The 288,358-nt window shown below is 40.9% G+C and overlaps 16 protein-coding genes and 1 long non-coding RNA gene across 23 annotated transcripts in view; 8 read left to right on the plus strand and 9 right to left on the minus strand.

Annotated features, from left to right (window-relative positions):
- The first annotated feature begins 7,893 nt into the window (after positions 1-7,893).
- otol1b (otolin 1b) lies at positions 7,894-10,412 on the plus strand. Its single transcript, XM_034701603.1, has 4 exons — positions 7,894-8,293; positions 8,411-8,500; positions 9,360-9,431; positions 9,514-10,412. Exons 1-4 carry the CDS (start codon positions 7,894-7,896, stop codon positions 10,410-10,412), a joined length of 1,461 nt encoding a protein of 486 aa, XP_034557494.1.
- Positions 10,413-13,114: 2,702 nt separating this feature from the next.
- LOC117825873 (high affinity immunoglobulin gamma Fc receptor I-like) lies at positions 13,115-16,276 on the minus strand. Its single transcript, XM_034701840.1, has 6 exons — positions 16,196-16,276; positions 16,064-16,099; positions 15,636-15,926; positions 15,067-15,339; positions 14,067-14,342; positions 13,115-13,915 (listed from the first exon to the last, which is right to left on the minus strand). The coding sequence occupies exons 1-6, from the start codon at positions 16,218-16,220 to the stop codon at positions 13,452-13,454; spliced, it is 1,365 nt and encodes a 454-aa protein (XP_034557731.1). The 5' UTR covers positions 16,221-16,276; the 3' UTR covers positions 13,115-13,451.
- Positions 16,277-18,428: 2,152 nt separating this feature from the next.
- rabgef1l (RAB guanine nucleotide exchange factor (GEF) 1, like) lies at positions 18,429-25,100 on the minus strand. The gene is made up of 9 exons (XM_034701011.1): positions 24,981-25,100; positions 24,146-24,339; positions 23,788-23,957; positions 23,208-23,383; positions 22,690-22,771; positions 22,045-22,177; positions 21,838-21,929; positions 21,469-21,725; positions 18,429-21,237 (listed from the first exon to the last, which is right to left on the minus strand). Exons 2-9 carry the CDS (start codon positions 24,316-24,318, stop codon positions 20,806-20,808), a joined length of 1,515 nt encoding a protein of 504 aa, XP_034556902.1. The 5' UTR covers positions 24,319-24,339; positions 24,981-25,100; the 3' UTR covers positions 18,429-20,805.
- A 2,407-nt stretch (positions 25,101-27,507) lies between these two features.
- Positions 27,508-35,986, plus strand: LOC117825273 (caspase-1-like). 3 transcript variants are annotated; one of them, XM_034701013.1, is made up of 8 exons: positions 27,508-27,746; positions 32,195-32,479; positions 32,598-32,686; positions 32,817-32,993; positions 33,073-33,307; positions 33,407-33,562; positions 33,662-33,771; positions 33,959-34,249. In XM_034701013.1, exons 1-8 carry the CDS (start codon positions 27,740-27,742, stop codon positions 34,061-34,063), a joined length of 1,164 nt encoding a protein of 387 aa, XP_034556904.1. In that variant the 5' UTR covers positions 27,508-27,739; the 3' UTR covers positions 34,064-34,249. The 3 variants fall into 3 exon arrangements, with proteins under 3 accessions (XP_034556904.1, XP_034556903.1, XP_034556905.1); XM_034701012.1 differs by lacking the exon at positions 27,508-27,746 and adding an exon at positions 30,677-30,918 and having other exon boundaries at positions 33,959-35,986; XM_034701014.1 differs by lacking the exon at positions 27,508-27,746 and adding an exon at positions 31,900-32,079.
- A 578-nt stretch (positions 35,987-36,564) lies between these two features.
- LOC117824856 (syntaxin-1A-like) lies at positions 36,565-108,192 on the minus strand. 2 transcript variants are annotated; one of them, XR_004633734.1, is made up of 11 exons: positions 107,724-108,192; positions 88,317-88,394; positions 77,996-78,095; positions 58,250-58,324; positions 54,356-54,429; positions 53,736-53,844; positions 43,495-43,568; positions 43,277-43,411; positions 41,868-41,910; positions 41,532-41,642; positions 36,565-39,656 (listed from the first exon to the last, which is right to left on the minus strand). XR_004633734.1 is itself a non-coding variant. In XM_034700343.1 (10 exons), the coding sequence occupies exons 1-10, from the start codon at positions 107,751-107,753 to the stop codon at positions 39,579-39,581; spliced, it is 864 nt and encodes a 287-aa protein (XP_034556234.1). In that variant the 5' UTR covers positions 107,754-108,192; the 3' UTR covers positions 36,565-39,578. The 2 variants fall into 2 exon arrangements, 1 of the variants encoding a protein (XP_034556234.1); XM_034700343.1 differs by lacking the exons at positions 41,532-41,642; positions 41,868-41,910 and adding an exon at positions 41,197-41,307.
- Positions 108,193-108,939: 747 nt separating this feature from the next.
- On the minus strand, positions 108,940-114,148 carry bud23 (BUD23 rRNA methyltransferase and ribosome maturation factor). Its single transcript, XM_034700855.1, has 12 exons — positions 113,946-114,148; positions 113,033-113,070; positions 111,756-111,851; positions 111,572-111,654; positions 111,304-111,400; positions 111,103-111,199; positions 110,946-110,996; positions 110,774-110,859; positions 110,493-110,538; positions 110,341-110,402; positions 109,476-109,565; positions 108,940-109,298 (listed from the first exon to the last, which is right to left on the minus strand). Exons 1-12 carry the CDS (start codon positions 113,991-113,993, stop codon positions 109,244-109,246), a joined length of 849 nt encoding a protein of 282 aa, XP_034556746.1. The 5' UTR covers positions 113,994-114,148; the 3' UTR covers positions 108,940-109,243.
- A 2,075-nt stretch (positions 114,149-116,223) lies between these two features.
- On the plus strand, positions 116,224-118,251 carry dnajc30b (DnaJ (Hsp40) homolog, subfamily C, member 30b). The gene has a single exon (XM_034700854.1). It carries the CDS (start codon positions 116,288-116,290, stop codon positions 117,467-117,469), a length of 1,182 nt encoding a protein of 393 aa, XP_034556745.1. The 5' UTR covers positions 116,224-116,287; the 3' UTR covers positions 117,470-118,251.
- Positions 118,252-118,560: 309 nt separating this feature from the next.
- On the minus strand, positions 118,561-143,277 carry LOC117825167 (SH2B adapter protein 2). Of its 2 annotated transcripts, none has more exons than XM_034700853.1 (9): positions 143,054-143,277; positions 131,225-132,175; positions 126,105-126,206; positions 125,839-125,930; positions 125,374-125,474; positions 125,116-125,277; positions 124,807-125,009; positions 123,390-123,564; positions 118,561-121,792 (listed from the first exon to the last, which is right to left on the minus strand). In XM_034700853.1, the coding sequence occupies exons 2-9, from the start codon at positions 132,143-132,145 to the stop codon at positions 121,449-121,451; spliced, it is 2,100 nt and encodes a 699-aa protein (XP_034556744.1). In that variant the 5' UTR covers positions 132,146-132,175; positions 143,054-143,277; the 3' UTR covers positions 118,561-121,448. The 2 variants fall into 2 exon arrangements, with proteins under 2 accessions (XP_034556744.1, XP_034556743.1); XM_034700852.1 differs by having other exon boundaries at positions 124,807-125,033.
- Positions 143,278-162,282: 19,005 nt separating this feature from the next.
- cux1b (cut-like homeobox 1b) lies at positions 162,283-223,132 on the minus strand. Its single transcript, XM_034700753.1, is given in 24 exon segments — positions 162,283-167,542; positions 167,876-168,140; positions 169,917-170,105; positions 170,293-170,580; positions 171,287-171,428; positions 171,540-172,090; positions 172,206-172,307; positions 172,838-172,921; positions 173,648-174,448; positions 175,722-175,818; positions 175,989-176,031; positions 176,361-176,419; positions 176,698-176,886; positions 177,377-177,484; positions 179,850-179,898; positions 184,719-184,785; positions 185,204-185,280; positions 187,584-187,707; positions 189,748-189,885; positions 194,342-194,420; positions 198,398-198,445; positions 202,556-202,666; positions 222,895-223,075; positions 223,077-223,132. Coding segments are annotated over 24 exon segments (4,356 nt in total). The 3' UTR covers positions 162,283-167,034.
- Positions 223,133-228,927: 5,795 nt separating this feature from the next.
- On the plus strand, positions 228,928-230,921 carry LOC117825439 (alpha-(1,3)-fucosyltransferase 4-like). Its single transcript, XM_034701287.1, has 2 exons — positions 228,928-229,047; positions 229,228-230,921. The coding sequence occupies exon 2, from the start codon at positions 229,293-229,295 to the stop codon at positions 230,433-230,435; it is 1,143 nt and encodes a 380-aa protein (XP_034557178.1). The 5' UTR covers positions 228,928-229,047; positions 229,228-229,292; the 3' UTR covers positions 230,436-230,921.
- Positions 230,922-233,916: 2,995 nt separating this feature from the next.
- LOC117825026 lies at positions 233,917-239,913 on the plus strand. The gene is made up of 3 exons (XR_004633767.1): positions 233,917-234,017; positions 236,047-236,181; positions 239,690-239,913. It is a non-coding gene; the product is annotated as an uncharacterized LOC117825026 (long non-coding RNA).
- LOC117825023 (collagen alpha-1(XXVI) chain) lies at positions 237,858-261,183 on the minus strand. Its single transcript, XM_034700604.1, has 14 exons — positions 260,461-261,183; positions 260,084-260,206; positions 259,355-259,458; positions 244,592-244,653; positions 244,364-244,490; positions 243,520-243,618; positions 243,284-243,412; positions 241,209-241,301; positions 240,579-240,622; positions 240,430-240,492; positions 239,970-240,005; positions 239,833-239,877; positions 239,665-239,749; positions 237,858-238,305 (listed from the first exon to the last, which is right to left on the minus strand). Exons 1-14 carry the CDS (start codon positions 260,631-260,633, stop codon positions 238,166-238,168), a joined length of 1,323 nt encoding a protein of 440 aa, XP_034556495.1. The 5' UTR covers positions 260,634-261,183; the 3' UTR covers positions 237,858-238,165.
- Positions 261,184-262,271: 1,088 nt separating this feature from the next.
- srprb (SRP receptor subunit beta) lies at positions 262,272-265,703 on the plus strand. Its single transcript, XM_034700607.1, has 7 exons — positions 262,272-262,575; positions 262,897-262,991; positions 263,133-263,210; positions 264,168-264,250; positions 264,387-264,523; positions 264,648-264,702; positions 264,791-265,703. Exons 1-7 carry the CDS (start codon positions 262,287-262,289, stop codon positions 264,999-265,001), a joined length of 948 nt encoding a protein of 315 aa, XP_034556498.1. The 5' UTR covers positions 262,272-262,286; the 3' UTR covers positions 265,002-265,703.
- A 276-nt stretch (positions 265,704-265,979) lies between these two features.
- wdr53 (WD repeat domain 53) lies at positions 265,980-268,979 on the minus strand. Of its 2 annotated transcripts, none has more exons than XM_034700606.1 (3): positions 268,854-268,979; positions 267,225-267,720; positions 265,980-267,098 (listed from the first exon to the last, which is right to left on the minus strand). In XM_034700606.1, exons 2-3 carry the CDS (start codon positions 267,711-267,713, stop codon positions 266,421-266,423), a joined length of 1,167 nt encoding a protein of 388 aa, XP_034556497.1. In that variant the 5' UTR covers positions 267,714-267,720; positions 268,854-268,979; the 3' UTR covers positions 265,980-266,420. The 2 variants fall into 2 exon arrangements, with proteins under 2 accessions (XP_034556497.1, XP_034556496.1); XM_034700605.1 differs by lacking the exon at positions 268,854-268,979 and adding an exon at positions 268,804-268,829.
- Positions 268,980-272,511: 3,532 nt separating this feature from the next.
- On the plus strand, positions 272,512-275,176 carry neu4 (sialidase 4). Its single transcript, XM_034700943.1, has 3 exons — positions 272,512-272,712; positions 273,307-273,562; positions 273,762-275,176. The coding sequence occupies exons 1-3, from the start codon at positions 272,512-272,514 to the stop codon at positions 274,751-274,753; spliced, it is 1,449 nt and encodes a 482-aa protein (XP_034556834.1). The 3' UTR covers positions 274,754-275,176.
- Positions 275,177-276,320: 1,144 nt separating this feature from the next.
- Positions 276,321-282,840, plus strand: lxn (latexin). 2 transcript variants are annotated; one of them, XM_034700946.1, is made up of 7 exons: positions 276,321-276,802; positions 280,087-280,263; positions 280,362-280,424; positions 280,866-281,040; positions 281,271-281,407; positions 281,585-281,647; positions 282,490-282,840. In XM_034700946.1, exons 1-7 carry the CDS (start codon positions 276,623-276,625, stop codon positions 282,604-282,606), a joined length of 912 nt encoding a protein of 303 aa, XP_034556837.1. In that variant the 5' UTR covers positions 276,321-276,622; the 3' UTR covers positions 282,607-282,840. The 2 variants fall into 2 exon arrangements, with proteins under 2 accessions (XP_034556837.1, XP_034556838.1); XM_034700947.1 differs by lacking the exon at positions 276,321-276,802 and adding an exon at positions 279,712-279,832.
- Positions 276,953-288,358, minus strand: part of gfm1 (G elongation factor, mitochondrial 1) — a 13,936-nt gene continuing 2,530 nt past the window's right edge. The window contains exons 5-18 of the mRNA XM_034700940.1: positions 288,224-288,340; positions 287,758-287,908; positions 284,658-284,812; positions 284,444-284,528; positions 284,200-284,337; positions 283,783-283,884; positions 283,612-283,668; positions 283,379-283,516; positions 282,970-283,052; positions 278,612-278,774; positions 278,345-278,489; positions 278,100-278,260; positions 277,938-277,991; positions 276,953-277,458 (exon numbers count right to left, since the gene is read on the minus strand). Of these exons, the coding sequence (XP_034556831.1) occupies positions 277,327-277,458; positions 277,938-277,991; positions 278,100-278,260; positions 278,345-278,489; positions 278,612-278,774; positions 282,970-283,052; positions 283,379-283,516; positions 283,612-283,668; positions 283,783-283,884; positions 284,200-284,337; positions 284,444-284,528; positions 284,658-284,812; positions 287,758-287,908; positions 288,224-288,340 (1,681 nt within the window). The 3' untranslated portion in view covers positions 276,953-277,326. The remainder of the gene's footprint in view (positions 277,459-277,937; positions 277,992-278,099; positions 278,261-278,344; positions 278,490-278,611; positions 278,775-282,969; positions 283,053-283,378; positions 283,517-283,611; positions 283,669-283,782; positions 283,885-284,199; positions 284,338-284,443; positions 284,529-284,657; positions 284,813-287,757; positions 287,909-288,223; positions 288,341-288,358) is intronic.

Here is a 288,358-nt window from a genome sequence, read left to right on the forward strand (position 1 = left end):
TTCTCCCTCGACAGTGCAGGAATGAATACCCAGAGGCTTTGCTTTCCCTGCTGCAGACACTAGGCAACCTGTCCTACAAAGCTCTGTTTACCTGCAGTCTGGGTGTCCACCATCTTTGTTTGGACAGACGCAGCTGAAATCAGAATAAAGAAGGATATGGAAATGGCCCTGTTGGTAGTGTATGGTGTAACTAATGGTGCTTGAGCTGCACATTCAAGTTCCCTGCAATATTTCAAAGATTAATGACTGATGGGGAAGTAGGAAGATGTTTTAAATGTCGCAGTAGTCCCAGCACAGAGACTTAACAGGTGACTGTTAATGATTTGAAACTGGGCACCTCCATCCTGTTGGCACATAGTAACTGCCTACACTCTCAACATGTACATTCAGCTGGTCTCAAAACACAACTGAAGTAAACTCCTTCTTCTCCTCTCTTCTCTTCTCACCTTTTCTCCTCTTTTTCCTTGTCATCTCCCCTTTATTTCTCTTCTCTCCTTCTCCACTTCAATCTAATTTTCTATTTTTTTCTTTCTTCTGATCTCCCTCTTTCTCCTCTTCTCTCCCTCCTTCTCTACTCATATCCTCCTTCTTGTCTTTCCTTCCCTCTCCTCTCTTTTAGGGCTCGAGCACGGCCTGGTACGGAGGCCCTCTTGTATGCCTGAGGGGTTTTCACTATTCTCGTCCGCACTAAATCCCATATTTGGTTCCCTTAACATATACAAAAAGTTTTAGATTTTTGCATGTGAACTAGGCCAGGTGAAAATTTTTAGATTTTATTTTTGTTAAATATAGGCATGGGCAATTGAACTCATTAGCGCCCCCAGTGGGCTGTAGGTGCTGAGCAGTTTCACAGAAAGAGGATTTTTTGTACACATATTCAGCTCCCAGAGACTGAAAATAAGGTCTATTAACGTAATGGTAAAATGCAACAGGAAGTGAGATATTTTGGAAAATGTGCAGAAAATCTGCCCTTTTTTGCTATTTTCATCGGTCTTTTAAAAAGTGTCTTCTCCAAAAGGGTGTGTCCGGTTCACTTGAAATACTCAGTTAAACTCTGGTGATCTTGTGAAGTTTTCTCATGTATCTTCGGATCCTGCTCCTCCAATTCTCCTCCTCCCTGTTTGCGATCCTCTTTCCTCTGAGCAGCAGTTTGGGATACTCTATGACACAGCATTCACAAAAGTACTTCTGGTTTGACCAAGGTCAATTATTTGAAGAGCTTTGAGATGCAGGTTAGGCAGTGATGATGAAGAGCTGCCCAGCTACAGCTGTCCCTCAGAGTGAGTATACATTTGACCTTCCTTTTCTTCCCTCTCTCCTCTCTTTTCCTGTACTATAAAACACGTCCTTACTCCTTTATTTCCAAATGCTCACTTCTCATCACCTTTGATTACCTTTCTACTCCGTTCATATAAATACCTCCCCTTACTTCCCTTTATCTCTCTGTCATTTCTTATACCCCACAATCCCTCCTTCACACTTCAGTTTTCTTTTCTATTTACTCAAACTTATCATTTACTTTAGCTCTTACCTTCATCCCTCTTTCTTTCATTTCCTCTTCAGATCTTAATCACCTTTAGGGAGTCGGACTTCATTCTCTCCCCTTTTTTACTTTGACTCTTTCTGACCTTTTCTTTCATTCTTCCTCCTATCATTGCTCCCTTTTCTTTTCTTTTGTTTGTTATTCCTATCATTTCTTTGACTTCACTTCCTCTCGTCTCCACTTACGGAGAGCCAAGTACTGTGTTTCATCATGTTTTACATAGTACGGATGTTTTAGGGTCTACATCAGAGTCACCGAAGATCTGTCTTCTGTTTACACATCACATGTTAATTTGTATCCCATGAAGGCAGAGGTCAAAGGTTATCTCCGTAATGACAAGGTGTAAACAAAGCTATCTGTCGACTCTCACAGCCCTCTGCAGAGCAGTCTTTTGTTTCTGTTGTGTTTAAATGCGTCCTGTGACTGTTTCTTTCACATAAAACCAAGGGGCTCCTGGCAACAGTCTGTTCCACACACACAAGTACACAGGCTATGTGTCACAAAGAAAAACAAACACAACACACGTGAATAAAACACTCCAACTTCACGCAGGTTTCAGTTCAGAAAATGTTCAAATATTAATAACTGCCAAACTTCAATAGGCCCCTTCAGTCTGGCTCACGTCTCATACACACATAAACACACTAACACACAAAACACACACACAGACCTGAACTCTGTTACTTAACAGCCTTAAGGCAATGTGTGCCATTATTCAGCTTCCTACAGGTGTGTGCCCATACAATGAATGTCTCCAAGGTAACAACCTTATACTACTGTTAAGCTCCAATTATAGCCATGAACAACAAGGGACACAATTGGCCACACACCCATGCAAACGCACACAAACACTTCATTACAGCTTCTTACACAATCATCTTCAAATCTCTATTAAAACTCTATTGTATTGTATTAAAACAACTTTGTGTTCAGACCTTAAAATTAACAAGTACTGTAAAATATTAAAAAAAACATGAAAATAAAATGCGTCATATTTTTTAACACAATAAATCCACCATGAGAAAGCACTCAGAAGTAATTTTCTCAACAGTGGCGAAAAAAAACTCCATCTTAAGAGGCAGAAACCTTGAAGAGAACCAGACTCGTTAGTGGACAGCAATCTGCCAGCTGTGTGGGCCAAGAAAGTTGAATAGAGGGAGACACATAGGCTTTGCAATTTGCCAGATTTTTGTGTTTTTTCCAGACCAACTAAATTCATGAGATTCGTATTATCTGCATTAAAAACCAGGAGGGTAGGATGGTCCTAAGGCCCCCTGACTGACAGGGGCCCTAAAAAATGGTGCAGCATTTGCAGTAGTGAGGTGTTGGGGTCCGATGTGATATCATGTTATGAGGACCCTGCTGGATCAACATATTTTAAATACATCATGTGAATTTTACATGGATTTCAACACCAAGGCATGTGACTGACAATACTGACTCTTTTTTGGGCAACAGTATGACTCAGTCTTGTGATTCATTACAAAACCAAATCAAATGTGAAACCCTTCATTAAACAAGCTTGTTTTGAAGGAACTTATTTTGTACAGTCAGGAGTGTTAGTCAGTTTCAGGGTGTGTGTGTGTGTGCCTGCTGTTACAGCGTTTTGGGTGAGGGCTGGATTGAACACAATCTGTGTTTTCTCAAATTGATTGATAAGAAAATGTAATTCATGAAAAGGTTTTGTGGCAGCTCTTAAAACATTAGCAAATGATTTGCTGGTAGTACAATAAGCATTCATTACGAAATATCCCAAGTAGTCCAAATTTAAAGTAATCACATCCACAACAAAGATCAGGTCATGGAAAGCATAATAATGGAATGAAGATAAGTTACTTAACGTTGGATGTCAGTTAAAAGTTTTTGTCTGATCTCTGTGCAGTCAAACAAGTGCTGTGCTCTGGCATTTATAATGTTTGTGCAATTATTCTCAGTCTTTGTTGATCAGAACTTCCTGCTGCTCCTCAGTGTATCTGAGTCAAGAATCAGTCAGTATGAGGAGTGGTCTGTCCTGATAAAGACCTGAGTGCAGAGAGGCATAAAACCACAGCTGGAGCCAAACCCTGACATGGTCAATGAGGTTTCACTACAAATGAAAACATGTTATCTGAACCTTTTTTTTTAACGTTAAAAATGTTGAGCTGACAATGAAAGCTGATGAAGCGTTACTTGGCTTCATAAAGAGACAGGATTGTTGTGATACTAATTATACCTAAAAACACTATCATCACCATCTGGAGTGTGTTACATGCACAGGTTCAAATATGACTGAACAAACATGAACATATTTTTACACATATCACAAGCACGTACTGTACATGCATTTTGGTTTGCATCTGATCAGGTGTTTTAGCAACTTCATGAATAACTGAAGGTCTGTGACTGTTGAGATCCTTTCAACTCAAACACAAGTCTGCCCCCTGCTGGCCAAGAAGAGGAATGCTCTTTTGTTTCGTGAGGATGCACTTTTGAAATTACACCTCCTGTGTGTGTATGCTGCTGTGAATAAAAGTTTGACACAAAGGGAGTGAGACAGAGTCCTGAAATCATCTTTTCACTTAATGGATTCATGATTCCAATGGTTAAGGAAGTATATTTGACATCCAAGAAGATGTGAAGGAAGGAAATAGCGTAAGGTAAGGTGTTAAAAAAAAAAACAGTATTAAAAAATAGTATTATAGTAAGAACTGCAGAATCAAGGTTAAACTGTAAACTCTGTATAAAAAAAGGTCTAATCAGTGAAATGACAACTATACCTCAGTAAATATACAATAGAGATAGACTAAGTGAAAAACTGAGTGTAGGGGAAACACTAAGACAAGAGGCCTAAGTTGTTCATATGAAACAGCAGCATGAGGAAAAAGATGGGAATTAAAAAAAAAAGTTGTAAATACAAATAGTGGCATAATTTATATCATGTCTGGTATTACATCTTTTGCTTCGTCACAGCACTGTAGAGTCAGGTTCAAGTCAAGGGGCATCTCAGGTAAGGTGATGTGGGATCTCAGTCAGGTATAAAAAAGGAGTAATACAATGAAGCTGCAGCCGGGCAGGTCCTCTGTGAGACGGGTTGTGTTCTTTGGGGCTTGGAGATGGAGCAGGGGGAGTAGAGAAGGGGAGGGGGAGTAAAAAGGTGCATTCATGACCCACATTCAGCTTTACCAGTGTATCCAATGTTCCAGAGACAAAACTCATGACCTCAAAGCACTCTTAAAGCAAGAAAGATCCTAAGGTGTTTGTTTCTTCTTCTCCTTTTTTTTTTTTTTTGCCAATCTCTACAATAAAGAGATTGGCAACCAATCATCAGTGCATATTACTCTCAATAATCTCATTGTTTGCACTGACTTTAAACACAACATAAAATCAAACTAAAAGCCATCAAAACAAAAGCTTTAAGTTGAAATCCAGTTCAACTCTGTGTGGTAATAGAGTCTGCTTTGATGAACCTGTGAACGCATTTTTATAAAACGGTAACTTTACTTGAAGTAAGCTAGAGCAAGTTGAGAAGAAGATACCATCTACATTCTTGTCTATTTGGTATAACAGTACAGCAAGCAGCTACATGGGTTTCTGTGTTTTTTTGATCCACTTAAAAGTGTTTTATTTGTATATGTCATTAGTTGCCAGACTATTTTTTACAAAGATGACAAGAACAACATTTTACTTATTGTAGTTAATTATCCACTAAGCTAAGAGATGCTTGTGGGGAGATTTAGTTACTTTTGCACAAAGCAATGCCATCAGTTTTCTTATCTCTTGTCTTTGAATTAAGCTAAGCTAAAAAGGTTCTGCTTTGAAACTAATTATTGAACAGACAGATATGACAATGGTATATAAAGTTGGTAAGAAAGCAAAATATCGCCAATTATCTTGAAGCCGCAGCTAGCAGTTCTTTCAAATGTAAATAAATAAAGGTTATGTCGCTATAAATAAAACAAATTTTCTCTTGCACAGTCAAATTTTAGCATGTTAGAAATCCATCTTTAACATTAGAGAGACTGTGCAGAGAAAGTGTGGCAGTGTTGTTGTACTCCGTCTGACTACATGAGAAGTGTACTCACTGCCAGCAGATCTCTTGCCAAAGTCATTAGCTGCTAATTCGACAGGATCTAGATTTTCTTTGATAAGAGCTCACAGTGAAGAACAAAAAAGCAGTCCATAGCCTTACTTATGCTGCTGAGCATATAATACAGGAAAAATCCTCCAAGGGGTGACAGGTTGCTTTGATGGTTACTAAATTAATTTCTACCTAATCTCACTCTTACTCTCTTGCTAACTCACCCTACACACTCTGCTGCTTCAAGATCTCCTTTACATGAATAGGGTTAAAGTAAGGCAATCCACCTCCATCCATCCAAGTCCTCTCTGGTCCTCTCTCTGCTTGAGTGCACCTGTTGAGTAAGGTAACTCTTCCTTATCCTTCCCTCTGTACTCTGTGTGGTGGAGTCTGAGGGCAGAGACGGTGCTGGTGTTAAATGAACAGACAAGAAAGCAGTGCTTGGGTCCTCCGTGGACAGCTGGGCACTATAGACTGACCACTGCTGTTGTATGTGGTCTGAATGGAGCCAAGAGGCGATGGGGGTTGAGGTCAGGCAAGGAGAACCCCAGTACCGGGGAGAACCCCTCTCTCTTTTGTTCAGGACATAGCTGTAGTTCTTATGCCCCACTTGCTTGTATTTTTTCGAAGTGGCAAATCGGGGACACTTCACCTGAGCTACTGGGAGGAGGAGAACAGAATACAGAAAAATGTAGGTAAGAAGATGAAGAAAGTTAAAATAAGCTGAATCTTCTCTCTCTCTCTCTGTCCATCCATCCAACCATCACCCCTCTCTATTTCCCAAATTTCATTTCCCTTCTTCCTGTTCACTCATACCTGGACATAGATCCTTCCAAGGGCACGAGGTCTTTGACAACTGAGGCATGTCCACTGCTCAAGCATTCATTGTCACTGGCAAGTCTGGAGTTTCGAAGAGACGGCCACCAGAAAATCACTTTTCTCCAAAAACCTGATGCTATCTCATTACACCATGAGAATGAATCATTGTCCAGCCACACAGTATGAATCATAGTCAGCAGAAGAAGCTGCCAGCAGTTGTGGGAGCTCATGTGCAGAAAGTCGGTCAGAGTGATCAGGCAAGCGTTACAACTGCAGTGATTTAAGGGAGATAAGTGGGTTTCTTTGACAAACAGCTCAGGTTTAGCAACCGTTGAGTGAGGAGATTATCGGTGCTCTTTGGGCTAAAGCTTTTTGCTGGATGCTAACCAATTACTGAGATTCTTGTGTGGCACCACTATGAAGAAGATGAATTTCTACCAATGGTCATCAAGGCCTACTCTCAGACTGTCCCCCTATTAGAGTCAAGAGTTACATTTCACATATTAAAGAGCTGTGAAAATAGTTTGCACCGTCCTGCTTGCAGCAACATGCAGAGTAGCATCCAACCTACCACTGAAAAAAGTATGTTGTAGCGCCCTGGCCCTTGTCACAGAACCCTCTTTGCTTGGCTTTGTCCCATGTAAGAGCCTTGGTAGCTTGGTTGGATGTTGGAGCTATGCCTCCTGTATCGGGTGACCCATTGCCCCACGGCCTTTGCTCCTCACCTTGCTCGCAGCGAGGGGAGTGCTCCTGGCGGGTGCTGTATCCCGTGTCACAAAAGCACCTTTCTGCACAACAGGGGTACAGAAAACGGGCCACAGCACAGTGGTTCTCCTTGGGTTGGCTCCAGCCCGCCATAGTTAGATTTCAGACCTCCCCTTATGCCTTCAACAAACACCTCTCATTGGTGGGGATGTTCTTTCACCCAAGCCTGGCAGAGATATCAGACAGACCTGGAGCTACTGGTGCTGCCTCCGAGCAAAGGCTAGAGAGGATAAATGACCATACCACTTATGCATAACTGGGTAAGTCATATCTATCTTTTGAACTCTAGTATCATGAATGGCCTATAAATGCTTATATTTTTCTGTGTAAAGAAAAAAATTGTACGTTGATGAGTATGCTCGTATTGAATGCAAACAATACTTTGCATTAAGCATATTTTAATTGCAGATCAACATTGTACTGGTGAAATAGATTTGATAGTAAAACAGTAGCTTGCATGAATTAGAAGAACATGATTCAAACCTAAAACTGGAACTGTAGAATATGTAAAACTAGAAATAAAGAAACAGAAAAATAATAAAAACATTTAGAATGGCAGAGACCAGAAGAAAGACAGCATCAGCATTATCATTTGCACAGTGTGAACTGCTAATCTGCATGTGCAATTTTGTTGATTTTGAATTCTAAGTTGGTGGGTATAATTTCATAGTCATGAATCAACTCATGTATTCTCAGATCACACTCAACCATGACGATAATCTCCTCCCGGTCAACCCTTCTGGCTGTAGTTGTAGTTACACTTGCTGTGGTGTCCTACGTTGAGGCTAAGACTACACCCAAACCAAAGTACCAGTACACCAAGAAGCCTATCCCACACATCACTGTTCAAAGCCCTGTGACCACCAGCATGCCCAAGACTTACAAGACAGTTCCGAGCCCACATCCTGTGGAGCCCCAACTTCCTCCTGCCACAGAGAGAACCAACTATGCAGGGCATGGGTATCCACATTATTATGAGGGAACTGAGACCCCTGGTGTTGGCCCAGAGAACTACACCCTGGATTACAATGAGTGCTACTTTAACTTCTGTGAGTGCTGTCCTCCAGAGAGAGGCCCCAGGGGGCCAAAGGGCGACCGTGGACTGGCAGGTAAAAGACTCAATTATGAGGTTCAATACTTTAAAATGATTTTGTTCTTTTAAATTGATCGTTAAATTAAAATGTGTTTTTTAATTTACTGAATTTTGTCCATGTTTGTTCATGCAGGGCCACCAGGGGAAAGAGGGATCCCCGGTACAGTTGGTTTACCAGGACCACAAGGAGGTATTGGTCCCATTGGGTTTAAAGGAGACAGAGGTGAGAGGAAACTTACACAGTTGAAATTGATAATTGTGAATTATTTTGTCATCATTTAATGCATAAATTATGTATCATAAGCAAGCGGCAACCTCTGGTCTTAAAAGTGCTAAAAACTGCAGTTCATCGAGTGTCCGTTTGAGGCTGGATGCAGAAACACCAGAAACCACATACACACCCATTCAAAAAAGATGATCTTTGCAGCAATAATAAACATGTTTACAGCCTATATATACATACTATACATATCTGGAACACACTCCCTGAAAGCTATAGGTCTGCTCCAACTCTCACCTCTTTTAAATCAAAGACTAAGACTTTCTTATTTGCCACTGCCTTCCTATCTTAGATTATTTTAACCCACTTTAAATTAATATATTTCTAATTTTCCTTTTCTTTTCTGTTTTATCATATTTGTCATTTTAATTGTGTTCTTTTATGCCTGTCTGAATGTTTCCAATGCTTTTAATATTTTAATGTAAAGCACATTGAGTTGCCCTCGTGTATGAAATGTGCTATACAAATAAAGCTGCCTTGCCTTGCCTTGCCTACAGCCTGGTTCAAAAAATGGTTTAGGTCTGAATAGCTAATCTCTGTACTTTTGAAGATATTAAACTTAACAGTTTTGCCACATGCCCAGTGTTTATTAGTGATTGGGGTTAGTTTAACATTCATTTAACTTACGTATAACAGAATTATTTGTAGGGCTAAGAGCTCGGCACTCTATTTTCTGACTGAAATATTAGGTTCTGAACATTTTTTCTTTCAATGATGAAGAAGATACTTTGAATTACAACCGCGCTTGTTGGCTTGTGAGCTTGGTGTCACCAATTACAGCTCTATTCTGTACATTTTTCAGGTGAAAGAGGTGACAGAGGAAGCAGTGGGACAGCCGGGCCACCAGGGGTACCCGGGAAACCAGGACAAAAAGGTGAAAGCTTGTATGGGTGGTTGTTGTCTTTGAATTTGCAGCCAGACTTTACAAGTTCTGATGCAGTTCCTTTACTTTGCAGGGGAAGTTGGCTCGAAAGGTGAGAGAGGAGAAAAAGGCCTGCAAGGACTTAAAGGTAGTAGTGGGGAGAAAGGGGAACCTGGCTTGAATGGGACTGTTGGTGAAAAAGGAGAACCCGGTAAAGAGGGCCCAGCCGGACCTCCAGGATCAGCTGTTGGGTCAGGCCCCAAGGGAGACAAAGGGGATAAAGGGGAGTGTGGCTTGTTTGGCGAGAGAGGAATAAAAGGTGAGCCAGGGGACCCTGGACCTCCGGGAATCCCAGGAGTTATGGGCATCCCCGGAATGAATGGCAAGCATGGTTCCCCAGGTCCTGTAGGAGTTCAGGGGGATCCTGGACTGCCTGGCCCACATGGAGAACAAGGGGTTAGAGGACCTCAGGGACCAATTGGAGTAAGAGGGATGCTTGGCCCAAAAGGGGACAGAGGTTATCCTGGGATGCGAGGCGATCGCGGCATTCGTGGACTCAAGGGAGCAAAGGGATCATGGGTTCCTCTGAAACGCTCTGCCTTCAGTGTAGGTATCTCCCCAAGAAAGTCTTTCCCGCCCTCCGGCTTCCCAATCCGCTTTGACAAAATCTTCTACAATGAAGAGAACCACTTCAACATCACTTCTAATATGTTCACATGCGTCTATTCTGGGGTTTATGTCTTCTCCTTCCATGTCACTGTACGGAATCAGCCACTGCGAGCCTCACTGGTGGTGAACGGTTCACGGCGGGTAAGGACGCGTGACTCTTTGTATGGCCAAGACATTGACCAGGCATCCACTCTGGTGGTGCTGCAGCTGGGGGTGGGCGATCAGGTGTGGATGGAGACACTCAGAGATTGGAATGGGGCGTATGCCAGCAGTGAGGATGACAGCATCTTCTCTGGATTCTTGCTTTACTCAGACAAGGCCTAAAACTCTACTGAGAACTGCTTCTTTTATTGGACCTTCCTTTTTTGACTTTCTCTCTGCAGAAGGCTTACACTTGTGGTGCCACTCTTTACACTCATTACTTATGCACTGCCAGAAAACTGGACTGCCTACTAGTATGATAATTCAAGTACTGGTAACATATGTAATGCTCACTGTATTATCATTCTCTTGTTTTACCATGTAAGGATTACCTTGGGCACAAAAGTGCCTTATTTACTGCTGATGTATTTAAGTTCTCCTGTTATGATCTATCTTTAAGAAGAAAATGAGCACACTTCACACAATATATACACTTACACAGTGTTTATGATTCCGATCGCAAACGATTAATTGATAGCTACGAAGCAAGAAAGACATGTGAAATAAATCCCACAGTGAAAGATTAGAACAAGATTGTTAAGTAAATGAGGTCAAAAGGGCCAGTATTAATCATAAACAGACCTTCAGACAACAGTTAGTTCCGTGTGTCTTCCTACCTAAGGTGCTCTGAAGTGTTAATAAACATAACAGTTGATGGTCTTGATTTATGTTAAGGGCCTGTATCCATTAATGTCGCCTTTGTGATGGAATCACTTATTTGCTGTAAAAATCTAGAAGGCAGTTTTTCATAGCCTGACGTTCAATGTACAAAAACACCCTCAGTGTCAGCTGATTTTAGTGGCTTCACTCACATCTCAAACAAGATCTTCCAACAGTTATTTAAGAAAGTCACATTCTGATATATTCTAGGCTAAGCAAATATAAATTAAAATGTTTCAGGTGCCTTTCAATCTTAAATTTGATAACTATGGCCAACAGCTCAAAAAAAAAAAAAAAAATCAAAATATTAGAATATTTCATTCCAAGTTTGAGTAACATACTATTTAAACAGTATGAAGAAGACTGTTGTCCAGAAGGTTATCATCACCTTCTGGAAGTAGAGACAACTTCAGAGGCATCTTACCTTGGCTAAGAAGAAAAATAACTTGACTGTTGCTCGGTCTGAAGGAAGAGAGGAGAGGCACAGAAACCGTGGTGATTTAAGTCCTGCACTCTGGATGATTTGAAGCACCACATCATCTGCTGGTGTTGTTCCACTGTCTTATCAAGTCCAAAGTCAACACAGTTGTCTACCAGGAGATTTTAGCGCACTTCATACTCCCATCTGCTGACAAGCTTCATAACGATGCAGTTTTCCTTTTCCAGCAGGACCTAACACATGCCCACAGCACCAAAACTACTACCAAATGGTTTGCTGACTATGATACTGCTGTGCTTGATTGATCTGCCAACTCACCTGACCTGATCTCCATGAAGTCTCTGCAAGATATTGTCAAGAGACAGGTGAGATAAATCTGACCCCAAAATTATGACCAGCTGAAGGCCACTATCAAATCCTGGACTTAACTAACACCTCATCAGGGCTCCATTCCACACCCCACTGATGCAGTCATTTGTGACATAAGAGCCCCAATCAAGAGTGTATAAATAAACAAATTTTTACAGAAGTTGGACATTTCTGTTTTTCTAATCCTTTTTTGATTTATCTGAGATACTGGATTTCTGATTTTCATGAACTTTAAGCCCTAATCATCAAAATCAAAACAAAAAAAGGACTGAATTATTTCCTTTCACCTTTAAAGTTTACCTTTGTGAATTAAATTATTATTTTTAAATGACTTTTTCATGATATTTAAATTCAATTGAGATGCACCTTTAGTTCAGCTTTTGGAATATGACATTTTTCACTCCAGAAAAACAAGCAAGACTATCAACAACAAGGTTGAGCATTTTTTTATTAAAAAATTGAATGCAATAAATCCCTGGGTAGGTATCAGACCAAATGATCAACATCATTCTGAAGTAACAGGCATTCTTTAAACATTTTTTACAGCTATATATATACAGGACAAGATTCATGAAGAGATAAGATATACCACTTTGTCTGCGCCACAAACCAAAAGTTTATCACAGGATTGTTCAGCGTATAGAGCAATTTTAAAACAGACTAACTGGTCAGTACCAAGTAAGATGGAAATGCTGCTACAATAATTTGGTAAGTAAGTAAGAGTAAGCCTTAGTCAGAAGAACTCAGTCACTTACACAGGCAAATAATTTCTTTATAGACATACTGTAGGCTATATTGCACTGGTTGCATGGTGAGTTCAGTACTTCATCACTGAGTCTTGTGTGATATTTCTAATACAACAGAAATATAATATAACTTGACTTACCACTGATAAATGGGTGAAAGTTAATCAATAAATACAGCAGTAGTAACTGAAATGTGCAGGAGTAATATTTTTCAGTTTTATTTTTCTCACCAGTGGTTCAGATTATTTTTATTTTTATTAAAGACATGGCCTGGACAATGTTTCTCAACAATAGTCTTCCTTTTCTCTTTCTAAGTCATTTTTTTCTCCTCTTTTTTCTCTCTGTCTCCCTCCTTTTATAAAAATCTCTTTTAAAACTCCCTGTCCTCTATTTTTCCATCCGTAAACACACCATCTCTAGACCTACTTGAAAAAATTTGACATTGAATATTTGATGTATGTGTGTAGTATCCAGAGAATATCACTGTGACCTGTTACTTCATTATTATTCATGTTATGTTGTACCTACAATGTGTAAAAAAAAAAGTGTTGCTCCATATTATGGTTGAAAAAAGAAAAATTTTCATAGAAAATAAATCTCATAGTCACTTATTTCAGTACATGTATAATTTATTGCATGCTTTATTTGTTATAACCAAAGCTTCACAGGTTATTATCACAAACAATACTGATGCAGTTAGTTATGACAGATGAGACCCCATCTCCAACTCCAAAAAAACATTACAGAGGCACTTGTGGTCTGGTTAAATACCTATAATACCCAGTTATACATGTATCAAATTGTGTGTTTTTGGCACATTGGTCCTGTACGAATGATTTATAACAGATAACCCAAGATCTGGCGAGTATTACTATTATTTAGGACAATAAAATCATGCAATGGTCAGATACATGGGACTTGTTAATATAGGACAGTATCTGGAAAGTCTTACAGCATGTCTCCAGAACCCTCAGCCATGTCCCCAGACCCCTGGGGCATGTCCCCAGATCCCTCAGGCATGCCCCAAGATCCCTCAGCCATGTCCCCAGATCCCTCGGCCATGCCCCAAGATCCTTCAGCCATGTCCCCAGATCCCTCGGCCATGTCTCCAGACATTTCACCAGATTCCTCATATACTACATTGACAGGTTTGGTGCTAGCCATTGGTTGGATTGGCTGGACAGATGACAGAGTGCTTGGTGCTGACTGTGAGAGATTCAGCTGAGGATTTGAGGGTTGGGTGCTTACATCAGGAGGTTGTGAGAAGGTAGACGTTGTTGATAGTTGAGGGGTAAGATGGGCTGTGGTTGGCTCAGCTACAGGAGGCAGGGAGGAGTCAGGGGATGTATTCGGGGGAGCTAAAGACCATGGGTCTCTGGGATGGAGAATTGGAGGCTTCATCGTCTTTGGTCCTATCAGGTAAGAAACATTATTCCTCAGGAATTGGGAAACTGTCACGCAATGTTTACAATTTTGAAATTCAGGAGGAAGGAGTTAAACTCTTGAAGAAAGGCAAACAGCGGGTTGAATTAACTTTAACCTTAAATTAAGGTTATGGAGTACCTGTCACTTGTCCAAAGGTTTGGAACTCACTCCACTGGGATAGACCCAACTCAGGCACCTTTGCCCTGCATCTGTAGTGGCCCGGAGTCCGTTTGACTAGTTGGCGGTTATCAGAGGTTGCTGTTCCCAGTTGGTTGTCACCCTCATAGAAGTAATAGTGTATTGGAGGTGCAGGAGCTGGGGCATTGTACTGGTGGTGGCAGACGAGCTTCATCTTACTTTCTGTCATCAGGTTGTTGTCTGCAACGATCTCCAAAAATGGTTGAGACAGAACCTCTGAGAGAGAGCCACAGAAGCGAAAACATCATTAACATATTGGAGTATTTTAAAATGTTCTGTTGAGAAAAAAACAACAACTCTATTTTGTGTTGACAGTAAACTGAAAATAGGTAATATCTTGGGAAATGCAATGACGTCACTATCTTCCCTCTTTGCCAAATATGGGTGATCAATCAAAGAAAAAAAAATTGTAGGAGGAATTTGTATGTGGATTTGTTAGCTTGGTTGGAGCTTGGCAGGCCTTCTCTAAAATTGGTACCAAGCAAATGTAGCTGCTGGTTAGCTGTAGCTGCATGTCAGTTAGATGTAAAAGCTAACATTTTTGGTATTGAAGGGGGTTGGCCTATTTTGTTGCCCGGTGCAAAACCCAACGTCTGTCAAATAAGACTCAACTCGCTAAACCAATTCCCCTCTCTAAGCTTATAGTCAAGCGAATTCTGTTTGCAAGCTCACATTGTTAATTGAACATCTTAATTTCAGAGCTTAAGAGGTGCTGGTTGACAGTATTGTTTTCTTAAGGCAAAGCCCTTCTAGCTATGCTTAGTTAATTGTAAGATAGCTGCAACTGTAAGTACCAAACTGAAGGATAAAGTGGTACTATTCTCCTTGTTCAGCTATTAGCTAGAAGCAATTACACACACTTCCTATTTTTTAATTACCTCAAACCATTTGACATGCAACTACAACCAAAATCAACACATGCATCAGTATTTTTACTCACCTAAGACCTGCACCTGAGCTTCAGCTGAAATCACAGAGAGTGTACGTCTTTCTACATCCCAGGAAGCCCTGCAAGAGTACATTCCTTCGTCCTGAAGGGTCAAGTCAGGCAGCTGGAAAGTTGGGTCAGGGCCTATTTGTCTCATAACTTCAAATCCATTTTTGTACAGAACCACCTCCTGGAGTTTGGGCTTACGTCGAACATGACATGTTACGCTTAAAGTGTGTCCAACAAGGCTGGGGTGAGGTGGGACTTGCAGGATAGCCCACCCTCCTGAAAGAAAATAACGGTGAAGACAGTTAGCTCAAAATTATATCTATTGGTTTGATACTGTGATTAATGAAACAGGTCATTGGCTGCATGCTGAAGATGTTTTATGAGACTGAAACATGCAGATATTCTAAAATGATTCAAAGACCAACAGAGAGAAAACTAGCCACCATAGAAAACCATACAATACTTGAAAGAAACTTGGGGTAGCTTTTTCCAGTAAAAAAAGAAAGAGGACTAATACATTTTGAATAGCTTATTTTATAGATTTGTATCAATACTGATGAGTAAGATCCTACCATAAACAATGATCTCCACTGGCAGACTTTGCAACGTCAGTACGTCTCCGACATCTGTGTCCCTCACTCCCTGGCAGTAAAATTTCCCACTGTCTTTAACCTTGGTATTCCACAGAACAAGGTGCTCTCCAACCTGTGGAAGCTGCTCCGATCCCTTGAACCACCAGAAACGCCAGGATGATCTGTGGTTAGAGGGAATGCTGCATTTCAGACGGGCATTCTCCCCCGAGAAGATCCTTGAATCCTGCGACACCAACTCTGCTACAGCTCTGAATGAGGTCTCAAACGCAACTATGGAGACAAATACATTTGGATGCTGGGTTCAGGTTTCTGTATACTTTGAAATAAATATTGATTCTTATGATACTGTAAACAGCAGGCTCTCAATTATATATTATACATTAACTGGAAGATCATTTGGTACTTACCGAGTGGTACCACAAGATGTGGCAGTGTTGACAGAACTGAAAAAAAGGGGAGATAAATTCAAGTGGAAAAACAGATTTATTAACACAATAGTAAAATTGCATGATGTTGTAAATGAAGTGAAGAGAACTCACCAAGAAGAGAAATGACCGCCTCCATCTTAAGGTCTTTGTTACTGAGTAATAGAAACTGAGGGAGAGACTTTTATTTCTGGTAAGAGGGGAAGTGAAAATGAAGTTTATTCGAAGCTGTAACACATGACACAGGAAATTCCCCTTTCATCAAAATAAATTCCCTTTAAACATTCCCTTGAACTGTTGTTTTCTGGGAACCAAACTAGAACATTTAATGAAATAAACAATAGTGAGGATAGAACAATACAGAGAAACAGCTGTCTTTTTAAATCAGAGTTCATGGAAATTTGTATAAAAACTATTGATATGGCAACCCCAATATTTTGGTCTAACTGTTTCATTATTATTTCTAAATAGTATTGGTATTATTAATTACAATTGTAACCACCTCCTAGTTGTTTTTGTCATTTGACCCCATTTGGCACATCTCAGTCCCAGAGATTCACCAGAAAAAAACATGAAAAAATGGAAGTGAAACATGCTTTACATGCTCCGGCTGAAATGTACCAACGCCCATTGAGAAAAAATGTGAAGTGAAAAATTTAAATTCACATGTGTGTACAAAAAGGACTTCACAAATGTCATGTCTTAATGTTGGGTCTTTGTAAATAATATAACAAACGATCTAGACCAGCTTTTTTCCGTAAAGTGCCTTGAGATGAGATTTGTTGTGAATTGGCGCTATATAAATCAAGATTTATTGTTTGATTGATTGCAAAGTATATTTCAAAATCAGCTTCCCATTGTGTAAGCAACATTTTGGACCCTGAATGAACTCAATCACCTGTAGAGATGACTTTAAGAGACATAATTTATTTTAGCTGTACCTTTTTTTAACCTTAATACTTAAAGGCTACAGTGTATCTCACTGGAATTCTGTGCCAGTTCAGCTAATATTGTTATCAAAATTTTGAAGTCTGAGTCTAACAAATAAATTGACCACTTTCTTAACTTTTTTAGCATTAAATTCTGTTTTTTTCAGCAGTTTTCACATGTAGAGACATGGGAAGAGTTTATACAAAGGAAAGGATTGCTTTGGATTTGGATTTATCTCTCCCATCACTTATTGAATGACATTAATCATTCACTATAGTTTTCTCTCCCTGCTTCAGTACAACTTTTGATGATTTGACTAAATTATTGTAGTATATACAAATCCAATTCCAAACAAAGTTTGGGACTGTGTGTAAAATGTTGCTAAAAACAGATTCTTGTTGGATTTCAAATGATTTTACTGACATTCTTTTTGGAAATCATGGATGCTCTGAAGAGGTGGGACCACTTGGCTTGTTCTCAGTGCACAGTTCAAAAGCCAGCATCTGTGATAGTATGGGGATACATACTGAAAGTGCTCATGGCATGGGTAGCTTACTAACCAGGAAGACACCATTAATGCTTTCTTGAGTGACCCAGCACTTGGTACTTTGGTCATTATTGTGGTGATGTTAATTGTTGATGATGATAATGCAAGGTCTTAAATTGTTTGGTTGCTTCATTGTAGATGTTCCTTATTTTGAGAAAAAAAAAAAAATAATCCTTACTTACTTTTGTGCATTGCCTTTACACTACTTGGCAGTACCTGCACCCAAATTGACTTGAAGCACTTTGTTACTCGTACTGATCTTGTTTCCTCTTGTCTAGATCTTTGCTTGTGTTGTTCTTGTTCTCGTATGTACGTCGCTTTGGATAAAAGCGTCTGCTAAATGACATTGTAACATTGTAACATTGTAATGCTGAACAATGTATACAGGTTTTGGAGCAACAGACAGACAAATCCTTTTTTTTAGGGAATACTTTGCATAATACAGCAAGATCCTAAACTACATTTGGCACTTACGCCAGCCTTGCTCTGTAGTAGAAGGGTCCCAGCTTGATCTTTCATAAAACAATTACAATTTTCAGTTTAAAAATAATGTATATGCGCTATATTGAAATAAGTAAAGGCTTTTAATGGTTTGAAAACTATCAAATCATGTTTCTATAAACATTTTACACAACCTCCCAACATTTGGGAACTTAAGTTTTAATATTTATAATACTGTTATGCATAAAGCTGTTCATTTTTTTTTTTATTCTTGCTTTTCTTCTTCATTTGTCGTGTTTTTTTCTTAGTATTGAGTAATAGTGCAAAAAGTTAAATTCTAATTCTGGAAACTGTTAAGTTAAGCCCATTTGGCAAAAATCATTCCAGTCATGTGAACCATGATAAAGAGGAACTGCACATGCACACACATGCATTTTCAATTTTTATTAATCATCACACACCCATAGATGCAAATAAACCAATACTGCCCCAATAAGTTACATTTAAATAAAAGACAGTATTGAGTTCTTCCAAATGATACATTAACAAACCTATAAGGTTAGAAAGATGATGTTTTCAACTTCTTTAAAATACCAGAGAAATAGTTTCTGCATACAGTGCATTATAGTTATTCAAGCTATTGCATTAAAAGTCTTCTCAAACTAAAATTGGACAGCAAATGCACACTGACTACACTGTTCCAGATTACAATTTGAATAATGAATCAAATCTAGCGACAGAAAGAAATTTTAGCTCATGAGCAAAGAAAAAAAAAGACACAATTCTCCCCAACATTTCTTTCACTGAGCTGCTGCCACAGAAATATGTCAGTGTGGCAACCGCCTGAACCACTGTGTTCACCAATTAACCTTTTACCTCGAAAGAGTCAGTACTTCCTTCATTTAACGTACTTCTGAATTAAGAGCATCAAAATCAAAGAGAAGAAAAGTGCTTCAACATAAATGTAATTAGTCATGTAATGTTTTCTGCACTCGAACATCAACCAGCCGTTGGAGTGATTTTTTAAGCCTCGTGTCTGAGGAGGAAAAAAGCATCATCTGTTTTCTTATACACCTCTTCGATAAAGCAAACAAAACTTGCCTAAAGATTTTTTTTATGGGACATGCTTTTCTTATGATAACCTCTGGAGACAAACAAATAGACAGAATTGACTATATTATTATTAGATTTCATGTAACAATGTCCTCAAGCAATGTTCTTTACTACTGTAAATATTACAGGATTAATGTTTACTATTGCATCCAAAAGATTTGATACCTGCCACTCTATAGAAAAATAAAATCACTTCTGTACACCCAGCTTAAGACTGGATTGAGAGGTCTGGCATGAAAACAAGACTACAATATCCTGACACGGAACTGGAGGACTTCATGACTCATTGACTTTAGCGGAACATGTCCATGCAACTTGCACTCTCAGTCATACTCACTTACTGACATGCACAACCGCCACACGCCCACACACACTCACATCTCTTTCTTCCTGGATATTTCTCTACAGGACGGGGGAACACACAGTAAATACAGCACAAATAGCGAGCATAACGGAAGGGTTATTTAAGTGAGGGTAAGTTCAGTTTTAAAATAGTCAGATTTCTCAGTTTCCTTTGTTAAAACAAAAAACACATATGATATTTCATGTCACTTGTGCAGTAAGATTCTGTGGATCCTTTTGGACCTCCACCTCTCAATTTGCACCCAGAGACAACATAACGGAGTAACACAACCATTGTCTGGCAGTTTGAAAATAAAAACAGACAGATGGAGTTAAAAAAATCTGTCAAACAGTTCATCTCAGCTGCACAAATGTAACAACAACGACAAAAACGAAGTACTGAGGTACTGATGATGATTGGTTAAGAGAGCTTGATGTGGAATCAGTCCCATCCTTTGTATTTAAAGGAGCCAGTTCAGGTGGTCTGGGCATCATGTCAGGATGCCTCCTGGACGCGGAGCACGATAAGGGCATGGGGGTGGGGGGATTATGTTTCCCAAATAGCCTGGGAACACAAATTAACTTGGCTGCATAAAGCAGGCCAACTCCAGTCTTCTTTTCCTAAAACTAAAACTGTAACAGAGGAAGAGAGGCAGGGCTCCATCAAAGATGCTAACTCAGATCCTTGACTTTGCAACTACATCAAAATGTCAGGAGTGCAGTTGACCTCTGGGACATTTTAGGAAATAATTATTCGTTTTTCTTACCGCAAGCTCGATAAGAAGATCAATACCTCTCAATATTTGTGGAAGCTTAAGCCAGGAGACAATTAGCTTAGCACAAGGACTGTAGTAGGAAGAAACAGCCAGCACTTTTGCTAGCACCTTAGAAGATTACAAAGCATGGAGTAACTTGTCTTTTAAACTTAAGTTTCGTAAAAACTACTAAAATATGTTGAAAGTGTTTGTGACTAAGCTTTAGAAGTCCAGGCAGGTGGATTGTTTACATATGGAAAGACTTAGCTAGCTGTTTCCTCCTATTACAAGGGTTTCATATTGGCTAAGCAAAGCTATCCAGCTGTACCTTCATATTTACGGTACAAACATAAGAGGGGTTCTTCATCTTCTTACCCAACTCTCAGTTAAAAAGATAATGATTGTGGTTCCCACAATCTGAAAGCATTCCTTCAATGTTCTATATCTTTTCAGGGCTTCAGGACAAGGTCTAAATGAGATAGAGATTGCTGGAGTGGAAATGGGATCCATATTAGATACCTGCTGTATGTGCATACGGACAGCAAAGGGAAAAGGAGGAGGGTGGAGTAAAGCCTTTAAGAGCAGAGCTCTTCACATCAACCAGCAAACACTTGTGGTTGAAGTGGCGGAGGCAGGAGCTCATTTTCAATGTTATCTGCGTCGATTGCTGATGATGCTGCAGATGGTGTCTCCTCAGCTGTGGTTTCAGTCGGGTTATTTGTCTCTGCAGGAAAACTATCTAGAGCGCTCTGAACCTTCTGCTCCACTTCGTCAGTCCAGTCGATGAGATCGCTCTCCAGCTGGCGAGCCTTCTCCATGACCCGCTCCTGCCGTTCCCCGAGCCCTGTCAGCAGGTCAAGCCGTTGGTGGACCTGACTGAGAGCTGCGCTGCCGGGGGAGCAGGAGGACACTCCAGAGGCCTGTGGCCCGCTCGGGGACGCCTGGCCTGACATGTAGAGATCGAACTCCTCAGAGCTTAAGTTCAAAGACTGGCCGTCCAGTTTCTCAATGAAGGCCACCGCACAGCACTAGAGAGAAAGAACAAGGAGGGTCCAACAAAGAAGTCTGTGTTATTAAATTTACTTGAAATTAAGATAAAACAGTTCATTGGACAGTTAACAGTCAGCTTGTGGATAGGGTAGGGTTAAGATATAGAATGACGTAGTGGTCTTATACTACTAGAACAAATAGGGTTGCCAAAACGCTGCAACACTGGTCACTGTAATACCATTCAAGTGAGCATGTGCCAGCTGACTCACCAGGTTGGTGAAGTAGTAACCATCCTCTCCAGTCATCAGTCTGCTGGGGATGCAGAAACGGGTGATGTACTGGATGTTGGACTGCAGTCGTGGGGGATTTGCTTTCAGCACGATGTAGATGAGCGTGGGGAGGAAGTCATCAGCAGATGCGGCCTCTTTCTTGCTGACTTTGATGGCGTTGAAGATGTGCTTGCTGCAACGAGTGATGCACGCCAGCTTTTCCTTGGGCACACGCTTGGAATCCATTTCGATCACATCTATAGCGATGCAGAGGATTGAGAAGGAATTTAATGGTTGGTTCTCTACCACCGAGATAACAGATGATGTCACACATAATTTCTTCTGAAAAATAAACCTTAGAGCACTTACCTGTGATGGCTTTGACAACACTGTCAGACACCACAGGGATCTCCTCGTCTACAGGAACACACAGCATCTCGATGGTGACCCAATGCAAAGCCCTGCAACAAATTGAGCATTATCAGATGTTGATAGTTTGATGTGAGATGTGTGTTTCTTTGGCTGAGAGGGAACAATCACTACAATCTCAGCCCAAAAGCAACTCTCATTGCTCACCTGATTCTCTTCTGAATGGCCAGGTCTTTCTTCTCATCGTCCGTGGTCTCAGGACAGAAGACTTCCTTGTAGAGGCGAGTCATCATGTACTTCTCTACTTCATCCATAACGCTATCAACGTGGTCTGACGAACCTGAGATAGACGCACAGAAAACAAAGATATTCTGTGACTTTATGCTTACTATATTGTAAGAGATATTCATTGGTTATAACCAAGCAGCAACCTCTGGCCCGAAAACTGCAGTTCCTCAAGCGTCCGCTTGAGGCTGGCTCAGGAAGTACCGGAAACCACATACACACCAATTCACAAAAGCTGGTATTTACAGCAGAAACAAACATGTTTACAGCCTGGTACAAAAGATGAGTGTAGTCGAAGACATTAAGATTACAAGTTTTCCATTACAAGAGGCACAGCTGACTTGATTGACAGACGGGAACGCTGTAGCTGTTGGCTAGGAGGCTGAAAGCCCACCTCTTTACCTCACACTAGCTCAACAGCAGTTAGTTTGACTTCAGCATATCCAATATTGTTCCTGCCGACGACTGGCTTCAAAAAAGCGCTTCAGAAACAGATGGGTGACTTCCATTATCTATACAGTCTATGGTAATAACAGATTCTTCCTGATTGGAGAAGTTAAGCTCTACCTTTGAACTGGGTCTGGAGGCGGTCAGAAAGGTTCTGGTAGAAGTCCTGCACACACTCTGACAGCTCATCAGCACCCATGTCCTAAAAAAGACACAGAAATGAAATTAAGGTCAAATGTATTCAATTGTTGGCTTAAAACACATTTAGTACAAAGACAGATATATCAAGCATAAGATTGATAATGATATGTACTGATCTTTGGTCATTACAAAATTTTACATGAAAAACCCTTCAAATACTCTCTTGAATCTTGTGGAATGAATGAAAGAGAATATTTCCTTTTAAATATTTTTTAAAACAGGTGTTCTCTTGGCTTACGATACACTATATAAAACTATGAAATGTCACTGATTCTATAATTTATTTCTTATATTGAGTGAAAACAAAATCTAATCCAAGAGTGGGAGTCACATTTCTTAAGAGGTTGTCTTGACTTGCCCAACTATGTGTATATAAGAATCAAACGGCTAATGGAAGCTTATTTCACAACGCTAACAATTAATTCCCTTAAGCTCACCCGCTTATAGACCATGCTCTCAGTGAAGGCCCGGCACTGTTTGAAGATTTCCCTGCCAGACTTCAGAGGCTTTAGAAAATCAATGAACTCTCGTGTTGCATGGTCACTGTCCAGAGAGGAATGCCGGCCTGCAGAGGAACTAGGGCTCGGGCTGGACTGTGCGTCGAATGGAGAGTCTGCAGGAGAAAATTGAACGTCACTATAAAGGAAACCTCAAAAACGTGCGATGTGTCAACTTTGTCATTTCTTGCCTCATAGAGTAGCTACGCCATATGTTTGTCTGCTCGTCATATCCTCATACATCTACCACAATGTTGCGGTTGATAAAGTTACAAAACAAGGGAAGTGGTTTCACATGAATACAGATTATTAGGCAAAAGTTTAGTGACCTCAGTCTTGGTTTGATTCATAAGACTTTCTGGTAAAGCATGCCACGCTACCATTTCCTTAAAATGTGTGGGCAGGAAAGTTAAGAAAGGGGGTAAAAAAAGAAGGAATAAAACTATTGCCATGATATCAGCACGGCAATTATCCCTCATGACTGAATTATGGGAAGATCAATGTGTTGAATAATAAGTACCTTTTTTAGGAGGTGTTTTTGTGGAAGGAGTAAAAAACTTTGTGACAGTATGGACTTTGCTTGATTTCTCCTTAGTTTTTCTTTCCTCAAACTTGCTGAAGGGTGTGATGCTGGACTGTGATTGTGGCTTCTGATGTTTAGCATAAGCTTCCTCTTCCTCCCTCTGAAGCCTGGAAGGGAAAATACATTTAGTCATATATTCAAAAGCTTGATCTGTTGGATTACCATGACCTGGATGACTAAGAACATTCACAGACATTTAGTCATACATGTCCGATGGACAGACAGAATAGCAATGACAGCATGAGGTTTGCCTTTAAGGAATAATCATTTACTGGGAACAGAAGGATGGACAAACCTTTCAGCAAGTGCCCAGTCTTCCTGGATCTGTTTCTGCTTTTCTCTCTGATTTTCCTCTCGCCAGCACTTTGAACACAGGCCCTGCCAGCCAGTGTTGCCATAAAAACCACATCCTTTCTTGCAGAGCAGCTCTGATTGGTCAAGATGGATCCCACGCCGCTGGCTCGTCATCCTTCCCCAAAGTTAGCAAGACTGCAGGGGGGGGGGGGGGGGTAACAAGAGACAGAAAAGAGTGAGTAAAACCAGCAACACATCGATCAAAGTGGTGGTTTGTTGTATGTAAACACAGACAGGCTCAGCTCATCTCATTCTCTCATTCAAGACTGAAGTTGACTTGGAGTTGAGCTCACAAATCTCTCCCACTCTGTTGATCAGACACAGCATCCCTGGACATAGTAATGTAATACTACATGGTACAAAATATTTAAGCTAGTCAAGACCCCGACGACTTTAATCTATCTTATAGGGGCAGCTCATCTGGTGAAGGGTCAATTCACCACCGTGGATCTCTGTATTTGTTAGCATTAGCTAATCGCAGGGAGCTGGGTGTCAAAGCACTGGACAGAGCAGTACAACATAATATAATCTCATCACATCATTTCTCCCAGTCATGCTGATAATGTTTGAAATCTACATCTGTTCCGACATCTACACGCTAACCTACAAGTTTGCCCCCCGTGTTTACTTCAGCTAATTACACAGCAAGCTAAGCCTAGCTAGTTAGCCAAGTAGCTGATTTAACGTCATGTAAATGAAGATGTCCTAAGCTAGCTAAGACATTGTTGGTGTTAAAATACAGTCTTAATTGTAGTGTCAAAAAGATGTTCAGTAACCTTGTCGTCGCTCCAACTCCAGCCTACAGATGGTGGATGTTTACACTAGCCAAGCAACAAGCTAGCTTTGTCCCACAGCCATTTTGTCTGTCAGTTGTTTCTTCTTTGCTGAATTTTCAGAATGTGGACAAATAGTTGGAAAACGATTTTACCGCCACCTAGTGTTTTAATATTGCACTAGCCTGCATCACCTTTAACACATTGATGGCGTGTCCATGAGTTCTCATTTACTACCAGTGGTGGAAACTAACAGAGTACATTTACTTGAGTACAGTACTTAAGTACATTTTTTGAGTATTTGCACTTTACTTGAGTATTATTTTTTAGGGGAACTTATTACTTCTACTCCACTACATTTCTACCAGTGCTCTAGTTACTCAATACTTTTGAAGTCAGCTCATGAATTTCCTTCTCTATTCTTTACAATAATAATTGCCATATTACATTATGTTATATTACATTATTATTGCAACTACAACTCATGGTCATACTAAATACCCATACTTATTTTTATTTATTGCTTAATCTGTCATTACCAACCATAATCACACCATGTCAACCTGTCACTACTGAAGCATCTTTTTAATACTGCCTGTAATTACTTCTATTTAATCTAAATTCCATTGTAACATTGTATATATCTAAATTGTATTGTATTCTAGCTTTATATATCTATTTTATTTTATTATTTAATTTTACTTATTGAAACTTCTTCTTGATTGTACTTATGTCTGGGTTGCTGTAACAACTGAATTTCCCCCCCGGGGGATCAATAAAGTAATATCTTATCTTATCTTATCTTATCTTATCTTATCTTAATCTGATCCCTAAAACAGTAAAATGTGTTTGTGTAGTTCTGCTTGTCTCAGTGGTTTACCCATACCTGTATATTGTGCATCTCCACAGTTGAACATGGAGCAAACAGAGTGAATTTCACTCAGATCAGGCAGTTCATTTAGAGGATGTTCTGATGGCTATAATTCTCCACCTGAGCACCAACGGCCATATCTTCAGCCCGTGTTAGAGGTTTTTGAAATGAAGAATGATACGTATCGTTTGAAATGTCCTCCCTGTTTCCCACTCTGCCCAAACATACAAAAATTCCTTGTCCAACCTGAGAAAGTGTGTTGAGCTACGTGTAACATTTGTTGAATTCCAGATGAACATTTCAATCAAGTTGTCTGTGCTTGGAGTAACTTTGTTTCTGTTTTTATTCCATGGTATAGATTTAGAGATTTCAAGTAATGTTTTCTGGATAAACATAATGTAGCAGAATGTACTTGTACATGTATTCTTGACTGCATATATGTAATGTGAAAATATATATATTTTTCAAATTTTTAAAGCAGTACTTTGAAAACTTAAGCATTTTTAAAAGCAAGTACTTCAGTACTTTAACTCAAGTAATAATTAGACCAAGCAACTTTCACTTTTATTGGAGTAATATATGACCAGGAGGATCAATACTTTGACTCAAGTAATTTAGCTGTGTACTTTGTCCACCACTGTTTACTACAAATAATGATGATGAGACTTACCCTTTGCAGTAGGAAAAATATGCACTCTTTTTACAAAATAACCCTTCAAACCCTCTTTAAAGGACTGTTATGTTGCCAGTTTCCATTGACTCCTAAAAGTCTCTTGCTTGCCTGTTAACCTAAACAGAAAGTTAATGTCACCCTACAGGAACACTGTTGAGTGTGTAAGGCTAATGCTTGAGAAAAAACCCTGACACAAGATAAGAGCTTCAGTCCAAAGTTTTTAAATTAGTCATGGTGACGTAAGTGTAACATTTTTACCATAAGTTGATGGCAGAGTAAAAGTCCTGGTAAGGTTTATTATGATGTGATAAGTGTTAAGAGACATTGCTTTTATGTAAGCAAGTAGTTTTATTTGATTAAATATATACGTTTTAAAAAAATGTCAGCAATCTTTTTCTGGTTTGTTAGTGATGTAATTATTCAACTTGCTGTAAACACCTCTGAACAATATCCCTCGTATGTCCAGCAAATTTGGTCATACGTGAATTGATGTATTAAGTCACTGTTCATTTACATACCTTAACTAATTAACTAAGGATGTATTAAACACATTGTCATTACATGAAGTCTTGGTGACATGATCAATAGTTCATGGTGAACAACAGGAATTAATAGTGCACCCTTTATTAAATCATACAGGAATGCATCATGAGTCATGCATTACTTCAACATGAATAAAGCATTCATTCTCTAAAAAAATGTGTGCCATTATTATAAAGTGTTACCATCTTTTCAATACCAGTACCACAAAAAAACACTATAAATTACAAGCCAAAAATCCGTATCAGAAATCTTAGATTGAATTACTTAAATGCACTTATTGTACCCAATCAGAAATACTCACTGATATAAGTGCTTGAACGTAAAAGCCGCATTAGAGACAGGCACACTTTGATACAGGAGACTCTGAAACCCAAAACCTGAACAAACAAGTTTGTGATCACTTTGAGCAGCCTGTAACGTCACGCCATTGCCATCATGCTTCATGTAAATGAAGTGCCTGAGGTGAACAACTGAAGCTCTAATACGCACCCGTCTCTTCACACAGAAAGGAGTTTTAAACTAATTCTATACTAGTTGGAATTGTGAACTTTTGTCATCCCAACCAGTGCGCATTACGCACACACACCTCAGGCTGCTGGGAGCAGGACTCTTCATCTTATGTGTACATATAACTTGAAGGCTGCAGTTTGAACAACTAGATACAAGCTTTGACAAATGGCGGGTAAGTAGGCCTACTTCATGATTTCTATACTTATTTGCAAAGTAAGACAAAATAGTTCACTATGTGGTTGCAGCAGTAGGCGTTCAGCTTGCTATCCAAAAATGTGCAGTAAATGGGCATTTTTTGTGACCGCCACGCTTTAGTTTCACTTTGTTGGCGCGTCAGTCCGCCCTTCTCTGCTCTTCTGTTCATCCAATATAAAGTTAAAGGAAAAAAAACAGTAGGTACAAGACTATGAAGCAGATTTCTTTTTTGTAATTCCCAGTAAAAGTGTATTGAAAGGGGAAGTGTGATGTAATATCTACACATAATGTGAGACATCCGCTTATGTCGTATAGGCTATACCACTTGAATGTTTGTTCAAAGTTGGTGAGTTATGAAGGCTGGTTTATGGAGCTGAAATGGACAACGGGCGTTCAGCTAATGAAGACTGAGCATATTTCTCTTGACTGAAATCTTCTTTCAAGGTCATTACAAACAGCAAGTATTGATATTGAATTGAACACAACGAGGCTACGTTTTAAAAGGGTGCAGGGAGTATTTGTGAATAGATCACCTCTGAGGAGGAAGGGCATAAGCATGGAAAGGTCCATGCAAGAATTGGAACCTACCGCTAAACCAAAAATTTCATTGAAAATAATTAGTTTTTCTTCATTTTAGATTTCTATCTACAACAATAATACTAAATAACTTTTGTTTTGCACCACAATATATATATACAAACATTAAAGATGGATTATATTGCTTTTGGAAAGGTGTTGAATTTGTACCTGTACTGTGATTATTATGGGTATGATTATTATCTTTACAGGGAGAGGGGTTGGGGAGAAAATGTGGTGGGAACTAGATGCTCACCAGACAGCTCCAACCAAGTTCTAGCTCCAGGAGGGAAAGCCTCTGTGACAGTTTTATTTTAGTCAATCACAGTGGCCAATTTAATTATCTGGACCCTCACCTGGGCCGAATTTGCCCTGGAACAACCTACCTGTCCCCCTACATAACACAGCTTCCAGGTTCACAGGGACATATACTGTATACTCCTCCACCTCATCAAGGTGGCAATTCTTGCAGGTGATGTTAGTGAAAAATAAATCTAATATATATTATAAACTTCAACTAGTTGACACGTAAGGCTGGCTGTTGTTTTTCAATCTTAACCTGTTTTGCCTTATGTTCTCTCATCCAGCTAACGAGCTGTCCTGTGTAAGGCGCAATTTTGTGGACAAGGTTACCAAAACAGTTATCAAGCAGCTCCTGGATGACCTTTTGGAGGATAAAGTCCTAAATGATGGGCAGAAAAACTCCATACTTGAGGAGAACAGCACTACAGCAGACATGGCACGAGATCTGATTGACACAGTGAGGAAAAAAGGAGACCAAGCCAGCCAGCGAATGATCACTCACCTTCAAAGCAGAGATGAAAACCTTCACTCTGATTTGGGTCTGTCTGGTGGTCAGCCAAGTTGAAATTGTGAGTTAAGCATGTGTTGGAGTAATCCAAGGATGAGACTGCAGGCTGCTCTGAATGGCTTGGTCAGAATGTACCTGAGAATTACACAAGATGGAAACAAGATATCCTCAAATTGTGACATTCTCAATTGGAGAAGCTCCTTAAATTAGCAAAATATATACAACACTTTTCAAATTGAAACGACATGCTCTGTTTTTTTATTGTTGGGGATTTTTTAGACACACATGTAACATTGTACTGTATCTCAACACTGTGTGCTATTGCTACTTTTAAATTTAATGTATTTGGATCCATATTAACACCCATCATTGAGTATGTTCTTAAAAATATGAAGCTTAGAAATATAATCTGAGACGCTATTTACATGTATAGTCCTCAAAACACCCCTTGTATGTCCAGCAAATTTGGTCATACATGAATTGATGTCTGAAGTCACTTTTCATTTACATACCTTTAACTAATGATGTATTAAACACATTGTCATTACATGAAGCCATGGAGACATGATCAATAGTTCATGGTGAACAACAGGAATTAATAGTGCACCCCTTATTAAATCATACAGGAATGCATAATGAGTCATGCATTACTTCAACATGAATAAAGCATTAATTCTCAAAAAAATGTGTGCCATTATATAAAGTGTTACCATCTTTTCTATACCAGTACCACAAAAAACACTATTTAATTACAAGCCAAAAATCTGTATCAGAAATCTTAGATGCAATGAGTTGAATGCACTTGTTGGAGCTATTTGCTTATTTTTTGTATTTAGTTGTTTATTTAGTTTGTAATTAATAAGAAGTATTAGTTGTTAGATTTATCTAAACTTTTCTTTTTATAACTAATTTAAGTTAGATTGTGGGGTTATATTTTTGCTAGTCATTTGTTTAGTATATTAAGATTTTTTGGGATATTTAGTATTTATTTTGTTTGTTTTTGTTTCTTTGGTAATTAGGAACTGTGGGCACCTAGGTTTATTTAGGTAGGTAGGTGGCAGAAGGCCGGCATGCACCTGGGTGTGCCTATGTTTTTTTTTTACCAGCGCAAGAGAGGCAGCAGGAGCGGTGCTTTTCTTTGTTCCTTTCGTTTGCTTGCTTGCCATAAACATAACCAATGGAAACCACTGAACTTTTGCATGGACATTAGACTTCTTTTGCCTGCGTACATCACATCCCCACGGTGCATCAGTGACCCTTTGATTAAGTTTAGTTAAAGTTTGAGTTTAATACTTTAATTATTCTTTGAGGTTTTTTTTATGACAAATGGCCACTACAGCACTTATGTAACCTATCAGAAATACTCACTAATATGTGTGCTTCAATGTAAAAGCATCATTATGAGACAGGCACACTTTGATACAGAAGGCTCTGGAAGCCAAAACTTGGACAAACAAGTTTGTGATCACTTTGAGCAGCATGTAACGTAGAACACAACGATTGCGTCACGCCCACGGTGCTTCATGTAAGGGAAGTGCCTACTTTGAGGTTAACAACTGAAGCTCTTCGCACCCATCTCTTCGCACAGGAAGGAGTTTAAAAGATAATCTTAATTCGTTGGTATTTTGAACTCTGTAAACCAGTGCGCATTACGCACACACACCTCAGGCTGCTGGAAGCAGGACTCTTCATCTTATGTGCACATATAACTTGAGGGCTTCATTTTGAACAACTTTTAGATACAATTTTTGACAAATGGCGGGTAAGTAGGCCTATTTCATGATTTCTATACTATTTGCAAGGTAAGACAAAATAGGTCACTGTGTTTGCAGCAGTAGGCGTTCAGCTTGCAGATGTACAATACGTCTTCATAAGCTAAATTTACAGCCAGTATTGTGCATTAGATTATAGAGTATCTGAGTGGGATGGAGGCTAAGAGTTTTTTTAAATTTTGGCTTTACCCGTATGACATATCATATCCAAAAATGTGCAATAAATGGGCATTTTTTTTTGTGACCGCCACGCTTTAGTTTCACTTTTGGCGCTTCAGTCCGCCCTTCTCTGCTCTTCTGTTCATCCAATATAAAGTTAAAGGAAAAAACAGTAGGTACAAGACTATGAAGCAGATTTGTTTTCTTTGTTATTCCCAGTAAAAGTGTATTGAAAGGGGGATTTTGATGTAATATCTGCTTATGTCGTATAGGCTATAGCTACCACTTGAATGTTTGTTCAAAGTTGGTGAGATATGAAGGCTGGTTTATGGAGCTGGAATGGAAAACGGGCGTTCATCTCATGCAGACTTAGCGTTTTTCTCTTGACTGAAATCTGTTTTTAAGTTCATTACAAACAGCAATTATTGGTATACAATCGATTAAACATAATGAGGCTACGTGTTAATCCGTAAGAGGGTGCAGGGAGTCATTGTGAATAGATTACTTCCCATACTCTGAGGAGGAAGGGCATAAACCAAAGCCAACCCTCCGCCCCCACATCAGAAAGAAAGACTCTTCTATCTAGCAGGGGCGATTTTAGGAACAGACTTTTAGTGGTGCTGAGCCCCTAGAGAGATTGTGATATAGAGAGGTCCTTGCAAGAATAGAATTATGGAAAGGTATTGAATTTGTACCTGTACTGTGATTATTATGGGTATGATTATTATCTTTACAAACAAGAGAGGTTGGGTAGAAAATGTGGTGGGAACGCTCACCAGACAGCTCCAACCAAGTTCTAGCTCCAGGAGGGGAAGCCTCTGTGACAGTTTTATTTTAGTCAATCACAGTGGCCAATTGAATTATCTGGACCCTCACCTGGGCCGAATTTGCCCTGGAACAACCTACCTGTCCCCCTACATAACACAGCTTCCAGGTTCACAGGGACATATACTGTATACTCCTCCACCTCATCAAGGTGGCAATTCTTGCAGGTGATATTAGTGAAAAATAAATCTAATATTTATTATGAACTTCAACTAGTTGACACGTAAGGCTGGCTGTTGTTTTTCAATCTTAACCTGTTTTGTCGTATGTTCTCTCATCCAGCTAACGAGCTGTCCCGTGTAAGGCGCAATTTTGTGGACAAGGTTACCAAAACAGTTATCAAGCAGCTCCTGGATGACCTTTTGGAGGATAAAGTCCTAAACGATGGGCAGAAAAACTCCATACTTGAGGAGAACAGCGCTACAGCAGACATGGCACGAGATCTGATTGACACAGTGAGGAAAAAAGGAGACCAAGCCAGCCAGCGAATGATCACTCACCTTCAAAGCAGAGATGAAAACCTTCACTCTGATTTGGGTCTGTCTGTTGCTCAACCTGCTCAGCCAGGTGAGTTTATCTTTGTCCAGTTTAGATCCAAAGTGACTGACTGACCTTGTCTTAAAAATAGACTGGTTTATTTTCAAGAAGAAGTATATCATTTTGAACAAAGTGTTTGTTGTTTTAGCTTCGAAGCCCCAGCAGGAGCCGGAGTGGTCGACCAAGATGCTCCCTTCTACTGACACCTTTTGGAGGGAGAAACAGGATGATACAAGTGTAAGATATTCATGAAATATATAAAATCATCACAGAGTATAAACTGAAAGATTTACTCAGAGTTATTTGCCAGAAGTGAGACTTCTTGTTCATTTTTGTTAAACCATCTTCCTTTAAATCTGTTTTTCAGATTTACCCTGTGACCAAAGATGCCATCAGGAGTCGTGTGGCTCTGCTGATCACTAATATTAAGTTTACTAATTCGAGGTACAACAGAAAAGGAGCTGAGAAAGACGAGGAGAACATGGAGAAACTGCTCAAGTCTCTGGGATACGAGGTGGTGAAACATACAAATCTGACAGGGAAGGTATGAAAGACAGAATGAAACATATTGACATATGTCTTGTTGATTTATACAGGCACTGACTTTTTTTGTGTCCTCACAGGCAATTGATGATGCCGTCATTGAGTTCTCTAAACATCCAAAACTCAAAGGAACAGACAGTGTGTTTGTGGTCATCATGTCTCATGGGAAACTGGGAGCTATCCTCGGAGTTGACTTAGGTGGTGAGAAACCAGACGAGTTTCCCATCAACAACATTTACAACCACCTGGGCTCGAAGAGATGCCCGGCGCTGCTGAACAAACCAAAGATCATCATCATCCAGGCCTGCAGGGGAGGTGATACATATCTCCTCTGAACATCAACAATAACATCACATGAGTCCTTGTCTTTTTTTGTTGTTGTTTTGTATTAAAAGTGTGCAACTTGTGTTTCAGAGGAGCAAGGCTCAGTGCTGGTTAGTGATGACGGACACTCAGCTGTGGTCTGTGATGATGTCAACAGCCAGTCTGTCGAAGTAGATATAGAGGAGGATACTTTGCGATATGTGCACAAGGAAAAAGACTTCATTTCTCTTCTCTCCTGCACTCCTGGTCAGTTAACGTAATGATCAATGATTTGCATTGATTAGAATAGTTATGTCATGTGATAAAACCTTGAAACGTTTCTTGTTTATGTATGATTTCCTGCAGATACTGTCTCATACAGACAAACAGATCAAGGATCTTTTCTGATCCAGTATTTGGATAAGGTATTCAACACTTTCACATATACGGACCACATTGATGATCTTTTCAGAAGAGTAAGTTTTGCAAGCACACACTGTCAATCATTATGTGAAATATACATGCGTAACAGTGCACAGATTACTAACAGCCATTACAATGATCTAATGCAAAGAGAGTCAATTGTGAGGCACAGCTAGCAGTAATGATAATGCTCCTGTTTTTTGGTCTCTTGATTAAACTCTGTTTGTTTCCACCCCACAGGTCATGCAGCTCTTTGAAGACTTTTCAGTTCAGTCCAAAAGACAGATGCCAACCAAAGACAGATGCACTCTAACAAAGCACTTTTACTTTTTTCCAGGCCACTGAGATGCTTTGTTTGCTTAACCCTCCTGTTATGTTGCGGGTTAAATTGACCCTTTTTAGGCAGAATATATTCCTTCCCAACCAGCTAAGTACAGCATAAAAATCTGGGCAGCATGTCACAGAAGAGGTGTCTCATAATAATTTTACTTCATTAAAAAAAAAAAATCTCAATGTTAAATAAAATAAACAAAAATCTATGTCATGCAAAACTATTGTATTTATGTTTAGGGCTTTCCAATGTACATTATACACAAAGTTTTAAGATTAATTTTAATGAAAAACAAGGGAGTTATCCTCTTTGAACCATGATCTGTGAGAATTAAAGAACACCAATCGACCAAATCTTGATTTAAATGGTTAGTAATGGAGTAAAAATTAGATTCTAAAAAATGTGTATTGGGATTTTTGGGGTTCTGAACCTTGGATAATTGAATATGCCCTGGGTCAAATTGACCCTGGAACAGAATTGCTGTTCCAGAGAAATGAACATAACAGGAGGGTTAAAGCATGTTCTTGTGACACACTTTTTACACTTTTTAACATGCATGCCAGCCAAATCTAGGACAATCACTTTAGTTTTTTATGATATTAAAGGGAAAAAGACCCTTTCTTTTAAACTTTTCCTCACGTATTGTATGAATTTTAAGCGGTGCTTGAGCCACTGCTATAGAAATACCACTCTCTGCCCTATGTGAAATATTGGGCCTCTTTTTGCAGGGACACTTAACATTCAGCACTTCAGATATTTTGAAATAGTTGTTTTATTTACTTTTTAATGACATTTATTGATGCCTGTATGAGCAGGACTGATGATTCTTTAATGTTGAGGTGTCTGATGATATGATCCACACTTTTAAAATATGCTTTCAACGTACATCTTTAATGTTTGACAGTGTGGTCTTCTTTGTTTCGCTATTGAAAGTTGCAGTGATTTCTTGCTCTAATTTCCACGTCACTTCAACTTTGCGAAGTACAGCAACTCACAATCATAGACTATATATATATTTAGAGATCATATATACAGTCTATGCTCACAATGCTTCTGTTAAGATTTTCTACCAGTTTCTACTTACACAGCAGTATGGACCTACTTTGTTCCTATTGGTAATCTGTACAGCCGGTTTCCAATATCTATCATGACATATATATATGCTGCCCATACTCAAATCTATTTAAAACCAATAACCTGAATCAACTGTCCTCTATCGGTAATTTCCTTGCCTCTGTCCACGAAAAGGTGTCTCTAAATTTCCTCCCTCTTAACTCTTCACAAAACTGAAATACTGTTGATGGGACCAGGAACCTTCACCACCGCTGTTGGACAATTTACTGGCCAGTTTCAAGCACATTTTTAACATTCTGCTAAAAATTCTGTTATCATCTTCAACCAACAAATTATCTTTAAACATCATATTACTAAGCTTGTCAAATCCTGTTTCCTGTAGCTAAGACATATTGCAAACGTTGCTCTCCTTACAGGTCTTAAGACTTTAATACACACATATTTACCCTTTGTTTCCTTCTTATACTTTTATTTTATTTTAAGATTAATTAAAAATAAGTCTACATAGTCTTGCTCCAAATTACATTTCTGACCTCCTTGTTCCATATTCCACTCCTCGTCAGCTGCAATCATGTAACCAAGACCCTTTTCCATCCTCTGCTTAAACACCATAACAAAAGGTGATCGTGCAACTTCCTCAATCCATCAGGTCAGCTAAATCTTAAGAGTTTATCAAGCTGCTCAGAATCCCCCTCAGTTCCAGTTTTCTGGCTTTGTATTGCTTTGTTTGTTTGACTTACCATTTTTTGATACTTACATTTGATTTTGAGTTGACTGCTTTTATTGCTATGCATGTGACGCACTCTGTAATCCAAACGTTTTAAAAGGGCTGCATAAATAAAGTTTTACTCACTTTCTTACTATTCACTTGGTTTGTATATATTTTATATAAAAATATATATTTGGTCCTAAAACTCAACAGTCTGTTGAATTGTTAAAAAAAAGACAACCACAAACAAGTGGCAAAATTGTAAATAAATGAATCTGATACACTGTTATAGAAACATTTCTGAAAGGGCTCATTCTGTAAATAACTTACTTTTATTTTTTGTGCACTTAAAACATATTTTCTGGGAACACTTATTGTACTTCAGTAACATTCTCCATGCAGGACCTGTAGTCATAATGGAGTATTTTCATAATATGTTAACATATTTTATAGCTCTATGTATGAATGGTGCTTTATAAATAAACGTACCTCGCTTATAGCGGCAAAGTACAAATAGAAGTTTGTCTCTGCATTACAAGTACACTGAACTGCTTTAAGTAGGATTCATAATACAGGACTTTTGTGGCTAAACAACAAGTGACAAGTGCAAAAGTTATCATGGCCCACAGTTCTTATTATGGGAATTAGACCCTGGTAGAAAAGTACCAGAATATTCCTTTAAAAGGGCATACCTCGTGCTTATGCAAAACACCACATCAACTCTGAACGGGACTTTTTCAGACAAACTTTACTTGAAAAAGCAAAACAGAAACAAAGTGAAATCAGACTTATAAAACAGTGTCATCACATTACAACACAAAGGCAACAATTTGAGTAGGCGACATGGTAACATGGTTGCAGTTTGTGCATGTCTGACGTGTTGTCAGATAATGAATATGAGAGTCTGTTAGAGGGCTACATGAGTTCATGCTTTCACTGACTCTTCAAGTTCACTCTTAATTAAAAAAATAAAACATAAAAGTAGCATGACACAAAAGTACACTCTGTTTAAAGCTTAGAAAAAGACAGAAAACAAGAGTTTGTCACTTACAGACCTATATAATCAATCCAACCAGACTAGACTCCATTAGAACATCTGATTTGAACATACTGGCAGTGTTAGAGAGCTTTATATCAGTTTACACTTTATACAAAACAAAGACACAGGTGGCTATAAAGCACTCATGTTCTCATCTCACGACTCATTCACATTCAAACATGTGGCTACGAGTAAACACACTACTGCATGCACACATTCACCCAACACTGGAGCAAAGATCAGAAATGCTGCACAACTGGTAAGGCCAGATAAAGTGAAGTACTGTGGCATTGCGGATGTAGTTTACGGGAGATGATTGGCAGTTGTGATTACTCTATAAACCAACTGGAAATAATGTCTTTCCCCCCCTTGCAACAGAAATTAACACTACCTTTTTACAGCAAACAAAATCATGCAGAACTTTTGAAAGGAGGTAGAGGACATCAGAGAGAGAAAGTAAAAAGATAAAGTGAAGAATAAACAATTCTCTAGATAACGTGGCTTTTTATATCACAGCAGATTAGCAGCCCGTCACTTTGCCTGTACTACACAAAATAGACATTACAGCAGAATAAGCGTCATATTTGGAAGTTGGAATGTATTAGTATAGTGTTACATATCGTTTAGCATCTTTGTCTTTCAAGAATCCACTTTTAGGAATATCATACCGTTGACAATACTCAACACTCAGATAAACAGTTTGCAGCACCACACATTTACAAAATAGCAACTCATGCGGAAACACCTCTGGCCCGGTACACTGAGTGTAAATTGTGTCGTACAGTATGCGGCACACCTTGTGCTAACATTTAATAGATTGCATCCATGAAAACAGGACACTGAAAATGTAAATCTGTTGTGTGTGTGGCTGTGTTTGTTATTGTGACTGTGGTTGAGGTTTAGGCCAGTGTTCCCCCAACGATGGAAGCAACAACAACGCCCAGAATCACACAGCATATAATGATCATAATTTTCTTCTACAGATATCCAAGGCAGCATAGAAAGCAGAGGAAAACATGTTAGACATATTAGTTTTACTGTGTGACACAATACACACACACACACACACACACACACAAGTAGCAAAACACAAAACAGTGTGGAGAGTGTCACTTTTATGTCAGCGAGGATTTTAATGGAGTAAGATTTTTGTTTCCCGCACTTTGTTCAAAACAAATTCAACAATAAATGCCACAAATCTGAATTGTATATTGACGTCACTGTGGAAATTATATGAAGCTTCAATTTTGGTGCTATTTCATGGCAACATCAAAAAGGTTTTCTTCTAAAATCTGTCCACGTGTAGCCTCCTCTTGAAATAAGTTTAACTTAATTGAACATACCTATACCAATTAGCCGTAACATTATGCCCACTGGAAGGTGAAGTGAATATCATTGATTTTCTTATAACACTGGCACATGATAGCAGGGTGAATATGTGAACATTTTTTACTTGCAGTTGAAGCAGGAAACTGTGACATATAACAACCTCCCAAAAGTTCTCCAATGAAGGAAAACTGCCAACAGGGTCATAAAGGTAAAGATAACTTTATTGTCAACTTTTTGAAAGCAAAAGTCAGACAATTCTCTTTGACTTGTGTGTGCAAATATATGCCATAGAAAACACAAGGTGACACATTACACAAAGTGACGCATTTTCTGTTAAGTCTTATCTTGTGCTTTTATGGCATGGGAAGCCAAGGCTCAGTGTGGGGAGCAAAGGTTGGTCCAACAGAGCTATTGGAGCTTGAATAGCTGAAAAGGTTAATGCTAACTCCAATATAAAGGTGCTAGAACACACAGTGCATTAGAGGTAGCTTCAGACCAGTCAGGGTGCCCATGCTGACCCCTTTCCAACGCCTACAATGAGCATATGAATATCAAATGCAATGGGAGAAGGCAGCCTGGAGGAAAACAATAGGGAGTTCAGAACCAGAATCAGAATCAGAATCAGAATCAGAAATACTTTATTTATCTCGGGGAGGGAAATTCGGTAAGATGTTGAGTAAGTCTATATAATCTCCAGATCTCAATCGAGTTGTTCATGCTTGAAGTCTAACCCATAAAGGCTCAACCTCACAACTTAAAGGACTTAAAGGATCTGATGCTACGGTCTTGGTGCCAGATACCACACCACACCTCAGAGGTTTAGTGGAGTTCTTATCAGGTCAGGATTGTTTTGGCCTTGACCTTGAGAGGGGGGGCTACACAATATTAAGCATGCGTGATAATGTTATGGCTGATCAGTATACATATTAGTAAAAGTGCAATATATTTATTCCTTAGATGTTCCTTTTCAGTTAAAAATTTGGCAAAGTTTAGGTGAAACTAATTTTATATTACTGGGTATCTCAGTTTTAAATACATCGTATATGTTAGAGACTGACTGTGAAGGAATTAACTCTTTGCAGAGGAATGTGTTCTTCAAAACATGTTTTCTATCTAATTCAACACACATTTCTTTTTATCATCAATGTATGCATAAACACATGCAGAGCACTACAACAGGCTGCAGAACAAGCACATCAATATTAAGGTACATCACAACATAATCAGACACATATACAAGTTAGTTCCTGAAATAAATTCAACTGTTTTGTTTAGAAAAATATATTCTCAAAATTTTAATTTTAAGGGTATAGTACAATTTCAGTGCTGAAATGGACCCGAGGACGCTCCTTGTGCTGTAGAGGAATTTATTGAAACCCTAACTGAGTCCAACAGAGAGAGCTATAACGAGGATAGTTAGACACACTGCTACACAACCTCCTATCAGGATCACCTTCTGGATGGGGGGAAACAGAAAGTGAAACAACAAGGACAAAGCGTCAGACAATGATTATATCTGAATGAGAGTGTACAAATAGGAAACAGTCGAGGAAAAAGGGAATGGAACAAAGAGAGAGAGAGAGTGAGAGAAACAAAATTGCTGATGTTTTCTGTAAAGGGGGATATCCATGAAGATGACCCTTGTAGTGAATCTGAGTTGGGTGATGTACAAATATCCTCTTTTGAATGCTATTACAGTTATCAACCAAGAGGTGGCAGAGTTGTTCCATGGTAATGCAGGTCTTCATTGAGGGAGGGAAATCACTCTCACCTAACCAAAGGTTTAAACCTCTCAATGAACAGTAGCCCAGTTTTATTTTTTCAGATGGCTTCATTGATACCATGATCCAACTACTGTCTTTGGATGACTTCGAAGTGGATTTTATTCAACTTTTCACTTTTTTCACACAAGACATTGTTAACATGAAAACAAAATTTTGCCTCTTTTTTCAGTAGATTTCATCAATTTTGTAATTAGTGTGCATTCAACAATATCCATTAATTCTTCAACTGGTCGATCAAATTTTGAGCAACACACATAATTGCTGGCATTCGTTTAGCTTAGCTTAGCATGAAGACCAGACACAGGGGAATCAGTTACCCTGGCGTAGACTGTATATAATATGGATATAGTCTCCGTGACATCACCCATTTGTTTTTGAAGAGGTGCTGCAACAATGGTGGTCGCTGTTTTGGAAAAGTGGACTCATCCTAACTTTCAGTTGACCAAGACACAAGCAAAGAGGTGGAGTTGAGTCCAGCTTTTAACCTCTTGGCAAACAGCTACAGTGTGCCCACCTGTCAGCCAACTCAGCCATGCCCCTAATGATTTAGATTGATGTATAACTCTGATGTGTGTGTTATAGAAATATCACCACTCATATAATGTGTATGAACAAATGAATGAGCTCCGAGGACTAAAGCTGTATTTTGAACCAGACTATAAACATGATGATAACTGCTGTTAAGTTTGGCATTTTAACATGGTAGCTTTAAGGGGATTCCTTGGCTTTTGCAGCCGGCCCCAAGTGGCAACTGGACGAACTGCAGTTTTTGGCACTTCCACATTGATTCTATTTTCAACGCCTAGGTCTATGGCTTGATGAATCTACACAACACCTCTACTGGTTGAACAAACTGCTACTCTTTGATTTGTGTCCTCGCCAGTCAGGTTGTAGTTTATTGATTAAATAAACCTTGAATCAGCCTCCCTAATGTAATGTTAGATGTTTTATATGTTTGTTTTTATGTATATACTGTATAAACCCTTGCTGAAGAAGTTCTCCTGAGGTACATGTACCCATGGCTTAAAATCAATGCTTTATAATACATCAAATACGGTCAGGACACACATGCTTCAATGCAAAATTCATGACAGATAAGCATGCGCACACACACTGATTGCACACTACAGCAGCAGTACATACATACAATGCTCATCACTTCATGTTTTTGCACATGCACTGTTTTTTTTGTTGTTGGCATATGTAACTCACCCTTCTGGCTTTACTCTGGTATTTAACCGCCTTCTTAGTGTCTGAAACTGCCCTCTCCACATAGTCTACCGAGTGCTCCACATTGTACTCTATGCGGTCTATCATTTCCCCCTGGGAGAGGTCAGTTACAGAGGAGGTGGGGGTGACATGCAGACAAGAAGAAGAGAGATGGAGCCAGGTGTGAAGGTAGGAGGAGGAGTGGATGCATATGGAGAAGAGGAAAGAGAAAGGGGAAGAATGATGGAAGGGTGAGAAGGACAGAAGAGGGGAAGTAGAAAGGGAGGAAAAAAAGAAAAGATGAGTCATTTTATTAAAGAGTACATCCTGTGTCTCACCCGTCTGCCGGTCTTTTTAAACTTTTTGCATTTTGGGATGGTCTCCTTCGCTTCATCGACGTGTTCCTGAGCTTCCTGCACACTGTGCTCTATGTTGTTCACCAGGGCACCCTGCACAAAGGACAGATTCTTCAGCTTCTTTGTTTTTATTATGCATGCTTTACAGTGTTTTCTAGTTTTGCACTGATTGAAACTGATCTGAACCCAGATCGCTTTAAAAAAAAAAATCAATCCTTCTACATTAGAGTCAATAATAAGGTAAACCAGAGAATATAGACTTTTCACATGCACTTGAACTATGATTGAAGTATAAAAGAGGAATCACAGGTGAATTACCTTCCTTCATTGAATGAAGAGTGCTCTTCTCTGTGCTCTAGAGCTTAGAAATATTGTGATGATGACAGTGTTGTGTCGAGGAAGAGAAAAGAGAAAAGAAAGTGCAATTCTGAGAAAGGCAAAATTAACAAACAGACTCCAGTATCATGGTAAATGATTTAGCACTCAATTAATAAAGAAAGGGTTAGCACTTTGGATTATTGCATTCAGAGTTCCTGATTAATGCCTGACAAGACAACAAAAGAGTGCACTCGCAAAACCACTGTTTAAGTTCACATGTCAAAAAATATCACACCCACACTAAATTATGGGAAGAATTAACTTATTGCATTGTGCTGTCATTGTAATTCTTATCACTGAGATGCCAGAGTTTACTTTCAAATTCAACAGTCATTATGTTTACCTATTGCTGTGCTCAGATTCCCTTTGCATAATTCAGAATAAGTATCTGTGATGAGGCAAACAGTTAATCTCTGAGGGGTTCAGCCCACACACACATGTAGTCACACACACAGGCAGGGTCTACAGATTAACCTAAAGCTTCATATTTATATAAAAGAGTAAAGGAAACTTGCCCGTTTGAGCTTAATGTAAAAACATGGCTTTGAGTAAGGTGAAGGAACTTCATGTATCATCACAGATCACATGATGATTCAAGTTCCTCAGGATGCATAAAGCCTCCCTGTTCTGTAGCAGAATTATATTTCTAACTCAAGTTAATTACAAACCTTCACTAACTTTGAACAATCTCCAATTGAGGAAGCCAATCCCTGTGTAATTTTTTGCTATTTTAAACTTAAATGCTCTAGTAAAACTGCAAATTAGTGGAATGATGTTCAGTTGCCAACTTGAAAGTCCCAGGGGTCAGATGTTCCTTTCAGCTCATGAAAACAGCTCATGATAATTATGAAAAAAAAAAAGGTTCAATGGCAGAAATCCCAGCTTCAGATTATCACCAAATTCCAATCAACTGATCCCTGAGCCAATAAATATCTGTGTCCTAAATTCTGTCTGATTTTTCTGAGTTATTTTGCAAACAGACAAACAGATGGAGCTGAAAAAACAAACTCCTTCCAACTCTGTTGGCATGGATAGGCTGATATCTAAACTAATACACTCTGCAACTTGTATGTTATTACAAAACAGGATAAAGAGACTAACATCCTCTAGTGGAGCCACAGCTTCTCAGCATACTTAAGTGGTTAATGATTTTACTACTGAGCTTTGGAATGAGTCAGAACTACCAACATGAGGAAACTTTGAAAACCTGATCTTCTTATTTCATCCGTGTTGGTGTTGGATTGAAAAATTATGAGTTAATTTAGCGTCTGCAGGTGTCATTCCTCATGTTTTTGGCTGAGCCCCAATCCACACAGCTGTTGATACAGGAAGAAGAGCAGTGTGTTCACCTGGCTTTCCACCAGCATGGCCATGTCCATGAACATGTCATGAAGCTCTCTGATGCTGTTTTCCAGCTTGATGATCTCGTTGTGCCGCGTCTCGATCTCATTCATAGCTTGCTCTGTGATGTTGTCCATAATGATCTAGGGAGGTAAGACAAATGGAAAAAGCTAAGTCAGAGGTGTAATTAGTTTAAAAACGGTTGAATTAGTTGTCACTTGCTTACCCCCGAAGTAAAGATAGCTGGGTTGTCACTCTCCAACATGCTCTCCAGCTCGTCATTTGTTGTGTTTCTACCAGCTGAAAGGGTGAACACACATGTTAACATCTGTAATAGTTAGGTTTTTAGATGTGTATGTTATTCTCACTGATTGTGAGAGTATAACAGATAAACCAGGCCCAGAGGTTGAGAAGTGTGGGTGCAATGCGATTGGACTAAAAGGATCTTAAAACCTACAAAAAAAAAATAAAAAAAAAATCTCCTTCTCTTTAATGTCTCTCAAGGATTCATTTAAACAGGAACTGTGAGCCACTCTTTCCACATGCTCATTTTCTCTCCATCCATCTGTCTACTGTCTATGCATATCTAATGCCTGCAATGAATGTGACCAGCCTTTTTTATCACAAGGTGCTCTGAATCTTACAGAACTGTGTGCTTGTGGGTTTGTCTGTATTCAACCAGATATCTTTCATGCTCAGTTTAGCCTCCCTAAAATACTAGACTAGCCTCCACACACAAATATTTGTTGCCAGACGAATCTTCAGCCATTTGAACTCTGACCTGTCCTAACACTAAAAGCTCACAGAGCAAACACTACAGGGTAAACTTCAAACTAAAATGGTCTGCTCTTAAGTTCAAACACTTGACTATAACCGAATGAAACCCATCCTTTCCATAGGTAACTCGGGAGATGATCTCCTTTCATGATCCAGCAGTGTTATGGATCAACATTAGGATATACAAGGGTGTAAAGTTAGACATTTAAGCTTCGCCTCAGGCTTACATTCAACATATTTTTGGCTTAATATTTTCTATTCGGTGCCCCTACTGTTTACAATGGACTTTGATCGGCTTTGAAGCTGTCACAGAAAACAGCCGAGCTGCTCATGATGACCTCTTGCATTCTAGCATTTATGCAACATTCATGCTGTGTGTGACACAAGTGTCATTCACCTCTATCCCCCTCTACATCTAGTAGGATTAAAACTCAGGCTGACACTTAAGAGAGTTCATATGGTATCGGCAGGCAGCTATAGAAATGATTCCGGTCAGAAAATCTGGACAGGAGAGAAGATTCACAGCTCAGGGGTTCATTTGTGAAAGCAGGACTACAAACAAAGGCAACTTTCGAAAAGGAGAGTGTGTTATCTGTGAGTTTGTTAGTAGCATAAAAAGGGTAAAAAAAACAAAAGAACCCCCAGGTTAAAATAGTATACCACAGTCCTAATCTCAAATCTACCAGACTAAAAGCTAAACAGACACATAGCCTAAACAGCAATGAATTCATGTACTGCAGTGCTTTCAAAAGAAGACAGGTCATACACAAATACTGAGTATGTTCAGTATTTATATTTATATTCAGTAAAATTCCATGTTTGACAGGGTCAGATTAGTGTGGAACAGCATTTGGTTGAAGGGAAGTGAGATCTTTTGAAATTTCCTTTCTAGCTGCCAGGAGAGGTTATTTGTGAGTTAACAGTCTTTGTGATCCTTTGGCATGTGGTTGTCTAAAGTATAAAGTATGATAGAAAGTTAGTGGTTTACTCACTCAGCACTGTATTTTCTCTTATCTACTGACCCAGAATGTACAACAGCACATCCTTCTACCTTGTTCCTGCTGATGTGTTTTGTCTTTATGCATCTTTATTTCCCCCGACATAGTTGTCCTATTTCATAATGCTAATCATTCCCCTACTATGCTCTTTCGCTACATCTTTGATAATAATCTCACGTATGAACGCTGACTTTGCCCACAGAGCTGCTCCTCTTGGGCTCTATTTCTGCTCCACTGACGCTGTGAGTCACAGTCAGCGTTATCTACAAAAACTCTCCTTTGCACATTTTGAATCCTCTGTTGGGCTAGATACAGTATAAACAAACTTTATCTTCAACATGAGGTCAGTTTATGTCAACACAAACCACAACCTGATTTATAGCAAAAGCTCAGCTGATAGTCTCTCTGTCCCAGCATTGATTATGCTAATTTAATCCAGGCATACTGTAAAAATAGCCACAACAACAAAACAGAAACTTTATAGATCAGTAATATTCCAGTTAAGCATTTTTGTGCGGCCAAGGCATACATAGTAGTGACCAGACTGGTTAGCATCAAACAAAACACACATTTAACTTAAAAAACACTGAAGATCCCCCAAGTCAGCACAGCCAACAGAAGAACAGATTCTTGTGTTGATTTGAAGCAGACGCATATGGCTATGGATAGTCCAATGACTCTTGTCTTATTGTTCATTAAGTTATCTGTCACGGATCCTCCACTGCTTTGCTTATCTGGTACAGAATGCTGCAGGAGACTGCATTTATCAACAGAGTTGTCAATCATGATGCTCTCCCCCTCTTAAAAAATACAAATATATCAACAACTTATCAAAACTAAACCTCTTTGAAAATTGAGCACTTGGACTTAAATCTGCATCATAAGAACTAACTCTAACAATGTAAACCATGTTTAAGAAGAACATTTGACATGTATTTTAATTTTATACTTTGGCTTCTGTTTCATCTGTTACCATTAAGGAGGTGGGGTTTATGACCTACACTGCAGTCAGTCAGCAGAGGGAGCTCTAAAACTTTTGGCTTCATGGCCAGTGGACACTTATGGTGTCCATTTTGATATACAGTCTATGATTTACAACCAATGAAAATGATCTTTCCTGTTACTGTTTCTGAACTCGACCTTGTTGTTTTAAACCAGGACATACTGTAAAAACTTGCATGTGAACATTTGAAACCAGAGGCTACAAACCCTATTTGGCTTGTGAATTCTTATCCTGAAGCTTAGTCAACTTTTGTGGTCCAACATCAGAATGTTTGATCTTCATGTGGTTTACAAAAGTTATGAATGACCCGAGTGAAATTTAGCTCTATTAAGTTTTTTGTCATTTGGACTACATTATAAAGGGATTTTATCAAAAGATTTTCAAGCAAAAAAAAGCAAAACAACTAACAAAGTAGCTCAATGATAAAAGCTGTGCTAAGTTAGCTTGCTACTGAGTTAGAGCTGGTGATATCTATATGCTGAGTTAAAACAAGTTAAGCCCACCAAAGGTTCTTCTATTTAGGGGAGATTTTTGATTACGTTGCATTAGTCATATGGTCGAGGCAGATGGCTGTCTAACATGAGTCTGGTTCTGCTCGAGGTTTCTGCCTGTTAAAAGGAAGTTTTACATCGCCGCTGTAACTAGCTAAATATTGTGAGGTGCAATGCTCATGGTGGAATAAGGTGGGTTAAGACTGAGTCTTACCCTGTTACCCTGGTGTTGGGTCTCTGTTCATAATTTGACATAGAGTGGTCTAGACCTCCCATGTTTGTAAAAGCATCTTGAGATAATGTTTGATTTGGCGCTATACAAATAAAGATTGATTGATCATATCATGACATGTTTAAAAGTATTTACTGAGTGTGAGGAAATAGAGGGAAACAGCTTGCTGGTTATAATGCAAACTGACTTTTGCTTGTTGTAAATTTATATTTTGCATGCTCACAGAATAGTGCTGTAAATGTACATGTACGTTTTGCTTCATACCAAACCATCCCATATTTAAGTAAACACACTTTAACAGATATTGAATTTTTTTTGTTTACTGGACCACCAGCAGCTGTGGCTCGTTGGACACTTTAATGGCAGCAACACAACCTCTACACATGAACTAATCAGTGTGTTTGTGTGTGTTTGTGTGTGTGTGTTTGTGTGTGTGTGTGTGTGTGTGTGTGTGTGTGTGTGTGTGTGTGTGTGTCTGTCTGTCTGTCTGTGTGTGTGTGTGTGTGTGTGTGCATTGTGTTTGTACATATGAAGAAGACTGTTTGCCTGGGGGCCTCAGTGGCAGAGCGGGTTGGTTGATGGTGAGTGATGATGGTTTGAAGTCAGAGCCAATGATTGCCTTCATGGACAGAATACTGATGAAGCAGCTTTCTACATATTTACCAGAACATGAATGTGTGCAGATGTGCACTTGTACGTCTGTTCATTTCTGTTCTTATAAACTGGGCATATCAGGTCTAATCCAAACATCACATCAAACCAATGAATTTCATTAAGCTGTGGTCAAGTGGTTCTGCTGTTTCATTACCGTGCCTGAGAACCCATTCATGCCCTGCAATGACATTTCATCATTTGATAAATGAGAAGATGAAGACAGCACACAGAGAGGAGTGAGAAACCACATTCTCTACATTTCTGTGATCAGTTCCCTTTTCTTCAGGCCTCTCTGATAATTAATAATCCCTTTATCATCAAGGCTAAAACTTCAATGTTGAAGGGGTCAGAGGAAGTAATGACAGACAGAGAGGAGGGACAATGAGTCATGAGTAATTGTGGGGAAAAAAATGAAGGTGCTACCCTACCCTATTTATCTCACTTCCTACACACACACACACTCCTCATCGGCTTCTTTTAAAAAAAAATCTCTGACAGGCTCTGAGGGAGGCTCTTATTTGTTACCATGGAGACCCAAACCCTGAGAAGCCTCATATGAAGCCAAGGAGTTGCACTCCACACTCGTATCAGTTATAGCCTATTAAATCATTCATACTATGCTCCTACCAGTATCAGTGTTATTTCATTTCTATTGTTATGTAACACAAAAGAAGTGAGACCCCCAAGGAGCAAGATCACAAAAGGCAAACCATATGCACACAGGAAGAAGAGGAAGAGCGATTTTTGTATGGAGGAATAAGAAATGCATGTTATCAGCACACATTCAGGTCAAACTGGTTGTTATACAGGAGGAATGTATTAGAGCACCTCTCTGTATTTTCTCTTTTATTGTGTTGAGTGAGTGTCCGCGGGGGAAATAAAACAAAATCAAATGTCAAAGAGGCCCCGCCATGACTGTGACCAACACCCCCTCCATCCTGCTGCGATCCTGCCTGTCTGCTCTCAGTGGCAAATGAATGTGTGAGGTTCTGCGTGATCCTTTGATAATAAACCACAGAACTGACACTGCACTGACTTTAGATATTATCCTTCCATTTCAATCTTGATTGGCAATCTAAAAATAATGTACTGGTATATTGTTGATAATTAAATGTAATTTCATTCATTGACATATTGTTAACCTCAACACCCCATGTGGTGTTCCTGATTTATTTAGCCTGTAAGAAAACTGGAGTGTGAAAATGTCTTGTAGTTTTAGCCTTGACTATTTCCTGGCTGGAGTACAGACTGTATAAACCTTATATGTCGTCATATCGGAAATGCTGACTTCAACTAACTTCTGGCTCATCATGAAACAGCAAAAGAAGCAACGACCTACACCCCTTATTAAGAAAAGAACCGGGAAATGAGCTTCAGTGACCAAAATATATTTGTATCCAGCTGTAAACAGGTTTACATCTGTAATGCCATGTGGAGTTTGAGATCCTGCATGTTACTTGCACAGTAATTGTGTTTAGCCTACTGTAAAGCTGATAGGTCTAAGGCACCGACTGCCTGCAACTAATGTGCTTGTAGTCGCACCACTGTCACTTGTCTTGTATAGAGAAGTCTTTTCAATCAAACCACAATTTCACAAGTTTTATTAACTGAAAGGTGTGCCACAACTTTCTTCAAATGCTTGATTGCGACATAATAAGGGAGAAAGCTGTTAAAAGTGACGTAGTATGGGGGATGCAAGACAGATGTGTTGGAGACAATGTGGCTCAACAGAGGCAAATCATTTTCATTTATTCTGGGGCTGTCCTAAACTCAGTTTATTTTGGAATGATATCCACAAGACACTAGGCAAGGTGTTTGAGACTCAAATACCCATGACCTTTGAGGCTCTGTACTTGGGTCATGTTCTGTGTCTGAAAGAGAGGCGTGATATAAAGCTGCAGCAAGTGCTTTTAGCAGCCAGTAAAAAAAATCAATCACCAGAAGGTGGCTTAAACCAGCAGCACCAACAGTGGATCACTGGTTTGGAATAATTTTGGAAATATTTAAAATGGAGCAGTTGACTTTCTCTCTGAGAATCCAAAAGGACACATTTTATCAAATTTGGAATAAGTGGATTCAATTTATAAGCGAGCGCATTTTGTATAACTCCACCAACAAGGCATTAACCCTCCCCCTCCTTAGAGAATGAAACATAAATGTAAGCTCCCCTAGTTCTTATGTAAATAGTGATATATCTGATGGTTTGGTAATGGATGTATGCAGGAAAATGAGTGTTGATTACTGACTGAAGAGGTGAGGATTAATGTATATGTATGTGTTAAAATGTTAAGAGTATACATGAATGCATTCACTTGGAAAGATGGAGGACAGAAACATTTCAGGACTGAGTGGCTATGTGGACATACTTTTTCTCCCTCTACATACACATATAAAAGACTGGAAAAGGATGAATGCAATTACCGAAGTGTTGTAAAATTTGTATTGTTACCTTTTCCAAATAAAAATACAATAAAAAAAAATAAAAATAAAAGTGACTTTGTAGCAGTTCAGCTGCTGCTTCAAAAACACAATGGATAGGGGGATTAGGGGATAGGGAACTTTCAATTGCATCAGGTTGCATGCAGTAGGTGATGATAGCCACTGCACTTACAGTCATGACAGCAAATGTCCATGACAGCTTTAACTAGATTAAAGGTAAAATACTGCCACAAAATAAAACATGTTTTACACTAGTTCATTGGTCACATGGGTAAATAGGTTGCAGCCCAGTTTTTAGATGAAAAAAGGGTATTTAAATGGTTTCTTATACACCTAATATTTGTGAAACTAAAAATTCAACCATTTTTAAATTCTTAAAGCTAAAGCCTGTTCTGTTCACATTGCTATCTGTCCAAATAATCCACATCAATAATGATTGGATGCACGAAGGGTCAAAGATGAATAACTTCCTTCTTGTCTGTTTTCCCTCTGCTTGAAAAGCATTCAAACAGCTGTTTAAAACACTTTTCTTTTCTAACTTCCTCTTGGTTTAACTTCTCACCTTGCTGCAGTCATGTAGAAATGCATTGAAGCTTTGTCAGAACACTGACAACACTGTGACATCTCTGTCTGCTGTGGTTACAGGTGCAACAGACCAGAGAGGACAGTGAAACCACAATGTACTGTACAGCCTTGTTTTAAATTAGACTTAGGTTGTAAAGATCCAACTATTGAACTATTGAAACTATCCAACTACTATCATATTCTCAAAAGCTGCCAAAAGTTTGTTATTTCTTATAAAGTTTTCTAAGCTGTTAAATAATGGAGTACATTCTGCAGGACTGTCACATAAATGTGACGGCTGTAGCTTGAAGATAACTCAGTATGTCTATATGTAAGAATGAAGTGCAATCATTTTTTTTATGCAGAAGATGTAAAATAACACAGTTTATGTATGATTTGATTATGGATGTTTCAATTGTAGTTGTAATTTTAACTGTGGCACTGTATTTTTTAAATGCAAAAAAGGAGAAATACGCCGTTGTCTTGACAGTTACATGTTTACAGTTTGTTACAGAGCTGCTGCCTGTTGCTTTTATCAGGAACAAGAAAGCCGAGTATCAGCAGAGGAAATATCGATACTCAGTTTGACAGACCAGACAAGGTTTCCCTCTGTGTGTGACACACATCTTATCGATCTGCCCACAAACAAGTCAAAGTGGTTGGCACAACAGAAACACAGCTCTTTGGATGTGTAAAGGAATTAGATTGTGTTATATCAAAGCACAGCACCAAATCTAATTTGAGGTTTATAATAAAATAAAGAAAAGGAGGATTTTTTTTCTCTGTCTCGTTCTCATAATTTTCTCCCTCTGTGCTGTCATTGCTCCATCTCTGCGCTCTCCCTGTATGTCTAATCCCTTCCTTGGTGACGGGTGATATCAGGTGAGGCCTCCTGTGACTTCTCCTGCTGACAAAATCAAATCCAAATGGATCTGGAGGAGCTCATGGAAAAAGTGAGTCAGGTGTGTTTGTTACTCCATTAAGAGAGTTTGTCCTATGATGAACCTCAAGAAGCACCTTGTGTTGACACTGCTGTTCCTTTGACTGGTCCACATGTAGTGTGGACTGGGGGTGCTCACACATCCAGACCTGCTGCATGGGTGTACTCTACTCTGACAGATGGCCAGAGGAAATAATGTCTATGCTGAGTGCCCTGCAAAATGACTGCCCCTGCTCTCCTCTGCTATTAAATGAGTCATAGTGAACATCTCTGCATGCATGTATATGTGTGTGTGTCTTTGTGTCACAGTGAGTGTGAGGGGCAGCTGGCCCAGTGCAGCGTGCCTGGATGCCACTGCAGATGCTGTGTCAGTGTCAGGTCCAGGAGCCCCGGGCCTGCAGATAAAACCTGTCAAATCACATTATGCATAGTGTGATACAAGAGAGGAGCTCAGATCTGAGCTGCAGCAGGCTGGCATGTACATGAATATGGGTGTGGGTGTTGGTGATGTATGTGTTTTGGAAAGTGTGAGGGTGGTTGTTTTGGTACTCTACACCAGATAAATGCAAAATAAAAATATGGATGAGATTAACTGGCTTTTCTCTGCAAACAAAACAAATGAAGGACTGTGTTTTCGATACTCATTCTGTTCTCAGTGCCATGGATGATTGGCTCCAATGATGATGACTGGATGTGCTCCAGGTTTAGTGTTTTGCTGTCACTAATTTATCAGAGTTTGTTTGGAGGATTTTATGGTTTATGCATTTATTATGTTTTAACCAGAGTCAGTGTTGCCAGTTACAACATCTTGAAGCTGAAATCAATTACCACATTGTTCCTAATATAAGACAACACCCACTTTTCTTTTTGAGGACCAAATCTTGTTTCCACAGAGAGATCAGTTTCATTTGAAAATAATGGCACTGGAATGTCCGTAGTAGTTCACATATTGAATAAAGCACGGTATGATGTTTTAAACACTTTTGAATGCAGCTTTTTTTCAGTATCTTTTAAAGTTTAACATTTAAATCAAATTACAATTTAATGTTTCAGTAGTAACTAGTAATGAAGATTGTTATCAGGCCACCATATTAAGTTAAACACAACCACATGTAGCATGTAGGTGAATGATGGCTCTCATAATGAGCATACTTTTGATCTGTCTTTAAGTAGCATACTCACTCACTCTGCCGTCAGTCTCTTTGGAGCAGGCGCTTGAGCACCTAAGACTCACCATCTTCAGACTTTACTCAGTACATTTACATGCACAATTGATCCTCACTACAGTGATAACCCAATTAGGACTATCGTTCTTGTCCCAGTACACACAAGCACCTAGCAAGAATTGATTTATTGGAGAAAGTATGTCCGCCTCTGCTAACGTAGGAGGTGATATGTCCTTTCAGCAAGTTACTATTGGACCTTCTTCGGGTTGACCTATTACATCAATACCAAAACAATCGACCAACAAGCTAACAAGAGGTAAACTGGTTGTATGTTGAACAGTGAAAATGTGGACAACTTTACAACTCTGTACATGTAATATGTACTCCATGCTTTACTTTTAGTACAAATGAGATGCTATCTCTCTTATGGTGATATCTGGAAGCAGAAAATATGCTGATGTTATGCTGTTCGACTTCTGGGTTAAAGCCTTGCATGTGAACTGTGGATTATGCGCAGAACGCCTCAGCCAGTTTGGGACCCACTGAGGGGTAAGCATGCAAGAAAAAATGGATTCAAGTCCCACTTAAAGAAATTGGACTTAGTTTACACCAGTTTTAGTCATACTAACACAATAAATTGATCTCTTCAGCATCATTTAAGTGCACAGACTCTGTGACACTATATCTCTTGGCTACTTGACAGTTTTACAGTATGTCTCTGCTGCATTGATAACCCATGTCTGACAATCGGCATCATAAATCTGCCTCAGTTGAAGAAAAGCTTGGCATACTTTTGTGCCACTTGGTTCTGGACAATCACTGTGTCTCTCCATATTTCATCCCCCTGGTGCTATAGTTGTTAGTGATGAGCATAAAAAACAACAGTCAGGCCTTTTCTGCCCTGTAGTGTGACAAAGTAATGACGTGGCGCACCAGAGTACACACCAACACAAAGTAAAGCATACTGTAGTTCTTTCCTGCCACTGTTGTAGATGTTTGACAATGAGACTTCTTTCTCAGCACTTTCAGTACTCATTTTCTTCATCCATATAAACAGGAATAAAGTTAACCCAAATTAATGGTTTGTTTCACAATGTGTGATTCAAGCTTACTATATCCGCACATCCCCAGTGTGTATAAACAAAGAGAGTGATGAGTCAGAATGATGAGTAGTGTAGGGTTTGTTCTCCTCTGTGTACTCACTGATCTCCAGCTGTCTCTGAATGCGTCCCTTGCAGCGCTCCCTGTAGTCAGACTGGGTGGTGTTGTATTCTGACATCACCTCGACAAACTTACGGGACAGTGTGGAGTGCTGGAGAAACACCAAGGAACCAACTAAATATAAATGCAGCAGACATCAACATAATAATTCAAATGATGGTGACCGGGAGCAGACATACTTTGACAGTCAACCTAGCTGTGTCCTTATTTCACACTTCACACTAGTTCTAAAGCCTGTTATGAGTGTGCAGTGTGTTGAAGTTATTGTGCATTGTGGCTCTGTTTTACGGTGGAGGATCGCTCCTCATGCTCTGCACGGAGGACATGAAAGAGTTCATCTCTGCTGCAAAACTTCAACCACATTATTGTGAATATCTTGACATCTTCAGAGTGATTTTTTCAAACATTTAAAAAAAACATTTGGCTTACTCAACGCTAAGTTCGATCATCACTGGCATTCAGTCTTATCTCTTAAGACTGGTGTCCTATTGGTAAACACATTATATAGTGTCACGTAAGTACGTAATAGGGATTTATGTCTCTTTTCGGTATGCCTGCCACTGGGACAGAGCTCTACTCTGCTTCTTTCCCTTGAGCTGCACCTGTGTCTTGCGTATCCTCAGGTCAGCTGACGACTTGTTCTGGCCTTCTTCGTGCTCTATGGTTTGCTGGATACCTGAAAGAAACACACAAATGTACAAGCAGTTACAGAGTGACAGCACCTCTTCAGTCAACATCAAGAATAACAAAAAAAGACTTGTGCTATTTCCATCGTTTGTTAAACCACACAAAATAAACAGTGTTACATAAAACTACGGTTGTTTCTAGTCTAGTCTTAGCTGTGATGGCACTTAAAGTGTGAACCTGAGAGTGACACTCTTGCACTAGACACAAGGTGATGAGGATCATATAAACAAATGTGGAATATTTATAGGAGCAGGAATGTGCTCATAAAAGTTCACAGAAATCTGACACATGCGGTTTATTTAACAGCATCTTGACAAGGAGCTGCACTGAAAGAAAAGAACATCTGAGGGTCTTTGGAAACACAAGGATTCAGCTGAATAACCAGGCAATTTGTATTTAAAATATTTGTCCATGTTGAAAGAAAGAACTGATGGTTGGTGGAGGGGAATCTTCTAGGGATCAAAATCATCTGAAACAATCACCTTGAGACCTCGAGTGTTTCCATTAAATTGCAGCCATTATGGATTTAATGATTTTATTAAATGTTTCCATGGTTTTACATTTCTTTACAGACGTTCCCCCCCTTTTACAAAGACTGATCCTTTTATTCGTCCATACTTTTTGTTTGTTTATATATTAGTCTACTTATTATCTGTATGTATTTGTACATTTAACTTCATATTTCAGCTCTTATGTGGTTATTTTTGTCTGTATGATGCTGTGTTCATTCATGCTTTCTGTCTCCAAGCTGCTCCAAATCATTTGGCCTTGGAAGGATTGATAAAGTTGTTTGATTTGAATTGACTTGATTTATTTTATATTGTAGACATAGTTTTGTTAATATTACACCGTGATTGAAAGAAATGTCAGTAACAATGCGTCTCTGCAGAGCACAAACATTGATTAATCACATCAAACCATTCACTCAGACATGAAATGAGTCACACAGAGAGTGGTTGGGCCTAAGTAATAGAAATATATCATGGTTTAAAAAACTATGTGGATGACTGCGCTCCTTTCTTTCTACTTCAGAGGAGTTATGTTGTCCTTTTTTCCTCCTTTTTGAAATGAAAAAACAACTTTTGCTCATAATAAGGACTCTCCTTCCTGCTCACTCAGTCATTCCTCAGGATGTCTTTGTAGAAAAGCTGCTGCTGCTGAGCATAATAACACAAATTAAAGGGGCTGTCATTGTAAGGCTATGTGAGGTACTTAATCAATTACTGAATGTAACAGAGATGGAAGAGCCTGCTCATTTACATCCTTATCATTCTGTCACTTATCCTGTGATAAGGAGGCTGCACTAGCTCCTGGAGATTTAGGGACATAATATCCACACACTTTATAGAGCAAGAATATGGTCATTTGCAACACTTGAACTGAATTTTTTCATTTCTAAAGCATAGCAACTTATTGATCCATCACGACTGAACCAGCCCCTGGGCTGCTTCCTAGTTCACAATCTTACAGTCCCTTGCTAATGACTTGCAAATTGTATCGGTCACGACCAAACGTGTCCCTGCAAAGTAACAGCCCAAACTCTTTTAATGGCACTTTTAAGTGTGTCAGGGAAATTACAATTGTTTTAATTTACTTTAATGTGTTTGTAATAGCCGTAATTTAGAGATAATGTGAAGTGGGATTCATGCTATCAGTATGCTGCTAAAACCTTTGTTGGAATCATTAAATCTACTCACTGAGCTGCTACATCAAAGTCTTGCAGTCTCAGTCTGCTTTCACCTCTCAGCATGTGTGTTTAAAGCCCACCGAACATAATGTACAGTCAGTTAAGAACCTTACTGTGGGGTCTTTTTTTACTCTCTAGGTGACATTTAGCATCACTGCAATTCCTGTTCACTGGTTGTCATGGTGGCAACTTTTGATTCACAGGTTAACACACCCTACAGCATACATGCTGTATCACTATTTAACTTGAAAGGGAGCCGCGATATGTACAATAAACATCATGTTGCAATGATGAAGATCTAAAGTCTGATCTATTGAGATCATTAACTCAATACATACATTTTTTTTAAGGTTATAAATCAGCTGAGAAGTAAGGTCATTTTCAAATACAGTATTTTTCCATACCAACAAACTTATGGGACCAGCTTAGTCGCCCCCTAATGGTCAACAGAAAAAAAAAATTGGAAAACTGAAACCAAGACGCTACCATCACTTTTGACGCACTTAGGCTTACTCATAAACAGATAGCTATCATCAAGGTCAAATAAAAAGCTTAAAGAAAATAATTGAGTTAAGAGCTAATCCTTGTTAGCCAAAATGCTAGCCTACTATGAAGAGTCGCTAGGGAGCAGCTGGTTCTTGCTGAGCCAAATTATGTGGATCAGTAAAAAGATCCATCACTAGGAGCATTTACGCTGAGGCTGTTTACCTGAGAAAGAAGAATGGTCCAAACTCTGCATGATAAGAAATAACTTGGTTTTAACTTTGATCATTTTGAACAAAATTAACAAAGTACCTGTTCAGAGTTAACATCCTTGTTAATGGATTAACTGTTAACAGAGTTAGATTTTTATTAACTGTGCCCACCTCTAGAGATTAGGAAGCTGCCAGTAGGAGAAATTATAATCAGTGAATTAATAAAGTGGAAAGTAGGAGGAGAAGGTAGCAATGTGATGTCGAAAACTTGTAGTGAACATGGGAAAGATAGGTTCAGGGGTAGGTCCAGAGAAGTGTCCTGGGATGGCATAGCCCTTCCTCCCTGGAAATTTGATTGGACACCCAAGAATCCTTATCTATGAGTTTCTATTTGCCATGTCCCAGTGGCAGGACTTGTGGTAAAATGAACAATTAGGGTTGTATATTTATTTATCTTCTCAAAGATTATTCATTCAGTGTGTGTGTGTGTGTGTGTGTGTGTGTGTGTGTGTGTGTGTGTGTGTGTGTGCATACGTCATTCTACCCTGCATAAGTAGGAGCTCCAGTTGGGCAACCCAAGTCAAAGATGGCTGTATATGATCCTTAGGAGGCCAGGCAACAAATCAGAATCAGATAATACACTAACCTGCACAGGAAAACACACACATATACATACACCCCCACTCACAGGGACGCGCACAGATTTGAAAAAGCATAAAATACTTAATAACCCTGAATGCACATATCATCACTGTAATTCAGCACTAGCTGCAAATCCATCAATCCTGCATGCAGTGTATCATTGTGACAGCTGCCAATAATGTTATAGTTCACTGTCTCTACACCACGTCTCACTCTTTTTACTCTCTCCTCTCCTAAAAGAGAGTACCAGCATGTCACATTGTTTAAGAAATACACAATGGTACATTATGGATAAGGATGTGTTCATAATATTGTAATTGGTTAACAGAGCTGTAGCTTATAATTGTTTTCAATATCGATAAACCTGACATCTACTTTTGCATTAATCAATGAATCCTTTTGCATGCTGAATGCCACATTATAGAGAGAAATGTGTCCCTCAGTTTCTTCAATCCTAAATAGCGCTGTTAGAAGTAGTCTTTTTTGTCCCAGAATGATGACTTTATGATGTAGAATAAGAGAAACAGGTAAAACCAAAAGGTAAGGCTAAAAGTTTTAACATTCAGCATTTCTTTTTATTTTGTAAAAAGAAGTAAAATTATTTTTTGATGTTGTAAAAAGTGTCAAATTGACAAATTGTTAAGATTGACTCCTCTTTTAATGATGTTTAAAATATTACCATAAAAGTTTTTGAACACTGAACACTAAAAGAGAACAGGTTTGGTTGATGAGTATATGTAAATGATCATTAGTTAGCAAAAGAAAGCAAGAAGAATTGTACTCACTCTTTAATTTGGAGCGTACTTTGTTGGCCAACTTCTTGATGTCTGCCATCAGATCCTCCAGGTCAGCCTTTGTTTCTAAGAGGAGAGAGAGACAAGAAAACTTGAACAGACTTCTAATAAACTGAAAAGTGAATGTTCTAACTCATCCACTTACACAGACCTTTGTGCCAGCTAGTCTCAGAGGGAAAGAAAATCACTCAAGAAATATCTCTACTAGTGTCAGAACCACAAACTTTGCATGCAGCATCCTCTCCCATCAGCGCAACTCATCCTTCTTCATATATCATCTTTCTTTGTCTTTTTAGAGTACCATGATCGTTCACTTTCTGCTTTCCATGTGGGACCACACAATCAAACATCTACAATATATAGTATATTGAGATGTACAGTTGAAACTCAAAGTAGAACAATATCCAAATACACACAAATAAGATTTGCTATTTGGTGAGAACAGAGGTAAATGAAGTCTGAATGGAGTTCAGTAAAATTTAAGATAAAAAGATATTCTATCTGGACAGAGTTGATCTGGTTTCAGTGATGATTCATCATCATACTCTCCTAAAGATAATGATCAGGAAATCTCCCAGTCCTTTCAAAAGAAATTAGAATTTTGACTTCTTTTAAAAAAAACGGGCAGAATTTCATTGCCACAGCTGAACCTAGGATTTGTCTGTGAGTGAATGTAAGCAAAGCTAGCACCATCAGTGTGTGGTCCCACTCACAGGTTAATATCCACATCCTGTATTGTGTGCTGTGTTGAACAGACACAGCCTACATGCAAATGTATCTACATTTAGATCAAAATACCATCAAACTGTGCTGCGCTACAAGATGCCATCTATCATCTGTGCCTGTTTACATTTGGAAAATAGAGCATTAGAGCAAATGGCATTCCGACAGTAATCGAAGCTACAGCCTTGGCTAGTGGTGGGTGGCTGTGCTACAGCTCAGACACAACACATGACCAACACTTCAAGCCTATTAACTAAAATAACTTGTTTAACCAACTTGTAATTCCGATGCCGAATGATTAAAGTAAGAAAATGTAATTGTTTAGTCATCTAGTCACACACATCCTACTTCTGATGCCACATTCACTGTGTCATTATGGTACATACTGCTTGTGTTTGGCAACCTGGTGCAATTTTCCCTGTTCAATAACTTAACTATGCATAAGTAGGAAGTGTCCATAGTGTATAGTGTGATATATATTTTATTTTATTCTTATTTTTTACCTTGAATTAATCTATTTTAATGTTGTACGTACATTGTCAAATTCCCCTGTCTCTTGCTGTAAACTGCTGTAACAAAAGAATTTCCTCATCAATAAAGTATATCTTATCTTTATGTTATCTTTTTTCATAAAATGACAACAGTGTCTGTATCCATTCCTTACTCAAACATATTAAATACTTGATTCTGGTAAGTCAAAATCCCATCCCAACAGCTAAAGCAACAAGACCTCTCCGGCCTAAGCTTTGCATCAGGGACCTGCTCAACCTGTCTGGTTTCCTTTTTCTATGACCACCCGCTCACTTTAGAATATCCCTTATACTTACTACATCCACTATGTGTTTATACTACAAACTCTGCTTATTTTCTGCACACAAAAAGAGTCATAGTTTTTTAATAATACACTACTGAGCACATCAACGTGGGATTAAAGTGAAGTGTTTCTCCATCAGAGTACACTGATGGAAGAGAAAGAGGGAAAAGGCAAAAAATCTGAACAGCCTTCACACATTTTCTCACACACCTTTTACCCTGGAGTATTAATTGCCATTTTTAGCCCATTGCAAAGATGTGTTAAAGTAATTTATCATCTTAATGCCATAAGAGACCCTAATCTTCATAAGTCAACAAGCCCAGGGAAGCTGGCACACATTAAAAAAGTTGTCATAAAGGGTTGCTCAAGTCAAACTATTCAATCAAAGCACAGCGCCTGCAGTACTGCTCTAATGATGAGTTTGTTTCTGCATGTGACCTGCTTCTACAAAGCTGCATAAATCACACAGATGAATAAGAGATGAGGGGGCAGCATGACTAAACTGAAACCATCGCAAACATCTGCATCCAATAACACACAGAGGCTCGATGGATAATCTGATTACACAGTATGAGGAAGGCTTCATTCGCAGGAAGATATTTAATTAAGAAAACATAATATTTGCTCATATCATCTTTTTGGAGAGAAGCTCAAGAATTATGAGGTAATCACATTTTCTCTCTCTCTAAAAAACATTCTAAATCTACTTTATTTCAACGCTCTTTGTGGCAGTTTGAGATACTAAACTATGTCAAAAATGGAGACTCAATTTTATAGTAAGCCATCAAATTCCCATTAAATAATATATTCTGCATGAATCCTAATGAGCAGCTTACATCAGACTCTAACTGGGATTAATGCTTTTTGCTTTTTAACTATAACAGCCAACTGGAGATACAGAACAAATACAAATAGATCAGTAAAATCCTGCAAGCATCTAATCTGCTTAACAGATGTATTTCCATATCATCAAACATCAGCCTGTGATGCATACAGCTCAGTGGCACAGAGTAGGAAACATGCACACAGAGTACTGAATACAAACTCTGCTCAGCAGAAATGATACTTACTCAAATTTGACTATTCTATTTAAATGAATGATCGCACAAGAATAGTCATTCTCTGTAATTCTTTGATAGCAGGAGAGGGAAATGAGGTGAGAGAAAGGAGAGATGATTCACACAAAAAAGCCTGACCCAGACTGAACCAAGCAAATTGCAGTAACATGTTCAGCATCTTGAATCAAAGGTTCACAGGTTTGAAACAGTTTGAAACATATGCAATGGAGTTGTTGAACACTACAATGTTTTTTATGACTCAGACTCTTTTTTGCAAGAAATGAATGTGGTTATGAATTTTTTTTGCAAGAAAACTTCTCAGCCTGCCTGTAAGTATCAAAGCAATCTCTGAACCCAAAGGCAATAGTATGAAGATGACACCGCCTCTGCAGCTACAGATGTCTTATTGAGCACTGCGTTGTAGCTGCCGGTTAGGTTATGGCAGCATTCCGTGTGCTGCACTGTTCAAAGTCCAATAAGAAACTTGAGAAGCAACCATATGTGGAGCATCCTACAAATATGTCTGCAAAATAAACACCATCATTTATCCATCAGAGTGATGCTCATTCAGCTGTTGGTGGTGAGCCTCCACTCTGGCTTACTTCAGTGGTATGAACCCCAAAACAAATACATTTCCTCTGGATTTGCTTGCCATTAAAGGGTCTAAAGTGTGCAGACATAATGCTGATTTCTTAAAAGTATAAAAGCAATGTCAGGTTGGACCTCATGGAGAGTAGGAAACAAGTCTTAAAGCTCCTGTTTGTTGAGTGAAGGTTGGATGGATCAGCTCAGAAGACTTAAAATCTAAATGCTGATTGGCTTTACCATCACATCGTAGAGCAGATTCATTGCTTGAAATGTAATCTTTGATCTAGTATGTCTTGTTTGCTGCACCTGCATGCAGATATCTTTGTACAGAGATAAAGAAATCATCGTCAGATGCGTCATTATGGCGTATGTTGTTCCACTTGCTTTGAGACTGTTTTTTCTGCATACACCAAAGCCTGCTGATGAATGATATCTCAATGCAACTCAAACTACAAAAACCTACATCAAATGAAAACAAGAGCACATTCAATACCATCATCCAGACCCCTGAGCACAGACTCTACCTGTTTATGTAATGCATTTGAAACGTATGTTGTCTCACCTGGAAAACAAAACCAACCAATGGCAAGCACAAGTATGAGAGAGCAGTACAGTGATAAGAGGGCCATGTCATTCTAAAACAAACACTTGCATCTTTACTGTATTTTTCATACACATTTGAATAACACTGTGTCACTGATCTCAACGCTGGTGGCGTAATGTGTGCAGCGCACAGTGAGTCTGTCAGGGTCACAGAGGAGGTGGGCTGAGGCCTTCAGGGCACTTAAATGAAAAAAATGTGTTTGCAAGTTTGTGCATATGCAGAGCTAGTTGCTTCAAATGTGTTGGTTGCAGAGATCACAGACTGTATGCTTAAAATGTTGTAATCAGTACGGCTAAGTGAGAGTCACATCACTGTAATTAAAGGACGGTACTTTCAATCAGTGGATTACTTTTCTACAACTTTGTTTCATATGTTGATCCCCACGTTGACTTGTGAACATGTTTGCACAACATCAGAATCACCCAGAGGTGTAACGTTTGGAAAAAGTGTCTCTCATTTCTGTGTAACCATAGCAACCTCTGGTAACCTGCTCTATGAGGTCAGCTGCAGCAGCATCTCTGAGATAATGACATAAAAACTGAGCTTTGTTTTCAGCCGCACATGGTGTGTGTATGTGTGTGTGTGAATGTGTGTTAAAGAATTAGATTAGATTTCCCCCCGCGTGAGTACCAAACAGAGGGAGACAACCTGCTCGATCAAGTGTCCATTCAGCCTCATTATTGGCTGCCTGGAAAGAGGAAGAGTGCACACGCTGATGAATAAGTGGAGGGAGAAGTGAGAGGGAAGCAAATTAGAGGGCAAAACTGAGGAGTCAATTGAGCCGTGGCTTCACACCCCATCCCTCTCTCCCAAATGCTCTTGCATGGAATCTTCAGGTCATGCTTGTTGCCATCATTAAGACTGTGTTGCTATGGCGATGTGTGGAGTTGGTCCTCTAGGCGGCTTCACATTGTTTTAAAGTGGCAGAGGGAAAGAGAGAGCAATAGAGGCACTCTGAAGCGAGGAAAAGACGAAGGAAGCATTGAAGCTGAAGGAAAGAGGATGCTAGATATTGGTATTTAGAATATCAAATAAAATGAAATTAACATGTTTTGATGGATAATATGTTTTATGTTTGGATGATCTGATAAGGTCGCCTTTATTGGCAGAAAAGCTACAACAGTTTTTAAATGTTCTATATTTTAATAATTTTAATTTAGTTTTGACTTTCTTTTCAATTACAGTTTACTTTTAATTCATTTTTGATCCTGGTGTGTTAGCTTAGTTCAGTGTTCTTTTTAAAAAATGCTTAGGCTTAGTTTAGTTTTCATTAGTCTTAGTTTTTTGTACGATGGTTGTCACGGGCAAAACCGAAAAAGGCCTGAAAGCTACTGTGTGGTAAAAATTTAAAAAATCATACCACATGAAAAAATTTATTCAAATAGAAAAGATGAACAACCACAACCTATAAAAGACTTATCATTGGTGAACATGGGCCCACCACTGGCAAAACTGCCTACCCTCAATGATAGGAGGGGAATAAATGACTGAAACAATGCAAAGAAACAAAGCAGACCAACTGAGCACAAACTAAACCCTTCAGTATGTTTATGTTCCAGTCAAAGACACTTCAGGTATAGAAAGCCGATTTGAGGTAGGTGGTAACACAGACTTGGTGGTAAAAGCTGAAAGAACAATCCAATTAAGGTTTCAACTGAACCATCTTAAAGCACAGCATGAAGTTTAAGCTCAATTTCACATCTGGTATGGCGAACACCAGTAAGACCTAAGTATAGGAAATACGTAGTGAGTAAAGCATTACTGTGTCACGTCATTTGACAGCCTTCGCAAACGCACCAGATCTAATTTCACTTGCACTTTACAAGCAGCCTTCATGTCTACTGATCATGATGGTACCTACATCAATCACAAGCAATTTGATCATATTACAGAGCATATTACAGAGATCTAATAAGAGATGAACATCCTGGAAGTCCTGGCCAATCCTTCACCAACATGAAGCTTTAATCTTGCTCCATATTTGGATAAACAGCAGCAACATTATTTTCAATCATAGAAGAACACCATCCAGGTTTCTTCCTTTTTTATGATCATAGCAGTCTGGTTGTTCCACTGTTACGAAACATGCTATTCTTATATCGACACAGTGTGCGTGTCAGTGTGATGTTTGGGCACCATGTCACCAAGAAATCTGTTTCCTTCTTTTTTAACTCGAGGTCAATTGCTGCCACTCCGATCTCTAACTTGCAGCCATTTATCCTTTTCCAATCTCACGGTCTGACTATGCCTCCCTGTGCTCTCTCTGTAAATATATCACCAGACCTCTGTGTGAGATCCCTCCACTTATTGATCGTCTGGAGTCCAGCGGACGGATGTTTCAGATAGACAGAGTGTGAGCTCATCCCTCAAACATCGCTGATATTTACCTTACTGCGGGACTACAGAATAATCTCAGGTAATAACAAACTGACAGCACAGATAAAGATTAACTACTGAAGTGTTTGGATCCAGACAGGTGTTTCACAGATATATTACTACATAGGGTATGTAAAATCCTTGTTATGGACTTTTTTAATCCTTGATGACCCCCAAAATATTTCCACAAACAAATGTACACTTTGAAAAAAACTGATGCCCAATAACAGATATCATTTTTAAAGATATAAGCAAACAAATACAATAAAATAGTGTACACTGTAGTAGCTTAAAAGTAGCCATAAAACAGCAGAATTACCTCCCACATCTTCATGAACAAGAATATGAGCATTCAACTCAACCTCACCTTCATCTGCATTCAAAGATAAGATAAACATATTAGGGATGCACAATATGGATTTTTTTCAATCTGATACTGAAAACTGATTATAACCTTCTCCTGATGGCCAATACCAATACTAGTATTTATTTATTTACATATTGAAAAACCTGTAGTGTATGTACACCCAAGGACAGCAAGAATGCAAATACATATATTAATATTCTATACACTCCCATCATCATTATTAGGGATATTCCAGAGCGACTAATATATGCTATACATTGAGATTGTTATTTGCATTCCAACTAACCAACTGGTCTAAAGGTAAGAAAAAACTCAAAGTCAATCAAGTTCTTTAAAATAACTTAATAAAAGGTCACGGAGTCTGTGTGCAAACGATGCCAAATTGCTTTGCTGAGTGGGGTTACCTTAGCAGAGCTAGCACCACCAGTGCAGCCTTAGCTGATTAAGCATTGCAGGCTGTGTTGGGTAAACCAGATAGAGCCTACTTGCTACTTCATCTACATTTTCTAGATAAAACCACTGCTAAATTATGCCGCACTACGAGACGCCATCTGTCATCTGTGCTTGTTTACATTTGGAAAATAGGGCATTATAGCAAATGGGATTCACCGATAACTGGAGCTTCAGCCTTAGCTAGTGGCAAGTGGCTCTGCTACAGCTAAGACAAAACACATGACCAGCACTTAAGACCTACAGTTATGAAGAAATTACAAACTGGTTTAACCAACCAGTAGTTATGGTATCAACTGGCAAGAGTGGTGAGGTTTAAGCATTTAGTTGACTAAACACACACATCCCTAATTACTAAAGGTAACACACAAAAAACAAAAGCCAGTTCCAACTCTTCAACTGTCATTTTTTTTGTTCAAATCTTCATCCTGCTACTGGGCTGTCAAACTAAGCATACTCACTGGACTAACATCAGAGGTCCATACAACGTTAAACTTGTAGCACTGATGTTGTGGATCAGACACTGAATGTTTGTCGAGATCACATCATAAAGGGCAGGTAGAGATACCAGCATGTTGTGGCTGCACTTGATCTTGTTCTCTACATGTAACAGTGGATCCTGTACCACCACCTGCTGTGTAAGGATATGTAGACATGGTAATAATTTGCCCTAGTTGTCTTCAAAGAGGAACACATGAAAATATAGCATAACTTATGTTCCATGCTGACATAAATTTTCCACAGCAAGTAAAAGCAGCACTAACTGTCCAATGCAAGACCAGATGTGGGTTTTGTATTTGATTAAATCTTGTCTAACAACTCCCTCCCTCTCTCTGACAGCCTCTCTCTTTCTGCAGCATCTTCACAGACACTATAACAGTGATCCCTTGAGTTAACACAGTAGTGTTACTGTCACTCTGAAACCTCTGCCTTCCTGCCAACACTTGACATTTTAATCTAGATCAGAGCACCAACGCCGCACGCTCCTCACTGACCGCTGGTCCAGGAGTCAAGAGCACAGAGGGCAGTTACATTGATTTATCCTTGCATGAAGCAGTTATCTCGCTAGCTTTGACCTGCTGTGTGTATAAATGTGTGCATGTCTCTCTCTCTCTCTCTCTGTGTGTGTGTGTGTGTGTGTGTGTGTGTGTGTCCTTAGCCTTGGCCCTGGCTGTCCACACTGTGATAACATCACTTTAAGGGCAATATTAGTTTTCAACAACAAAAAGGAATATCTTTAATGGCTATGATAGTGCTTGAGCTTTGTCTCACTAGGAAGCCGTAAGAGATAAGGAAATACAGTAATACAGTGAGATAATAGAAAGTAAAAGAAAATATGAATTGGTTGAGGCAGAACAATGGAAATACAAAAAGCTGGGGGAACTTACACAACACTTTCAAATTTTGGTTGAAAGTGGAGGAGCAGTGGCAAAGCAGCCCTCCGAGGGAGGCGGAACACTCAGCCAAAAACTAGACACTAGAAATAGTAACACTCACAGGCTGCAATTAAAACGAGCATCTCCAGAGCTGCGACTTTTGCGAGTCAGCAGAAAAGAAGCTCTTTAAAAAGTGGAGGCTGAGATGTCACAGAGAGGAAACAGTAAGTGGTTAGAAAAACAGGCTAAGAAATGTTGTAAAATAAACTCTGGGGTATCTGTGTAAAGGAGCAGATTCTCTTCCTCTAATTAAGCAAGAATGTTTCAGGACATTTTGCAGTCAGCAAATCTCAAACTGCGGATTTTGTACTTCATTTTGTAGTTCTTCTGGAAGTGTAGAATTGAGACAGCACTCATCTTTTGTCCCCATTAAATTCTAACGTTTTCTCACAACTTTTTACTTGAGCTGAGTGAAAACCAAGTGAAATATGCTTCTGTTAAAATGGAGAAAGAAAGTTAACTTTCATTTCTCTTTCTTATGAATAATACAGTAAGAAATTTGGCTCTGTAGTGAGGAGTGTTAAGATAAAACACACTTCTTAAGTCACGCTTCCTGTTTTCCGTTAGCTTAGCATTGATTTTACATCCTCTCAGTAGTACAGAGAGCTTTACAAGGTCTTGCCTCGGGCTGTTTGTCTCAAATGGTTTTAATGCACCAACCAGGAAGCACATTTAGTTCACTGGAATCAATTTCCCATGATCCCAGTGCACAGTGGTTTCCTCCCACAGACACATAAATAAGGCTAACTGGAGACTCTGATATTGTCTGGAGGTGTTATTATAAGCTGCATGTTGTGACTCACATGAGTGACATGTAATGCATGGATTGATTGTCTTGTTTAATGCTGTGGTTTTATTGTTATTTGTGACTCTGAGGATATGGATATACAGTAATCCCTAAGAAGCAGCTTGAACCACTTCTCTGATTAAATCGATTGAATGAGATGGTATCTGTGTGTTAAGCTTCAACATCCGGTGGTTTGTAATGTACACTACACACCACACTGTAAAAATGTAAACCCCATAGAATAGTTTAGAGGTCTGATAACATGTTTCAATGAAACCCATTATCCAGTCCTCAAATCAACTTACTATTCATACAAAGGTATGATTAACTGGAGAAAAGGCAAACAAACACATGGCAAACACTGTATTCAAAGTGAAACAATTATTTTCCTGGCTGTGTCAAATACTTGATTCTGGTTGGTCAGCACACAAGAACAATGGGGATTAATATTCATGAACAAAAGTGTTGCCAGGGAGAACCTGATCATACACGTCATATCAAATCAATCTGCGAAAAAGTGCCTGGCACATTTCACCTCTGCCTGTTGACACTGTGGCAAAATTGTGGGTTCTGAAGCAATAAACATTGTCGAGGTCCTGCCCACCCTGCCGAGATTCTAAAGTGTATAACCAACCGTTCACTATACATTATCCCTTAACCCTGATAGGGTGAGCAAAGGTTCCATTCTACAAAAAACAAGCCACTCAATTTATATTATCCCACTTCACAGCTACTTACTAAAGAAGAACAGTTGTTAAGATATTCTAACTTTAAAACAGGTTTTTGTTGATATTTAAAGATGATAAATGATCAATTTAAGATTTAGTTCCTTAGGCTGTACTCTGCAGCTCCCTTGCAGTCCCTTAACTCATTAATCTGAACATTCTGTCTCAGTATGTTTAAATGTATTTTCCATTCATCAGTATCTAAATGCCACCATGTCCCATTCTGTGTTTTGTTTCCTCTGTATGTCATGTTCCATCTTCAACTCTTTAGTTCTCTTTGCCACCATCTGCAGCTTTTTGTTTTGTCTAAGCTCTACATATTTAAAAATATATATAATTTTATCTCTTTTACTTGCTTTACGTGGTAAACAGACCAACATCGAATTTACTGGACTTCTTTCCAAAGGTAGAGTAGACCTGATTACAATTAGTCCTCCTGAAACTGTAATTACAGCTGTGTCCCTAATGGTCGTTTTTTTTAGATGGTACACTAGAGAGAAACAACCGAACACTGAATGCTTCAACTGGCCAATCAGAGTGCGGCATTCAACAAAGCTGTGTAGAAATGTTGAACGACAGAGTATTCTGTCATCAGGTTTTAATACCTCCTGCACCCAACCAAATACTGCATTGCAATTAATATAAGCCTCACGCTCTCATTAGTAAAAGCTGAGAGCAAAGGCCACGGATGCTCCATCAAAAGAGGCATTGACTCTTGACCTTATCTAACATCTACCGTCTCATCCATCAACATAAGTAGAAGCAGTGCTGCACAAGACCAAAAACCAATACTGAATCACAAAACAAAATCTGCAATTGTTTTATGGACAGTGTGAATTTAATGATGCATCAAAGTATGAAATGCATTTGTGTCTGCTCCTGCATCAGTAGAGCATGCTCGTGAGAAAACACAGGTTCAATACCCATTATGACTATGTTGCTGCTACCTAATGTATCACCATTATTGAACCTATAGAGCACACAGCCCACACAGATATACAAATCCTCAACACCAACCAAGCAAACAAACATTCACACTGTGTATTGCAATTCCCTGGTGGAAATGATGTGTTCTTCTACATTAAGGGGGGTGGGTAAGCTGTGATATGGAATAATGTGTAATGCAGGGGTGAAGGATATATTACACATAGGCTACGTGTGTGTCAGAATGTGTGTGTAGTAATGTGGGCTTGAGTTAACCCAGTGGAGAAAAGGCTCAGTCAGTGAACACGAGGAAGAAGAGGGGGAGGAGGATAAGGGTTCAGGGTTGTGAAGGTGGACAGGTGGGTGTCGGCTGGGGAGATGTGATGCGATTATGAAACTGATAAAGCATGACAGAAACAGAGGGTTCAACAGTCTCACAATGTTACGCTGGGTTAGGAAAGACCTTGGCTGAATAATACACACTGTGTGATTCCCTTTTACTCCTCCAGCTTCCTGTTTATCAGAGGAGAAAAATACCACCACTTACAGCCTCAGCACTCTATTTTAGTGATATTCATAATAACTTTTCATGTTGGAGAGGGAGAGAGTGATAAGAGGAGAATTTAGATGAGAGACTGCTGTGAGGAAAATACCTGCGCTTTAAAGGGGAAAAGGAGTCATTTTTCTAATTTGGTAAGATTAAAAAAAAATTGAATTTGTCACTAAAAGATCAGACTCTTTTCACCACACCACCAAATATATGGGATGCAAAAACAGTCAGAACGAGAAAAGTAAAACAGAATATCAAGAAGAAGAGATGAGTTTTTCATAGAAATGATGAAAGACCACGTTGGCCTTTTGTGAGCAGCATTTTCACTACAACAATGAATCACATTAAAATGTCATCGTGCAATTACTTTTGATGACGCACTCAGGTGTTAGCTGAGGCACAGAAATGTCAAATTGTGACCACAGCACTAAAAGAAACAGAAGCACACAGTATAAAATAATACACATGCGTAGTTCTTTTGATCCGAACACGCACACACAAACCCTTTTCATCTACATGCTTCAAAGGAGAGATAATATTTGACCTGCCCCTGTGGACGTTCACTTATCTTCAAAAATATCTCATCATCTATGATATTATTGCGCAGACATCATGAGATCAAGACAATTTATCCAAATGACCTTTGTGATCTTCTGACTTCTCTTATCTTCTATCATCACCATGAGGTGTACATTTCTAGTTTTCATTTAATATTTCTACAACTATTGATTGATTTGCTGTGAAATTTGGTAGAAATATTACTGTATAGGCCTACTGGTACTTGTATGCACTTACTGTAAGTATTATAGCCTTCTACAGTATGGAAGCTACCAGACTTATCCAGTTTGCATGAGCTTCGTTGTCTGAACTTAATGCAGTCTACTGTGGTCTGGAGCCTATGACAAAACAACAAAACCTATGGTTATCTGACTCTGTGTCACTTTCACTTAGCATCCCAATTTTCAGGCTCACACCTCACCCTCAGACTCAGACATCCACCTGCCTCTCTACCCACACACCCAATCACAGGCGTTCTATCTTGAACAGATCACTGTCATAGGTATCAGGGATGACTGACAGGCTTACAGCCTCTCACATAACAACGCTGTCAATCTAACACATTCACTGACACAAAGGAAAAATCAGTAACTGCTATAACTGTGGTCTTCTTTAACTTTAAATTAAACAAAAGAGTAGCAAACACCATATTACACAATGTGTTACAGTGTGTTGCAAGCGTTGATGTTTTTATTTGTTCAAACGTAAACTAGCCAGATTAAAGGATGGATTGGGGATGTTCTCAAATGTCAGGTTGCCTAGTCACTTATAGTTGTGCTCACAAGTTTACATACCCTGGCAGAATTTGTGATTTTTTGGCCACTTTTCAGAGAATATGAATGATAAGAGAAAAACTTTTTTTCCCACTCATGGTTAGTGGTTGGGTGAAGCAAATTATTACCAAACAACTGTGTTTACTCTTTTTATATCATAAGGACAACAGAAACTACCCAAGAAATCATAAATTCTGCCAGGGTATGTAAACTTATGAGCATAACTGTAAACATAAATTTAAATCCTGACTGGCTGACTAGTCTAAAGGCCAGGAAACACTGGGAAAAAAATAGAGCTAAAAAAAGAGCTAGCACCACCAGCCTCCAATCCTCCTGCATCCACATTATATGCAAGTTTAACCACACACAGCCTACATGCAACTCTCCATTTTAGATAAAATCATCTGTGCTTGTTTACATTTGGGTTGTAGCAGTAGCCATTAACTGTAGCTACAGCCCCAACTAGATGCTGGTGGCTGCGCTACAGCTTAGACTCAACATAGGTCCTACAATAATGAAAAACAATAATGGATTTAACCAACAAATAATGTGGTGTTGGGTAGCAAGAGAAACATGTTATAATCTTAGAGTCCACTTAACTTAACACCTTAGCTCACATTGGATGGGGTCAAAAGATGGCGGTTCAAAAGAAAAAGTATTATTTGTATTAAATGATAATACAAGACCACACAATACAAGTTTGTGTTGTTAAAGTTTTGACAAGAATTGGGCTAACTTTTATTAAACAGTTGGGATTATCCTGATCCTAGCAGAAGGGTGGAGCTTGTGTCCTTAAGACATATAGTAACATATAAAATATCCAATTAACATAACTGTTAGCTGTTAACTGTTAGAATTCATGATTCTGTGTGGATATGGCGCCCCCTGTGGACAAAGTATGAAGTAAAAGTCCCATTTAGAGCACCCAGGTTTGATTATCTTTAAAAGTCTTTATCTGGATAAGGTTGATCCATTTCAGTTTCTGTGAAAAGTAAATTGAATTAACTGATCCTAGAAAGCAAAAACAGTGCATTTCTGAATCCAGATCATCCTAATCCAGGTTAAATCTTTTGAAAAACGGGGCCCTTGTTACAGTGAATGGCTGTGCGGAATTTAGCAACAGCAAGTCATCCAGTAGTGAGGATAGTACATTTTGGATGGAAATAGTGCTCCGACATACACACACAGAGAGAGAGATACACATTTCAATCTCTAAAGCAATATCAAAAAAGAAAAAAAGAGACTAAAAATATTTGTTAGGAAACTTTTGCAATTTCAAGTTTGTCTTTCTCACATTCAAGAAAGCCAGATACCCTGTGTACAACAGTCCTTGATTACATATGTTTTGTGGTTATGTTGAGAATATGTAATCTGTGTAGTAGTATGCTCCAAAAAAATCTTTTAGTTGGGTATTGGTTGTACATAAGTTTCATACAGGGAAAAATGTGCACATGCCGATGTAAATTATATAACGCTAGGTAACAGAGGAGCTGCTTGGATGAACATATTCAGATCGCCCCCTTCAAAGGCCACAATGCAACAGACAGAGACAGTAAAGAACATGCTGACTTCTATGTACTGGATGACCCTGACATTTACATCAGCTTCTGACTGCTGTGCATTTATCAAGCAGACACATACGCATAAACACTGCAAATCATTGATTTTGTCCTGAAAGTCAACGATATGCGCAAGAATTCATGTCTTAAATGCATCACTGCTCCGCTCCATGGGTCATCTAAAAACCTCGGCTTGTTAAAGGACTCATTTGATGCCTGCTGTTGCAAGCAGATCGATGCTTTTTGTCAGGTAGGTGGAGGGTTGAGTATCGGGGAGGTGTTCCTACTATGAGTAATATCCCCCCTGTGAGAGCCAGGAGCTGATCAATACTCTGGCAAAAATGGCACAGGTGTGAGGGAGCAGAGAGGGGGAATGTAAAGACAGGGGAAGAGATGGATTGTAATTTCCAGCACAGACTGAACCAAGAAAAAAGATTAAGAAGGGGGAAGAAGAAAAGCTGAGAATTATGAGGATGTTGTTAACAGCAGAATAAAATGTCATACATATGACTTATGAGTGAAGGAGAGGGAGCAGAAAATGGACAACATGAGTGGTGAAAGAGGATAACTCATCTCCAGGGACTTCCATCAACAGGCTGAATTTTCTTTTCAGAAACACTGATTTTGATTTTTGTCAATTTCTTTGAAGGAATCCAGACATTTGTCTCCCTTTTGTTCAGTGAAATCTGCCACTGTTAACAGGCTTTTTTCTGGTGTGCATTAAACAGCACATACTGTAAAGTCTGACTTTTGGCTTTATTCTCTTTCTTCTTTCAATTATAAGCTACCCTGACTCACTTCTGAATCATTGCAGTATCAAACATTAAAGCTATCATTTAGCAGTGTGTGTGCTAAAGGGTCAGTTCTTGACTTGGACAATGTCACCTCTCTTGTTTGAGCCCATGAAGCACAAAGAAAAACATCTTAATTAGAAGACACGACAACATCTTGAGTCACAATCCTTCTTCATTTCATGCAGGCATCACCCTAAAAACATCTTGATTATACAAACATAAGATATTGAGTATTAGAATAGAATAGAATGCCTTTATTGTCATTGCGTGACTTGCATACAATGAAATTAGGATGCATACAATGAAATTAGAAGACACATTTATCGATTACAGTGGACAATAAAGGGACTTGCAGCTTCTCTGTCAGTAATCAAACATGAGCAGCTGTGCAACTTGAGATCTCAATGAGGCTGTTGTTAAACTAATACTAATGTGGTATGTGGGTTAAAATTCCATTATCCATTATCTTGACCGCTTATCCCGTTAGGGGTCACGAGGGGCTGGAGCCTATCCCAGCTGGCTTTGGGCGGAATGCAGGGTACACACTGGACAGGTCGCCAACCTATCACAGGGCTAACACAGAGAGACAGACAACCATTTACACACACACTCACACCTACAGGCAATTTAGAGTGATCAATTAACCTGGTGAGCATGTTTTTGGACTGTGGGAGGAAGCCGGAGTACCCGGAGAGAACCCACGCATGCACGGGGAGAACACGCAAACTCCACACAGAAAGGCACCTGTCCGACTGAGGATTCGAACCAGGATCCTTCTAGCTGTGAGGCAACAGCGCTAACCACTGCACCACCGTGCAGCCCGTGGGTTAAAATATTGACCTATAAAATCTCTTATTTAACTGAGGTTTTACCCACAGGAAGTCCCGATCAGCTCTGCCCGTTGTCAAGAACCTGACAAGCAAACACACACAGATGCTCAGATACTGAACACTGCAGATGGGACTAATTTTTCCATGTGATTTGGCTGATTTTCAGACAGTTCAACCCAAACATTAATGTCAGTACAAGTGCACACTATGTCTTAAAAATTCTGCACTCTGCCATTAGAAAGACACTTTGATTTTGCACTAATCTTCAACGCAACTCTTACGTGTTCCTCTGCCTGTAGCGCACTGATAACCTGTTTGGGTCTATGTATGAGTCAACTTGAATCTTGCCGTTCACACTGATGTAGCATATTGTGAATTTTAGAATTAGTGCATCTAAGTTTGACACAATTTTGTGTTATTTTGAAATAACAGTGAGGACTTACTTTGAAGACAAAGCTCTACTTAATCCTTGTGTTTTTTTTAAATATAGCTTCTAAAGATTGAAGAAAGCTTGTCCAATAGTGATGTTCAGTACAGCAGAGAACTCTGGATGGCGACTGGCATAGACTGCAGCTGTATTTGAGTCCCTGGTGTCCTCTGATTCAGTAAGGTCCTGGAAACCAAGTCCCACTCATGACAGCAGTAGCTCTCTGGGTTCATGGGTATGGATTTACAGCCTACACACCCACACCACCAGGTAGCTTGGGATCTCTCCTACTCGCCAGTTAGCAGAGAAGTTTCTCTCCTCTCTTCTTTGGTCTGTTGAGTATTGTTTTTTCTCTCTGTTCTCTGATTCATAAAGGTTTTTTCTTGTGTCCACAGAAAATGCTATATCATCTCTATAGAAATCACTCATTTTCTTATTTTGGTTGTGTTTTTTGTGTCTTTCAAAGCTGTTAGAACAGCTGATCTGTGCAGTGCAGTTTGAGGAACACATATGTATTGCGTCTACAAATGTTGCCCAAATAAATGGGCCAGAGTTTCTTAAAATTAGCTTTTTTTTTTTTTATTTGATAGGATAGTGAAGAGAGACAGGAAATGTGGGGAGCAGAGAGCGGGGGAAGACATGCAGGAAATGGTCGACCAGCCGGGAATCGAACCGGCAACCCCTGCGACGAGGACTATAGCCTCTATATGTGGGGCGCTTAGACCGTTAGGCCACCAGCACCCCTTAAAATTAGCTTTATTATGTAATATAACTAACTGTCTGTTCTAGCCTAGTCCCTGTGTCTGTCCTCATGCCAATTTAGGCTGACTTGGATCCTCTGGGGGTTTGAAATCATAATCTACCAATATGAGCATTTAGATAATATTTCATGTTACACTTTTTTTATGTTTTCAGGGCTGTCATACATTTCCTGAGTGCATACAATGCTTCTAAAGCTAACAGGGAAGTGATCAGCTCAACAGGTGTTTTTACCAAGGTTTAAACTATGAATTCTGTCTACACCCTCGGATTATCAATGAAAAAAAAGAGCAACACACATGCATAAGAATAACTGGTACAACATAAATATTAATACTCTAGCTCTAAAAGATTCCAGCATACAGGCCACATGCATGAAAATCAGCAATTTCACACTAACAAAAGTCGTCATGAAAGTGGATAGAATTTCTTTGTTCGTCACAGAATCTCTGTATCCTGTAGTACTCACTGTGACTCTGTTCATACATGTGTGAAAAAACCCTTCTGAACTAAGAATAGACTTGTTGCATGATTAATAACAACTTCCTCCAACCTGTGGTTTCAGAGATCTTTCTTTTACAGTGCCAATATGGTTCCTCTTGTAATGCATGGAACAGGCTGTGGCAGATTGTGTTTTTATTTAACAATGGCAGGTGGACTCCAACACTGACAAAGCAAACAATTAGAGATGCACCAATAATCAAGGCTGATACTGATACTAATACCAATACTGATACCAATCTTTAAAATAAAAATTCAGCCTATAACTGATTGTGGTACTGATGTTTTTTGTATCACTTCTTTGTCATTCTTCATGTCTCCCAGCTTGTCCCGTATTCTTAAAATGTCACGGGAACATGTCTTACTGCATGCTGATGATATTTCTTTCTCAGAAACCGTGTAATACTTCCACACTGCTCACATGTACGTTCTTCTTTGACTGTAAAGATGATCAGAGTTTGTTCAACAGGTGACTTCTTCTGCCGAATAAAAAAACCTCTTTGAGTCAGCAAGTAGATTTACTCACTTAACAGCATTAAGTTGTTACCATCAGCTACTTATATTGGTGCATAGCACAATATTTGACAATGGACTGATGTCTGTCAACTGCTGATACCGATGTTCAACTGATACATTGATACCGGCCCTACACACAATTATATAGACTTTTTAAAGAGATAACTAATTACTGTTTTCTCATTTCTACATTCAAGGGCTATTGCAGAGCAGATTCAACAAACTACTGATTTGTTACAACCTATACTGTATGTCAAGGATAAAACTCAAAGTGACTTTATAAGGTTTCTGGGCCTCCTGGATCTTCCAGAACAGCTTTAGCGCTCCGTTACACAGATCACTGAAGTCTTTGAACTCTTATGGAGAACTAGAGGACTATATTTCCTGCAGGATATTTTCTCATTTCATGCGTTGATGATTGTGGTGACAGAAAGCGCCATCTACAAGTTATTCTAGAATTCCTCTCAGGTATTGAATTATGTTGAGATCTGAGGCTGCTTGCACAAAGACATATGTGGTAAAATTACAGATTTCTCTGATCTGAGGTGTTTCAAAGCACGTTTTGCACAATGCTGTCTAGGGGTGGCTACTTTGCCAGGGATTCTGGTTAATTTCAGACTTTTTGAAACGTGTGATAGCTTAACCTTTGTTCATGACTGCAGAAAGTTTACACTTTCTGAAAGAATGCAACAGTTAAAGGGGAATGTTGATTGAAAAATGATCAAAGGGGGTAACAAATCAAAAAACTTTTGATAGCATCAAAATAAAGAACTGTACAGATATGAGCTGAGATAGGGCTTTACTCCTCGAGCAGAGGCAGAAAGGGGGGACTGAAAACCAGTGATTTTCTCCAAAATACAAAATCTAGTTACAGAATTTTGTATCTTTTCTTTTGCAGATAATGATAAATAAACCATCCATGCTCTCATCTCCATCTCTAGCAGTCTCATCTTGTTCCGAAATGATGTTTCAATGTGATAAAACTTTACACATCCTGAGCACAAAAGAGTACACACACAGCCACAGCGCCTACAACATCATCAACTAGATCAACTCATCAATTCTTTCACTGTGAACCATGATCGCAATCAACCTTTATTTATACTCGAGAGATTATTGAGGGGCAACCCTCATTTACAATGATATCGAGTCATTTACAGTGACATTTAAAAACAAACAACAACAAACAGCAATGCAACAAGAGTATCAAATGTCATCAAATAGGATCATTTTTTGATCTTGCTCTGGACCTGCTGTGTTTACTCTCTAGCTTTATTGAACCCTACACAGAGTTTGTGTTAGGGGAGCTGGCAGGGCAACGTCTGTTTATAATCAGTTCAAATGATCTGGACATTTGCCTTCTCACAGTTAGCTTACCAGGCTCATCTCTCAACAAGTTTGAAAAAGGCTTTGGTTTCTCAAAAGGCAAACCCCACTCAGGGATCTTTTTACAATAAAAATGAATCAGATGATTCAAACAGTTAGATAAAAAACAGCGATAAAAGTCTGCCTGGAGAGTCATTATTATGAACACATTATCTGTGGTTTGTGGAGCTTTGAACACTCAGAGGATCATATTTGGAAGAACTGAGGGAGAAGAAAAACAAAACAGCCTTACTCTCATCAGGGTTAGGTGAGGCGAGGATGGCGCTGTGCTTCCTCTTCACCTCCTCAACTTTCTCTGCCAGAGACTCAATAAAACCTCGGATCTCCTCCACCTGTTGACAGAGAGAGAGAGAGAGAGGAGAGAGAGAGAGAGAGAGAGAGAGAGAGAGAGAGAGAGAGAGAGAGAGAGAGAGAGGAGAGAGAGAGAGGGAGAGAGAGAGAGAGAGAGAGAGAGAGAGAGAGAGAGAGAGAGAGAGAGAGAGAGAGAGAGAGAGAGAGGCACTTTAGATCTCTTTGGTGCTGAGGCAGGAAGCAACAGTGATTAGCCTGAGCAGAAACTGAACTGAAGTTGTCATTATCACATTAGAGGCAATGAAAGCAAAGTGAGTTGTGTAAAAACAAAAAACAGAACATTTTGAATCTTGACTTGGCTTTATGTCATTATCTTGACAGCTTTGGAAAGACACTTCAGTCTAGAGGTGTGTGATATTACGATATCAGATCATGAAGGATTAGTGTGTGTCAACGATCTGCAAATGCAAAGAGACAGCAGCATCAGCTTATTTTATCCGTTACAGTTCTGTGCTCATACATGGACTCTTTCGATGTTTTTCTTTCAGATTAATTCATTATTTTCCGGTGTGTTCCTTACCCACAGATGAACAGAAAAAACAATCACAACAAACTGTGGGTAGCGCATTGGTTTGCTTACTCCCCTTTCCTTCAGATTCACAATGAAGCTGGGAGCCATGGCTGGAAATGAAAATGAAGAGTTAGTCCATCAAGAGGACTCTACCTCAGGAATATGGAACTCGTTTGAATTTTCTGAAACCAATTTAAATCTAAAATGTCATACATTTTAATCAAAGGGTTGCTGAGTTTAAACTGAGGAGCCATTCCAAAAAGTATACAAAATATGGACTACTTAGAAACAAGTCTTGGTATCTGCTGATTCTAATGGTGGCATGTTCTACATCTTGTGTAAGATGCAAATATGTATATAATGATACATCTTCACAAATGAAACTACATTTATAAAAGATACTGGGTCCAGCTGTTTCTTAGCTTTGTGCCTATTATATAATGGCAACAGGTGAACCAACAAACTGAGATGAGGTGTAAAGAAATGATCCAATTATCTAAGACATGGACAAAAGGTTATTGATTGTGCTCGATATTCATTATCTTTCTTTCTGACACAAAAATGGAAGATTATTGTATTTTGTTTTGTGCAGATTAAATAAACGAGTGATCTTAGGAGGGGATGGTAGAGATAATTTCTTGCCTTGTGCCCCTTCCTGTCTCAAGTCTTAATGCTTAAGTTACTATCCACTCTCCAGCTCATTAGAGTAAAGGGAAGCAACTTAAAAAAACAGATGCAGGTGGCTAATTAAAGTTATTTATTATAAAAAGAAGTAAAATTGACCGTGATGATAAATAAAAGTGAGGCAAAATGTAACTAAAAGGACCCATGGGTGCTGAACACATTAATAATGAATTATAAGAGAAGGGATGACTAACTTGAATCAAACTGTTTTTAAGAAACCCTAACTGACTACACTAACTAACCAAACAACAGGACAACAGCAGCCCTGAACCAGTACTTAAAAGAAATATACTAAGGTGATTGAGGGTGAAAAAAGTAATCTAAACCTGGTCCAACAAAACAGAAAAATAGATCAAACAGCGCCAATAACTAATCAACAGGAACAGCATCGAGCATGTTCTGTCAAGGCTGTGCCCAGAGCAGAGCACTAAACTGGCCAGGATCTTAAAGGCAAAGCGGACAGGTACTCTTCTGATTGGCTTCTTCCTCCAGCAGCACCCCAATCAGGCTCCACCAGCCAGCAGCAAATCTGTAAGCACATCTAGCCTAGATGGCCACTCACTCAGCCACACATACACAGAACACTTCACAGCAGGATTAACAAACCACACAGGAGAGAGGGCGTGGCAGTGGCCGTAACACTTAGCTGCGCTCCCCTGCTGGGCATTCAGCATACAGGTATAAGAGTGCGGTATCTTTAACCTTGCTCTTAGAGTGAATAATGTAAGTCAAAGCCTCTTTAAGCTCATAACACTTTGACTGCACTGAATCGTGGATGCATGGTGGTGAACGTTATTCTTCTCTTTCTAGAGATGTACATTTTGTTTTTGACAAAAAAAGGGATTGTATTATTTTTCTATTCTGCCCTATTCTATAATGAAATGCACTTGTGAAAACTCACCCTTGTCGTGCATCACATCTGTATCCTTCTCAAAGCATCCTTTGCCACCAAGATCCAGGTCTGACATTCTAACCAATCACCTGCTGGCTCTTTACCAGCTGTGCCACCTCCTGCTCAGGCAACAGCTGGATGTTCAGCCGATCACATCTGTCTGGGACTTCATCAATCTCTTCTTTCATCTCAGTCTGTCATCGACCCCTGTTCATTTTCTCCTCCTCTACACCTGCTCCGCTACAGGCCAGCAGGCTCTCCCTTAATTTCTGTCTACAATGTGTCCACAGTTATTTTCATGTGCATGTCCACCTGTCACTTTTCAAAAGCGCTCTGTTCTTCCTCTCTATCCATCAATAACCTCTTAAGTTTTCCTTCGCTCAGCTGGGGTTATTATTTTCCTGTTATCTCCTTAATTAGCTACTGATTGGATCTGTTTTCCTAATAACAACATAATTGGCTGTGGGAGACCACCAGGGAGAGACCAGACACTACAGACGGCACACTGATGTGACTGCAGAGTTAAATTAAGTAAGGCAGACAGGTGGGGAGAGAACACAAAGTTAAAAAGTGAGACTGAAACAGGAACACAGGAGGAAGAGGAGGAAGTGAAACAGACGGGAAGTGAGCAGAAGATGAAACCACTTAGAGCCGACTCAGTTTGGAGACCATGTGTAAGTGAGTCATGAAGCGTCTCTCAGGTCTCAGAAGACATCAGGCAAATTTTATTGGTGTGGGAGAGAGAAAACAATTCCAGACATGGCTGAAGATCTCACATACATGCAGGAACAAATAAATAGACACACAAACCCAAAGAGGAAAACTTGGCTGGTTCTTATCTTTACTTCATGAGTGTAATAGCTTTAACTTTACAGGCTTTTGTACGAAGAACGTCTGTGTGTAACTTACAGGTATTCTACTAAACCAGCCAAATTCCAAAGATAAAAAGATAATTTTTCCTGCTTTGTTGTCTAATTTACTTTTACCTGAGTAAATATCTCGTCATTATCTGGTAACAATGACAATCAGAAGGCTTGAGGCAACAGTGATCACATCTTGCTGTTGCTTCCTTCATTCTTGCATCATCCAGTGAGGGATATTTGAGGGAATGAAAGGAGCCTCACATCAGGATGTAAGAAGAGTACTGACAAATGTAATGGAGCTTGTATCCATCTCAACACAGGAAAAATACACAAAGCTGAGACTCAAACTCTCTGCCATTCTCTGTCAAAAAAGGACGCACATCTTAAAAAACCTGACAAAAATAAACGTTTTAATGATAATCATCAGTAGTGGGGCGCCATTTTTGCCTCGTGGTTAAGTCTCATGACTCATCTGCAGAAGCTACGGTCCTTGCCCAGGTTAGATTCCAACATGCAGCCTCTTTCCCACATATCACTCCTCATTCTTTCCCCCGGTTTTCTGCTCTATCCACTGTCCTATCTTAACAACAAATCTTAAGGTTTATGTATTGATGCCGGGCTTAATTCTCAGTGATTCTGTTTTCTGCAGCAATGAACCTTCTGGTTAAATCAGCAGAGACACTACGTCAGGGTGCAGTACTGGCAAGCAGCATCCAACAGTTGCCAATCAGGGCATTCATGGACAAAATGTCATGGGCTTAATTTGACGAAAAATTGAGGAAGGGGGGATGCCCATTTGATAACCTGCAGAAACCACTCAACTCAATGCTAGGCCTCAATCAAGATAGGTGCCTTGTGGGAGGGAAGAATGAGAGCGATGCCACTGGCTCAAAGATGGTGCAGGGGAGAGTACCTGTAAAGTTGAGCCAGATGTGATAACCATTTGTTTTGTTGCATAGCTTCAAATTAAGTTCAACATCTCTCCATTGTGATATTGATGTCAAGCCAACTTTGTGTTTTGATGTTGCTGCCATTACACTGTCATTCTTCAGTTACATTGACATGCAGCTTTGGAATTTGTGTATACCAGGATATAAAAAATCATAGTATTCGTCCTCATCCATAGACACAATTCTTTGGCACCTCAGTACAAGCTGCGCTAGGTAGAAACAACCTGATTAAAGCCACACGTTCTCTGAAAGATACATTACTGAAGGTTTGAGTTTCTTCATGGACACTGCATATCTCTAGAACTGCAATTGAAATAAAGTCAATAACATTAACACACACACACACACAAACACACACACACACTTGCATAAACAGACAAGTATATGGATCAGTGTAGTAAATAACACTGAAAACCAGAGAGAGATACTTCCCTTTGCCCACTTGCTCATACAGATGCCACAGACACATAATGGAATCAATAACCACACTCTCTGGATCATGTTTACAGTTTGAAGGAGGTGCAGCAGTCTCTCCACCGTCTGTTATGCCACCGGATCACCACTGAAGAATTAATTCACACCCAGTCAGGGTGAGAGCATGATTACTCCTCCTTTTATCTTCATCTCACTCTGTGATGTGTAACCCCCCGCCACCTTTCTCTGGTCTAACTGTCTATCTTCTCTGGATCACTGTCTTTACAGAATATCCTCTTCTCCCCATCCCTCCGGCATGTCGCTCAGTTCAAACTGTTCTCTGATCATTCCCCCAATCTCCAAATTTCAGTCTGCTCGCTCCCGCTTCCCTTTCTCTCTTGAGACACATGTAATAGACTGAAATTTCAGAATTACAGATGTACGCTTCAGTACGTAGGATAGAAAACGACTGGCTGTTAGAAGACTGGAGCAATGATAGAACGGTAGTGAAAGGAGACAAATGTGAAGGTAATTTCTGCAGACTGTGGTGTTCTTTCAGAGCTACAACATCACCTAATCACAGTTTTATGTATAATTTTGAAGTTATACCATGCATTTCAAGTAAGGAATGTCAGCTACAAACTCAGTCCAGTTAGTTCTAGGTGAATGTGTAAAAACATTTTTCCTTCACTCTCACCAAATTGTAGGGGAAGCTGAGTGTTGAGATACAAAACGTCAGCACTCACAAACAACACAGTCCTTGTATATATTGTATAACACATATAGTAACACGTAGAGTTCCTACGCCAATCAGATATGACTTTTTACACCAACAGCTTCCATGGCTTCTTGCAATACATGCAAAGCTAATGTTTCAAGGGGTAGTGGTACCATAGTAATATGTAACACCACTGACTTAATCAAGCATCATGCCAAAAGAAAAAGCAAGTTCAACCAAATCCTTTTGAGAGACAGTTCTAACAATATGGAAAATGTCATGGTCAACTTGCTAGTGCAAATCTTATTTAATCTGCTATACACACAATCAGCTTGTTTACAAGGAAGGTTTAATGTCAGTGTGAATTGGAGACTGAATGTGGGGCAGATCAGTTGATTAATATGTAATTATATATTTACTCATTTCATTTTGTTTAACAAAGTTAGAAAAGTCTGACATTGCCTAAACATAAATGACTACAGAATTGTACTCTATTGACGAAACCAAAAGTATCGACATCAGCATTTGTAATGATATAGATATTAGTATGTAGTATCTGTATCTATAGTTGTATCTCCATCTGTAACTATGTCTGTATCTAAAGCAGTATGTGTACCTATATCTGTATCTATATCTGTAATTAAATCTGTATCTGTATCTGTATCTATAGCTGTACCTATATCTGTATCTGTATCTATATCTGTATCTAAATCTATATCTGTGCCTATATTTGTATTAGTATCTATATCAGTATCTGTATCTATATCTAAATCTATATTCATAACGGTATCGGTATATGTATCTATATATGTACCTGTATCTGTATCTATATCTGTGTCTGTATCTGTATCTATATCTATATCTGTATCTATGTCTATGTCTGTATCTGTATCTGTATCTATATCTGTATCTATATCTATATCTGTATCTATGTCTATGTCTATATCTGTATCTATATCTATATCTGTATCTATGTCTATGTCTGTATCTATATCTGTATCTGTATCTATATCTGTATCTATATCTATATCTGTATCTGTATCTGTATCTATATCTGTATCTGTATCTATATCTATATCTATATCTGTATCTGTATCTATATCTATATCTATATCTGTGTCTGTATCTATATCTGTATCTGTATCTATATCTGTATCTATATCTATATCTGTATCTATATCTATATCTGTATCTATATCTGTATCTATATCTGTATCTGTATCTGTATCTATATCTGTATTGGTTGGATCAGTGCGACATCCTATGAATAATACCTCACAGAGAAGAATCTTTGAGCAGGATATGTCTGTGGCAGCTGAGACTTGACTCACTGAAGACAGAAGGACTCATGGTTTTTCATGCTGTTTATATGATTCAGATATATGGCTTAACATTAGTGCTGGTTCGCCAAAACTCTGAGAAATGGAGGCGAGAATTCATCAGCTGCCCCTGCTGAAGTTCAGGTTTCTTGGGATTTCATAGACTTGTCTCTAGGCTCACGAACAACTGTCAAAATGTGAAATACACAATACTTTACATTTATACAAACTCCCACTGAATGGAGAAATCTAAATGCTAATGCAGTAGGGAGCAGCAGGAGGGGAGGTGTGGGGAGTTAAATTGCTGGGAAGCAGGCAGTGGTTATAGCTGCATGGAAGCAACGCAGAGCACAAAATCTATTCATGTGGAGCCCAGCTGCTTGGATTAATTGTGGTCATGTTTGATTATAGGAGTATGGAACATGTGAAAATAAATTACTTCTATACATGTCTGACATAGCTCGTAGTTCCATTTAGCAGTAATCGTGAAGATCTTGAGTTATATAAAGTACGTCTATCACGTCCCTGCAGGTTAGTTACAAAATGTGACAAATGCTTCCTGCTGTTGATGGATCTTTCTCTGATTTTTCATATGTTGTAAGGACTCTTAAACCCTTGATGCATTAGATATCAACTTAGAGGTTTTGATTGGTGCACCTGCATCTCGGTCACAGACAGTCTCGTCTCTTTGGTCATGTGCTTGTGCAGTCTCATGTTGCTTTGAAAACTCGTATCAAAGTGCTGATCGACAGAGCTCTTTCATACCCCCTCAAAGGCTGGTAAATGGCATTCAACCCCACACAACCTGTGTTTGTAGTAGCATTTGCAATGGTGATAGAAACACTTCAAAGTTAAAGCCATTGTGTATGTACATATATAGGCGTTTGAATCTGGAGGAACTGTCTCTTAAAATATGTCTTCTTCATATCTGATTCAAGTTATCCTGCTAAACCATTCACTGGGGGAGATTTACAGAGAGGGCCATAAATGATATTTCCCAGCCTTCTCTGAGTGCCTATTGATGTGAAGTTTGTTTATTCATGTTTAGTGTGCATTGAGTATGTGGCAAGCACTAGAGAATCTAAAGAAATAATTCAAACCACACTGTTGTGATCCAGAGCTGGACAAGACGAGCTCTGTTGTGTTTTAGAATCAATAAAAGCCATAAAAAGGAAATAAAATAAAATACACACCCATCCATGCCACCCCAGCAACAACATCAATAGCTATAAATCACATCACTGCTCCCCAGAAAACAGAAATGGCATGAGATTGATTACAGCGCTGTGGAAAAAGCAACACTATTGGATTCAGTATTAGGAGACAAATGACACCCAGGCTCACTGTAGTCCAGCAAACGATCAGGACTTTAATCAAAGATGGCAAGTTATTATCCTGTGCTAGGCCAATTGGAAGTGTTGTAGTTCTGGTGTTGGTTCTGACAGATCCAATTTTATACTTGTGAGAAAATATACAGTTGTGGGAGAAACATCACATCACAGCAACACATAACACCAAGCAGTGTTCCTTCAAGTATCCAGATATCTGAGCAGGTACCCCAGTCGAAAAATTTGAGAGCCAACATTTTTGTTCCCCTTACATCAAGCAATATCTGAGCAACTCTCCTGATTTTGTCAGAATTTCTATTAAAACATGCTTATTAGGGCTTTTTGTTTCAAATTCTGGAGACATGATTACACTCTGTAGGGCTTTTAATGAGATATCATTGTCACACATTGTCTGGTAAGCAGGAAACGTTTGAGGACAACAATGAATTCATTTTCCTCACTCAAACTAATCTTCATCTTTATTGTTCATCTCATCTTTGCCTAGATAATCTAAACATGAGCATAGGGAGGCAGAGAGATAGTCTGCAACCATACAAGAACAAGTACACTAATTAATAGTGAAAAAGCAACAAGATGGACTGATAAACAAGACATCTACCAGGCCAAAGATCTGCCATCAATATGCCAACTAGATAAAAATCAGGAGCTGATGCAGGGAGAGCTTCTGTGACACTGCAGTGACCACAAACACATAGTCTTGCTTTATGAAATCCAAAAAACTCCTAAACTTGCAAGGAAACTTTTAGCTGCTCCTTGATCTTCCCTCTGTTTTACTGGGTGGCAATCAGCATTAACAGGGTTCCCACTCTTTTCCAGAGATCATTTTCCAGGACATTTTAAGGACATTTTCAGTGATGATCAAGCTGGTATGACAGTCTAAATTTAATTCCTAATTTAGTTCCTAAATAGTCTAATATGTTCCTCTCAGTGGAAGTCTACATTGAAAGACGTTCAGTCTATGGCTATCCATGAAATCATCTCTTACATGCTTAAAAATGATGGCACATTGATTATAGAATAATGCAACCACAGATGTAAAGCACTTTATTGCCTAGTAACAATGATGGCCAACTCTCATCTCAGCTTTCTCTTTTCTCAAAAAACATTAAATTAGCTAAGCAAAAAACACAAGAGCCAGCAAAGGAATCTGGAAGCTGCCTTCTGAAATAAATAAATAATAATAATTAGAGGATCAGTGCATAAATTGACCTAAATAGAACTGAATGACAAAAATGGCCACAAATGTTGAACGGGGATGTGTTTTTTTAACCTTGCCAGGTCGCACACAGTCATGTTGAAATAATTTTCCAGGACAATCCGTTATTTTCCAGGACATTTTACTTTTTCTCCCATTTTCCAGGTGTTTTCTGGAAAACTGGTCAACTGTTTTCCAGGTTTTCCAGGACGCATGGGAACCCTGATTAAGAACCATTACCACCCTCTTTCATGAACCAATAAGTTACACATAATTACCATGTGCTCATTTTTAGCACAATAGCTACATTTCATTTGTGTGGCAGTAATCGTCAATGTCAGCATATTGTAACAGCTCTTATTCAATTCAAGGTGCACAGAGTAAAGAGTCACAATTTAATCAATATCCCCTCACAGTGTTTCAGCTGGCATGTTTTTGCACCATTTTTCTTACTGAAAAGTGGCTTGTTGTTCCATATCACAGAGACGTTTTTAGCTTTGTTAGATGTTGTTAGCTTAACATGACCAAATGTCTTAGAAATTTCTGGTAAGAAGGAGCCATGTGAGACGGAACACAAGACACACTGGGCTAGTTTTAAATCAGGCCAATTACTCCAAATCATAAGAACAATTGTTTGGTTGTGAATTAACTAAGCTTTGTTTGACCAGACCATGTAACATCAATACTTAGCTTGTGACTGCACCTCCTTCAAATGCTTTACTTAATGTGGCTCTTCTATTGATTTAATAGGAATGTGCGTGATCACCATAGACTGTATAAAATATGGACGTAGTATCCGTGACGTCACCCATCTGTTCCTGAGAGCTGTTTTTAAGCAAAAAGACGGCAGCAGCCATATTGGAAATGCGGAACTCAACCAGGCAGAGTGTGACGTAGTGTGAGCCTCCTAGCCAATAGATATGTGTTCCCAACCGGGAGTCACGTCAGTCATGTCCTTATTTGGGCAAAACTCGTAATCCAAGCCGTTTTTTGAACCAGGCTGTAAACATGTTTATTAATGCTGCAAAGATCGTGTTTTTCCCATTCATGTCTATGTGGTTTCCGGTGTTTCTGCAGCCAGCCTCAAGCGGATTTTCGATGTATTGCAGTTTATAGCACTTCCGCATTGGCTTCATCGTTTGAAACCGGAGGTTGCCGCTTGGTGATCACACAAGTCCACATTCAAACTCTTAGAAATCAGGGAAGTGAAGTATGCCTTATTTTTTGTTAAAATGTATAAGGCAATAGTTCTGATTGACCGAAAAAAGAGAAGACACAAAGATCACAATCATGTGAGAGAAACAAACCTGTTCAAAGAATTCATCCATGAAGCCTTTATCCATCCCCACGGCGACTTCATCCTCCTCCTCTGTCGTCTCCTTCCCCTGCGCAAACAAACAAGCCATTATGAATGATTTGAAACATCTAGAAGACGATTCATGAACACAATCACAGTAGTTATATATTATTAAAAAGACATGAATGAAAGACGTGCTCAGCAATAAAACAGGTCATGACTTGCAATGTATAATTCAAGGTTAAACAGAACAATATTAACACTCTTCTCACCACTCCACCCATCAACTGATTAGAAACAAGAGCGCTTAGCTACACTTGTAATTAGAACCACAGGTTGAGTGATTAGCAAGTCATTACTGAGTTAGGACCTACGGGCAGAACAAAATTTAACTTGTACACACATTTGACAGCCTGCAAACACATGCACCATTACGCACTGAGAGAGAAACACCAAGCTTGAAGACAAAATTATTCAGGGGGAGGAAAGACATATTAACATATTTGTCAATAGTTATGTGACATGTTGATACATGGCTGAGGTTTTTCAGCAAGAAACTACTGCTACTAGAGGGTCAGGTTAGCTTAGCTTCACACAAAGACTGAAAACAAGTGAAAACAGTTACCATGCCTCTTTCAAAAGGTAGCAAAGTCAAACCACAAGGTTCTTTAAAGCTAACCAACCAACATGTTGTTATCTAAATGTCCAATTACTGCTTTACTTGCACAATGAATGAAACATTTTCCATTCTGGTGTGAACTCTCTATCAAAAGAAAACTCAAGAGAGCAGAGAGAGTTTTTCTGCTAAAATGAGCACAGGCCTTTGTTTTCTACTGTTGCAACTTAGTATATATTCACACCAGCAAGGTCTGATACTGTTCAGAGTATCAGTCATATATTGCGTTTCTAAAAGACTGCAAACAAAAGCTTTTCAAACAGAAACTATAACAAGAACACATTGACATGGCAGCAATAATGAATAATGAGGCCTTCAAAGCCTGTTTGTATCCCTGAGGAAAGATTCCAACGCCTGAACCTCAAACTTTTGCAAACACTCCTCTTCAGAAGTTATAACTTCTCAAACTATTAAGTATTTAGACACTTATTCATTCTGAAATCACTCATTTTAATCACATATCAGCCATTAAACTACATTAGCAGCAAACTCATGTGCCTACATCTCATTCATCTTGCCTCTGTCAAACTAATTCAATTCCCTTTTAGATGATTATGAGATACTTTGCTTATCAACACTGAGGAGAGGCAGAGCAGTTGTCATCATCCTCATTTTCATCCTGCCTTTAACTTACCAATACATTTGAAAATCACAGACAAGTGTATGTAAATTAATTTGCATATGATGTGTAATTTTTGGGATGTGTGATGAACTGCGTACAAAAAATACTGTCTGGTTTATCAATTAGTTGATTGATTGATAAATAGAGCAGAAAATTTGGTTAAATGATTTAGACTTTTCCCACTTTCCCAAATGGGCAAATTTTATCCTTGTTATTGTACTCAAATTCTGTATAAACCTTAGCTCTGGGTATGTATAATAAACGTGTACATCTGTGGGTGCTGAGTTAGCAGAGCCTTACTGGAGAGTTTGAATATTGTTAATATAGTGGAGGGTCTTTTGAGTCTATGGTCAAATCAACAAACTTCATAGAAGTGAAAAATTGTACCTTATAAGTCAGAGCTTTACAAAATAAGTCAAACTGACAATAAAAGAGAGCTCTTCAAACAAAAAGTTTCCAAACATACATTTCCATCACGGCACACCGTAATGGAATCAGAGTTTGCTGTTGTTTTCCATCATGTGCATGAATTTGCACGACCAAGTGAGGGAGAAACTGTCTGCAACATGAATATTGTGCAACCTTTATTTGCATACGTCTGGTGGTCACAGGAATGTGTTTATGCAAACTTTCTTGTTATATCATCCACAGGTCAAATCTGTTGGGAGTTTAGGTGATATCATAGCATAAATAGGTGAGGCAGGCGAGAGAGGTTGGAAAAAGGAGAGCAGATCAAGAAGAGAGTATGCAATACTTGAGAAAAACGTCTGAGATGGCAGACTTCAAGGAAAGATGGTGCAACAAATGGTGAGAAACTGAGTGAGATGGTTGTGGAGCCACTCTGTTGGTGCTTACATTGTTTAAACAGTTGAACTATATATAATCCAACAAATGTAATCCAAAAAATAAAGTATCTCACTCAAAAGCACACTGAGTGACTGTCTAAAGATTACAAATTTGAGAGTGTAACATCAAGGTGCTCAGCTTCTAATGTTGTGGGAATGATTTTCTTGGTAAGTGTCTCGTTTTGGAACAAAAATGCTCACATGGTAGTTATAAATAAAGTTATGTGTTGGTATGGCAATAAGCTTTATTTGAGGAACTATTAGGAGCAGAGAAAAAGGCAGAAGCAGCAGGAAGCAGAGGAGGAGGAGGAGGACTAGCAGGGAATCAGAATAAGCACCAGTATTGCATTCTGCCTCCACAGAGAGATTCTGCATGTCCTGTGGAGAAGAGGAGGTTTTACTTTGAGTGGTCAGAAGGGGAGAGGACCGAGTGGTGCATCCCTAATCTCCACCTCCCACATAGATCTGAAGCTCCTGCTGAGGCTGGGAGAGGACTAACACGCTGCACGCTTTCCTCGCAGACTCGGACTTGAGTGTCCACACACAGCAGATGCTCTGAGACGGACACACAAACACACATGCACACTACAGCTGACACAGTGATAATATACAGCAGGCGCAGAGGGAACAGGCCTTTACAAGCTGGTCGACCCATTAAGCCCTAACCCCACGGTTTATACTTCCTATGGGGCTTACACTCAGGTGAAAGTGCCCGACAGGAGCGGTGACCTGATTATGCTGTTTATTAGATTAGAGAATTGTGCTAGGGTCCAGGCCAGCAGGGAGTCACTCCATAAAGACAAAAAACAGCTGCTGAATGTCCAGTGCAAACAAGTCGGGGAGGAAATATAGTCCACAAGGGAAAGAGGACTGATCAAACTGACATAGTGTGAAGTAGTCCATAGTAATAAAGGGACAGTTCAATTTTTGGGGGAAGTGGGGTTATATGAAGTACTTGTCAGTAGTAAGTGTATATTACATACAGGAGATCCCGATTAGAAACCAACCACAGAAATGAAGATGGATTGAGGTGATGCAGACAACTTTCCTGTGGTCTAACAAATTCAAATCTGACATAATTTTTGGAAATCATGGACACCACATCTTCTGGCAGGAAGACAGAGTGTGCAGGACAAAAGAGGCAAAAAACAAACAGCTGGCGGTGTTGCCTTGCCAAATATTTCACACAGACATCTACATACAAGAGGATCTAACAATCTGATTCTCTCAACACCATCTCCATTCTTTCTCACTTTTGATGCTAGTCAGACTGAAAAAAGGGCAACATAGGAAAAGATGCCATGTCTGGAAGTTCTTTAAAGCTCACCACTGGCTACAGCCGGGTTGTGAAACATTAGCAGTCACTGCCAGAAGCTACATCGCCCTCAGATGAAAGCCAATGGATTTACAGATTGAGTATGCAGGCTGCCAAAATCACAGCTGACAATGGCATAGACAAAAAGAGGAGGACAAACATGGCAACACAACAATTATCAAAAGCTCTGTAGGAGTCATTGTATGGAAGACACAGAGACACTGGGTATGTTGATGTGTAAGACAACACAGAGTGTGTGTATTCAGTCCTGTTTCCTGGTTCTGTCAGAGAATGAGACAGAGAAATGCCGAGAGGGACACGTCCAGTAGTGACGGGAACCCGTGTGGGCAGCACTTTATTGTCTTTCTGTGTTTCCATATTAAAACAGACTTGTTTCACGCGTCTTTGTATTACAGCCAACTCAAGCAGCCTCCTGCAGTCCCATTAGAAATGACTGATAAAAATCTGTCAAAAATCAGAGGAATACCGAGAGCACAACCAAATGTATTATCATAATACAGCAAAGTAACAGTCATTATGGGCGGGCGCTCATTCATACACACACTCTTTTTGGACACTTGATTTTATGTATTTTCTTTGCCAACACCAGAAAAGTAAAACAGTTTAAAAAAAACACCTGAATGTAGGACTGTTTTGTGAAGGACAGTTGTGCACTGACACTCATAAACATAGTCCTCATCCCATCCCGCATCCCTCCTCAACTCCCCTCTTCATATTCTGTACCTGTCCTATACTGCTATTTGCCTCAATACCTTTGAAAGCATATTAAGATGCCATGATGGGGGTCTTTTTTCAAAATGCTTTTTATAGCTCTTCATCCTGATGCACTTTTAAAGTTAAATTTCTGAAAACTCAAATTGAAGTGTTTCCTGATTAAACAGAGACACACTGTGAACTCAGTACGTTTGCCTATATATGTAATAATTCTACCAGATCAGTTCCTATCTTCTGGTCAGTTCATCAAAACTATAAAACACGCTTCTTCAAAATTAAACATATAACTTTTCCTTGTAAAATGTTCCTAGCACCCTTTTTTTTTATGAATTTCAGGTTGCCTTCAAGGTACTTTTGAAGCCCCGCTGCGCTTGTCAATATCTCCTCCCCCTCACTGACCAATCAAAACCAAAGAGGGCCAGGACTTGCGATATCATCTTTCAACAACAATGGTGGAGGAGAAAATCGCCAGGCTCAATTTTTGAGGAGCAATTTCCAGGTATAGAGCTGCTGCTAATACAAGAACACAATAGCTTTCTATTGTTTTTACGTTTTCTTTGCAAAATGTCTTTAAATAAAGGAAAATCTTAAGCATAAAGAGCAATTTAAAACAGACTGAATGGTCACTACTACTGGGGGAAGTGGATGTGCTGTGAGACGACTTGAGTAACCTGGCTCTGAGTAAGCAACACCCTCTGAGAGGCACTCTACAAAATAGAGAATGTGGACGCTGTAAGTGCAAGAAATGCTATCAGTGGACACAGACCCTTGAATTACCTTTCAGAAAAAATATGGACATTTGATAGATCTTGCAATGTAAAAAAAAGCTAAGTCTTTGATTTCTAACTGAAGGGCTACTTCTGGAGAGCCTCATCAATGTTTATTTTTTTAAACGTATTTCTTTAAAACTTTTAGTGAGTCAATCAATTTTCATTTAGCTGAAATGTGTCCTATTGGTGATAGAACTCCATATCTGGGCCAATCTGACGAAAGGCAAATGTGTATGACAAAAAATGCATCCCGACTCCAAAACAATTGGTTGGATGGTTTCAAATCATTTAATGGTTGTTTCTTAAAAATAGTGCAAAGACAATATAACCTTTTTCAAATTTCAACATTTTATATATTCTTGTTGCATAATTTTTTATCAAATTTAGGCTCTAAACGATTTACAAACCTTCAATTTCTGTTTTTACAATTTTACACAGCAGCCCAACTTTTCTGAAATAATGGATGTAATTAGGAATTTTGGTTAACCAATCTTTAGTTAGAGTGAGCAGCTGGGGGCTGTACTACTTCAATCAATCTTTTCAAGTTTTCATTAGATATGTCTGAAAAACTGGGAGAAAAAAATGCAAATCAGCTGTTTGGACAAGATGCTGCAAAACCAAATTTTCACTTCAGCCCTTTCTCTCTTTCTCTCTCCTCTCTCAAAGGAGGTGCAAAGCCCTCAGGACAGTCTCTGTCTACAGCCTGAGAGATTAACAAGCCGTATTGTGCAGCAACAGCTGGCGGTAAAACCACACAAGAAAATTAATTCTCACTTTCATTTTAGGCGTGAAAACAGGTGTTTGGATGTTGAATGACTTTATATGAATGAGATTTTTACTGAATTTAAAGGTCATCATTCCATCCGCCCTATGATCAGCACCAAAACACATACTGGAAATGAATTTAAAGAAATAAATTTAATGGATTGATTTGATTAACAGCAGCAGAGCAGTCGTCTTACAGAGCAGACGAACCAATACCACAAACCACCGAACCGATCTCACAGACTGATGGTCCGACTGCTTGGCTGACCGAATGAGTGTCAGAGTTAATGAGCGGCTGATAAAAGAGAAGGAGGATAGAGTGTGTAAGGCTATCAAGACAGGATAATTACACAACCAGGGAGCAGGGCGGGTGACGGGAGGACACAGGATGTGAGAGATTGAACCGGCCAAATGTAAACCTCAGTCTGTTCCTTTCACATTACTGTGCTGTCTCCTCACTGACAGCAACACCAGCAACAATCTCGGAAGAGAATCAACAAGTCTCCATCTTTGGTTCATTGCTTCCAATAACTGTGAGCTGTTTTCACTTGTGGACATCTGGATAAAAATAATGCGCTACAATTCTCCATGTGGACTGGCAGATCAATGCACTCCTACTGATAACTCACCAAGGAAATCCTGTTTGCTTTAAATCTTAGACATGGACTCTGTTTCGGCCCAGAAGTGCAGCACAACAAATTGTTGGAGCAATCACAGAGGAAAAATCTTTTGTTTTGTTTTGCCAAGTTTAAACTTGTACAAATCTCTGCTTCCTGTCTCTAATGATTATCTCAACAGTCTTGGCACTCACAAAAACAACAGAACCAGCCAGCAGAAATCCATTCCATCAAGCCCTAATTGATTTCTTGGTGACCTATAAACACAAACCCTAAAGTTGTTGTGACAAAATTGCACATGCAGTAGAAACTGTGAGTAAATTACTGACATCCTTCTCTAGGAGTTGCATTTCTGACCTCCTTTTATCATTTTAAGTCTGTTTTTTTTTTTCAAAATCAACTGCTGAGGGAAATATCTGCCTCCTCATTTGCTGAGTGATCCACTTTGTCCATGAACAAGTAGCTAACTGTAGTCCTTTTCACACGTGAACAGCACTCCAGAAAATTTCAGGGGGGAATTAATTTGTGAACATAACTTGCCAAACATGTTCATGTCCTTTCAACATATATTCCCTTGATAGTCTTTGTGTTGAAATATCTGCCTGAAATTGCGGTGAGCCAATGAGCCATCCATGATAGGGCTCAAACTGAGCAGAGCTTTGCTGCTTTAAACTCTTTACTGCTCTCTTCAGCTGCAAGGATTATGTTAGGTGTTTCACTTTTGCGTAATTGAGATTATGATAAACTTATCACAGGACATTGATGTGTTAAAAAAAATAAACGCAGATTATTTACACTCTGTTATGCTCCCTGGCTATTCCTATACGCAACTAATTAACTTCATCAATTAATCACAGAGCCTGTTATTGATCAGATCATGTCTTGTACTCACCTGACAGCAAGAGTTCTGTAACATTCTGTGTGATATCAACACAGAACACCCCTTCAGAAGACTCCTCCTCCTCCATGCCCTACTAATCCTCCCTACCCCCACTTTACCCCCATACAACAAACCATTGTATTTAAGTATGAGAGTGTATCACACGGACAATCCCTTCTGTAAGCACAAGGGTAAAAGGCAGTCCTGGTGAATTCCAGGTCCTGAATGTCCTGACATCATCTAGAAAAGGCCAGTGTGAAACAGCCTTGTGTCTGTCAGCCATTTGGTGCAGAGAATGAAGTGTGCTTCAGAAGATATTTTCTGAAAACAAGTCTTGTGTTCGTAACAAGGATAATGAGAGTGGCGAGACCAAACAAAAACACTGAAGAGAGGCTTAAAAACCTTCATCTGCCAACATAATTAAATCTAAGCCGGCTAAATTCCCTCAAAACTGGAACCAGCAAATTTAAATTTTCTGGCTAGACAAATAAATGTCATTCTGAGTGACAACTATTTATTATGAAAAATATCGTGCCTCAATTTCTTTTGCAGGAAGGCAGTCATCTTCCTGCAGCAAAACCTAAAAATTGTGACAGAAAAACGGTGAAGGTGCAGATGAGATCAAGGCAGCATACAACTTGCTGTAATTCAACTTTGCTAAATAACTTCCCCTAAATCAGCATGTTAGGAATGGAAGTGAATGGAGAGTAGTGTGGCCCCAGATATTAAACATGGACAATATTAATGATCAGATATCCTGTTGTGTGGGTGGAACCCTGAGGACAAACGAGAACACACTGTGGATTGTCTCGTGGAAGGAAACTGACCGACACAACAAACGCAGCCACGGCAACAACACTTGGTGATCTTTGGCGACAACAAAACGTGCCACAATAGAAATGACACGATGTACCAGGTAGCTAAGCAGCTAGCAAGGTTTAGCTTGGCAACTATCCCATCAACCGCCATGTTTCTTCACTCTGAAGTCACATTTGACCATGAGAGATTTTCTGACATGTCCAGTTTTGAGAGTCAGGACTCTGGTTGTTGGTGAATGGAATCTGCTAGTGTGTGTCGTGCTTTATATCGCAGTGCACTCCACACAGTATAAGAACTACAATGTTCACGCCGTCATTATTTGTGTGGGGTCTCTCACATTTTCAAAATCTTCTATGACTTTAAAAATCTTCAGATCATTTTATAAATCTCCAAGACTCAAATTTGTCAACAACCTTGAAAACAACATGTTTTAAACCTCAAAAGGAGCCATCAGTTACCTGTTATAAATCTGATGTGATCTTTTCAGTATTTCTTTATCTAGCATGGATATTTTGCAATCCAGGGAAACAAAGATCTGGCAGAGGTTAACAGGAGCATTTTACCAGACCTGCCCTCAGCAAGCAGAGTCCATCTGATACAGAAGAGGAAGGATAATGTGGGCGGGAGAAAAGTCGAAGCACTAACACAGCAGCAGCAGCATAGAGTCAAAGTGTTTGCATGTTCAACAGTTTTCCTTTTTTTCCTTCCAATCCTCCTCACTGTCCTCCCCCTTTCATCATCTTCCTTTTTCTTTCTCTCTCTCCCTGTCTGTCATCCTCATAACTCCTTTTAAAGAATCTCTGCAGCGGCTGGCCCACACAGCATGGACTTGGTTACCTTTGTCGCACGCCTTCACTTTATGTCTTTTTTCTTTGCCATCCCACTACTCTTCATCTAGACCACGTGAGCACTCATTTATCCAACAAACTTGTACTTCAGATGCTTCAATATTGTGTCTGTTAGCCTGGTCCTGAGAGAAGCAACCTTTCCGGCTGTATTTTTCCGGGTATGGTCAGAATGACAACTAGCTGAATTTATTTGATCATCCTCATGCACTCATCTGCTCATCCTCTCTTTTCCCCCTCTGCCCTGTCTTTCATCCTTATCCATCCTCTGCCTCCCTCACATCTCTCTGACCTTTAATAGTGTAATCATCAAAGTGGTGCCATTTAAACACGCATAAATACTAATTTACAAACTGCTACACAATCAAAGGTTAAATAATTGCGATACAATTATAGCAAGTCTTTCCAAGGATCAATAATAATCCATTTCACGGCAGAATTCAAATGTTTGCAGCTGCCAGTCCTCACAAAGATAGCTCTTTAAATGACCTGTAAGACTAAATCCTTACCTAAATGGTGTAGGTAAGGATTTGAATATAAAAGTAGAGATGATGCTGATATCTGTAACATTAACCGCCTCTGATATTGCCAAATTGTACGATCAGCATCTGCATCCATTCATCAATCTGATACACAAATAAAAGCTCAGAGTAAAAGCAGCTTTCATCAGAAATCATTTACCACTTTTTATTCCAGAGAAAGCTAGCATGGAGCTAATATGGCTGCCAAGGATAACAAGAATAGAATAGAATAGAATGTACTTTATTCATCCCCAAAGGGGGAAATTCAGGTGTCTGGCAGATAAAATTATAAAAATCATATAAAACAAGTAATTCCGGTGTCTGTCAGCTCATCTCCCATTGGATAGAGAGTTATGAAGCCTAATGGCTGCTGGGATGAATGATTTTCTGTATCTCTCAGTCCTGCAGCGCAGAGAGATGAGCCGTCCACTGCTGCTGTTTCTCTGGTCCACAAAGAAGTTGTGAAGTGGATGATCTGTGTAATTTAGAATGGTCTCCAGCTTCTTCTGCGTGCATCTCTACACCACAGTCTCCAGTGAGTCCAACCTGGTTCCAATCACAGTGCCAGCTCTTTTCACTAGTTTGTCCAGTTGTCTTGAACTACTGTTCAAGAGCAGTAAAGAACTGATGTATCCAGTGTCAAAAGCAAATTACAACAACGCAGAGCAAGTGGAGAACACAATGTCCACTAAGTTGAAGCTATTTTTTTTACTTTGTATTTCTCTAACACTTCGGAAGACACACCGGAAAGGCTGCTAACCTTGTTGCCGTTGGCTCAGCTTGTTGATTGGCACTCTGCTTGTTTCCAGGTTATAGTTTCTTAAATGTTCCTTGTTTGTGAGGTATGTGAAGAGAGACAAATTACAGCCGAGGTCTCTTACTCTCCAAAGTAAAGTTACAGGATAATTAAAACTGTTCAAACACAGGGCACTAGTTTGGCCTATGGGTGGTTAAGTTACAAGCCCCATAGACAGAGGCTAGAGTCTTCAATTCTGGGTTAGAGTCTAAGCCTTTTATCTCATGAAATTCCACACTCTCTCTCCCAGATTCTTGCTCTATCTGCTGTCCTATTCTCTAAATAAATACATGAATCCCCCAAAAATAAAGCAAACAAATGAAAACTGTTAAAACACCATTGTAAGAATGTAAAAACACAAGCTGCAGATGGTCAGCCAGTGGGCACAGGGATGTTTGAGAAAAAGCTTCAATTGAACTTCTATGACAAATCACAGGCAAAGAAAAGCAATGTGCTGTCAACACTTGCGTTATGGCTTTCTTTTTCTCTACTCCAAGTCCCATTTGTCCCCCTGTTGGGTGCATTCAGAGCGCCTCAGTCCATAACCCACTGACCATGAAGGATTGTGGCAGCACCAATGTGCCACTAACACAATTATACTGAAGATATGGGCAAACAGTAACGGAGAGAGAGAAGGATGTTGATGGCTGGCAGGGAGTGTAGAGAAAGGATCATGGCAGCAGGAGGGAAAGATGAAAGAGCTGCAGGGCAAGAAAGAGCTGCAAAAAAGACAGCAAGCAGAATGTTTCTAAACTTGAAAATATAAGTACTTCATGGGGTAGTTTATTTTCATTACCACATGAATCACATTATCTCAAATCATTCCATCAGTTGTTGGTCTTCAAAATTTGGTTTGGCTTGGGAAAGTTCAGTTGCAGGAAAAAAAACAGATCAGGGTAGAAATAAGTGCATCGGTTATATAATATAAGCACTAGGGGTGTAAAGATTCACCAATCCAAATCAAGTGCATCAGCCTGCGGCACCCTCAATCAGTAAAAATGTCATACAAACTGGTCCATGGCCCGGTTTTGATGCACTCGATCTGGTTGACTGAGGTTTTGAAGTGTTACAGTGTCTTCAATCTTACAGGACTAGCACCTTGACTTTCTTTCATAAGAGCAACATTCGCTTAGGATGCTGATCGGTGAGCTCACAGGAAAAAAACAACCACGTCTGAGATTGGCAAAGTGAAGAGATCAGGACATTGACTTAATATGAAGGAAGGAAAACTTTTGAAAGTTGTTGTTCATCAGCTGAAAGACAAATTTAACCAGATAAGACCCTATGACATTCTGTGTAACCTGAGCTACAATGATAACATTTGCTCGCAGCCACCAAAAATAAACACTTTTTCCAAGTCTGTGGTTTTCTAGCCGTCTATGGACAGTTTTGTTGCCAAGGTAAGCTGTGTCGTTTGGAGTGATAGCTTGTGACATGGTTTATACAAGACACCAAGCAAAAAATGTCACTGAGCCACAGTGAATGCTACTATATTTTAGTAAATTGTTCCTGCATCGGATTGTAGCCACCAAGGCTCAAACAGATCCGATTGTCTGGTGAAGGAGAGATGCACAGCCCCAGTATGTAAGTACATCTGATAAGTACATACAAAACCTTAAATATATGATGTGATTTAGTAAGTGACGCATGTAAGCTAAAAGAAAAAGTCAATTAATTTTTTGGACTTACACAAGACAAGAAAAACCAAATCCTTAGCAAAGGTCCAGTGTTGTTTGACACATCCAGCAACCAAAACCACCTCCCTAATTGGTTTTCTGAATTTCTTTCTACATCTCGAAACTGCTTCTGTCCTCTTTTACCCCAATTACTACGGCTACAGGTGATGTCGCCTTACTTAACATATATTTGGGTTGTAAAAATACCTGCAGGGATATTTTTAGTGTTCAAAAAGTTGCCTTTAAGTCCCTCGTTTTTATGGTAAACTGTCTAACATCCACACAAGTAAGGACATCCTCAAATGGTTCACAACAATGGCTGGTAATGGTTTTAGTTTGTATCAGCGATACCCTTCAAAACAAAATGCCAGAAAAGAACAAGGCCTATGAAATTCACAGGAACAGGCAACTGATGGCAAATGATGTATTTAGTTGTTGATTGTGGTTGTTGGTTAAAAGTTACTGTTCAGCCTCACTCTGACAAGAATAAGCATATTATTATTGTAATTATTATAAACTATTATTCCCCAACAAAGACACACAGGGCTACTTCTGGCCCTAATGAGGTCAATGACTGTTCACATCTGCATTAATTTCCAACTAGTGTCCAAGATCAGGGATGTTATCTGCACTGTGCTGCCATTGATCATAAGATGATATGGTTGGCAAATTACAAATTCAATTTCAGCGGTAGCAACAAAGATGACCTGAGGCTAATTCTCCCACAGCAGATGAAGAGGGTTTGATTATAGATTCATCATCATTTATTATTACGATCTTCATCAGCATACACCTTGGGAGGTGCTGCTCAGAGAAGCATGAGAATGAACAAATGTAACCACACAAACCCATCAGTAGGCACTGACATCACAACACAGTGGTTTCAAGGAAATCTCACAGGCAGAAGACAGCTTCAAAAGAGAGAAAGACTCATTTTATACTTTTTTGGTGTACATAAGGACAGTGTAGTGCACAGCAATTCAATGACTATCCATTCACACATTTCAAAAATACCTATTAGCAGCCCACAGATATTAATGCAACTGTCACCTCATTTGCAGAGACAAACAAGTCCCTGGTGAAATGCCAGATCGGTCACACTCATTTCAAGGCTCATTAATGCAATTATACAACCTGTATGTGTTGATGAGTGATGTGTGTGTGACTGTTCGTGCGTGCCTCTCTAGTGACAATACTGGCGAGTGGCAACACATTTTACTGCTCCCTTAACGCTCTCCAACACTTTAAGCATTAAGGGAGCTTAAAGTTCAGAATGGGGACAAATAAAACCTCTGACCCTAGTGTTATGTCTCACATATTCATTTCAGAGGTAATTTCTTAAGGTTGTGTGAATATTGTCTTGTGTCATTATGAAGACAGAAATGTTTATTTTGAAATGGCTGTAAAAGGGCATGCATCTTGAAAAACAATAATGGTACTTAGTTTGTTCAGCATCGGGCTGATAGGAGCACAGGGTAAGTTTAGAAATGTTGTTGCTAAAATAGAGAACTTTTTGGTGACTTCATAACCTTTCTTTGTGGATTCTTTTTTAACTTTGAGGATGTGTGTAAACTAGCAAGAATGCTGCATTAGCTTGACTTTAGCTTGATTGTGCTTGGTCATGCTCGATCAGCATCCACTGGCTTATTAACACAGTTCTAAACTAATTAATTGTTTTCACTAGACTCTACTTTGTTAAAACAGGCAGGGTGACATTAGCATGAGTAAGATAATTAAAAATGCATCATTTATTGGTTTGGTTTAAAAGAAATGACTCATTATTCAACTTTAGGTTAACAATGCAAAGCTAAAGCACTCTGTTCAAGCTAGTCATTTTTACAAAACAGTGAAACTCATGATTAATGAAACAGTAATTTTGATACATTTTTGTCCTTACGTTTACTGCACACAAGCTTTGAGTTATTATTACATAAATTAAGACTTTCAAAATGCTAAAGTGAAACATTTTCTAAGTGCTAAAGTGATGGTTGTATTTAGCTTTCTTTTCTTTTTATCTACCTCTTACTGTGTGTTCATCTATTTTGCGCTTCAGGCGGGGAAACATGTATGAGTTGTGTCTGAAAATAGTGCTCAAACAAAGTGGCTTTAAGACAACAAAGTAAAGTCCTGAAAGTTTTCAAAATAGAGTGTACAACCTTTGTGTTTGGGACGTTTTTATTTTTAAATTTGCTTAATTATGTGAGAAAGTTTACTCAGTCTGTTGGTGGCCAGGCCTCCGTGCTAGTTCTCCGGCTGGTTTCTCAACAAAGAGGTCAAACTGACCTGTCTCATGTGGGTAGTATACTTTATAATAACAAGTACCAACTATCTCACTTGATCTAATAATAATACCTTTTATTAAAAAAACTGTAAGAAGCCAGTGTCATGTACTGTAATCTTTTGTGAACCATAAGAGGAGAGTCAGACCATCATTCATCAAGGGATTCTGTGGTGTCCTTTTCTCTCCCTGTTGTCTACGTCACAGAGGAAGTGTCAACAGTCAATATCAGGTCAAGGATGGAAGAAAAAGAGGTTAAGATATTGAATGAAAAGGGATGAAGGGGAGATGGATGCAAGGAAAGAAAAAAAGGATGGCATAATGAAAAGAATAAGAAAGGCAAATACACACACGGCCTGGGTCAGTGCTCCACATCCATCCTGTTAGTTAATGTGTCACTCCAATATCAAACAGTCAGTGACAGAGAGTACCCCTACAATGCACACACAAAAAGCTGCCGTAACAGATGCCAACACTGACTAACAAGGCGGCATAGAGGGGACAGGAAAGAGAAAGGTTAAAAAAAACAGAAAGGAGGACAGAAAGCCATCTGATAAATCACTGATAAGAAAAGAGCAGAGAGCAATATAAGGAGGAGCAGCAATGGCGAGAAGAGGAAAGGAAAGAGGAGCTTATTGTTAAAATACAGTTTGAGAGGGGGAAAAAAAATAAGAGACAGAGGAAAAAGACGGAGCTGATAAAATGTCAGAAAAAAACGAGGAGATAAACATTTGATTGATAACAGCCCCCGCAGTGTGTGAATACTGCAATAACCTTATCATTATGTTTCCTCTCAGGATTCAGAGCTGAAGGAAAGCAAAAAAAAAGCTTCATATCTGCGTCATCTGTCACCAAAATCACTGCTTGGCTGACTGGAAGTGATGGGACAAGCTGAGGTGAGGGTACAGGAGAGGCTGTATGACCATTTTAGATATTGGGACTGACAGTTTTTAGGCAGCGGACTAATGAGCAGAAGTCCGAGCAGGTGTTGAGCTCATAACGTAGCTTCATGTGCATATGGGCAATGCAAGAGCAAAACCTGCACCCTCACACAAATATGAGCTAAACTCAGTTTGCTGCCAAAATGACGCTCAAGCACATGGATGAGCAAGCTTGCAGCATAAATCTAAAAGAAAAACACACACATAAAGACACAGAAGCAACCACAGAGGCACAGTTCTCATCTTAAAATACTCCTATGTTTTAGTTCTAAATTATTATTATTTACGCCTCTGTGAAAATTTTGCAATATGAAATTTGAAGTCAATAATTTCACCTACATTAAAAATTGCAAAAACAAAGCATCAGTGGACTGAAATTACAGTATACAAAATTAAGATGTTTCACAAACTCAGATATGGAAAAACAGGGATCCACACAAAAATACTCGGCCAATCGTAAATCAGTGTTTCCACAATTAATTACATTAATTCTGTCACAGCAGGCTGCAGAAAACATTCCCTGTTAGCCTGCATTTAATGAGTGCATGCCCTCAATGATTCTTTGACATTTAAATTAATGCACAAAATAAATGAATAGACAGAATCAATCAGTGGTGTACTAAGAGAGGGGGCCAGGAGGAGATTGCTCCCCCCCTGGCCCCCTCTGGATGCCCTTCTAGTGGTGGTAAGAGAAAAAAAGCATCCTCAAAATTAACAGATTAAATCTTGCATGAATGTGAGCTTCATGGAGGAAGTGTGATTCATTTTTTGTTAATTATGTATTAATAATATGCTTTCCTTTGAAATAATTACACTTCCAGAACAAATTGTTGCATATGCATTCATCAGAACGCAGCTAATTTAGTGTTAGCCGGTGCTCAAAATTTCCTGAGGGAGGACTCACAGACTCAAATCTCATCACTTATGCCTTGATGTGTTCAAATAAACTTAACAATGTGGGTATCAGGTTGAAAACCGAATCCAATCTTGTAACGTCCAGACTACCTACTGCCCAGGTTGCCCAAATAAAATTTACCAGCACACCCTTATTTCTGACAGGCTGTTCAACAACAACAACCTCATGTTTACAGAATACCAGGGAGAGACAGAAAACTGAGGAGCTTACAACATGGTTTTAAAGTGCAGGTGGCAGATCTTCACTATTCAAAACTTTCTCTGCATGTGTGCCCTTTTCATTATTTTTGCCCCTGCCCCTCAAACAGCCTGAGTGCACCAGTGGAATCCAGTGAGTAAAGATACAGTACTATACTGGGCTGGTATTTCATAACTGCAGATCACTAACTCGAGGCATCACATCATTTTTAATGGAGAAACACTTGAAGGCACTGGATTTCTATTCTTTGAGTGTCAGGTACATTTTGGTTTGCATGTACAGTCATATAAAGTGAAAAAAAAACAACCTCAGTCTATTTTCTTCACTTATGTTGTTGTGCTTTTATCTCCAGTCTAGATGACACTTGTTGAGAGTCAAACATATGTTAAACAGATAAGCACTTGATATGGAGACATCTTTGAACAGCATCATGTAGCCTAGCTCAACCTGAATACATCTGCCAGGGATCAGTTTTCCAAATACCATCACAGTGTTTGGCCCAGTCAGACAGACTCAGTAGTCATTTCGCTGTAACATAACTCAACTCCATAAACTCCATCCATCCTCTTAGAGAGCACAAACCATTCATCAGGGTGAGCACAACGGCCTCAGCCTCCTCATGTGCTCCACTCCACCAGGAGACTCATCATGTTCCTTTTCTGCTGAGTTTTCTCTATCCCACTGCCAACCCTCAAAGGTCTTTGAACCGCTTTTACTTTGGCAAACCACAAGAGACCACTTTGGCTTGAATGCCCCTTGCTGGGAGCTGTTTCCCTGGCAACAAAGTTCCTATATGGTCAAGGGGCACTGAAATCTCCCAACATGATAAGTGAATGGATCTTTGGGAAGAAATTTCATTCCAAACTATTTCAACCTTGAGAGATAAAGAAGAAACAAACTGCAACTTAAAGGCCTCATAATATTACCAGAACAGCCACCAAATGTGTTTCAGCTCAAAATTCAGAGGCAAATATGCTGTAAATGGCAAGACCAGCAAGAATACGGAGGCAGAAAGTGGAGAGCTTGTCCAATACACTGTCAGGCTCAAGATGACTCCACAGTGAGGCTCTCATTGCCAATCCTGACTGTCAATCAAAAGAACTGAAATGCCCTGTGAGAGAAAAGTGAAGAGCATGGTATGAATACTTATTTCAGGCTACAGTTGGATGCTTTAACGAAATTACTCAGTACACCTTAAATGTTCAATTCAGTGTCACAAACTGAGCAAACCATCGCAGCAGTGACATTTAAATTAGGTACAATAAACTAGAGCTGGAGCTGAAAAGGCAGAACAGAAACAAAATAGGTAAGCTCTTATTAAGCAAACTTGGTAACATCAGAAAGTTGTGGTTCCTGAAATGTGCTACTATTTTGTTGATACAACTGAACATGAAATATCTTTGGTTTTGTACTAATTGCAGACAAATAATATGCCTGAAGATTTGCTCCCTGGTCCGTAAGTTAAAGGAGGTTATTATGAGCAGATCACAAAACATCTTTCTTATTCTGTGCTGTTGTAATGTGCACTCTACACCCAATGAGACATCTACATGTCATTCGACAAGCTGCTTTAACACCAGGTTGTAAATGGAAAACAATATTAATCGGGTGCAGATGGGAAATAACAGTCTGTGACTTGCAATTTACTTCAATTTTATTTGGTGGGGATTGCTTGAAATTGGTCTGTCTGGAGCCGCTCCAGGAGCCATTCCTCAGACATGAAAGATACGATCAGAAATAATAAAAGGAAATAGAGTCAGCAGCTGACGGACAATTTTTGTTGACTCTGAACGGTTTGACTGAATATTGGTCCAGGTTTTTCATTGGTGCTGGGGCTGAAGATTTCAGCTATCTTTCTTTCTCTGTGTCCTCTCTCTGTGTAACTGCATCCTTTTAGCACTGGAGGAGGCAGCATGGCAGGCTGGAGACACGCCTCTCTTAAAACACACACACATACACACAGAGTTGGCAGAGCTGTTGTCTCCCTAGAGGCCAATTCATAGCTAGATCCTCACTGAAAACTGAGGACTCAAATTGTTTCTCCTCTCTTTCTTCAGCTTAACTACCAATTACTTGGATCTGACAAAGACCACACACGCTTGCGCGCACACACACACACACACACACACACACACACACACACACACACACGTTTACTATCAGACTCAAAAGAGGCATTTGGAGGATAACATCATGGCAACCCATCAGTTCAGATATCCCCATATTCTTATGTAACATTTAAATGTATCATCAAAAGGAATCAATCAACAATTAAAAACAGTGGTATTTAATATGTACAATTTATGTATGGATGCAGAAATTTCCAATCTTATACATTTCAAGGTTTCATTTTGATGACTAAAGGATGCAGATTCAAGAGAGGAGATGTGGAGATTGACATCCTTGTATATTCATGACATAATCAACTCCCATCTGGCTCCACATGCTCAGATCCCTCTAAAACGAAACGCAAATATTAGAATATACATTATAAAGAAAAACCGCTCGGTGTGGGTGATTAAAGGCTTTTGAGATAAGACTGCCTGTGCCACGCAGAGGGGCGGACATATAACAGGTGTAATGGGGAAACTGGGAACAATTTCCTTTTTCAATCACACACCCATAGTTGGCCAGATGGATCAGGCCACGCGCACGTGCACACTCACAAACACTCATACCGGGAACATATTTTTTTTTACAGCTTTCACACTTCTTGCAATCTGGCTCTTTTTGGATCACTCATTATTTGTTAAAGTATACAGAAATTGTCTTCATTAAATAACTACATGTTCACATTGATGACCCTTTTTAAATGAAATAGCCTGCCTTTATTACGAAGTGTTTCATTTATGAAATATAAATATTTTGCTCATGTAGGTGCGTTGATGTGATTTTTCGTTTTAAAGAATAAGGAGAAAAAGACTTTTACTTTGGTTAAACATCTAACATCGTTATCCCAGGTAGCGTTTTCCTGCTTTACACACACATGGTGGAGATAAGTATTAGTGTGCGCCGGTTTCTTTCAATGAATCTCCACATTTCAGCCTCCATCAGACCCGGAGAGTCACAACTGTTGCTCCATCAGCGCACCCAGCTCTGTGGCTCAGCGCTCTTTGGAAGCGTATTTATTCAAAGTAAAAGACGTGGAAAAGCATCCAACAGGTGGATGGTGACCATTCAAAAGAATCAAACAGTAACTTACATGTCTAAGTTCTTGCATCCGGTCCTTCATGGTGCCTGTAAATTACTCTTATTCCTTCTGTTCCCGTTGTTTCGTGGATGTGAGATGGAGCTTGTGGGGCGGACACCGGCACAGGGAGAGAGAGACGCACCCAGCTGATACGCGCGTCTGGCGGCTGCAAGAGGTGGTGATGTCCCCTCCTGTAGATTTAGATGCTGGGATGGTGGGACCACTTTACAGAGCCGTATGACGCGCACTAAAGGTGAGGCGAGGCCTTCCGCCGTTAACCCATTACACACCCTCAACTTCCTCCTTAAGTCGCACTCATCGACCCCTTTATTAATCCAAACTAACCTCCTGTCTAAGTTTTCTTTTTTCTTCTTTAAAGTCAGACTCACGGGCAGACGAGAAAGTACCTCCTCGGAAACAGTGTCTGACCGACTAGAGAGATAGTGTCTGATTTGGTTATCGATTGAGTGAGTAGGTTCAGAGATAACGCCCAGGTGGTTTCCAAAGTGCCGAAGCTTACAGCGACCTCTGTCGGCATCAGGTGTTACAGTCTGGTAAAGATACAGCAGAATACTTATATAAAGTTAGTGTCTTAAATTAAAAAATGAATATACATAAGTCTTAGAAATGGGAATTTATTTCCTTCATTCTGGATGGAATACGAATTAATTTGAATATTTCATGATTTATTTTTAGGTTTATACCTCACTGTTAATCATGCCAGTTCACCCAAGTTGTCTTTTTTTTTTTTACATGTGCAAATAATTAATTACTTAATCATTTTTTATTTGTCTTGATTATGTTTTCCAGCTGGTCGTTAGATAATATTCAAATGTGTCATGATAGCTTCATCACAAATCTGCTATCATATTTTAATTGAAAATTAACTTAATTCAATTTTCGCAATAATCAGTCACTTTCTCTCCAGATTACCTCTGTAGTCTTCATTAGCTTATGAATTGCCAGCTTGTTCAGGACAATGACACACATCTGAATATGTACTGTGTTTTCATATCCCATCTCCTTAGAGGGTGTATTTTGTAAAATGGAGTAGTGAATCAAAGCAGTTTTCACAGATAATTAGTTATTTTGCACAGTTTCCAATATATTCATATTCATATATATATAGTAAAAAAACATATATATATATATAATATCATAAATATCTCTATTCTGCAGATTTTTAATTGAGAATAAACAGCTGATGGGGGATAAAAGACACGAAATGTGATAATTCATAAAACTTGTTTAATTCTATTGTGTTCCTGCTGTGTTGAGTCAGTGATCTGTCCATGTATCTTCAGGCCAGCATCAACATGGAGAGGGAAATCTCACCACCATTTGTGAGAAACAAATCATCAAAGACTCGACTGAAATATAAAATAATTGGCCATAATGATTTTCCTCTTTGTGCATCTCATTGACTTGAATTAAAGAGTTGAGAAATGAACCAGGTCCAAACACTGTGCTCTTTCAGGGCTGATTGTGTGCAGAAGAGAGAGCTAATGAAAGCAGTTCTGCATGAGTCACAGCTAGAAATGAGGTCTTCTCTGACGTCCGGTGTATTTTGTGTCGGCTCGAACCTCCCTGTAGACCCACACAAAATGCACAAACACACAGCAGAGAGAGGAGAAGCGTCAGCACGTGTGACTGCAAACGGCTAATTAAGAGGTGATTCAGTTAGAGTAACACTTGCATTATTTAAAACATAAATATTTCAACACAAGGTAATAATCCCCATTATTTGTCCTGCAGCAAACATACCGTCCTTGTCTTCTTCTCCGCTCTTTCTTCTCCATGATCCAATCTCGCCCCTTCTTTCCTGATTTCCCCTTCATGTTCTTGAACCGGCATCTTTATGCAAACAGAATGAAGTTTCTTAAAATGTATCGTTTTTTGTGAGACAACCAACATGACGATCACAGTAATGTGTTAAAGGGAGGAAAGGCTGCCTGACAGGGTTTCAAGTCGGGCAGAACGACAACCCTTTTTAGATTCCTTTGGGTCTTTTGCCTTCATCAAAGCAGGTATGACTGAACCTGCACTTCTCAAGGCAGGGACCTGTTTCCAATCCTCATTAAAACTACAGAGATTTATTTTTAAGAGGCTGTGGAAAAATCCTCATTAAAGGGTTGCAACAAACAATTATATTTTTGTTTACTTTGCTCTGACTATAAAATGTTGAAATAAATAGTAAAAAAACAGTAACCACTGTGGACCAATTTATTTTGTATGCAAAATAATTAACAGCTAAAACACAAAAGATATTTAGTTTATTTTAAGATTTTAAAAAAGCTAAAAAAAATTGTATGAATTCACCATGCATGTATTTAAATATTTGAGTGTGTGTTAAAATCTCATACATTTGGCAAAGCTATAAAATGCTGCACAGGGAAATGTTAATTCCACAAGTTAAAAGTCAACAGTGGTCTGTTATCACATTAGGGAAACAAAGAAACAGCAACGGTGTTTTAATAATTCACATCTGGTGCCGAGTTGGCCCTAGGCTGCTCCCCATCATAATCTTTCTGTATGAAATCCTACCCGCAAACAAATAAACACTGAAGCAAACCGCAGCTCCAAGCCAACACATCCATCAAACTATTTCATATGTTGTGAATGTCTTTACCTTTGTCCTGAAAACTGGACCTGGTTTGAAACAGCTCTGTCTGACGTTTCTGATCCCAACCCCTGAAATAAACAAATGAATCAGAGTGATTATAATGAAGCTAAAGTGAAACACAGACATTCAAATTATCAAGTGACTACATTGTTTCTTACTTTAGGTAAGGCTCCTGTGAAACCAGCAAACAGACACAAGAAGAACCTGAAACACAAAAGAAGAGTGTGTAGAAGGACTAATCAGGCAAGCTATTTTAATCTCTAAAAATTCACCTCCAGGCTAATGTGACAAACAGATGCATCAATGTCATCCTGGTCTAATTAGTCTAGTGTTGCAAGTAAGCTGCTGCTAATTTCACAGCCTATTACAAAGACATCAGTTGAAGACAGTTGCAGCGACACAATTCAGAGTAAAAGCACAGCTCCTGAAAGGTACTGACTTCTTAGCCTTGCTGCTGTTGGGGTAATCCACCACCATGCCTCCACCGAAGCCCGCCTTCATGGCCTGTGTCGTGATCAGCTCCAGCTTTGGAAGGAGAAAGAAGAAGCCTGAAGGTGAGCAAAATGGAGAAACTTCACTTTACTTCAATCATCAGCAGAATGTTCTATCACCTGTTCTGAGTTCTCTGGGTAAAGCTGGAAAACTGCACGTGAACCTCGTGACTGAAAGACACAAAGGAGGGAGAATTTAGTGCAGGCCTTTGTTGTGAAGTTTAGCCTTTTGATGTTTGAATTCTCAGGGGAGTAAAAGGAAGTGAGAAAACTTTACCAGGGAAGAGTAGAGAGTACTAAAGAAGGCATAGAGTCTCTTTGGAGGACTGTGCGTTTTCTTGTCAGCATTACAGAGCCACTGCAGGGCAGAGATACTGACAGAAAATACAGAACAAATGTGAATAAATTATCAAATCACAAATAATGTAAAATGAATCAAGGCATGAATCCTCGTTTAAACGCAAGTTTTGTTTTTCACCTGATACAACCATCAAAGGTGCCGGGTCGGAAAGGCATCCCCTGTCCCATGTCCCCTAATAAAAGATCTCCTTCTACTTCTCTGTCCAGTGCAACATCTGTCAGAGGGAGATGTACGTCTGTTACTTAAATCAATGACTCAAAGTCTTTTTTTTTTAAATCAAATGAAAACTACAATTGGAATGAAAACTTAAAATCTCACTCCTGACTCATTCAGTATCAGTGATATTACATTTGAACAACATTCAGCTCTAACTGCTTAAACGAACCAAGCATTGCGGTGCTGATGTCGACTCCAATCCAGTGGTGTCCGTCCTCTGTCAGGTAGTCTCCACTGAGACCAGAGCCACATCTGAGAGACAAATAATCACCTGAGTTCTTTACATTACAAACACATTGTATCAATCTGGTTACTGCAATTGCATAAAAACGCATTTAACGTTGCTTACTCACCCCACATCCAGTAGGAAGCATGGCTGTCCTTCTGGCAGGTTTAAAAGCTCCACAGCTCTCTCTGACATCTGAGTCTGGATCTCAATCATTCGAGAGCTGTGAAGAAAAACAACACAAATCTCATATATGCTCCACCGACAATAAAAAAATCTTCTAAAACCAATATAACCTTAACATGTGATAACAGCCACCACACAATTGATGCAGCCACTCTGTAACTACTGCACTACACAAAGTGTGTAGAAAGGGATGTGAACTCAGTGTACTTTTTCATCTTCAGGGGTTAAAACATCAAAGTATCAATGACTGTGAAGAATAAGACAATTACTACACTGGAAACATACGAAATTAGCTACCCAAGCTGATAGTTGAGTTGCTGATGTGATTTCATGTTCCACCAGAATGATTTTGTCAGTGTGGAGCTTTCAGCTGTGATGACATTACAGTTGCAAAAATAAAACTTGTTTAATCCTGTGGTTTATTTTTTCTTACAAAAGCAATCATCCTGTTGTCTTAACTGTTAAACATATTCCTAAATGTAAAACGTTACAGGTGAAATGTTCAAAAAGAGCGTTAATGCAGTTTGATGTTAATTGTTTTGCACAATATGGATACAGTGGCAGCATTTCCATGCACTAAAAAATGATATGTATAATAAATTCTCACCAACAGTCTCTTTTTGTTTTTATAGGTTTTATAGAGGCATTAGTATTAATTTTAGTCTCTTCCAAAATCAACTATAAATCGCTTACAGGAGCTACAATTGATGGATTGAATATGAATTTCCAGCTAATTTGACAACAAACCAACGACTGTAAGTTTTCAATAAAATTTGGAGTTTCTCTGATTCCAGCTTCTCAAATATGAACAATGCCTTGCTTATTAACTCTGCTCTATGACAGTAATCTGATATTTTGAGTGTGAAGAAAACATTTTTTTTCCTTTTTTTGTATACATATTTTTTGGTTACAGTAAACGGACAGTTAAACAAGCAATCAATAAAATTATAAAAGATACTCTGACATTGAAAATAATCCATAGTTGCAGCCCTATAGAAAATACTTCCTCATAACAGAACAATGTTCTTCTGGCCAAAAGAGAGACTGTAGCTATAATAGACCATTGTATTTGTTTATCACTTCTATTTAGTTTATTCAGACACTGAAAACGGAATATCAATGCACAAATCACACCTGGGCTGCAGGTTATGAGACAAAACATAAGCTATCATACATTTCAATGAAAAGAAAGAAAGCAAAATAAAAAATATAACTTACTTTTGGGAGTATTTCTTTGCCTCGTCTTCATTGTAGAACTGCGGGGATGAGAGACATTTACACACTAATGAAAGTAGTCTACACCATCAGCTGATTCCAGTGTAGTCGCAGAACCTCTCATGTAATCTCAACTTCTCTTCTGTTGTCCCTAAATGGTGGAATGAATTGGCCAACTCCATTCGATCTGCAGAGTCCCTCTCTACTTTCAAAAGACAGCTAAAGACCCAGCTCTTTAGGAAGCACTATGCACTTAGCTAGACTGTTCTCCACTGTTGTCCCCAGTGGCAGATCATGTCTTCCAGCTACAGTTGACTCACACTGTCCTGCTCTACTCTGGGAATCTGTGTTCAGCTCTTGAGTGGCCCAGCACTTGGTACTTTGGTCATTATTGTGGTGATGTTAATTGTTGATGATGATAATGGAACGTCTTAAATGGTTTGGTTGCTTCATTGTAGATGTTCCTTATTTTATACAAAAAATAAATAAATCTTACTTACTTGTGCATTGCCTTTACACTGATTGGCAGTACCTGCACCCAAATTGACTTGAAGCACTTTGATACTCTTACTGATCTTGTTTCCTCTTGTCTAGATCTTTGCTTTTGTTGTTCTTGTTCTCGTATGAACGTCACTTTGGATAAAAGCGTCTGCTAAATGACATTGTAACATTGTAACAGACTCAATATGCAATCGACAAGTGACACAAATCGAGTCACCAAGAGCTCATTTCACTGCTGCAGAGGGAAATATTGAGTAATTTGCTGAAATACATCCACATGTTCTCTAATGTATTGGTTAAAGCACACATGTGTGCATTAAAGGGACCTTTAAATATCCTAACTACTCTTGTTGAAACAGGCTGGACTACAGTTAGCCTCGCAGCTGAAAGCAGAACAGTAAACAACGTCACTCACCACTTCTGGAGGAGCTGTGTGTTCAGGTCTTCGACAGCTGGAGGACATGGTGTTCCCTGTGTGTGTCGGACTCTGAAAGGAAAGAGTTTATTCCTGGCTTTGGGTAAAAAACAAGCGAAATGTTGTGATGGTTCACACACTACACGTGAAGATGGATGACGTCATAAGAACGCGACGGTAAAAATACTTCTTCGTTTAATAAAAGAAACTCTGATGAAACGCTCTGTCGCCATCTCATGGGCAGCTTGTTACACTCCGAGAGAGAGAGAGAGAGAGAGAGAGAGAGAGAGAGAGAGAGAGAGAGAGAGAGAGAGAGAGAGAGAGAGAGACTGTTTATAAATTTTAAAAAAATGTTTTTTACTAAAGAAAACTGATTTAATTTATGAATGTGATTTACCCATTCATATAACACACAATTAATAGTGTTTATTCATTAGTATTCTCCAAAGACTCTTCATAGAGTGTCCCATATATGTATCACAAAGATTAGTCTTGAGTGGACACTTCATACAATGTAAAGCACCACCTTTTTGCACATTTGTCTGACATTTAAAATAATATGTACTTGATCCATTCATGATTCAATTTGTAATCTGCAAGGTAGTACATCTACTGACTGGGCCAATGGTGACACCTAAAGAGGATCCAGGTTCTGCCAAATTTCTAAATATGGGACCTTAACTTGTACTTCTCCTTGTAAGATATACTTTATTTGTCCCTCATTGGAGGAAATTCTTTTGTTACAGCAGCTTACAACACCGGACAGGGGAGTACAACAATGAACTAACATAGTTAAAAAATATATATAATAACAAAAATAATAGCAATGACAAAGGTAAAATATAATATAATATAATAAAATAAAATAAAAAATAGAATAGAATACAATAGAATAATAGAATAATAGAATAATAGAATAGAATAAAATAAAATAAAATAAAATAAAATAAAATATGGCAACTATCAAATATGTACACACTATGTACACTTCTATCTGATAAATAGATAAGGCAAGTTATTGCACGATAAAAATTGCACCAGGTTATTTAAAAACAAAATATACACAGTATGAAGAACAGTGCGATTCAGATGGATTCCAGTAGTTATTTGTGAATGTACCAAGTCACATAGTAACTTCCATGTAGTGGAATGAAAGATGAGAACAGATGATTAACGGGACACAGCAGTGCTGGTGTTAAACAGTCCGATTGCAGATGGGATGAAGGACCTGCGGTAGTGCTCCGTCCTGCAGGGTGGGAGTCTCTGTCTACTGCTGAAGGAGCTGCTCAGGGACCCCACAGTCTCATGCAGGGGGTGAGAGGGATTGTCCATGATGGATGTCAGCTTGGCTAACATCCTCCTCTCACCCACCTCCTCTGTGGAGTCCAGAGGACAGCCCAGGACAGAACTGGCCCTCCTGATCAGTCTGTTCAGTCTTAAGCCTTCCTCTCCCTGTCTGTGCTCCCTGCTCCCCAGCAGACCACTGCATCGAAGAATGCAGACGCTACCACAGTGTCATAAAATGTCCTTAAATGTATTTAACCTAATCTGATCACACCCGCAGAACAGATCCTTTTTTAATGGTTTTACAGTGGATCTCTGTCCAGAGGAGCCTGGTGAATCTGAGACTGGATGGTGTTTGTTGATTTTTGATGAGTGAAACCTTCAGTCTGTCAGTATGGTGACAATGAGCAGAAGACTGAGTGACTTTTACCCACCTGCATTTATGAACCTTTGCACATAAAAAAACCCTAAGAGGAATAACTTAAAAATATCAAAGAACTGTGCAATGGTATATAGGTCAAGAACAAGATGTGCATAATTGTGTTGCACTCATTTCTTCAGTAGAGGTCTTATGTGAACCACACTGGAGAAATAAAACATTTAAGTGTTCATTCATTGTTGTTGTTTTATATTTATAGCTGATGTTATTGTTATTATTTGTATGTCTTATTCTTATGCCTTGTACAAAGAGAGCACAGTTTACCAAAGTCGTATTCCTTTGTGTTCAAGCATACCTTGCCAATAAAGCTGATTCTGATTCTAAAAAAAAAAGATTTAAAAAAAAAAAGAATATATTAATTTATTTACATGAATTAACTCGATCATCTTTATTTTGTACTCTTTACGTTTTGCAGAATAGGCAATACTTCAAGTTTTTGAATTTATCCTGTTATGTCACCTATAAATAAAACCAGTTCTAGGTCCTCTTCTCGGTGACATGATTGGTAGGGGGAGTGAGCACTTCCTGTAAACATTGACTCTTATTGGTTCCCTCTCTTCTGACGTCACCGGATACTGCCGCTGCTTTCCGGCATGTCCACCGCTGCTCTCTCGGTAAAATGGCAGAGGTCGGTCAGAGGCTGGGGAGTGGAGTATACCGGCTGACCGCCCTCAGAAACAGCCAAAGTCGACCTGTGGTCACTGGAGAGAGTCCGGGATGCCTGCTGGTGAACTACACATTCAGTGACAGCTGGACTAAAGAGAGATCAACCGAAGAAGGGTCAAAAAGAAGAGCAACCCAGAGCGAATTGGATAAAGTTTCCAGGGTGAGAACAAGTGAATGTCAACAAGAAAATGGGACTTTTCGCTTTGCCTCGTCTTTGGTGCAGGACTCTTCCTGTGTTCTCGGTTTCATTCAAACCAGGAAGAGCCTGCAACCTCATAAAACAGCTCTGCACCTCCCAACAAGACTCCAGCCTCTCCTCCAGGAGAAGTTGTTGTTTGGGAGGATGGCATCTTGGACCAGAGTAGCTGTTTCAATCCACCCTGACATTATTAGATCCCCTCAGCAGCTCCGAGCTTTCTGCAGTCTCATATTCATTTTGGCTGAGAAGGGTTCAGTGAAGCCAGGTACTGGACTGAGGCTGAAGTGTCTGAAGCTACATCCTGATACCCTGCAAGCATCTGCTGCAACCTGTAGGAGCTACAGCTGGGGAAGTGACAGCCGTTCCAAAGATGCTCCTCCGCTGTACAGAAGCAAGACGGCCTATTATGACATCCTCAAAGTTTCCCCGGGTGCCACACAGTCCCAGATCAAGACGGCCTACTACAAGCAGTCCTTTATCTACCACCCTGACAAGAACCCGGGGAGTGATGAGGCAGAACAGCAGTTCACAGAGATCAGCGAGGCATACACAGTGCTGGGGAACATCAGCCTGAGGAGAAAGTACGACCGAGGTATCCTTAGCCAATCAGATGTTCTGAGTGCTGGGAGACCATCCTCCAAAGAGACTTCAGGCAGATCAACGGGGTCTCCACACCAACAGCAGCAGCATCAACAGAGAGCCAGGCGGTACTCTCAAACTGGAGGGAAAACCATGTTTGATTTTGATGCCTTTTACCAGGCTCACTATGGGGAGCAGCTGCAGAGGGAGAGAGACATGAGAGCCAGGAAGCAGCGCATGGAGGAGCTGCAGAAGGAGGGTCGCATCAAGTGGAGAAAAGCGAAAATGACGGAGATGACTGTGGCCATGCTGCTGACCATGGCAGGCCTTCTTTTTGTTAATCTCACCAAGCCCTGAAATAGACGCAGCAGTGACTGGACATGTCCCTCAGGGGTTGCATGTTACAACTCTCAGGGGGTGGAGGGGGGGTGCTACCTCAGATATTTTTGCAAGTGTTGCACAGTTTCTGAAAGTTGAAGAAGGATTATTTTTAGCCTGCTGCAGGACGAAACAAAACCTACACCGTTGATTACTTTGTTAAAAGCAACAAAAACACTTGCTATTCATTAAACACCCCCTCACAGGCACAACAAAAATCTATCAAGTACTGTTAATGAGACACCACGTTTCACATTTGAAGGTTTATTTACTTTTTTGAATTGACTCAGAGTCCAATAATCACTGTGCAGTAAAAGTTTATGCTGACCTGCAGGGATGTTGTAAGCTCTGTGGGAACAAAGCCATCAGCAGGTTGAGCTTTTGGACCTTTGTTCAGTAAGCTGTAAAGTCAATCATAATTTATTTTACTTTCTGTTTGCAGTGACGCTGGACGCCAAACATCATATTCGGCAGCTTGTATTCATGCATTATGTTGAAGAATGCACAACTTCTCTTCACTTCCCAAAGTGCTATAACTTGTGTAGAAAACTACTTCAGTGTAAAATTTCAGAATGATTTGTGATGAGGACATTATCATGTTTTCTCCAGGGGGTTCATATGTATACATATATGTACTGTACATACAAGGAGCCTAGCTATGTGAAAATGCTTATATGCAATGCAATGAGCACTGTAACATAACAAATGAATAAAACCATTGCTGCTACAATGTTCGCCGTGGCCTCTAGAGGGCATCTGAATACAACAAACTGATCTCTCTGTTACAGCAGAAGGGTCAAGGTGTGTTAAGTGTGGGATAAAACGGTTTATGCTTACTCAGGGCTGCTGCTTTTGAAAACATCTCCTTTAATGTTGCATTAACCTGAAGATGGTGCACAGTATCAACGTAGCAGTTTCCTGCATTAAGTCAACATAAGTCAAACACCTTATTTGTCACTACTCAAATACTGTCTGCAAACCAGTACCTTGTCATTTTTTATACTATTGGGCTACAATTATAACACTAAAGCCAATACTCATAAGTGAATAACTGCAGACAACTTGAAGAAGTTTGTTCACATTTTATTCACAGAAATATAAAGTAGTATGTCAATTACATCACTTTGTACAAAATTGCACAGACTCTTCAAAACCCAGTCAGACAACAGAAAATTCAGCTTAAAGAAGTGTTGTGAAAACAAAAAGGGAGACATGATTAATCTGTGATATGTGTGAGATGGGCTCTTGAAACACACAGGTTCCACTAAGGATGTTTCATCGAGAAGAATCAATCAATTGTACATAAATAAGTAATTTACAACGGCTGAGGAATAAATATGTCTCAAAAATAGGATTCAAATTGGCACATGAACTGCTTCGCCCCCGCTCCTTAACCAGAAGTGACATTTTACCTTTGAAGCTACATCACCATGCTTGAAAAGAGAGATGTGGACTCTTGATATGTTTATTCCAACTGAGTACAAGTTTTGCAAATGCCTGAAATACAGTAGCAGCAGATAAACAAGAAGTTTGATACCACTGTAGGGTTGTTATGGTTAGTTTGTAACAGCCAGCCTTAGCATATAAACAGAAAACATCTAGCAAGGCTCTGTCAAAGCGGCCTGATAGCATCTTTGAGGGTCAGAGTATGGCGCGGCTAATTCAACAAGTGTGTAGGCGTAAAACAACATATGAAAGTTTTATGAGAACTCATGTGTCATACTATTTTTTGACACATGGGGTTTTCTGAGCACAAGTCTGCTTAAAGTAGTCTGGTGCATAAAGCTCCACAAAGCAATGACTTGTATCCCTTCTTGAGTTTCAGATTTAAAATAGCAGGTGTGTGCGTGTGTGTGTGTGTGTGCGTGCGTGCGTGCGTGCGTGCGTGCGTGCGTGTGTGTGTGTGTGTGTGTGTGTGTGTTCAGCTGTGTTACTGCTAGGGATGAGTCACATTGGGGCACTGGTGGCCTAGCGGTCTTAGCGCCTCACATACAGAGGCTATAGTCCTCGTCGCAGAGGTTGCCAGTTCGACTCCCGACCGGTCGACCATTTCCTGCATGTCTTCCCCCACTCTCTATTCCCCACATTTCCTGTCTCTCTTCAGCTGTCCTATCAAATAAAGGCAAAAAGCCCAAAAATATAACTTAAAAAAAAAAGGGATGCATCAAGTCGTGACTCTCTCTAGGTAAACCAATGATTACTAGCCGGTTAAACAAAAGATATGTAATTTCTCTAACGCTCAAAATGCAGATAATATATTGCCGGCGCTGTCGCTCAGGCTAATCAGTCTTACAGGAAGCTATAGTGCCCTACTACATGGGTGTAAACAAGCGCAGTTTGGCAGTATTTGGTCAGGAAAATGGAGATGAAGTTGTATGTAACCAGCACAGGCACATGGGTGCTAACCTGTAAGGAAACTGGGAGGCTGGTGGTGCTAGCTTGAAGTCTGTACACTGAGATAAGCTTACAGTACGCTAGCAGTTTATTAACTCTTTCCCAAAATGTAGAATTTTTGCAACAACAATATTTTAAAAGGTAGACGCTTTTGTGACATGAATGGTACTGTAACATCAATTCTTACAGCAGCATGAATATTTTGCATCATTAAGTTTTTCATTATTGAATATTTACTCAAAGACCTATTCTAAATACTGAGTCAGCATAAAGAAAAGCAGCAATGTCACATCTCTCTATTCAAGCAAGGCTATCTAGTACCCTTTAACCTACTGCACTTCCTGTTCCAGTCTAATGCAGTACACAACACTGCCTCCTCTCTGAAAAACTAGTCCCCAGTCCCCGGTAAATGCTGGATTTGGTATAATAATATCTTAAAGGCATTACTTGAAAGTGAACTCCTTTATTAACAGCATATCTAATCTACAGGTTTATTGATATGATGAGCTTGAGTACAGTCCTGAAAACCATATTGTAGTAACACCACTGTAGCACACCAATCATTGAAAAATATTTTCACTCTAAAACACCACCACACACTCATAGAAACAACCCACTGTGACGGCAAAATGAGATCCATCCTGCCATATTCACAAAGACTGAATTTGTGCTGTTTGTCTTCCATTTTCAACTAACAATTACTTGTGTGACTGTTGAAAACATCAGCAAAACTGTGAGAACAAAACAGAGATATGCATGTTTAGAAACTGACAATAATCACCTGCTTTTAATTTTGGGCTTTGATGCACATGTGAGATGCCAATACCTTCCTCTTTATCTCTGTGAGCAATGGTCTGTCCAAGTCCAAAGCAGCTGTCAGGCACGAAGACCCTTTAGGCTGTACACTTTCAAGGAAAACATCTCCCAGCTATCACAAACACACCCATGATTACTGTACTGATGTTAGTGCAGACTCGAAGCAGGACTTTGTAGGGAAACCCTGCAGGGACAGCGAGGATATCCGGGACAGACTCAAAGCAGCTTTACAAACATTAATGGGATGCTCTTGGGAGCTTGAAGGGGAGGGGCTGTTTCTTCAGGGTCATATCAAACTCTCAACCCTTCAGCGGGGTGGTGACAGGCTGTGCTCCCAGGGAACTTTGGGTAGCAAGGAGCAGGAAGTGGTCGGAAGAAGTGAATCAAAGCCATATGACTCCACTGGATGACTTCCTCCAGCTCTCTCCTCCTACGCTCATCTTCAGCGCTGCATTTTCTACATCTAGGTCTCAACTCAACATTTCTTTTGTCCGTTCACTTACATTCTTATCAACTGAGTTTAAAGCCGCTGAGCCTGATGGATTTATCAGAATGATCAGCATGATCTCACCACCTTCCTTAAATCTGAGAAACAGGAAATAGCCTCCAAACAAACACAACAAAACAATGTGTGATCCAGTGATTTGGACCGTTTTCATCTTCAGCAAAATGTCTGCTGTCACCTCCAACCTTTTCTGCATCATTCAAATTCATTTAAGTTCATGACTGAACCCTGCCCTGTGCCATTTTAGTAGAAAGAGTACTGGTTCTCCACCGCTCGAGCCCTGCGAGTCCCATCAGCATCATGGTAGTCCTCAGACGAGCCAGTAGAGGCCTCCAGCAAGCGTTCAGAGCTGTTACTCCTGCTCTGTAACCCTCCTCCTACTACTCCTCCTCCTCCAGGACCTGGGTCGCTGCGGGAGAGGGAGGGAAGGGCAGTGGGTGAGGAGGAGGTGCTGGAGGAGAGCGGGGGATCAGGGGGGGGCCCTGCAGGCGCTGGGATCCCAGCAGGGTGGAGAGCTGGCTGGGCTGGATCTGTGCGGCAGACTGCTGCATCCCTGGGTGGGGTGAGGACTGGAGGCGCGGTCACGTCTGTAGCAGATTGACAGAGGAAGAAAGAAGTCTTTATAATAGATGATGGATTAGTGATGCAGATCAATCTGTGCTGCTGATTATTGCTTGCTGTTAGCACGGCTGGCAAAAGGCTCCTTCATAGAGCAGCATGTAAACACAGGCAGTGTGGGCCTCCTTTATTATGCCTTCTCTTGGTGGGCAATAACACTGACAACACTGGTACCAAAGACACGCCTGACCAGAGTATCAGTGATGTCTTTGACACCCTGAATCAAACCCTCACTCTATGTTAGTGTGTATGCAAGCGAGTGTTTGAGTGCATGTAGCATTTGGGGAAACAGAGGGCCTCTTTGTGACCACCATGGTGGGTTGGGGCCTGAGTCTCGGCCTGCATGCAAAACTCCTGCGGTACAATCGCCCCCTCACTCTCCTGTACAGGAGGGCATTCATCCCATGCCAGGAGAGAGGAGGGCAGGAGAAGTGTTAGCATAAAGCAAAAGGAGGGGACACAGGTTCACTGAGTTTTCACTCTGCTTCCTCAACTTTAGACAAACTTTGGCTTCCAGTGAAGACATCCATCTTTCTGGAAGTAAGCAATCATCCTCCATTATTACCCTGTAGATGACCTGAGGAGTAATTGTCAAGTAGTAGACATTTTCACATGGCGGCTATTTTCCTCTGACGTCACAGTCAGGGTGGGAAGCTCAAATGCTGTCATACTGCCTTACTTCTGTGTTTGCCAATTGTATAGAACATACATGTTTTTTATAATATTACCACTTCTTGATAGAGCAAATGAAAAGACGATAAAAAGTGACATTCCAGCCCTATTTCAAGCTAAAAATGTGCAACTAGCTGAAAAAACAGCTAACGTTAGCACTTAATAGCTGATAGTGCTGTTAGCTAGGAAAAGGCTGACAGTCAATATTACTATTTGTTGTTTATTAGCAATGAAGTTGTTAAATGCTAACACAGCTTGTTTTCCACTGGTTGAAAAGGGTTAATACAAACATATGTTTAAGTTTTAAAGGCCTTGTCATTAGCTCAGTATTTTGGAGGGAGCTAAATGAACAGGATGGTCAGATATGGGCTGTGTGTAATGCAAAGGAACATAGTCACTGTGTAAATATGATACGTTAAGACACTTCTTTAAATTAATTTGTAAACTACGCAAGTAAAATGCCTGAAAATCTTTGTTGTTAGCCCTAAACAATTGTTAACCACTGAATATGGATGACTCAGACTGTTACATGATAGCACTGAATGCTAAAATCTGGAGTAGCAATATCATAGGTGTGGAAAAACAACAACAGGAGTGATATGAGTCTGATTACATTTGTGCTCATTAGTTAACTTTACCAGCCAGAAGTTACCAAATATACTATATACCAAACCAAGTAAACCTTTGGCTATTTAACCTTCAAGAATAGTTTAAAAAATGACATATCAAGTTATTATTTATAAGAGGACATATTTATTAATTCTTATTTTATACGTACTTTCAATGGCCAAAATAGGAAGTGTTGGACTATTAAGTTACTAAGCTACTATTGGGTTATGGCTGGTTTTGAGCCTGTGTGTGATTGTGACCAGGTGACATTTGTGAGCTGTGTACCTGTAGTGGAGCTTCGCTGCACTTGTACATAGGAGCGTAGTGTGATGTCAGCGGAGCCTCCGGATTCAAGGGGGATGGGGTGGGCGTGGAAGTGTCTCAGCATGTCCGATACAGTGTGGAACCACAGGTGGTGGACGTGGCACTGACCATTCTCATTTACTGACAAACGCAAATGCTGGGAGAAGAAAAGGAAGGAGGGAGAGGGAGGTTTGTTATTGAAATGATAGAAGAGGAGTGATGGTACAAAAAAAAGTGTCAAGAAAGAAAAAGAAACACATTAGAAAAATTGAGGATTGCAGTGCATAACTGAGTGAACGTCTGAAACAGACTAACAGAGAAAGAGGTCAGGACATGGTCTGAAAGGCGTCTGGATGTGGGAGCAGAATAACAAATGCCAAGAGTGATACCAGAGGAAGAGGTAGCAGCTGACACTTCCTCAACACTGCCGGCTGGCAGGATGTGATGTGCATGGATCATGTTCCATGTGAGCAACAAAAACGTTTGACATTACTGCATCTTTCCCAAGCTCCAGAACTCAGTCTGCCGTGAGCTGCAGTGGCTCATTGCCAAAATGTCACGAGTACAAGCCTGAGTGGATTTAATGCTGCTGCAGAGCAGAACTGTAGCTGGCAGCAGAGATTAATGTATTTCCATTAATTATTTAAAAGTACATAAAAACTATCAAAAACGATTTTTGTAAGTGATTGAAAGTCTTATCTAGTAAAGCTAAATATATGTATTTTGTTTTTTCTCTTTCATTTTGTATCACTTAACACTTTTGAGAACTTTCTACTCTTGGTCTGACAAAATAAAGAGATGTCGATACATTATTTGACTCTGGTATCTTATAGGTCTGTTTGACATTTTGCAAACAAACTTTGATAAGGTGTAGCAAATTATAACTGCTTCCTGATCTATGCAGTGTACGAAAAATTCCCAGTGGAGATTATAAAGTACATTGTATCGTACTGTATTACATTATTTCATATTAGGTTATATTGTGTCATGTTCTATTATTCAGTAAAGTTTTGTCAAATGTGTCACATCATATCATATCATATCGTATTACAACATATTATATCATATTGTATCATATTGTATCCTATCATATCATAACGTATTTCTTATTTTGTATCCTATTGTATTGTAATGTATCGTATTGCATCGTATCATATCGTATTGTATCTGTCATAACATATCGTATTGTGTTGTATTGTATTGTATCTTAATGCATCATATCGTATCGTACTGCATCGCATCATAATCATATTGTATCGTATTGCATCCCGCTGTGTTGTATGCGGAATAATATATCTCATTGTAACATATTGAATAAAAAGTACACTGACGCTTTTGTTATTCTGGTGTTTCTAAATTACAAGAACATTTTCATTTCTTGTCCCTCTGATTGTCTCACCTTGGCTTTGCCCTGAAAGTTGAAGGTGAGAACGTACTCGCCCGGACGAGTCTCACTCTGCCGTATCACAAAAAGTCCATGACTCCTGGTGCCTCCTGCTAGCACCAACTGAGCTGCACGTACACGGGACAGTGTGCCATGGAACCATGGGTAACCTGCCAGGCTGGCATCCCCTTCAGACTCTTTTGCTCCTTCACTGCCAACTGACCAAAGACAAAACAAATCGCCTACTTTATTTTACATCTGTGATCTTTTGCATGTTTAATGTAAAATGTCTCAAGGGAAAAAGAAATGTGTTTTTCTTTTTACCTGCAGAAGAGTTGGAGGTCTGGGCCTCAGGGGATTGGAGGAAGCGCTCTAAAGGCATGTGGGATGGGTGCTGGGTGAAGGGGGGTTCTCTGCAACGGACTGAGGGTGCACTGTAATGTTCAGCTGCTGTAGGACAGGACCTCTCCGGGGCACGATACACACCTAAACATATTTTTTATATACATTAAAACACATGCATTTTGATTAAAAAAAAAACTGTAATGTTATGTAACAGTGGTTGCTTTCAAAGACTCTTACCCTCAGACAGCAGCTCACAGCTGCAGGAGGCCACCATGGAGCAGTCTTTGGAGGCCTGACCATGAGGACACGACGCCAGCTCAATGTCATCGCCGCTGTCACTGTACACAAGCAGGCAGGTCAGCGAAACCACAAGATCGTATACATACGCACACACATGTGCAAACAAACGTCACCAAGTCTTCACTCAGCTACAAACAAGGACACAAATAATCTCTGTGTTTACGTCCTGAGCTGCTCCGACACCAGCCCAGGAAACTGAGGAGGAATGTCAGTGGTACAAGCTTGCCCATGTTTGTGCAAAAGCAACCTGTCAGAAACTCCACTAATTTGATGATTAATGGCTGTTGACTGTTACCCCTCCTTCCCCCCTTCCGATCCACCTCTTTTCCCCTCTCTCTGTCCCTCCATCTTTCTTTCCTTCTCAATCCTCAGCCAACAGCAAATATTTATCTGGAGGTTTACCCAGGGTCTATGCAGTCCTGGATGTCCGCAACCCAGGAGTTTTTCTGCAGCGAGTCAATAGTTTCCAGGATGTACTCCCCCCCGTTTTCCACCTGCAGAAGAAGCCAAACACAGTGATTACTGAGCTTTACATCACCATACCAATCAGGGAAAATTTGATGTCATGTTTTCCAACATCCTGTTTAAATGATGCAATTATGTATATTTGAAATTAAGGCAGGTGTAGTTGTGTTTAAGTGTGTAATACTTACACACGCTTTTCTCACCTTAAGAACAAAAGTGTTGTCCTTGTCAGGCATCTCCAGTGGCATGGTGGTCCTCACCTCCACGATGGCTGACAGGGGGATGCTCACTTTGGGCTTCGAAGACTGATGTGAAAAATGCAAACAGACAGGAATAAGGTTAAATGTAACTACACTATAAAGAGAACCTTTATGCTAGTGGTAAATATATGCAATATTGTCTCTATTACATTTGTGCCAATCAAGCAGATTGAAGTGAAATGTGATTATCACGCAGAATAGTGAAACGTACACATAAAGTCAGCATTTGGCTACAATATGTTGTGTGTCAAACCTGAGGGTAGAAAAACACTCCTGTGTAGCAGTCTGGTTATATTTAAGCTGTTTCTTTAGTCTTGTTTAACATGCTGCTAAAAAAAAAAAAAAAAATCACAGAGTCCTGTATTTGTGGATAACGTATAGAAAAGGTTCTTCTTCACCCTATGTAAATTGCATCATCTGACTCCTACCCCTTTCAGCAGCTACAGGCATTAAAAACTACAAAATAGAAATTGTCAGTCTTAATGCAGATAGTCTAGTTTTCTGTAGTAGGTCATAAAGAGGCTTCACTGTTGATCTCAGCCTGTTTCATAACCTGTTGAAAACCCCTCCAGGAGCTTTAAAGTAAATCATGCACCCTGTTTAGAAGCCACAGCAACACCTGCAAAAGTATACATTTGACAGTTTACTACACAAACTGTCCAAAACGAGCTCTTAATTAGTAGTGCAGGATTATATAGCACCACTTCACTCTCTGTGTTTAATGTTAATTGCACCACAAGTCTCCCAAACCCAAAACCTCTCTTTCAAACACAAGAATTAAAGGGCAACTTGCAGTATGAACTGTTGGTAGAACCTTTGCAGCAATGTGCTTCAAAGGCTCTGTCCAACTCCCTTTCCTCTCAAGATTCATTAATTCAGCTGAAAAGAGTCAACATTAAAAGAGTCAGGAAGAGTTTTCCACACAGCTCCAAACTTCTCCCTGCAGTTCCCAGCGATTATTTCTTCTGACTGCCTCGCTAAACAGGAAGAGTTTACAAGACGGTGAACACAGAAAACATCCTGGCCTCAGTTTGCCCTCTGCAGAGAGCTGGATCCAGACGATAATCTTAACAGATCCACTGAGTGTGTGTGAGGCACTGAGCTGAGTGTGTGTGAGTGTTTATTCCTGTGAGTGGGGAGAAGCAGAGCAAGAGGGAGAAGGAGGCTGACTGATGGCCTGGCAGCAGCTTATCAGCTGATCTGTCTGGAGTAACACTGTTCTCATCTTGATCTGCCAGTGCAGCTGGCTGCCATCCATACCCACAATTCCTTTCTGTGGATCAGATGTCAGAAACCACTTCCTGTATTAAACCATTTGACCATTTCCTGTACCTCTCTCCTGTGGCGTCACAATCCCAGTGTTCATGGGTGTTGAAATATGTAGTTAATGTAAACCAGAATGAGCACTTGCACATGGCTGTATGTGCTGCTCCACCACACAGCTCTGACAGGAAGTCAGTGTGGATTTGGAGCCATCGGCCTCTTTAATTTGTGATGTAGTCGTTTTGATAAGACCTTAAAGGGCCAGTCTGCCTCAATGACAAAAAACCCCCCAAAACATTCTGTTATCTATCTCTACAGATTGGTATATGGAGGTACAGGCAACATTATTACTATCTGTAGATAAAGGTGGCATCTCTGCAGATTTGATCTATGTTTAATTTGTCAATGTTTTGAGATAATGGAGAGTTTTTAACTAGTAGTTCAATATTCAAACAGTGAGCACGCATACACCAGCATTTGCACTATTTCCAAGTCCTGTCTCTGGTCACTTCTTGGTTACCATAAATCAAATGTTCACTCTCATACTAGCTATTAAAGACTAAAACAAACACAAAAAGTGTTAGCAACAACATGCTAACTCATTCTGCCATTTAGTGGAGCAGTTAGCATACAGGTTTTTGAGCTCTTGTCCTCTGTAAACAGCAGTCTGCTGTGTCTACAACCAACACTGATTTGAGTGAGGAACATGGACAAAAAAAGAGCAGAGTGAAAAAAATAATGAGTTCACAGATACATAGTTTAGGATTGAGCAAAGACTGCATTAAAGATGGACTCAGTGACGTCACTCATTGGTTCCCAAAGATGCTTTTTGAAGCCCATTGATAGTGGTCACCACATTGGAAATGTTGATTGAATGCTGAGAAACAAGCAAAGAGGTAGAACTAGGTGGCTGTTTGGCCTTCTGGTAACGTGCCTGTCTGTCATACAAATATGTTCCATATTTTAAAGTTGAATCTAAAAAAGAGAGTAAGAGGAAGTATGTCTTATTTTTGCAACTGTCTCTACTGACTTCACAAAATAAAGTTGAGAGTATGAGTCTTGGTCAGTTTCGTTTTGGTTGAAACTGATATTTTTTTTCCTATTCTGGTAGTTTTTGCACTTCAAAACCATTCCCAAGAAACTGTCTTTAAAAAGCGAACTGTGGAAACGAAACAACAAATGCTCAAATGTCCCAATTGCTCAAAAGATAACCAGTGTTGTGTTGTTGAAAGGTTGTGTTACTACATTTGTGTATGAATGAATACAAGTAATCTTTAGGTTTGTAAAAAATATTGGGGTGTCGGTTTAGCTTAGTGGTTAAATCATTCATCCCCGTTGCAGAGGCCAAAGCCCTCAAACCGGGTGGCCTGGGTTTGAATCTGACCTACAGTCCCTTCCTGCACATCATCCCCCGCTCTCACTTCCCAGTTTCTTACTGTATCCACTGTCCTAACCTCTAAATAAACGCGTACAGATACCAATAAAAGATGGATTGTTAAAATACCCTAAGTAAACCAGATTATTAGTACAGTTATCAAATTAAGAAACAGCCAAACAAGGCACGAGCATTGCTTTAACTTCATCATTTTAAGGAAAGATTGGATATTTCTGAAGCTTCCTCTTTCTTGTTATGATAAATATTTCCTGCTCTGTGTGTCCCTGCTCTTTCAGTTATCACATCTTAATTTTGTGAACCGGAAAGTGTGTCTCGTCTCTGGGCCTGCTGCTGTGTCATAATGCAGTCAGTTAGCTCTCTGCAGTGCGCGCTCTCTGCCACACAGAGCAGCCTGCAGATTGATGGCCCTCTCTGACAAGGAGGGAGCCAGAGCCAGTGAGCCAGGAGCAGGCCAGAGTGAGATTTTATGAGTCAGTTTATCTTTCCGACACTGTTGACTCTGCAGTGTTGTGATTTGTAAGACTTGAATAGGACGGCTGTGAAATAAAAAAGAAAACAGCTTGGGGCGTCTGCTGGGCAGGCATGTGGAGCATGTGTGTGTTTAATTAATGTGTCACATCAGAGCAGCTCTGAAGTTTCTCTTAATCTCAGCCCTGTCAAAGGCTGGTTGTAAGTTCTCCATGTGTTGACGTTATTAGAACAACAAGTGAAACTACTGAAGCACAATTATTAAGTTTCGTTTTTGATGTGGTCGAGCTCTTGTGGCTCTGTGTGTTTCTGAGTGACGTACAGAACTATTTTAGTTCCTTTTCTTAGTTTGTCACAGCAGACTGTTTGCCCGAGACGAAGCAACGATCAATATTTATTTTTTGCACATGAAAGAGAATCTTTGTGATCCGCTCCTGCTTACAGAAATCAATGTAACAGCTTCCTCTCTCTCACACTCACACAGTCTCCGGTTCTCTCCACCTCCCTCCCACGCCTACCTCCCACCTGCCCCCCCCCCCAAGCAGCCTTATCCCCACATTCCCACCAGCCATGATCAAAGGACAGTGGCAGATTTACACACACTCAGCTGCACAGCCTCATGGCCCCCTTAAGGTCAGGGGCAATGATCTGGAAATCCCATATAGACGAGTGTGCAGTGTGCATGCATGTGTGTGTGATCGGACTTCACACTGTGTCACTCAGGGTCACAGGGGTTGGATTATCGGGCAGGGTTTTTATGGATTTTTGAAGGGCTGAATAAATGATTATTTCCATGAATTACTGTACAGAGAGAACAGTTATATGATCCAGTGAAAACCCTGACAACATAAAATATATCTTTTTAAGTTGTTTGGATAAAATCATGGATCATAAAGCCTGATAAGATATGTAAAAAAAAAAATCAGATGTTTTCTCCATCTAAGCGTTGTTCTATTTTAGGTTTGAGTATGTCTGTGTCTGGATGTTGTAGTTACATGAGTCAATCATTTATCTTTTGTATACATGTTTCAGTTTTTTTCCAGCAGAATTGGATGTTCCACTGCAGTATTCAGTTAATAAACAGATTTGACATTGAAAACAAAACATCTCAACATAAATCTTTTTTTTTTTCAGCAAAAAATGTCAAACATTTGCTGATTCAGCTGCTTAATAGAGAGAAATTCCTGCCTTACTGTAATTTTTTTTTACCATAAATAAGAAATCTTTGAATGTGGGACTGTTGGTTTAATATAACTAGTAGTTTATAGACATCAGTTATGATGACGTTATGATCATTTCTCACATTTATTTGTCAAGAGTCTACAGTTATTAAATACTGCTGTTTTAAATACTTGATTTTCATCGGTCGAGACCCCATAACAAAAGTTATTAACTTCCTGGCAACTAAGTGCTTCTACTGAAAGTCCGATCCAATACATCAAATCAAATGGTTCCCTGTAAAGGGATTCCTGTACATTTCCCTTCTGCCTGTTGACACTGTGGCAAAAACATTAGTGTTAACATATTAAATCTGTAAACGACGTGGAGGATATTGTCTAATATTAATCTAGATTTGTATGGAGAGCATACAACTTAAGCTGTGTTGTTAAGAGCTGACCAGTCACAAGCAAAGAGAAGTAAAAGAGAGGAGGGAAGTATATCAGAAACAGCCAGCGAGGTTAAAAGGCACATAGAGCTAAGTGAAAGAGATATCGACCCAATCGGAGAAGACAAGCTGTGACTGTATGAAAGTCTACTTTCACTTTTGCAGAGAGATACATAAGTCTTCAAGTTGATTGTTTTGGCTTTCTAAATTAGTCAAAGTCCAACATTTATGAATAAACAAAGAAAAGTATTAAATAACTTGATGATCTAATCATTTCAGCACCAGATCTCTGTTTTCTATCTAACTTGTGTCTCGTGTGAGTTTCTGTACCTTGGGTGGTACGTAGAACTCCAGCAGGAACTTCTCCCCTCCTTCATCCCTCTTGGTCTTTCTCAGCAGCAGGCGGCACTTCTGCCACTGTGAGGCTCCCATACAGTTTGTGTCGTCAGCCACCATGTACCTGAGTGCTCCCTCACGCTGGATCTCTAACATCTCAGCCTTGTGTCCCTGAGAGCCTCTGGGGAGCCGCAGCTTTTGGGACCATTTCTCACCCCCTGCGGCCTCCCCGGTTCCTCCTCCTCCTCCTCCTGCTATTCCCCCGTTAGCCTTCCTGGTTCCAGAGGGACCGTCTGGTTCAGGGGAGGCCCGTCTGTGCCACATCTCCTTCACCCCGTCCACCACACACAGACTCATGTTCCTCAGGGAGAAACCCTTCTTGAAGCGGGCCTTTGGGTGGCTGACTGAAACGTCCTCTGAGCTGCGGGACTGTCCCAGAGCGGACACCTTGTGGGTTGGCTGGGGGCCTCTGGTGGGGCCACTTCCCCCCCCATCTATCCCTCCTCCTCCGCTGTCCATACTGTCCAGGGACTCACTGGAAGCCCCGGCGTCCTTGCGTCTCTGGTAAAATTCGTGACCGTACGAAAGCGGGCAGCCCTGGATCCCAAGGAAAGGAACTATGCTGTACTTGGGTGCTAAGTTGGATCCTTCCTCCCCTGGCGAGGAGGCCTGGTTCTCCCGAGCCTGGGTCAGCGCTGAGGTGAAGCACTCCAGGAAGTGTTGGGCAAAGTGCTGGGAGAAGCTTGCATCAGCACCAGGCGAGTCGTAGCACGGGTTCTCCGACAAGAAGCGCTGGAACTTGTCGGCAAAGTCTGCGGCGGAGGCTCTGGCGTGGACCTCACAGAACTCTCGCCAGTCAGGCAGCGGGCATGAGGAGGAGAGCTCCGGGCTACCAGGCACCACCGCTCCGTTCATCACTGGGCCATGCCAACCCACGAGGAGAGGCTGAGGAGGAGGAGGAAGAGGAGCAGAGTGTTAGCATTGAGACGAAAGCAAGAGAGCAGAGTGTGATTGTTCAACTCCTGGCTCTAGATCAGATGTACAACAGATGTGACAGACGCTGCAAAGAATAAAAGAAGAGTGAAGAAAGCAACTTGTGTCTTTCATTACAATAATAACATCTAAATCATATGAAAAATGAAGTCCTTGTGTGCAGATTGGCTTTGGCACCTTCAAATCAATGGATTTCTTGCATTCAGTACTATTCTGCACAATAACAGGAAATAATGACTCATAAAGGCTACTTCTTGCATAGAAGCAGTTAAAACCAGGGGCACCGAGTGGAGGAGAAAAGTAAAGACAATTGTAAGGACCTATTAAGAGAGTGACCCTTAAAAAAAGTCAAATATTTACAGTGGTGAAGTGGTGGGCCTGAAATCCCTTGCAGCGCCCCTTGGTTAAAATGAAATATTTGAAGCCCAAACCCCAAATAAGTCCCAAATTCTTCTACAAGGTTGGATGTGATGTCCTACAAACACAAACCAGATCCTGCTTCATTGCAATGTGAATCCGGCTCGAAGGAGGAACATTTTGGGGGCGTCAGTAGCTCAGTTCATAGGGACTTGGCTTCGGAACCGAATGGTCGCCGGTTCAAGTCCCAGTATGGACGAAGCTTGGCAAGTGGACTGGTGGCTGGAGAGGTGCTGGTTCACTTGCCTGGGCACTGCCGAGGTGCCCTTGAGCAAGGCACCGAACCCCTAACTGCTTGGGGTGCGCTGGTTGATGGCAGCATCCTCCCTCTGACATCTCTCCCAAAGTGCATGTCCACTGCATGTGTGTGCATAATTGAATGTATATACCAAAAACTGTGCGTGTAGCATGACAGAAAAATAGCACGTGTGTAAAAATTGAATTTCCCCCCTGGGGATTAATAAAGTATGTTTCTTGTTCTTTGTTCAGCTTTAAGCTTCAGGTCATGCTCTGACATGACATTCAAATTGAACTGATTTAATGGGACAACAAGAAATCATCCAGAGAGGCAGGTTCTCCTTAAGGTGCTCAGAGATGCTTTCTGACAAAGATCTGATTATTTCAATGAGCTAAAGTTTGTTCAGTCAAAGCAGTTTAAAGAGACAGTTCACATACTGATCACACACACATGCTCTTCTCTATGCGTAAGTGTGATTCAGTCCTGAGTGCTGCCTCCCCCACCAGCCTGATCAGAGCAAAACCACATCACAACGTTAATAAAGCTAACATCTAACGTATAGTCTGACCACCACTCTGTCAGCAACAGCATCCAAACCCAGTCCTCCCTCTTCCTCCTCTTCCTACTCTTCCTCTCTCCTTCTTTCTTCTTTTACCTCCGACCGTCAGTGACTCATACATCATCAGAGCATACAATCAAACACATGTTGGTTTGATGATTGTTGTGGGTAAATCACACAGATTAAAGAGAATCATCTGAGTGGGCAGACTGGGTGACATACGCACAGGGACGGCCAACACTCCCCAAGCTGTGAAAGCTTCTTGTCAGAGCTGCTGGGCTTCTCTTGGCAGTTCATTCACTGAATGCGCTTGAATGTTTGCTTTCTGATATTGCACTCTTAAACCCGAATCATGCATACATTGGCTCTGCACAGTTTTCCTGTTTTTCTTTTAGCCCTCGAGCAGCTTTATTTTCATTTTCAAAACAAATCAGGATGGGTTGTGTTTTCATAAAGGATTAATGCAAAGAAAAAAAACTTGACTGGAACTAAGTCTGACACACACGTCCAACTATAAGACAATCTCCCGCGGATCTGAAACCAACAATGTGCCAGATCAGAGACAGGATATGATGATGAGGGAAAGTACAGAAGAGTCTCTGAGCTCTTAATGTAGAGAGGAGAAACTGCTGGATGTTGTGACCTGGTGTCAGAATATGAGAAGGATGCTGTGATGGGAAGAGACACTCTAAAATAAAGGAAAAGGGTGGGATTAGAGGAAAATAACAAGAGAATAGCAAGGGAAATGTGTCTGTCATCTGCGAGGAAGTCCCAGAGGAGTCTGAAGATCCAACACTGTGTGGCCATGAAGCTTCATTTTATATCTTTGCTCAAATTGAGCTGTTTGATTCTGATCTATCGTACTACAGGAGCTTGAAACTAGCATCTTTGTGTAATTGTCCCCATGAGAATGAAGCACGACCAAAGGTCTCAGGTTGAGAGCTCTTTCATTATCATCATTAGGTATCTCAAATAAGTTTTGACAGGTTTTGAAGACTAGTAGTGGAAAAAGGAGAGTAGACAAGTGTTTGGAATTTCTAACCGTGGACCTAAAAAACCCTTGAGAGATCTTCAAATCAATACTTCATGTCAATTTCTTTAATTTTTTGGTAGCTGGGTAATAAGCCTTTGTGTCTGGATCCTGCTCACCCTGTAAGGATTCCAGACACCATACGCACCTGTTCACTATACATCTTCCCTTCCTTATTTGGATCCTTAGAGCATTAGTTAATTTGTTAAAGACCAATAATAAAGCTGATGCTTACAACTTAGAAACCTTTGCTATGAGTGCCATATTGACATCACGTTCATTCATAAATCCATCGCTTGATTCATTCAAACATCTGTCCATTCATTCAATCCAAACAACATTTTACACCAACACTCTAAGTGCTAATCACTTGTAATAATTACTGTGTCTTGCTCCTCTTTGTGAGTGTGTGCCAGTATGTGTGTGTGTATTACTAGCTGCAAGGAAGTCAATATCCATTCAGCTATTTAAAAACCTGCACGGAGCCAACTTTCCACTCATTCAGCAGAAAAACAACAACACAGTGAGGTGCATTTCTCAAAACTCCTGCCCTTCCGCACAAGTGAGGATGTGCCTCTCTCAAGGATACTGAATTGCCATATACACACACACACACACACACACACACACACACATATACACACACACACACACACACACCAAGTCAGCATGAAACTGAAGCCATGAGTTGCTGGAGGAAGTGGACAGTGTTTGGATTTTCGAAGGCTCAGCAGAGTGAGGAAGACTACGAAGCACAAATGATTGACTGAGAGTAGAGAGGGGGGAGGGGGTGGGAAGTAATCACATATATTCAAGGACAATTACAAAGTACTCTTAAAGTTAAGTATTACAATTTAAAGGAAGATTATCACTCTGAACACTACATTTGAGGGAGGATTATTGGACTTCTATACCAAAACATATACTTGACTTTTTTAAATGACTGAAATTATGTATCCCAATCTTTTTGGATTGTGACCCCATATGATGATGCAGCTTTTGATTGTGGTCCTTTTTTCCTTTAGTGGCAGTTCCACCAAAAGAGACTAGCTCATCTAATATTCTTAAAATAGTTCAAAAAACTAAAAATAACTAGCTGATGAAGTGAAATTATTCATTATTTCCAAAGAGTGAGAGGAGATTTGTGAACAAGAACTACTTTGTGACTCAGATCATACACCATAAAAAGTTCAACATCCCTCCAGCTATCTATACATTAACATATTTAGTATCCCATGTCAGCATCAACACCTGTGAGCCAGCAACATCCAAACCAAAAAATGAGTTTAGAGGAAATTTAGGATCATCTAAAAACCTGACATCATATCTTCTAGCTGTTCATATTATGAAGTCTTCTGATATTTTTGTGTCAGTGGTCATTTTAAAAAGTGGATGTAACATCACTGACATGTGATTTTAAAGAGTATCTTAGTGTCGCCTACTCAGTCTGGTATCTGACCTCTGACCTCAAGTTGTTTTACATTGACTGAAGAGAGGTACGGGTGTACCAGGAGCCTGTGATTGCCCTGTTGGGTGTAATTAAAGGTTCACTGGAGTGCACTTCTGAAGACCACACCTATCTTTCAAAGCGGCTGGGTGTGGTTGGAGGCAAAACAGGCTTGAAACAACCGACCAGAGAACTTATCTTGGTTTTAGGAAACTCTTTCAGTTGATATGGTTTACTTGTTAGCATCATTAGCTAACTAACCCATTGAGAGGTGATAGATCATCAGTATCTTAATGTAAGATCAGTTTTTATAGTCTTTCAGTTTCCAGTCTCTCCTACTTTTTATGGAGCGCCAGTTGCTAATGATACCAGACTGTTGTTTGCTGCTGGGGAGGTAACGTTTTTAAAGCTTTTCTTTTTTTTTAAGTTATATTTTTGGGGGAAGACATGCAGGAAATGGTCGTGGCCTGGGAATCGAACCAGCGACCCCTGCGACAAGGACTGTAACCTCTGTATGTGGGGTGCTTAGACCGCTAGGCCACCAGCGCCCCCTAAAGCTTTTCAATGAAAACAGCTGCATGGTCAAAGCTACTACAAGGAAGTTTCTGACTGTGTTGATTTTGGCGCCCCCTGTGGAAAAAGTGGGTTGTGCTGATTTTGTCCTGTACATGTATAATCAGTGTTTCTTAACAATAATCACTGATAACGCTGGACCATGCATGCCAGGCTAATTTGCCAGTATAACATTCTATAACAGAGCAGACTGGATATTTGACTGGGAACATAATATGTATGTGCGGATGGGGGCTGCCATCTCCACGTAAATAGCCTTTAAGTTTGACACCTACCCCCACAAGTGTTTTCAGAAATTAAAAAAGACTGTATAGAAGTAGTCACTCTTTTTGTTGATGGTCTTTTTAAGGCATCAATATCATTTTCATTCTGTTTCATTAACGACTAAAAGCTCCTCACAGGAGCTTTAAATACATTTTAATCTTCAACTGTGATACGTTCATTCTTATCCAGGGCTTCTTATTTTTTGAAGTCTTTACACACTGTTATATCACTTATTTTACTTAAGGATCTGAGTAGTCTTTCCCCCACTCAAGGGGGGATGTTTTTGCTCCTTAGGCCAGCTGCTAAAACAATCATTGAGTGTGTGGAGGTGGAGGAGACAAGGGGAGCATAAAAAAAGGAGACACACTGCAGGACGAGGGGGAGCAGAGGCACCATGTCGAGTCTCACATCCCAACGACTCCCTTCAGTCATTTTTTTCTTTCTTCTTTTTGTCCATCAGTGCTCTTGAAGACTTAAAAGAGTCAAGGGGGATTTATAAATGTTCACCTCCATCCTTTAGGGCCAGCAGCTTTTCCTGTATCTCCACCCTCTATCTGTTGTAAAAATCTACCACTACTGTGCCCCCTCTTCCTCCTCCTCCTCCGGCTGCTGCTTCTTTCCCCCGGGGAGCAGGGCTGATATCTCTGTCAGATGGTTGGGAGTTCTGTCTGTAACACTAAACTGACCGGGGAAGAGAGGAAAGAAACATTACTGTGCAGGGAGAAGCTATCAACTGCAGCCTGCAAAACACATCGTACAAGACACGTTAGCTTTAGTAGAGCCCTCACAGGACTGAACTGCGCCGAGCCAACAACTATATCTGCCTGATTAATACTGCGGTGTTGTGGGGAGTAATAGAGCTACTGAGGAAGTGATACTGTAGCCAAGCCGAACGGATGTTCAAGGGTTTGTGTTTTTAAAGCTGTGTGTACACATACCTCTGTGTATTCCCAGACATAAACACTGTATATGCACTTTAGCAGACTCCTACATCCAAACATGCACACACATACACACACGCTGCAGTGAGCATAACACACTCAGTGATTGGCTGATGAAGATGATTGGTGATGTTGTGCTCCCACCCCAGGGAATTCGGGCTCATCCATGTTTTCTAAGATTAGCCTGCTCCACAGCACAGCTCAGAGCTAGCAGCACAGTCCCCACAGTGCAGCGCTTTACATACACAACATCTTAAATGCTGTGTGAATCTGTTGATTGTGGGTTCTCACGCAAGGTGCAAATGTTGCAGATGATGCAGACATTTTGGGGCTGGAAATACATCTACTTGTTACACCTGGGGTTATGGGCTACAAAAAGTAAATACCTAGGTATTCATGTCAGATTTGTATATAGTCACAAATAATTTCCCACATATGTCCAAATATTCGGGTAAAGCATGTACATAAGTAGAGCTCAAACAAATAGCCAATCTGCTAAATACTCAGTTGTCAGAGCAAGAATTTGATCCATAAGGTCATTTTTCAAATAGATGCACCAGATAATCCCCCTTATATGCTCCTGTGAAGGACTTTCTGTTTGTGTCAATTTTTGCGCCCCCTGTGAACAAAGTGGTACAACTTATCTGTGAGCTGATCTTGTCCTGTACATATGTTAGTCATTTTTCTAATCTCATCTGCTTTAACGGACAGATTTATCACTCACTGTTAATTACAAACTTTGAAGAAGTAACAACAGGTTGTTTCTTCAGCATACTAGCATTTGTCTGGTCTGGAATCCTACCCCGCCAGAGAGGTTGTAGGCATTAGAAATCACAGTATAGGATTGTCAGTGTTGTTATGGATGGTCTTGTTTGCTTTCTTGGGTCATGAAGAGGCATCACTGATGATATCAGTCTGTTTTGTAACTGGATAAAACTCTTCCTCCAGGAGCTTGAAGGGTCTCATTGTAAAAGTTTGTAGCTGTTATTTGACTGATATAGTAGAAAACTGAAAATCTTAAGATAGGGATGAAATTTGTGACGGTTTGAACGTGCAACCTAATTCTGAGTCAAAATCACATGCTTTGGATAAATGTGAAAACAGTGGTATGTAGTATATATTGAAGGTGAACTACACTGTTAAAATGAAAAAGCTGTGAAAACTCAAAATTTCAAGGCAACTGTCTGCACTAGATTTTTGAGTTTTGAGGCTAACTAGAAATCTTACATTTGAGACAACTTATTAGTTTTTGTTGAGATAACTTATCATTAATATGTAGAGTAACTTAAAGTTAGAGTTCTACATACTAAGAAGTGAAAGTTGTGCCAACTTAATATTTTGTGTTCAGAAAATGTACCTTTGTTACAGCACGTTACTGCCCCGTTTTCCCACTTGCAAGGTAGCTAGCTAATGTTCCAACTAACTAATGACCATGCCTTATTAAACTAACTAAACAAATTAAAGTCACATTAACCGGGAATCAACTCACCATCAATTGACCAAATGTAAAGCTAGAGTTTCAATACAATACTCAAACAAAATACTCACCTTTAGGGCGATAAAAGCCACACAGGACGGGAGAGATGGCGCCACATGTGGGAAATTGAAAGTGTGGAAGACCCCTGTAGATTTGAGTTGGAGACCCCTTTCTTTACCTGAAGCATACTCAAATTATTCAGCCTAACCCATAATTTCAAGTTTTGCCAACCTAACTTGTGAAACGAGTCCAACTTTACACAACAAACTTAATACAGGTAATTGAGTTAACTACTTTGATGTAGTTTGCAACAAAATGAAACATTTTTCCTTTACTTAACCAAAAAATCATTTTCAGGCCAACAATTTTAAGTTTAAATTTTTACAGTGTGGAGAGTGCAGACTTCTTCCAAGGCCTTGCTTGTGAGTCTAATCAGGATGTGTTTGAAGACCTAACGGGTTCTTTGTCAGCCTCTGCTCCTAACTTCCACCAAATTGTATGTGAATGGGGCCGGTGGTTTGCCCATTATCTTGTTGAAAACCTTAGCAAAGGTAAAAAAAAGTGTGTGACAGAGATGCAGGTATCAGCAGAAACATGTTTTGATGCCAGTCTGTTTTGATTTGCTGTCTGGACTTGCTGAAGGAGGACAGACAGAAAAACGCAGACAGGAAGGAGATCATATTGACAAAAAGTGACTCACATGCAGAAGTCAAAAGACAGACAAGATATTGCAGTAGACATTCGAGTGATTATGTGTGTGTGTGTTTTCATTGAGGGAAGACAGAGGGAAACTATGCAACCAGGATGATGGAAGTGAAGGTAAAGCAGAAGAGATGTAGACACGAGATAAAAATCCCAGGACGGAGGGATGGCAGATAACAAGGTGAGACAAGGAAGGGGGTATCAGACATAAAGGAGAGAAGCCGGGTCAGCAGTCAAAGACTCCTTTCTTTACCTACTGTCAGATCTGTGAACTTTAGAGCTGCCTGTCAGTGACCTTTGACCTGAACCCTGATAACCTCAACTCTCCATGATGCCACTGAATGTTGTCTGGAGCGTTTTAATCTGCCATGACGCAACACAGGGGCACTAGAAAGGACCTGTTTGTTTACTTACAGACATAATGGACAAAATACATGCCATTTTCTTATTAACATACTTAGCATGGCCTCATCACAAAGACATTACACACTTTAATTAGGGTTTCCTCTCCCACCAGGCTGTCCTCCCTCTCTCTCTCTCTTTCTCTCTTGTGGTTTCTCTGGCAAAGCAGCAACAATGTAAATATTGAGTGAGCTCTGGCATCCATATGGCAGCCAGCGATAAAGGGATGGAGCGCGTGGGAGAGAGAGAGGGGGAGAAAGAGAGACGCATTCTGCCACTGACTTCCATTTCCTGTCTCTCACCCACAAGATCTAACTAATTTCACAGATGACCACGGGCCTCTCTCAGAGGAGAAACAATGTACGACCTGTATGAGCATCAAGTGTGTCACTTACTGGGACAAATACGTTTTCCATTTCTGTGTTTCAGGGTCAAGCTTATGTGAAAAAAAATCAAACACAATATCTGCATAGAACAAACATGGTGACGTGTGGCTCTCTTTAACATGACTTTCTACACTTTCTGACATCGTGTGCCCTCAAAGCTCAATGTTTTATGCTTTCAAGATGTTTCTGTGAGTAAATGAACCATTTGTGTTGAAGTACTTTCTACTAAAATAAGTAGGGACGCGTCATTTCATTTTAACACGTTTGATTTGTGCAAAAAAACTATTTTTATGAAGATCCAGCTCAGTATTTGTTTTGACATGGTCATACAGTTGCTTATTCAACTGTAGAGAAAGCATTTTTGAGATGTTTCACTGAATTTAGAATATAATGAATGTTGAGAGTCTGCACAACTACACAACATAAAGTGTGGCTTTGGTAGCGTAGCATTACAAGTATTTGGTTTATTTAATGTTTTTGATACGGTTTTATACTGGTTTTGCTGAAATATAAAATATTCTTTTTAAAGTATTGCACAATATATTTAATACATAGGGAGATAAAACAATAACAAACTATGCCTCTTCTTTGAAATGAGTCAGAATATAACAGGCCTGTGTAACATATTGGACCTTTGAGCTAGGCTACCTCGTCTGAAAATGTGTAGGTGAAAATTATTTTACTCAAAATGAAATCTTCCATTTCAGCAACTTGGTTCCAATTCAACAAGTAAGAACAAATCATGCAGCCACTTAAAGCAGCTGACGCTTATTGCGCTAGTTATTATGTGTGCTGTGGCAGTTCAGTTAGCTTACAACTATAGACTGTATAAATAATGGACATAGTATCTGTGACGTCACCCATCTGTTCCTGAGCGCTGTTTTGAAGCCAATCTTCGGCGGCAGCCATATTGGAAATGCAGAACTCAACCAGGCAGTGTGATGTAAAGAGGCGGGGTTTGAGCCTCCTAGCCAACAGCTATGTGTTCCCGACCGGGAGTCAAGTCAGTCATGTCCTTATTTGGGCAAAAACTCGTAATCTTAATATCTTCTGAACCGTCACGTTAGAAAATAATTCACCCTCTGTGGGGTTTCCGGTGTTTCTGCAGCCAGTCTCAAGCGGATTCTCGATGAATTGCAGTTTATAACACTTCCACATGGGCTTCATACTTTGAGACCGGAGGTTGCCGCTTGCTTACAACGTCCATGCAATTAGCCGTGAAAACCATCCAACATAAAAACTGTATTGGTCTTGTGGAATCTCGTAACGTTCTCATCGTGTTCTCGCGTGACATCCCTGAGCCAGTAAAATGCTGTGATTAGAAACACACCTGGTAAGGAAAGAAGGGGGGACTAATTTATTTGAACTATGAAAGGAGGTAGACCTTGAAACAATTTTGTACAAATATTTTTAGACTTATGTTGCTTGAATATTTACAGCAACTTCATTCGGATAGGTGAATGGAATTTGGTTTTGAAGAAGGGACAATAATAAACCTTTTTCTTCAATAAGGCAGCCAGAAAATCAAAACAAAGTGCCTGAGACACACTGTAGACTCTTTGTACATGTGTGAGGGCCTGTTTACCAGCAGAACTGTATCCTGTTAAAATCAGGCTTATTAGGCTCCATATTAACAGACTGAAGCCTATAAAAAGACACATGAGAGAAAGTCAATAGCAGGCCTAAAACAGGCCTCCTGCAGGCCCACAGAGCCAATTTAAAAGCCAACAGTGGACCGTTGTGCAGCCTGCGTATACTGGACTTCATGAATGGAGGATCGGCAGCAGCCTCCTGCTGAATGGGTGACAGCTCCAGGTCCGGGAAAAAGGAGATGAATGGGAGGAATCACGAGCTGGTACAGTGATTCTGTATCATCTCGAGCGGGCCTGTATCGTATCATCACATCACATCACATCACATCACATCACATCACATCAGATCTCACGAGGCCCCCCCTGAGCCGCCCACTGACTGACCAGAGTTTACTCCCTTAGGGCTACTAAATGGATTATCGGAAAAGCCCCTTTTTACACCGCGACCCTCCTCAAGTCCAGGACTCATCATCATCATCCTCACGGCTCAACATTTACAGAACGAGACCTTTTCATCTGCACAGCGCGCTTGTCTCAGTCTTCAAAGGACGCTTTTAACGCAGGATCCATCACGGAGCCTGGCTGGATGAATCAGGGTCTAACATCAAAACACAGCAGCCTCCTCCTCCTCCTCCTCCTCTTCCTCAGCACCTGGAGATGTGTTGTTAATCTCTTGATCTTGACAGCGGCAGGTTTAAAAAATATTGCGCAAGATGTCTAACCTGACGCGTTAGAATGATCCATACAAGCGAAATAAGAAATAAAACACAAAGGAAGAAGAAGCAGCAGCTGCGGTGCTCACCTCAATGCAGGACAGGTTTCATCATGACTCTGGTGTTTCGGAGGCGATCCTGGATCCAAATCGAAGGATGAAGACTATTGAGGATCAAACATGGTTACTCCCTCTTCTTCAGATGTCCTCCTCCCCGGGTTATATGCTCTCACAGGCGGTCAGCTCTGCCCCCATCTCTCCGATCGACGCACTGAGCTGCCGCCGTATCTCTGGCTCTCTCTGCTGTCCACACAGACCAGCGACAAGCATGAGGGAGACAAGAAATTAGCCTACTTCCGGAAAATACTTTCAAAATAAGGTTACAAATTTGCAGGCTAATTAGAGCTTTGAGGGGAGAGACTAATCCCAAACATCAAGGAAGCCCAAAAATCATATATAAGTAGTATTTCTAAGCATTCTAATGGGTTCATTTCACTCCTGTTTTTTTAATTGCTTAATCTTTTACAGCTAATTTCCTGATCATTTCTGGTGATAAGGTTGCAGTCTAGGTGAATAGGCCTATAGGATGATAGAAAAACAGGGGCATAAACTTATGGATGCACAACACAAAGTATTGCCTTTCAGTTCTATTTCAACTTCAATGATTGTGTTTATAAAATGATGTCGTTCTGGATTTTACACTATGTGGTCCTGTTTGGATGAGGCACAAACATCAAAATCAAGTTTTAAAAGCTTCATTATTAATCCATGATTTCCAGTGTTAGAATAAAGTTGTGTTTAATCAAGTTACCACAAAATGATGCACAGACACTGTGGTGGTGTTTACTTGATTCTAAATTATCTTGAGTTTCTGTTTTATTCTGCTTGAAGATGTGAAGAAATATGACATGTAGGTGATGATTTAGTATATTTCATATGCTGCACTTGAAAACGTCATGACTGGAGGTTTTCATGGCTTAAGGTTTTGGAAAAGAAGACCAATAAAAGTATTATTTGGAAATGATGTATATTCTGGACAGTATGTTCCCTTGAAGAAAAAGAGAAGTGAGAAAACATTGTGGTCCAGAGAGAAGTGTTTTCTCTTTTTGTTCCTGAAAAGCTGACATTTTAAACAAATATATACATACATACAGTACATACTTATACTGTCTGTATTACCATAAGTAAAGCAGGGTTATTTTGCATTTCAGTGGTCCACATGTCCCCAGCTGCTTTTATTGTGAAGGTATATTTATACTTGGGTATATCCTTTGTGTCTTTGGCTGAATTGACCGCAGTTTGTTCACTGGGGGGCGTGTGTGTGTGTGTGTGTGTGTGTGTGTGTGTGTGTGTGTGTGCGTGTGTGTGTGTGTGTGTGTGTGTGTGTGTGTGTGTGTGTGTGTGTGTGCGTGTGTGTGTGTGTGTGTGTGTGTGTGTGTGTGTGTGTGTGTGTGTGTGTGCCTCTGTTTCACTGATCTATTGAACAGCCACCGATGACTGCCCTTAAAGGAGCCACGCCCTTTTATTGTTGCCATAACTGATACAAAACAAGAGCTTGTGTGTGTAGGTGCGTGTCTGCGTGCGTGCGTGCGTGCGTGTGTGTGTGTGTGTGTGTGTGTGAGAGAGAGAGAGAGAGAGAGAGAGAGAGAGAGAGAGAGAGAGAGAGAGATTGTTGTGTTTGTAGATGATGAGAAATCATCCTCCTATCAAACAATCTGGACTCAAGGAAATAAACAGTTGTACTGAGTGGCCCTGGCCAACAGGCCCATATACATTGGAGAGTGGATGGCAGCTGGTTCAAACACACAGAAACAGTCCTACTAAATATGAATGAAACATATTTATATGAAACAGTCGTCCTCTTTGTGGATTTTCTGAATAATATTTTTCTTCAGGCTAATGATGAATAATAAAACAATTAAATAATGAACTGAAAGCTGCTCTCACACAGATATAAACAAATATATAACTTTTTATTTATCTGTATTCTTAATTAATTAATAATTAATAAAGTATTTTTTTATTGTTAGGATTATGTTTTTATGTTTCTTTGTATTATTATTCCTACATGCAATGCAAGAAGTCTAATAGTGTTCTCTGATAGAGAAATCAACATTGGGATTTAATGAACAAAAAGCATTAAACGAACACTGTGATCTACACAGTCCTCAGTTTGCAAAAACACAAGTTCAAAAACGAAAACAGCAGGTCCGGCTGCAGCTATGACAGAATTCAGCTGCCACTGTCATGAAAGAAAGTAACAACAAATTGAATGTATTGTCCAGCGTTTCTCTAGGATATTATGTTGTTTCCTCAAGTTTGACACCATGTGTAAAAACAGTCTTCTGTCCAAAAATAATCTGTAGAATATCTGACTCCAACATCAGGGATTTCGCTCATAACTGACATTTTCTATTGTTCACGTATATCAGACTCACGCAGACGCAGGTGCTGGATGACTCATTTCCTTCTTTCAGCTGCACAAAGTGAGATAATACTGAGATAAGGTCAGCAACATTTAACATGTAAATCACGTTATATCATGATGGAGTCAGGTTCTTAGGCTGTTTGTGATTATTATAATCAGCTTTATAGTGTTGGAGATTCTGGATCAAGAGTTTGTTATAACCTGTCACACTAAAAGTCATTCATTCAATTACTTTTTATTATGATTTGGAGCGTTCAAGGCTCCTTTATATGAGTAGATTTAAGGCTCTGTACATGATGGTCACTGTAATTCTTACTATAATGTACTCCCATCACATGATTACAAGACGTATTTCTTAAAATTCTGTTGTGTTTCCTAAGACTGACTCTATTACACACATGCTGTTTGGCAGAATGAACCTCCTCACGTGACTCTGTGATGTTTACAACTCAGTGAGTGGCTGAAGGAAAGCACACCTCCACTACTAATCCTCTCTGAGTGGATTGACTCTGCGGCTTCATGGTGGGGGTCAGGACTAAAATAATAACCTGGTCAGGCCACAGACAGGTGGTAGTGGGAGAAGACAAGCTGCTTTAGGAGGTCAGTTCCTCTAATCTTAGTGTTTCCTCCTAAACCAGCCACTCTAGGGCTGCTTTTAGTCATAGTCGGCACACTGTGATCCTGTTTTGAAAACTCTTCTCAGCTCTTAAGCAGCTCCAAACGATCCGCGTAATGATTAGCAGTGGATGAATGATTATGAGAAGCATGTGATTGAACTGTTGCCAGTGTTTTGCATGGTTATACTGCGGTGTCTAATTGGCAGTTTTTTGAATTTCTTTCAAAGATAAAGATGTGAAAATGGTGAGGGCAAAAACCCTAATGCAATTCTCATGATTCAAACCCAGGATTGAGAGGACCCACTTAATGAAACAAACAGAGACCTGGGCTTGGCAAGTCTCTCTCTGTGTCTCTCTCCAGAGACCCTTGCTCCTTATTGATCCTTGTACACTTCCTGCCGGATGGATGAATCGACAGAAACCTCAAGAGGGCAGGAGATGCTTCAACCTCTTGGTCATTCAACAACTCGTCCCTGTCTCTCTCTCTCACGTCACCTCTGTTTTACCTCTACTTTAACCCCTTTTGTTCATCCATCAGTTTGTCACACTCTTAAGTCCTAACATTTCACTCCTAAAGGTCGATGATTTCAGTCCTTCAGAGACACTTTTCTATTTTGTCCTCTGTGCGGACACACAGTACACTTTGATGGCAAGGCAGGAACCAATGACATAACACTAAACACAAACAGCACAGCCTCCACTGTTGGCACATTGATCAGGTGTTCAAATATATGCCTCATTTAGACTTCAGAAAAGGTGACACAACCAGGGGAGGGGAGACAAAAGGGAAGGGTGAAAGAAAGATGCTTTTGAGCTGATTTCCTGTGAAAGCGTCTAAAGTGGTCAGGCTGGAGATTGGCCTCCTGGGGCTGTTTGAGGATCAATGTGTCAGCAGGCTTTAATGAGAAGCTTCAGTCCCTCACTGTTTCTTAACCAGGAAAACACACTCCAGAGGTGCGCAGACAACTCTGCTGGCCTTTAAAGAAGACACTGTGTTCAAACTGACACTGCACACTGTATTTGTAGGAAACAATTATTGATAGGAGTTCTGAACCTGGATACTGTAACCTGAACCCTACATTAAAAAAACATTGAGAGTTATCCGGATGGAAATGAAAGAATCTAAAGGCCACATCATGTGAAACGAAGGGTACCAAAAAAAAAATGGACTTGGCAGCAGGTACCGTCTGGATGCTCAGGGCTAAATCATTCCTGTGTTATCACAAAGCAAGGAGCAGGTGTGCGTTGGTGGATGTGTGTTGTTTCAGCTGTGAGTTAATGAAATACGATCCAGGAAGAGCAGGTGGAGTAACAGATTAACAGGTTTAGAGGCTTATCGAAGGTGAAAATCCTGCAATTTTTTTTTTGTAATACCCACAAGGATTTTTCAAGTGTGGAGAGTAACAATGGCAGGATTGAGTTTTGTATTTCTGGACTATCACTGATGGTCATTGGTAACCACTGACAACATCCATTGACAAATGAATGAAGCCAAAATAATACGTGACTGCGCTGACATATTTTGACCCTACTGCTTACTGAAACACACATTTAACCTACCAACAAACACATAAGGGTACAACAGATTCCTGTGTTTAAGTGAAGCATACCATTGTTACATTCCGCCATTCCACCTCTGTTAATCCTGTAAAGAAAGCTGCAGGAGCCCACATTTGTCAATAGAGTGGTCAATCATGACATTGCATTTGCTCTTTTTGACATCAAATCTGACAAATGAATACTTGCACATAAATCATCATGGTAAGAACTAATTTTCATGACGAAGTGCATGTCTGAGAAAATAATATTTGACGTGTATTTTAATTTCTAGTTTGACCCATATCCCATCTGTTTCAATGGAGGAGGGGGACTTTATCGCCTTTATTCAGCAAATCACCAGGGGGAGCTCTCAAAGTTTTGGCTTCGCAATCAGGGAGGTTGCGCCTTTATCTTCTTGTTACAATATAATACCAGAACATAATCCCAAATTATTTGGCTCTCAAATCTTTGGACTGAAGTTATTCAGAAGAAAGTATTTTATGAGTAACAAAGGGTTAAAATCTATGCTTATGATTGTCTATGATCAAAACATGTGTGGTTTGCATTTTAATTTTTAGCCCATACGTATTCAGGGGGTACCCTGCCTCTCATCCAATCACTGGTATAGGGTCCAGCCCGCCCTGAACATGAATGGGATTAATAGTAGATAATGGATGAAAGGATGGATGTATCAAAACTGTTTATCTATTAGATCAAAACATATATTGTCTGTATAAGAGAAAAACTCAAGTCTGTTTTGATGTCTCTAAAATGTTAAAAAGAAAGAATCAGACCCCACATCACATTTCAATGAGTGCAAATTACACAATACAGTGATATGAGACTTCATACATGTAGTGAACCTGAGGCTTTTTGGGCCCTTCAGTAGTGTCACCATGCAGGCACTTGGACAGTTAACCTCTTTCCATAACTGGTATGTATCAAAGCATTTCAAGCTTAAGTATCTTTTTAACACAGCCCATATTTTCCAGCAAAGTGTTAGGGTATCAACTGTTTCCATACAAGTCAAATCTCACCTCACAGTGCCAGAAGTGTCGGTCTACCTGCTGAGTGTTACCAGATTTCTCAAAAAACTCTGTCGCTGGGCCGATATGAGATCAGCAGCTCTGGTCCTCTGTCAACCTGCTGATGAGTTGATGTGTGTTTCCTGTGTCACCTTGTACCCGAGGATGTGTCTGTCTGTCATGCTGAGCTGGCAGGAGATGATGCATGATGTGTGCAATGATGTCATCTGAGCCCAAGATAGCGCAGAGCAAACCACACAATTAGAGACGCTGTAAACAACAAAAGGAAACAACAACAGGAACAAAAACATGTCAGTTATACATCTGCAGGGGTGGGGGAAACATCTTTAAGGTACATCAGAAAACATTACAGCCAGTGATTGAACCTGTTGATTAGTGGTTAAGTACATTTATTTCAATTACTATTTTTGTTTTATAGCTTTTTAATTAATTTATCTTTTAACTCAATAAATATCTTATAACTGCAATAAATGGTTAATTAGCCACTCTCAAATAAAACAGGAAAGGACTTTATAAAAATGGAAGCATGATTATTGACTAATAATCCAAGAGTTAAAAAATCCAACACTCTATTACATAAAAAATACCACTTTATATAATATATCCATACAATCAATTTACACTCTAGGGATCAATAAAATCTTGAAGTGAATTGATGTTAAGAACAATCAAATTATTGATATTACCTCAGGATTAATGAAGAGAATAGGGTGGTAACCCTTGTCTGTGCCATAGTTGTCAAAATGTAAATAAAGAATTGCTGTAGCTCCAGAAAAAACAAGGATATTGTATGTTTCTGGATACATGAACAAAAAAATGACAGAGAGAAATGAACAGTAGACCGTGTCATTTTAGTGAGATTACAGTTATATTTTGGGTCAGTTAATCAGAATTATTAACCTGGCAACTGCTGCATTAAAAAGTTAACATCATGTAACTTATCACTGATGTTGTGTCATAATCTATTGTAATAAACAGTGTTTACTTTTCTTTCAGAACCCCCACAGAGAAATAAAGCATCATTTTATGGCATTTTATTAAATTAGGAAAAGAGTAAGTGTAAATCTGGAATATGAAAAACAACAACTATGAAGTGTATGTTAGAGCTATCAAAGAGGATGTGTGAGGGTCATCTTTAATCCAACTTGAACATGTTTATATTTCTTATCAACGTTTCCAAAGCTGTACAGCATCTTTTGTCTGTGAATTACCATGACGTTATCTAGCCGTCACTTCCTATCACCTTTCTCAGATGAGGTGACAGGAAGTCAGGGTTGGGAGGAGACTGTTGGAGGTGGGGACGGGGGTCCAGAGAGAGAGAGAGAGAGAGAGAGAGAGAGAGAGAGAGAGAGAGAGAGAGAGAAAGAGAGAGAGAGAGAGAGAGAGAGAGAGAGAGAGAGAGAGAGAGAGAGAGAGAGAGAGAGAGAGAGAGACGCTCCATACTCAGCATTCAGACTTGCTGATCCAGGATCACGTGTCCGAGTGATTCAGCCAGACTATGTCAGAGCAAATCAGAGTGCTGGGGAGCATTCAGCGTGGAGCCACCTGACAGAAGAGGCCTGTTTCCATAGCAACACCCATAGGGGGTTGGGTGTGTGTGGGGGGGTTGTAAACCAACTGCTCTCAGACAGAGTAATAGGGAGACAGAAATAAGAACAGAGACAATTTAAAGGGGAAACGGGATTATAAGAGGGTGAAATATTATCTAATGATTAATCCAAAAAAGAATAAATAAGACATCCCAAACACACACACATACACACACACGCACGCACACACAGAATTACAATACAGTACTTAACTCCGCATCAGTCATACACACAGACACCCACACACTCTTTGTATCCATGCAACAGTCCTCCGCAGTTTTTGAGCTTCTTGGGGACACAAAGGAGGAAAATCCTGAATGGTGTGTTTGTTCAATGAATGCTCTGAATGAGATTTCCACAGCCACAGACAAATGAATGAAGAGGATGATTGTGAATGAATGGCAGGGATTTCTGGGAGGAAAACAATCTTAGCTGACGAGCAAAAACAAGAATTCTTCAGGAGTGGTTACATAATCCTAAAACAAAACAGTCTTCAGTTTTTTAATTATTTTAAATAAATGTAAGGCTTTAAATCCTTAGAATTACAGCACTGACAACTAATGACAACCTTAACAATCCATGGACTAACTTCAGTGTAATATACCTGGTACACTTCAAACTGGGAAAACTGTGACTCACTGCTTGTCAAGAATACATAGGAGTACATTCTGTTACATTCTGTTTATTTAGAAACCATTACTTGAAATCTCTAAAAAATATACCATGGAATAAAAACAGCAACTAAGTTACTCCAAGCACAGACAACTTAGTTTGAAATGTTCATCTGGAATAAAACAAATGTTACGTAGCTCAACACGCTTCCTCAGGTTGGACTGTGAATTTTTATATGTTTGAGCAGAGTGGGAAACAGGGAGAACATTTCAAACGATACTTATCATTCTTCATTTCAAAAACCTCTAACATGAGCTGAAGATATGGCCGTGGGTGCTCAGGTGGAGAATTATAGCCATCATTACCACCTCTAAATGAACTGCTTGATCTGAGTGAAATTCACTCTGTGTTTGCTCCACGTTCAACCATGGAGACACACGATGTACAGGTACGTCTAAACCACTGAGACAAACCGAACTACACAAACACATTTTACTGTCTTAGGGATCAGATTTCAGAAAAGAGAAGGACATTCATGAGCTGACTTCAAAGCAAAAGTGGTGAGTAACTAGAGCACTGATAGAAATGTAGAGGAGTCAAAAGTACAATAATTGTCTTTAAATGTAGTGGAGTAGAAGTAATAAGTTTCCCCCAAAAATAATACTTAATAAGTAAAGTACAGATACTCAAAAAATGTACTTAAGTACAGTTCTCAAGTAAATTGACTTTGTTACTGTCCACCACTGGTAACGACCATTAACTACAACTCTATATACATAGAAAAATAACATAAACCCCTAAATGTTTTATCTACTGAAGCCTGTTCAGTCAATATGAGTGGAGAAACTTTGGAGGATATTTCTTTCACAGAGAGGGTTTGTTAGCTAAATTAACTAACCCCAGCTAGCTTAAAGGTGACATATCATGCAAAATTGACTTTTTAATGGTTCTCAACCTGAAATATGTGTCCCTGGCATGTCTACAAACCCCCCGAGAATGAAAAAAATCCATTCTGCCTCTGTTCTGATTTCTCCACCTTTCTGTAAATGTGTGTGAAACAAGCCGTTTCAGACTTCCGTGTTTTTGTTACGTAACAACAATATCCGGTCTGTCACGGAGTCAGAGCTCGGAGCTTGTTCAGCCCATAGACTGTATAAAATAATACTGAATCCCTCCCCCGTTTTTCATTACCTGCACAAATGTGTGCTAACAAGGAGCTTAGGAGGGAGGCATGCTGTTGTAGGCTGTCTTAATAAACACAAAGGTCGGTTTTACTCCCCACGTCTGCAGATTTGAAGATCTAGTGGATGATTTTTATTTATCATTGATAAGTGCTAGCGCTAGTTAGCATAGCCACATAGCTACATGTTCATAGCTGTGTACCAAGACACACGTCTACATAATGATAAATAAAACAACAAGAAACACTAAATCTGTGACCAATCCTTCAGAAAAGGTCCTGCTACAGGTGCCTCTCCGTCAGGATCAGATTCTGGATCAGATTCAGAGGGTTGAAGTAACGTGATCTCTGAGCAGCCGTGTATATTCAGCCAACATGTAAACATTAGATCAACGTGCTGGACAGCCGAGGCACATCCACTTCCTGAGGGGGCGTGGTCAGAGGGAAAACAGAGTGTTCTGAGGAGGACTGAAGAAGAGTGTTTTTCAGGCAGGCAAAAATCTGATTTCAAAGTGTTTTTTTGAGCATAAACTTTAAAGACATGTTTTGGGGACCTTAGACCAATATATATTGATGAAAAAAGCGTGATATGTCACCTTTAAGTGCAATGTCTGGAGTAGAAATTGGCTAACTCCTAAACGACTAAAAATGACTATGTACTGATAAAATTTAAGAAGCAACAACACAAGACCCATACAGTGAAACTAAATAGCTGGCTAGTCTGACTTTATTATTATTGTGTGCATTATTGCTAGCTTAGGAACTAGATGATGTTAGTTAGCTTGTCAAATAGATTTATTAGCTAACATGTTTGTGATGCCTTCGATCAAAAGAGATACTTTAGAAAAAATAAATGATGCAGTGGTATGAAGCAAAGTCACTGGATGCCTACAATGCTAGTTTTTGCTTGTTTTTGGAGTGCAGGGAAAATCAACAAGCTGTCATTCACAAAGCACCCACCAGGGTAAATATGAATGAACACTCAATACAGCACTGGTTTAAATATTTCCCTGTTAGGGAAATTTTAGGGATGATAACAAGACAGAATAACTTGTAGTTGCTTTACACAAAGACAACAGACATTCATTTTAAAATTGTTGTTCTGTTAATACCATTAAGAGCGTAGTAGGAAATGGTTTATGCTGTTTAGAGTTAAGACAAAACAGCATGGGAAATGGATGCAGTCAAAAGCTGCAAGCAGACAGACTGGAGAGACTACATTCAGAGGAGTCAGCTAAATAATTCATAACAGGCATAAAAAATAACTTTACTGCCCTCTGTTGAACCCATGATGGAAATAAGTAATCTAAACCATAAAAGAAAGATGAAATAATCTGATATCGTCCTCCTTATGATCCTACAGTGCAGTTTGTTTCACTGACTGCATGGTGACATTTGCTCCTTTGAACAGCCTCAGAATAAACATGACAGTGCATAATTTAAAATGCTGACCCATCACTGTGCTGTCATTAAAGGATCAGTCAGTGCACATGAAATGACCCGTCCACTGCAGTTATGAAATAACATCAACCCATTAGGCTTACTTAAGACTTTTGGTTATTCCATAGATGGAGCCTGTTAATATTTATAGAGCTGTCGATGAGCGGCTGGAGAAGCAGAGAGGAAGGTTATAAAGGAGAAAGAGGAGGAGATGGGGGCAGTAACAGGCGAGTTTATCAAAGTATGAGGTCAAGGGTGAACAGCGCTGTGGAGGTCAGAAAGAGACTGTAATTGTGCTGAGATTGCTCTGAGTCTGCTCTGATTGATAAGCAAGGAAAAAAAGGATTAACATAGAGGAAAGAGGAGGAAGTGTGTGTGAGTTTGTGTGTATGTGTGTGTGTATTTGTGTGTGCGTGTGTGGTCTGGCAGTCTGGTTAGTCTTTAATGGCTGTGAGCCGAGGAGCTCTTTAAGAGGAGGCCTCTCATGAATAATGCAGTCTAATTCAGTCACACTCAAATACAGGCAGCCGTCAGTGGGACTGCTGAGGCCCGAATCACTGATCAGCACATTCATCCCCTGTGTGAGTGTGTGTGTGTGTGTGTGTGTGTGTGTGTGTGTGTGTGTGTAGTGCAGACATTAGTCAGTTACCCTCATCCCCCTTTTTTTCTTGGATCAGCTGTTACACAGACCTTGCCTCACTGAGTGCTCACTATCAGCCTGCTTTTAACTCTTTTAAAATGTGACTTATATAACAAAGACTCACATTATCAGGTTAAAATAACAAGCCTGGTTTAATTCTGAACAAATCTCATGGAAAGACCAAAAGTAAAAGGTACCTTGACAATAAGTCAGGACATCATGAAATCCTGTCTCTCTGTCTCTCTTTCAGTTACAGGTCCATATCCTACTAAAGCACAAGCATTTTAATAGGTTAATAATTTACACTGATCTGTCATAACATTATGACTACTTTGTTCAGGCCCCCAGTCACAACATTACGACCACTTGTTCAGGCCCCCCTTTCATTAGATCAGGGCTGTTTTGGCCCTGGACCCTGCTGGACCTCTGAAGGTGTGCTGTGGTGTCTGGCACCAAGATGTTAGCAGCAGTCCTGGAAGGGGCCTCCATGGAACGGACTTGGTTGTCCAGCACATTTCACAGATGCTTGATTGTACTGAGATCTGAGGGAGTAGGAGGCCAAGTCAACACTGTTGTAATGTATTCATTTAGGCCACTTTCTTCCATTGCTATGTGGTCCAATTCTGAGGCTCACATGCTCATTGTAGGTTTTATTAGCGGTGGACAGAGATCAACCTGACTAGTCTGCCGCTACGCAGCCCAATAAATAACAAACTGTGATGCACTGTTCTGACTCCTTATATCAGGACCAGCATTACAGTGTTTGACACTTAGGGCTCCAGTGGCTCTTCTGTTGGATCAGACCACACAGGCATCAGTGAGCCTTTGCTGCCCATTACCTTGTTGCCAATTCACCAAATTTCCCTTCTTGGACCCCTTTGTGTATTAACTGACCAGTAGCAGAATGGAAAACCCCCACAAGCGCTGCAGTTCTGGAGATACTTTGACCCAGTTGTTTAGTCATCACAGTTTGGTCACTCACACTGCCTATTTTCCTGCTTCCAACTCCTCAACTTCAAGAACAAAAGGTTCCCCTTATATAACATATCCCAACCATTGAAACAAGATCAGTTATGTTAGTCACTTCAACCATCAGTGATCACAATGTTATGGCAAAAAAAGAGCACTATAGTATTTATCAAACTTCATCATGCATAAATAGAGCTTTAATTGGGGGAAATTTTCAGGTACTTTGAACATCTCTTGCAGCAGAAAATACTTAATTTGGTATCGATCAAAACAAATCTGAAGTGTGCATGTTCATTGAAAGAAAAGAAAACACCATCCAGTGAAACAAGAAAGTTTTTGTAATTTCAACAACCTGTGCAGTATTCAGAGACAGATTTAATCAGACCATTAGCAGATATCATCTGCAGACGTCTCTCCACTGTATGCTCATCATCCTACATGCGGCACAATTAACTATACTACATGGGGAGATAATCAGGGCTGATAGTGCCTATAATGCTGACATCAGAGTGGAGTATCTTACCTCTTATCATGAGAGCCGTATCTTTGAACCACATACAGCCTCAACGTTTTCATCAGCTACATAAAATGAAAGGAATTAGGCCTGATGTGAAATGTAATAGAGAGACACTTACCCCATCTTTGGCTGTTGCACCTGTAAACAGTGCTGCATGTTCAGAATAAAGACAGATACAAAGGTTGCCCCTTCTGCCCAACACAATTTGTGCTATTTTAACAAATTCATGCATAAAATTGACAATTAAATGAAGCAACTAAGAAGATATAAGCTTGTATCAAACAAAAGGAAAGTCTTATTCATGTGAGGATCATGCAGAAAGCATGAATCTAAAGCTGACTTGTCTGTGCATCGCAAGCTTTACTGCAAAATGTCTTGGAAGTCAAATAATACAAACAAAAGTGCTGCATAGCCTTTATTTGGGATATATCAGTCAGAAAAGGAAAAGTAATCAGGTAAACATGCACAGGAATATGTCCCAAGGAAAACATTTTCAATCATATACTTAGTAACTGTTAGTGTATTACTGCTGCAAGCCCTCGTCTATCATAACCAAGGCAGCGCTCTGCACCAGAGACACGTCAATAAACTTCACTCACCTAATAATCAATAACATGAATCAAACTTAAAGGAAATGACAAATAAACTTTAAACTATTTCATTTTTCTTCCACCACCTCCATCTCTTTAAATAACCACCTTCACAGCGACACTGCGCCCCCCCTTGTTCAAACATTAAATATAATAAAAGCTATATAACTTTAATCGCACATTTTCTTTATTGATTAAATTCTCTGATTATTTTAGCCTCCAGCTTAACCCAGTAAAACAATAGTACATATAATGGTCCCTTTAAACAGGTCATTTAACAAACCGTTCACTCCATTTACTATTAATGATTGGCTTACATTGTTTTATCAATGCTACAGTTAAAGAAGAACCCTTAAGTAGCCTTTTATCGGTTATTATGCATTAATCCTAATTCATAATAGATCAATAATCTGCAAGTCAAAGAAGCAAAGGCTGTATAAGCATCTAGCGGCCTTCTGATGATCATTGTATAGCCCTACACTGCACTCTAGTGGAGGAAAGAGATACTGCAAGAAGAAGAAAAGTAAAGCTCAGTCTTCACACAGAGCGTTGAGTATTTAGTTTAACTGTTATGTAGGACATGTTTGCAGCTGAATGTCAAGCCAGCCTCATCTCTTTTGTCATTCACATCTTAAAGGTTTTGCTCATTCTCATGGAATTGGTGCAGGTGGTCCGCGTACCTGTAAAAAACAAAGGAACGTCAAAGATGAAAGACTTCATCACATCAGGTACTCGCTCATATGATCGAAATAGCATCTCCAGTTGATTTAGCCACAGGATGCAAACACTCACTTCTGAGCACAGAAAGTAGCACAGTCCCTGCCGATACTCTCGCTCCAAGCAGTCTTGTACAGCACCTGAAATAAATCACAATGAACAGTTTACATTGATATCTAATAATATAGAACCGTAAACAGTGCATCAGAAGCTCCTTGCGGGTTTGAAAGAGTTTTTTACCAAGAAGACCAAGCAATGCAGGAACAGGGTGTAGAAGAAAGCGATAGTCCTCGCCATCTTGTTGGAGAGAATCCCACGACCCTGAGAGACACAAGGACAGGATGAGTCAAATATATGAGGGCAGAGTTGCATCACACAGTCCTGTGAAACCTGGAGAGGGATTGTGTATAGGATGGTTCTTTGGATAGCTACATACCTTCAAGGGCTTTTTATAGTTCTTTAGGAGCTCTAAAATCAGCTGCTACAGGCTCATGTGTGTTAATGGTTTCCTCCTATAATAACAGATATTAAAAGGAGCTGGACAGTGTGAATTTAAACTTCACTTTTGGTCCAGTCGTTAGAGCTTTGGTCCATATTTGATTGTATTTTCAAAAGATGGCTGTTGCTGCTTCTGCATTGGCTCACGCGTTCAGCCAATTATCATTGACTTGAGTCACTCAAAGCTGCTTGCAACCTGAGAGAGTATCTAATATGAAGCAGGGGCACATGAAAGGTCCCTCCAAAAGTTATTCTAAGAGCTGTGATAGTTTCCAGTTCTTGCTGCGAGAGCCCATGAAAACGGGGTGGGCTCTTCCATTACTTTTAAGAACGAAAAAAGAAGTTCCCTTTGCTTCAAAAAGCCTCTAATGTGTGTTTGAGAATTACCAGGCTCAGTGTGGCTTTATCCCAGGGGCTGAGGCTCAAGTAACGGCGCTGACGCTCCTGCAGAAAAAAAGAAGAAATGTCAAAGCTGATTTTGAAAAGTTTACAATATTTGATATTGAATGATTAAATTACAGTCTATTGTAGTCAGTGAATGAGCTTCATTAAGTATCTTTGACTAATAAGGTGTGTATGTCTCTGTAGAAATGTGGTTGTCCTTTATCTGTCTTGTACATCTCAAACTCAAGTCCTACATTACCCAGGATGACTTTCAGCAAAACCCTAAATATTAACAAGACCTGTGATTTGTATGTATGGAAGCCCATTTCCACCGGGTTCATAATAAAAAATTGAAAGTTTGGCCAGTAGAGATTTTTGCAGAGATCCCTAATGAAAAAAAACCCCCAAATGTGAAGTTTGAATAAGACAGTTCGACATAAAGGTGAGATAAAAAGTCAAAATGATGAGATAAAAAAATCTTATGACAAAGTATCATTAACGATGAGATGAAAAGTTGAAATTATAAAATAGTAAGTCATAATAATAAGATAGGTAGTCAAAATGGTAAGTAATTCATGACTTCTTATCCAAAAATAAAAGACATCGTCTCTCATCATTTTAATTTTTATCTCATAATCATGACTCAACATTTGTGTTTTTCTTTTTCATTGAGGTCAAGTGTTTTTAATTAAACTGGTGGAGGCAGGCTTCTAAATGTGTGGCATGGTTATCCATCCTTCAATTGAGGGCAGGAAACATCTAAATGAAAGAAGTGAAACTAGACTTCTTTGAGAACTTGGTTTTAGATTTATGTTGTGTTTCCCTCTGGTGTAAACTAGTCTTGTTTTCCCAACAACGACAAATCCTGTCCAGAAGACTGCTGGATGTCCATGCCACATTTTAAATCTATGAATGACAGCGTGGCTTGTGATTATGCAGAACTGACGCCAGATCAGACTGTGTTGTAGCTGTGCTGGAAGTGAGTTGTCAAAGTGAGAAACTATGGGGAGTGTTCAAGAACATGTTTGTATCAGTGAGTTTCTACCCTCTTGCTAAAGGAAGCAAACGGATCCAGTCTCTCCTCATACTGGGAGGAGTAGCGCATCACAGTGTCATCACTTCCTCCAGCCTGCAGGGCAGAGAAAACAAACACATTTTCAGGGTTTCAGACTGCAGAAAATCAACAAGAAGGTCACCCACGCTGCGCTGTCATTCACACACACATGCACACACACGCACTCTGCCAGGATAGCTCTGCAGGAATTTGATTTTCTCATAGAGCTTGATGTTGTCTGCTCTCAGACTGTCCAACTCTGCCTGCAGGGCCTGCATGGTCTGTTGCATGGAGCGGTTTTCCTGCAGGGAATACGAAAGGAATGAGAAATCAGTTCTCGCAAAAACAAATAAACAAACAAAACAAACACTGTAATGTAGGCAGTGTGGTGAGGGAGATTGCGACTCACAGCTTCCAGCTCCTGGTTGCGGGAGCGGAACCTCTCCCTTTGGCTGGAGATGATGGAGAGCAGAGAGTCCATCTGGCCCTGGGGCAGCTCAGGATGGGGAGTCACACCTGAACCTGGACATAACACAGAGAGAACAGATTACACACTTCAAATGTAGAGCTTGCTTTATCATTTTTCATGCATACAGGGTCGTATATGTTGTATGAAAACTGTATTGTGTTGTTCAATCAGATGCAGTTTGCCGTCTCCTGACAGGATGCGTCAGTCTGAATCTAGTTAACACCTCAAAACTCCAATCGGTCCTGATTGTCACTTGTAATAAATAAAGCACTTTAATCCCTCTAATCAGGCTCATTTGCAGTATTTAAACAGACACACCTCCTGCAGAGGCTCAGCTCAGCAGGTTCACCTCAGTTCAATCACAGGAGTTGTGCTGTCAGCAATCACACTTCAGATATTTCATTGTTTTGTCTGCGACACTTAGACTTGTGTGCTCATGCTGCTTTAGAACAAAGACTTCTCAATGTTGGAACTTGAAGGCTTTAAGACAGAGAGATTAATTACAGAGTTCAGTCAAGGCATGTCCAAAATGACAGTATCGTACGAGCTTATCCAACATTTAGCATGAATATTTATGTTTCCAAGGGAAGCTTTGTTCCTTTTCTGACTGGAACTTTTCTCTTGAGTGTTGGCATGTTATTGGTTCTTTTTGTAAGAAACATGATGCTCCTGAGGGTATAGATTTATTGCCCTTGTTACATTTAACCAGCATGTATGATTACATTTACACCGAAAGGACTTATTTCTTTGAAAATACACACTAATGGCAGTTTTAACAATATTTCACTTAACATATGGCGGCAGTCTATGTTCACACTGCAGGCAAAAGTGGCCCAAATCCAATTTTTTTGGGGTTAAGTGACCAGGTCAGATTTTTTTAGAGGCAGTGTGAACACTCAAATCTGGCCCACTGTCCACTTCCATATGTGGTCCTGAATCAGATACAGATCAGATTTTTTTTCAATGCGACCTCAGTGTGAACGGCCAAGGCGGATCTGATGCGCATTTGATACTTTCATGTCACTTTACAGCGACACACGTCACAATTCTGCGCGGCGGTAGCCTTGCAAAAATGGAGGATAGCAACAATGGAGCAAGTCAATGGAGGGACAGCGAGGTCTTGGACCTTATAAATATAAATAATAAATATACCTTTCAATCATATTTGCGGCCACAGCTCCGCAAAAAGCAGAAACAAGCAATTTGGCCTCTTTTCCTTTATACTTGACCTCCTTTGCATTCATTCTCCGGCTCCCACTGCACAAAAATTTTGTAACAAAGTCGAAAATGCTGACTTCCTCCATGTTTACGTTTGTGAAACAGCTGCATGTGACGTCATTGTTACTGTTCTTTTGCGCATGCGGGGCAGTTTGGAGCTGCAAACAGTTCACACTGGAATCAGATACAGGTCACATTATACTGTAGATGGTAATGTGAACAGGCAAACAAAAAATCGGATCTGAGCAAAAAATCGTAATTGAGCATCAAGCCTTGCAGTGTGAACGTAGCCTAAGTCATTGCAGGGCCACTGTCAATCAACTCTGGCGAACTCAACTCAGTCCTCGTGGAGAATAGTTGTTCTATTTATGCAGATATTTTGGCACCTGCTTGTTCTAATTCTTTGTGCTGTGATTTTTGCTCCATGACCTTTATCATTCAATAAATACAATGCTCCGTGTTAAGACAGAAGACTATTGAAACGCAGTCAAAGTCATTATAATGATGACCAGTAGATGTGACAAAGTCTAACGTGCGTTGTTTAAGTGTGATCACATGGCAAGGCACAATGTCACTCTTCAGATGGAGCCTTTAATTCAAAGCGTAACACTACTATGAAATATCGAGGTGAGGTTGGAGACAGCTCATTGAATCTAGGATCATACCAGCAAACATGGCAGTGGCCTCCTTGATCGGCTCTGGGATGTTCTCCATGTTAGTGACCTCTGACCCTTCAGCATCTGGGCGGGGCAGGGTGGACATAGCCTGGATGGTGCTCAGGTCGTGCTCCAGCTTCAGGATGAGCTCCTTCTGCTCGGCACTGGTCCTCACTGCGGCTGAGAACTCCACCTGCAGGTCAGCATAGCGGCCTGTCGACGGCAGAGAAGAAAATAGGAGATGTTCATTATTTAAGTTTCTCGACAGTCGTTGGATTTTATTTATGGTTCCCAAAATAACTCACCTGTGGAGGCAATGAACAGCAGAGGCAGTCCACAAAAAGTTTCCCTTCACTGTCTGAATCTTTCCTGGCTTTCTCTACCTCGTCTCTTTCTCTGAGAATACTTATTTTACCACCCATGTGTTCAACACTTTCAACAAGAGGAAAAAAAAACTACCAATGCACACTTTTAGTATTTGTATAAAAGAGATTTACTTCAATTATCACACCTAGGGTGCATGTGAATAATAATGATGATGAATCAAATGTCAATCATAACAAATACATTGTGAACGTTTCATACAGTGATATTGCTTTTCAATGTTGTAGAAGGGACTGTTTTACAGTGCTGAGAACAAACAACATGATACGTTTAGTAAATAGAAAGATAAAGAAACGATGATACATGAGGAAAAACGAAAGGGGAGGGGGGACACCCCGAAAGGAGAGAAAGTATCTCAGGAGTGACAGAAGTGCTCGGGAAACATTTTTCAACAAAAGAAAATAAAAATCTTAACCATCCCTTTACAGTCATGCAGCCTTTTGTACTACAACACACATGTACGCGCACACACACTCACATTTAAAAAAAAAAAAAAAAAAAAAAAAGCAGTGGGAGAAGTTATGAGAATTATTACTTCCACATTGTTGATGACAGGTTGGAAAAAATTCTTCTAAAACACTCTGTATTTGCTAAAGCCTCAACAAGCATCTTAAAGCTTTCCATAAGGGGGAGGTGTGGGGGGGGGGTGAAGCTCTCCCCCTGGGTCATTTGGTTGTCAGACTACACTGTGGTATAAGCTATGGGTGAACTGAAGCGAACAACACAAAGGTAGCAACATTCAGAAAATCTGTCAGCAACCTTCAGACAGAGGTGGAGAACTATTTCACTATTTGGCTTTTTGCTTCCTCTTTTTTTTTTTTTCCTTTTTAAGTCTTGCGAGCATTTGCTGAAATGTTTTATTGATCCAGAGTCCATCTCTGGGTGTTACAAGTGTATGGATAAGCATGAAGAGGAAATGGTTTAAGACTTAAAAATTAGCAGGAGCCAATGTGAGAGGTGAGCGGAAAGAACACACAAAAAAAGCACGCGAGTAAAAGTGAGAGGAGGGGATGGGGGGAGTTTAAAGGATGAGTGTATTGTGCTGTATTATGTGTGTATGTATTACTGAGTGTGCTATGCATACAGCACCACTGATTCGGAAAGTGTTTCCGTACAAAAACCCACTTCATAAGATATATTCTAAAAGTATTACAAAAAACATCTGAGGTTTTTCTTTCTTTCTTTTTTTTGTTTTTTTCTTCCTGAATATGGTGACCAGTGCTGCTGTTCGGGCTTCCATTACAACCAATATGTCAAATGAATAACCACTACTTCAACAGATCATACAGTAAAGCTTTACAACTTCAGAAAACATGATATGATATACAGCATCTGTTACACCTTTACAATGTTATTCAACAGTGTATAGAATCATCTGATTTAAATTTGTAGAAAAATATCTGTGGATCATGGAAAAGTCCTGAATCGTCCCTTCTCTCCTCCTGCCTTCAAAATAAAAGCATACTGTGACAATAGTGAGTCAATAGCTACTTGATCGACTGTATTTACACATCTCTTTTCCCAAATAACCATTAGAATTGGCACACGTCATTATCAATACCTGTAGTGCCGTTATTAATGTCACAGCAAACCTGACACAAACAGAAAAATACAAAATGCCCTATGAATAAATTCAGTGTTATTACAGTGTACGCTGTTTCTGCATGCTTCCTCCTTCATTCAATGCTCTGGCCTTTCGCTGCTAGTTAGGTTTATGTACAACGGAAGAAATGCATTGTGGGAAAACAACTGTCTAAAAAAGACCCCGACAGAAAAATGTGTCTGCAGGTCGGTCATGAAAATACACAAGTTCCATTTTTCTTCTTTCTAGGTTCCTCTTTTTTTTTTCTTTTTTTACGCTTTCACTGCACTCCAGCAATTATACACAACCCTCTCCAGAGAGCTGAGAATTTAAAGTACCAACATGAAGTGTGTGAGAAATTAATTTGGATCAAGGTGTGGAGACATTATGAACAAATCAGGTGAAATCGTCTACATCTAATGACATCACTAGTTTGGTGCCCTGCTTGGCAGTTAAAGGCACAAATCTGATGATCTCACATGGTTTGGGTGGGTTGATGGATCTGGCTATAAAACGGGTAATGGGTTAAGTGCTTATACTTTACAGTAGCTATTCATCACCATGAAACATACTGTGGTTGTCCAGTCTGAGCAGTCCGACAGAAGGCTATAAGCCTTCGGTATTTGCAGAAGACGGATGTCTCACATCAGTCGTCTGCAGGAAGAGCCAATGTTTGTGGAATTTTACAATTATTAGATCCATTAGAAAATCCAATTTTGGCTAATGCATCTTAATGCAGTGCAATGGGGTTATCAGTTTCTGTGACAGGCTGCCAATATATCAACATGTACAATCAAGGAGAGGGGAGGCTTTAGGATTTGACTCTAGAGATTTTGGATAGAAACCAAAGCAGGTGTTTACTCATAGTATCTACAACTGTACAAGCCGATGGGCCGTTCTGTCACACAGTTAGGTGCAGTTTGAGTAAAGGGGCTGCTGTATTAGAATACAGTTCTAATGTAGAAAATGAGGGCAGAGCATTATTTTGTTTGAATTTTAGTGTTAGGGTGCAGATGAGAGTCTGTGCTTGGTTCACAACCACTTTTAAAAAAGGCATAATGTACATTTCCCAGGATCCCGGGATGGTACTCTGTTGTAGTGTTTACAGACCCTGTCCGAGGTACGTCTTTAAAAACGATCCTAATAATAAGTGCTTTGTCACGGACTGCTATAGAAATTCTGCATAATCATAGGCTGGCTTTCTGTTCAATGTGGCGTAGCACACACCTGCTCGCGGGTACACTTCTCTAATCTCAATTTGGCAGATATGACCTCTTTCAAGTTTAACATGTGATCTCATGTTTAGGTAATTTCATTTGACCTATTTGACAAAGTGTATACACTTGGACTTGTTAATGACCTGATAAACGAGTGGGGCGAACTCTATCCAAAGAAAGCTGCGTGCCCTGTCGAGCGGTAGTGTTGGGCTTGCCCGAGAATAAAACATTATTGGAGAAGAGAAAACAGGAAAAGAGATATGCTATAATATATTCACTGATCATGATATGTCCTTTGATTCACTAGCTAGCAATTTAAGAGCATAACTGTTGTGGTAAAAGCTTAATGCTTACGGGAGCATGAACTGTAGCAAACACATTTTTCAAAGCTATTGAAATGACACTAAACTTTAGGATTCATGAATATACAAACAAATGAGAACTAGTACATCTTTGTAAATATTAACCAATACTGCCGGCAGTCTATACGTCTAATAAAAATGTTACTTGCCCTCAGGAACAGTATAATCCCTTAAAAAATAGACAACTCAAATGATAAGACATTAAATGAAAAATACAGCACCTATAAATAAGCAGAATAAAAACCAAACTATAAATGCAAAATAGCAATAAAACCAAGCTACAGTAAATCATAGTATTACACTACTTTGTGAGAAGATTAATGTAATGGTAACGCATCAAACAGCTTAAAGAAGGGTGTCAGTTGTGCACTAGTAGTGTGTGCAAGTAGATACGAAATATGACCCCACTCATTGGAAACACTGAACACTCCTCAATCGCACACACACACACATTTGTGCACACGCATGTATTGACAGGCGTGTGTGTACATGCACCCATGCAGACACACACACACACACACACACACACACACAAACAAACAAATACACACGCACGCACACACACACACACACAAAGGGGAGGCAGTAGGCTGACAGGCACTGAGGGCTTGTGTGGGACAGGGAGGAGGTGATATGCCTTAGAATTTGTAGTGTTTACAGTAGAATTCAATGCAAAAAGACTTACATCCCTGGATACAGGAGAGACTGGAGGAGAGTGGTAACTACTCACACCAGGGTTGGGGTGAATTCACTTTGACGGCAACCACCAGGAAGTACAGATTACCAAGAGCTATACATTGCAAGTATTCACTAGAACCTACTTCTTCAGTCATTATTAATAATCTGCTTCTTACAAATGAGTGAATTGACCTCGACCCTGACTTGCATGCAGGCAAATACAAACACACACTAAACGCGCACACACACACACACACATGTACACACACACTTCCTGATTTGGCCTATAAAAAGACGTGTGTTTGTGAACAGAGAAAATTTGTCAGTGGTGCAGACACACACACACACTCCCGCACGCACACACACACACCCAGCAGGTCCAGTGCTGGGTGAAAGCTGTGACGTTCACAACCTGAAAACAACGAGAGACACGTAAAGTATCACCATGTCAGACAACTACAGTACTACGTGAATTCATCGTATCGTATTTCAACAATGCAACAGTTCTCTGTTCTAATTTGTTTCTCTTTTTTAAAAACAGTAACATGTTATTTTATTTTCTGCTCTTAGTTTTGACTAATTAAAAATTTCCTAAAATTCCCTATTTGTACTCTTTAGAGTCAATAGACTGTGCAATCTCTTATTGGCAACCAAATTGCAATATGAAAAAAGAGATCATCCTTCATCCTTAAAAGAAGGGTTTAAGGAGGCAAAAAGAGGGTTCCTTCCTTCCTTCCTTCCTCTTCAGATGAGTGCGTGTGTTTGTAAGGAATTAAGAGATCCTTCTGGCCATCACATGGCTGTCAGCAGGATAGGATATGGGACACAACAGGTCAAAGTTCATCTTTCTTACATCAGTAACCATGGCAGCTCAGCCGGCAGGCTTTCCACTACCCTCTTAAGTGTGTAGGAGTGAGATAAAAAAGAAAACATGCTGCCATTGAGAAGAGAACACACATACATACACACACCAATTTTGGGTGTGTGTACACACGCAGACAGGTGCACACTGACACAACCCCTAACATACAAAAACACACGCACACACACGCAGTGAGTGAAAAAGGCAAAGGGTTTGTAACAGTCACTCTACAGTGTGAAAAATGAGGCGTCTCACTGAGTGAGGGGAGGTCTGTGGACACTTGGGAGGTGAGAAGAAGAGCGGAAAAAATCTCCTTTAAGAAAGTGAGAGTTCTTGTAAGAGAGTTCCTGTCTCTATCTATCATCTATCAGTGTCTATCACTGTGACAGCTGCTGTGTCAGGCCTTGCCTGTGTTTCTGAGTCCAGGTTTCAAGCCCAGCTGTGGGTCAGACCCCAGCTCAGGACTAACCAGTCTGGTGCACCAGTGGCTGGTGATAGGGGGGAGGTACAGCAGGGCCGGAGGCCAGCAGGACGGCTAAGTGCTTTTCTCAGTACAAAAACAAAACTCAGTTTAAAAAAAAAAGGAGAGACACATAGGTTCTCTTATTTTGTTCTTCTAGGTATTCAGTAAATCTTCTTTTTAAGGGTTTTGCCAACCACTCTTTGTTTCTTTCCACTTTTGGGAAAGCTTCTATGTAATAAAAATGGCTGCTGAGCTTGACTTTGGCTGTGTCCACTCTCCAACTGGAACAGAGCAGGAGGGGTCCAAGGTTAGAGGTCGTGAGGTTATGAGACAAGAGGGATGAGGGATGGTCAGGGGGAGCTAGAACTCCCACTCTGAGGGATCCTCTTTGCTGGCAGCCTTCTCCAGCCTGTGGATGATGTTATTCAGATTGGCTGCTTTCTTCTTGCGCAGATTGTTGTCCCTGGGGTTTCTGGCAGGGCCAGAGGCTGGGATGTTTGTACTTGAGGCAGAGCTACTGGAGGAAGCCTCAGTGAGGCTGAAGAGCCCCAGTCCACCCTGTCCACAGCTGGAGCCTGGCCCGGCTAAGCTTGAGGTGGTGCAGTCTAGCTGGGCAGGGGAGTTATTAGAGCCCCCTGCCTCAGACTCAGCCTCCATGTCGTGGTCTTTGCATGCTCCTCTATGATCCTCCAGGCCCATGCCCAGTCCTTGGCGTGTCTCCACTGTGCCCTCAGATTCTGTCCCATCACAGCTGTCCCCCTCTCCTGATTTGGACCCTCGGAGGGAAGGGGAGCCCCCATCGCTGCCGGGCCCCATTCCTCCAGCTGCCTGGATCTCCTCTATGAAGAGCTCTCGCCGAATACGTGACCTGGTGGAGATACTCAAGTTTAGTCACACCACTCAAACCGTGAAATTGAACATGCTTCCCCTGGGCTTAATGCATTTCAAACATAACTGAACTCAAAATATTGATGTCCCTTTATGATGACAGGGCAAGAACCCAAGCCCTCTAACCCAATGTCCCTTTAACCACCGTTACAGAGTCACGAACAGTTAAATCCAAAAGTTTATGGAGAAAAAGCAACAGCACCATTTTCTTCAACACATCATAATTATAAGCAAAAGAACCACTGTTTTCTTCAAATACTGTATTTAACATACTTAGGCAGTATTACAGTGATTCTCTTTTCCAAATACTGACCTGTAATTATGGAACCAGTTGATGACAGTACTGGTCTTCAGGTTGAGCTGGGAGGCCAGCTCCTCGATGGTTTTGGGGGAGGGATAGGGCTTCTGCTGGTAGGCCCTCTTCAGGGCCTCCTTCTCCTCAGGGCCTAGCACCACCCTGGGCTTCTTCAGGTGCTGCTGTCCTGGACTTTGGGAGCCCTGGAGGTAATCTTGCCCCACTAATCCCGTGTCAACAGGATGGCCATCACTCAGGGAGCTGAGCCGCCTCTTCATGTAAGCTGAACAGGGACAGAAAGATAACAAGAGAAAAGTCAGCATTACAAAAAGTCATCATTCTATCTCAGTCTCTTCTTATAGTGGCTCCTCTGTACTTTTTGCTGTAGTTAATGGAGAGTTAGAGATTTGTGTGGGTCCAATTAGTCTAATCCAAACTGCTATTGCTGATCAGCTTTAACAGTCAGCCCAAAATTGGATGATGAATTATTGTGGAAGTCAAACAAAGAAGAATGTTGACTTGTTAATGATTCCCAGATATGAATAACTGCTTCTTGTCTTTCTCTCCCTCTTTTTTTTTTTTGTAACACATCATCTTTGAGTTCTGACTGCTGACCCAACAAAACCAGATAGCAACGTTACTATATTGACATTTTAATCTTTTAAGTCATTTAAAAAAACAAAATTTGACATTTTTTATATCAGACTTACATTTTTACAATCAGCATCAAGCACATTTAACTTGATAGTACCTTATGTGATCATATTTATCTGTCCTGTGATTAACTTCAGTATCAAACATGCTTTAAGATTTTAAAGATGAGTCATAAAGCGTTGTTCCACAGCAGTTGGTCCCAGTGTTTGTCCTGTGTTTGACAGAAAGTGTCCCTAGATAATGTTACCTATTGTACATCAGATTTATTAAAAATCATGATCCAGCCATTCCTCTTCACATCCACTAGGTGGTGCTGCCGTCTTTCTCACAGATTCTCACAATAAAAGCATCTCTTCCATTTTACAGCAAACAAGAAGCACCGTTCTCTGCGGGCACCAGCGGCTGAAAATGAACAGCTCATGGCAGCTTTGCATGAGGTTGACATTTTCTCAACCCCAATACACGCTGCCAGATATATTAGTGTTGCAGGGAAAAACGCCTCAGAGCAAGGTTAGAACCACTCTGAAAGTTGTGTGCTGCCTCGCAGGCTTGTACCACCAGGGTGAGGGGGTCAAATACGGTTACCCTGGACTAGGTCTGTGTCTTTCCTCTGGGCTCCGCTGTCGGCCAGGACTATTCCCCGTTGCTATTTGGATGCATTACTTTGGGGTCAATAATCAAAAACCAAGTTGAACTCCAACCGCCCGGGCCCCAAACGCACTGATGTAAGGTCAGTTTTGTTTTTTGCCCTTGTGCGTAGTTTGCGATATCAGGAGGGTAAACTGATCCTGGATGCTTGTGCCTACTGGCAGATTCAAACATGCGTATCCCATCTCCACAGAGAGAGCTTCAAGTGGGCAGTCAGGGGTCACTGTGAGGCAGCGAAGAGGGTGAGGCCTCTCGGCTTCGCTGATTCTTAAACGCATCATGCAAACAGAAGGGAATAAAGCATGATGGGAGTGATAGAGCGGGCTCAGGGCTAACAAATGATAAAAATACAAGCTTATAGACACTGGTGATTATTATGATGATGACGATGATGAAGAGGAGTGCTGATGACTGTGAGTAAGCAGGCCCCCGGCAGTCCCCTTGCTGTCACATCTAATACAGTACGTGATGTCTGTGGCCCTGATTGGTACTGACATCACACCAAGATGACTGTGATCTGCACAACATGCTCTGCTGTCCTGCACAAAGGATATTGTGTGTGCAGATGTGCATGTGCAATTCAAAGGCTGCTGCTCGCATCTTTTTTTGTGACTGTGTTTATGAAATAAATGCATGCTTAAGCAGATAGCATGAAGGTTTAGCCTTTTGTCTCAGTGCCACGTTGATTCTATCTGAAGTCATGCTGTTTCCGCATGGATCTGTGCGTTTGTCATCGCCGCGCTTTCATCACACACACCTTTCTTCTCCAGGCGTTTCATGTCCATGAGTTTCTCCACACTGTGTGGGTCCTGGAGCCAGAGCTGCATGCGGACAAAGGGCTCTCTGCCCTTCAGGCTGAGCTTGTGCCAGGGTTTGGGCCTGGCCAGCAGGTCTGAGACAGAACCCTGAGTCAGACCCAGGATAGTCTCCCCAAACAGACGTTGGCCTGGTTAGACGAGAGGGAGAGGGAGAGGGAGAGGGAGAGAGAGAGAGAGAGAGAGAGAGGGGAAATGAAAAAGTCATTTCAGGAAACTGATTCAAAGACTGAATAATTCATCAAAAATAAAAGAGGCTGGGGGAGAGAAAAAAAAGAGTGACTAAACTGCACAAAAAGCACCTACTGTGTTTCTTACCAAGGTTGTTATCAGTCAGAACCTCCTTAACCTTCTTGGTGATGGCGTAAGTATCAAGCTCAGGAGACATTGCAACCATTTCCTGGATGCTGAGCCCTGAATGACCAGGCAGAGGCAGCGGGGTGCCAGGCTGAGACTCCCCACCGGAGGGATCCTCAGACAGCGGTTTGAGACTTGAGGACTGTGAGGCGAGCGGATCCCCTGCAAGACCGTTGATGGACTCCTCAGCTGAACTGAGGGGAGACTCTGGTGCGGGGCTGCAGCTCGCCGATGTCTTCGGTGTACCTTCTGCGTGAGAAGAGACAGGGCGAGACAGATCACACAGGTTAGGAGACATGTTACTGCGTGAGAAAAGAGTTTCATCTCCTCTCCCTGCTGTGCTTGGGAGGGACTTCAGTCACACAGCATCAATTAGTTTAATTCCTGTTAAACAAACAGCAAAGGTGCTTAAGTTTTCAGTTTGAAGCTTTTTTGGCTTCCTCCTCCTTTTCCTTCATCTCCCTGTCTCTGTCTGTGTAGTACTGCTGTGCAGCTCAGCAGGCTGGAAGAGAGCAGTCATGAGGAGCTGTCAGTGTACATTAGCTGCTGTTTACACCCCCAGAGAGAAAGAGAGACACACACACGCACGCACGCTTACACACACACATACGCGGAGCTGCCATCTGGCGCTGCAACACTAACTTGTCTATGACATGACAAACCAGCAGCTTGCTGGCTGACACTGCCACAGCACTGAGGATGGGGGGATGGTGGGAGAAGGAGGGAGGGAGGGCAGGGAGGAGGGAGGAGGAGACGGAGGAGGAGGAGGGTGGGGTGAGTGACAGACTGACAGTAACAACTAGCCACTAGCTCTAATCAGGCTTTCGGAATAATGCTGTAGCCTAAGGAGTCTGGTTGTGTGAATCCAGTGTGTGTGTGGTTGTGTTTGTTTGTGTGTGTGTGTGTGTGTGTGTGTGTGTGTGTGTGTGTGTGTGTGTGTGTGTGATTTGTTTACCTTGGTTGGGAGCTTGCTGGATGTGTGCGATTTGCCCCTGGTCTCCATTGAGCCACGGCTGCATGCGGAGGTACGGCTCTCGGCTCCTCTGGTTCAACTTGTTCCACGGTTTGTGTCGAGACAGACTGTCACTCAATATTCCCTGAAACACACGGGCAGAAAAAGGCTCAGACATGCAACCGCTGTGGAGTGATAAAACAGAGCAAGGGTAGGAAAAGCACACACACAAGCTTTTTCTCTCTGCCTCCCTCACCTCTTTGGAGTCCTCCTGGTTGTGGTTCTCTTCTCCCGTTTGGCTGCTTACACCCCTGCGGGGGTCCGTATGCATGTTGCTCCACCACTGCTCCCTCCAGTAACCTACCCCTCCAGAGCTTCCGGAGCGGTTCGAACTCTCTGAGCTACGACCCAGCCGGATTCCTCCGTCAGTAGACAAGTCCATTCCTGAAGAACCTCGGCCCTCTCGCTTAATGCTGGAGCTGAAGTCCAGGATAGGAGATGGGGACGAGGGTGAGGACAGGAAGGAGCTATGGGGCTTCTTGAGGGAGAGGGCCAAGGGGTTGTAAGGGGGGAGAGGAGCGGTGAGTGAGGAGCTTAAGAAGTCCCTCTGAGATAGCGATGAACTAGAGGAAGAAGACGAGGCTTTAAGTATGGGCTCCAGTGCGGCCTGTTGGGCCTCCATCTCTCTGCGGGCTTGCTCTAGGATGGAGCGGATGGCTTCATCTGATCCGCTGCCCCCTCCGCCTCCTAACCCACCTCCACCCCCTCCTTTCAGTCCTGTGTACGAGGGTTGGGCATGAGACAAGTCTGTTGAGAGAGGGACAAAAGAATTCAAGAGGGCGACCAAGTAACTCTCGTATAAAAAATGTATCATCTTCAATGCCTGGAGTCCTCTGAGGATGAGAGGAAAACAAAGACTCACCAGCTTTCTGCACCTGCAGCTCTCTCTTGGCCTGTTCCAGGATGGACTTGATAGCCTCATCTGAACCTGCCTCTGGGGTGCGGACACGGGCGGTAATGTTACCTGGAAGAAGAGGAAGAGGGAACGGGGGGAGATGAAAAATTGTGTCAGATTAATGCAGCGATAACCAACTATGGAGCAAGGAGAGAAGACAATAACAGAGTCTATAAGGACATCGAATAATTACACCGTAGCACAGCACAAAGCACAGCATTCCCACCTCTGAGCTACAAGGCAGCTAACTTAACTGGAGGGACTGTCATCATTTTTTCCTGGTCCCTTTGGAGCTCACGCATGCACATGTGCTACAGGGTTCATACAGTAAATGCTCCCCACAGAATAACAACTAGCAATAAAATCCCTAAATACACATGCTGGCTTTTCCTTTGACGCAAGTCACTGAAACTGTGCGGTTACCTTCAAGGCACATGTATATCTGTGTCCCTACTTGCACATTAATAAACCCCAACTCACACGCAAGCACACACAAACACACACACACACACACACACATCATAGATACAGTACACCCCAATACAAACATGCCACACAGACAGAACGTGCTAGAATCTCTGTGTGTGAAGGGGACAGACCTGTGTGTGAAGCTTTATTGGAGAGGGCTCTCCGCTTCGGGACATCCTGAAACACTCGGCTAAGCTGGGGCTGGCCTGAGCCCTCTGTTAAAAACAATATACCACACACTATGTTACAGCATTTGTGTGTTTTGTTTCTTTCTTTCTTCTACAACTAGACTGTATGGTGCCCTGTAATGATCTGCAAATATATGGAATGTGTGGACATTTCCATCCAATGCACATTATATGACTATAAATGCATTGATCTTTACCATCTGTGGCCCTACTAGGAATCAAACCGCTGCCTCTTATAGGAATATTAAACCAGTACAAAGACAGAGTAGTGAGGGAAAAACCATTCAATAGTTAATATTACACAGGGTGTACTAGCTGCAGCCTGCTGTTTAAAACAGACTGCATGTCTTAGACTTGATTGGTGAACTTTGCTGTATTTTTTTGTACCAGCCTCAATCAGAAATGTCTTGATGCGTTAACAAAAGCAGGCCTGGGCTAATCGAATCCACCCGTAGTTAACAGTACCCCTGCCTACCTCCTAGTTCCCTCACGATCAATACTATTGATGTGTGAAAGGTTTCTGTATTGACCACGATAGCTGAGAGAGGCTCTTGGGATCAGTGCGTGACTGGGAACTCACTCAAAACACACAGGTGTGGCACAGAATGGGAGTTAGGAAGAGAAATAAAAATAAAAAGCTAGTCCATATTGACAGGCTAATCAATGGCTCTGTGCAAGGCTATATACACACACACATGCAAGACACGCACACTCTCACACACACAGAAAGGCATTAAAGACACGCATGCTCACCTCTCTGGCGTCCCTGGATGCTGCGCAGAGCAAGGATGTTCTGCTCGTCAGCGAGGAACTGCCTCATCTTGTGGAAGGGCTCCTTCCCCCGGATGGTTAGCTTGTTCCACGGCTTCGGTCGGGCCAGGATCTCACTGACAGAACCCTGGGAGAGACCCAGCACGTAGTGGCCAAACACACGCTGACCAATGTTGTGCTTGATCAGCTGCTCTTTAACCTGCCGGGCGATCTCTGCTGTGTCCATATCCTCCCCGTCCAAAATACTTCCTGTGGTGGCATCAGAGTGGCTGGGCGATGGGGAAGGGGCACTGCCGGCCGTGCTGCTCCCGTTGACAGGAACCATGTCTGGGCTGGCTGGGGGCGGCTGGGGGCTGCTAGCAGCCAGAGGGATTGCAGCAGACCCAGAGCCAGGGGTGGAGGTAGGGATGGAGCTGAGGGTGGGGGTGAAGGGAGTGAACAGTAGAGCTCCACTGGGGATTCCAGATGACTCCTGCAAGGCTTTGGAGTAGAAGGTCTGGAGCAGCTGCCGCTGTATCAGAGAGTTCAAAGCCATCTTACCCCCCACCAGTGGGAACACAGGGGAGTAGAAGTCCTGGCCAATGCCCGTAGGAGTGAAAGGGTGCGCTTCCCCGCTGCTGGTGTTGGTGGCAGTGTTGTGGGGATCTGTGTGAGTGCGAGGCAGGGGGAGCTGGGAGGAGGAAGGGAGAGAGGGGGGAGGAGGAGGGGGCGAGGAAGAGGGGTCGCTGGGTATGGTCTCCTCCTTCATTTCGGACTCTTCTGTCCCTTTTCGCCTGGCTGACCCTACAAGAAAGGTCAAACACACCATGCATTATGGGGGAGTCAACAAAAAAGGGGTTCCAAAAAGAGAGAGAAAAAAAAAACAAAAGTTATCTTAATCAAGTCTCTTCCAAATTAGTGAACTTTGTTTTCCTTTTTTGCCAACCCCCCCAGACAAAGTGCCCATGCATTTGTGATTTCAACCTTTCTTGTAAGCTACAGCCTGGAAGAAAAAAAGGACACACAAAACAATTGACACTGTGCCACTTAGGCAGATTAGCTTGGCCCTGGGCTCGGTCGCCCTCTCTCTCTCACTTGCAGGCGGAGTGGAAGTAACAGGACAGGGTAAAACGATGTCCTCAGATAGCCAAAAGACCATGAGAGTCCTCTTCTGTGCGGCGACTGCTGCTGCTGCAGTAAGTTCCTAAACACTGATTTATTCCATTGCTCATGCAGTATCATAGTCTTTAGTTCATAAAAATACATCCAGGAAAAAAATGGAGCAATAGCATTCACTTAAAAAAAACAAAACATTTTTATAGTTGAACAGAAAATAGATGCATGTCACCCCGGAACAGAGTCTATGCAGCTCTGCTGACTGAGTAAAGACCGTAATTCACTTCTTTCCTGAATAGTTCGAATGATTAAATTTCCACATTGACCAAAACAAACACAGAAATAAACTATTTTCTCTTGGTCTCGTAACTACTGGAATCCATCTTGATGATAAGCTCTGGAGAAGAAATATTATTCTAATGCATAACCATTGAGACTTAACATGATTGAGTAAGACAGTAAGCTCCCCTTACTGTGAATGTTAATCAATTCAAAGCTATTCAACTATTCAAGCCTAAAGCAATGACATTTCAAACCCATAAACACTGTTGCAGAGGGCAAGAGACCTGATGTAGGGGCGATAGTATGGTGTCCTCGTTTTTGTGTATTGCAACTTTGTTGCTGTTCAGGTTGACCTCCTGCTGCGGTATGCAAAGACACCACATATGCATTTAATTCCTCTGCAAGAAGTGTGGTGGGGCTCAAACGACAACATTTCAGTACCATGGTAGAGTTTTGCATTTCTTTTGTGCATTACTCAATATTGCAAACACATGAATGCATAATGAAGTATTCTCAGAGAAAGAGAATCTAGATGCATACACACTGCAGCTGATCCTTCACCTACGCTCTCATGAATTCTGGACTCTCACATTTGCAGGTATGAGGGAAGGTTTCCCAAAAGAGTGTTGGTGAACCCACCCGTGAACACTGACCTTACATTTGGGGAAATAAAACTTACCGCTAAGCTCGGTGTTGGCGATGCGCAGAGCAGCGCTCTCAGATTGAAGACTACGGTTTCTCTCCAGCAACAGCACCTCCAGAGGTTTGGAAGAGTCCTGATGGAAGTGGCAAGTGGAAAGGAAATTCAACTCAGATTCGAAGAAGATAACTTTTACTCTGACCCTTTGTTATGTCTTTCGTTTTTGGCACAGCTTTATGTGTAAGGTCCGGTGCTTAAAAGTCACTAGTAACTTTCACTTATACACTCTGAATATGTCACTGTTACCTGCACAGAGTCAGATGTTCCGAACTCCATAGACTTGAGGATACTGAAGAAACGGAGAGAAAGAAAATCCATATAAACCTCTAACAAAAGAGGATAGACACAACTACCATGTAGCATGCAAGCTATTTTATCTTCTGTTTCTGAAGGACAAAGAAAGGATTTAGTTCCAGGGAGCAAAACACTGAATGAAAAGCTACAGACGGACAAGTTCCACCTTCATAAGGGCACTCAATTGAATTACTCATCTCAAATAAAGACTTGCATCTTGTTTAACATCATTACAAACATCAAACGCATGCAATAAATAGATCTATGCTGGGAATTCAAACGCACACACACAAACACACACACTCCTCCTTGCACGCTCCTCACCTCAGCTCCTTCTTCACCTCCTCGTAGTCTGCTTGATTCTGCAGTTTCTCCTCCAGTTCCTGTAGATAACAAAGAGATGCAATGACATGAAATGAATGAGAAAATGAAAGGAGTCCTTGGATCGTTGTCTTTGTCGTGTACTTATTCAGTGCTTTATCTCCAGATGACAGAACAGAGAGGGTGAATGTGTCACTATAGTTACAGGTGGGATCAATTTACACAACAAAGGAAATGCAGAAATGGTCTTATAAGAAATGAATGTGAAAAATACCTGAAAATAAAATGAATCCTTGCAAAAGCAAAACAGATCTGAAGCTACGGGTTGTTTTTTTGGTACCTTGAGAGTGGCGGTCTTAGTGCTGAGCTGCTGCTCCAGCTGGGCGATCTGGGAGCTGGTGGTCTCTCGGAGTTTGGTCAGGCTGGCCTGCAGTCTCTGGACGTCCTCCACCAGCTGGGCGGTCTCCCTTTCTTTGGCCCTGAGCTCCGCCTCCAGATTTGAGAGGGATGCCCCCTCTGAAGCCTGTTCCTAAAAGACCAAACAAGCATATTTTAATCTGATGAGCAAATAATCCCAAAACTCCTGATACAAAGTCCTGCTGTCAGATACATCAAATAATCTATACACTGATCAATACATCAGAGCTTGACAGAGGCTGATCTATATAATGATTTTTAAGATCAATTATTAAGATCAATAATGAGCAGCGAGGCACTGACCAAACAAAGAAGCAGATACTCTACAACTCACTCAGATCTGCAGTCCAATATATCAATAAATCAATAATCCAATCAGCTGTTGCAAACCTGGCAACCTTTCCTTCATAATCAATAACATTAGATGACAGATCAATGCCTTATTGATAACTGCGATGCCTGACCTTTAAATCAGAGACCACAGTGATCCATAAATTGAAGCTTTAATCAGCCGATGACTTCGAGCATCAAAAAGCAGAGCCGATCTTTAGCTGATCAATACCTCTCTGCCAGTAAATTAGCAAAGCAGTGAGTTTTGTTACCGTGTCGGGGTCGGCGGCCTTGGCGGGGCTGCTGAGCGGCTGCGATTGGCTGCTCGAGGACAGCTGCTCTCTGAGTGACTCTGTCTCTCTCTGAGACGCTTCTGCTCGCTGGAAGGAGAAGGAGGAAATGTTGAAGGAAAATCAACCAGTGGAGAGTCGGAAATTGTCAAACAAGATAAGTGTTCCTCTCAATTCAGTGCTACTTTTTATAATGTGCTTTTAGTGCACACAAGTTCCCTCCACTTGTCTTATTTTCCCGCAAGAGAACAATTGAAAACACACTTAATTTGACAAGATGTAGAAAGGACGGAGAAAAAAAACCCTCCTGCAGCAGCAAGTCAAACGCCTTTAGGGGATGATATTGTTTGGTTTCATCACCAATTTTCAAGGGATGAAATGACTAAAATTAACTATTTAAACACTTTGTCTCTAGGTCCGTCATTTTCAGTAAGTATAAAGCTTAATATTCTCTTCTGTACAAGTGCTCGGCAAGTGGCATTCCAAAATGGCAATCAAATTAAAGGAGAGAAGTTTTCCAATGCGCCATCTTCCTCTTCCAGCCAACTGTGTGTCAGTGTCCCTTCCAGCATAAACAAATATATAATAATACATAACAGGGGAGGGCAGAGAGAATGCAAAGTAAGTGTGGAACAATGGCCGAGGGTGAATTTTTGCTTAATTGAAAATAACACATTAGTCCTGAGAATTGAGATGATACCCGCTGCCTCGTATTTATAACAAGACTGCCGAGCTCCAGCAGGGACTCATCTGCAACACTGGCCAGCTTGCCGTCATTAGGAGTTACAGGGAGCCGATTCCACAGTGTTTCTAATTGCAACCACATTGAGAGCTGTTATTGACTGGGTGGGAGTTGGACCGCTAGTTGCAAAAGAAAAATCCTGTTTTCCATTTTCTCCTTATAAAAGCGTATAAAAAGTCTGTGACTGAGCTGGAGGCTATGCTGTCATCCACTGTAAACCTCAAATCAGAAGTGTGAATAGGGTGTGTGTGTGTGTTGTGTGTGTGGTGTGTGTTGTGTGTGTGTGTGTGTGTGTGTGTGTGTGTGTGTGTGTGTGTGTGTGTGTGTGGCATTATAGTCAGAGTGCTAACCTTTAGGCTCATATTAACATTACATGCCTATGCTACCCCTTTAGCCACAAATCATACTCTTAGGCTAATAATGAAAGTTAACAACAATGACATTAACAGATACCACAGGAATATTTACAACACAGGGGCAGAGGGCGCGCTGGGGGGCGTATTTCATTTAGCTGGATGGGTTTAGTAGGTGTGTTCTAAACATTTAAAACCAACAGCAGCCCTCACACTCATGACCGTATCATTTGTTAACACTGACTGCTTTTCATAGATGCATACATATCAGATATTTGTATTTTAAAAGGAAAATGCCTGTAATTTTCTGGCATTTTTAGAAGCTTATCTCTTAATTCTTTCACCTCAGTTATAGCTAGGCTCACACTACAGGAATTTTTGAACATTGATTTTAACAATTTGGAAACGTAGTTGCATCACACACGAGGAAAAACTTCAGACCGTTTTCTCTGTAATCATCACAGCCTATGTGTTAAAATGTAGATAACAATTTATGCCACAAGAAGCAATGCAGCATCTCACCTGACCCCATGCAAAAGAAGATGCAAACAAGACCATGAGTTACATGGTTCTAAATTGTCAGTTTTAATATCACTGCCAGCAAATGCTTGGAAACATCATCAGTTGCGATGTCTCCTCTAACACTTATGCTTGGCAAACAGCGTCATGACCATCCAGATTTCATATCCTAAATACCCAAACAGGTGAGAAATAAGTAGTGCGGCCCCAATTCTCAGAGCAGTTCTTCCTGGAGGTTGACTGGATATAAAATCTCTTAAACATGGGGACCGTTCAGGGTCCCAGATCAGATTTCTTCTCCAATTGTCCAGAGGTGTGAATCAGGGACAAACCAGTCTAAAACTCCTGCAGTCTGAGCCCAGCTAAGCCCTTAGTCTGCTTTTCCCCCTCTGGAGAAGTAAATATAGTACATGTTTAATATATGAATATTATATATATATAAATAAAGGGAGAGCGTTACTTTATTAGAAAAAGATGAATCAATATGTAAAAATAAGGTGCTGTAATTCTCAACAATTGTTACTCTACCAGGAGTAAAGGCAGCATTTCTTTGGGACTATTTCAGTGGCGGATTAACTCACATTTGGTGCTCTAGTAATTATTTCAGGCTGCAGGACAGTGTGTGTGGGATCAGATCAAAATAAACTTCAGAGCCTACTACTTTCAACATACTGTCTTTCAATGCTTTTTTATAACTAGAAAAGAAACATTGCACATTTTAGATTAGTTCCTGCATTGCATCAGTTCTTTGTATTTTTTAATCAATACAACGTGTGAAGTCTGGTGTCTTACGCACAAAGTGGTACCTTAAAAATAAACAGTCACAATGTTGTGGCGTTACCTGATTTGCCCTTTCGAGGTCAGTCATCACCATCTCAATCTCGTCGGCCCTGAGAAAGACATTTACTGTTAGAGGAGAGTACGGGACAGAGCTTTTAAAAAAGACTCACTGAAATCCAGCACACGAACAAAAAACAAGTAATGGATGAATAAACATAGATAAACAAACACTCTACACACTTAATGTGCGTGTGTGCAATTGTTCAGAGAGAACACATTTAGAGGATGCCGGTGTCGTGTCCATTAAGCTACTGTCTAAATTTCACCTTAATCCATTGATTGTGAACTCCATAACCCAAACAGCTTGTATGCGTGCGTGCATACATGTATTTAAGCGTGTCTGTGTATGTGTGCGTGTCTATGTGTGTGGGTGTGCACATGTAAGCCCCTAAAACCCGGGCCACACTAAAACAGAGGGATTACATTAATAGAGCTCTAAGTCCTAATACAGCAGACTAATCTGCTATGAAGCTGTATGATTGTGTCTGACTAATGGTCTGGATGGAGGCCATGGTTCACCTCTCACTTGCTAGAGGTCAGACAGCAGGAATACATCCCCGTAATACTGCATATTATTGGACTTTGTAAAAAGAGTTTAATAACCCGCTTTCATAAGTGACATGAACACCTTACACTTTTCTGCAAACATGGACTGAAATGTGATGGAAACTTTTGGGACAATGAACAAACAAAGTAAAGCGCAGAAACACACTGAATGTCATTTTGTTGAGACATGCATTAATACTTAGTTAAACACCATGCCTCCATATTTAAATATCATATGATTACCCTTTCTGTTAATAAGATGTCAGCATGTGCACGTTTGTTTGCGCCCTGAGATATAGTTTGAGAACATTTCCCCACATGAGGAAGTTACAAGAACCAAATGTATGAAAATTGTAGCAAAACTCATCCAATGCCGCACAGTGTTCACATGTGTGTTTATTTAAGACTTGCTGATAAGGACACAAGGGCTGCATTGAATCCAATGATGCAAGCGCATGTGCACTGCTGCGTCCATTAGGACCTTTTGATTTCACTGCAATCCTTTGATGGTGAACCGAATAACCCACGCAGCTTTTGTATTTGTGTGTCACAGTATGAGAAACAGTGTTATGTCCCATAGGCTTGAGTACTACTGATTTGAATGTGTTTAACAAAACAGACACAGTTGATATTAGGTCAACATTGTGCCACGGGCAATGCAGCAAAAAAGAATCAGATGTGGGTGGGAGAGCTTTTCACTCGCCGCTTTTTATTCTTTCCCGAACAGTTAAAAGGATCTAGTATGCATTTAAGCGACATAATAGTACACTACCTCACCAGCTTTTATCCTGTCTTAAGCTATAGTGTGCGGGACCCACGTGTGCACTCAATCGCACTCCCGCACACACACACAAATGTTAAGGTCAGAGAGCCAACAAGCCAGAAAAGCTTGTAATGGAGAGCGTTTATGGGTAGTAATGCAACCCAAATACACCACGGCTCCCGCTCCAAATGTGATCATTTAATCAAAGTACAGATGCACAAAGTCTTCTTAAATAACCTTTGGATTTGGCTGTATTTGGGAATTATAAAGGCAAAGCTAGAGGCTGAGGGCCAAATCAGATCACAGGGAAGGGATTTTCTGCATATCCTGATACAGTCAGTCAGTCACTGGGCAGGGCAGGAGCTGTCCATGGCGAGTGAATGCACCCAGAGGAATTAATTCATCAAACACTGAATCGTTAAAGGGGGGTTTCAAGTAACCGTAATCCTGATTCTATGCCCCCAAAATTTTATTGAAAAAGCTCCAAACAGCAGCCACAGGGAGGAGCTATAGAGTAGATGCACTTGAAGTTTTGACACACACAAAAACAAGACGCACTCACACACACTCTTTTGTACCATGAAAGCCAACGGGTGCAGCCAGTGACATCAGTGAGTACTGTAGGACTTCTGAAACAAGCCCAGAGCCTCTAAGCCCCTACTGTACTTCCTCCATCTCAGACAGGCCTTTTCATCTCTTATCATCTTCCTTCTCTCTCTCTCTCTCTTGCTCCTCACTCAACCGCTCCTTTTCTTTTCCATCCTCTATCCTTTTCCCTCCACCCTGTTCCCTTTTCCCTTTGCCCTCCACTTTTTCTCCTTTCATCTTTTTCTTCCCCCTTCCACCTCCCCTCTCTCATCTTTCGCCCTCTCTTCCTTGGCCCTGTGTCCTCGGTGCCAGCAGGATATTCCCCTGATTTAGATTTTCATTTCCCTCCTCTATCGCGCTCTTATCCCCTTCTTCCTCGCCGTAGCCTGCAGCCCGGCTCGCTTTTTGCCCTCTAGCTTTCATCACTCCATTCCTTTTCTTTCCTTGGCTTTCTCCACATTGCGTTTTTCACAGCGTGTTACCTTGGGGATTTCAAGGAGGCTTAAAAAGAAGCTAGCTGTTAAAGTGTGTCTGTGTGTATACAGTGTGCAACATTTTGTGTATATGTGAGCTGGAGATGGACACAGGAAGAGCCAATTGACTGTTTCCTCATTATTAGTAATTAAATGCTTTCCCCAAAATGCTACCAAGCCTTTAAACAGAGATAAAGCTAGACAGAAACATTCAGAGGAGCGCACACACACACACACACACCACACACACACACACACACACACACACACACACACACACACACACACACACACACACACACACACACACACACACACACACACCCACACACACACACACACACACACACACACACACCACACACACACACAGCATCCTGTGGGGCTTGGGATCATATATCATTAATCTTTAACAGGGACTAAACGGGTAAAAACGCACCCAGCCATACCCTCACAGCGTTGGCACAGAGAGGGGGCTATGCTACATCTGCAGGCCCGCCTCCCCGCCGAAGCTCACACACACTCTGGGGCACTGCAACATCGACCAAAAAATTCTCAGGGAGCGTGTGTACGCCCCGCTTGTGGTGTGCACAGTGTGTATTTTAAAAGGCAGATTACCCGAATGCAGCAAGAGGATGGGGGATTTGTCACGCAATGTCCTCCTTAGTGGAAACTTTAGAGCGAGTGTGTGTGCATCGGTTTGTGTGTTTTGTGGCAGAGAGAGTGCATGATATGTATGGCGTTTGTGTTTTTGCAGTGCCAAAATATACCAGTCAAAGGGTTAAAAGTTGTGTTCAGCCAAACACTGGCGATTTGCTCAGCCAAGCAGTAAACGGGGGAAGGACTCCAAGGACTGGGAGGGTGCAGGGTTAGAGAGGGTTTGTGTGTGCTTTAAAGCGTTGCATTAAAATTTCAGATCACAGCACGCCACATAGTCAAGGACCCTGACTGCCTCAGGCTCATGAGTGAGTGTGCGTATCTGTATGTGCGTGTGCGACTGTGTGTGTGTGAAATGTGGATGTGGGCCGGCATGTGTTTTATTAGCTTTTGTAAGCAAATGGGGCCTACTATATGTGTCTTTTCAAAATGTGTTCTCGTCTGACATAAAAGGAACAGACAAGGACGGAAACAAGGAAGAAGAAGTGTAAAAAAATTAGATAAGAAAAAGAGCTGTGCAACACAGTCATGAGGACAGAAAACACAAGCGGGAATGCATCGGATAGACTATAAACCTATTGATCAGTGCCATTACACTGCATGTTATATCTTCCTGTGGCCTTTCCCTTTAAGCACACAAATATACAATGAGGAGACAGAGACTAAGTGTGGGAGTGAGGGAGGCAGAAAAGGGAAAAAAGTATTGTGAGGGAGAGAGAGGAAGAGATAGGAAGAGAGAGAGAGAGAGAGAGAGAGGCAAGAGAGAGAGAGAGAGAGAGAGAGAGAGAGAGAGAGACTGAGAGAGAGAGACTGAGAGAGAGAGAGAGAGAGAGAGAGAGAGAGAGAGAGAGAGAGAGAGAGAGAGAGAGAGAGAGAGAGAGAGGAGAGAGGAGAGAGAGGGAGAGAGAGAGAGAGAGAGAGAGAGAGAGAGAGAGAGAGAGAGAGAGAGAGAGAGATCGATCTGTTTTTAACAGCCAATCAATTTAACAACTCTGTTAATGGAGAGACACGGTGAGTTTGGGGCCTGGTAAATGGGACAAGGGAAAACCTTAAAAGCCAAGTTGATACTCTGTCACACTTTGTGTAGAGGGCACATGCAGGTTGCTTCTGCTTTTTTAAAAACAGTCTCAGATTTCAAGGAAGAGTTAATGTTTCAGAGGTGTGAGAGGGGAGTTTCTGCAGAGCACCTGGTTCAGACAAAACACCCTGAAGGACTTTGTTGTTCACAGAATTTTTTGAAAAGTTTCAGTTCGGGTGCTCATTGAGCGGCTCCGGGTCCCGATACTAAACCCTGAGGGACACCGAGTGAGAGTGTCATATGGTAAAGTGCCACTTCACAGTGTGGAGTGCTGACATGGAAAAGCTTCTGTTCTCCTCCTCACCACTGCTATGAGATCAATAATGATAGATGCTCAGTGCTCAAGTAACTGAAGCTACATTATCTTACAGGTCCTGTTAGAAGCCAGTGTGGCTTCAAGTCAGTGACCCTCATCAGCCCTTCAGTCTCAAACCTGAAGAATCAGAGCACTTTAGACTGAAACACTCCAAAAAAAAAAAACTATTTTTGGTGCTTGCTGTGGCAGCAGAACGCATTTCAACCCCTGTCAGTATTTACAGTGCGTGGGTAATGCTGGGATTTGGAGGCTGCTGAGCGTTGTGGGAGACAATCCAGCTGTTAGGGAGAGGAGAGGAGGGGAAAAAGAAAGGAGGTGGGGACGAGGGAGGGGGGTGGTTTCCAGGCAAGGAGCTTCACTAAACAGGATGATGTCAAGGACAGACTATTGAGGAGGCAGAGGGGAGAAGTCTCCCCACGAGCACACGCATAGATCAGTGCGAGACGTACTTTGCTGTAGATTCCTCGTCGTACTTTGTCTTCAAATCAAAGAGCTCGGCCTGAGTTGTTTCAAGTGCTGTGGGAGAAAAGGGAAGAGCCAGTTGTTAGTTTCTCTATGTCTCAAATAATATCAAAGCATAAACAACCCTGTTAGAAAAGGCTTTGAATTTTCTTTAATGGCTTTTTATCATGACCAAAAGGTTGCTGCATGACTACACAGTTTTATGAAGAGGATAAATTTAGGTCATTTAAAATCCAGAGGTTGCTGCATTTGTACTTTTCACACTGGTTTAACTGCAGAGAAGTTCAAGAACTATGTATCCAGGCCACTGTCAACCTGATCAAATCACACTCACCTCGTCCAGATTAAGTAGATTAAGATTTTGAGCGTACAGAAGAAATATTTGAAATACCCAGGAGGCTAACTACACTTCATACTCAGTATTAAGGCTGGTTAAAAGAGTTATGGCTGTACAGTCTGTGTAGGCTGGTACCTGTCTGTAGGGACTGGGCCTTGTGTTCGGCCTCTTCCAACCTTGAGGACATGGAGTCCTGACTCTCCTGGAGTTTCCTGCAGTGGCAGACAGAAGGCGAGAAGAGTGAGCGGGGAAGCAGAAAGTCACAGACAGAGATACTGAGTCAGTAAATCTTTGGGTTCACACTTTGTGGCAACTGCAACTTTTTCTCTATTTTCCCACCATTTCTGAAGTGTTTTCCCCACTAAAATCCTCCCCAACACAACCCACTCCTCATTAAGCAGCCCTATTAGGCAGGAATGTCTGGCCACTGGGGCACGCTGCACCCGGGGGGAGAGAGAGTGAGAGAGCAAGGCTTGAGTAAGAGAGCAGGGAGAGGAGGAGGAGAAGGAGGGGGGCGACAGAAACCACAAGGATAAAATAGATTCATTCTTAGCATATAAAAAGTTGGGCTCTGCTGAGAAATTGCCACTGCGTGTAAAAACATCAATAATCTAGCACAAAGATGGTCTTTATGGCACTCTTTGATGCCCCCCTTCTCCGCCAATCTGTCTCTCCTGTCATCTCTATTTTTCTGCCCGCTACTTCATCCTTTCATCTTGCTCTCTCCCTCCTTCCCTCGCTCCTTGCAGGATAAAATGCATCAGAGGTGCCATCCATTTACTGCCCCTCTCAGACACAGGAAGTCAGCTCTCTGCAGACAGGAAGGGGCCTATAAAACACTGACGTAAAGGAAATACAGTTGGACAATTGATCTCCTGGTGTACGTCTGAAAGGGGCAATGAGCTTCAGCACGGCTTCACAACAAACAGAGATGAGTGACAGGCAGGGAAAATATGAAGTCTGTATGAGTGTGAGTGTATGTTTAGGAATTTTATAAATCAACTTCAAGTGAGCTAGACGTTTTAATTAAAATGATCAGAAAGGAAGAGTTAAACAGGTTTAAATGACAGGAATAAGTGTAAAAACTTAAGGAGCCTTTTATAGGAGTGCTTTTAGAATTAAAACCGGATATGACACAACTGTCAAGATGTCTTCTAAACTAGTCAATTCATCCTAAGAGAAGCTGTGACAATGACAATACTTTTTATTAACCTTATAAAAGGTAAGAAGTTGAATATTACATTCACATTGCTTTTGAAAGGCCATGGGTAGCCCTTGATATAATCTCTGTATAATGGAGTGGAGTTAATCTGCAGTGAGTTATCTGATGTTATGTAATATGTCAAATATTTTGCCTCTGAGTCTCTAGAATGTTTTCACTTGTTGAGGGAAGCATTTAAGTTACAAACCTTTTTCACCTTGTGCTCCTGCTCTTCCTGAGTAAATATGCACTGTCTCTTTAAGCCCAGAGGCAACACAGGGTAATGATACTGGTACTCACATGTTTATTTAATTCAAAATAGGAGAACATAGTGATCAAGATAACTACATTAAGGGCTGAAAGGTCTCATCTCCACTTGCATTTTAAATTTTGACTTTAAAGTGGATTCACATGATGATTGAGACCCACCACCGCCACGTTAGTTTGGATTTACTGGAGTGATGATTGAGGAAAAGGTTCCCAAGTTGGTTTTAGAATGAACAACTAATATGACCGCCCACACCTTCGGCAACTGGTGTAATTATCTATATATTGAATGGGCTCCTTCCTGTATGAATACTTTACGAGACTTCTCTTAGGTAATTCCAGCCTTAGGAAGTGTTTATACCCAATTTCAATTGTCAGAATCGTTTTGCATGTTCGTAAATGTCTGGCAGTAATTTTGAGCTTATTTATTGCTGGCACAGGCTCTCTGTGGAAAATCAAATCCTTCATAATGATTTAACAATTGGTTTGAAAATATATAACGTACTGAGTCAAAATAAAGGCACACGTGAGGAAATGTTTTGTCTTACACTCATTTGGTAGGTCTTATTTAGTCAGGACTTATTATTACAAGGCTGTGCCAGCAATTATTCCCGAAAAAGGGTGAAAAACATATCATGGTTTGGAGTCTAATGTGTTGATTCCCATTGAGACAAGAGTGGCAAGCACCCACATGTCCAAAATGCGGGCATTGTCTTTCACGTGGGTTATTTTCCATTTAACTGCAAAAGGGGAGGCAATATCAGAGTAAGCCCTAATTTGTTGATTATTCTGATAACTATGAAGAAAATTCCAAGAACTATTAGCTAAGGAGAAATTATATTATAATTTAAGTCATGAATAGCTCTGCTAAATAAAGTCAAAAATCATAGGCCTATCATTCAAAGATTAGAATCTCAGCAGTTCTGCTTGAGGGCACAATGACCCAGAGGTTGGAAATGGCAAAATAATACAGAGGTTATTACTTGAAACATAGAACACACACATACACACATACACACATACACACCCACACACACACAGTTATACCTCTCCTTCTCTGCATAGTCGTTGTGTAGCTGGAGCTGCTTTTCCTGGGCCAGGTTCTCCGCCTGATTCTTCAGAGACTGCTCGTACTCTCGGATTTTCTCCTTCAAGGCCTTTATGGTCACCTCTGGAGAAGGTAAAACAGCAGAGAGTCCGGTGTCAAGAGAAAAGGAAGGAAGAGTTCAAATACGAGCAACATGCAAAATATATGGAAAACAGACCGAAGAGGTTTCCTCGGTGTGATAAATGGCAGTGTTGACGATACAGCTCTTGAAGGAGGGGGCTTGACCTTTGCTTAAGGAACAGCGTTTCATATCCAGCATTCTTCCTGTCAGCAGAGACGAAGGCCTCGGCCCCTATGGCTCCAGCCTAATCTTTACATCCTCGACTGGTATAGAATATTCACTGTTCACTAACAGTAGATATGCTGTATTCATTAGGACTGCATTAGTGCTGAAACCCCATAACCTGCTGACGGCAGAGCTCTGTATGGGGCAGCCTGAAATAAATCTAACACATAACTGGGGTAATAAATAGGCCTCCGTGTGTGTGTGGGTGTGTGTGTGAGAGTGTGTTTCTCAGAGAAAGATATAAGTGAGTGAGACAATGATAAAGAGCATTGCTGCTTGCTGCCTTTGACTGAGGGCTCTTAGCACTTTATGTGTGTGTGTATGTGTGTGTGTGTGTGATTTAAACTCCAGTCTCACTGCTCTGACACATAATCAATAGAGGAGAGTCCCCTCAGAGCCCTCTTACCCCTTAACTGCTTAACTGAACTTTAAACATTTAGGTTGCGGGGATCAATGGCCCCTGCACTCCCTCTATGTGTGTGTGTGCGCGTGTACAAGTGTGCAGGCGGGTCCGTGTGTGCGTGTTTAACAGAAGTGGGAGTTCCACAGTGTGTTTTGGGGTTTAAATATCCCCCATCTATTGAGGCGGGAAGGAGGGATAAAGGATGAGGGAACAGGAAAATCAATGGCAGAATGGAACCCTGCCGCTATCGAGCTGTTCCAATTAACTCTCGCTGAGGAAAGGGGGGATTCCAAAACATTCTCCGCTCACCCGCTCGCTCCTCCTTTTTCTTTTTTTTTCAGCTGAAATTACACCACTTTTATTACTGCTTCTCACTCATCCCGCTGCCTTTGTCAGTTTTTCCATCTCTCTTTACCCCGAGGTAGCCTGTCGTTTTTTATTCATGAAAGTCTGCCTCATGTTTTTTCCACCCCTGAAAATCCTATTTGAAAATGTAAAACCTTGTACATTTTTTGTGTTTTTTAAAAATGTATGAGGCATTGAAATATGTTCAAATAAGGGCGTCTTCCTTTGAAAATGGGACTTCTAAATATGTGTCTTTGACCTTATATTTGCACTTTAAAGTTGTTACAAATGATTAACATGCAGACCTAATGGTGAGGTTATCCTCGAGCATAATAATGCCGATATTCCTCTTTTGATCAGTAAATAATGGCGTGTTGTCATTGGTCCAGACAAAAATAAGTTTTCTGCTTTTGCACTTGAGCTTTTCATTTACATATTTTTACTCATGCTTACTTTTCACAGCAGGGAACTTTGCAAATAAGCTACTGATAGAAGGTCCCAATATAAATATTAACAACACAACATTCCCTCTAGACACATGTTCAAACCTTTTGTTGACTTGTTTTTATTATATTTACAAAGAAACAGGAATATAAAGATGTAGTTTAATGCAGTTGATATATAAGTCTGTAAATTGTTCCAAAGCAAGGCTGCACAGATTATTTTTTTCCATTTTCACAACACTCTGAAAATCTAATATTCGTATTTTTACAGCGACAATAACATCCCTGTACCTGTGCCAATGTTAGCCATAATGCTAAAGTTGAACCCATTCACATTTGTTTTACACTGCAGGTGTAAAATAGGCCATGTAAAATCAAAATTAATATGACGTCCCCTCCTTGTTATCCCAGCTGCCTGCATGTTCATATCTGTACAGTGCATAGTTGTACTTGTTCATAACAGTTATTGGGATGCACTAGATGAAACTGTTGAATGACCCCAATACTAATTGTACTGACAAATTTCTGATATGGGATTATGTGTGATTAAAACAGTGGCCTACATCCGTGCTCCTCTCAAAGTGACTCCCTAAATGTGTCGCCCTCCATGTATCTGTGTCTCTCACCTTGGTTTTTGACCTCTGCAAACTCTTTGTTGTAGTCCTCCAGTGTCTCTCGAAGTTTGCTGTTCTCTGTCTCAATGTCGTGCATCCTCTGGAGCTTCAGCTGCAGCTGCTGAGCCAGCTCCAGCACAGGTACAGGATCTGGCAGAGACAAAACACACCACATTAACACGCTGCACAGCAAATTACACAAACAAGGGCGATGAGGTGCGCGTTGCGAGCTAGGAATAACTACACTCAAGGCCCCTGTGAGAGCCGGCGCGCGTGCCCCGGTGAAGTGTCCTCGAGCAAGGCAATGAATCTCTAACAGCTCCAGGAAGACTGTTCGGAGGCTGACCCTGACCTTTGGTCTCCCCCTGTGGGGAGTAACGGGCCAGCTGGAACAAGATACCACAATTAATAGGAATATCATGACATGTTCACTTCTATTGACAGCTATAGGTTTGAGCTTGATTGTTTTTGCATCTGCTTCCTTTATTTTTTCCTTATTAGAATCAAACTGTTATACTTTCATACAGTTTACTCTTCAATCATGCCTCCTCTTTTGTTATCATCTTGAATTATAACATGTACTTCTAAAAATGTCTTGTTATAAACCCTTAAACAGCCAAATAGGAAAATGCTGTGCATTGTTATAGAATTTAATCCCTCTTAATTGTGAATAGCAAGCAGAAACACACAGCATTGTTCATGATGTTCAGTAAATACTTACAAAATGTGAAATGGTTAGAAAAAATAACAAAACAGAGATATTGCAACAACAGTTTATCTCATTAAGAGGTCAAGGCTAGTTTTCCTGTTGAGTATCAACAAAACTTTGTCCATAAAAGGTCTTAAAATGATACAATATCAACCAATGGATTAGCACAGCCACAGACGACCGTCCTGTCTGGAGATAAATGTCGTTTTTGTTTGTTTTGTTTGTGCTGACACAGCAAGAGAGCTGGATAAGTGATACACAGACAGACATTAACAACAGAGATTAACTGGGCTGTGATCAGTTAAAGTGTTCACTATGATGCAGCTTGAAAGCAAGAAGAAGAAAAAAAAAAAAGGAGGAAAATGGGCGCCGACAGATGGACAAAGTGGAGCGGTGAAAAAACAGGCAAAGCAAAAGGTAAATAAGAGATTAAAGAAACAGAGACAGACGGAAGAAAGAAAACTTTCTGCAGGCATTTTACCAACATCTCTGTGAACACACGGCAGGGTTAACTGTCAGTGTGATGAAGAGAGCCCTGTCAGTCAGGCCAATCACATCTGATTGGTGCTCATGGGTGGCAGACTGGTGACAGGCAGCCAAGAGACGCGGGCGACGCTCATCAGCATGCCAGCTAAAAGAGCAGTTTGTGTGTGTGTGTGTGTTTATGCGTGTGTGTGTTGTACAGATAAGAGGAACTGACAGCTTACAGCTGGGGGTAAGGGCTGTGTGTGTATGTGTATTTGTGTGCGTGTACGAGTGTATGTGCCTCATGTCTGACGCAGTTAGATATCTTAACTATGCTAATGAGAGATCAGCAGAGAACGATTGGGGAATTTCATGCTGATTTTGTGCTGTCAAGGTGACACACCATGCAGGGCTTAACTCTGACACACACACACACACACACACACACACACACACACACACACACACACACACAAACACACACTCATACCTTCTCACAAACACACAGTCTCATACAAATACACACAAGTACAAAAAAGACTAAGGAACATTGCTAAATGCCTTGCGTTTGACTCCTATGTGCCTCAACAACCTTGAGAATCTACTCTCTCTCACTCTTATCAAACCTTTGTCCTTCACACCCCCCCTCAATATAAATTGTACAGCCTGTTAAAAGCAGTTTGACTCGTGGGCCACTGGTGCTGAGCACTCTCGCCAGACACCTTTAATCTAAAGCAGAGCACACTGGGCTGACTAACCAGGCTTTCAGCTGATAGAAGACAGAACAAAACACACTGTTTCCTCTTTCAAGACTGCTGCATTAGTCAGGCTGGTCTGTGTCTGTGTGCGTGTGTGCATCAGGCATTACATCATTGTCTCGCTGCAAGTTAAGAATAGCCCCGTCAGAGCTGGCGCTGACTTATTGGGAGCAGTACAATCCAAAGATATTACTGTAGGTCTATCCATGTGGGAATATGATGACCTCCTTACGCTATAGATGAACTCAACTCCTCTCTTGTTCCTGCATACGCGGCTCCTCCAGGGCTCCCGTACAGCTGCAAACCTCCAACCAGCGGCTTGGTGACGGTGTGTGTTCTGTTAACACTCCTCTGTGCTGCCTGTCCCTCCTCGGCCTCAGTGTGCCGAACGTGACTGCTCATGTGTGCGCTTCGCCGCGACCGATTGTGGGCACACTTGTCATCCGTATCAGGACGCACCTTCTGTGAAGACCCTCTAAAGGCTGCACCAGTGGGGACGAGATCTCGTGGGGACACATTAAGGCGTCGCACACGCCTGGATGCACAGTGAAGGAGCACCAGAGGGATGGTGTCATGCTTTTTCTTTTCGCCTGTTGGTGCTGTCTGCATGAATAAGGGGGGGGGGGGGGGTGTCTCTAGATCATGTTTTATAGACTAGGGAGGTGTCTTGATGAACACACCAATGCAGACCTACACAGCACACATCCTGGCTCTACATACCTCGCTCTGATCCCAACACCAGTGTACAGTTGGGACCAACTGCATTCTCACCTGCACCTATTGTACCACCCCAAGGTGTCTAGCCGACCACAAGTGTTCAGACAGCTGCCTACATTGCCGCGGCTATCAGGTCAGAGTGCACCACACACAGTTATTACATCTGTCAATTGCACCAGAATAGTTCACATTATAGACTAATAAAAAGATGGATGACCTGACAGTTCCCCAAAAGTGAAGCCAAAAGGTTTTAGAGCTCCTGTATGGGGCAATGTAGTATTTCAGGTTATAAATGACTATTTATAGATTTATTTAGCGTTAGTATAGTTGGAAATTGTTGTGGTAAAGCATGTAAGAATTATAGTTTGTTGTTTAACTACTCTAGTTTATTTTTTGATGAGAAGAGTCTGTTAGAATTTTGTTTGTTATTATGGAATCCTGCATCATCTGCTACATTTTTGGATTTGTGACACTGATGGAACATCAAAATAAAGTTGTTTTAGTTTTTACAACATACAACGGCTCACGATGGATGATTGCTCTGGATGCAGCAGGGACACATGTGTAAGCCAGGACTCCAGCTCGCAATGCTCCCCTGAATGTACGCAGCATAAATCCAGAATTGGAAGTCCACCTCTGTCATGTTAATAGATGAAACATTAATCAATCTTTTAAAATAAAGATACTCGTCAATGACAATTTTCTGAAACATGTTTTCTGACATTTGTGATTGTGCTCATTTATTTTCAAATGTTTTCTGACATGTTTAGCTTTGATTATTTGGTGCTAAGTAAAGGGAATGTAACGCCATGATTGACAGCTCTGTTCACAAATGTGTGTCCTGCAGGCCTAATCCAAGATGGCGCCGCAGATGGCGAACTCGATGTGTAGCTCCATGGTACTTTTGTTTGTTTTTTCCGGCCCTAAGCCACTCTAATCGTCTTACCTTTTTCTTCAAGAGGTGGACTTTTATTATTATTATATTCATCTACTACATGTGCACTCTGGATCTTATAGTAGTAGTATAGTATAGATAGTATTTTTATTTTTATTTAGAATTTTTGGATTTGTGTTAAGGTTTCTAAATGTATTGCCCTTACTGTCTTGTTGTGTCCTTACTGTCTAGCTGTTTAGTACCAGTGTTCCATTTACCACATCAAATTCCTTGTGTGTGAGCTCACTTGGCAATAAAGCTTCCTTGAGTCTTGAATCTTGAATTGCTATGTGCACCAGATTAGCAGAGTGAAGGAGGAACGTCAAGAGAAAACATAACAAACACCTATCACTTGAGTTATTGAACTCTCCATAACTGTAGGTATAAACTTCAAACTAGCTCCAGCATCTGTTAAATGTACACGGTTCAGACCTGAGGGATCTTTACAGTTTTATTGGTGAGTTAAATGGGAGTTTTGTTTAGTGGCAGAGGTGGGGTCACTGCTGCGGCGCCACCAGCCAATCCCTAAATTGCAGACTCTGACTCCAAGTGCAAAAGATGTCTGCACTGTCTCAGGAGGTATTTTGGCTTCAATTTTTGTACTGTAGGAGGATGCAAAGAATCAACGTCCATCTTTCTTGGCTTGAACTGGCCCATCAGTCCAACAGTTTCAGGAACCAACATACAAGGTCAGCTTCTCCAACTGTTACCAGAATTTAGCAAGATGTAGCTGTTTGCAACTTGCAAGAGAGTGTAAGACAAAAGAAGGATGATGGTAAGAAAAGTGGAGCTTTTTTTGCATTGTGCATCTTTAACAGTGTTGTGTCCTTGTTGGGGACCCATCAGGACTTGTACTCTAGAAATAATTTGTCCAAACCACTTGTGGAAGTATTTAGAGTGATTTGATCACAGTGTATCTTGTCAGATCCTTCACACTTGTAATAAGCAGTTTCCACTTGAGGTCCCAAAGTGGATTTACAGATGTAGTGTGAACAGGGTGAGAGATGTTAAAGGTGATCTTACCTGGCACATCTATTATTTTCTTGTACACGTTCAAGAAGGCTGCCTCAGCTTCTTTACTTCTCTTGCTTAATGCATCGATCTGAAAAGAGAGGAACAAAAAGGTTAATAATCAGTTACGCCACCTCACGTCTGAGTGTCACATCCGCTCAGGCAGGCCCATTAACTTCACAGTAAGACTAGTCTACATATCTGTCTATCCTCACTATGTGTCGGTATGTTGCATGCGATTGAGGTTGTCTTGACAGCGGCTGGGTTGGTGTTTCCTTCCCGTGAAGTCAGTTCAGCTGTTCAGCCGATGACGGATGCGTTTCGTTTGCCATGTGCCCGTGCGTGTCCGTGTCTGTCTGTCCTCAAGTGTGTGCGCCTGAATCTGTCCGTCAGTCTGTCGGTGTGTATGCGTGTGTGTGTGTGTGTGTGTGTGTGTGTGTGTGTGTGTGTGTGTGTGTGTGTGTGTGTGTGTGTGTGTGTTCGTTTCCCCTCCAGCACGCTGACATCATTAAACAGCTGGCTCAGTCTTTCCAGCCACAGCAGGGGCAGATTATTCAGTCAGCTCTTAGCAGCAATACAGTGTGGATCCATTACTGATGCAGCCATTAACACAAAAGGGCACGGCATGCATTCCATCACTGATATTATTGAAATGGACAGCATTAGAATGGATCCATAAGAGATTAATTCTAAATATCAAACAGCAGGGGAAATCTTAAACTGTTTTCAATGCTGAAACATGAGGCGGAAAAGCTCCACAATAGCCTCTGTGTCACACTTCAATATGAGAAGCAGACAGAGTAGGCGAAAACGCATCTGAAATCAAGACTAAATCGAAGGAAACAGATGCCAAATAAAGACATTCAGAGGGTGCTACTGTACTGGGCAGAGCTACAGCTGACTACTCTGGCTCGCGCGCTCAGACTAAACAGCCCTGTGTTTCTCTTCCAACTCCTCCAGCGCACTCGCTGAGAGAAAGGGAATAAAGACAAAAGCCTGTATAAGTCCAAATATAAAGTCTTCACATTCCCAGCCAAGCCAGTAGTGTAGTTGATGGGTGGTTTAGGGGTTCTTGCCACTGTAAACAGAGCGAGCTACATGTAATACTGCCTGGGCTCCTATGGGAACCTAATAAATCTCTTCACATGGCTTTGATTCATCTCTAGTTTTTTAGCCGCAAAACATCTGGCCCCGCGTAGGCTGGTGCCAGCACCCCTCCCTCTTTTCCCCCCCTCTTTTATTTCCCCATGTCTCTCTCTCTCTCTCTCTCCCTCTCTGTCGAATTCTCCCTCTTGTCACTTCCATGTTTTCTGACTCATTTTTTTCCTTTCCCCTCAATCTTTTTCAGTGTCAGTCTTTCTCACATGTTTCTCTGTCACACACTCATGTCCAACTGGCATGCACTGGCCTCCTGTCTGTCTCTTCCTCTCTCACACACCCACACGCACACACACACACGTACACACATAATGTCCTCACAACTATATCTCATTCTCACATCATGCTGCATCATGCACTTTACCCTCTTCATGTGCTGTGTGACATTGAGCGATCAGGATCCTCAAATGCAAGGCCACTAATGGGAGATTACTGATGCTGCTGAGTACTAATACCTCTCACACACCAACACCAAACCTGTTCATCAGTGTCCAAATGTGTGTGTTTGTAGAAGACCATGTGACCAGAGTAGGATAGCACAATCTCATGATGAAGAGGAGGAGGAGGAGGAGGAGGAGGAGGACATAAAGCAATGAAAAGAAAAAAATGAAGATCTGCCTATGGTGGTGAAGGAAGCTGGCTGCATGACTGTACAATGACTGGGCCAAGGTCAGTGGTACAGCAGCTTTATATAGCCCGACATGGGAGGCAGGAAATAGACATTTAATGTAGGACACACCCTACAGTTAGAGGCAGGTTAACTGCAGGACCAGAGCCATTAGAAGACCACCCAGGATTTGCAAATACAACCCTGCTGTTCCAAACTGCAGCTCTCTCAACCAATCCCAATGACATCTGCTATTACATGCTCCCCTGCCCCCATCCCACACACACACACACACACTCACACACATACACATACACACACACAAGACCAAAGCAAAACAAATGAAGTGACACAAATGATACCTCACCAGTATCAGTGGGTTACCGATGAGAAGTGCTTGCAATTGCAAAAGGTATCCCTGACACATCCACGCACACAAATACATACACACATACGTCAGCACCTCATGCCACCATCACTCAGCACCGCCTCGCTCCCCCTATCTAACCCGTAGTGTGTGAAGGGCATCGGGCTGACCTGTGTATATGCGTGCGTGCATGTGTGTGCGTGCGTGTGGCCCCAGTGGAGTCTGATAAGGGGCGGCTATGGGAAGCAGAGACTGAAGCCTTGGATAATGGAAAAGCTTATCTGATCGATGGACCAACAAGAACACTGAGCATGCAACGTACACACACTCACACACACACATAACCCGTTTACCAAACGGAGGCCTTGTGGAAACAGTGGTGTTATTGGTAATAATTATGACCTGAGGGCATCCACCTTTCAATGACAAAGATTAAAGAGAATCAAGACCTCCAAGTTCCCAGGCTAGAACTTTTTATTGTCCTGTCTGGGTTCCACACTCACTTAGTAAAGATTCAGACTCCTGGGTTAAATGTTTGAGGATGAGTTACTGTGAGACTTCCAACAGGAAGACCCTTTGGTTTCTGCTGCTGTCTCGTCCTTGATCAAAGCACCGAGGGGGTAAGCAAACAAAGCGAGGCTAAAATTACACATTCTCAGAGCTGCTCATGTTGTGGCACGCAAGTGCGCAGAATAGTCGACTGATTGATGGGCTGCTCTAAGACTGGCGCGGGTGTACAGTATTATCTCAATAATCATAAGATAATGTCTTTCTCAGTTCCGCGACCACCCACTACGAGCCTCGGCGTGTTCTGGTGTGCACGCCGAGCGAGGTGTGTCAACACGAGGATGGTGGAAACAGCTGACAAAGCTCCAATTATATTGCTGCCGTTTCTATTCTCTAAATAGACTGTGGATCATCAGCAGAACACAGTGGAACCACGAGAAATTACAGCATTTTTTACATAACCACTGGCTGTGGTTGCTGCTCTAACACAAGAATATGGAAAGTAACCCAGTGTTAAACTGTAATATTCTATGGCCAGTAGCAAAGCAGCCCTGTCACTACCCATTGAGATGATTTTGTTTGTGTGCGTGTCTGTGTGTGTGTTTGTAAGTGTGCTAGGGAAGAGATACTGTCGGGCTTAATGTCCACCCACTCCAACCCCAAATAACGCCCAAGTCTAAACCAGCCACTTCCACTCCCACCCTCTGACTTTCACATATGGGAGTGAACTGGAAATGCACTGCTGCCAGAAAGGAGGAGTCATGATGGAAATAGGCCAAAATGATGGAAGAGCAGATAGAGGGAGCATTATGAGATGTCGCGCGCACTAAAGTCACTTCTTATAGGTAAAGGTGCTTAAAAAACATGAGCACTTTAAAAGTGAAAGACGCGGCTTTAATGAAAATGACTTATGATTCACCCCATCAACAAAAAACAACAAATAACCCCACCAAATCATGCAGACAAACAAAGTCTGAGGAAATAGCATTCGGTGAGTTGTGACTGGCTAGAGCCGGGGTTTTGTGGTGCCTTTTTTTTGCAGGATGCAATTTAAACACACCCTCGGGCTACAGGACTTCATGAATAGGACAGAAAATCAAGAGCAGAGCAGAGCGAAGAAAAGAGGGAGAGGAAAGAGGGGAAATGAGATAGTGGCAAGAGAGAGAACAGGAGATGGCGGGAAGAGAAAAGAGGAGAGAGAGTGAAAGAAAGAGAGAAAGAAAGAGAGAGAGGGAGGGAGAGGAGAGAGAGAGAGGGAAGGAAGAGGAGATGATTTAAGAGGAAAGACGAAAGGAGAAAAAGTAGAGCTGGGCACTCAGAGAGGGAGCGAGACAGAGTCAACGAATGTCAAACAGACATTGTTGGAATGCTGTGCTTGAGTGTGTGTGTCTATCACTGTGTCAATAAATGTTTCCAAAAACACACTCACCTCTCCTTGGAAGCTCTTGAGCAATGGGGCAACCTGTTTCCGAAAATCCTACAAAAATAAAGAGAAGAGGAGGTTAGCAAGCCTGAAAAATGAGATAATCCACAGATCAATTTTAATCCTCTAATAACCGTTAATACACAGGAACATGTGGCAGAGAAAAACCTACTGCGTTTCATACCAGCAGACCATGTTTTGATCAAATAATCAGTGAAACGACGTAACAACCGCTCCCCCCAGAGCCAATGAACGATGCGTGAGCGAGTGATGAATACGAGGGTAGGGAGGAGGCCGGGTTTGTGCCCTGAGGTGCTCCGGCGGACTGCGTTTCTCATCCGAACAGGTGCAGCACCACCTGGGCCACCCAGAGGCAGCGCTAGTGCGTGTGAGACAGAGAGCGAGTGAGCCGCAGAATAGGCCTACCGTTAATGCAAATTCTCCCAGCGCACCAAGTTTTTACTATAAAGCAAATGCTTTTCATCCCTCTAGTCCCATTGCATGACTTTCCAGTACGAGTCAGCGGTTTCAGATTAGATAGCCAGTCGAGTATGTATCAGGGGAACATGCAAATCACCATGCTGTTAGCTGAGCCTACATCCTGACTAACTGAAATGGAGCGTAGGGTAAAAAGCAGAATAGGACATTCTGTACAGGAACATTTGATTTGCACAGTTTGTGGACGCACACATACTCACAAAAAAACTGCCTAATGAAGATGTGAAGTAGGGCAGCGGCAGATGTGTGCTCGGGAGACTCTGCGCCTTTTAGAAAAACCTCCACTTAAAAGCCTAACCGATGCTGCGGGGAGGCGTGCATCCCAAACTGACCTGGGACCAGTGTCTGGGGTCTGCCTAATCCCAGGTTGGTCCAGACAGGGAGCTTGTCTGGGGCTGAGGACAGGTCATGACCTCGCTGACCCTGGCCCATTGTTGCCTCATCAGGGGTCACCGTGGCTGTTTGTCTGGGCCAATTCAATATTCTCCTGCTGGGGATAATGACCTCCTCTGCGCCCTGCAAACCCCTCCTCCTACCTCACTCCCTCCTACTCTGGCTCTTCCTTTCCCTCATTCTCCCTCTCTCCCTCTAACACACTTAACACATGCATGCACACATACAAAATAGACACCCACACAACACCACCCCAGAAGTGGCAGTTCTGTCATTTGCATTAGATTTTGATAACATCCTATTTTCTTCTGCATTACTACCTCTTTTAAAATAAAAAAGTACCACACTATTTATTTGATTTTGATCAAGTTTTCACTCTTTTTCTAATAAAAGCTAAATTAGCTTAAACATCTATCTGCAAAAAAGTGCAGAAAACCTTTTACATGTTACCATTATGCTATAAAGTTGGCTTGTGTCACTGTGGCTCCAAATACATTTGAATATTTATTTGTGGTGAGCGACCAAAAGCAGAAGTTTTTATATGATGTGAAGCAGTCAAGTCTGGAAGTCCTGAAATAATCACTACCTCTGTTAAAATTATAATCTTCACCTTTTTGTGAGACTGTTCCCGCACTGAGGAGCCACCTCAACATCACTATCAATTTATAAACGTTGATATTCTCATCTCACATTTTTAGGGAAGAGTTCATTTTATTTCTTCATTTTATTTGTAGAAGTGTTTCACCCCTTTCCAACTTTAAGGGGTGTTACTTACGACTGTAGCAAGATAAGCTTGCACAAACACACACTGAACACACGCTGCACCCACAAACACATTCAGAGGCAAAACCTGAGCTCAAAACCCCTTTGGTCCACTCTTCTGCACCCCCCCTCCACTTCTAAAGATTTATGACCATATAACATAACAATGCACACAGACACCATGGTCAATCTGTGTGTGTGTATATATATGTGTGTGTGTAGTGAGGGGAGCAGAGGGGGGCCAGGCAGCGGGAGATGGATGGCTGGTGTGTGAGCTGCCGGCAGACAGCAGACAGGCCAGCCCGAGGAATCCTCCAGGGAGTATGGAACTCCCATTCGCTGTCTGTCTGCCCTGCAGCTAAACACAAACGTGTGTGTGTGTGCATGCATGTGCGCACACACACGAGCACACACAAAGTTGTTTTACTACCAGTGCCTCTGGCTAGCAATCTTTGGGACATTTTACAACCATTCCCACCCTTGACTTTATAACAGTGCGGTGGAGGAGTCTTGACTAACTAAAAGGAAATTAAGAAGTAGATGAATAATTCAGGCAACTTAGGAGGCACAGTGAGATGTAGTCTGAAAAAAAAACTCAACACTGTGTCAGTCCTAATGAATTATGAAAACTTTGTTTTCACGCTGCATTTCTTTGCACTACTTTCAAAATGCTACAAAAGCCTGTGTGTGTGTGTGTGTGTGTGTGTGTGTGTGTGTGTGTGTGTGTGTGTGTGTGTGTGTGTGTGTGTGTGTGTGTGTGTGTGTGTGTGTGTGTGTGTGTGTGTGTGTGTGTGTGTGTGTACGTGTGTGTTATTATGCAGACCATGAGTGCAGTTCATGCCGAGTACAGCTCAGCAGACTAGACACAGTCAACGTGGGCCGGTCTCCTGGTTGTTGAATAATGGATCAGAGACGGACTCCCGCTCAGCCTAATGCAGCCTGATCTGATGTGACTGTGATCTCCGCTGACTGCTGCAGACCACAGACAGCTGACAGCTCGCTCTATAGGCTGGTCAACCACACACACTAACACACTAACACACACACACATAAGACAGAAAAAAGGCTGCTCTGTTAACGCACACAAGACGATCGGGGCATTTTTAATCAAGCACAGGCCGTCACACGTTCTCGAGCGGCCTGCTTGGTAGGCTGTCGTGATGCTCCAACACCTCCAAACGCTGGGAGTTTTTAGTGCTGATTCCTATTGAGCCCGTTACAGCCCTGTAATGAATCCTGTCGCTCGTCTGGCCTGGCTCAGATTCCTCCTCCACATACCAGGGAGATGCCAGGGGCCACACAGACGCCAGAGGAGCCTTCCTAAATCACAGCCTTGTTACACTGATGAATGTGTGTGTCCTGTTCTGTGATCTAGGCTATCTGCCTCTGAGTGTTTGTGTGTGCGGGTCTGCTTTCCTGCATGTTTTTCTTTGTGTGCTCTTGCCTCTTTCTCTCTGTGTCTCTCCACCTCTCTGTGTGTGTGTGTGCTGCTGGATTTGTGGTGATTTCAGATTAGATATGAGTGTGTAGGGTAAAGAGAAATTAGCGTCTTTGTATGTAGGTAGAGTTTCCTCTGGTGAATATTCCTCTACAGTGGGTGGGCTGCAAGCTGAAGTCAATAGTCACAATCCTTCTCCTGTGGTAACTATAATAGGCCTACTGTCAACTCCACCGAGAGTTGACAATTTTCTATCCACCGTCTACCCCGATCATACATAATTCATACTACCATCAATAATTCACCATGGTGACATTACCAATAATAACACAACAATACTTTGTTTTCACTGTGTGGTTTAAAAACGCGTTGCCTTGGTAACGGAGATGAAACAAAATATTCCCAGGAGGAGCGATGGGAACACAGGAACAGGACAGAATTCCCTCATGATCCCACTTAGTAGTGTTGTCACACTCTCTTTCTTTTTCTCCCTCCTGCACCGACTCTCTCTCTCTCTCTCTCTCTCTCTCTCTCTCTCTCTCTCTCTCTCTCTCTCTCTCTCTCTCTCTCTCTCTCTCTCTCTCTCTCTCTCTCTCTCTCTCTCTCCTCTCTCTCTCTCTCTCTCTCTCTCTCTCTCTCTCTCTCTCTCTCCCCCTCTCTCTCTCTTTCTCTCTCTCTCTCTCCCTTTCTCGCCGTCTCTCCTGTACACACACACACACACACACACACACACACACACACACACACACACACACACTCACGGACCTCACTTTCTGCACGCATAAAAAACTAGGTCAGATAATACAAACTCCTGAGGGGTTTTCTGTTTTGTCTCTTTAGGATTTCAGGGAAACTAATGGAGAGACTATTTTTGGGAGCAGAGCCCCGCATCTCCTGCGCCGTCGTCTCCTCCTCCTCCTGCTTTCTCAGTAAATAATCATGGCTACGTTTACCAAGAGAAGACATGCAGCGAGAAAAAAAGAGAGGCTGAAAGGTATGATTGTCAAAAGAATCGCAGGGATGTATGCGTGGCTGTGTGTCGGTGCGTGTCTGTGAATATCTGATTCACTCACCTCCGGTGTGCTCTTCTTGAACTCGCGGCTCAGGTCGATTAGTTTCTTCCGGGACTGTTCGCTCTCGTCCTGTCTGTTGGCAAGCTGTGTGGCGGTGGCGTCTAGCTCTTTCTGCAACACAAACACACACAATCCTCAGTTTGTTTGGAAGAGAAGTGTACACTTGATCACATTTATTATTACTGTTACTGTCACAATAACCAGCGTGATTATCGTTCAGGATAACAAGACAGGAGCGGGTTTTTCTGACGAGGCAACAGACTCCTTGACCCATGTGGCGTGCGGCAGATTTCCCATCATGCCTCAGCTGAACTCTGCTAGTATGTTGCGGCAGCAGAGTCGGAGTGAAAATAACCACAACACCGAGGTCCCGCCAAGGAAAACTTGTCTACATCAGTAGTTTGTCTGCTACGAGCGCACGCAACACATATCCAAGCCATTCAGCCTGTCAGTCAATCAGCCGCCGCTGTGTCGGGCTTTGACAGCCTCTGTAGCAATAGACTACTACAACTACTACTACACACACAGTCAACAACAATTATTGACTGTCTACACCAGACGACCCCTCCCCTGCCCACATAACAACAGCACAATTATCAACAACAGCGATGTTGTCATGACTGAGGCAGGGCCTGCCTTTATCCACATTCATTTTGCATTGTTATTAATAGCTATTTATGGGACTTGTTCCAGATGATGGGCCAAGTGCTGACATTAACAAGGCGTTCAGGCCTTGTAAAGATTGTATCTCTCTCTGCTGAGTGTGTGAGTGTTGCTGGATTATGTTTCTCTTGGATTCTTGCCTTCTGTCACGCTCACTCCTCTCTTTTTTTCCCCTCATTTTTCCATACACTCTCTCTCTCTCTCTACAGATCATCCACTCACTCATTCAACCAGCAGTACCTCTTCTCCTCCCTTTAAAAAGAAAAAAATGGCTCTCCTCTCCCTTCACTCCGCCTTTCCCCTTGTCTACTCCCCCCCCCCCCCCACCCCTCCCATCCACCTCCTGTGAGGCCGCCCACCCCTGAGAGTGATTAAACGCTGCTGAAGGGCCGTTATGCTAACTAACACACTAATCATTTAATACACACATTACCACAGGGGCCCTTGTGGCTCAGTCTGCTGACAAGGTCCCAAAACACACTCACGCACGCATGCCCACCTCCCCATTTCCCCACCACACACACACACACACACACACACACACACACACACACACACACACACACACACACACACACACACACACACACACACACACATATAAGAAAATACAACCCTCTAAAGAAATAGTGTGATCAAGTACTAATTAGGAAGTTTTTCCCCCGTCAGCGTTGAGTTTAATTCCCTGACCAGCCGTGATCTTGTTTTATCCACAAAGCGTGAAAAAAATATAACAAATGTTGGTCCACTGTCCTCTGTGATGGATTTTACACAGCAGTACAGGACGTTTGAAAAAAACAAAAAAAAAACTGCTCACTTGCTTACATGCCATCTTGCTCTCGCTGCCCATGGAGCAGTTGATGTAGCAGCCTGTCTGCCCATGGCCATGGAGCAGCTGCACTATCTGTTAGTGAACTCGAGCGTGTGCAGAAGCTTGTGCAACGCTTGATGAAAGGAGGAACCTAATAAATTTTAATCATGTTAAATTAATTGTCAAAAAAAAAAGAAAAAAGGATGCTCTAGTTCATGAACAGAGGTGTAATTATTATATTGGTAAAGATTAGCTACAGGAACAAGAATCTAAAGCCCAGTTGGCTAAAGATACTGACAGATATTAGTCACTGGCAGACATTAATCACAATATGATGTATTAAGCCTTAAGGCTTGCTTCTCCAAATCCTTGTAATATAAAAAAGAATCAGATGGTAGCTTCTGTTTGAAGGCTGATCTGAAATCAGACAGCATGGGCAGCACCATAACTAGTAAAGGGATATCCCAAGAGGAAAGAAATAATTCCTTTAATGATCTAAACTTTGGAATTAATTAAGAAATGTAGCACCTCACACATAGTGATTGGGAAATGTACTCTCAAAGTTAAGTACTTTAGATAGCCAATACATTTAAGTTTGTTTTGCGCAACTCAGGACACAATTAGGACATTAAGCTGAAGAAACAGGTTTGAGAAAGTTCATTAAAGCTCCTGTGAGGAGTTATTAGCTTGTTATGTAAGAAGATAAATGTAATGTTGATGCCTTTTTATGACCTAGAAAAGCTCACAAGATCATAAGCATTAAGATGAAACATTTCTGTGAAGCTATTTTTTATGCCTGGAACCAGTAGCAGGGGGTAGGTGTCAGATGAAGTGATTAACTTCATGCTGCAGACACAGCCCTGTTTTAGATTTTCAGCAGCACAGATTCATAGCGAGTGATATGTTGGACTGTTTGAAGAAAACATTGAGAGATTTCCTTGTTAAAAAATACTACTTACACATGTGCAGGACAAGGTTAGCAAAGGCAAACAAGATATTGATTTGTTCACAGGGGGCACCAAAAATCAACACAAAATTCCTCACAGGAGCTTTAAAAAAAATGAAACAGGGGCACTGGTGGCCTAGTGGTCTAAACGCCCCACATACATAGCTTACAGTCCCCCCGCTCTCTGCTTCCCACATTTCCAGTCTCTCTTCAGCTATCCTATCAAATAAAGGCAAAAAAGCCCCAAAATATAACTTAAAAAAAGAAAGGAAACACATGGAAGTTTATTGCGCAAGGCAGTGAAAAATGTTATCCAAAACGCTGCATATAGTGCTGGGCGATATTGAAAATTATGTTATCACAATAAAATATTTCATATCAGTCGATATCGACAATTATCACGATAAATATCAAATCATTAATTCATTTAAATTTAAAAGCAGATTTTTGGTCCTGAGTGAAGGTTGAAGAAACCAGACAGTTTGTTGGCGTCTATCTGGGATTTAGTTTTCTGATGAATTTCTTAAATCTACAGGCAGAGTGATGTTGTTTCCCACAGTGCAGTAAATGTATCACAGTCGTTCAGTGTTTGTCCTATGGTTGCGGTGGTCATTAAACGTGTCTGAAATTCACAGCAGAAGTTGTCTCTGTGCTCTTCCTTTACCCACATCCTGAAAGTATATTTAATGAAGTGTATTAAGTTAATAGTTAACGCCGAGTCAGCACAGTATCAGACTAACGACTCTGCTTTGAGCTGGTAGGTTTTAAGTTTTCTTCCGTGCCGCTGTCCCTCGTCTCAGCTGTGTTTACTCATCCAGAGACATGATTGGCTGTTCAATGTCGTCTTCTTCTGTCGAATGTTGGGAGGCAACTAGCGTTTAAGGCTCTTTAGCGCCCCCTCTATTTTAAGTGGCTGGGGGGTGTAATTACATGTTTATTTATATCCAATTTTTATCGAAAATGTTTTATATTTATATCGAGAAAAATTATATCGCGATAATTATCATTATCACCCAGCACTACAAAACGCTGAATAGCTCTTGTATTTTTAGCAACAGGTTTATAGCTTTACGTTTCATGACGACATGACTTAATTCTAATTGAAGTTATAGAATTAGAAATGGATGCACACCTTGCGGTGTTTCTTGTTAAGTAAAAATAAAAATAGTAAACGAACCCATACTCATTAATCCTACAAGGATGCTCTTTGATATGTAAACGAGCCTCTTCTAGCATCAGGTAAATCTTTTTCCAACAACACACTTTCCAGAAAATCAAAGGAATTCACCACAATGAGTCTGTCTATTCCTGTAAATTGATTAGTGAGCTCTGTGTCTGTGCAACAAACTTAAAAAACCCACACTCCTCTGCTGGGGTTCTGCTTTAAGAGGTCGTGTGCCAATCCCTGACGCCCTTGATTCTGCCCAATCCCTTTCCAAAACCCTCCATATATCCCAATGTGCTACCAAATCCCCATACCCAAAAAAAATTCTCACTGCTAAGCTAAATAAACACATCACACATGGAAGAGGATTGATTCAGTGCCAAGTGGGCAAGTAATTATGGGCATGGTCTCACACTACAGAAAAAAAACAGACCCTCAGACCCAGTGAGGTTTTGACTATGCAGCAAACTGTGTGCCCACATCAGCAGACACTGGCAGACTTTACACTCATCTTGCTGATAGAGCGTAACATCCGAAAGTGCACAATCCCTGCTGCCCGCCCCTTGTTCACACACATCACATCTCACTGACCATTGGGAGGCCAACACTAACTCCATTTTAAGCAACGTATAAGCACGAGAGTCTGCCATATTCAAGGGCCCTGCTGAAAGCTGTTTTTCTTCCCAGAAACTGCACTGATCTGTGGTCAGTTTGCATGTTAAAAACGAGCAGAGTAAGGCTGAAGACACACAAGAGAAGCTCTTTTTTCTCCTTACACTTGTGTTTTTTTTAAAACAACACACAGATGGAGAGATCTATGTGTGTGGAGGCAATTTTTTAATCTTCAAAAACAGACTGGTTTGACACGGGTCTTTTTGGAAACATTTTAGGAGGCAGAATTGTGTTCTCCTGGTGTCAAATAGACTCTTTATTCTCTTACTCACATTAGAGATGTAAACTCTGTTGAGGCTTTTAAGAAACACCTTCACACCTACTTTTATTCCCTTGCTTTTAATTGTGTTTAACCTATTTAATGTGTTTTTATTTTAATCTTTTATTATTTTTCCACGTTTCCTCTGAACTTCATATTACCTGTTTTTAAGCTGTCTGTTTTGCTTTTAAGGTTTAAAATAGGTTAGCTCTAATATGAGATTTGGGGCCTTTATTAGAGCTAACCTGTTTGAATTTGTTGCAGCAAAGAACGTCAGTACCCAGTTGGTCACGCTATTTGATCCTTGCTTTCACAGTATTTATTAGGCTGCTGGCTAAAGATAGCAGATTAATAGATCGCTAAATAGAAAGATGTTATTTTCTTTATTGACAGGACTGGCAGCATCTGTCACTGTCAATCTAACAATTACAGTGCACTCAAACGGCAGCACTGTTTCTACACTGGGTGGCCAAAAGGATTGAGGGTAATCAGTGTAAACATGTCCTTTTTTCAGAGCACAACTCAACAGTATCCCACATCAATACAGCCTTAATGAGCTGGATAGACAAGTCCAAGTAACTCGGACCGTGTGAAATCCGTTTTTTTATTTTTCCAAAATCCATTTTTTTCCATTTTAATTTTTTAGAATTCCGTTTTTTACCCTTTACACTTATTTTACCACCATACAGTGTGTGCTTTTTGTGTCAGTGTATAAAATGTCCGCTAATGAAATGTAAAAATCCTTAAATTTATTGATGCAACACATCATTGCACAATTTTGCCCAGTATTTCAAGTCAAACATATTGTTGTAACGTAACAATGTACCAATAAGTGCTATAAGTACCAAGTGCTTATAATTTTACATGGTTTCAAGTAAAATAAATAACTGAATGTAAACACAAGTCCATTTCAGTTGTTTTGTCCATTTTCAGCTCATCAGTGATTGCCTTAGGAGAAGTATTCTTAAAGTAGGACTAGCTAGTCCTTGTGAGGTACTGTCTCTCTCCATTTAGGTTTCCCATCGCCCAGTGACATCACGAGGAGAAGGAACGTTTGTCTGGGGAAATGTTCCCGGGGACCGCTCATTCGTGGCACCATCAGTGCATCTCATCACAAACACTCACCTGCCCCCGCCCAAAATAAACAAAGGTGCATTTCGACCAAGAGTTCCGGGGTCTTTTAGACCCCAGAACTACTTTCCCCTGAACTTAAAGGTTCCTGTGCCCCCACTGTTGTCTGCGTTTCGACCGCAGACTGAAGTCCCGGGTAGATTGTACAAATCAGGCCAGTGACGTATGGAGAAAAAAAATTATATTAAATTCTATTTTGAAATCTTAATAAATAACTAAACGAGTATGCATTCCCAGGGACTCCGCTGTGTTTCAACTACTGTGCAAACTCCACAAACAACGTTCAACCAAAAGTCCCAGGACCTTTGAAAAGTACTACCCCCCAAGCAGGGGCTTTCAGGGGGAGATTATCTACCCCTGTACTAAATTTAGACCCTGGTTCCTCCGGTCGAAACGCATGTAGTTCAGGGGTAAAGTCCCTAGTTCCGGGTAAAGTTCCTGCGGTCGAAAAAAGCCTCAACATGTCGAAGCGGCCACCAGAAACACCGGCTAATTCTGCAAAAAAACTACAAAACTCATGATGACAGCATTTCAGTCACATTATGTCAATTTCCGCGACATTCCGCGATTAACAGTAGATTCCGTTTTTATTGGTCAATTCTGCGATTCCGTACGCAATTCTGTGAACGTGGAAATCATAGGGCCCCAAGTATCCCACATCAATACAGCCTTAATTAGCTGGATAGACAAGTCCAAGTAACGCTGCAACAAAGTTTCCAACTAGTAGTTTTTTTATTACAGGGTTTATTTGGAATTATTAAACTGCATCCAATAACAGTGAGGCACTGCAGCTTTTTTGTTGGCTTTTACAAGGTTCAAACTTTCTGGAGAGGAATACTGTTAACTTCAGGCAAGGCTGCTCTACAGGGGCTCTGCCATCTGGCATACCACTGGGATTTCCCTCCTATCAGCTCTGACATCAATGATTGACATCATGCTAGTTTGATAAACCTTCCAAATTACCACGTTTGACAGGGGGCCAAAGCATGAATGAAGGAACTAATTAACAAAATCCAAAACATGCTAATTAGGGAGTCTATAGATCACAATACATGACTAATGCACTGACAAGAAAAGTCATTCATTCCCACTGACAGAGCTCAAATACCAGCACTTGTGTTGATGCTTTAATGCAGCGCCTGCAGTGCAGAGCAGAGCACCGAGCGACATGCATGAAAAACTTGTGTACTAAGTGTTGGGCCTTCGGGCTCTGTCTCCGAGGTCAGCAGTCTGTGGCTCTCCTTGGCCTGACTTTGAAATGTTTTACTCTTCAAATTTCCAAAACTGTTTAATTTACTGGTGAATTAACTCGTATAACCGCTCACATTAACTCCATAGCTGTTTCTAAATCTGGCTGTGGCTGGTCAGGACTGCAGTGTCTCGTTCAGCAGACGATGGAATATGGTTGTGTGCAGGGGAGCATTAAGCGGGGCTGTAATGTCTGTGTGATTGCTGTAACAGCCCTGCTTGGCTTGGCTGTACTGGCCCACAGCAGCAGTCCCTGTCCTGGTTCATTTGGTCGTCTGGTCAGCTGTAAAGACGATTGGAACAGATTGCCAACACTCCCTAGAGAGACTTCAACACCGACTTGGCCAAGAAGCCTCCCGCACGCTGCTCCACACGCGTGAGCTCTCACATGAGTGCACAGACAGGCCGCGGCAGTAACTTGGGGAGCCCAGTCTTTCCACATTCTTTTTGAACTCGGTTTCAAAAAGAGGAAGTCCGCTAACATGTTCCCCCAGCGCAATTTGGCATGGTGAGCCATGTTCACAGCGAGGAGGGGATGCTGGGCCAAAGGAAAATGAGTATCTCTCAGTCCTACCACTGTGGTAATAATACTAATCACAGATAACAGTCACGGGTAAACAAATCCTATTACGACTGGCCATCGGACCCAAGGTGTGTGTGTGTGCTCATCTCTCCTAATGAAATTCCTTCCACTCGTCTGCAAGCAGAGAGAGGCCTTCTATCTGACTAATTCGCTCTAATTACTCTAATGAGCCACAGGTGACGATACAGTGAGACTGATTAATTAAATGGGAGGCGCCAATCAGGCATGTCTGATTATGCCAATCATATCGACTGCAGACTAAATGAGATAACAGGAGACAGACGCACTTTAATTGAGGTATCAAAACTTGTGGAATTCCTTATGCCCTCACGCTTCGACGATGCCGAGACAGATAGGCTGCTGGAATGACAACAAAGTTATTGTTGTGTACACAGAATCAAGTCGATCCGCGGCAGCCGCGGTGACCGGGAGTGCACACCAAGGGGGGAGCACCACACGGGGATTCGCTTCAGATCTCATTCTCTGGAGAATAATTGGGACTGTAACTGCATGAAACACTTTGTTTACACCTAGTGTGCAGTCACACATGCCAAGTAGTCTGCCATTACCCTCCTTTAGTCCAAACACAATGTAGGTTAACTGCTCCACATTCGTGCATGTTTTACACATTAGTCTAATGGAGTACCGCTCTTGAATCTAAGCCAAGCAAAGAGAGACACGGACAGAAATACATTCACTTCATCTCAGTAATAAAAAGAGCGTATTAGTCACACTGCAGAAGAGGCTAATATTTTAAAAATGAAACTTTTCTCTGCGAGGAGCCTTTCAACAGCCTCTGTACTTGGCACATGACACAGATGTTTAGGAGATGAAGTTTTCTGTCCTACCACTGCAGTCACTAATCTTCCCTTTTATCTCTGACATGTCTGAGGCTGTTATGTGGTTATGATAGTAAACAGTGAAGGCGTCTGGAAAGATGTCTTATCTGAAATCTACGAGGCCTACCTCTGAAACTCCCCCCCTCCCTGCATCTCCCCTCAGAGCGCTCCACATACTATGCGGCTGACTGTTCAGTATGCCATACCTAGTGTGTGTGTGTGTGTGTGTGTGTGTGTGTGTGTGTTGTGTGTGTGTGTGTGTGTGTGGAGAGGAAAGGGGGTGGGGGGGGGTTGGAGTCGTGGGGTGGCGGCTCAGTCAGGAGCGACAGCCACGCTCGCTACAACGACACGGTACATGATCACAGATCACAAGGCACGCCCCCTCAAAAACACAGCACAACAGCAGCAGAGATAGAGACTGCGATCCTGCCTGCCTGTCTGCCTGCCTACCTTCCACATAGCAGGGGTGCACGACTTGAACTGTGCCAGCAGACGCCCGTTTCTCACAAACCACACAGGGTGAGAAGACGCAAGTCATATCCTCCTGAATCTCTGTTTTTTGCTTTTTCCTCTCTCCCCCCTCCGATTGGAGTGGAGGCCGCAAAGTTTTCTTCACCACACAGCTAACACAATAGTTTCTCTGTGACAACTTAGGCCTAAAAAACACTCTTGTGTGTGTGTGTGTGTGTGTGTGTGTGTGTGTGTGTGTGTGTGGTGTGGTGTGTGTGTGTGTGTGTGTGTTGTTTTTGCAACTGTGTTTGTGTGTGGAGCGGTTGGGGGCGGCGGGTCAGCCTACCACTCTCCACAGTCTAACAAGATGCTTGTGGTCCCTGAGCGTTTTGCTCCTTTTTTGAACACAGATCCATATCTACCAACAGCACAGGAGCTGTCAAGACTCACCCTCGCTGACGCTGACGGCAAGCCTGGATCAAAAACAGCCTTTTTACACCGCAGCCTCGTTTGTATTGATCCATGTTCCTCTGCTGAGAGACTGGTTGTTGTTTTATCTCCCCAACATCCATGCCTTAACTCTCCTGAAGCTCACTGAGAGCAAGTCATTATTTTGCCCGACCTATTGTCTGACAAGGGGGTTTCAGAGGCCAGGCCTGAGCCTAAATACAAATATAATGAGCCTACGATGGTTTCTGGCACTGAGGAAGTGCGGCTCGCTTGGTCTCATTTTTGCAGCGTTCGAATTTAGCTGGAGGCCTGTGTCACGAAGGGCGAGTGGTGTGGAGGGTGCGATTGGGAGGAGAGGAGTATGGCGGCGTGGTAGGAGGGTGTAATGCATTGGTGAAAGGGCAAGATTTTTCATCCCTGCGTTTACAGGGTGGAACGGCGAGGATATTGAGATCTGAGATAGGATCAGAGGGTAGTGAGCTGTTTCGGCAACGATAAAGGCCACGCATTACAAACAGAGCACAGATATAGAGAGAGAGAGAAAGAAGGGGAGAGAAAGAGAGAGAGAAAAGAAGGAGAGAGGGAGAGAGTATCACACCTCTCATCCCTGAATTAATGCCTCCATTCTGCCAGGAAGCCATTCGGTGCCAGTGAGAGGAGATTGGGGAGGGGATGAGTGCACAGATACGGACTAAAAAATGGAAACTGCAATCGTGGAGAGGGGCGATAGGGATTAATCAAGTCTGGAAGAAGAGTGGAGCTCTCCAGGCCTTGTAGCACACGTACAGTGGAGGCCTGGCTCCCAAGGACTCGGACAAAAATTGACATCGCTGCTATTAGTTTATATGACATCAAATGGAAGTAACCATCGGTGAATAATGACAGGGTCACAGGTGCAGGCTGGCAATGCTGCAGACATCCAATCATCATCTATGACCGTGTGCCAGCGAGTCATTCTGGCCTAGAAAGTCTCTGAACCCTGACAATAGAGCAGTGTTCAAAGTTGCACTAATTCAGTTACGATCTGATCTGTTCTCAATTCGTTAGCCTATTGATTTGTTGTAATTCACTTAGTCTTCCATTTAAGGACTACAAGCAGCTTCATGCTATTGGCACTCTTACAGGACAGTAAAAAAAAAGGCTGCATTGCTCTCAGGTGCCTCTGGTACATTAAATCCCCTGCGCTGCATGATGCCCTTTTCCAGGTTTTAATTTAGCCGTGTCTATCTGCTGTATCCACTAATTTTCTAGACGCCTGATGATGACACATCAGCAGGAGTGTGTGCCACAGCCTGTAAAAGCAGCATGTTGACTCCATGCATGCAAATCAAAAGCATATATCAAAAATGCCTCATTAGGTTAGATACATCCAGACTCTTATAATGTGTCCAGTCCATGCTGTCACACTTTTCTAGCATGTTCTATCCTCCTGACTGAGTTTGACACCCGTGGTCTATACGATCAGCGTCAACAGAACATGTCCCGAGGCTGAGTCTTAGTCAGCCTTTATGAGTAAGAGTTTCTGCTCTGCTTGCACGAGTTTTGAGAGGCAGAGAAACACAGTGAGGACGAGAGAATGAGCATAGCTAATCCTTACAGTAATGACAGAATAATTAGCCTGCATTAGACGACGTAATGGGTTGTAATTATATCATTTATTCTGTGTTGCGAGAATTTGATATAGAGCCATGCACAATGAAGGAAGAGGAGTGGAGCTCGGTGGGAAGTAGGATGGAGCATGTGTAAGAGCTCAGGCTCTTTCTATTGATTGATCCAAACATCAAACGAAACCACTAGAGTAATGGGGGGGAGTGAAGGACAGCTAAAAGCTATTTGGAGCCTTCACTGCATAAAAGACTTGACCTGTTCCACACAGCCTACATATCAAAACCATCAAACAGCAATCAATAGACCAAAGCGGTCAACTCAACAAACCGTCACCCTACTAAAACATCAAACCCTCGCCCAAGCGTCAGATGATAGGCTACACTCAGCTTATCCATTACCATCAGATAAAGAGGAGATAAAACACAGAGCCTAATCTTTCATGTGTCGTGACAGCCACAGCAGCCTCCAAGGCATTCCTTCAGTCTGGCTCTCAAATAGTTTTATGGCGGAAGGCAGCCATTCAGTCAGCCAGCCAGCCAGTCAGGGCTGTTCTGGTCTGTTTGTCTTATTTCACAGTTTACACACGCTGTTTTATAGCTAGTTATTATGGTCACCATGGTGATGCCATAACGTTTTTTATGGTCTTTTGGCTGAGGGCAGAAAGTGTAATAAACGAAGAAAAACACACACACACTTACACACATGAAAACAAAGCCTCGCAAAACACACTCCTGCTGTGGAAAGGTCTCCTGTCCCTCCCTTCCTCCCTCCTTCGCTCTCTCTTTATCAGTCTCAACCAAATGCCAATCTGCCTTTTTTCTGCTTCATGTGAAACATGGATCGGCGAAATGCAGAATTGTCCTCTCTCATTCCACATCTGGAGCTGATCAGAGGGCCTCCTGGAAGTTGAGGCCTCTGGGCCTATTAATAACCATACCACTGAACTCAGGGTCAGACAGCAGTCAGCGGATGAGCTTGTGTCTACTAAACACACAGTCCCTTCCCCCCCCCTTTCTCCCTTCCTCCTTTCCTCAAGAGGACAACTCTTACTCTTAAAAGTTGGATGGCAGGCTGAGGACTAGAGTAACATACATCCAGTTTAAATTTTTAACTCCTCAACAGAAGCTCACAGATAATTCATAAATAAGTTAACATCACAGTTGGGTGTCTTTTTGACATTAAAAAGTGTGTTCACAGAAGACAACAGCGTGTAGAAATCAAGAATTGATTTTTTCCCTTCACAATAAAATCTAGTTGGAATTTTCAAACTTCACATTTGGTCATCCTTTCACAATAAAACAAATGCATAAACTCAGGGCGCTGGTGGCCTAGCAGTCTAAGCGCCCCACATACAGAGGCCACAGTCTTCATCGCAGGGGTCGCCGGTTCAATTCCCGGCCGTAACCATTCTCCTACATGTCTTCCCCCTCTCTCTACTCTCCACATTTCCTGTCTCTCTTCAGCTGTCCTATCGAATAAAAGTGAAAAAAGCCCCAAAAAATATAACTTAAAAAAATAAAACAAATGCATAAACTTTAGGGAAACAGCTTGGGCTAATTATGAGACGATTTCATCCCTCGAGTTGTTGTTTCTTTCTCTTCCCACCTCCAAACAAGTTCAAGTTCAAGGAGGCTAGACCTGTTAAAAGGCTAGACAGATGGTAAAGTCATCATCCGTTAGCTCGAAAGGTTAGACCAGTCAGACAGCCCAGGTCACATCGAGGGCTGCGGGGTCAGACCACCTCTGAACCCTGGCTCCAGTCTGACAGCTGTTCGGGTCAAAGGTCAGGGAGGGGTTACGGTACCGTCTGAGGACGTCCAATGAATTTCACAGATACAGGACTGTGTCATTTACATGGAATTTACCAGGGACCAGCCAATTGGTTATTAATGGTGCATTATGCAGACCCTGAGTGTTATTTACGGCAAGGTGCGAGTGGTGAAAACTATTTAATCTGATTCCTTCTACAGATTCACTTATCAAATCAAGCATGTCAATGACTATGATTCACTACACTGAATTAATCCACATCAGCAGCAGTTAGTGCTCACATTTCCTGATCGGTTCCTCCATCTGGTCAAAGTTCCCCAGCACTGCAACTTCAAACCATAGCAGGGAATATCTCGCCAAATGCAGAGTACAATTTGTTAAGCATAAACCGCCCCCATACAGCACACACACACACACACACACACACACACACACATACACACACGCACCTGTGAATACAGGGTAGTTGAATCATCATAATCGGCGGTAGTTTTCTGCTGAGCCCAGCCAGCAGTCTGTGTTATTTTTAGAGGGCTGACACAGAAGCAGGCCGTCCATTTACTCTGTGAGCTGGCAGCAGGACCATCACAGCCCTGGACGCTTTTTAAAACTACCAAAAACAGGGAATGAGCTCACATAAACACGACGAAAAAGGTGCGGACACTTAGAGAAATGAAGTTAGCAGTGAATTAGAGCCATTATGGCTCCATTACTTTTGAAAAATGCCAAATCCTCGCTCACATTAAACCATCATGGACTCTGAGCTGTGAGGACGACGGGAAAGTTTGTTCCATCAGCGATTTGAAATTAGTATTGAGGGGATTTACAAGGTGACAGAAGACATAAACAGTAATAAAAGGCTTATGTTAAGAATAATAAATTAACCAACGCCTGGATGAACTTCAGTAAAGAGTAAGGTAAACTGAAGCGAAAGGTTGAATTCTGTTCCCATCTGACGTGACTGATGAGTTGAGCCTGAAGGCCCGCTATGGATCGAGCAACCCAGGCTGTGATTGACATTGAAAATTACACACAGTGTGCTATTAGCAGATAGCAAGTCATATCATATTCAATCCTTGTACCATCAAAGTGCACCAATATCATAATTCAATACTAAGAACCATTAGCCTGCAGCACACCAATATCATAATTCAATCCTGAGGCCATCCGCCCATGCCAATATCATAATTCAATACTTGGACCATTAAGACACACCAATAGGCCTATTAGAATTCAATACCTGTGGTCAATGATCTAACAGGACACTGATACCAGAGTCATGGGTTGACATGGGAAGAGGCCTGCACATGGGATCCTTCCTCAGGCCTTATTTAGCCCAGCAGACTCCTTGATAACAGTGAGATAAACAACACTAAAATTAGGTAGCGCAAGTGGTTCACCAAAAAGGCTCGGCTGAACCAGACGCTGAAGGCCACAGGGCGTTTGCCGCAGGAACTAATTTCATTCAGAGGAGAGCAAAAAAAAAAAAAGAAAGAAAATGAGACACAGCATTAGCTTCAAACTCAGCAGTAGTGCTCAGCCAAACCTGTCAAAAAAATGTTTCAAACACCGGCCCCCACCGAGTGACCGAGCGTCTGCAGTTGGTCTAAATGATCACATTGCGGTACCTTGTGGAAATGGGACTCCCGTTTCGTTTCTGGTCCATTGCCTCTGTTTGTATTTCCACGTTAACATCTTGTTTGACTCCTCAAAAAAAAACAAAAAAAAAAAACTGCATATCTCATCCAGGCTCTCGGCTTGCTGGGTCATCAGAAATCTGCAATCAAATGGCTTTTTGAAACAGCTCAGATTTCTCCTGTTGCTTTAAGTCCGATTTTCACCCCGAGTTGTCATTATTCAGGAGTTACTCTCACCGCACATTTCTTAGGTTTCATCACTTGACTCTAATCCTCATGTACTGCATGTATAATGTGTAAAACGACACTGGAGAATGGAAAATACAGGAGACTGATGTATTGCTGAAAAATAAAATTCATTTCTCCAATGACAGAAGACTAAACATCCACTTTTTTTGAGGATTGATTAGCTGTTTTTGTAGTAAAAGTGCCTAACAGTCTGGGCTTGCACTTCCTCAGCTGTGAGGGATTGCTGATTTTCTGCATTTTGAAACATTATGAACAGAATCTTTTGGATTTTTACTGTCGGTCAGACTGAAAAAAAGCAATCAAAAGACGTCATCTTGGGCTCCAGGACGATGTGACTGGCATATTAAATACTTTGACACTTTATAGGCTAAACAAATCGATAATTTATCGAGGAAATAATCTGTAGATTAATCAATTGTGACTTTGACTTTATTACACTGTGCCAAACATGTTGCATGTGACATTTGTCGATAAAAGAAGCAATGAAGTTTATTATTTGTAGGCCTGTACCACTCAGGACTAACACGTATTGACTACTGAATAAAAGGATGACATTTTGCATCAGATCACTTTGATGGCAGTGAAAAAACATGTGGTAGACAAGCTAAAAGGCAAGAACAAAAGCAGAAAGAAGAGACAAACAGGGTCATTTTTTTTAACATAACAAAACTAAGATTTAGCCCAATGCTGGTCTGCCGTGTGCGTGTGTGTATTTCTGCTTTACCAGTCAACTATGGACGAGAACAGACGTCTTTTCCCTTAGGAATGCAAGATTTGTGTTTACTGAAAACCGTTGGCTTAATATTACAAGAAGAACAATAGACTATACAAGATTACATCGGCCTTGGAGGCACTGCTTGGTTTTTAAATAAAGTAGTGGGCACCGTCCTGAAGTGGAAAAACAGCCAGTATATTCTTAAAAAGTGAGCCTGAAGAGAGGTGTCCAGTCACTGAAGCTCTCTCTCTGCAGGAATACAGAGCAGCAGAATAATGGATGCTTCTGTCATGAGATACGCTGAAACTCTATGATGCTGTAGGTGAGAGAGAGAGAGAGGGAGGGAGAAAGAGAGAGGGAGAGACTCCAAGTGGGGCTGTAAATAATGCCTGCCACTTGAAAATAGGTCTCTGGAAACTGCCCCCATGTTGCGCTCGAGCTTTCGGTTGTTGGGTGGAAGTGTAGTTGGATTTGAGTGTTTTAGTATTAGGTGGTGGAAAATATGAAAGCAATAGAACAAGATTTCTTGTGGAAATTTATAGCCGTACCAGTTACGTAATTCTGACACATTTTTAAAGCATAATAAAGTTTTTTTGAACCGCACCGTAACATTGTGCTGTTATTGTGGCTGAAAGGAAACAGTCAGTGATCGATTTATGCCAATAAAGAGGCAAAATTTAGGTGTGAGATGAGCATGCAGAAACATAAAAAGAGTATTTATAAAATTGACTGTAAAACCTTTAAAACACACATTTAATGACTTCTTTTGTGGGTTTATTGTGTGCTCAAACTGGAAGTCTCAAACGCAGTATATTTCAGGTGAGCAAGACAAAGTACAAAGTAATAAAAGTTAGATGAAGAAAGTTTATATTCTTTCAAAGGAAGCCAGGCGGCCTCTCTAACACATTGTGATGTCTACATTCGGCCTGTGAAGGAAGCTTAATTAATTTTGAACAGCTTATAAAATGTCTTTTGTGAAATCAGTCTTGATGATTCATTTCAAAGTGTGAGAACATTAAAGTCACTGCAACAAAAACTCTCTGTGCTGTCTTTGTGGTGTCCTAGTTTTTTTCAGGCATATCTCTGTTCACAATCTCTACGTATATAGTAACATAACATTTAAAATTATGAATGCAAGACTTTCTTTTTTTTTTTTTTTTTTTTTTTTTTTTAGGTAAACAAATTCAAACTCCCTGGAGCTAAAAGACAGGACCTTGCGTTAGAACCAGGGTCATTAAAGGGGAATTTCACCCTGTTACTTGATTTGTCCATTTTTATCTCCGACATCGAAGGCCATCTAAACTACATGCAGCTCAAAATCAAACGCAACCATACGGAAGGTTTCAGCAAATTGAAAATGTATATTTTAGACATAAGCAGAGGCTTCCACACCTTGAGGAAAACATGTCTGTTTTTCACACACGTTTGCTTAAAGCCTGCATTAAGAGCTGCTGACTCCATCTGTTTGGGAAGGCCTATTTTTAGACTTCTGTTTAATGCTTTTCATCTTTTGTTCAAACATCAGACCACGTTGGAACCAAATTTCTTTTACCATGCAGGGTAGAATTAAATATTCAGATGTTGACTTTTGCAGGGTTAATTATATTTTCTTTTGCATGACAATCAGACAAAGTGGGTCTGGAGTAGACACTTCTCAAAGCAGGAGGAGGAGGGGGGGGGTAGGGGGGGTTTGAGAAACTGATCCTGAGTGTGACGTTCGCTAAATCACTGAAGAGTTTGGGAGTTCGGGGCCGCAGCAGAAGACTACCCGCTGATAAGGTGGATGAAGAAGTTTTTGTCTGTCTTCAGAGAGCTGCACTTTTCTCTCAGTCTTACCGACCGGTAGGATAACCTCTCAGAAAAGCGGGATGACATAGCTCCGACCGAAGCAGACCGAGGGCAGACCAAAGACCTGACATGCACTCGTCCCTCTCTCTCTGACTCATGCTTAGTCGTTCACCACCCACCGACACACAGTGAAACCTCAGTCCCAATGCCAGGTTTTGTCACTGGGCAGAGAAGTGGTTGGCTACAGTAAAGGCATGACGTGATGCCCCCCTTCCTCTTTGCTCCCCCAGCCTGTGCAGCAACAGAGGGGTAAAAATATCCCACCAGTGAGTTCAGACAACCAGCTCATAAATTAACACTAAAACTCCTACAGACAACAGCGGGCTAGTCGCTGAGAGATTTAAACCACTCAGGTTCCCTCTGACCACAGCTCTGAGATCAGCTTACAAAAGCCTTTTCCTAAATTTACCCATTAGGAGGTGTTGAAGAAGCTCCATCAGTTTCATCTTTGCTGTATGCTAACATAGTAAACTATTTCTTTTAAATGGCTCTGGGGCGCTTTGTTCCAGGAAGTATTTTGAGGTTAGATGTATGCCATCAGGGCCTAAATTGGGATTTGTGTCTAACAGGAAGGGCTGTTCTTCATTTTCAGAGCTTTCACCGAAAATATGAAGTATAGGTTTAGGCTTAGCTATTCACCCATATCTTATTAAGGCTCGTCTGCAATGAAGCGCAATCTCTCGTCACTCTCAAGTAGAAACACAATGTTCCAGCAAACTGCTTGACTGGGTCAAAAAAAAAAGGAAAAAAACAACAGGAGAGAAGAGTGATGATCCCCTCTAAAGAAACTCAACTCTGTAATGGACGGACAGGGATTACAGACGTTAAAACCTCCTCCATCTGTAATTCACTGTCACCCTGCCATCATCTCTGAATCACTGATCCATTTTGCAAGTGTGCGAGACCTTGCTAAAAGCATCACTGTTGCACCCATTTGTGTTTGTAGTGATGGTGGGGAAGGGGGGGGGGGGAGAAAAAAAAGGAGGAAAAAAAGCACACGGAGAAGACAAGTTAACAGCTCGCTGTGCTGTTTCAAAGCACTCTCTGTCCTGTAACAACCACCTAGCTAGTTTCTCACACAGCGAACGGGACACGCTGATCAAATAGGATTTTAATGAACATCAGCAGTTTGGAGCCTGAGGAATAGACGCTATGATGGCTTAAAGCTACTGACATCTAGCTTGGGTTGGATTTTCATCATCAAAAGAAACAGAGAGAAAAGGGAGAAAACATTCCTTTGCTGGTGCCTCGCGCGCAGACAAAACAGACTGCGAATCTAAGTGCACGCTGTCCGTTCGATCACACGAGAGAAGCAAATGAGAAAGCAATTGGCTGACAAGGCCATGTGTAGACCATGATCATATCATACTAACCCCGCATTATCGTCAAAACCGGATAAGAAGAAAGGTTCTTCTTCTCTGAAGGCTTTCCTCTAGGAGCCTCTCAGTGGGAGGGAGAGTAAATAAGATGTCATCAATAATAGACAGTGAATGTTCTGAGCAGTTCTGCACACACACACACACACACATACACACACACACACACACAAGTGCCGACTGATTCCTATCCTGCAGACAGGCCTGCCAACCGCCAGGCTTTTTGCACACGCTCAGATTCACTGTCCTGACTAATCGCTTGTGATAGGGGCCTTTGCCATAATTACCCAGGGCCTTATCACAAACTTATGCGATGCATTTTTCATGTCCTGGCTGCTGGCAGTGCCTTCACTGTCCGCGCTGGCAGTCAATCCATGAAAAAAAAGACTGATCTCAGACAAATTCTCACACACACACACCAGTTCTTCCAAGAGGGCGAAATGGGTGAAAGCAGGGTGAAGGGCCAGGGAAGAGAGAGGGGGAAAAAATGATAAAGGAGGGGAGGGGGAGGCAAGGGAGAGAGAAGATTGGGAGGGGAGGGGGGGAGGCGGACAGGCAGGCAGACAGGCAGGCAGGCAGGAAGGGGGTGGGAGATAGATAGTGAGGAAAGAAAAGAGAAAGCAAATTTTTTTTACATAATGCATGAACAAGGGGGCACGAGTAGGAGGACCAAACCAGATCAAATAAATAGGAGAAGTGAAGCCTTGATGATGTGGCATAAGTGCGACACAAAGCCTGCTGGGGAGACTTGTTCACTGTCCTTTTGTCTACCCAGTTCATAGGGGCATCGTGACCTAAATAAAAGTTTAAATCCCATGCCTGAGCAATTCATAAAATAATGTATGAACAATTGGGACTAGTCTACATAATGCAGTTTTATGTTAATGACGGTGTGGACTAGACTGCTAATATTCATAAATTGTGATTTGAAATTCAGCAATGCACGTTTAAATGCCACGGGGAAACACAACAGTGCCATTGTCTGCATGTCTTGTGATAGGTCAAACAAGCTCTAATATACACAGGGCTATATTCACACACTGAATAGGCCCCAATATTTTTCCTCCTCTTCCTCACTGAGCTTTGGATATCTCCTCTTCCGTGCACGCAGAGATTAGCCGCGTGCACGAGAGAGGGACATTACTGGAGTTCATCTTAATCAACAACCACCATGATCTTTCCATTTTCTCCCCCATCATGTTTGTTTGTAATAATAAACACTATCCTGTCCCAGTGCACTTTTCTCAGACGTGGCAGTGTCTGTAAAAAACCCTCACTGTGTGTGTAATTGCCGAGAAAGAGGAAAAAACACGGCTGAGTTCATCAACGAGAATCACTGAGACGACTTCTATTTAAACTGCTTCAAAACCGTTAGCTAAAGGTATCACTCGTGTTCAAATAAACTTCACAAAATGACAGTTAAAAGCTGAAAAAGCACGAGTAAAAGCGCTGTTTGTGCGCGTGAGCTGCCCGTTTGAACGGTTGGTGTCACCACAGCGCCACCGTATAATGAGTCGCACTTATTTTTCCCCCAAATTATCCAACCTTACAGCGGCTAAAGCGTCGGGCTAACTACGGCTACTCGCTCCAGTAAAAGTTGAAGAACACGCAATAAAGATACCCGACCGAAAGCTTTCCACCAAAGCCTCCGCTGTTTTGTTTTTATTTCAGCGCATCCCCGCGGCGTCGCCCCGGCTTTGCCCAGTTGCAGTGTCCGATCGATGTTGAATTGAACAAAGAGGATCAATTTCTGATCAGCGAGAGAGCCACTTTCATCAATGTGAGGAAGAGGTCTTGAATTCTCTTCCCAAACACCTACGAGGCAACCGCGGAAAAAAACACAAAACACAGCGACAGAAGGACACAAGCAAGCCGAAGCAAATCCGGGGCTAGACGGTTTGAAAAGAGGTTTAACTGACCTGTAGTTGTTGTAAGTCAAAGCGCTTCCAATATTGAAACATCGATCCTGCATTGGCCGCCATCTTGAGACATATTGAGACAGGAATGAGATGCTGATAGAGAGCGCGGGGGTTGGAGTTCAGTGGAGAGGACCGGGCGGCTGTAAGACCCGGACTGGATGACTTACACCTACAGGACGGTAACAGCTGGAGCACGGAGCGGAGTCAGTCTACAGGAGTGTAGCCTTAATAACGCCATTATAATTGCTTAAATAGCTTTTTTATCAACATACAGATATTACAGGTAAATAACCGAGCTGGCTTTGAATTATAATTGTATCATTACATTTAAAAACCTGAAGTTAACATCGTTAGCCGTAGACGAGAGCACGTTTAATGCTGCAGTGTGTGTGATCTTTATGTTTTATACAGAGCAAAGATCATACAAAAATAATGCCAGGAGGCTTCTTGGAAGCCATATCTAAAGAGGAGGAAAAAAAAAAGTCTCACCAGGGGAGCTCTAAGGACCAGTGTTTCATCTGAGCTGTACGGGGCTGTGCAAGAAGATGATTAAAACCAACACATAAAACTGTTTAAATAAATAATTACTGATCTCCCAACAGCATAGTATAAGGAATTAAAACTCGATTGATGAGATTTTCCTCTGTATACCCATTTTGATATGTCATACACTGTACTTAATGTTACATTGTTATACTGCCAGATTACACACATTCCCTTTTTTTCTACAAACTACATACCTTGAATTAAAATACAAAATAAAAGTTTTCTTATATAAGTACAATGTTGCTTTTCCTTTATAGTCTTTAGTCCAAGTGTAATAGGCATTTTTTATGGACGAAGGAGGGAGCATTGCAACATATATCAAGTAAAATATATATTTAAACGTCATTGATTTAGTGAATGTATTAATGAAGACTTTAAAATAGGAACAAGGTTGACATTTTTTAAACAAAAGCTTTAAGAATAATTTTAGTGATAAAAAAATCAAACTACAGTAACTCAATGCAGTTTGTATTCTTTATTGAATGGGTTTTTATACAAACTGCACATGTAATAAAGCAGAGCTGCTCAGGACCTGCTGAACTTGGACTTCAAAGAATAGGTAAAAGATGGAGTGGACTCACATTTGGCATACAGTGCTTACAAGTTTCTCTTTTTCTAAACTTATAAAAATATATTTTAAAGTCTTATTTAAGGCCACCTTGTTTTTACTAGATTAATTAATCAAATAAAATTGTTGTGCAGTTGATCAGACAACTCATCGCTAGCAGCAGGGCAAGCCCAGTGGTCACAGTGTCAATGTGCATACAGATCTGCTGTTGATGTGACCTTGAGCAACACACTGCACCCAGGCTGCTCCTGAGGCGTCACTCCTGCTGACCATGTCCTCTGACCCCCCCTTAGCGCGTGGATATGCAAAGAATTTCTAATTACACTGTATGTATGGAGTGCCCTAAATTCCTGTGTCAAGCTGTGCCTCCCTGTGCACCTTAAACACATCACACCTAGGCTTCCAATTGTTGTGCACTCTGAGCCGGAGCCGAGCTGCACATGTTTATCAGAGTAACACATCTGTTGAACACATTGTTCTCATTTTTAGCTTTTTGTGGGTTCCAAAAATTGACATGTGCAGTGTAACGTAAGGCATTCACACTTTCTTTCTTGTGTACACAGATGCTCAGCTTCTCTGTCAGCTCGGCTTCAGACAACAATGTACAGCTTCATATTTCTCCCTCATAATTTTCATTTCTTTACAGCTACTGGACTTTAATTGAACTCAAGAATTTGCCATAAATAATAACACCTTTTTCAGTGAACTCCTGTGAAAACAAAGGTTGGCATTTTTGTGCTTAAAATTAGCTCAACTTTCAGGTCATTACTTGATTTGATTTTCTATTTCTGTCCCCCGTTTTACAGTATAAATGAATCTTATCTGATATGTAGACTCAATAGATTTGCCTCATTTCATACTTTATTTAAAGACATAATACATTCAATTAAAGGTAGTCACATGCTTGTAATAACATGTACCAAATCATACTTTATGTAAAAAAAAAATAGGAACAGTTGTTTTAAAGGATAAAAGACACAAGAGCCACATGATTCTTGTTACTGTCAGAGACAATTATGAGTTATTTCTCTATCCTGATCTTCTTCTTTTTTTTTTAAATATGGCCATCTGATCTCAACTATAAGACATAATGAATGCTTTTTAACACAAAATGCTGCATATGAACCTATAAATCCTGCCTTTGATCCTCTCATTCCTTCCCCTTTTCCACCATGTTAATCAGTGCTTCCTTGGCCCGGCCTGCACGACTTGTGATGCCACCTATCATTAAGCCAAACCAGAAATACAGGTCTGAGATAATCTGTACAGGCTTAGTAGCTTTGCAGCGTGTCCATTGTGCTGTGTTTGTATAGTTTTGTCTCACTATCACACAAAGAAGACGCATCACTGAAAGGAACACGGTGTATTTTAGGTCGCTGATTTGACTATGATTGGAAAGTAGACAACAATACTTAATCAATGAAGTTCAAACCTGGAGGTAAAATGCATAAAATGTGTTACAGTCTTATTTGCAGTTTGCATCCTCATTCATTTGAATGCTTTAGTTTGATGTTGTTGCTTTATTAGTCGTATATTTATTATATTATTCACCAGAAAGACGACATAAATACAGTGGCCATAATGAAACATTGGTGACTGTAGTTCTCCAGCACTGCAAAGAAAGAACTTTGCCTCCTTTCCAGAGCTCTATAAATAAAATGCCTCCCCACCCTCCTAAAAAAAGAAGCCTCCTAAAAAGTTTTTTAATCAGCCGTTTAAAAGAAATCATCGCCTTGCAGACAATAAGTGCTGCATTTTAATCTTCGTGTATTCCCACCCAAAGACATTAAAAAGTGGCTTTTTTGTTAGTGCAGTAACAATGTCTGTTTCCATAGGTGTATGCAGAAAATTCTGACTTTGAGTACATTTTTGTGGATAGTCCCTCCATGTTTCAGAGCTGGAATCCGCCCTGTAGAGTCATAACGTATTCTGAAAAATTATCTCACTGCTAAGTAAAAGTGAACATTATAAATCAGTTGATTTTGTAGCCGCCAGGCGCTCTCTCCTCAAACTCTCTGAATTCAAGCACACACCATCTCCACCAGGATTTGACTGCAGCTCCACTAAAGGCTCTGGATTACTTTGAAGCAGTGGGGGGTACACAGTGTAAGTCGGTACAAGTAAGACTCTGAGTTATCAATCCACCTACAAATTACCATGTTCCTGCCACTGAAGCTCATGCACGTCTGGCACGAATGACTTGAGAGGGTTTTTTTCCCCCCCTCACTTGTCTTTTTATTACACTCTATGGTAAAATTAAAGAGGAGGATAAAACAACGTAAATTGTTCTTGACAAGGACGGCAGAGGGAACATGTCGAGGCCCACAGATTCAGACTCTAAAAAGCCTCATCAGTTCATATGAATTTGGTTATAGTTTAAATATAGAGGGGTAAACACACATTCTTTGTGTCAGTGCCATTATACAAGTAGATCTTCCACCCCAGCCGGAGCTACAGGCTACAAAATAAAACAGCCTTTCTGTCCTTTAGCTTCCCCTCTTTTTCTCTGTTTGTGTCCCTTTCTCCTCCCGCTCATTGACTCTGCCTGCAAGGTGCTTTTAGCGGGGCCTTGTGTGGCCGGGTTAGAGATGGATGTGTGGCCCTTGAGAGCCGCAGGCAGGGAGCAACACTGATCATGTCAGACAAGGCTGGGGAGGCTGCATAAGATCATCGTCACCCAGCAGTGGAGTGAATCGCCGCAGTGGCACTTTCACACAACCTCTGACCCCCTGGGTAACCTCTCAGGTCATGATCAAGGGTCAGGGGTCAGCGAGGGCCTCCGTGAACAAGCCCCTCCCCTCTATGGCTTCCTACACTTTTCTCCCCCCTCTCTATGTCCTCTTTTTCTTTCTTTATTTTTCCCACCTTCCTCTTTCGCTCATCTTCTATCTGTTTCCCCATCGCTCTCACTCTCCTTCTCCGGCCGGGACCGATTGAGACGTCCCGTCCCCCGGGAGAGCAAAAAGGAAAAGCAAGAGAAAATCAATAGGGAAGATGAGTGAAGACCTGGGGGTCCCATCAGAAAATGAATGCTTCTCTCTGCGCTGGTATGATTCACACACAGTCACAGGCAGAAACACATACAGACATGCAGTTTTATTACTTCTGACAAACAAGAAAGTAGCAGAAAACATGGTCCTGTACAAAACTACAGAAAAGATGTCTGCAATAGATAAGTTCTTCTCTGTTTGTCACCTGTTATCACACCTAAAAGTGCAGTTTTTAACACCTGAATCTTGCAAGATGGCTGACTTTCTCCATAATACATGACCCAGAAAGACCTTTCATTGCCCTCCTGCCTGAGTTGCATACATGACCGTGTAGGCAATATCAATCCCTGCTATCAATCCCTGCATGGAGATTCAGGTTTTGCACATGCAAATGGATAACCCTGAGAACAAAAAGCTCTGTTCTAGTAGGAGAAAAGAGGACAAACATGGCATACATAAGAGCCGAGCTTTCCGTCTCTCCGCCTGGAATTCAAAATGAACAGAATGTCAACATATCACCAATCAGAGCAGCTTTAATTATAGCACATTTCCAGTAACATTTGCAACATTTCTGCTTTAAGAAGGAGTAAAATAAACAACTTGGAGAAGATAAACAAAGCTCATTCCTGTGTCATCTCCTGACCTCAGCCACCTCTAGTCTTTCTGAGGAAACACATACATGTGTTTATAATGTTTGGCCTCAGCACGTATCCATAACTTATGAGTTTGCCGTGCTTTTTCCCCAACACAAGATAACCCCGGGCAGGACATTAAATGATCGTCTGAAAATAGAACTGTTCAGATGAAAGGGAGGATAAATAATGCAGAAAGAATACAAAACCTCTTATGGGGATAACTAGTCAGACACACATGCACGCACGCAAACACACAAAGAGGAAAGAGAGATCCTTTCTTTTTTGCTCAACGGTGAAGAAAAGTGAATGGATGGAACAGGAAGGAGGAGGACCCAGAGGAGACACACATGCTTCTTGCTTCATCTCCTCCCACTCCTCCGTGTCTGCCATTTTTTTCCACTCACACACAGACTTCATGACATGCTCTGTGTCTGTAGGGAGGAATAATGTTGTCCCAGTCACGGCGTGTTTTTCCTGCCCACCAGAGATCACACACAGCACAACACAGCAGCAAAAGATTTCCAAACCCAGACGCCTCATCATTTTTTCATAAGTTCTGATCAGAATAACACAAAATGACGACCTGGCCCTCTGGTCCTTAAACACAACATACATTTGTATATCTCAGGGCTTATGTGTTTTCTCTACTCCTGTGTTTGTTTAGGTTAGATCACCAAATTAAAACTGTGAGTCATTTATTAAGATTTCTGGTTAGAGGGCTTTCAATGCTGGGTCATATCTGATAAATAAAACATTGAAGACAAACCTTTTCAAAGCCTGGCTGCTGTCTGCCTAATTTCATGCTGAAATGTTTATTCATTGGGCAAATTAAAGATGCATGCTTTGAGAAAAATCCCAGTGAAACTCAACTACTCAGGATGCAGTTCATGAGGTTATGCTTGTGTAGGGAGACACCTAGTGGTAGAAGGCATTTGCAGCATTTGTAAGGGGATGAATGGGAGATTGAGAGGCCTTTACATAGTTTATCAACTTAAAGTTCACAATAATCTCTATATTTATCGATGACATGTGTTCAAACTTGTATTTAATGTATGTTAATTGTCTAGGACTCATAATTATGCTACACTATAGCCAATTTTCCAAAAACCTGGGCTTTAATTTGACCCCTCGTTCAAAAACAAGTCTGCCTTTATCCAAACAGGCTAATTTAAAAGCTTAATGACAAATGTTTCTTGTTGTTTCATAAATAACCTCTGATTATTTCATCAGCAGGACACCGCGCCCTGAGCCAAGGTGTTTACCCAACCCTGAAGAAGTCAGCAGGCCTCACAAAAGGCCCATTCAGTGGTCACAGGCACCTAGACCAATACTGCCACGTCAAAAAAGTTTGAGCATGCAGCACTGGAGAAAAATATTCTTCTCTTTATCTGGCCCAAGAGGACTCATGGAACTGGTAGGACAGGTGACAAAAATGCAGGGAGTAGGCTGAGTGTTCTTTTGTTAGATAACCTGACCTCTTATGGACCACAATAAAAAATAGCTGCTGTTTAAAGTGTGTGTGTAAGCTGGTATGAACACAGGTTCTGATTAATTTGCTCTACTTTTCCTGTTTGGACCCTGCGGACGAATACAGGAACCTGATTCAGCAAGAGGGGACTGAGCTGAGGGAGGAAACTGCAGGGTGACGGACAGGGGTCGATGGGAGCTGGAGCTCAGTGGAGATCAGCGAGCCGCTCCACAGGCTCAGCCCGCAGAGCAGACAGGCGGAGGAAATGTTGGGATCCTGTTTTCAGAAGGAAATCATCCTCTGCTGCTGTGGCTACCGCCGGGTTTTTGTTCTTCCTGGGAGTCAGCATCTTCTTCCTACCAGTACCAGAGCCGTTTGGCTCTGAGGAGACCCGCGCGGTGACGCTCCTGATCTGGACGCACCCGTTCGGTCGGTACCATAAACTTCCGGACTGCCTCGAGCTCTACCAGATCGGAGGGTGCACGCTCACTGATGACTGGAGCGCGCACCGGGAGGCTGACGCTGTGATCGTTCACCACCGAGAGGTTGAATCGGGTACCGTTTATCTGCCACCGGAACCGCGATCAAGTGCGCAAAAGTGGATTTGGATGAACTACGAGTCTCCTGCGCACACACCCGGACTGCGGCGTTTTAATAATGTGTTCAATCTCACGCTCACCTACAGGACGGATTCAGACATTTTCTTGCCTTACGGGTACCTGGTCCTCAAAAACCAAAGAAGTCCCCGGAACCACTTGGCACAACCACTTCACGCCCCTTCATCACAGCCTCTACGGCCCCGCCTCCTGGCCTGGGTAATCAGCAATTGGTCGGAGTCCCATGAGCGCGTGGCCTTTTACTACCAGCTTAGTCGACACATCAAGGTGGACGTGTTCGGGCGCGCGGGCCGACCGCTACCAGAGGACAGAGGCAGAGGAAGCGTGGTGCGCATGCTCGGACGCTACCAGTTCTACCTGGCGCTGGAGAACTCGCGGCACACGGACTACATCACAGAAAAGCTGTGGAACGCGGTCCTCGCTGGGTCCATCCCGGTGGTCCTGGGTCCGTCCAGGCAGAACTATGAGCGCTTTCTGCCTCCTAAGGCATTCATCCACGTGGACGACTTCCCCTCGGTGCGCGCGCTGGCTAAATACCTGCTGAGGCTGAGCCGAGATCCAGTCCGGCTGAGACGGCACCTGGACTGGAGGGGGAGCTACAGCTTGCACCAGCCCTCCTTCTGGGCTGAACACTACTGCACGGCCTGCAGGGCGGTGAGGAGGACTAGAGGCAGGACTGAGGTGGTCCAAGACTTGGAACGATGGTTTCACTCATAAGAAACAGCTGGATCATCTCAAGAGCATCACTGAGATCGAAGCCTTTGTGCCCAATCTTTTTTTAAGAGTTTACAATCTAGGGGGAAGTTTCTGCGGTTTCACTCACCACAGGGGAACCTTCTGGGCACCAGCTGATTGTTTTTTTTTGAATGCCAGACTATATAATGTGTACATTGTACAACAACTTGTTTGTATTTGTAAAAATATTAAGACATTTTCTTTGTGGTGTGGTTGTTGGGGCTCTGAACTGAATGCAGGAGGTGTGGCGATGGCTCGTTGAAAGGAAGCAGTGTGGACACTGTTGGATGAACATTGATTAAATATCTATATGTGAAGTATGGGTAGAGGGCATGTGACAGTGGTACATTGGACATCTTGTTAACTCGTCCAAAATGTCTTGTTAATACTGGTATTTTGTCATTCTCATTATTTGTGCATTATTTTATTATTGTTATTTTTTCTTTATTGTCTGATACAGTATTTTTCTTCTCTGTTTGTTGTTTTGTCTATTTGTCTGTTTGTTTTTTTATTATTTTTCATGCCAGTCAAAGTCACACATTTTATCGTGATTTTTTTTTTTTTTTTCACTCTTCGGCTCGGCACAATTTTGTTCTTTATGTTGTGGATATGTGTTGTTAAAAATTCAAAATCCAATAAAACTTGAGTCATAAAAAGAGTTTACAATCTAAAATATATAAATAATAACTAACCTGTACTGTCCGTCTGCAGAAACTTTCAGAGTAAAGTTATATTTTAACAAATTTGCCCTGGGTCTCTCTTGTCTCTGTCAATACATTGTTTTCATTTGTATTTTCTGTAGATTAGTAATTTCTGTGAAGGTTCTCAGTCATCCAGGTCATGGTAATTTGAAGCTAGATCCGTAAGGTATGGGTCTAGCTTTGAATTCCCTATTAGTAATTACAAAAACCACAAATCCACAGCAAGTGCAACATTCCACACACCCACAGTTCCTCTATTCTTACACACTGTTTCCAGAAGAATTCTTAATAATTTTGTAATATGTTTAAAGGACATCCATCAGGTCCAGCACAAAAGAAAAATCATCTTTGCTGGTGGATTCCCTTCGGATATATAAAGTTCTGTCTTGTCTTCATTCATGATTAATCACACACAGTTTTTCTAGGCCAGGCTTCTATTATTGACAAATATGTCAAAATACTCCTTTTCAGCATAAGAACCATGCCATGTTAGTTGTGTGGAGCTATAACTCGCTGGCAATAAGGGTGGTTAAATGTCACATATCTTCTGCAAATGTCACATGATTGTAATGTGGACTGAGACAATGTTTATAAGATGAGTCATCAGGAAACAGGAATAAAGGCTGCTTTTTTAAAACGCTATAAATGACAGGATATGAAGGATGTTGTCAGCACTTTTGCTACCCCTCAGCAACAAGGCAAAGGAAAGTTTGAAATAAGAGATGGAAGAAAGAGGCAAACATGTGTGCCAGTGATTAAAATAAAAAAACCTTCTGGAGTCACTTGATACAGAAATCAGAAGCTGTGATGTGGATCATTCAAATTTACACCTCTGTGTTAGTGCCCTGACACAGAATTAACACTTTGCACTCTCAAATGAGACATTTCCTGAAGGCACTCAGGCAGAAAATAAAAAGCTGCTCTTCATAATGAGCTGATGCCTGAACAGCTGTTGAAGGTGCGGACGTCTATCAGAAATAATGCTTTCAGACGGCTAGAACAGCCAGACCCATCATCCCTGTCATAATCCCACCCATGTACCTGAGGGAATTATTAGCATATTAGTTAAAATGAGTTAACTCACAGCCATTCTTTATATAATAAAACAGAGATCTATAACATGTCCTGAAACTTATTTGATATGTCCATATTCAAATAATTTCCAGATCACACACCATACCTGTCCTGTACAGTGCGGCCTCTATGCCTGGTCAGGACAAGTGCTGACCCTTGAAGAATACCGGGGAAGGACACTTCTCATTATGTTCCTCAAAACCTCATGGGATTACAACACAGACTTTGAGAGGATCTGAACAATGGTAAAAGAATGTTTACCGCACTCACAATGTTGATTTTGTGCTAAAAATAAAAAAAAAAACTACAAAAAACATAAATATTATCTGCATGGCTGCATATGATTTCTAATCTAAAACAAGCCCATTATGTTAGTGATTTTGCTGACAAAGGCTGGTAATGCCAAAGCAGCTTTGACCCTCCTCTCTCATTAGATTTTGCTTTGTCACAGGGTCCAAAAGGCTAACTAAAAGGAAGACAAGAGGCTCCAATATTGCAGGAATGTTTCCAACGATTCAGATCTAGGGTTTAAAAAAGGTCCAGTGAACAATGATGTGGTAAAACTGTGTGTGTTTGACTCCATTTCTTACTTTTTGTTGCTGAAATCCTTCCTCTGGTAACCTGTTGCAGTACTATGATTACAGGCCTTCACAAACAGTGACAGTCTTAGTAATATATTCTTTTAATATCTCACTTGTCTGGGTAAAGTTTAATCTTTCTGTCATCCCCTTGTAATGTGTTTTTTGGGTCCAGCATTGGTTCAACCTTTTCCAAAAGTGAAAAAGTAAAAGATCAGTACTCAGGTTTTTGATTCTGCACTTGGCATTGTGTTAAAGCTTTATATTATATTCTACTAGTTATGTTTTCTCTTAATATCTCTTGCATTAGTCTTCAACAGAAACTGGGCTTTGACTTGGAAGCTTTATCTAATATTAATATTTGGTTTTAGTTTGTGGTTTGCTATTGTTTTAAGTTAACATGATCATTTATTCATGTTTAGTTTGAATCGAGTATTTCGGTTTTGAGTTGCTTTTATTGTCTCCCAAAGGAAAAAAAAGTTTTCCATTGATGGAACTAATGCATAAAACATGCCAAATAAGACACACTCAACTGTAGTCTTGGAGAATGCCGTTAGTTTCCATTGTTTGAAGCTAGCTTTAGAATATCTAATTTTAGCAAAATGTGATACAGAAAAATGCAACAGAAAGAAAACCCAGAGATGACGTCAAGTATCATGTGAAACTGAATCAGAATGCATCCTATCTGCAGAAGTGAAGAAGAGTTACTTGCAGTTGTTCTTGAGTTTCATCAGAAAGTGACCCATCGGAGTGACCCCAACACTCAATGCCTTCAAGGTCTCTGACCCAGACGAAACAGCAGCCCTTGGGGGGCGGTGTGTGCTTTTTTGCACTGTTCTGCACAAACATGGCATAAAAGTCTCTTTTGTTCATGATAACTCTCCCAGGAATTCACCACTTGTGTAGCTGATAACTATGCATTTGTTTGTACAGTACAAACACATAAATCATTAACAAAGTCCTAGATAATGCATATCATGCTCACTGAAATACAGATCATAGTTAATTCAAAGCCACAACAGTGGGAACCGTAATTCCTCTTTCCTGTTTCTCTCCTGCAGGATGAAATATCACCCCGTGTCACAGGCTGACAAGTTTACAGAGGATGAGGTGAGTTGTTGCTTGGCAACAAGGTGAAATATCAGAGGTATCAACACGAGATATGTGATATAAAGGAACGGGCGGTGGAGGTGCCGATGAACAAGTAGAAGGTGAGCGTCAATGAATACCCAGAATCTGAAGCAATCCGATGTGATTTAAAGGTTTTAACTACCAGCTCCAGCTTATTACAAAGATCCTTCTCAGCTCTTTTTCTGCCAACGCCCCCCCTACTGCAGTAACAGTGCCATTCATAACCTACATGGCCCCTGGCTAGAGACACAGTAATCTCATTTGTGCAGCAACAGATGTTTCTCTTAAAAACATCCGTTGACTGGGGAGTGAAAAGTCTGCCTCTCATTCTCTCAGGGGATCAAAGAGACCAGTCTAATCGCTATGAAATCTGTCACATTTGTACTGCTTTGAGGAGACATATTGACTTACAGTAGGCTTACTATGTTGTGAAATGTAAACCCAGGCTACATTTTGCTGGTTTCATGCTCTTTACATCAAAAGGCCGCACCTAGGAAGAGAGGAAAAATGCATATGAAACAACAAAACCCCCAGACAAATAAACAGCACGGCGTTCCCATGGCAGCGCGGTGTAGTAATCTGACGGCTGGTTTCCCATGGCTGTGTCTCGCTGCCCCATAGACCTCCACTCTGTCTCACTGATGGCTCCTGTGATTGCAATCATCCATCTTACTGTCAAAGGCAAAAAAAGGGCAAGAAAGAAAGGGGGAAATCACACACACCATCTCCTTCTGTCTCACTCCCTTGTGTCCTGCAAACAAGCCACCCCACTGTGAGCAGAGACAACACACAGACCACAATCCCCTTGCTTCGTGCATGTTTTTGTATACATGTGTGTCCATGCTTATATGATCTACAGGAGAGAACATGTGTGGGTGTTGGTTGTCTGTGCCTGCTCCATTATACTGCATGATCAGTCACTGGAGTGTGCATGAAGGGGGGAGAGCGGTGGACATGTCTGATCTTGCAGCTGATCAAAAACACCAGAGACTTGTTCCCTTGTGGCCATGCAAGCACGGGGCCTCATATCAACATGTCTCTGTTCAGTAGACAGGAAAAACAAGAGGAGAAGAACAGGCAGAGGAGGGAGAGAAGGAGGAGGAGGGTGTACATCAGGAGAAAGACAGAAACAGGCACAGATGAAAGGGTGCACAAAAAGGCCAGAGTGGTATAGATGACAATGATACATCAGTGCACTTGAGCTAATTGAACTGCTAAAGGCAGATTTTCATTTATCTGTAGATGTAAAAGAGCATGTGATCTCTCTCTGCAATCTTGACGCTACTCTTTATCATAAAGAGAACCTGTGCTTACAGGTAAATCAGATGATTGCATGCCCCGCAAAGAGGACAAAGAGCAAACGAGGAGACAAAACAGAAGGATGAAAGCAGAAGAAAGAGGAGCTGTAAATAGTCTCGCCATGCTGTGAAGTTGTGTTCTACAGGAAGTGTTAATGCAATTATGTGTAATAAAGTGGTGACTCAACAAAATGAATCCCTTTGTTGTTGTGACTTTAATCTGACTTCAATTATCAGCACAGATATATCTCTGCTCAGCATTATGTCACGCAAATTAAACAACAAAGCCGCACACCTGAACAATGTTTAGTATAAAAGATAATGAATCATGCAGCAGAGACAACAAAACAGCTGTATATAAAGGAACCCTTAATAATAAAAATATATGATAACTTATCAAAGATAGAACAACAAATACATACGGGTTCATCTATATTGTAATGCAAATGAGTATGAGGCAAGTCTGTTATGTTATCAAGTAAGCTCATTTGCTTTGTAGCTAAGAACTCAATGAGGAAATGATACAACGTTAAAGTCTGTGTAGGTAAAAATGTCTGCCAGCAGCTGTGTAGCTTAGCTTAGCACAAAACAGAGTGAAGCTAGCCTAGCTTTGTCACAAGCTAGCATAAGGCACCGACCTGCACCTTTAGCTCCCATGTGTTAAAGGGACATTTGTTTGTTTGATCTGTACTAAATCAGAAATCAGAAATTGTAACATTTTGAATACATATGTGGTTATACGAGGTACTATATTGCCTTTGTATTTTTTGATTTAAGATTGTTTTATCAGTTTTTTGCCTCCACCTTACAGAACAGCCTAAGAGAGGCAGCATATGCAGGAAGAGAGAGGAAGAAGACACGTATCTATCCTGAGTGCTGAATCACAAGGATAGCAGCTTTCCCACATCGGGCTACCGCTCCACCTACTGAGCCATACCTCCACCTGGTAGGCTACAACTCTATGCTACAAGTACTTTTTCGTGGGTGCAGTAACTTTGTAAAGGCTGCATTAAAGCAATGTTGTTAAATCAGAGAGAGCAAGAAAATCACATCATTCTTTAGTCTTCACACATAACGCATGGTTATTCAAACATGAAACACATTGTCACATATTCACTTCCAGTTCACTTTGATCAAAGAGATCAAAGGGGCACATCTCCAGTTCACTCTGGTGAACTTTGACTCTAGAAGTCACATCCTCAATAAGAAGTGAGTGAGATTTACCTCTCCTGCTCACATTCAGCACAAGTACCAATGCTCCATTAACTCAACAGCATTATTATTATTATTAGAAATAAGTAACAAGTTCAAAGCTCAAAAAATGTCTCCTTAAAATTAGTTGAACTTGTTTGCTAATGTAAACTGTCACCGAAATAACTTTTCATACTTTTAATGACATGGAAGCACAATTTAACCACACATCTGATTCAGCAGTTAAGGCAGGGATGGGTTAAGGAAACAAGGTCCTGATCCAAAAGCACTATACCTAGATTTGTCAGATCTGGACTGGATTATGCCATAGAGGGCCAGAGCTTTCAAAATTTAGTCCCGGATTTGTGAAACCCTTATTCTTTTCACAAAAGCTGATATCACTGTTTTTTCTCCTCTGGTTTCCTTAATCTTGCTTTAACAGCTGAATCGGAAGCTGCAAATTACATGCTAACTTCGGCATTGTTACAATATAGTCCTTTTGACCTTGTCAGAGATACTGTTGCTGTTGAAAATTCAAATGATAAAGTTTCAAGTATATGCTCAACAAATTTCTCCACTTGGTTGCTAATTATTTGTGTCTGAACAATATGACCAAAACACAGCATTGCTGTCATAATGAGGTCGTTAATAGGTTTTTTGTTGTTGTAATAAAGTTTAGACAGTGTTAGCCTAGCATTTTCACTCTGTTTTTAGCCCTAATGCTAAGCTATGCAACAGGCGACATTTTCATATTCAGCATTATGGCATGTATGTGGTGTCAATCCTCCCGCCAGTTCACAGCTAAAAAGAAATTAAGCATTCATCCTAAAATGAAAACCTTTTCCTTTAAAAGTGAACCTTGTAAAAGGAAAAACTAAAACTGTAACAAGCTTTCAGACTCAGAGGCCAGCTGACTCAGTCTCTGAGACTTGTTGTATGATAATCACATCATTGTGAAACAAATCTCAGGGGTGGTTTGTGAAGAAGTCCATGTAATCATGTCATGTAAAGAGCTCAAACAGCCAGTCTCTTGGAGGTGCACTAAAGACGAGCAGGGTGTGCAGTTTCCAGGCCAAAACTCAACAGCTTCAAAATCTCTTCATTTTGCGATCCAGATGTGCGCTCTCCAGATGTTATTCATTTCACCTAACTTTATTTTAAGCAGATATTCTTGGCCGCTTGTCTGGTCTTACCTCAGTTTTAACAAGGCAGAGCACCCAGACAGAGACAGAGAGAGGGAAAATGAAGAAATATGTTTGACAAGTTAACAACAGATGAACCCTGAGGTCTTTCCAAAAATCAGTTTGACACTAAATAGAATATTTTGGGTCCAGCTCACAATCCAGCCCGAGGAGGTTGAAACCATCAGCCAGGGAACCTAATGTGTGTTTACTTGGTGGTCTTTTATCTGAGGATAGAACGATGCCAAAAGCCTCATGACACTTTATGAGCCTATATTTCATTGTGCAACATTTTACAAGTGCTGTTGCTAAAGTCAAATAGGATCAACAGGGTCAAACAATCTTCTCAGGTGGATGAAATGCTCAACATCTCATGTCTGCAAAGAGCCTAAGTTTTAGTCTTACTTATAAAAGATACAAAATTCAATAATGAGAAAATAAATTGTACTACCATAAGTAAGAGACACATGATATAAACAAATATTGTACGTCTAGTCAAGTGAAATCTGCCACATCCGGCACAATTATACACAATACATACAAAATCAGACTATACTCTCAAAGAGAAGCTCGTCTCTGTCTCTCCTCGAGTGCTGGTATTAGAGGAAGGGTCTGAACAGGCTGAAGGCGCTTAATCTTCAAAGCAGAGAAAGGCAGGGGGTCTGAGATGCCACCAAATCCAGATCCTTCAGAGTTGTCTGTGTGAAAACATAAGCCGGAGAAAGATATTCATTCAAAAATTACTCTGATTCAAACACGGCTTGAAAGAAAGAGTTTGAAAATGTAGAAATACCCTGATGTACTGTACACTTTTGAGGTGAGGTAGATTAATATCACTCTCACGTTTGTCTGTCGTGGTGCCTTCAAATGGAGTTGTTTTTAACATATCCATGAGAAGACACCATAGGAATACCCCCTCTTTTGGTATTCACAACATTGTAAGTCCAATATGTCTGAAAGCTTCATGGTTATAAGTTGTGACATGCCTGATGACGTTTTCAGAAATGGTGGAGCCGATGAAGTCCAGTTTTATTTACATTAGACCATTTTTCTTTGTAGTTTTGGAATATATTTGGTGAAAATGTTGGCTAAACTGCAGCGTATATTACACCAATCTTCATTTGGTCACACAGATGTAACATCAACGTTATATTTACAGCGGTCTAATTTTTTTATTACCATTAGCTTAAACTTTTTATGCTATCTGATGACATGGCATCCATGTCGCTGTTGCCTACCAACGGTGTCCCTAATTTGTTACCACTTGAACGCGAAGCCTTTCCTGGACCCGACTGAACAACACAACTTTATGAGTTCCGTTTGCATCAAACTCAGAACTAGCTTACAGAAATGGAGGGAAACAGCTACCCTGGCTTCGTCTAAACGCAGCTGAAAATGGCTTCACAGAGTCTGTGGGTAAACATCAACAAATAGGTTTGTCGATCGTGGCTACCAGTAGTAGATCTAGCACCCTCAGCCTGAGGCCCTCCTTGTAGATTAATGTCCACATGCCTGTGCTGGCTACAAATAGCTCTGGTTAAGTGGACACAGCCCATATAGGCATCCATGATCCTTGCTCACAAAAAACATCTACACCATGTTAAGACCTTTTTTTAGGCTTATTTACCCTTGGGCAGGAGATGCACCAGATTGTTCTGAGTTGGTGCCTACCATTTATCAGTAGGAGATGTTTTGCTAGAAATATACCCCCATGATGTTGGGTGGTAAATTTGAAGGGATCATAAGTGTATCTGTTTGGCTTTAAAGTTCAAAACTTTATCTGGACTCACATATTAACCCTCAATTAGTGAGCTTTAGAATAGCTGGAAGGTTGATTTTGTTGCCTTTTGTTAGAGCCAGGCTAATTGTTTCCCCTTCCCTTGTCACCAGTCTTTGCTCTAAGCTATGTTAATTCTAGCTGCCTGTTAATGACTGTTTCAGTGTTATCTGTCTTCTTATGTCACTCCCAAGTAGAAATTAAAAAAATCATGTTTCCCATGCTTCCCTTAGTGTAATCATACTAAAATATAGTCCTCCATCTCTGCTTTGCTCCTCACCATGAATGCCGATCATGTGCTCCAGGATCAGGACCCTCTCAGCCAGGATCTTCAGTGCCTCCCTGAGCTGCTGCACGGCCTCGCCCTGTAAACACGGTCATGGCAATTTCGTTGTTTTGGAATTTTTTTTAAATGACCTCAGGAGGAAAATATACTTATGCCTCTCACCTCATTCAAGCCCTCTCCCGGCTCTCCTTTTGGCCCTGGCGCTCCCTGTGAAATGAGATTAAAATAATCTTGTCATCTCTGTGCTGTGCGTCTCTGTGTTTATGTGTGTTTGCATGTTATTTTGTCCTCAAACTTACAGGTAGACCCTGCTGGCCTGCTACACCTGGAGACCCCTGGTAGAGAAGGAACAGAGAGAAAAATGAAGGTCTTCTACTCACACACACATTCTTTATCCCCTGTGTTAATCTGCCTCTTCACCAGATCTCCGATCTTAAATCATGCTAGTTTAGAACAGGATCAGATTTAAAGACAGAGGCCCACCAGAGAGAGGGATAAAAGCGAGTACCCGACATGGCCGCCCTGATTAGTGAGGCCCGGACTCGGACGAGAGCGGAGTGAGAAAGAGGAGGATTAGTCACGGCTCTGAGTGCGTCTTTGAAGAAAAGCTTGTTCACCTTTAATGTGTTTAAGATTGCATGACAGCTAGGAACTTTTACAAACCGTAGAGCAGAAAGCGTTTTGATAGTTCATCAGAATCAAATATGTTCAGCCAGCGTGCTAATCCAATAATGAGGGCGATTTCTTAAGTAGCCTCACCTTTTCCCCTGGATCTCCTTTACGCCCAAGATCCCCAGGCTTGCCCTGGAGGCCTTCCTTGCCCTAATGTTGAGAAAACAGATGATCAGGCATTAATGAACCTAATAAAATAATGATAACTTGATTGTTCCACAAGTACAGTTACTCACATCTTGTCCTGGCAAGCCTGGTATCCCTGCAGGTCCTTGCAGTCCTGGAGGAACGAGAAAGACACATAAGAGAAATGGAGGTCAAAATGTTTAGATTTTCTCTAACATTGGAGCAATGCCGAAATTCAATCCAGTCAGTTTACCACAGCTTCATTTAATTCAGAAATTATATCTACCTGTGAGAGAGCATTGTGAAGATTTTTATAATGAACACAAAATCAAACCACTTCAACCCCCACATTCTCAAATGTTATCAAATTATGAGTCTTTAACAATCAGATCAATAACTTGACGCATATGTTTGTGTCTTTTTTACCAGAGTTCTCTTTAACACTTGCCTAGTTCTCAAAATCCTGCATGATATTTCATCTTTGTTCCAACAAAAAAATAATAAATACAAAGTTAATCTCACTGTTTAAAAGTGTCTTGTGCTTTTACTGACACACTGTTCTATAAATTAGCATGACATGTCACCATTCCTTGAAAATCACTATGTGGAATAAAGTTTTGTTATCTGGAGCAATCCTTTTCATGCCTATCCATACAACACATGTATGTCTTATCAGAAGAATGTGGACGTGCTGCAGTGTTTCTCCAAACCTCTAAGCAGGAGACATCTTATATTCCTACCTGAGGGGCCAACAGGACCAGCTAGACCAGGTGGACCAGGAGGTCCTGCAACAATCTCAGGAGCAGGAAGAGCTGGACGGACAAGGAACTCCTCTGGAAAAAGAAAGCATAAGAAATTCACAAGTTAATGTTTAGTTCAACCTTTGCACAAAAAAGAATTTAGACTGGTAGAAAGGGTTCAGATTAAGTGTGAAAAAAAAGTTATTTGCATCAAATGCAGTCAGTGCCAGCAATTGTAAAAATGTAAGTAATGCCCTTTTAACTTTTTAATCATTCATTTTAAATGTTTTTCTATATATGAAATGAACTTTGGATCAATACTGTACAACAACAAGTGATAATTTAATTCAATGTGAATCAATGAGTAAAATCAGACTTAGGGGAGAACAATTGAGAGCCTAACTTTAATCTTCAGTTAAGAATCCCAAATTTCCTTTAAATAGTTGTTTTTAGCATCAGTCAATATATGTCCAGACAACTGGGGTCTCTAACAGCCCTATCACAGGGGGTTGTGATCCGTTTTTAACATAGAGAGTTAAGACATCAAGGGTCACCAGTCAAGCGCCAGAGTTTCATCAGCAGTTAACAGCAGGCTTAGATCTGGTTTGATTGACAGGAACAGCTGTACAATCTAAAAGAGGTCCCATTAATGGAGCCATAAATGTTTGGACATGATCTCTGTTCACAGAAAACTCTCAGGAGAGAGGAAGTTCTTCCTTGTTCTCAGCATGTAGGATGTTTTAAAGTACGCTTGTAAGTTTAAATTTGTTTGCAACCGCGCCACACTTCCTCTCCACTTTAACATATGTTAAGAATCAGTCTTCCCCCCGTGTTGAGACAGCGCTGTTACACCATGGCTGCAGTCCACAGAGCGGCTCTAGAAGGAGCAGATTTCCCTCTGGAACTAATTTTCTAATGTTACAGTCTCCTCCAGCCTGGCTGCCTCCCCGAGAAACTCCACATGAGTGGCAGACTATCTCCTCCCTCGTTCATAGCCGGCCCAGATTTTGGCTCGGGGCCTCTGCCTGTTCCCCCCAAACGCAGACTGTTGTGCTGACAGCTAACAAATTAGGCCTGATTTACAGCCAGTTGGCCCCCCCTCAGCTTACACGGTCCCACAGACCCAAATCTACATAGTTCCAGACCCGCAGACACAGTCCCGGCTCAGAAAGGCAGACGCAGCCAAAAAGCTTAATCGGAGCCAGCAGTCCTCATGAGGTAATGATTATAGCACGGACTTCTGCTGCCTCCCTGTGGTGAAAGCTGGGTTTTAAATGTCTGAGATGCAACTTTTGCACATGTTCACCTCTTCTCTTATATGCCTTCAAATAAATTGAGTTTTAAAGTTTAGCACAGTGACACATCAGTGACTTTATATGTAGTTCTAACCTCTAGATCATATGGATCATTCAGGAGTGCACAAAGAGGATGAATGACAAATGCCTGTTTTCAGTTGTTTTAAAACCACCTGAGCTAATTTATTAATGTTGTATTTGGCTCTATCGTTGTTGGTGCTGCCTAATGAGGTTACAGTAAACAGTGGCCCAGCAGCAGCTCAACACACGGAAACAATTAGACTAAATCTAAGCCAGCCCTCCGCTGCACAGAAACAATACTCTCTCCATCCCAAATTCAAACCCAGTGCTGAAAGCTGAAGACCCATATTGCTCACTTAAACACTTGGCAACAGTTGTTCTTTAGCTTCCACCTGTGCCCCCTTTATAAACTGTTTTCCGAACACAGAAACCTGCTTAGCTGGGGTTCATATTCTCGCTGTCAGAATGATTGAAAAAAGAACAACAGGACAAACACACTGCATGAATAGTGGTACAGCACATGACTCATTGCAGGATGAACTGTGCATAAATGGACCTGTGGTTTTGGCTTAAATTCAGATCATCCAGAAACTGTATGCTTCAATGGTTTTACAAATTGTTCTTGGGTCAGAAATGAAGTGTGTGTGTGTGTGTGTGAGAGATCGACGTCTATTAAGTTCTCATTTAAGGCCATCTGGGACAACTTAGTCTTAAGTAAATGTAGAAGAGCGAATTTGGAGGGTTAAGTTATTAGCTCACCTTGATTGTCCACGTGAAAAACGTCACCCCGCTCTCTGACTGGAAAGGAACTTGGTCCTGGAGGACCAGGTGGACCAGGAGGGCCGGGGAGACCTGCTTCTCCTGGTAGACCTCTACCACCCTTTGGTCCTGGGCACAATGGAAAAATAAAAAACACAATCAACTGTTAATTAGTTTGTGTAAACAGGCAGTTGTCTCCAGAACATATTTATATGAGCAACTGGAAGATATTTCACCTGAGGGTCCAGGTAGGCCTGCACGTCCAGCCAGACCATGGGGCCCTGCAGAACCTGGAGGCCCTGGTGGTCCGATGGGTCCTGGAGGCCCTCTACTTCCTGAAATAACAAGGGGAGAAAACCAGAGTCAGATGTAGATTTTGAGAAATATTACTCTCCAAATTGATTTTTACTAGAACTCAACCTTTGAAATTTGGAGATGTGGAGGAGAAGACAGCAGGGGGGCTTTTCAAAGAACCTTTGACTTGCATTGTGGGAAATGTAGGATGCAGTTTTTTGGAGAATGACTCACGTGAGGGGCTAAATATCTATATTACTGTTGCACTCTTTTAGTAAAGGAATGTTAAATTTGTTTTTCAACTTTGTAGAAATTGTGGACACCCCATTTATCTCCATGCTGAATGTTAGCAATTCATCAAAACACTGAAAAAAATAATGACCGAGGACGAAATAAAGGAAAAAAGGTCTTTTATGTTTTATTTAACAACACACTAACACAAGCCAAAATCTACCATCTTACCCATTTTCTGTCTGAACTCAGATTGATTGGCTGCAGGAGCTTAAGTGCAAAAAAAGTCTAATATTACAACAATGAAGTTTTAGCATCTCTTTTGTTATCATTTAACGTATGATTAAGGGGTCAGACTTTCCATATCTATGCTTATCCAACAAAATGCATCTGAGGTTTTACCTACTTGGGAGTACAGTGTTGCTTTAATGGCCTTTAATATGGAAACCCTCTCATTTACTGTTTATAAATTCCAAAACACAAATTAAGATATAGATAGAAAGATATAAAGGTATTCAATTCTTCTGTATGTATGTTTTGGGGATGTGTTGACACCTTGTGGCAGGTATGGTGGCAGTCCAATAGGGGTGGGTTTGGGTGCATCCACCTCGTTCTCAGTCGAGCCCTGCAGTAATCTGTTGACAGTAGACAGGATTGATCGTCCCTCTTCTAGCAGCTTGATCTGGAACAAGAGAAGCAGATAACAGACACATTTGCACTCTGATTATATAGCTTTTTAAAATTCTGTAAATAAAATTATTATAAGACAACTTTTTTTATTACCTTTGATTCAATAGTTTGAATTCTGCTGTTCATGTCAGTGAAGCTGGTACAGTTCAAACACTCTGTGCAAAAGAAAAGTGGACAAGCATGAGTGTAGATTCCTAGCATACATGCTCTTTCTTCCCCATCTGTTGTTTTCTTTCTCTCTTTTCTTTACTCCTTTTTCCGTCCCGGCACCACAAGTCTTATGGGCCAACATACACAAGAACAACGTCCATCAAACCAGATCCCAGAATTTATAGGTGATTCCTCCTTAAATCATGTCACTCACTCACAAAATAAATATTATAGGATCTCTCATAAATTTCCCTCTCCCACTGACACAGACAAACATAGGCTTAACCCACACCTGCTCCACTCCTGACTCTGCATGTCTGTGTGCCCACACTCACATCCTCCTCTAGAGACCTTAACTAAAACCATCAACTGTGGGTAGCAAATGGAAAAGAGCACAAACACACATTTACACTCATTGGCTATGACCCAAACACACACTTCTATACACATACTTTAATATTCATTTCCAAAGGTCTACAGAAATGTTCAAAACACTCAGTTTATATTCAATTCAATGACCCTGTGAGTAGTTTTTATCTTGTTATGAAACAAACTGAAATTAACACTGATGCCTCTCTATGAGTAACCAAACAAAACAAGATCAGCAGCGTCAAGACTAATAATCCCTATATTTCAATTTTAAAGCATAAAACTACTGTCACTGGGTAGGTGACAAATTAAGTGAGTTACATCACACTGCAAAAATGACTGTTGACATTTTCCACAGCAAAATTTAACAGTGAGTGATATGAATGTTTAGAAACCACACAATGAGAATATTCATTATAAATCCAGTGTAGCTTAGTAGTTTCATTATGCGCCCAATGTACAGCGGCTTTAATCCTTGAAGCTGGCCACTAGCCACCAAATCCGACCTGTGGCCCTTTACTGAATGTCACTCTCTCTTCCCAGTTTCCCACTCTATTCACTGCTCTACCGCCTAAATAAATGCATCAAAAGCTAGAAACCTAGTTCCTCAAAGGAGCTTTAATTTACCAACATTGTATGTAGTGGTTCTCAGTCATGGTCCTCTATGTAAAACCAGTAGTACTGCCTATGTAGCCAAAGCTTATGAAGCTCTTTTGTTTGTGCCACAGACCTCCATAACATCAATGAGACAAACAATTGAACTGGGCTAGATTCTCTGTAAGTATGTTGAACCATGAGGCAATAAAATATACTCATAATAAATTTCATGATAAATGAAACACAAATAGTCGCAAACTCAGTACACATATAGATGCATCTGCAGCTGTAATTTAAAACTTCTACATTATACACCTCTTTTTGGGCAAGTTGCTAAAACTTTAAGTGCCCTGTTCTTTTTGGAAAATAAAGTCTTAAATATTGTTTATATATTTGTGATCTGTTTCAAGTGCTGCGTTAATTTACTCTTGTTTTGCCAACCAAATGCAGCTACAACAAGCTGCAGCATATATTGACAACCTTTTAGTTGATATGATGATATTGTCTGCAAACAATATTGTGCTTATAAATACATCCAGCAGATATGGAGCAATGTTAATCGTGATTGAACTACTTCTTTCCAGACACCTTCTGGATGTAAAACCAAGATTCCTTATCATTTGTCTCTGCTTTGGTCTCCACCACCCCTTGAGGGAAATATCTGACTCTTTAGCCAGCACATGCTCCACTATGGTCGCCAGCTATATTCGCAAACTTTGTCCATCCGCTGTTTTTGTCCAGAGGGCTTGTAAGAGCTTTTGGCAAAAGAAAAAAGAAGAAAAAGAAAACAGCTGCCTGCTGAATCCAAAGCAGAACAGGTTAGAGCCGTGAAATCAAACCAAAACAGTAAACTTGAGGCTCTAAAACCGAAAAACTAGTTGAGAGAAGCTAGAATGTTCCATAGAGCTGAGGGGCACTGCAGAGTTTGGTGATAACAGAAACCCCTTTTTATATTCATTATTCCCCCTTGTTTTTGTCTCCCTCAAGATAACTATATATTGTATATAGTTTGTGGAAAGATGCAGGCTTACTTTTATATTTTTTGCTGCTAGCACCTGCAAAATTTGTATATATAGTAAATGTGCAATACAGAAATTCTTGTTAGCCAGCCACTTTCTATGCCATCATCAGTCTGTTTTGAACACTTTGGTCACCTCTCTCACAAATTACACCCTTAAAGCTACCACCAAAACCAAAAGTACCTAAGCATTCCTCACTGTGCTGCAATTTTTGGTGCTTTACATGAGCTGTAATGCTAAATTGGACCCACAGAATAGCACAGATTTTGGAGGAAACCCAGCATTTGTTCTATATGTGAGCATCCTTCTGGTCTACGGCTCATGAGACGTCTGGAATGTCAGCTGTCAGTCCCACAGATGGGACCCACCCACATTGTGGTCATAGCGGGAATACCTTGAATGGGGAACAACTGGTGTTCACAAATAACTAAACACACAAACAAAAATGACCCAAACCTCTCTTTCTTTCTTTGTTTTTCAAAATTTGGTCAAAATCATCTCTGCCCGCAGGACTGAGGTTTCTGCTTCACTGAAATAGCACAGGGTGACAGTCCCAGCTATGTCTGTGAGCGTCTACAATCATGTAAATCCAGTCCAGTGGTGGAGGGGGACAGTGTGGGTGTGGTTTCTTGATGCTTTTACATCATGAATCTTGCTCTGGATAGCAGCCACAAAGGGAAACAACAATCAACAGCTTAACTCGAAACACATTCCTCAGATTTAAAAAACCCAAATACAGCGAGATGTTTCACCACAATGACCCCACATGAGCCGTTTGTTGTGACTGACTGCACGAAGGTTCCTTCGGTGACAACACCAAGGACAGTGTGCAGCACAAAGGCAATGACTGAGGGCAATCAGAGGCTCCACATTGTGAGAGGTCTGATGAGTTGATATGCCTTCATCTCCCCCAACAGTTATTCATCATCAGCCCAGAGGAAGTCTCCACCCTCTGACACTCTTTCTCTCTAATATTCAGTGCATCAATCTAGGATGCATTCCAGCAGTTCTACTTTGATGATGTGGTGACATTTAGTTTTTAGCAGCACTTGCGGTGTGGCTCTGGGAACCACTTTCTCGTTCTGGAAGTCGAATGGAAGGTCCCACAGTTTGGTTCAGACTGAAATAATCAACTATGATCACAGTTTCCAGGGGATTAATCCTGATGATTTAAGTGATCTAATGTTTTTTTTTTCCTTTCACGAAAGCATGAGGTTTTGGTTTTGGTAAAATGACTTCAACAGTATTGGATGGGTCATTCAACTTGGAACAGATAGCTGTCCATATTTTCCAGAGGATCAATCTTAATGATACGACTTGTGTTGCAATCACAATGTCAAAGTTTGAGCTTATCCTGTAAAATAAATGATATCAAGTTTTTACTCACTTTAATGCCTGACCTGATTGAGGTCAATCATAATAATTTGTGACACTTAAAATTAAAACTACATTTAAAATTTCAAACTAAAAGCTAAAAGCCAAAAACATCAGTTGCATATCCTTGCATAAATTAGCATAATTACAAGCATGGTTATGTTGAAAGACAGCCTTGACTCCACCTCTTTGAGTGTTTCTAGATTTATCAAAGGTAAGGCTATGTCACAATTTCCAATATTGCCACTGCCAGTGTTGGGCTTCACAATGGCTCTTTAGAACCAACCAATGGGTGATGTCCTGAGACTAGATTATACAATCTATGGTTAGCATGTTTACCAGAGCATTTAGCTCCAAGTGTCATTGCTATGATTAAGCAAGCAGCAGCCTTGGTTGTACTTTTCTCGTGTTTGGTTTTTGGACAAGCATAAAACAACTTGCTGTTTTCAAATGGAAGAGAAGATAGTGACTAGAGAGTTAATTGTCTTTACTTAGGTGACAATAAAAGTTTTGTCATCCATGATGTTTTTCTGCTCTGCAGACACAACAGCAAGCCTGCAGGTTCAAGTTTTCACCCCTTGGGAGAGAACTCGTTCGGTATCTTGTCTAGTGGGTCAGAAAGAAACCACTTGTGGTGTTATTATGTTAAAAACACACCACAGGAAAAACACCAGAACTGAGCCACTCTACCAAAAACATGGACCCGAGCAAAACATCTCTGTCTTTGTTTTTTTCTTCTTTTTTAAAAAATCTTTTTGTTGAAGGTGGCGGGCGGGATTTCCGTCCCTGCAGTTGGAATTTAATTATAATGGGTTAGAAAACCAAACTTCCGCTGGGCTTGAGCTGATGTTTAGAGCGGGACCGCAGCTATAGAGTCTGTTTGGATCCATAATTACACCATGGCAACATAAGACCAAGTTATTTTTCTTGGATGGGGCTCAGCTCATGGGAAAGATTCAGAATTGTGTTGTTGTTAGTGGGAAGCCAAATAAACAGAAGGAATGGGGAACCTTTTCTGCTGGAATGAGACGTGAAGAAAGAATTTTGATGTTTGTGGAGTTTTTGAGAATTTTTAGAAGCTACATCTTGAGTCTACTGGAAATTTACAAAAGAAAATGGGGCCAAAAGAAGCCATTTTTGTCCAAAGAAAATTTAACAGAAAAGATACATGTATAATACAAAACTACTGAAAATTGCATTAATGACAACGGAATACACTTTTTACATAAAAAAATGATTAATAAGAATATTAGATTGTCGAGTAATGCAGCATGTAAAAGGATAACATGCACATAAATAACAAGATATGGTAGCAAATCTGTTGTTTGTCTCATGTGATCATTTCAACTGTTAAATGGATGAAAACTGAGAAACAAGAGCAGACGGGCTGCTTGGATCAAACTCCCTCCAGGCAAAGAACAGCAGAGAGTAAACAAGATTAGAAACTCTTGGAAGATGAATCTTCATTTAAACAAGAGAGGAACCAAAACAAAGACCGTATTTCTTCTCAGCTAGCTAAAAAAAAAAAAAGCTAGAAAAAAAACTAGACTGAATTAATAAATCATCCCCTCCAGTATTCTGAGATCTACTGTACAAGACGGCACAGGATATTTTGGCACGAGTTGAAGTCAGACTGTGGGCATTGTCTGTTGAGACATTTCCTACATCAGACCTGGATACAGATCAAAGAAATCCTTTTTCTTGCAGCTTTCTTGCACACACAAACACAGACAGACAGACAGCCTAACCACAAAACAAACCGTGACGCACACAGCTGTGGACGGTCGTTTTCATCGCCACAAAGTGCTTTCTCTGTCTCTACGAGTGAGCCGGACGGAAGGATGATGTATTAAAACATCTTTTTGGATCATCTCAAGAGTTGATGTCACATCCCCAAGATACACACTCAAGTGTGTGCCCAGTCTGCAAGCTGTTTGTGTGTATGTCAGTCTGTCTTAGTGTGTGTGTATGTCAGTCTGTGTGTGTGTGTGTGTGTGTGTGTGTGTGTGTGTGTGTGTGTGTGTGTGTGTGTGTGTGTGTGTGTGTGTGTGTGTGTAGACCACAGTCGGAGTCCAAGAGCTGGCCATGTCCCAGGAGCCTGTTGTGCGTTGTCCCCAGCCAGCAAATGGTCAGCTATTGCTGGCGTGAAGAACAGCTGGCACAGAAAACACACCCAAAGACAGGCTGACAGACAGACAGACAGACAGACACACACACACTCCTACTGTCACAAGCTTTCTCTCTCTCTAAATCACTCACCTACTTTGACTGCGGTGGTAGTAGAGGACAGCAAACAGAGCTCTTTTTGAAAACCACCAAGTCTAGCAGTCAACAGTGGGACCATTTAGCATTTTTCAAAGTGATGCTAACTGACAGGCCACACACCGTGCCATTAAACCAAAGCTTTGGAGCTTTTTGCATCTAGGAAATTTGTGGCTTTTAGTGGAATTTCATATTAAATGTGATGCATGGTGCCCTTAGTTTATGTAAGAACAAGACACAGCCTATAAATTATGGACACTAAAACCATTAATATCATTCACTATATTCACACACAGCAGCTATTTTCCTGACAACATGCTTCAGTCTGGAGGCTAAAATGCTGCTAAACTGTTATACCATCTTCCACTGTATATAAACACAGTGAAACTGACACATTGTTATATCTGAAGTAACTAAAAAGAAGATGGGCATTGATAAACTTGGGGTACATCATGTTGTGTTTAACATTAAAGAAACATCCTTGTTTACTCATTCACCGTTTTTAGACTATCCACGCTAATACCCAGTAAGTTATTAGCTAATGTCACTGTTTGCCAAGACTGAACACTTGTTGTATTGCTAACCCTACACGTCAGTGGCTGAGTAAGTGAACTGACAATACTATATGTTTTCAAACATTACTTTTAGCCACTTCTAATGTTTAAATTACCGTGGCAATGAGCTTAACTGTTATATCGTGTAACACAGTAATGCTAGCTAATATGTAGTTGAATGCTAAAGCTGTTATCTGACAACGCAGTGTTGTAGTCCAGATTTTAAGGACCTGTGACTTGTCTTTAACAGAGATCTGTCCAGGAGGAACCCAGAAAAGAAAGTGAGATACTACAGTTATTAGGACTGATGATTATGGTACAGTTTGCAAGCTAACATTAGCAACTAAAGTGACTCAACCATCGAGTCCAAGATGTCTGGTTTGTTAAAACTCTGATTAATAGCGGTTGGCCTGAAGGTATTTTTGAGTTATTAGATACTTGCAATGATCCCATCTCAGCAGAATCGTTGAGTGCATCCCCTCATTTAGAGAGGGACGACACACAGCGCTGAAACTTCATTGATGATTTAAATCTCCGGACAATGCCGACAGGATTTGTTAGAATCTAATGTTAATAAGAATAAATGTGTTTTCTACACATAGGTCTCACACAGTCAGTCCAGGTTCATACAGACAATAGTTTGGAGTGAAACAGCCGCCCTCCTTGTAATAAATAATATGAATCATAAGGACTTGACTTGGCTTGGACTCAGGTAATGGGGACTCCACTTTCTCTGGTGACTTGACTTAGACTTAGACTTGAATGCTGAGGACTCGAGATTCAACTCCGACTTAGGCCCAATCTCAATGTCCTCCCTAAGCCCTGAGCCCTTCTTGACTTAATTGACTTCAGCTGGAAAGTGATTGAGGGGAGGAGGCTGTAAGGGCTCAAACTGTAGAACTGGAATGGGACAGCACTTTGCGACTTCTCACGTGACCTGCATGATGTCACCAGCTCGTTCTAGCGATATTAGGAATTTTTATTGCACAATTTTGACTTTCCTCAAATTTAAGGCGCTTAAGGGATAACTGACTGCCTGATTGTCATGTGATCCAGGCTCTTACCGTACAGACTGATTAACCACACAATTTAAAATATATGAATAGGCTACATAACTACAAATATATAAATTATAGGCTACTGTATGTGAAGATGAATAGATTAAGGCTGTTTTCTATATTTATACTTCCAGGCAAACTTTTTTACCTGTAAATTTCATTGCAACTTTCATGCTTCTTTTTTACTGTCGCACTTTTTTTAATTTCCATGTTACGGTGCTCGTTTGCCTTTCCATGCTCGCGGGCTTCCCCTAGGAATCCCATGTTTCACTTCACAATGCTATGAATTATGGGTAATTCCCTTACGCTAAATCTGTACAATTGCCCACTTACTGAAAGGGGCATCAAGGGCATAAAAAGTCAGTGAGAGATCCCTCACACACTTGAAGATTTGGCAGTGGGACAGCCCTAAGCCCTCACAGACTTAGCAGGAACACGCCTCAAAGTCAGTGAGTGCTTGAGGGTGGACATTGAGATTGGGCCTTAGACTCAAGGTTTGGTGACTCAAACACTGTGAACACGGCTAATGTGAATGTCGCTTTAGCTTGAAATGTGGCACTAGCTTGAAATATTGAACTTCAGTTTTTTTATCATTTGAGAAGTGGGGAAATTAAAATGATTTTGGATAAGCAGCCTCAAACACAAAGTACAGCATTGTTAAAGCTATTTGCAATTCAGTGACACTGAATTCCTTCACACAAAAAGCTAATTGTGTAGTCTATTAAGTTAAAGATTGATTTATACATTTGAAAGACTCCCATGGGTTTTTATTATTGACTTAAAGCTTTACTGTCTCTGTTAGCTATAGGCTCTAGCTCTCGTTCACATTTTGCACATGACTTAGTACGAGTAGTGATAAGCCATCTAAAAAAAACACAAACAATTCATCAAAAATATGCCGTAAGTTGCCAATTTCTAACAGGCCTTGAAGGCAGCAGAGTGACGGACAAACACTGACATGCTAACAGAAAAGGCTCCTGGCAGCAAAACCCTGTAGATTTCACCAACCTTTCATGGACACATGTGGCTTTGATAGACCTTAGAAACCTCTCCAGGAACCTTTCCAGGGACTCATGAACTTTACCTGCTTAACTCAACATAAACAGATGTATGGAGCTGCAGACAGAGAGATAGAGGGACTAATGGAGGCAGGAAAACCTCAACGATAAGCTGCTGAAAGAAATGAAAAACCACAGGAGCACCAACAGATAGATCCTCATCCATCAGGCAGATCAGACCAGGACTAGGAACTGCCGAGTTATCCCATAGCTCTCAGAAGGTCATAGGTCACCTGGCTGACCTATATTTGAGCACACCCAGGGACGTAACAGAGACATCAGTCATATCCGCACACTGTGGAAGCTGCACATGTGGGATATGGTTCTGTTTTATCACTTTACTCTGCAGAGGGGAGAGGACAGCGGCAGATCTAAAGGACATAGGAAGTTAGATAAGTAAGAAAGCAGTGAGTAATACATAAGATAGTAAGCCTGGCAGTGGCAAGAAAAATCAAGGGCAAGGAGAGGGCAAAAACAGCAAATGCCTGATGGGGGATGAAATGATAATATGGAAAAAAACGGAGGGAATGTATCTCAAATGATATATCATAGCTGGTGTTTAAGATAATCCTTCCAACAATGGGTTTTAACACACTTCCCATACTTCCTCCTCTTCCATCCTGCAGAGGGGATACAGTGACATTAGCGGCGTCAGAGCTGTAGCATTAACAAATTAGCACATTTGACATCCTAAGCTTTCAGCCAACTTTTCACTTCTTTAATTAAATTCATCATAAACTTCACCCAAGAAAAATGTCTGGCACACCAAAGCATTAAAATTTGTCAAACCTCTTTTCCTGAGCTTTTGCATGACATCAAAGTTTAGAGCTGTCATCAGAGGAGGTCCTTGCACTTATTATTTTTGGATGAGGCTCCCTCACATACAGGCATTACCCACAGTTCTTACTGTTAATATGATCATGCATGCAGATAGGTGCTGGTATGCTGCTGTGACAGATCGGAGAGGAGGAAGGGGGGTGATGGCAGGGAAATTACGAACACATTTCTCCCAAATGTGCTTCAATATGTTCCATGCCGTCATGTGTTAGCAGAACTCTGCTGAAAGCAGAATGTAAATCTTGAGATGCACCGAGCTGTAGCTCAGCCAGCACAAACTAGACTGTCAAAAGTATTGACGGGTCAGGGTGTCAAAGAAATGTATTCAGAAAACACCCCCTTTCCATTAACCAACACAAAAACATTGAGCCTCTGTGACCGGCTCAGCTACAAGTTCCATGATATGAGTTCATGAAAGGGGATGAAAGCCCACACATAATAATGGACTTTTAAAAGCCAAACACAGACAGTGAAATGAGCTGTACCTGCTTGAGCTACAGTATCACTTGCCAGATCTTATGAATTGCATGGTTTGAGATTTTAACACCCCAAAAAGGGTCAGAGGCTTTAAATGCTAAAATGTTGTTAAAAGAGTTGCTAATTTTTTGTTTTTATAAGGAAAAAAATAATAAAAAAAGCTGTTCAGGTTAGATTATGATTCAAGGTTCAAAGGATGAAAACATTAAGAGCGTGTAGAGGTGAGAGGAACAAGCATCTCCTAAGCTTACAAAGTCTTAACTTAAACTCGAGCCATCTTTATGAATCTTTATCTACATCTCTGAGGGCCTCAGGGGCCTCTGAAGTGGAGCCAGAACTCCATCAAACCAAGACCAGAGGTGATGTCATCCTCATCGGCTAAAGCTGTCCTCTCTGGCTCTGATAAAAACAGCTGGCTCATAGCCTTCAGAGCTGTATACAGTGTTGGCTGAGTGACAGAAAAGACACAAGGAGAGATGCACAGAGAAAAACATAGACGCGCACAGGATTCTGTTACTAGAGGGAGTTATCCAACCTTAAAAAAATAATTTGACATCAAAACAAGCTAATTTGCTCTCAAGCTAACAGTTTGATAAGAAGATTGGTACCACCCTCATGTCTATGGGAGAAAAAGAAGTTAACCTAGCTTAGCATAGAAAATGGGGAAAAAATGTCTTACTATATAAGAAAGTAAAACAGATAAATCTACCTAAATCACACAGTATCTCTAATTATATTTTCTCAGTGATTACCAAGTTGCCCTATGCCACCAGCCACCAATTTTATCCACTAATTTATCCCGTTAGGGGTCACGGGGGGCTGGAGCCTATCCCAGCTGACTTCAGGTGGAAGGCAGGGTACACCCTGGACAGGTTGCCAGACATAACAGGGCTAACACAGAGAGACATACAACCAGTCATGCACACACTCACACCTACGGGCAATTAAGAATGATCAATCAACCTGATAAGCATGTTTTTGGACTGTGGGAGGAAGCCGGAGTACCCAGAGAGAACCCACACATGCACGGGTAACATACAAACTCCACACAGAAAAGCACCTGCCCGGCCGGGGATTCGAACAAGGAACTTTCTCGCTGTGAGGAAACTGCGCTACCCTCTGCACCGCCGTGCAACCGCCATTGATTATAGACTGCCAACATTCAACCACTTCTTTGCTAACATTACCGCTAGCTACAAGAAATGTATACCTTTTGTATTAACACTACAGAGCAGTAGTAAGTAACTCAATGCTCACAATAGTTGTTTTCCAGTGTTAGCATTTAGCCACTTCCAAGCTAAAATTACCCTAGCCAGGAGTTGTATTGTACCACTATCTAGCAGTAATGTTTGACTTTATATGGTTGAATGCTAAAGTTAGCTGTAATCCAACAATCGCTAATGAGAATGTCGTATCAGCTTGAAATATGGCTCAAGCTTGAAAAACTGAGTTTACAGTTGGTTAGCATTTAAGAAGTGAGGAAATTAAATTATATTGCACAACAAGCAGCCTGAAACACATACAATAGTACATAATTAAAGCACATCAGCGCTTTCAGTTTGAGACACTGGCCTTGACATCGGCGTAAAAGCCAGCTATAAAAACAATATTTCTCTTTCAATGCAGAACACCTAATGTAAGGGCCATAATGTTGATTTTCCTGTCTTATTTGTTAATCAGGATTATTTCCTTTTCTGGTTGACTTCATTTCCGGTTTTGGGTTCATGGGTCTGGTTTACCTTTTTAAGTACCTGTTCAGTTGTGTGGCGGGAGGCATACAAAGAGGGTGAGTGGGGTTGAATATTTTTTGTTGACCGCCCCCATCATTGTCATTATTATCGTTTATTTAGATCTTTTGTAGTATTTAATTATTTTGAGTGTTTTGTTAATAAATAGAAAACTTTCCTTGGACTTTGATTTTGATTTTTGGCAAGACGCGTCACAAACACGAGCCCACTTAGTCTCTGCAGCACCTTTCAATCTTAGCCGCTTCACCTAATTCTCTCATGTTCACTTATGCTATGAGACTTCATCAGAAATGTCTGTTTTTAGTGCCAAGAATACAATGTTAGCATGCTAGCATGACAAAATAGCTTAATTTAGTGATTTCCAACAGGCCTCTGTGCTAAGCTAAGAGAACCATCTCCAAGCGGATGATGCATAGGAGCAGACAGACAAGAGAGATTGTGACCAGTGTTGTTACATAGCTAACATAGTTGTAACATAGCAAGGTCTGCCGTTGTGATGTTGCCATGCGGAAATCTTAATATTTATGTAGAGGAAGTTGAACTATTTTTAAGCAGTACACTTTGAAACACCCTCAGCAGTTCTTGAATGTAATGTGGGGATTATTTTCTTCTTTTTGTTAAAGTAATATTTTTGGGCTTTTTCGCCCTTATTATATAGGACAGCTGAAGAGAGACAGAGAACGTGGGGAGTAGAGAGTGGGGGAAGACTATAGCCTCTGTATACGGGGTGTGCGCTTAGACAGCTAGACCAATGGTGAGCCTTGTGGGGATTATTTTCATAACTGTAACTTCCCTAACCCAAACCAAACAGTAACAGGTCATCAGGAAGCAACATAACTGTATAAGTTGTGCTATAGCTTTCCAAGAACCAAAGCCATGAGGTCAAAATACATTTAAATAACTGCTGGCCTAAAGCATTAAATGCTAATCTTTCATGGGTGAACAAATAAAAAAGCTTCTTGTTGTTAAACTCTGAAACAGTTACTGCAGTCATATCAGCAATAACCAGTATTACTTTTTCCTTCTGCAGACCCAATAAAGAATGTTTATCCACCCTGCTTTCATTAATATTTTATTAAACAAAGTTCTCTGACAAAAAAATAAATAAAATGACAATACTCTTGAGGCACATTTACTCCTCTCCGTCATTGAGAAATAGTGAATCAGGCCTCGCACCCCGCCCATCCACTTACATTGTGAAAGAGATGTCTGTAAATCAGAGGGGGGCTTTTTCAGGCACAACAGCCTCCCAAGACAAACACTTAAAGACGCTTATTTATATCATGATTTCCTAACTATTGTTAAGATTATTTGTAGCTGCCAATTTTTTTTCTTGCCATAATCTAGCTTCCTGGGGGTGAGTTTGAATCTCAAAATTTAGGGAAGTGCAAAACACATCCCTCTAAAGAAAGAGAATGAAACAGTGACAGAGTTCATATAAATACAGCACAGTATGGATAAGGTTGGTGGTTTTAGAGGTTGTGGACATAAGTGAAACACATTTCCCGTCTTTAAGAATTCCTGATATGCATTAGTACTGAAACTGACTTCCTTGACTTTAATCCATATGAGGGGGACCAGTCTTTGTTTCCGATGCCTGATCTGAGCTTGGTCACGTTTGTTACAAAGAGCCGCCAAAGGAGTGTCATGCTCGTTAATCTCTGCGGGGCCACTTTCCCACAAGAACCGGCTCTCTGCTCTGCTGCCGTCTGGGCAGCTCAGAGCAGCTGGAGGAGCCCTGTGGGATCAAAACTCTCCTCATCACACTTTTCTCCTTTACTTTTTGCTACACGGCCTGTTTCTTCACTGCCAGCTCTAACACCTTGTTGTTTTTTGTGCACTCTTCCTAACTGTCTCCCCTCTGCGTCCTCTCTTCGCTCTCTCCGACACACTGACCTCCTGCCAGCTCTCCCTCCTCTCCTTGGAGTGAAGCAGACTGTGCAGTGACGTCAGCCTCTGTCTTTAAGGTCTCCTCACTCCTGTCTCTTCCATATGGAGGCAATTTTCCTCCTTCTCTCTCTCTTTCTCTTGCAGCCATTAGAACGTGCAAACACATTTCAGCACATGTTAAATAAACAGCCAGATTACTTCTTCACACTCCTGCAACCACTTTGGTGTCAAGTGAACCATAATCTCTGGCATTACAGACTCAGCGGATGTGTTAATCTCTGTATGGAATAATATCCACTGACTGGCAAATAATGCTTTCCAAAATGCTTTGTAATAATGTCTGTGTTTATTCCATTAGTATAACTGTGTGTTTTCTTAACTTGTGGTGAATCTTGCCCTTCCAAGTGCAACAGTGAATAACTCAGCAAAATGGAACAAGGTGCAGTAATTATGACCAATAACAAAACGTGCTCATTGAGGTAACTGTTAATGTTGGACTAACTTAGACCATGAGTTTTTCAATCTCTTACAAATTGCTGCATTGTGCTGCAAACTTGAACGAAGAGATTTGAAAAGAAAGTTGTAAAAATAACTCTGCATTGTAAGTAACTTTACCATAGCAAGTGCAGCCTCAAGAACCCTTTTACATGCATCCACAAAACATGTTTGTCACTGTGGTTTCAAGCCGTGGACATACATATATATTTGTGTGTCTACATATAGATAAACAGCCTGACATTACACCACCATCCACCCTCTCCTTCTGTTTCTTTAGGCTGACTGTGGCGGCTCACCTCAGGGTGAAAATGTAGTCCTTTACTGGGCACACAGTCTGCGGTTTGTGGCATACAGAAGCAGTGCGGCCGAGACTGCATCCCACTTTACAAGCTGTGCTGCTGGACGTTCCTCTGCAATTTTTTCATTCATTTTTCTGACTGTTAAAGCCATAATGATATTTAGAGAGACAGGCTAAACTGCCTCTGTGCTGTCTACACTTAACATATGTGTGTAAAGGGTGCGTGCTAGCACTAGACATGTACAGTACAAAAAAGAAAAGACATACAGAGGTAGAGTTTGTGATTCTAATCTGTCTTCCAGGCATAGACATGTAATGAATTCATGCCTGTAAAAGGAAAGGTACAAACCACATCAGAGGTCAGGGTCCCATTCAGCTGTTTAACTGCAAAGTTAAACAGTCCCAATAAAACCAGCTTTCAATTTTCATTCAAAATTTACGGTTAAATCAAAAGGCCGACCCCTGCACAGAAGCACAATTAGCAAGCTACCCGACGACACACCACCAAACATAAAAAAAGTCACTGATGTGGGAAAAAGCTGCCTGTGGCTGCTAAGGAGACACAGATGAACACATGGCCTTTATTTCAGACCTTCATCATTCAGCGTTTGAGAGTTATATCATAGCAGGAAGCAAAAAAAACAAAAAACACAGATAAGAAACTTACCCTCACGACACTCTTCTCCCACAAACCCAGGGCAGCATCTCCACTCCAGCGCAGTCACCTGCTTGTAGGCCACCTTGAAGGACGGTCTGATCAGGGTCCTGTAGCTGAAAAACAATCAGACCAACTACTGAACATGCATTGCAAAGAACACACATGCAAATACACAGACATGATCAAAATGCCAAATAGAGATTGTTGATTCCCTTGTTCAGTGTTTGTGAAGCATTATTTACAGTGTAAGGTCATGTGAGGACAAAATGAGGAAGGAATGAGAGAGTGAACAAAGGGTCACCGTCTAGATCTGAAAAAGGAATGCTGTAATCACTTAAGTATTTATGTTGAAGTAAAGTTGTGCTCCTAATCAACTTATACTACAGGAAAGTTTGCCCTTTTGTTAACCTTTTGAGGAATTTAAGCACATCCAAGTTTATTGTGATGGTAATATTTCCTGTTATCTGAAGTAAAAAATGTATGACTTGGAATACTTCAACAGAGCTGAGTTTTACGAAAGATTTCTTCCTACCACTACACATACAAACATGCCACTTTGAAGAAGGTTCAAATCTGGCAGAATACAACACCACACATGTTACCTGCATTTGACACTATGCAGGCTCCCTAATGATAATGACCAATTCTTAGAGTCAGTACGAGATCAGAATCAAAGACAGAGCTGACAGAAGACCAGTCTTAGGCTGTGAAGAGTATATGTGAGGACTCTTGGGGTACCTGATGACTTTGGGGCAGGGTCCAGGCCATCTGCAGCCCTGAAACACTCTCTGCACTGAGGTTTCGGTCCCATTGTGCACCTGACAGGTTACTGTTTTGGAAACAGTGTACTGACACCAATTCCTAAAATACAAATGACAAAGATTGCACACTCATAGTTTGGATTGATTTGAGAGAAACCCCACATTAAACTACTGTTAAGACAGAGTGTTGAATAGTGTGATACTTTAACAAACTAGAACTCCTTTGTGGCTATTTCACAGAGCTGAATCACTCACAAAACAACAACAAAAGTTTCTCCCCAAGACAAGAAAGCAAAATCTAACTTTATATCTCTAATTAAAGCCATTATCTACAGTTTGTATGTGTGTCTTCACCTGAGTAGGGTGCCGGACCCGGTTCCTGGTGGTCCTGTGTTGCTGCTCTGCTCCGATTTGATCCTCTGCCGCTGCACAGTGATGCCTGGAAAGCGATAAACAAACCCTGTTCCCAGCGAACAACACACTAAACTCATCCACATGCACAGCGCGTAGAGGAATGATAAAGCCATTATATATTTGATTTATCCCTGGCAGAGATATCCGCAGAAACGGAATATTGTGTAGTAAATCCTGAAGTTATAAATCCGTCTTGACAGATCTAAAGGAATGTGGAGAGAAAGTCTACGGAAACCCCACTGAAACCCTTAACAAGTTGTCATTCCATCTCCCGCGACGAGAAACAAACTGGCCCTCTTAGCAGCCCAATATGAATGACACACAGCCTCTTCCTATAGAATAACGCGGGTTTCTGACGTTTGACATGGTGCCGAGTACCGAGGAGTCAAATATCCAGTGTGCGTAAAAAGCGCGCGGAGTGTGAGAGCTGGGGACGGAGTGCGTAAAAGCGCATCTGTTCATGATCGAAAAAACCACGACCCTTTGGCTTTCTTGTTGGTCATAGATGGCCACTAGTGCACTCGTAGAAGTCAGAAGGACTTAACTCTATTGTGTGTTTATGTCTAGTGTCTCGATTCTCCCAAAGTCATGATTCAAGGAGCAGTACCCGATGGAGATTTATTTTAAGCCTACATGAGCCAAGGGGTTAGAGAAAGACACTTCTTTCTTATTGGGAATATAGTCTGGGGCTCTTTATCATCTACTAATAAAAGCACATTTTAGAGTAGGATGGAACGCTGTAAACAAATGGTAAAGCCCTTCTTTATTAAATAAAGAGATGAAACATACAGCTGGCTTTTAGTGGCCAACGGCTGAGGTTTTTTTCCCATCATCTAGATATGAGATTATAAATATGGACAACCATTTTTGCCATAAAAAATAAAGTGATTAAAGGGAAAGAGGGAAAAAAGCAACTGTAAATAAATTGGCATTACACTCTTATCTAGGCCTACTTAGTTAAGTTTATTCGACAGTTTCTTCCCCCAGGCTGTCACTCTGATGAACACTAAACCATAACAGTGTCATACCTGTCAGATAAATACTCTCTGTAAATATACAATGCAACAATTCTCCAAGCAGAATTCCATATTTCTATTTTTTGTATTATTTAACTACTATTTTTAATGTAAAAACTACCTCTGCAACTCACCACTGCACTTTTATCATATTATTTTAGCCTGTACATATTAGTCATACCTATTTGTTGTTCTTTTGTATTTATAGCTGATGTTATTGTTATTATTATTATTATTATTATTTGTATGTCTTATTCCAATGCCTTGTACAAAGAGAGCACAGTTTACCAAAGTCAATTTCCTTGTGTGTTCAAGCATACCTGGACAATAAAGCTGATTCTGATTCTCATTCTGATTCCGATCAAAACTTTGATGAAGCATCTTTGACTTATTCTGACAATTTTTGGTTTGATTTCCTCACAGCCAAGGCCTCGGAAATAAAATCAGATTTATTACATCAACTTTTGTCTATCTGTTAAATCAGACTTTACATCATAGCCCCTTAAAAAACATTTAAAAAGCCAAGTTTTATTATTTATCATCTCATAACTTTGACTTATGGATTCAAAGTGTTTTCATATTTCATGCTCTGGCTTACCTGAGCATTCATATTTTTCTTCCCAGTAAAAAAACATGTCTCCCTTATTTCAGCCAACATTGACTGAAGTGGAGAAACAAATGTGATTAACTGTTTTGTTCAAAGGGCCCAGTAAACTAGTCCCAGTCCTTCACCGGTGAAGTAGAAGACCAATGTGTGGAAGTGAACTGAAGCGTCCTAGTCGGGAGCGCCCCCTGCCGACCCTCCAGAGTCAGTGCAGGCCAGAGGAGGAAGGAGACGTGTCCCAGAGAGAGATTAGCTTAAACGCACAGATGGAGGCAGACAGCACCGGTAGCAACATGGGAGAGACAGCAGACGTGGAAATGGCAGAAAATCCATTTGAGCCTTATATTGAATCTCTTCGGCAGCAGCTGGAGGACCAGGACCCCGCGGTTCTGATCGGACTGATCGTCGCTCTGGCTGTCGTTGTTATCACCTGCGGTAGGTAGTTAGCATGCTAACATTACCTCAACATGCTAGGTCTAGCTTTGAGCTTAACTGACATTGTAACTTGATAACTTTATATGTAGTGAGGTGTTAGATGTTTTATCTTTCAGTGGACTTAGCCCGAAAGGAAAAAACAAAATGTGCTCACCAACTGAAAGCTGAGTTAGAATCAGGAAGCTAACGGCTAAGTTGACACAAACGTCAACAACTTGCACATTTGACAACTTCACATCAAGTTTTTCCGATTTATTGAGTCTCTCTGAGAAGTCTGTAGTGTTTGTTTTCTTCATAACACTCTCGCTTTTCTCTTTGCAGTTTTCCTGAAGTACTTTCTATCCAGTAAAACAGTCAGGAGCGCGGTGCTGCTGGTCGGGCTTTGTGACTCGGGGAAAACCCTCCTGTTCAGTCGGGTGAGTTTGTGTAACCAAAACGTGGTCCCTAACGCCACGTTGTCTCCCATTGGGTGTACTCAGACGGCAGACATATGTCTTATAATAATAATAATAATGAATATAATAATAAACATCCTGATGGTTGTATTTGTTCCGCAGCTGCTGTCAGGAAAGTTCAAGCGCACACAGACCTCCATCACTGACAGCAGTGCTCCATACAAAGCTAAAAACGACAAGGTAAGAGAAGAACAGTTCATTGTTTTGTCTATTACAGGGTTCCCACGCGTCCTGGAAAACCTGGAAAACAGTTGACCAGTTTTCCAGTACTGGAAAATCCCTGGAAAATGGGCATATTGTCCTGGAAAATGATTCCAACATGACTGCGTGCGACCTGACACAATTAAAAAAAACACATCCCCATTCATTGAAAGCTGAGTGCACGCTCTTTTTATTTGAATGTGACATTTGCTTTGTTTTATATTGACCACTTTGCTGGATGAATCTCATGATAAAGCAGGTATATTTTGAGTTAGAGTTGAGTTGAGAAACATTTGTCGTTCAGTTCTGTTAGGTCAATAAATGGAAATGGTAAATGGACTTTCACTTATGTAACGCTTTTCTAGTCTGTCTGACCACTCAAAGCGCTTTTACACTACTCGTCACATTCACCCATTCATACCCATTCACTCACTGATGGTAGAGGCTGCTATTTAGTAAGGGACCATCAGTATTAGCTGATCTCATTCGCACACATTCACACACCTCTGAACAACAGAGGGAGCAATTTGGGGTTCAGTGTCTTGCTCAAGGACACTGCTGCAACTGCCGGAGCTGGGATCGAACTGCCAACCTTTCGATTGATAGACGACCGACTCTACCCACTGATCCTCTGATTATTAACATTATTATTTATTCAATTTTTCATTAAGGAAACTTCCAGATTCCTTTGGTTGCACTTTTGTTTTTTACTTAGCTCATTTTATATTTTTTGAGAAAAGAGAAAGCTGAGATGAGAGTTGCACATTATTGTTACTTAGGAACTAAATTTAGACTGTCATACCAGCTTGATCATCGCTGCAAATGTCCTGGAAAAGGTCCTCTTGTCCTCTGGAAAAGAGTGGGAACCCTGTATGAGCTGTACATTTGTCATGATCGGAGCAGTTTACATTTGTCCACTCTCCCTCATGAACTCAGGCCAGCACCTGGACTCTGATAGACCTGCCAGGACATGACAGTCTTCGCCCTCAGTACATGGAGAAATTCAAATCTGCAGCCAGGTGAGAACAGGGCATCCTTTGTGAATAACAGGTTTTCATAACTTTCCATCAACTCAGGAGATGAAGTTACTTTTGGCAGTATCGATATCACCTGATCTTGCCTTTCTCATCCTTACCCTCTCCATTACCTCTCCAGGGCGATTGTGTTCGTAGTGGACAGTGCCATCTTCCAGAAGGAGGTGAGGGATGTTGCTGAGTTTCTGTACATGCTGTTGACAGACATCGTGATCTCAAGGAATGCCCCAGCTCTCCTGGTAGCATGCAACAAGCAAGGTTTGACAACCCCTTTTCTGCAAAATGATTGGCACTTCACTTCTAATTCTTAATCACAAGCTTGCTCCTAAAGTTGCTTACTTTGTACATGGTGCTGTTATTTACTGGTCTCTTTATTTTACAGATATCACCATGGCAAAATCAGCCAAGTTAATTCAGCAGCAGCTGGAGAAGGAACTGTAAGTCTCAGATATGTTGTCAGCAGCCTTTGTAATACTGAGAACTTCAACATTTCAAAGCCTCCACCTTTTGTCTTGTCTCTCATAGGAATACCTTGAGAGTGACTCGTTCTGCAGCTCTCAGTGCTCAGGATGGCTCAGTAGGCGGCAGCGTGTATCTGGGGAAAAAAGGCAAAGACTTTGACTTCAACCAGCTGCCCTTGAAGGTGGAGTTCCTGGAGTGCAGCGCCCGTGGCAGCAAGGGTGAAGATGGGGACGCGGACTTGGAGAACCTGGAGAAGAGTCTGGCTAAACTGTAAAATCAACAACATCCTCAAAGGGCAGACTTTGCTGCAAAAAACACTCACAGCTCGAATCAACATCACCCAATCAAAGGAGGGATGGCAACTGTGTCACAGCGGAGGACTTTTTTTTTGACAGGAGTGACTAGTGAGACATGGTACTACCTGTGCTGACTGTCAGAATGAAGCTTGTAACAACATTACACGATGAGGAGCGAAGACATAGAAAATCAAACACACCAAAAAGACTGAAAGTTGTGTATTCAGGTGTTGTAGTTTGTCTGGTTGCTCCGAGTGCTGAGAAATGAACATGTGCTTTTACGCTGTCGATCCAACTGTGAACATCCGCCTTACAGCGCTTTTTTGGCTTCTTTAGAAAAATATATAGTTTGAACAATTTTCATATACACATTTGCTGTTTGTAATTTAAATTTAAAGTATTATAGGCTGTCAAAGAATTTCAACATTGTTTTAAATTTATCTAGCGTGACCTATAAGCTGCCTTGTTAAGACGGATGGCTGAGAATTAAGTTTATTCAAGTTAGCTATGTGCCTTTTTTCTGGTATCATCTGCTAAAGGATGAAAATGTTCTTGTTTAAAAGTGTCGTGTGAATACAGAGAATTTGCTATGAATGTATGAATTTATTAAGATTTCTGTCTGTCTGTTTGTCTGGCTTGTTTGAAAACTGACAATACAGATTTTTTTTTGATGATGCAAATGATGTCCATGAATTAATTGGAACAGCACAATAAGAGTTACATGAGGTGTGTGTGTGTGCCTGTTCAGAACTTTCCATAGCTTCTCAGTAGAGCTCATGAACTTAGCAGTGTGGCTGTCCTGCTGTTTCAACTGTTTAAAGTCTGAGAAAGCATAACCTATACAATATCATGTGAACAGCAAACCATATGCTCATACTGTTTTCATCTGGTTTGGATTGAGGTGTTTTTTGGTTCTCAAAAGCATTTAGGTTCTCTTTTAAAAATGTGGTCTAATGTGGTGTTTTAAAGGCCTTAAAAATATCTTTATTGCCACACATTTCAAAGGATACTTTAAAGGACCACATACATGCAAAGCTCCTTATTAGCCACACCAAATAAGTTCAGCTTGCATCTAATGAAACCTGAAAAACAATTACAACAAAATAGACATTTCACTGTCTTCTTCTGGAAAGATTACTTGTATACTGTTTTAATGCTTGTTTCTGCTACACAGTCCAGGTTTCTCTTAAAAAAGTTAGACCCCACTGGTGCACCATTATGCCTTTGAGTAGAACAAAGTCCATCTGAGGCTACCAGTTCAAACAGCATCAAACAACAGAGTGCATACTTTGGAATTGCCCAAAAAAAGCTAGTCAACTATAAATACATTAAATTCAAAAAGCATGCCTCCATGGCCAGAGTAAAAGACTGAGGAGTATGTTGTGAGGTGTGTTGCTCTATAGAGGAGACAGGGGGTACACTGTCAGACTGGAGCTCTGATCTGCAACCACCACACTGGGTTCTCCTTTCAGCACTGCCGGGCACAACCAGTTCACCTTGTCCCCATGATTGATGCTCAGTTTGGCTCCAGGCTTCTCCGTCACTCCCTCTGCACCTGCAGCTTCCGCCTCTTCATCCTCCACCTCAGCTTCTTCTTTCTCAGCTGAAGCCTTCGGCGGAGTCTTTGCTTTGTCTCTAGATTGCTCTTTCCTCTTGGCTTTGCTCTTACCCTTCCTGCGAGGGGGTGCTGTGCCTTTAGCAGTTGCCTCTGGAGACACTACCGGGTGCTTACTGAGGTCCCACAGAGCAACCTGGCCGTCATTTCCCCCAGTGACGAGCCAGTAAGGGTGGGGAAGGAATCCAACAAAGTGGGCTTGTGAGGCTCCCTGACTGTGGGCTTTAACGGCTCCCTGCTGCTCCAGTTTAGAGCCGCTGCCGATCCGCATGATGTGCACCCGCCCGTCCTCTGCTGCACAACTCACAATGTTTCCACAACTCGCCACAGAAACACAGTGGACGAGAGGAGGGTTGAAAAGTTGGCCAGGTTTCTGCTGATGGTCGTCTTCTTCCTCTGCTACATCTTGGAGGTTGACAGTCCATAGAGGGCGTGTCTTCTGCAGACCCCAAAGCATCACCTGAAGCAACAAAAATCATGAAAACAAATCGACTTCAGAGCAGAAATGCTGACAGATGTAATTTTAATACAAAAATGGGTAACATAAGTACAATTTCTGAAATTCTTAGTCCCCCCTCTCTCTTACCTGCATGTCCAGTCCAGCAGACAGCAGATTATTTGGCCTGTTTGGTCTAAAAGCCACAGAGGAGCAGATGTTAGTGTGTCTACGAAGAGTCCTGCACAATTTTCCCCCAGGAATTTCCAATACTCTGACTGCTCCAGAGTCGTCAGCCACTGCCAGGGCTGATCCGGTCTCATTTAGTGCCAAAGCATTGATCTCCTCCTCCCCTGCACCCTGAAACTCCTCCATAGGGCCCTTTAGGTTTCGGGGGTCGAGTACACTCACAGCGTCTCCATGTGATACATACAGTTGACCCGGAGCAGCAGGTGCAAACACAACACTTGTACAGTCATCTTCACCAGGGAGTGTGAGACGCCCTATGATAGTTCCCTCTTGGCTCCACAGCGTGACCTCTCCCCCCTCAGATCCTGAGGCAAGGAGACCCTCGGGGCCTGAAGACGCTCCAGCACACAGGATGGATGAGGAGTGGCCCTCAGACCACTGCCTGGCCATGCTGTACCTGTGAAATGGGAGTTAACAAGGGAGAGATAAACACCAAAAATGAGTTGTTCTTAAAAACTAGGCACATACTAATCATCCTCACTGAACTGCAAATGCACGGAGGTGATGTAGAGAACTAGATCAGACATTAAAAAGAAAAACAATTTATGTTTTAAATGTGTTTTGCATTAAATTCATCACATCAGCGCTGGTGGCCTAGTGGTCTAAGCGCCCCATGTACAGAGGCTACAGTCCTCATCGCAGGAGTCGCCGGTTTGATTCCCAGCCGGTCAACCATTTCCTGCATGTCTTCCCCTGCTCTCTACTCCCTACATTTCCTGTCTCTCTTCAGCTGTCCTATATAATAAAGGCAAAAAGGGCAAAAAATATAACTTAAAAAAAATAATAATCATCACATCAAGATAACATTGCCAAACTTGATGGTGAAGTTTAGCTGAAAACTGGGTGCTTATTAAATAAGATAAGATAAGATATTACTTCACTGATCCTGGGGAGGAATTCAGTTGTTGCAGCAACCCAGACATAAGTACAAGAAAAAGTTCCAATTAGTAAAATAAAATATCTAAAATAAAAATAGATAAATAAAGCTAGAATACAATTTAGATGTATGCAAATGTTACAAATGTAATTTAGATAAATATAAATGTTACAAATGGATTAAATAGAAGTAATTGCAGGTATTAAAATGTTTCAGTAGGGACAGGTTGACATGGTTTAATTATGGTTGGTAATGACACTGATTAAGCAGTATAATAAATAAATATGGTATATGATATGACCGTAAATTGTAAATCTAAAAGGGAAGATTAAATGTAGCTTAATCGACCCTTTCTGTCTATTGTAATAGAAGTCTAAACGCATACAATGAATAGACTTAAATACAATGGTATGCATAATTTACATAGCAGACAGTTTGACCATTTTTGGAGGATGAAAGTGTGAAACAACGTAAGAAAGTCCCACTTCTACATTAGCTGTAATGTGTTAGCCTCAAAGCTATCACTTGACTCCCTGTTCGGCTGCAGGCTTTTCTGTGAGAGTTCACATTCTGTCGCTAAATCTACCGACTGATATATCTTACAATAGTGCCATCACATAAGTGATATCTTCAAGACAGCAGAATAACGCTACCTTAGAAAGGGACTTCAACACTTCTGTAGGTTGTTGTTGCCATGTGCGGTAAGGTCGCTCAAAAATGACGTCACGAGTGGCTTACAACAGTTTTGTGCCCTGAGTTCAGACCTTCAGACCTTCAGACCATGGTTCAGATTTTTATTTACAGTCTATGGTTCAGATTTTTATTTACAGTCTATGGTTCAGATTTTTATTTACAGTCTATGGTTCAGACCCATGGTTCAGACCCATGGTTCAGACCCATGGTTCAGACCCATGGTTCAGACCCATGGTTCAGACCCATGGTTCAGACCCATGGTTCAGACCCATGGTTCAGACCCATGGTTCAGACCCATGGTTCAGACCCATGGTTCAGACCCATGGTTCAGACCCATGGTTCAGACCCATGGTTCAGACCTGTATAAAATTATCCTGAGTTTAGCATGTCAGGCGGAACTGTTCTGACTTTTCGCACGAACAAGCATAACACGTTTCTGTATGTTTCGTTTTAAGGTTAATGCCCATAGCAAAATTTGGTAGAAAAATCAAATAGCAGGATAGTATGGAAGAGGATTAGGGCCATTGGAAAAAATGAAAAATTAAGGTCAGTTTTTTTTTTTACAAATTATTTATTATTATTAATAGTCTGAGAAAAATGTCAGAATTCTGACTTTTTTCTCATAATTCTGACTTTAATCTCAGAATTCCTTTTTTTTTATCAAGGTCTTTTTATGAACATATTACAAGAAAGGTAAACATACAGTCATTTTCATTGTACAAACTTTTTTCTTTTTTCTCCCCTTCCCCCCATGTCTCATTACCAGTACCAGAACATAATTGCCAGAAATCAAAAGAAAAAACATACATACATGTAAAAATAATAATAATTATAATAATAATAATAATAATAATAATACATAAACACGCACCGCCTCCATCCACCACATCACACCCATCCTGCAACAGTTCCACTGGCTCCCCATCACAGACCGGATCAACTACAAAATACTTCTCCTCACCATCAAATCCATACTGTCACACCCGTCCGCACCCTCAGATCCTCCTCCTCCATCCACCTCACTGTCCCCCCTGCTCGCCTTGTTACCATGGGGAGCAGAGCCTTCAGCCGCTCTGCTCCCCAGCTCTGGAACTCTCTCCCACCTGACCTCCATGATACTGACTCACTCCCACATTGTAAATCCAAACTCAAAACTCATCTGTTTAGACTGGCTTACTCCATCTGACCACAACTCCACTGTCTATTCACTTAAAACTTGTTCAATTGTGTTTTATTTACTGTTTGTCATTTAAACTCTGTTTGTTTTTAATGTTGTAAGGTGACCTTGAGTGCCAAGAAAGGCACCTATAAATAAAATGCATTAGTATTATTATTATTATTATAAACACTCCTACACATATATACACATACATACCTACACAATATACACGTACACATACATCTACACATTACGTATTATTCTAATGAAGTGTTACAAACGTTTGACAAGGTGTTAAAGATGGACTCCCAAAAACTGTTCAGTTTTGGACAAGTCCAGAACATGTGCATGAGAGTGGCAGGTTCTTGTAGACATCTGTCACAGGTGTCAGATTATTCTCAGAATTCTGACTTTTTTCTCAGAATAATAATAATATTAAAACATTTTGGACCTTATTTATTTATTTATTTTCAGTGGCCCTAATCCTCTTCTGTAGGATAGTAAAGAGTGAGAGACTGCGTTTTATGCAGAGAAAGGTATGGGTAAGAGGTTACAGTGAAGTGTTAATGATTCAATCATATTCAAAATAATAAACAGGAGTTATTGGACACCTTCAAAAATGTCAAGGCTGGGGCTTAGACAGGACCCCAGTTGTTGGAGATGTAATAAAAACCGGGGCACATTGATCCACATGCTGTATGAATGTGAAATTGTAAAAGACTTCTGGTCAGCTATGGTCAAATGTACAAATGATCTGTTAAAAACAGATTTCATTAAGAGCCTAGCGTTATGTGTTCTGGGTATTTTACCAGAGGAGACTAATCTGCCCTCAAGAATGTATATTTGGGGGAAATTAGCTTTTATAACAGGATGCAGGATCGTGCTGAGACATTGGAAAACAAAACAGAAGATCCGTTTTAGTGAATGAAGAAATGAACTGGCCAGGATAGCTTCCTTTGAACAGCTTATATACAGAATCAACAATAGCAACAAAGTATTCAGATCAATATGGGGTCCTATGACTATGGTATCCGATGTGCAATTAATTAGTCTTCTATGTCTGATGAACGTCATTATGAAATGTAATGATATATGTTAGACTCTAAACATCACAGAAAAAATTAGGAATGCTATTTTTCTTTATTATTATTTTTTGTATTTTTGTTTTATTATTATTATTATTATTATATGTTTTGTTTTGTTTTTGTTTTTTTTCTCTGTTTTCTTTTTGTTGGTTTTGTATTACTTATAGATAATTTGTCAACTTGTGGTGAAAAGGAAATACTGAAAAAAATGCAATAAAAAGTTGAATGACAAAAAAAAAGAATACTAATAATATTAAAACATTTTGGATCTTATTTATTTATTTATTTTCAGTGGCCCTAATCCTCTTCTGTAGGATAGTAAAAAGCGAGAGACTGCGTTATGTGCAGAGAAAGGTATGGGTAAGAGGTTACAGTGAAGTGTTAATGATTATTTACAAGTTATTTCCCAAGACTTGGAACTCTATCAATATGGCCCATAGTCCCATAAACCGCAACATGTCTTACAGAATATAATATATAAAACACAGGCAATCAAAGAGAGGAGTATCCCTAACATATTCTTAAAAAGGAAAAAAAAGGAAAGCATACAGGACACAGAAGGCAGAACACCCAATTATTGTTCAGCAGGTCCCCCTCACCCGGCCTTCATTTCCACAATGGCTGCTCTCCGCTGATTCATCCAAAGCTGTAGATATGATGAGTGTGGTCCATTTCTGGGTCAGTGCACAGCTTGCCAATCTGCCGCACTGAATAGGGAACAGAGAACAGAGGCCATACATTTCAGACTCTCCCCCAAAACACACACAAACTATCTACACGCACTCAACACACACAAACACACATTACACTGTCAACCCAACATTCAAATGCTGACACATAGTGCATGTGTTGCCAAAGAAGCAGCAGAGTTCACGGAGCACTTTGGATGTAAGTATTCTGCACTCATTTACCTTTTTTTTCTGCACATCACCTGTCCATAAACACTGCTATTTCTTATAATGCAGTGACAATGAGATGTTCAATATATGCAAATGTATAAATGTTAAATATCATTGTACAGTTGCTGAAATATGATGTGTGAATTTGTCAGCAGGTTGTGACTGACAGTTGGTGGTCTATTTAACGTCTTCCCCACAGTGTTAGAGAGAAGATGCTCTATGTACTCTCTATTTGTTTCTTTAAATATCATTACTGAAGCTGCTGTAGAGCCTAAGGTAAGTTAAGAGATATTCTTTAATTAGATCCATTAAAAATGTACATAAAGAAAAAATATTTGAGTCTTTAATTGCTTTAAAAATGTAAGAAAGTAACAATAAAGGCCCTAAAGAAAATACAGAGAACTGTAGTACATTTCCTCTGCAACTGATTCTCATTGTCCTTCCTCTCAGAGGATTTAGTAACACACCAGTGAGAATGAGGTCGCCCTATTTCCCAGCGAGGTCGGTGCTTTTCCGTAAGGAGCCAAACGGGGTGACATACAGAGTTCCAGCTCTACTCTACCTGCCCCGCTCCAACTCCTTCCTCGCCTTCTGTGAGGAGAGACTCAGCCCGTCTGACTCTGAGGCTCACCTGCTGGTCATGAGGAAAGGAACCTTCTACAGGAACTATGTGGAGGTCAGTGTTAGTTCCTGGGCCTGAACTATGTACCTCTACTATGCTGTTAACTCAAGAAAAAGCAAATAAGGAAAACACTCATTCAAAAATGTACTTTTAAAGTGTTAAAGTTACTCCTGACAAATACTGAATCTTTATATTTCAAGATATGGCGAGGAGGGGCATATCCAGGTATTTTATTTCATATGTAGCATTTGACAAATCTGGACACTCTATATATATGAGGGACATTCTGCTTAGTATTTGTCCTGACATAAAGCACATCATAAATTTCCATAAGTAATACGATCCATATTTAAAAAAATAAAAATAAAATTCTTGAGGTTTTGGTTCAGTACAATTATATTATCTGGCCACTACAGAACCCCCAAGTGGGCATACATGTATCTATTTTATTCACTGTTTTTCAAAACCATGTTCATTTTAATTGTTATCACTGAGTTTTTGACTTATTGATTGCAATTGATTTGAGAAAACAAAGCTGGTTTTCCTGTAAGTATAATTTTCTGGTGATCCAGAAAGTGAACTCTCCCTTTACAGTGTTTGAGAGAGTACATCATCTTTTCTTGTCCTCTTTTCTCTCTGTTGTTTCAGTGGGAGGACATGCGCGTTCTGGGCACTGCCTTCCTGCCTGGTCACCGCTCTATGAACCCGTGTCCGGTGTACGATGAGTTCACAGGTACTCTCTTTCTGTTCTTCATTGCTGTTCTGGGACACACGTCTGAGTCCTACCAGCTGGTGACGGGGAAGAATGTGACTCGGCTCTGCTTCATCAGCAGCACCGATGACGGAGACACCTGGAGTCCTGTCACTGACCTCACACAGAGAGTGATAGGAGACACTATCAAAGGTCAGAACACAGATCCAGTATCAGACACAAAGTTTGGAAAAACTACTGCTAAAGGAGATGTATGAATCCTTTTATTTCTTTAATGGAGTAGAAAAATGTCCTCATATGGTGTCACTCGAGTCAGTGTAAATGGTGTAAACTACATCCCTTTTTTATGTGTTGTTAAATTTCAATGTCACTTCCTCCTCTGTCCCTGCAGAGTGGGCCACCTTTGCTCTTGGCCCAGGCCACGGTATCCAGCTGAAGTCTGGTCGCCTGCTGGTTCCTGCCTACGCCTACCACATTGACTGCAAAGAGTGCTTTGGAAAGCTCTGCATGACCACCTCCCACGCCTTCTGCTTCCACAGTGACACCCACGGGCGAACGTGGCGTTTCGGGGAGGCGGTGCCAGGCCCGGAGAGTGTGGAGTGTCAGATGGTGTCAGTAGATGAAGAAGATGGGACTAATGTGTTGTACTGTAACGCTCGCAGCCCTCTGGGTTACAGGGTGCAGGCGCTTAGTCTGGATGATGGAGCTGCGTTTCAGGAGGGGCAGCTGGTGCAGCGGCTGGTGGAGCCTCGGAATGGTTGCCATGGTAGCATTGTAGGATTTCCTGCCCCTTTACACTTATGTCAATCTCTGTCTCATCACTTACATCAACCTCCACATCACTCCAGACATTGGACATCCTTTATATCCCACTCAAATCCCACTACATCTCCTCCTCCAAACCCTACCCCCTTATCACCAAATCAAAGTCCTGATCCAGATTTCCTCACCCCCACCTGGGTGGTTTACTCCCACCCAACATGGACCACCGCTCGCAAGGACCTAGGTGTGTTTCTCAGCCTGTTTCCCCGGGACCCAGACAGTTGGCGTGGCCCCTGGGTGATCTACGAGGGCCCCAGTGCCTACTCTGACCTCGCCTACCTGGAGTTACCGTCCTCACCTGGAGCACCGCCCGCTGTCGCCTTCGCCTGCCTGTTTGAGTGCGGCTCCACTACAGCCTATGATGAAATCTGCTTCAGCATTTTCACCCTCTACGAGCTCATTGATAATTTACCTCTAAATGTGCAGTTGAGACACAACAGTGATGAATGTAAAAGACAGAAAAATGAAAAGTCTGAGATGAGTAGACATGATGCTCTAGTTTCCTATCAGGTGAAGAGGAGGAAGGAAAACTGGTTTACAAAGATGTGCACTGTGTCTTAAAATTAGCCAAGTTTGTAGTTATCTCATCAAAATGATTAGATTTTGTTTTAAAACAGATGAAGAAAGACTCCTGAATGACAGTGTCGAATGTGAGATAAAATGTTGCAAAGATTGCACAAATATATTTTAAATAAATGGTTCCTTCTTTATGCCAAAGGTGCCAACTCTTCCAGTACAAAATGACCACTACTATGGATCATTGATGGCTTGTAAAATATATTGTTTTGGGTCATCTAAACTAAAAAAAAGCTTGTTGATGTAATTTACAAGTAAAGACATCCATTATGTTCAAACCATGCATTGATATTAGAGACTATTTGATGTATTTAAAGTAATCAGGTTCTCTTATTTGATGCTATCTTCTTTAAAGCTCCAGTAAGGAAGTTTCAGTTTGTGTTGATTTTTGCGCCCCTGGTGGACAAAGCGGTATCTATCATCTCTTCTGATCCGTAGAATTTGATTGCTTTCTAAAGGTTTAATTGTATTCTTGAATAAGTTGGGTTTTTGTCAATATGACATTCATCGAATAGTCCTGCAAAAATCTCTTATCTTGTCTGCTGTTTTCATAAAAAAACATTTTGTGCTTGTACACTCATGTTACTCAGTATTATTGTTGTTAATGAACTTCTCATATATTATAAAATATGTCTTGTTCAGTGTCATGGGTGGTTTAGTTGGGGGATCGACTACTCACAATCTCAGGTCTGATCCTAAATTCCGCCCTGCTGTAAACACAATATCCAATTAACATCAGTTGTATTGTGATTTCCTGGATAGTATCATGAGTTAAAATGAAGGCTTCACGACACAGCTAGCAGGGGGCTCCTGCGTTTCACACACACACATGGACTGTTGCAGGCTGTGCTGGGTCAAGCTCATGTCAGTCCCAGTCCATCACTGAGTCCAGGTGACATTTAATTATTCTACTGGCTTTTTAGATTAATCTCAGAATTCTTACTTAAATCTAAAAACTCTGAGATCAAAGTCAGAATTCTAAAAAAAAAAAGTATGAATTTTCGTGGGCAAGTGAGAAAAAAAAATTAAAGGTGTCAATTAAAATAAAAGTCTGACTTTTTTCACAGAATAAAAAACAAAAACACCCTAATCCTCTTGTATAAGAATAACCCTTTCACTTATCTTTTTTTTATTTTATCTGGGGCTGGTTTTTTTTCTATCTGTATCTTATTTCAAAAACAATACATGTGTATACTATCTAAGTTCTGACCTAAACTTTATTGCAATCGCTATTGATAAATGTAAGGGTACATTAAACTTCACTTGTTTGTCTCGATCTCTGTAACTATTTATAAAAACAAAAGATAATGTTTCTGGCAGTGCTGTTGCTGTTGATAGCCCACATACACAGAGTGATTGCATTTCATTTTGATGCTATCCTGATGTTATTGCACAACTCTGCTTTCTAGTAGTGAGTCTTTATATGGGTGAATTTTGCAAGTATACCTCAAGATGTTTCAACTTTCTTCCACAAAAGTCCTGCTCCCCTTCATTTCACTTATCAGGTGAGGCTGCAGCCCGTCAAGCTCAAACATTAATCACAGCTGCCTCACCAGCAGCAGCTCTTAATGGGATGACTGTTTTGAAACTAATCAGCTCCTCTTATGAGGGCGCTGAAACATTTAAAGGCTGACAGCTAAAGTGAGTAGTATGAGAGCAAACACAGAACAGATCCAGTAAAAGTGGAGCGGTTTTTTGAGGTAAAAGGGCAAACACTAAACAGGAAGACAGCAGGATCTGGACAATCTCTCCTCTCTGCTTCCCCTCCCTTTCTTCTCAGTTACATAACTCCTCACTGTCAGGAGGGTCATTTCCCCGCCTGCACTCTCTCACAGAAGTGCTCTTTTGCTTTTAATGCGTCTTAACCGGGAGATTATAATGAGCTTGTGGATTGTCGTTGCTCTGGTCGTGTTCATTGGGGTAACTGGGAACCCCAATAGGACGGATAGTCCTGAGGCTGACACGGCAGACATGTTGGCTCATCCTAACACAGTGCCAGAGCTCACAGAGGAGGAAACAGAAATCCTGGGGCAGGTGAGAAGAAAATTACCCCGATCCCTTTTGAAGCTTATAATTTTCCTTTTTGTTTTGCATTTGATTTGTGTCTGCAAAAAATGTTTGAATTTGAAAACAATGATGGAATTCTTTAAAAATTAAAAAAAAGAATTAAGAGCTCATAAGAAGTTGTTGAGACATGAATTTGCACAGAAAATATTCTTTAAAAGACAGATATATCTTTGTTGCATTCATCATTACATCAGGAGCATTCTGTACATAGTACAAAAACCCACCATTAGCTCAAATCCAAACACAGAGCTTTCCACTACCCTGCAAAATGATTGCTGCAGGCTTCACATTGTTCTACAAATAAAAGTAATAAATATGTTTTCCACAGGGGTCAAACATTAGAGAAACTGCAGCTTTTTCAGTCAAAGTAAAATGTCAAGGTATTTTTTTTATGGCTCTACAAATTAAAGTCTCATAGTTGAGACGATGGGCAGGTAGATGAGGGAAGGTATTAACTTCAAAGTTCAACAGTTGGGTCAGTGTGACAGTTTTCAGCTCTTCCACTTGTTCTTCTTTGCTGGAAGCTGCCCTGTAGCCTCCAGGTATTTGTGAATAAGATCATCTTGTGTGACTGGCAGGCAGGGCTGGTATCTGCTGTAGTCCATGGTGTACTCTCCTTTTCCCTGAAAAAGTACCAGATGATGAGAAAGGATGAAAAAGTCATCTTCATTTTTTCTTGTACTCTGTAAAAGTGATTTTTTTTTTCTATCTATGTCCTCCAGTTTTTATTTGTCTGACCATGAGTCATCATGTTGATACTGTTATCGGAGTGTCCTTCAGATGAATGTCAGTCCCCAGATTAAGATAATATTTTAGACTACATGACCCTCTTATTATCACTTCCACATTGAGGATAGTGTCCCTTTCTCTGATTGGCCAATGTCACACAAACAGCCTGAGAAAGATTGCAGACACAACGCTGGACTTTTTATTCAGCGTCAATACTTTTCTCCAGAAGGTTAGAGCAGATATGCCACTACAACATTATCGCAGCACAAATTTAAGGCCTCAGTTTTAGAATCTTAACTAGATTTTAAAGAGGATAAGTTTTTTGTTAAATCAGGTATTTAAGTTGCACAAAACTGACTAAATCTAGGCTTACCTCTGTGCAGGAGCGGAGTTCTGTAGCGTAGCCGAACATGTCATTGAGGGGGATCTGTTGGAAGAAACAGGAAGAAATTAGTCAAATTAGTGAAAGAATGTTGTAAGCTAGATACTGTTTGTACTTGTTGTATGTTGGAGAAAGTATTAAAAGCAGACTCACATCAGCGTACAGAGTGAAGTATCCTTCAGCTCCGTCCTGCCCTGAGATGACACCGTGCCGACGGTTCACACCAGCGATCACCGTTCCCTGAAACTCCTGAGGCGCCACGATTTCCACCGACATGATCGGCTCCAGGATGGCCGTGTTGGCCTTTTCCATGGCTATCGAGAGGAAATTAAAAACCAGCGTTAATGTTAAAACAAGTTACACAAAAAAAGTGAGTCAGAAAGTGGGTTTGTCTTCACCTTGTTTAAGAGCGCCCTCTCCTGCTCGGATGAAAGAGATCTCATTGGAGTCCACCATGTGATTCGCTCCATCTTCCAGGAGGAATCTGACTCCTGAGATCTTGTGCCCGCTCAGAGGTCCCTTCTCACAGGCCTCCTTGAAACCCTGCAGCATGATGGGAAGGAACAAAATGAAATATCAAAGAGTACATCACTCCTTTTTAAAGACATGTCACATCAACAGAGCTGCCTTGAGACTGTAAAAACAGTAAAGCCAGAAATACAAACCTTTTCTACGGCTGGTACAAACTGCTTGGGGACATTGGTTCCGACGGTCTGGTCTTCAAACTCCAGCTTGGTGTAATGCTCTGGCTCGAGAGGTTCAAGGACTCCAATAACTTTACCAAACTGCCCGGAGCCGCCGCTCTGCTTCTTGTGAGTGAAGTCAAACCTGCAATGAAATGAGACAAAAATATAAACATTTCAAAGTGACATAAGAGTAGAACCATTAGAGTCTGCTCTGTTGAAGCATCTCTGAGCAATGTGTCTTTATGATGTCTCACTATGGTGCAAATGACAGGTACTATTGTTCTAGCCATAACAAAAGCACAGAATAATAAATAACCTTAAAGCTGCTGTTGGTAGGAATGGTGTAAAAACGTCATTTTTTTTTCTGCTGGGTTTGGAAAAAAGGTCATAATGCCTATCAGTACTCATCGGTAAGTGGAGTAATTTGAGACTATTGCAAAATCTCTGCGTTTTCCAATGCCTTTGTATCAAGCAATGTTATTATTCCCCTCGTTCCCTTTATGACAGACCAATCATAGCTAATCTCCAATCCTCTGTCCTGATTGGTTAAGGGGCAGCCCCTACTACATCCTCCGATTGGTTATGAGTCCGGCACTATCATGACTGCACACACCGATCTGTGTTGTGGGGCTAATAGGGAATCTGGTTGGGAGGGATAGTGTTGACATTCGAAGTCTCTCTCTGAACAGATGTTTACTCTGTGACTACCAACAGCAGCTTTAAATGAGTTATTATTGTATAGCGGAGCAGTAACTGTGAGGAGGTGAAATGAAATAATAATCTTTATTTCTGTGTAGAAATTTTATGTTTTAGAGTCAAAATTTTAATTCTTGGTAATTGAACAACAGTGCTGAGTATTTGCCGATAAAGATGAAACATGTCTGATGTCATTCAGGCTCACTATAACTGAAATCTGAAACATGCTTCATAATTACTTGCATTACTGCAAAACTAAAGCAGCGGTATCCATCCGTAAAGCAGACAGAATAATATGGATATGTTTAGGCTTTTGTTGCCTTGATGTCAAGCTGAAGCAGAGGACACAGCTGAAAAAGAGGTCTGTCTCTTTAAGAAGGGGGCGGTCCTCTCTGAGCTCTGGTGTCAGAGGAAGAGGGAAGTAGTTTTTCCACTTGCATGAGGAGCAGCTGAGCTGAGACTGAACGGACTGATAAAACTTTCCACTGTGAAGCCAAATCACAGGCAAGACTAGGAAACTGTTCAGTTCTACTTTTCCAAAGACTTATGCATACACACTGTCTCTTCTACTTTCCTCAATGAATGTTCTCTTTCATTAAATGTGTCTGTTTCTCTTATCTGGGAACAAACTGACACCTGCTGACACCTGATGGTCAAAGTCCTCCAGCAGCCCAGCCCTGTTCATTACAGCAGCCTCTATCCTGACTATACTCTTGTCTTTGTCTCTGTCTTTATTGTGTCTTTTTTTGGCATAACAGCAAGACCTGCTCCTTAAAGTGGATGCTGAGGAGGATTTTATGGCCACTGGAGAGCTGAACCCCAATCACTACCCGGCTCAGCGGGCGGCCAAAGTGGTCCAGCATTACCTCAACACCCGCTATGGCTCTCCGTACAGGTTGTTTGGACTGCACAGGGTGCACAGTGGAAATGCAGAGGTTGGCTGAACTTTTACAGTTTACTGCTTATTTTCAAGTAATGGAACAAAAGACTAGACGCTGCTATCAACTACTTCTTTTCTGTCTTCTGTTTTCAGGATGTGGCAGACTCTGGGAGAAAGTATCACCTGGAGATCACTGCGCAGGAGATAATCAGCAATGTAAGAGGATTTTCCATCACGCTATAAGACGGGGCTTACACATAAAGGTTTAACATACCTGAAACAGATTAAAACTATGCTTCTGTGGTGGTTTCTTCCTACATCACAACAATGACAGGCTTTAAACTAGCCCTGGTGGTAGTAATGTGATTTGCTGCTTTCAGGAGTTAATACTACATTCACATCTTGTTCATGGGAGCATACTTTGAGCAATCTTAGCTGAACTCTGTAAACAAAAACTGAGTAATCTCTTGCTTCAGCGTGAGCAGGTCTGGCTGGACTAAACTAAACAGCAGATTAAAGGAGTCATTGTGAAGCAACCATGACTCACTGGCTGTTTTTTCAACATCTGGACCACACCCTCTAACTCTGCTTCTCTCTTATCAAACCTGCCTATTGTTCTTCTTTTTAAAACCGCACCTCTGTTTAACATCCTCACAGACTACAGAGAAATGCTCTGCAGAGGTTTTGTTTCCGAGGGTCGAGCAGCAGGGCTCAGCTCAGGTCCAGGCCTCCTGTGAAGAGCTCCTTAAAGTCAACATTACAGCTCAGGAAGAGGCTTTATATCAGCAATACAAGAACAGCCCGAACCTGGTTTCTTCACAATATTTACCTGGTATGTATGATCCAACATTCACTGCATACTTAAGCTCCTAATCAGCACAGGGAGTGTAATATTACCCAACATCTGTAGCAGAAACTGAAGCAATTTGGTTTTTCAGCACTGTTAGTGTTTGTGGTTTTTGAGCAACCTCTGTGTTCCTCTTAACACTGCTAACACAACATTTTTAACCCTGACAGAACAATGTAACAACTTTAATAACACAGCTACTCTCTGACTAACAGACAGCCATGGTCACATTGATCCGGACATGAGGCCTTTCTGGCACCTGGGCATCGTGGCCTCCAGCTTCATCATGCTGAACGAATCCACAGAAAACACCCTCTACAACATGGCTCAGGTTGCCAACATCACACAACAGGTAGGATGTATTACCTGTTGTCTGCTTCATACAACTGTATGACCTGTTCATTAGAGACAGAATTGTTATCTTCTGGACTTTTTCCAAGCATATCAGGCTAAAAAGGTGGATGTAATCATTCCTAGTTTCTTTAAACTACATTTCTATCATCTACTTTATTCGTCTTTTTTTCTGCAGGCGACTGAGAATGACCAGCTGAAGTTTGACTCTCACATCCTGCTGCATGACATGGTGTCCCAGGTAATCACTGTCTCCTAAAGTATTGTTGATATGATATTTGATGTCAGTTATTTCCATCATCCTCCTAAAAAAAGATCTTTAAATTGATGCTACAACTCAGGTCCAGAGCTTTGATTTAGCATTTCTGTTAAGGCTAAAATTTGCCAAAGTTAAAGGACAAAAATAAAAAAAGACACTAAATGACTTAATCGCGTTATCAATGTTTCCCCTTTTCCCACTTAAATGTTCCTCATGTGTCCCACACAAGCAACAGAAAGAGAGCATTCTGTTTTTATGCACCAAAACTGTTGCACTTAATGACTTTGGATGCCAAAACAGCCCTCTGTGTTTCTGAAGGAAGTTTATTATCTATCTTTTAAATCTGGCTTTAAAATCAGAGTGATTTTAAGAGTTTAGTCAAAAATGTTTTTATTTTTTTTGCATTATCTATTTTTTATTCTGATTTTAGTGGTTTTATTTGATTTTACTGAATTCTATTTATTCTACAATTTTAATCTATTTTTAATTGATTATTTTAATGATCTCATTACTATTTTCATGTAACTATTGCTTTCTATATCTTTATTTTCATTTTGTTGGGAAGCACTTTGGGCTACAAGCTGTTGTGTATGAAAAGTGTTGTATAAATAAAGCTGAGTTGATCATAAATACCAAATGTCTACCTTTTAGGAGGCTGTCAACACAAAGCATCTGCTTGATAACTTAAACTATTAATGACCTATCAGAATAACAAGTTGGCAATACAGTGAGATGAGAAGATCAATTTCGGATCAGGCACCATGCAAGATTAGGTTTTATTCCCTAGTTTCTTATATTTCTCCCTCATGTGTTTGTATTTGCAGGAAATCATTCACTGGAAACTGCTGTTCACCTGGTCTCCTCCAGAGGGCGTTAAAGTGCTGAAAATGGAGAAGCTGCCACACTGCCATAACTGTGAAAAACCTCCAGAGATAAACTAAAGTGCCAACATTTATCACACTGCTGTATCAACCAAAAAAGCTTTGCAAAGCTCCATTTGTACTCAAGCACTAAGCCAATGATGTCTCAGCACAAAGTTTTAAACTTCAGACGGATTATATCGACACAAACCAAATGAATCCACCAAATATAGTGAGGTTGTTCTTAACTGTTGCTACTTTTGTGATACCTATGGTTGCTATTGTTATTTCGCCTGAATAAACTGTTTAAACAGACTGCTGCCTTGGCTGTGTGTGTGTGTGTGTGTGTGTGTGTGTGCGTGCATGCGTGCGTGCGTGTGTGCGTGCGTGCGTGTGTGTGTGTAGACCACAGTCTGTGGGGAGTGTGTGGAGATCAACACTTACGATACAGGACTTGTGATCGTCTCCCTGAAAGCCACCTTGGGCTTCCCCATCACACACGGACAGTTGTATTCTCTCTCCATCCTCTGAAACAAAAAAACAAGATGGAAGGGAAGAAGGAAAGCGGAACAAAAAGGTCAAACAAACGAACATTCATGAGAGTTAAACATTTACATAAAGAAAAAAAGGAGCTTATCCAAAAGCAATCAATGTCAATGATCCACTTTTTTTGTTAGTAGAGGTAAATGATGGTGGCACCGACCCAAAAGCACTCTTTACATTTAATTAAGACGGCTCCAAACTGCCACAAATCAATGTATGCTAGATTTAATGCACTGTCAGTAAAACCCAAATGTGTCTCATCAATGCATCCCCAGAATGTGTCACATGTTGAAGTTATCTGATGAGGTACCTGGGAGTAGATTTCGAGGTGCAGCTCGCCCATCCCTGAGATGATGGTTTCTTTACTCTCTGTGTCGTACTGCACCCTGAACGTTGGATCCTCTCTTGTGAATCTATTAATACCTTTAGAGAATTTATCCAGGTCATTCTGGTGGAAAAGAGGAGATATTAAATGCAGTTCAGACTCTAGAGTAGAATATATACAGTAAACATATGTATGGGTAATGTAAGTAATTTTTTTACCTTGTTAGCTGGTTTCATTGCCATGGAAATAACAGGCTCTGGGACATGAATGGACTCCTAAAGCACAAAGTGACAACATATAAACACAAGATTCTACTTGCATTACAGATTCAAGAGGGAAACTACTTGGAATATCTTTTTTTCTTTCTCAGTTGAAAACATCCAACTCACCATGGAGAGGTTAGCGCTGGTCCTGGATGTAAAAGTGTCTCCGCTGGCACAGTCAATTCCAAACAGGGCACAAATATCTCCAGCATAAACCTCATCCACATCCTGAAGGAACATGTAAGGGTGGATTGAAATAAGAGAGAGAACAAGGTGTCAAATCCGACGCCAGGGTTAATCTAAATGTGTTTATCTAAAAAGCAGAAGTATATGACGGAGTTTTAAAACACCTCGTGTTTTGTTTTGATCCAAGCGTGTCATTTTGGTATCAGGGGGGGATGTGGTTGTTGTCTTAACACTCTACTAGTTCACAAATAAAGGGAAGCTAAAACCTCTGACTGGTCTGCTCTTTCAACTGCAAACCACAAGGGAAAACTGAGAGCTGTGACTGCCTGCTGATGATGGATGTTTACTCATCCTCACCTCCAGCTGGTCAGCGTGGAGACGCACAAGCCTCTGAACTCTGACTTTCTTGCTTGTACGTGTGTTGTAGATGTACTCCCCCTTCTTCAGACAGCCCTGGTACACACGCACGTATGTCAGCTGGCCGAACCTCCCTGCCTGTTGAAGAGAAACAACAGGAAACAACAAAATAAGACAATTTGAATCTTTCCATTGAGCTGAATTGCAGAAGTAAAAACAAGGAGGAGTATATTCAGTATCTCACTTCAAGTTTGAAGGCCAGACCGACATAAGGGTTCTCAGAGTCTCTTGCAGGGTCCATCTGAATCTTTGATGTTTCACTTGAATCTCTAATACAGACAAAAAAATAAACACACTGCAGTGAATGAAGTTGAGATATTAATCGTACGATGCATTAAATACATATCTATCTGAATTGACTTGGTGCTTACAAATTGAAGACCCAGGTCAATACTCACTCGTCATTGTGGATAGCATAGTTTTTGACCTCAGTGGGGTTGGGCAGGTAATCCAGGACAGCATCAAGTAGAGGTTGGACGCCCTTATTCTTCAGTGCTGTGCCCACCAACACAGGACTGAAAAGACGCTGAACTGTCGCTCTGCGGATAGCATCCTGGAGGAAGAGAGGTGAGGTGAGAGCTGGGCAGCAAATTGGTTGTTATTTTCACCCTTACACATCAGGTTTAAAGAATTTCGAAAGGTTTTCATGGATGTAAAGGGCCATAAAGTGACCTTAAAAACTTATGATTCCACAAATTCATTAAGTTAAATACCGGGACTCGATCGAGCTTAAGTTAAACTCTTAGATGGATTTCATTGTATCAGGCACCTCCATTTAGAGTGGCCCCAGCATGGATTGTAATGGAATTTTTGTTGTCTCATGTATGCATGTTTTACACATCTCAGTCTGTTCAAATCGGAGTGTCTCCTACTGTTAGATTACGCTGAGGCATGCTAGGTCAAGCTTAAGGTCACAGGCCTGTGCAGAAGCAGAGAAACCTCCCATCTAGTAGAGCCAGTGCCAGCAAGGCGCGACAGGTTGGTAAGCAAGACAAAGTTGATATGACAATCAAGATCATTCTCCTAAATTGTGTTCATAGCTATCTGTTTCTCAGACTTAATGACTCCAGGACAGAGCACAGTTGTATCCACATATTGTAGTGTCAATCTTCATAGTTAGGCAAGAGTAGGATTCATTAATGTATCCACTGAATAGCCATATATGGTTAAGTGAAACTTAAGGGATGGTTTGACAGAACTGACTTGGCATTGCACTCATTCTCAGAGTCTCCTAGGTCTTCTGTGTCTGAGAGTCAAGTTTAGCCGTGAATTCCACTATCATGGTCTGAGCATCAAATTGAAATTAAATGAAAATGGATCATACTGACTTTTGCTCTCTTACCATCCACTAGAGCCATCCATGTGTCAAAACATGTTTTTTTTCTCATATTCTGTCTTATGAGTGTAAAACTGAAAGAGCTATGAAAGTGTTATAAGTGTTAGTATGCTGGAATTCCAATGTGACTTTTAGCTCAAGTACCATGGTCCCTGAGTACGGCTCACAGAGCTGTTGGCGTGGCTGTCGTGTTACTACTAAAATAAATTGTTGTTATTCTAATGGTGGTTAAGAGTCACAGTTGAACATCACAGTTCATCAACAGGAAGTGGCGTGCAGAGAGATAAGAACAGTCCGGTGTTTCCATCATGGAAAAGCACAAATAGGTCCTCAGTGTATATTCAAACACACTTCACATTATTACACGCAATTTAATATTTTACAAATATTCTCTCTTTTCAAAGCAGCTATGAAAAAAGTCATTATAATGTTATCTATCCGTATGTCTCTACTACAAGATTGTTTGTTCTAGTATCTTTAAAAGTAACCGCAATGTCTGCAAGAACATTTTTTTTTAAATGAGCTGTTCTACTTTCCATTAGAGAAAAACAAACCATACAGCTGATGTTTGTTAGCTCAATTAAACCATGCAACATCACATTGGTTCTAATCCTCAGTGTAATCCATGTTACATGTTATCATGAATGCCATTCTTATTATGGGCATAATCCTCATTCTTCGTATATTCACCTACTTTCTTTCACTTTATTGCTACTGTTGTCATTTATTCTAATTTCTTTCTTTTTTAAACTTCATTTTTTGTCTTAAAGGTGAAATATCATGCAAAATTGACTTTTTAATGGTTCTCTACCTGAAATATGTGTCCCTGGCATGTCTACAATCCCCCCGAAAATGAAAAAAATCCATTTTGCCCCTGTATTGATCTCTCCACCTTTTTATAAATGTGTGCTGAAACGAGCCGTTTCAATTTTCCGTGTTTTTGTTACGTCACAACAATATCCGGTCTGTCACGGAGTCAGAGCTCGGAGCTTGTTCAGCCCATAGACTGTATAAAATACAACTCAACTCCTCCTCCGTTTTTCATTACCTGCACACATGTGTGCTAACAAGGAGCTTAGGAGGGAGGCATGCTAGTTGTAGGCTGTCTTAATAAACACAAAGGTCGGTTTTACTTCCCACGTCTGCAGATTTGAAGATCTAGTGGATGATTTTTATTTATCATGGAAAAGTGCTAGCGCTAGTTAGCATAGCCACATAGCTACATGTTCGTAGCTGTGTACCAAGACACACGCCGACATACTGACAAATAAAACAACAAGATATATATATATAAAGATATAAATACTTGGTCCTTAAAGGTGATTTTCGACTGCAGGAACATTCCCCAGGAACTAGGGACCTTTTGAGGAACGGCAGGAACCAGGGTCTAAAATGAGTTCTAATCCCCCCCAAAAAAACCCTGTTTGGGGGGGTTGCCATGCTGAATGTTTCTTATTTAGTATATAGGCTACAGGGTTTTTTATTGTATCAAATATCTCTCTCTATATATATTTATATATATGTTGAATGTTTATCAGTAAGGAGGCCAGTTGACAGCCCTTACTGTTTTTTTTGGCTCCTCTGATACATTGCTTTCAACAGGTTAGTAGTTAGTCACTGTTAGATTTACCTCTCAAGTCTACATGATGTATTCTATCTTTATTTATCTATTTCTATTTTTACTTATTTTATTTTACTAATTGGAACTTTTTCTTGATTGTACTTATGTCTGTGTTGCTGCAACAACTGAATTTACCCCCTGGGGATCAATGAAGTAATATCTTATCTTATCTTATTATCCTGACTCTTGTTATTGAGCAACAGTGTTTTCTTTGTGCAAAAAAATAAAAACAAACTTTCATCTTGAGTCACTTTACATACTACTTGGTAAAAATCTTCTCCTCCTTCCTTACATACAACTCACCATGAAACTCTTCCAGGGGAAATGAAAGCATAGGCTCTTTCAGTCTGCATGTTGCATGTTTAGTTTAGTGGATCTGACTCTGTGACAGCACTGACAGGCGTTAAAAATAACTTTGTGAAAATGTCAGACCCTTATCTGATGGCGCTGTTTGCTTTCGTCTCAAAGAGGCATCAGTATCAAACTCACAGAGTTTTGTAACCAGTTCAGAGCAGCTGATGTGGCGTTTGAGGTCACTAACCTTCAGGTCTTCATTAGTTGGGATCTTTTCCTCTAAGAACATCTCTCCCAACATTTCATCAGCGTTAGCCACACACTCCACCAGCTCCTGCCTCCTGTCGGCAGCCTCAGCACGGAAATCTGCCGGGATCTCATCGTAGCGGATAGACTGACTGCAGGGAGAGAGAAACAAGATAAATCAGCCTCATATTGTTGAAAACCAGAGTCTATAAAACAGTGAAACAGGGATATCAATGAACACTCTACACTTAAAAGACGCTCTGATGCCTACAAGTCTTTAAAACTACCACTGCCTTTATTTCATTATAGTAAAAAATATATATTTTTGCGGATAAAAACCTTTTAAGAGATGATGACAATAGAGAAACAGTGATCAGAACGTTCTAGGTTTCCAAATGATGATAATAAATAACCGTCTTACACTATAACAGAGATGTCTGAAGTCTTGACAGTGAAGAATCACTCACCCAAAAGGTCCGTCAAAATACATGCTCCGCTCCCCTACAAGGTCAATGATGCCTCTCATGTTCCCCTCTAGGCCGATGGGGATGTTCACAAAGGCTGCATTGTGGTTCAGTTTAGTTCTGAAGTAGGACAGGAGA

Source organism: Notolabrus celidotus, chromosome 14, assembly GCF_009762535.1.
Source record: "Notolabrus celidotus isolate fNotCel1 chromosome 14, fNotCel1.pri, whole genome shotgun sequence".
Taxonomy (NCBI): Eukaryota; Metazoa; Chordata; class Actinopteri; order Labriformes; family Labridae; genus Notolabrus; species Notolabrus celidotus.

Coding starts and splice junctions, on each gene's coding strand:
- otol1b (XM_034701603.1), top strand. CDS start 7,894: ATGACGATAATCTCCTCCCGGTCAACCCTTCTGGCTGTAGTTGTAGTT. Junction 8,294..8,410: donor GGGCGACCGTGGACTGGCAG/GTAAAAGACTCA, acceptor TTGTTCATGCAG/GGCCACCAGGGGAAAGAGGG. Junction 9,432..9,513: donor CGGGAAACCAGGACAAAAAG/GTGAAAGCTTGT, acceptor TTTACTTTGCAG/GGGAAGTTGGCTCGAAAGGT.
- LOC117825873 (XM_034701840.1), bottom strand. CDS start 16,220: ATGGAGGCGGTCATTTCTCTTCTTG. Junction 15,927..16,063: donor ACATCTTGTGGTACCACTCG/GTAAGTACCAAA, acceptor TTGTCTCCATAG/TTGCGTTTGAGACCTCATTC. Junction 14,343..15,066: donor AGCTCAGGTGCAGGTCTTAG/GTGAGTAAAAAT, acceptor GCTCTCTCTCAG/AGGTTCTGTCTCAACCATTT.
- rabgef1l (XM_034701011.1), bottom strand. CDS start 24,318: ATGACGAGCCAGCGGCGTGGGATCCATCTTGACCAATCAGAGCTGCTC. Junction 22,772..23,207: donor AGAGCATGGTCTATAAGCGG/GTGAGCTTAAGG, acceptor TGTCTTTTTTAG/GACATGGGTGCTGATGAGCT. Junction 21,930..22,044: donor GCCATTCAGAAGAGAATCAG/GTGAGCAATGAG, acceptor AATTTGTTGCAG/GGCTTTGCATTGGGTCACCA.
- LOC117825273 (XM_034701013.1), top strand. Junction 32,994..33,072: donor ATACAAATCTGACAGGGAAG/GTATGAAAGACA, acceptor GTGTCCTCACAG/GCAATTGATGATGCCGTCAT. Junction 33,772..33,958: donor TTGATGATCTTTTCAGAAGA/GTAAGTTTTGCA, acceptor TCCACCCCACAG/GTCATGCAGCTCTTTGAAGA.
- LOC117824856 (XM_034700343.1), bottom strand. CDS start 107,753: ATGAAGGACCGGATGCAAGAACTTAGACAT. Junction 58,325..77,995: donor CTCACCTAACCCTGATGAGA/GTAAGGCTGTTT, acceptor CTCTCCTCTTAG/AAACAAAGGCTGACCTGGAG. Junction 53,845..54,355: donor TGAGGATACGCAAGACACAG/GTGCAGCTCAAG, acceptor GTGTTTCTCCAG/CACTCCACACTGTCCCGTAA.
- bud23 (XM_034700855.1), bottom strand. CDS start 113,993: ATGTCCTCCAGCTGTCGAAGACCTGAACACACAGCTCCTCCAGAAGTG. Junction 109,566..110,340: donor GTCCAGTTTTCAGGACAAAG/GTAAAGACATTC, acceptor GTTTGCATAAAG/ATGCCGGTTCAAGAACATGA. Junction 109,299..109,475: donor CGGAGAAGAAGACAAGGACG/GTATGTTTGCTG, acceptor GTGGGTCTACAG/GGAGGTTCGAGCCGACACAA.
- dnajc30b (XM_034700854.1), top strand. CDS start 116,288: ATGGCAGAGGTCGGTCAGAGGCTGGGGAGTGGAGTATACCGGCTGACC.
- LOC117825167 (XM_034700852.1), bottom strand. CDS start 132,145: ATGAACGGAGCGGTGGTGCCTGGTAGCCCGGAGCTCTCCTCCTCATGC. Junction 126,207..131,224: donor AGTTCTACGTACCACCCAAG/GTACAGAAACTC, acceptor TTTTCACATCAG/TCTTCGAAGCCCAAAGTGAG. Junction 123,565..124,806: donor ACTTTCAGGGCAAAGCCAAG/GTGAGACAATCA, acceptor TTCTTCTCCCAG/CATTTGCGTTTGTCAGTAAA.
- LOC117825439 (XM_034701287.1), top strand. CDS start 229,293: ATGGGAGCTGGAGCTCAGTGGAGATCAGCGAGCCGCTCCACAGGCTCA.
- LOC117825023 (XM_034700604.1), bottom strand. CDS start 260,633: ATGGCTTTATCATTCCTCTACGCGCTGTGCATGTGGATGAGTTTAGTG. Junction 259,459..260,083: donor CCCTGCCCCAAAGTCATCAG/GTACCCCAAGAG, acceptor ATTGTTTTTCAG/CTACAGGACCCTGATCAGAC. Junction 243,413..243,519: donor AGGCCTACCTGGACCCTCAG/GTGAAATATCTT, acceptor CATTGTGCCCAG/GACCAAAGGGTGGTAGAGGT.
- srprb (XM_034700607.1), top strand. CDS start 262,287: ATGTGTGGAAGTGAACTGAAGCGTCCTAGTCGGGAGCGCCCCCTGCCG. Junction 262,576..262,896: donor TGTCGTTGTTATCACCTGCG/GTAGGTAGTTAG, acceptor TTCTCTTTGCAG/TTTTCCTGAAGTACTTTCTA. Junction 264,251..264,386: donor AAATTCAAATCTGCAGCCAG/GTGAGAACAGGG, acceptor TTACCTCTCCAG/GGCGATTGTGTTCGTAGTGG.
- wdr53 (XM_034700605.1), bottom strand. Junction 267,099..267,224: donor CTGCTGGACTGGACATGCAG/GTAAGAGAGAGG, acceptor TTGTTGCTTCAG/GTGATGCTTTGGGGTCTGCA.
- neu4 (XM_034700943.1), top strand. CDS start 272,512: ATGAGGTCGCCCTATTTCCCAGCGAGGTCGGTGCTTTTCCGTAAGGAG. Junction 272,713..273,306: donor TCTACAGGAACTATGTGGAG/GTCAGTGTTAGT, acceptor CTGTTGTTTCAG/TGGGAGGACATGCGCGTTCT. Junction 273,563..273,761: donor GATAGGAGACACTATCAAAG/GTCAGAACACAG, acceptor CTGTCCCTGCAG/AGTGGGCCACCTTTGCTCTT.
- lxn (XM_034700946.1), top strand. CDS start 276,623: ATGCGTCTTAACCGGGAGATTATAATGAGCTTGTGGATTGTCGTTGCT. Junction 276,803..280,086: donor AAACAGAAATCCTGGGGCAG/GTGAGAAGAAAA, acceptor TTGGCATAACAG/CAAGACCTGCTCCTTAAAGT. Junction 281,648..282,489: donor TGCATGACATGGTGTCCCAG/GTAATCACTGTC, acceptor TTGTATTTGCAG/GAAATCATTCACTGGAAACT.